Below are 288,358 nucleotides of genomic sequence, written 5' to 3'. Positions count from 1 at the left end.
AGAGACACCAAATTTCCAGGGAGGAGATGTAGGGCTTCAAAGCCGCCATTTCTGTCTTGTCAAGACTTTGAGGCTCACTGTGTTGTGTAAAAGTCATTTTCAAGTACAACCAATCCTTTCTGGAATACTTCAGCTGTAACTTACCCCCTGCAAGTGCAAAAAGAATGTCTTAATGTCTTCAATTAAGATTGAAGAGACTTGGTCTAACTGAAAAACAGACATTGAGTGCATGACTTAAAACACATTACCGGGCCGGCGCCGTGGATCACTAGGCTAATCCTCCGCCTTGCGGCGCCGGCACACCGGGTTCTAGTCCCGGTCGGGGCGCCGGATTCTGTCCCGGTTGCCCCTCTTCCAGGCCAGCTCTCTGCTGTGGCCAGGGAGTGCAGTGGAGGATGGCCCAAGTACTTGGGCCCTGCACCCCATGGGAGACCAGGATAAGTACCTGGCTCCTGCCATCTGATCAGCGCGGTGCGCCCTGCAGCGGCCATTGGAGGGTGAACCAACGGCAAAAAGGAAGACCTTTCTCTCTGTCTCTCTCTCTCTCACTGTCCACTTTGCCTGTCAAAAAAAAAAAAAAAACACACACACACACACACACACATTACCACGCCACTTTGTCCATCCACAGATGAGAGTCAGGCAGGTCCCATCTCACTTCCTACTTCTTATTTCCCAAGGAAACCATAAGTTTGGTGGTGATACAGAGCTAATTAGCTCAGTTATCTCCCTGACCTCTGCCCCACACATCATACCATAAAAAGACATTGATCTTACACTGCTTTTTCCATCAGGACTGTGCACCCTCTGGCAGACAGTACTAAGGGTAGGGATGGCAGGAGTAATCACAGTAGTAGAGATCATCAGTAGTTGGTTGATTTCCATAGGCCATCACTGAGCTAAAACCTTCCACAAATTATCCAATAATTTCACAGAAACTTATTAGTAGGTGTTATTAATATCTCTATTTTTCCAGCAGAAACTGAGGCACAGAGAAGTTAAGTTACATGCTTCAGCTCACATAGGCAGTAAGAATGGACCACGAGGATTTTAACCTAAGTAAATGAACTCCAGCATACCCCACTACACCACTTTTGACAGTGAGATGTACTAGTTTGAGCAAATTAAGAAATGAAAGGAAGAGGCGCCTACAAAGGGCTCTTCTCAAGGCTTCCCTGGCTATCATCAGTGTTCTTTGTGCTTCCAGGGTCTCAGCATTGACGAAATATTGTTCACACGAACACTCAAACATTTTAGAGTTTCATACACATTTCTGGAAGCTAAGATATAATTTCTAAAAATAAAGTTTACCTTGAAATTTGTGTGCTAAATTATGGGAACAAAGGCATCTGTATCAGGATGAGTATTCCAATTGGAAAAAAATTGGAATTACTTCCCACCCTTCCCGTGCCTCCCCAGAAAAACTACATGAAAGCATCCAAAGACACTAATTAGTGTGGCAACAGAGCAGGGATTGCAGTGTAAGTTTCTTCACTCTGTTCACAAGCCTCCTTGGTGACAAGAATGCCAAGTTGCAAATGCTTTACCATCTCCACCCACCAAGCAGCCTTGTGAAGAGTCTACTTTGCAGAGTTTGAATGGAGGTTTCAGAATGTCAACTGTCTCAGTCCTCCTTTTCCACCTGTCTTATTGCAGTGGACTTGGTGGTTGACCCACCAAATATGCTCTACCCAAATGATCAGCCATGGTGATCCCATTTCTTTTCCTGGCAATTAGTTCAGAGGAGGCATGCAATCTGATGCTGGCCAAAAAACTTCAGAGAATGTCCCTTCTTCCTGGGAATAATAGCCTGTATCATCTCTACGTGGAATTACAACCATGAGGTCAACACATAGTGAAGATCAAAGCAGACAGAATTGCCCAAAAGCAAACTTAGGACCCCGAGATACAACAGCAATAGCTGTTCTGTGTATGATTTTGTTTTTGTTTTGTTTTGTTTTGCTTTTCATCTGCTGGTTTATCCCCCCGAATACCTGTAACAGCTCAAGTGGGATCTGGTAACTCAATGCAGGTACTCCAAATGGGTTGCAGGAACCTGATTACTTGAGCCATTATTGCTGCCTCCCGTGGTCTGCCTTGGCAGGAAGCTGGCTTCAGGAGCCAGAGCTGAGAATCAAACCTGGTATTCTGATATGGGACAGACATCTTAACCACTAGACTGAACGTCCATTCCCATCCCTATGAAATCCTTGTTAAGTGAAATAAAAAAGTTCCCTTTATTTCTTGATGTTTAAGTAAATTTGACTTGCAGATTTCTATTATGTAAAACCAAAGTGATACTAACAGTTTCACTTAATACTTAAGATCTCAGGGATTCTTAATAATACCTAAGGACAATAGGGTGCATTCAGAATTGTGCTATACCGCTAACGATTAATACCTGCAAACAACTAATAAAGTAGCCAACTAAAGGCACCTCCATAGAAACTACTTTGAAAAGTTGTTTATGAAGAATGCTTGTGGGAGTGGGCATGTGGCATAATGGTTAAGACACCAAATCCCAAATCACAGTGCCTGGGTTCAAGTCCACTTCTCATTCCACCTTCCTGCTAATGTGCAGCCTGGAAGGCAGCAGGGAACAGCTCAGGCACTGGGTTCCTACCACACAGTTCCTGACTCCTAGCTTCAGCTTGGCCCAGCACTGGCTATTACAGGTATTTCCGGAGTAAATCAGCAAATGGAAGAGTTCTCTCTCTCTCCCTTTCAAATAAAATAAAAATAAAATTTTTAAAAAGTAATAAAGTTCTTATATGCATATTTATTCTTAAAAAAAGAAATACCTACAATGAGTGAGGAAAAAATATCTATTATCCCTGTCTTCCACACATCTAAAACCAAAGGAAATTTAAAAAGTTAAAATATTTTTTCCTAAATGGACTAAGACACCCACCGTATTTTAAAAGACAAAGATAAAAAGTCAATCTTCTTCCCACACTCCTGATTCCCAAACCTGCTTTAGTTGTTTTGGTTTTACTTTTCCCTGAGCAACTATCCTCTTCTACATATACATAATGTAATTGTATATTATATTATTATTCATTCTCTGTATCTCCCCCTAGAATGTAAGTTCCACGGGGAAGAGGGATTTTTATCTTCTACACTGATTTATCCCACATTTCTAGAATAGTCTACAGGTACATGAATATTCATGGAATAAGCTAAAGAATTTTTAATTCTGGGTAGAGTATAAAATACACTTGAAACAATATTTTGCAGTTTTTAATTTCTTAAAGTAAAAAAATCTGCTTAAAAATAAAAATAATTTTTCCTAAAGGTCATGATACAAGGTTTGAAACTGAATCTTCTGATAATTTTCTTCACAGAGCATTTTCTTAAGACTTATTTATTTATTTGAAAGACAGAATTAGAGAGAGAGAGAGGTATTCCATGCACTGGTTCACTCCCCAAATGGCTGCAATGGCTGGAGCTGGGCCCATCTAAAGCCAGGAGCCAGGGTGCAGGGCTCCCGAGTAGTGCCATGAAATCCCCCAGTGTCCCACTGGTCTCACCTGGGTGTCAGTCATCCCTTTGTTCGGTGTATCCATGGCTGTAGATGTTAATAATCTGTCAGCCACCTAGCGCTTGTCTTGGTTATCAGATCAGTGGCCACACTATTGCAGTGCTGATGTCCCAGAGTAGTTAATTTACTTTCTTAATAATGATGTCAAAGCACAAGAGTAGTGATGCTGGCAACTGGGATTTGCCAGAGGGAAGCTGTAAAGTGCTTCCTTTAAATGAAAAGGCAAAAGCATAATAAGGCATTTTGAGAAAGAGAAAGAGAAAACACATTCATATAACTTTATTATAGTACTGGTCTATACTTGGGGCCCAAGGACTTGGGCCATCTTCTACTGCTTTCCCAGGCCACAGCAGGAAGATGGATCGGAAGTGGAGCAGCCGGGACTCAAGCCAGTGCCCATATGGGATGCTGGCGCTGCAGGCAGTGACTTTAACCAGGACACCACAGTTCTGGCCCCCACAGTGCATTTTACTGAGACAAGTATTTCCTAAGTTCCATTTGGTTTTCATCACCATCCTGAGTTTCAGGTAGGACTTGTCCTAACTGCGTTTAGCAAATGAAGAAGCTGTGACTCACCGTGATCATATGCCCTACCATTGTTGAAGACAAGTCTGTGCCCAGGACATAGGCCCCTGTTTTGTAACTCAGTGCCATTCTCATTATTTATAATGCCTGTGATTCAAAAGAGAAGTGTGGAGGCCTCAAACTTCTCCAGCTCTGCTCCTCGCCACCACTAACTGACCCCATTACTTTAGCCAAACTACTTGTGCCTGGCACCTAACTAACGTTCACAGGTGACTTCCATTTCAGGAGACACCCCACTTACTGGCGGTAGATACTTTCTAAGACCCCTGCTGAACATCTGAAACTGCAATTAGTACCAAGCCCTATACTTATACATTTGGGGCTTGGTATTATGTACCTATGATAAAGTCATCATGGGTATTATATACCTATAATAAAGTTTCATTTAAAAATTAGGCACAGTAAAAGATTAACAACAATAATAGTAAAATAGAACAATTGCAACACAGTACTATAATAAAGTTATATGAATGTGTTTTCTCTTTCTCTTTCTCAAAATGCCTTATTATGCTTTTGCCTTTTCACTTAAAGGAAGCACTGTACAGCTTCCCTCTGGCAAATCCCAGTTGCCAGCATCACTACTCTTGTGCTTTGACATCATTATTAAGTAAGTAAAATAACTGCTCTGGGACATCAGCACTGCAATAGTGTGGCCACTGATCTGATAACCAAGACAAGCGCTAGGTGGCTGACAGATTATTAACATCTACAGCCATGGATACACCGAACAAAGGGATGACTGACACCCAGGTGAGACCAGTGGGACACGGGGATTTCATGGCACTACTCAGGACAGCATGTAATGGTAACAAATTCTTTGTAACTGAAATCAAGGAAAGCAAAAGAGTGGATTCTTAGTATTATTCCAATAGTCATCCTTAGCCATTTTGACTTTGTGATAGGGACCCAGATGCAATCACATACTGGAAAGTCATTATTTCCAGTGAGATCCTGCTGAAGTCGGGCAGGTAACCTTTAGAAAACGTGTACCTGACCTAATTTGTGTCTGATTTTAAGCATTATTAGCTTTAGCCCTTGGAATCATAAATGACATTAACATGTTCATGTAATAGCTTTTATTATTTTGGTGATTGCTGTGAAATTTACTTATCAATGAAATGAAAGGGAATGAAACTGTTCCTAATGAGAATTATCCTGCTTAGTTCCTGATAATCCCTGGAAGCGAGTCCAGGGACAGCCAACTCTTAGGACCCTTCCACACTTTCCTGGCCCTGGTGAAACGGAGGAGGTCTCAGGCCGCCTCAGAGTGTGGGTTCTAAGGAAGCCACAAGAATGGCCCAGGAAATCTGGGCTACAACCTCCTCCTCATCCTGTGTGAACCCAGCCCAGCAGGTAGCTGTCTTGCCTACATGCTCAGTATCCAACTGGTGCCAACACCAGAGGTGGTCACTCTGGAAAGAGCAATCACTGTAACAGTGAACCTGACCTCATCTCCCTCTCCACTGAAAATCTTAGCATGGTTATCTCCCTGACCTCTGCCCCATACATCACACCATAAAAAGACATTGATCTTACACTGCTTTTTCCATCAGGACTGTGCACCCTCTGGCAGACAGTACTAAGGGTGGGGATGGCAGGAGTAATCACTGTAGTAAGAGATCATCAGTAATTGGATGATTTCCATAGGCCATCACCGAGTTAAAACCTTCCACACATTATCTAATAATTTCACAGAAACTTATTAGTAGGTGTTAATACCTCTATTTTTCCAGCAGAAACTGAGGCACAGAGAAGTTAAGTTACATGCTTCAGCTCACATAGGCAGTAAGAATGGACCACGAGGATTTTAACCTAAGTAAATGAACTCCAGCATACCCCACTACACCACAGGAAAAATGTATCCTGGTACACTATTGGTGGGAATGTAAACTGGTGCAGCCACTGTGGAGGACTGTATGGAGATACCTTAGAAATCTGAATATAGACCTACCTACCATATGACCCAGCCATTCCACTCTTGGTAATTTACCCAAACCCAAAGAAATCAGTATTTGAAAGAGTTATCTGTACCCCCATGTTCACTGCAGCACAATTCACAATAGCTAAGATATGCGATCAACCCAGATGTCCAGACCTCGCTAACAATTAAGAGTGGGAATGTGAGAGGGAGGAAGAGGAAGAGTTGGAGCATGAGCAGGAGGGAGGGTAGCAGGGAAGTGTCACTGTGTTCCTAAATTTTTATGTATGAAGGGCCAGCACCGCGGCTCACTAGGCTAATCCTCCGCCTTGCGGCACCGGCACACCGGGTTCTAGTCCCGGTCAGGGCGCCGGATTCTGTCCCGGTTGCCCCTCTTCCAGGCCAGCCCTCTACTGTGGCCAGGGAGTGCAGTGGAGGATGGCCCAGGTGCTTGGGCCCTGCACCCCATGGGAGACCAGGATAAGCACCTGGCTCCTGGCTCCTGCCATCGGATCAGCACGGTGCGCCGGCCGCAGTGCGCCAGCCGCAGCGGCCATTGGAGGGTGAACCAACGGCAAAGGAAGACCTTTCTCTCTGTCTCTCTCTCTCACTGTCCACTCTGCCTGTCAAAAAAAACTTTATGTATGAAATACAAGAAAATTGTATAACTTAAATAAAATTTCAAAAAAAGAAAAGTCTGACAGTTGGCTTTGAAGAATAAAAATGTATCCTTTTACTAATTTTTCTATGACAAAGCATTGGCAGCAACAAGAATAAAAACTCAAGTGGTCCTGATCATTTGACCTGGAATGACCAAACATCCGAGTTTGGCCAAGACAGGATGGTCTGCATCTCCATTTCTGGCATAATAAATAGTGTATACCTCCTTCCTCAAATCTTCCTGGTTTGGGCAATGAAGTATGTGGCCCCCAAGATTTAGGTGCTTGAGAAGTGATCTTCTGTTTACTGGTCTAAATATATACTGGTTGACAGGACAGGTGCTGTGGTGTAGGCTAAGCCTCTGCCTGCAGTGCCAGCATCCCATGTAAGAGCCAGTTTGTGTCCTGGCTGCTCCTCTTCTGATACAGTTGTCTGCTATGGCCTGGGAGACCAGTGGAAGATAGCCCAAGTGCTTGGGCCCCTGCACCTGTCTGGGAGACCCGGAAGAAGCTCCTGGCTACTGGCTTCAGATCGGCACAGCTCCAGGATGTTGTGGCCATTTGGGGAGTAAACCAGCAGATGGAAGACCTTTCTCTCTGTCTCTCCCTCTCTCTGTAACTCTACCTCTCAGATAAATAAAGAAATCTTTAAAAATTATATATATATATATAAAATATGATTGAACTACTCAGTTACCCCCATGAAGACCTCTGTAGAAGAAAACCAGCAGCCCATATTCACAGGGATAGGTATTGTTATGTTTCACATCTTTTCTCTATCCCCCTCATCAGAAACATGGCCGATAAGCTCTCTTTTAAAAGACTTTTATTTCATAGAGGGACTAATTTCCTTGGTATTGGCAAGGGATGGAATACTTCAAAAAGATATGTACACAATCATGAACATTTTAATGATCCTTCATACACAATGTGACTATAAAAATCCATGAAAGTAAAACTTTTCCTTTGGAGAATCTATTAATTCTGTGTTGATAGCACTACTTGTGAAATGTCTTGGATGGGTTACTCTAAGAGTAATTTGATCTTTCACCTAACTCAAGGTCATCATAAAAATCAAGTGCTCCCACTCCTCTCACCTGCACAGGAGGTGGGGCTGCAGCAGGGACGCCCCAGAGAGTGGGGCATAGGGCTGGGTATGGACTCAGTCTTTACACGAATTATTGATCACTCCGTGGGGTGATGCAAGGATGCCAGGAGGGCCAAGAGGCACTGAAGAAATGGGCATTTAGCTTTCCTTTTACTGAATTCCTCTGAACTCTACTTCTGCTCTACATTCTCTTTTATTGCTAAAATTTCTCTGATTGTCAACTACTAGCAATTCCCTATTCCCAACCCCCCCCACACACACACACATACTGACACTTTTAATTCATTATATATTATAAACTAAAAAGAGCCAGAAGCTTCAGGAAAATACCACCCATACTAAACCAGTGGCCCTGATTTTAGAAACAATTCTGATAATCTCTTATCAGAAGTAGATCGGGGAGCAGGGCAGATGTTTGTTTAGCCTCATGCTTAAGACATGGATCAAGATGCCAGTGTCCCATATTAGAGTGCTCAGACTGGATTCCTGGCTCTGGCTCCTGACTCCAGCTTCCTGCTAAAAATGGAGACCCTGGGAGACCGGGGTGATGGCTCCTGTGATTGAGTTCCTTCCGCTCATATGGACCAACTTCCTAGTTCCCACTTGCAGCTCTAGCCCAGTCCCAGCTCTAACAGGCATCTACGAAGTGATTCTGCAGATGGGAACAAGCTCTCCCTGCCTCTCAAATAAATAAATAAATATTTTTTAAAAAGTACCTATTGACCACTACAAAACTAAGACACATAGCATTGAGACAGTATTGTATTTCTAGGAGGAAATATTCTAATATTTCTGTATTTTAGATATGTGTATTTTCTATGGCAAGCTTGCCCAAAAGTCTAACTTCAGAAAAAATGGGACATTATTGAACCACTGACTTTATTTGTGCATTGGAAGAGATGAGATTTTTCTGCAAAATCCATTACTTTCAGTAGAGTGTTGAAGAGCAGTGGTGAAAACAAGTACCCTCATCTCATTCCCGGTCTCACCATTGCTATGCAACATTGGACTGGAGTCCTAGGCAGAGCAATTTGGCAAGAGAAAAATTTAAAAGTATCCAAATTGGAAGGGAAGAAGTAAAACTATATTTATCTGCAGATGGCATGATTCTATATATAGAAAATCCCCCAAACCACAAAAAACCTACAAAAGCTAATAAACAAATTCAACAAGTTACAGGGTACAAGATCAACACTCAAAAATAAGCTGTGCTTTTTATCCATCACCAATGGACAATCCAGAAAGGAAATTAGAAAGAAAAATAAAATTCCATTTACAACAGCACCCCAAAGAATAAAAATTGAGTAGTAAAGTTAACTAAGAAAGTGAAAGATTTGTGTACTGGAGACTACAAAATCTTAATGGAATAAGTTACAAAAGACCTAAATAAATGAGAAGACAAAATGTTCATGGAAACAAAGGCTTAATATCATTATAGGCTGGCATTGTGATGCAGATTAAGCGGCCAACTGTGACACTAGCATCCCCATATGAGTGCCAGTTCCAGTTCTGGGTACTCCACTTCTCATCCAGCTCCCTGCTAATGTGCCTGGGAAAGCAGCAGAAAATGGACCATGTACTTGGATCCCTGCCACCCACGTGCGAGACCCAGATGAAGCTCCTGGTTCCAGCCTGGCCCAGCTCCAGATATTGTGGCCATCTGGGGGAATGAACCAGCTGATGAAAGATGTCTCTCCCTTTCTCTCTCTCTCCCACCTACCTCACTCCCATTTCTCCCTCCCTCTCTGATTCTGCCTTTCAAATAAACAAATAAGTCTTTAAAATACACACACACAGACACAGACACAGACACACACACACACACACACATTGGTATGATGATGATACTCTGCAAGGCTATCTATGGATTAAATGCAATCCCTATAAAAATTCCAATTTTGCCTTTTTTTGCAAAAATGGAAAATCCAATCCTCAACTCCATTTGGAGTTACAAACAATACTGAATAGCCAAAATAACATTGGAAGAAGAAAAGAAAGAAGTTGGAGGATTCACATTTCCTGCTTTTAAAACTCACTTCAAAACTGTAGTTAGAGTGAAAACAGTGCAGTACTGATATAAAGATACACAATAAACCAATGGAATAGAATTAATAGTGCAGAAACAAGCTCAAACATCTATAGAAACTGCTTTTGAACAAGGGTACCAAGATCATGCAGTGGGGAAAGAATAGTCTCACAGCTCTGGAAATTCCTTATAAACAAATGCAAAGGAATACAGCTGTATCCTCATCTCACACCAAAGTCAAAATTTAACTCAAACAAGATAAATGACCTGAATATAAGAGCTAAAGATATCAAACTACTGAAAGAAAATACAGGGGTAAATCTTTATGACTCCAGATTTGGCAATGGACTCTTGGATTCGCCCCCAAAAGCATGAGCAATAAAAGAAAAGTTGCTTTGGATTTCATAAAGTTTTTGTGCATCGAAGAATGTTATTAAGAGAGAGAAAAGACAACCTACAGAATGGGAGAAAATATTTGAAAATCATGTATCTGATAAGTGTTTAGTTTTTGAAACAAGTGTTTCAAAACAAAAACAAAAAGGCATAAAATCTAGTTTAAAAAGAGTCAAAGAATTGCATAGATATTTATCCATTGAAGATATTCTAATGGCCAACACCACATAAAAAGGAAATATAAATCATAGCCACGTACTACTTCATACCTACTAGGAAGGCTAAGAGAGATAAGAAGGAAGAGGAGGAGAGAAAGGAAGAAAGAGAAGGAGGGAGGGGAGGGAGGGAACAAAGAGGCAGTGTTGGTAAGTATTTGAAGAAGCAGGAACCTTCATATATTGCTGACGGGAATTTAACATGTTACAGTTACTGTGGAAGACAGTTGGATATTTTCTCAAAATATTAAACACAAAATTATCATATGAGCTAGTAATTCCTCTCATAGGAATATACTCAGAATAGAAAATAGGTTCTCTTAAACAACTTGTTCATAAATGTTCAGAGCAGCACTATTCATAATAACCAGAAAGTAGAAATAACTCACATATCCATCACGGGATAAATGGATAAACAAATGATGATGTTTTCATGCAATGAAATACTATTCATTCATTAAAAATGAAGAAGTACTGACACATCTACAACATAGATGAATCCTGAAAACATTATGCTTAGTGAAAGAAACCAGGCTCAAAAGGACACATATTGTATGATTCCTTCTATGTGAAATATCAAAAATTTGCAAATATGTACAGACAGAAAGCAGATTAGTGGCTCCCAGGGGATGGGACAGGAGGGGAACAGGGAATGATGACTTAATTGTACAAATTGTTCTGAGGTAATGAAAAAGTCACACTTGAAAGAAGTGATGGTTGGGTGACGTCGGGAATGCAATAAATGTCACTGAATTGTGCATTTTAATATTGTCAGTTGTAGAGTTTATAAATTTCATTTCAATGTTTAAAAACAATAACTTTATTGGCAAGTGGCAATATATTTCTTAAATTCCAGCTCAGTGTTCCTAGGTCTCAAATTCTTTCACATTAAATAACAATCAAATCATTGGCTTTTAAAAATCACTTTTTGGGGGGCAGGTTTTATGGCACAGTGAGTTAAGCCACCACTTGAGACACCCACATTCCCTATCCTGCTAATGTGTCTGGGAGACAGCAGATGATGGGCCCCTGCTGCTCACATGGGAAACCTGGATAGAGTTTTAGGCTCTTGGCTTCTGCCTGGCCCAACTCTGGCTGTTGCAGGCATTTAGGGGTTAAACCAGTAGGAAAGCTCACTCACTTATGTGCACTCCTTCTCTCTGCTTCTGTGTGTGTCATTCTGTCTTTCAAGTAGATGAAAATAAGCAAACAGATGTAATTTGAAAAAAAAAATGAAAAGGAAGAGCATGAATAAGAAGTGTATATGGGAAACAGATTTCTTTCACAATAACTCACCTAAGTTACATATTCATTCCTTGTCTTCATTAAAATGCCTCCCAATTAAGTACAGTCCAGGAGGTTGAGGCAAAAATGTCTAACCCATTTCCTAAAGCAGGGATTCTGCTAGTTTACTGGAAATAATTTGGAGAAAAGCAATTTGGGTCAGATGACCACTGGATCAAGAGGATAAATTACTTGAAAACACATCTCCAGCTGAAGACTTTTCAACACTTTGGAGTTTGAGAGGCAACATGGAGTAATTTTTCTGGTTTCATTGTGGTAAATACATAGAACATAAAATGTTCCCATTTTAATAATTCAAAGTGTACCATTCACTGCTGCTTCACACATAAGCACATACACACTGTTGTGCAGCCATTATCACTATCAAGTTCACAAAGTTTTGTGGCTTTTTTTTTTTTACAATTTTTATTTATGTAATAGGCAGAGAGAGAGAGAGATGGAGACTCTCCAAGAGTTTTCCTTACTCCAAAAGCAAACCCATTCTCACTAAGCAAACCTTCCTGTCGCCTCCTTCAGCCCCGGGCAGCCAATAAGCTGATTTCTGTCTTGGATTTACCTGAGTAGTCTTGCTTTATCTAAGGTTTCCCTTTCTGAAGTTTCAGTTACCCAAATATTAAGTGGAAAATTCCAGAAATAAACAATTCATAAGTTTAAGATGGCATGTGGTTCTGAGCGGTGTTACGAAATCTTGCACCATCCCATCCTGCTGTCTGGGATGTGAATCACTGCTTTGTCCAGCACAGCCTTACTGTATAGACTACCTGCTGGTTAGCCCCTTAGCAGCTGTCCCGATGGCCAGACCCACTGTCATGGTGCCACTGCAAGGCTTATGAACAGTAACTTTTTTTAAGATTTATTTATTTATTTGAAAAGCAGAGTTACAGAACAGAAAGGCAGAGGCAGAGACAGAGAGGGGGGCGGTGGATCTTCCATCCACTGGTTCACTCCCCAGATGGCCACAATGGCCAGAGCTGTACCCATCTGAAGCCAGGAGCTTCTTCTAGGTCTCCCACGTGGGTACAGGAGCCCAAGGAGGTGGGCTATCTTTGGCTGCATTCCAAGGCCATAGCAGAGAGCTGGATCTGAAGTGGAGCGGCTGGGACTTGAACCGGTGCCCACATGGGACTCTGGCACGGCAGGCAGCAGCTTCACTCGCTATGCCACAGCGTTGGCCCCATGAACAGTAACTCTTACCTAATACAGCAATTTTTTTTATCTTGTTATTGTTGTTGTTCATCTCTTACTGTGCCCAATTTATAAATTAAATGTTATAATACAAGATATGCATGTATGCATAGGAAAAAACATAGTACACGAATATTGAGGTCTCAGCGCTATCTGCTGTTTCAGGTTTGCGCTGGGGTTCTTGAAATGTATCATCTACAGATAAGCAGGAACTGCCGTATTTAAGATACTATAAATAGAATCTTTCAATACATGATCTTTGGCACCTGGCTTTTTTCATTTGGCATATGTTTTCAAGGTTCATCTCTGTTGTAGCATGTATCACTATTTCATTCCTTTTTAAAGTTCAATATTTTGTGGTACAAATATACCACAATGTGTTTGTCCATTAATCCCTTGATGGGCATTTGAGTTGTTTGCACCATTTGACTATTGTGAATAGCAGTCTGAACGTTTCCTGTACAAGTGTTCATATGAACATCTGTTAGCTATTCTCTTGGGTCTACACCTAGGAATGGAAATGCAGGGTCATGCGGTAATTCTATGCCTAACTAACTGAAAACCACCAAACTGTTTCCCACAGCAGCTACACCATTTTATAACCCCACTAGCAATGCATGAGTCATGCTTTTTATGTCTACATTTAGGGGTTCATTTTATAGTCATTCAGGAAAGTTTTTCAACAAATATGATGTTTTCTTATGTTTCCTACCAATTATGCAAGTTCTGCACTAATTACATATCAAAAGGTGAAACAACTATAGGAGACTCTTTGAATCAAGCACAGTATATAATGGCATAGAAAAGGCATTTCAATTTTATTATTCTACCTAGTACTTTTTTATCCCAATATATATGAGTAACGACTTATCTCACCATGTCCCCAAGTTTATCTGACCAAGAAACACTCTTAAAACCTGATAGAAGCTGATATAAAGTACTCATTTGAGTTGACTATAAGAATTACCTCAAATTTAATTGAATTTGTAAACTTTTTAATAAAGAAAAAAAATGTGCTCCTGATTTTTTTTAGTTTCTTTATGCTTTTTTTTAAAGATTGATCAATTGATTGATTTGAAAGGCAGTTACAGAGAGAGGGAAATACACAAAAGAGAGATTTTCCATCTACTGGTTCTTCCAGCAGTTGAGCCATTGTCTGCTGCCTTCCCAGGCACATTAGCAGGAAGCTAAACTAGAAGTGGAGCAGCCAGGAACTGATACGGGATGCAGGTGTCCCGAGCTGTGGCTTGAGCCACTGCACCAAAAGTCCTGTCCCCAGCTCTGGAATTTTTCTAATCTATAAACAAGAAAACAGCAACTTAACAAGGCTAAATAACTTCCTTAGAATAAAAGTAAGTAGTTGGAATCTGAGTCTGAACTCACTTTGTCATACTAAACCCCTGGATCTCAACAACTGTGTAAACCTCCTTGTTTGTGTGTTTTGTCTTCACACAGTATAATAAGAAAAAGCCCGTTTCTGGGGCATGCATTTGGCAGCAGTGAGGCGCTGGTTGGGATGCCCTTCTTAGAGAACCTGAGTTCAATCCCAACTCTGCTTCCTACCTCCAGTTTCCTGTGACCACAGATCCTGGGAGGTAGTGCTGGTAACTCAAATAAGTGGATTCCTGCCACCCATGTGGAAAACCTGGATTGAGTTCCAAGCTCCACTGGAGGCATATGGGGGTAAACAGCAGTTGGGAACATTCTCGCTCTCTCTCCCTAAGAAAATAAATATTTTTTAAATCCTGGTTTTTAAAAAAGATTTATTTATTTATTCGAAGGTCAGAGTTACAGTGAGAAAGGGAGAGATAGAGGTATCTTCCATCCACTGGATCACTCCCCAGATGGCCTCAACAGCTGTTATTGGGCCAGACCAAAGCCAGGAGCCAGGAGCTTCTTCCTGGTCTCCCACATGGGTAGCAGAGGCCCATGAACTTGAGCCATCATCTTCCATTGCTTTCCCAGGCCATTAGCAGGGAGCCAGACTCTCAGAATTGGAGCATCCAGGACACAAGCCAGTACCCATATGAGATGCTCGCTTTCCAGGAGGCAGCCTTACCTGCTAGACCACAACACTGGCTCCTAAAGTCAAATACTAGCAAATGGCAAAGTGTGAACTGCTGGTGTGATACTAACATAATCGTGACTTAGGCTGCCTTAAAAATGTATTGTTTATCTTGAATAATTTTTACAGAAGCCAAAGACTATGATGACTAACATTCTGTTTAAAATATTCCCAGAGGCAGGTTTAGCACAGTGGTTAAGATGCCACATGGGACACCCACAACCTAATTAAGAGTGCCTAAGTTCAGGTCCCAGATCTGCTTCTGATCCCAACTTCCTGCTAATGTGCACCCTGGGAAGCAGTAGGTGGTGGTTCAAGTGGTTGTGTTCCTGCCACTCATGTGGGAAACAAGGGTTGAATTCTCTGCTCCAGTTTAAGCCCAGCTCAGCAGGCATTTGGGGAGTGAGCCAATAGATGGGTTCATTTCTCTCCCTCCCTCTCTGCCTCTCTCTCTCTTTCTCTCTCTGCCTCTCACAGATGGAAGTGTTCTCTCACTCTCTCTTTCTGCCTCTCAAATAAAAATAATTTTTAAACATTTAAATCATTCTGATTGCATCTCATTTATATTAGACATAGTTTGAGTGTCATAATATTCCACTTATTTGTTTTATTTTTCTGTCAGCTATACATCTTAGGAAATGGATATGTATAACATAGTTGTTTAGTACCCTAAGGGCCTGAAATAATGTGACTAACATGGAGTGAAGTTTTGGGCGACAGCGCATCATGTGGATCAATGGTCTTCAAAGAGAGGACTCATGTCAGATGGACAACAAGCCAATAAAAAGCTGTGCCAGCAACACTGAAAGATGGAATGCCACATGTGTTCAATAGTCTTATTAAATCTTATTACAGCTAATTTTAAAATACCATGGAGGGCCGGTGCCGCGGCTCACTAGGCTAATCCTCCACCTTGTGGCGCTGACACACCGGGTTCTAGTCCCGGTCGGGGCGCCGGATTCTGTCCCGGTTGCCCCTCTTCCAGGCCAGCTCTCTGCTGTGGCCCGGGAGTGCAGTGGAGGATGGCCCAAGTCCTTGGGCCCTGCACCCCATGGGAGACCAGGATAAGTACCTGGCTGCTGCCATCTGATCAGCGCGGTGCACCGGCCGCAGCGCACCAGCCGCGGCAGCCATTGGAGGGTGAACCAACGGCAAAAGGAAGACCTTTCTCTCTGTCTCTCTCTCTCACTGTCCACTCTGCCTGTAAAAAATAAAAATAAATAAATAAATAAATAAATAAATACTATGGAGAAGGCAGAAAAATCCATGGCTGGTATTTCCTTTTAAGAATGACCTACGGCATCTCAAAAATCTCATTTGGGAAAATTTAATTTCAGTTAAAATCCTCTTTGAATCCTGGAGTGAGTCTCTGTAGCCGAGAAGCCATTGATGATGGGTGGTGTTGGGCAGGGAAATCCTATGGTGTCTCCAGCTAAGGTTTGCTTTCTTCTTTCATGCAAACATAGTCATTAATTCTCACCTTTAAGGCTCTGTATTTCCAAATTTCCTTTATCTCACTCACCACCTCTATCCAGAAGATCCCATAAATAGAGTTGTTTGGAAAGCTCCAAGAGAAGATAAAAATGGAGTTCACTTTCTATTTTTTTAAAGGGGAAAAAAACATATAAATAAGTCATTTGGGTACATTCAGAATTTAATCTATTTACAGAGAAATTTAATTGCACATAAATCCTGATGGGTTGTCATAATTTGACATTATCCAGAATTAGAAGTCAATTTTCTTATTCGGGTAATGAAAACGTCTCAGGACAAACGAGGCTAAAAGTAGTTGAGCACCCCCTTCAACAACAGTCTCGGCTTTTAGCCATCTTCCCTAATAAGATGGTCAGACAACCTTACACTCAATTTGACCAAGATGACACCTATCCCAAAGGATATCTGACTTGAATGGATGCCAGCATCCCAAAAGAGTGGGTCTCTAATACAAAGAATTCTAAGTAAATAGAGGAGTGAGGCTGGAGAGGTAGAAAGGAAACACTGGAAGACAGGAAATCAGAAACTACTTGGACTTGACCGTAAGACTTTTTCCATCATCCATAAAGCAAGGGGTTCGGAGGGGATGGCTGAGCTCCCTTCTTATTCTAGCACAGGAAGACCCCAAAAGAACAGGGAGCCTTCCTAATGCTGGTGAACTGAGGTGGGGTGCAGCAGCTCTGCCTATGGAACAAAAATTCAGAGACAGGGGATGTGACTAGGTACCAAACACAGGGTGAGTCAGCCCAGGAAGGGCCAGCCAGCCGGAATACAGCCCACACTGGGTAGGGATGTGTGGGTGGAGGACAGCAACTCTCACACCAAACCTCTCACCACAGCTGGCTGCATTTCACCCTCCTGCCATCCTCAGGGATGAGACGCAGTGAGCAGAGAAACATTTGGAAGGCAAAGTGGTGATTAAGCCCTGTAATTACAAGGGGGACTCGACCAATGTCTACAACTCATTAGCTTTACCGTAGCTTCCCTGCCCCTTTTAAATAAATTTCTTGACTCCATGTCCATGATGCCATGCTTTCCATCCTGAGTCTAATGACCAATGCAGTAAAGAAAACGTTGAACAGATTCCCAGGTAATTCTGATTCTATTTCTTGCAAAGAATAAAGGAGAATTTTCTAAAAAAAAATTGTCAACCTCATCCATCATACACTACAAATTGTCCCTGTACTTGGAGAGCAGTGTTCAACATTAGCAAACCTCTTCACCTTCACACCTGCTTTTAAACTTAAGCTTAAGAGTAAAAAGCTGTATTATGTGCTTGTTTTTAATACTCAAATGTTTACAACAGTGGGTGAGTATTTAATACTTTTTGTTTGTAATGGAAGCCACTGTTAGACATTTAAAGCAAGTATAACGGGCTCCTTCCTGTGGTTAAAATGATAGGAAGTGATTTATAAACTGTCGTCAGAGCTAGCTCTAGCTAAGCAGTACTGGCTTTTATTGCATTTGGTTAGCATGGTCTTAAACTCTTGGCAAACTAAAATAAAAAGTGTGAACTTTATTCATCGTCAAACAACGAGATTCATAACCCCCGAAAGCCAAAACAAATGAGGATATGTAACCAATTTAAAATTTGGATTTATCTATGTAACCAAGAGTTAGGTATTAGTGGTTTATAGCTCAAATCCTTTGGGCCTAAGCTAATTGTTAGAGAGACCAAGGAGAGTTTGACAGTAAGAGGCTAATGCTATTTTACTAACCTCTAAAAATCAAATATGGGCTACACTTGAGTGCAAAATTCTATATGCAGTAATTGCAATGAAAGTTTTAATAAAACCATAAAAAACCATATTACTGAGCGGCCAGGCAGCCCAACTTTGAGAAGGCTCTCGGCACACCAGGGCCCTCAGGCACGTGGCACACACCTTCCCCGCTGCCAAGATGCCCAAGAGGAAGGGATGCCGAAGGGGTGCCAAAGGAAGAGCCCAAGAAGTCAGCACGGTTGTCGGCAAAGCCAGCCCCCATGAAGGTGGAAGCAAAGCCCAAGGAGGCTGCCAGGAACTATAAGTCACCAGACAAAAAGTGCAAGCAAAGGGGACAAGAGGGGCAAAGGGAAAACAGGCCGAGGTGCGCACCAAGAAGCTAAAGTGGACCTGCCTGCAGAAAATGGAGAACTAAACATGAGGAGCGCCCAGCTGCTGATGAAGCAGAAGAGGAAGGAGCCAAATCTGATTAATATCATACACCACGTCTTACCAGTGGTCCCTGTCTCCCTTCCTGTACAATCCAGAGGAATATTTTTTTAAAGATTTTATTTATTTATTTGAGAGGTAGAGTTACAGACAGTGAGAGGGAGAGACAGAGAGGAAGGTCTTTCTTTTGTTGGTTCACTCCCAAATGGCTGCAATGGCTGGAGCTGCGCCGATCCGAAGCCAGGAGCCAGGTGCTTCTTCCTGGTCTCCCACCCAGGTACAGGGGCCCAAGGACCTGGATCGTCTTCTACTGCTTTCCCAGGCCACAGCAGAGAGCTGGATTGAAAGAGGAGCAGCCGGGACTAGAACCGGCACCCATATGGGATGCCGGCGCTGCAAGCAGAGGATTAACCTACTGCGCCACGGTGCTAACCTATAGAGGAATATTTTTATCAACTATTTTGTAAATGCCAAGTTTTTTAGTAGATCTAGATACACTTTTAAGGAGGGATGCCTATTTTATCCCATTTTCTAAGTGTAAGTGATTTTTGCTAAGAGATAAAATCATTTGCTAGTTGTTTATATTTTGATAAAACCAGTAAATAGTGGCATATTGAATTATGGGAGGCTTTGACTGTCTTAGGTGTCAGCTTAACATTCCTTAAGTGGGGGTGGTTTTTATATACTATAATACAAGGCATACTAAATGGCAATTTGGAGTCTCAATTGTGTATTTAACGTCTTGAATATTTTCAATTACTTTTCCCATTTTTTGTTTTGCTTTTTATAAAAATATTTATTTATTTAATTATTTATTTATTTGAAAGGCAGAGTTACAGAGAGAGAGAGAGAGAGAGAGAGAGGTCTTCCATCCACTGGTTCACTCCCAAGATGTCACAATGGCCAGAGCTGTGCCAATCTGGAGACAGGAGCCAGGGCCCTCCTCCAAGTCTCAAATGCAGGTACAGGGGCCCAAGGACTTAGACCATCTTCTACCTCTTTTCCAGGCCACAGCAGATATCTGGATCAGAAGAGGAGCTGCAGGGTCTCAAACCAGCCCCCATATGGGATGCCGGTATTGCAGGTAGCAGCTCTATCCTCTAGGCCACAGGGCCAGCCCCTCCCATGTTGTTTACTAGAATTGCTTTTCTACAGAAAACCAATCCTTGTTCTGTCAGAACCATGTGTACTCTGTAACATCTTTGATTGTGGTTTCAGTTTTCCTAATGATTTTTTTTAATGTGTCATGAAAATTTGAAAATTTGAGTATGTCATGTATATGATATTAAATTGTGAATGGGTAGGATTTATTTTTTTAAAGATTTATTTATATATTTGAAAGTCAGAGTTACACAGAGAGAAGAGAGGCAGAGATTGTGTGTGTGTGTGAGAGAGAGAGAGGATCTTCCATCCACTGGTTCACTCTCCAATTGGCCGCAATGGCCAGAGCTGCGCTGACCCCAAGCCAGGAGCCTCTTCCAGGTCTCCCACATGGGTGCAGGGGCCCAAGGACTTGGGCCATCTTTTACTGTTTTTCTAGGCCATAGCAGAGAGCTGGATTACAAGTGGAGCAGCCGGGTCTTGAACTGGCACCCATATGGGATGCCAAGTGCTTCAGGTCAGGGCATTAACCTGCTGTGCCACAGTGCCGGCCCTAAATGGGTAGGATTTATGTAACAGCAACATCTGAAAATACTTGTACTTGATAGCCTCTTAAGGAGAAATTGCCTCCAAATTTGAAGCTGGAAAGTCACTGGAATAACTTTTAAAAAAGGAATGACAATTCACGGCTTTTTATATTTTTGGTATGTATATTAAGAATTGTGTACAAATTAAAATGTGTGTGCTGATTCTCAACACCAATAAAATCTCAATTATGAACCAAATAAAAACCATACTACCTTATGAATAGCAAGTCCATTTTCAACAATTGATTAATTCAAATAAAAGTCTTTACCTTCTTGATTTTAGCCCCTTTTAGCATTGCCACAGAAAACTGCACAAGTCCTAGTAAAGAACTTTGTGGCAAACAAGTAATGAAAGTAAAGTTTGTATCATATAACAGAGAGTCTCAAATATTTGTTAATTATTCTACAGTGTTACTGTACACCATTCACATTAACCAAGGAGTATTGTCTTGGCCCTAGAATAGAATAATGTATTTAAAGTCATTATAGGGGCTGGCGCTGTGGCCCAGCAGATTAAAGTCCTGGCCTGCAGTGCCGCCATCCTATATGGGCAGTGGTTCAAGTCCTGGCTACTCCACTTCTGATCTGGCTCTCAGCTATGGTCAGAGAAAGCATTGGAGGATGGCCTAAGTCCCTGGGGCCCTGCACCCGCATGGTAGCCCAAGAGGAAGCTCCTGGCTCCTGGCTTAGGATCAGCTCAGTTCTGGCCACTGTGGCCATTTGGGGAGTGAAACAATGGATGGAAGATCTCTCTCTCTCTCTCTCTCTCTCACTCTCTCGCTCTACCTCTGTCTATAACTCTGTATTTCAAATAAATAAAATAAATATTAAAAAAAAAAAGTCATTATAGGGGCCTGCGCCATGGCTCACTTAGTTAATCTTCCGCCTGTGGCGCCGGCATCCTCATAGGTGCCAGTTCTAGTTCCGGTTGCTCCTCTTCCAGTCCAGCTCTCTGCTGTGACCCAGGAAGGCAGTGGAGGATGGCCTAAGTGCTTGAGCCCTGTACCCGCATGGGAGACCAGGAGGAAGCCCCTGGCTCCTGGCTTTGGATCAGTGCAGTGCCAGCCATAGTGGCCATTTGGGGAGTGAACCAACGGAAGGAAGACCTTTCTCTCTGTCTCTCTTTCTTACTGTCCATAACTCTCCCTGTCAAATAAATAAATTAAAAAAGTCATTATAAGTAAATGGGAAAATGTAGAAACATTAACATCATCATGTAAATGAAATATAACTCCTGGGGCCAATGCTGTGGTGCAGCAGGTTAAAGCCCCGGCCTGAAGCACCAGCATCCCATATGGGTGCCAGTTCTAGTCCTGGCTGCTCCTCTTTCAATCCAGCTCTCTGCTATGGCCTGGGACAGCAGTAGAAGATGCTCCAAATCCTTGGGCCCCTGCACCCACGTGGGAGATCTAGAAGAAGCTCCTGGCTCCTGCCTTTGGATCAGTGCAGCTCTGGCCATTGCAGCCATCTAGGGAGTGAACCAGTAGATGAAAGACCTCTCTTTCTCTCTCTCTCTCTCTCTCCTCCTCCCTCTCTCTGTAACTCTGTCTTTCAAATAAATAAAATTAATCTTAAAAAAAAGAAAAAAGAAATGTAAATCCTAAACTTATTTGAAATACAGAAAATATAATAAGTTTTCAAATGACAGTGGCCAAATAACCATCTCCAAAAATCAGGAAAAAAATGAATGCTCAAAACTCTTGCAAGTGGATGAATGAATTATAATATGACACACAATGGAATATATCAGAGTCTTTCGAAAGTGTAAAGAAGTAGGGCTGGCTTTGTGGCATAACTAGTTAAGCCACTGCTAGCAACACTCGCACCCCATATCAGAGCCCCTGTTTGAGTCCCAAGTGCTCCACCCACATGGGAGACTCAGAAGTTTTTTTATTTTTTTAATGTGACTTTAAAAAATATTAGTTTATTTTTTGAAAGACAGTTACAGAGAGAGAGAGAGTGAAACAGATCTTCCATCTGCTGGTTCACTCCCCAGATGGCCACAAGGGCCAAGGCTGGGCAAGGAGCCTAGAGATTCATCCCAGTCCCTGACATGGACACAGGGGCCTACAGACTTGGGCAATCTGCTGCTGCTTTCCCAGGCACATTAGCAGGAAACTGGATGAGAAGAGGGTCAGCCGGGACTTGAACCAGTGCCCATAGGGGATGGCAGCATTGCAAGTGGTAGCTTAACTAGCTACACCATAGTTTAGGCCCCTCAGAAAGAGTTCTTGGATCTTGGTTTCAACCTGACCAAGTTTGGTTGCTGTGGCCATCTGGAGAGTGAACCATTAGGTAGAAGATCTCCCCCTGCTCCAAACCCTGCTCTGACTTTCAAATAAATAAGTCTTTAAAAAAAAAAAAAAGTGAATAGGAATTATGACCATTAACTGGGAGAATTTGCAGGAGGTGGTAATAAGTACAAAAGATAAAATGCATGGTAGGCAGCTGTTAAGACATCTCTTGGGACACCCCATACCCTGTGAGAGTGCCTGGTTCAAGTCCCAGCTAATCTATTTCCACTCAAACTTTCTGCTAACACACACCCTAAGAGGAAGAAGTAATGGCTCAAATAGCTGCATCCCTTCCACCCATGTGGAGTGACCCAGATGGAGATCTGGGCTCCTGGATGCAGCTTGGCCCTGCACTGGCTCTTATGGGCAAAAAGAGAGTAAACCAGCAAATGAAAGAACACTCTCTCTTTCTCTCTCTCTCTCGCTCTCGCTCTCGCTCTCTCTCTGCTTTCAAATAAAATAAACATAAATAAATCTTGTCCCATCTTTGTAATATAAAAAAAAAACCTTGTAGGTGTATTTGCATATGTATGTGTCTAAATATTTGTAAGCATGTATAAGAGGTCTTTGAAATTGTATGGGCCGGCGCCGCGGCTCACTAGGCTAATCCTCCGCCTTGCGGCGCTGGCACACCGGGTTCTAGTCCCGGTCGGGGCGCCGGATTCTGTCCCGGTTGCCCCTCTTCCAGGCCAGCTCTCTGCTGTGGCCCGGGAGTGCAGTGGAGGATGGCCCAAGTCCTTGGGCCCTGCACCCCTTGGGAGACCAGGATAAGTACCTGGCTCCTGCCTTCGGCTCAGCGCGGTGCACCTGCCGCAGCGCGCCAGCCGCGGCAGCCATTGGAGGGTGAACCAATGGCAAAGGAAGACCTTTCTCTCTGTCTCTCTCTCACTGTCCACTCTGCCTGTCTAAATAAATAAATAAATAAATAAATAAAAAAGAAAGTGTATGAAAAGTGCCTATTATGGAAAAATCATGCATGGGTTTGAATGTTGATTTGCACAAAAAGAGACTAATTTTTTATTTCAATTTCCTATGATATTTTGAAGTCTCCTGTTCTGTGTACATGATTCACGTGCCTATATGCATAGTCATACGTGGTTACTTGCTATATAGTTATATAGAGAAGAATATCGAAGGGCACACACCAGCCTGCCAGTACTTTACCTAAGGAAATAAAGGGTGGGGTCATCCAGGGGAAAGGGAACAGGTATAAGGATAAGGAAAAATGGGACAGAACACAATTCTAGTTGTATAAAAGTATATATATATATATATACATACATACATACATACATTAAAGAAGCTAGAAAAAGGAGATTTCTATCTATAGACTTCTAAGGATGCCCTGGGAATGTTAACGTGACAAAGGAACGTGTCTCACATGATTCTCTCTTGTTTGCATTATGGGAGTCAGCTTTACTTTTTCCTTTTATAAAATTAAAACTTTCTCATTACAAAAATATATTAGAAAAATTGAGCAGCAGAAGGAACAAAGTCAAGATTCTCTATGATTCCACACCCAGTGCAACCACCATCAATTCCTGAATCACATCTTTCCAGGTCTTGTTTTCAAGGAAATTGGCATCGTGTATCCTCTATGATAATCGTCCTAGACCTGAGCAGGGGTTCCTTTCCCAGTGACTAGGCACATCCTCTTGGAATCTAAGCACATCCTCCCAAGCCCTTAGCCTGTGTGATCCATCCATGGGCTCTGGGCCCTCACAGTGGCCCTGTTACCACTGACTTGAACTGAGGAAATTTATTCCATAGACAACGAAGCATGAGGCCAATGAATGAGCAGATGAGAAGGAAATTTCAGCATAGTTTGTTGAAAAATGAAGAGATAGAAACTCCTACTACTGATAGACCAGGGTGGAGTCCCAGTAAAGGACTGAGAGCCCAATGTGTGTTCAGACTGGGGTTTTTATGGACTTGAGTATGGGTTCCCCATTTCCCCTCCCCCTATGCCCTCTCTAGCATTCTACTGGGTGGAGGACTTTCTGGGCACAGAATTCCTCCCAGAATATCTCAATAGTCACCTCCGTGAAAGGCAGATGAGATTCCACTGAGCTGCCCCCAGGGAGAGGGCTGAAACTCATCTAAAAAGGTTGTAACACAAGATCAATTACTAGCAGACCCCTCTGGACAATGACAGTAATTAAGATTTTTATCTACTGGAGAAACAAATAACCAGTACAGTGGTCAGACCCTTGTCCACCAAGGTGTATCACTTGCTCCAGTCAGTGAATTCCTTTTGATAAAAGAGAGGCAAGGCCACCTTGGGCTGAGACAGACCACAGGCTGAGTCCTGCTTTCAGAACTTGTTTCCTTGTTCCACTGCACCTAAACTTACTTTCTTTAAAACTTCTCATTTTCTTCGACCCCTCTTACACGTACAGGCTAACATCTACCTAGCAGCCTCAACAGTCCTTTGGACTGCCTTCAGCACCTTCCTGCCCACATAAACCCCAGAAGGCGAGGGCAATTCTAGGTGCATCTGTACCTTTCCAGATACAAAAGCAACTCAGATAAATTACATCCTGGCCCACTGTTTCCTGGTTTAACGTCAATGTGGAGTCTCCCAGTCTTACAAGGGAGCAGCCTGCACAGCTGGAGAGAGCCTCAAGGCCCGGGCATCCTCTTCAATTTTAGTGACTCTCCCCTTCCTCAGGATTCTCTCCTAAGTTTCAGTTTGTAGCAGGTGTGAGGGGTGGGGGCCACACATTCGGAGTAGCTGTCCCATATCACAGTGCCTAGGTGGGAATCCTGGCTTCTCTGCTTCCATTCTACTTTCCTGCTAATGCACACCCTGGGAGGCAGCAGGTGGTGGCTCAAGTACTTGGGTTCCTGCCACCCACATGGGAGACCCAGACTTAGTTCCTGGCTCCTGCCTTCACCCTGGTTTAGCTGAGATATGGACTTCCAGAAGGGAAAATTAAGAGTCCTCCTTGATCAAAGGGAAAGTTAAGGACTCTCTCAGAACCAAGGAAGGGCAATGTGGCCTAACCAGTAACTAGTAACTATGTACCTATGCACAACCTCATAGCTACTTTATAGCCATCCTGTAGCCTTAAAGTACCCAGTTGGAACAATGGAGACAAAGGAACTGAGATTGTTTATAAGACAATTCCTGCTTTGTTCAGGGCTCAGATTTTTGGATGTGAATCCAGTGGTCCTTATGCTGGCATAATTAAATCCCACTTCCTGCTAAAGCCTCGGTGTCACATTTCCCTGTCCAAGTATCCCTCTCTCTCTCTCTCTCCCCCCCCCCCATATCCAACTCTGTTTCTCTGCCTTTTGAATTAATAACATAAATAAAAATTGGTTTTAAAGCTGGAGTGAGGGCAAAGAGGTTTGCTAATGTCTTCAGTCACAAGGATGATTGAACTGTGATATATTAGTGGGACTCTGCTCTTTGCAAAGTCTGGCTTGCAAACCTCCTGTTTGGCAGCAAAGTCTACTATATTTTGAGCAGTGATAGGTATTGTGGCACAGTGGGTGAAGCCGTCACTTAGGGTGCCCGCATCCTATATTGGCAAGTCAGCTGGAATCCCCACTACTCTGCTTCTGACCAGCTTCCTGCTAATGCATCCCAGGAAGCAGTAGAGGATGGTTCAGGTTCTTGGGTCATCCTGTTAGGTAGCCTGGTAGACATTAGTCTATGTGTGTGAGGGGTGTGGGAAAAAAATGGGAATTTTTGTGTGGATGGATGAGAGAAGAATGTAGAAGCAAGCCTTCGGAGCAGATCAGCATTGCATATCTAAAGTCTTGCTCTAGTTCAGTAACCTTGATGGGTAGGTCTTTTGTGTGGTTGAATAAGGGAAGAAATATAGGGGCTGGAGTTTTAGTGTAGAATGTTAAGCCTTAACCTGCAGCGCCAGCATCCCAAATGGGCCCCAGTTCAAGTCCCTGTTGTGCCACTTCCTATCCAGCTCCCTGCTAATATGGCTGGGGAAAGCAGTAGAAAATGGACCCCTGCACCTATGCGGGAGACTTGGAAGAAGCCTCTAGCTCCTGGCTTTGGCCCAGCCCAGTGCCAGCCATTGTGGCCATTTGGAGAGTGAACCAGCAGATGGACGATATCTCTCTCTCTCTCTTTCTCTCTTTTTTTTTTTTTTTTTTTTTTTTGGACAGGCAGAGTGGACAGTGAGAGAGAGAGAGACAGAGAGAAAGGTCTTCCTTTTTTTGCCATTGGTTCACCCTCCAATGGCCGCCGCGGCCGGCTCACTGAGGCCAGCGCATTGCGCTGATCCGAAGCCAGGAGCCAGGTGCTTCTCCTGGTCTCCCATGCGGGCGCAGGGCCCCAAGCACTTGGGCCATCCTCCACTGAACTCCCGGGCCACAGCAGAGAGCTGGCCTGGAAGAGGGGCAACCGGGACAGAATCTGGCGCCCCGACCGGGCCCAACCAGGACTAGAACCTGGTATGCCAGGGCCGCAAGGCAGAAGATTAGCCTATTGAGCCACGGCGTCGGCCATCTCATTCTCTTCTTCTCTATATATATTTTTGCCTTTCAAACAAATAATCTTTAAAGAAGAAGGAGGAGGAGGAGGAAGAGGAGGAGGAGGAGAAATATAGAAGTAGACCAGCATTTATGTATCAAAAGTGTTCCCATAGGTTTAAGAGGACCTGTTTCTGAACACATGCTCTCTTGAGCTCTCTTGTACTTTCTTACCCTCTCTTTCTCTTTCTCACCTTTTCCCTCTGGCTTACCCTACCCTACAATAGACCATTCCTCTAAAAAAAAAAAAAAAAAAAAAAAAAGTCTCGCCAACCCCTCACCAGGGAGCAGCTTAGAGGAATCTTCCCTACTGTACACTAAGGGGGCTATTGGGTCCATATGAAGCTCTAGGAGAAATTTTAGGAATTCCATGCCCAGGAACCACTCCACCCAGCAATATCCCAGGAAGGGTATAGGATGAGGAGAAATGAAAGACCCTAACTCACATCTATAAGAACTCCAGTCTGAATGCACACGGGGCTCTCAGTGCTTTCCAGAGATGCCCCCGGTCTGTCGAGTGTGCTCTCTTCTTTATTTCTCTTCATTTGACTTGGCTATTGTGCCTACTGCTACTCTGCCTCTTATCTGGATTATTTCTTGTGTGAAGACAAGATTCTCTGGAGAGTTACCTCTGGTAACATTCCCTGCCACCCACGTGGGAGACCTGGAGGGAGTTCTAGGCTCCTGGCTTCAGACTGGCCCAACCCCAGCTGTTGTAGGCATTTGGGGAGTAAACCAGCAGGTAAGAGTCTCTCTCTCTCTCTCTCTCTCTCTCTCTCTGCCTCCTTCCCTCCCTCCTTCTCTCCCTTTTACTCTGCCTTTCAAGTAGAAGAAAATAGACACAGGAGCCTTTAGAAATGAAGACCCAAGAAAACAGGTAAATTTGTGTATTTTTCTTAATGCTGGTAACATGGAGGAATATGATTGGACACAAGAGACATGGTCTAATGGTAACTAACAGGGGAAACTTAGCAAGACCTGTTTTTCCTATTTTCCTCTGTTCTTGTGACTTCAGAGGGAGGGGGGTTTCTTTCCCTCAGGAATGGAGAGGACTCTGCTCATATCAGCTTGTCTCCCTCTGCTCCAGAGGTGAGGGATCTGGGAGCTGAAAGTGTAGCCTCCTTACTTCTGTTTCCACAAACACTGAGGTGTTCGATTTGCAGGTGGCACCTCTTGAACCCCAACATAGTTAAGAAAACAGATACACTCCTAAAGTGTGGACCAATGAGTACAGCTTACATGAAAGGTGCAATCAAGGTAGTTTAATTCTTTGAATAAAATTTCTGGATTTAAATGGGGTTTTGAAATTTGACTAACAATGGAAGAGGCAGAACTTAGAAATCTCAAATTCCAGTGTGTAGTGATAGAAAGGTGCCCAGAGGAGGCAAGGCCCAGCTTGGCTTTTAGCCACACAGAATTACATGGGGACAGTCAGGTCAAAGGACTTCCACTGCCTTGCAAGGATGTGAAGCACCACAGGACAAGAGTCGACAGGGACAGGCCAGAGCCCTGGACCCCAGGCCAAACCAGAGGGCACAGAGAAGTTCCAAGTCCTCATCGGTAAGGGGAACAGAAGTCTGCTCTATGCAGTGAGGTGCACGTGGGAACATGTGCCAAGCTGAGGCCAGGAAGCCAGCACCAAAGCCCACATGGAGCAGAACAGCAGCACAAGGCTGGGCCTGAGCACAGAAAGCTTGTCTTACAAGATGCAAGTGCACAGAGGAAGGACGAAGTACATTCTTGGAAATGAATTGACCAGTCTGCCGTCTGTCTCGTTTTAAGTCATCTCTAGCAGGTGGGTGTTACCCCCCAGCCCAGCCCCAGGTCCTGAAGCCAATGGCAATTGCAGCAAGTGTCTGGGGAAGCTTCCTGGTTCTGCCCATGTCACTGGAGATGGTTGCTCCGAATTGCAAGACTTCAGACATGAGTATTCAGAGACAGCAGTAAGCATCTAGCCAAGTTTAAGGAAGACAATACATCTGCAGATAAGGAACTGAGAGCACAGTCTGCATGCAGACTGGAGTTTTTATGGATGTGAGTTGGAGTCCTCCATTTCTCCTCCCCACAAGCCCTTTCTGGGATCTTGTTGGTGGAGGGCTTTCTGGATGTGGAACTCTGGAAATTCCTCCCAGAAATTCATAATTGACCTAATAATGGACATTATGGAACTTCATAACGGACAGGCTCTTGGTGTAGGGACGGGAATGACCCCCCACACTGTACCCCAGGAAGGGGTTGGGACCCTACTCACCAGTTATCAAACAATGGCAAGACTTTCTGGTACATCAGTCTTGGTCTGCTTCTACACTTCTTCCCTTATTCAGATACATAAAGGATTCATGCAACAAGAGCAATCCTTTAGATAGGTAATGCTGGTCTGCTCCCAAGGCTCACTTCTACATGTCTTCCCTCATCCAGCCACATAAAAAAATCCCATTTTTCTTTGGCCCCTGTCACATACACAGACACACATATCTACCTAGCTACCTAACAGCCATGAAATAGTGACTTCTCAGGAGGAGCACAGGAATGTGTGAGAACCTGCCCACTGGACACCAGACATATTGAGTCCCTGCCAAAGCCACAAACTCCTGCAGCCCTGTGGATTAGGGTCAGGCAAGACACAAATGCATGTGAGGGTGCCCCTGAGTGACAAAGGTTTTCCCTTCCCAGCATTAGAGTTAGAGTTTGCAGAGCAGGTGCTCCTGAAATGTATGGAGTTATTCACAGCTAAAGGAGAGAGAAAAACAGAGACAGAGGAACTATAATGCTAGGAAAAGGTGGCAGTGACTTCATGGTGCAAATATGCTGAATTAAACATCAATTGAATGGGTCTCTAATAAGAATGGAAATACACTGTAGAACCCAACAGATGGTACTGAGAAATTCAAAAAGAATGAATACAGTGGTCATTCTAAAAAAGCCAGTTCCTAGCAATAGCTGGTGGCAGGCCAACATTCTCAGCTGGAAACTATAACCTCTCTTTATTTGGGGACACCTCAGGCCTCGGGGCAGGATGTGAAGAATCCAGTAAGTGCTGGTGAGCCTCCCTACTAATATTTCCAGAACACAACACCTCCAAGCCCTGCTTACCACCTGCATTTGGACCCTCACCCACCTGGGCTCTCACCTGATTTACTGGAACAACTTCCCAGCAGGTCTAGCTGGGCCAAGGTCACCCCTACATCCCTGTCTCCGGATGGATGCCACAGAGCACTACTGGATCTTGAAAGTGACAGACGGCTAGACCAGGGACCCACCGAGAGCCCTCCCGTAGGTCCCGTGTGGGTGGGTCCCCTGTCCACACACTGAGCACTCATCCTGGAGGGGGCAGAGAGAGAAATCATATAGAGTCCTTGCTGAGAACCTGCCATTCACATGACCTGCTGTGGTCTCTCAGCCAACTGCCCTGGGGACACACTTGGCCTCTGCTTGGGGACACAGGATGGTGCTCATTAAGCACCTCCAGGCCTCGCCTGGCACGCAAAGCTTTTATTCATTAAGTCTTATCTCCCTGCCTCCCTTCCTCCTCTGTCCAGGCATTCATTTCATAAACATCAGTGAACACCTAACCTGCGTAAGCTGGGAGTTGGGGTTTCACACTGAGCAAATATTAAGAAGACCGTGAATGCTTTTATTCTGGGTGGCAAACTACCACCACCCACAGCCTTTCTCTGCATGGTGACCCCAGAAATGCTTTCAACACAATGATGGTGGCATGCGGGAAGGCAGGACTACCTCACTACCGGCCTGCATCAACACTGCGTGTCTGCAGAACCCACTATGAGGGTTCACCCCTAGAGCAGGTTTTCATCCTTGCCTCTTGCCCTTGGCACCACAAACTCATCTCTGTTTTCTCCTGGTCCAACTGCAGGGGCCCTGGACAGTAGAGTCAGGATGTCTCTACCATCCACTTCTGCCAGGCTGCTCCTAGTGTTAGCATTCCCTTTTTAGATCCCAAGGCTGTGTCAGGTCATCAAGTGGGCATCATTTACTTTTAATCATGATAACTCTGCTGTGTCACCCTTTTCTGGCCAAAAACAAGAAAAGAGCTTTGACTTTGCACAGACTTGATTTCTAATCCCAATTCATTCCCTTGCTAGCCCTAGACAAGTTAATTTGCATCTCTGAGACTCCAAAAAGTGGTGCTTGTAAGAATTGTCACTAACATACAGTTTCTATTGTGCAAAGCACTGTTCTCAGCACTTTACATGTGCAGGGTTTGCCAAAACTTCATGAAAAATGCAGATTATGAAACTGCATGGATATGAAAAAAATTTTTGTGGAAAATGTATTTTTCACACATGCAGGGTTTTCAAAAAGTTCACAGAAATGCAGATTGTGAGAAAACTATGCATGGATTCTGAAAATTTTGTGGGCCAAAATTAACTTCTCTTTTAATTCCCTTTTCCATAAACATGTTGCACGTCCTTGTCCATCAGCTAACAGCAGCCTCTTCGGATGCAGGTGCTTCTTATTGTTGCTTGACAAGTAAGGGGCTGAGGCCCAGGGAGACAGGTGCCAGGGCCACACTCTTAGAAACTCCTCCCCTTCGCTGGCTTCTCAACCGCAGGCTCTGAGAAAACACATGCAGAGACCCCCGATGCACCTCATTCTGGGTACTGTCCGCCTCCCAGCCACCAGCCCAGTGGGAACTAATTGTCCAGGGCTGGGTCATCCTGCAGAATGCAACCTGCACTCAGATAGGCACCTGAGGAACACAAAAGATTGAACAAGACTTGCTTTTACCCTCCACATGGGAGCCTGTTGCCTTGTTTGCAGGCCGTGGAAAATGGAGCTCACCTCTGTGCATGCCAAGTGGAGGCTACCGTTTCAAGGCAGCTCTCCAGGAGTAAGTACAAATTATTGCTTTCATTATCCATATCCCCTCCAGCTCTAAAATCCTGTGAATCATTGCACAGCGCAGCGAGGGGCTGCCTGGCAAGAAGGCTTCCTACCATTTCCTGCGGTGAAAAGTTCAGTCCCAGGATGTCGTGGCGTGGCGACTGCCAGCCATTACCATAAAGGATTGTCCTGCAGGCTAGTGCCGGGCCGTGACACCCTTGTGGTGGGTAATGACACACAGCCGTGCCTAAATCATAAGAATCAGTCCCACCTGGGAGGAAGGAACACAAAGAGAAGCGTTAGCTGCCATCGCCAGCTAGGATTAACCTCTCCAGGGTCGCTGAGCAAAGCCAAGAAGCCCTGAGTTCTTGAGCCCCCTCCCAGCAAACCTTGACCGGCAGCTGGTCTCGTGCAAGACTTGGGACTTTGGAATCAAACCGGTCTGGCCTCTCCTCCAGGTTTTCCCCAGGCAGGTGTGTGACCTTGGTCCTGTTACTTAACTTCTCTGAGCTCTACAATAGAGATAATAAAACTGGCTTTGTTAGGTGGCTGAAGATGAGAGGAAATGTGGTAAACAAATCATTACAGCGCCTGGGACGCGGTTGACTTTTAACAAATATTTCTGACTTTGCTTAAAAAGCACAAACTCCTTAAAAGGTAATTTTCCTGGGTCTCTATTAGTTACATTGCAGCTTGCATGAGGGTTCTTACAGTAGACACACAGGATTGTGGCAAAGTGTAAAAAGTCCTTCTCTCTCCTGCCCTTATTAACCAGACTTTCCGCACATCCTTGGTACGGTTATAATCATTAGTCATAGCATGACCCCTGAGACTCCACCGTCTAGTGTCCTCTGAATCATCCCCTAAACAGATCGAGTTATGTTTTCAATGGCACTTTTTCAGGCGCCTTTTATGATGGTGTTTTTTTGGACACATATTTGCCAAAGAGCCACTCTTCTCTGCTATTTGAAGACCCAGTGATATTACTCCTCCCCCGTTGCCTTTCTTGTTAATTTCTAATTACAGTCATTGAGAAAGAATACAATATGAATTGATGAAGTTGTCTCACTCATGCACCAGCTGAACAGATATGCTTGTTTAATGAGGGTTCCCACCTCGCCTGGCCCCACTCTGCAATCTCTTTCATTTGCCTTCCATCAGCTGAGCCTGACGGAAGACCTTATGGCTAAAGAGCCAACTTAGATGCCTCCAGGCATCTGGGCCCAGAACTTACTGGAAAAGGAAGAATGGATTCAAAGGGGTTGAGGAAGGACATTCAATATCACAATCTTAGCCCGCTACCCACAGATACACTGTCACCATGAGGGCGACGTGTGTGTGTGTGTGTGTGTGTGTGTTTTATTGCCTCTAATGTGAGGGTTTTTCCTTGTTGTCAACAGAAAGTTAAAAAATAATAATGCTGTTAAGTGGATAAGTCACTTTCCATTTAACAAGCAAAAAATTTTTAAATTTTTTTCCCAGTTTATTTGAGAGGCAGGAAAAGAGATAAATAGCTTCCATCTGCTGGTTTGCTCCTCAGGCGCCTGCAAAGAGTAGAGTTGGGTTAGGCCAAAGCTATGGCCCAGAAACTCAATCCAAGTATTCTACGTGGGTGGCAGGGCCCCAAGTATTTGAGCTTAGTGCCTCCCAAGGTTTGCAATAGCAGGAAGCAGCAGCAAGGAGTGAGGCTAGGACTGTAATCAAGGTACTCCAATATGGGGTGCTGGCATCTAATATGGGGTGTAGGCCAGACACCCACCCCCAGAAATAATTCTTAAGGCATTTCATTCACTCAGCAAGTCTTCATGTCATGTCTACTCAAGATGTGAACATTTCTGCTGGGTTACAACATCTACATACCTGGTCACACCTCACAAAAATCATGCTTCAAAATGACTGCCTTTATTGGAAAAACAAGATAAGACAGATCACTTCAAACTTCTACAGCTTTGTAAGCAGAGTCCTCCCCAGAATAGTAATCAGTTCCTGGGGAGGAAATTAGAACAGACCAGATTGGCAGCTGGGCCTGGTGGAAGTTGCCACTGGGCTATTAGAACTTGCCCCTGAAACAACAGGCTGAAAGTGTTGTCAATCCTTCGGTTACAGCCCAGCTGGGGTGCAGACTGGAGGGAAGCTCAGAGCCCATGCAGCCACCACCTTGAAGACAGGTCCAGAAGTCAACACATTCTAACCCAGCCCAGAGCTGCCTCTCCAAGGGAGGGGAACCCCGGACGCAGGACCTCACTTCAATTCTCTGAAGATGCAGCCAGAGGCCGCACCTGCTTGGCAGCAGCTGAACTGGGTTTTTCCCTCCCTAATCAACGTTGAAATTCCACTCACATTATCTATTCTGGCTTCCTTTGTGCAGGAAAAATAACCTGTGAACCAAAATGACTTCCGTGTTCTTCTACTGGCATCAGTTCCCTGGAAAACAGCCGGGAGGCCAGGCTTGCAGGGTGCAGGGGGAGCTGGAAGGTGCAGCGTGAGAGCCAAGGCAGAAGCAGGAAGGAGAGAACACATTGCAGCTTGTGTGCCACCAGATGACCACAGCCTGGTCTCTGAGTCCCGGGGACCATCTCCTGTGAGCACATAGGGAACCCTGCAGCTCAGGAGACTGGGACTCAGAGGCACACGGTTGACTGCCAACATCTTTTCTCCTGTCCTGCAGAGTCTGCCTCCGTGGTCCTGGATTCAGCTTACCTCTGGTTGAGTCACAGCCTCACCCCGCCCTGCCCTCTTAGCAAACGGAAAACCAGAGCAGCTGAGGATCCAGCTGCGTGGAAAGGCTGCTGCAGCTGCCACTGCCCCTAAGCCCTGCCCGTCGCCAGTGCACCCGGGACCAGCAGCAGCACAAGCCGCCACTGAGGCCTCTTCAGCCAGGAAAGAGGTTCTGGGGGTGCTCAGGTGATTCAGAAAGATGCCAAAGTGGGTGCAGTGCTGATGTTATTCCCTCACTTACAGACTATATATGAGCAACATTGGGTCCTAAAAGCCCACGTTACAGCAAAACAGCCATCAAGAAGCAGGTGCATTCGCCCCCCAGGTATTGTGTTCTCAACTACATAACAGGTTCCCAGGAGGCATCCCATAACCCCACCCACCGACCTACGCCTCAGCAGCTATGAGAACCATCTCGGTGCATGTCAGTTCATATCAGTCCTGCTGAAAGGCCCTCAGTGCCTCTCCAGTTCCTCGTGGAGGTCAAAGTCAGGCTTCACAGATCCCCGTGTGAGTGAGGGGCCTCTTCCAGGCAACCTTTCCAAATCAGCAAGTTTTCACAGATTAAAGAAAAATGAGAAGGAGGGAAGCAAATAAATTTGGGAGGGACAAACTAATGCAAATACTAAGGCATCTTCATTGCAGGACTTCTCAGGGCCTTTATGTGACCATGAGTGGTGATTTCTCCCTCTGTAAAACAATGACAACCGGAAGCGTCTCTCTCCCCAGACCTCATAATCTCATATTTTAGATGAGATTAGCCTTTAAGACAGTGAACTTTGACCAAAGCAGGTTGCCCTCCATACACGGTGGGCCCCATCCCAGCAGCCTGAACAGAACCGAGCGGCCCCCCCAAGCAGCAGGGGATTCTCCAGCAGATGCCCTGGGACATCAGCAGCACCATCGGCTCCCCTGGGTCTCAAGCCCGTGGCCCACAGTGCAGAACGTGGACTTGCCCAGTTCCAGAGTCACGTGGACAATACCTTATAAGCAATCTCTTTCTACACACACACTACCAATCCTGTTCTCCTGGAGAGCCCTGACTCAGCCAGGAAAGTTACTCTCTCTCATGAAAAAACTGCTAACATTTTGTGAGACACTGGGGTTCTGAACAGAATAATGGGTGAGGGAAACGCCATGGCCATGACCTTGTAGAAGATCTGTTGCCTGACAAGCACAGAATATTGGTGCAGAGGAACTCGGAAGAGCTATTGTTATCTCCTTTGGTTGTCAAGCTTTCATATTCCTGGATTCATTCATGGGATCATTTTTACACCACAAAACAGTTGCTAACTCGTTCGCATACCTCTGAAAAAGGACTCGGAGCATGACAATAAACAGGATCTCTGCCATCTTTCAAAGACGTTTTTCCTCCAGCACACCTATATACCTATGCACACACATCGCAAGTTTTCTCTGCATGGTAATTCAGCGGTGTGGTGGCAAGAGCCCGTCTGTGACACACGGGTGCTGACAGAAGTTCCGTGTCAGTGCCGGGATCTGGCATGATTCACACACAAGTGCAGACTGCACTTCTATCCCTCTGTGTGCTGAAAGACAAGTTGCACAACAATTTTAAGTTGTCTTCCTTACCCACCAGCAACTAACAATTGAGTCCCTGGGTCAAAGCCAGTATCAGTACCAGCTGGGTTACAACACCAGGACAAATATGAATCCTTTGCTAAAATGCATGACAGCATAAAGGACTTAAGGTATTTTGGCAGTGCAATTACCAACAGCTTTATTCTTTTTTTTTTTTTTTTTTTTTTTTTTTGAGAAGTAAGCCTTTATTTCCTTGTTTCGCAAATAAAGCTGGCTCCTTTGTGGTGATTATTCGTGACAGGCAAAGTTAGACAGTGAGAGAGAGAGACAGAGAGAAAGGTCTTCCTTCCGTTGGTTCACCCCGCAATGGTTGCTATGGCCGGCGCACTGTGCCGATCCGAAGCCAGGAGCCAGGTGCTTCCTCCTGGTCTCCCATGCGGGTATAGGACCCAAGCACTTGGGCCATCCCCCACTGCCTTCCCGGGCCACAGCAGAGAGCTGGACTGGAAGAGGAGCAACCGGGACAGAATCCGGCGCCCCCACCGGGACTAGAACCCGGGGTACAGGATTAGCCTAGTGAGCCGCAGCGCCTGCCACCAATAGCTTTATTCTAATCTTAAGCAAAAACTGTAACACTCTTTTTGCTACAGCTTGGAGGAAAGAGTGCTTCTCTGTTGGGATGGATTGTTTCAGGCACTGAAATCCTAAGAATAACTATGTAACTCTAAAATATTCTGAATCTCCAGGAAGTTCTTCCCATGGGCAGAGGGGGGAAAATTAAACGTTGACTCACGAAATGTTTTTAAGAATAAAGACATTGCTTTGGAAAGCCTATTTTGCTAGGACAAGCTCTTTTCTGACTATACAGATAATTACTCGTATATACCATGTGCTTTCCTCTCTTTACATACAATATTCAAAACTTCCTTGATACAAAGCAAGCTTAAATATTTTAAATAAAAGGTGCTGAAACTGCACAAGCATTATCTGAGCTCCAGGAGCATTGGGGGCCAGGCTGGAGAGTACTCAAGCCCAAGCACAAGGCTGCACTAGCTGTCAGGTCACTCCCCAAAGCAGGTATCTGCACTGGATTAAGCAGACCTGTGAGTAGATATGCTTTGCAATCTAGGGGGAGGGGGTTGACTCACAACGCTCCCCCAGCGAATATTCCAGGTCTCCCCAAAAGCCAGCAGCTTTCATGTAAGTGTAAGTAAAAGGCAACTGGGAAAACGTAGCCTTCAGAAGTGTTAGCCCACAAAGCCAGTCTGCAGGAGGGGTGCCTGTCGGATTAGACGGCTTGGTCATAACTTCCTCCAGGTCATTAAGCATCATATCATGCTCTTCCCAGGATGCTCTTCCTGCTCCAGCCCCATGCAGAGTGATCTTCAGCATTTCCCAAGGAGCAGCAAGCTGCTATTAAGACTCTGGGTACTTTCTTTGCCTATTGTGTCTGGATTTTATTAATACAGCAGTAGTGTATTAACATAGTCACTGTATATCACCATATATAAATCTCACAATGGCAGAAATAGTCCTTGAATTGGAGTTCAAAATATTTTCAAAAATATTTTTCAAAAATCTTCAGTCCCCAGCAATGAAAGTAAGTACATAATGAGAAATGTATTATTTCAATTGAGAATCTTTTAGAGGAAAGGAATGGGTTTGGAAAGTCCTTAAGGCAAATAACTCTTTTCTGATAAAAATCACAAGTCTCAGAAAAAGCTAGAGAATGAGATTTTTCATTAAATAGCTTCTACTCAGGAAATTGGGCAAGTGTGATGAGAGGTCACTCACCTGTTGATTTCCATTAACATTTGGTTAAGATAATGCAAGAAAAATTAGACTCAAGAGTGCCTTGCCCTAAAATCTCTCACCCTGGAGAAGTTCTAGAATTTACCATTATCCATGAGACTGCCGCTGCAGAGGGGGAAAACGTGCCAACGAGCCAATCACCTCTTCAGTCTGGGGCACCTACCTGCTCTTGGCTAGCCAGGGCTGAGGGAAAGGTGTAGAGAGGGGATGGAACTCATCAAGGCAAATGACCATTCAGATGATGCCTGCCATTGAAAGTGAGCCTAACCAGGAAGATGATAATGCAGAGAAGGAGGGGAAGATCGATGATTTTATAGAATAGTCATGGCAGATGAGCAACTTGTCATGTGTCACTGACATACAAATGTTACATAAGGTATCCACCCAGAAAGAACACTCAAAAACAACTTTGAGGGTGGACTTTGGTACAGCAGTTAAGACACCTTTTGGGATGTCCGCATCCCATAGCAATGTGACTGTTTTGAGTCCTGGCTCCTCTTCCAATCCAGATTCCAACAAATGCACACCATGAGAGGCAGTAGGTGATGGCTCAAGTACTTGGGTCCCTGCCACACACATCGGAGACAAGGATTGAGTTCCCAGCTCCTGGCTTTAGTCTTGTCTCTCCCTCATTGTTCCAGGCATTTTGCGGAATGAACCAATAGATGAAGATCTCTATCTCTCTGATTCTGTATTTATGTCTCTATGCCTAAATGAATAAGTTTTTAAGAAATTAGTTTATATATAAAATCTTTGAAAAACAACTTACATTCACAATTAAATTCAAGTTCACAGACGGCCTTGGTGCTCAGGATGTCTCCATGCACTGTGTTCGTTACTTGACATTGCTGGGATGGGGAAGGGCTGCCGTCATCCTTTGTCTGTTTGCCAGGCAGATGTTAGAGGAGAAAGTCACTTACACAAGCCCCAAGTTCAGCCGGCTTCATGCTGAGGGTGCACCTGTTTGAACACTTACAAGTGTTTTTCTGCCTTTTTTTAATTCAAAAATGTAATTTTGACTTTTTGGTGATTAAAACAAATTTGAAAATCATCTACCAAGCAGTAAAACCATAATGTCTATTGTTCCGTGACTGTTGGCACTTGAGGACATATTTGCCCCACAATAAAGAGATGGATGTAATTTGGCCACTGAAAAAGAAAACAGATGAGATTTGGAAATTATTTTTGTAAATAATTCTTAAGTGAGCCAAAAAAATATCTGGGGCCATCATTGTGGCATGGCAGGTAAAGCCTCCACTTGCAATGCCAGCATCCCATATAAGCACTAGTTCTTGCCCTGGTTGCTCCATTTCTGATTCAGTTTCCTGCTCATGGACTGAGGAAAGCAATGGAAGAAGGCCTAAGTGCTTGGGCCCCTGACACCCACATGGGAGACCCAGATGAAGCTCCTGGTTTCTGGCTTCAGCCTTGCCCAGCCCTTGCCATTGCAGTCATCTGGGGAGTAAACCAGCAGATGGGAGATCTTTTAGTCTCTCCTTCTCTCTCTGTAACTCTGACTTTTAAATACATAAATAAATCTTTTTAAAAAGTACAAAAAACCACTGCATTCACAAGAATATCTATAATTCATTGGATCCATAAAATGAAATATAGAAAGCTCAATAGCTACGTGGCTTACTAAATAATTTTCACAGGGCACCGTAAAATCTGTGAATTTCCACTTGGCTTAGAATACTCCTCTCTGACACAATTTGCTTGGAAGCTGGTAGAGTAGGCCTAGATTTTTTTTAAGGTTTATTTATTTATTTGAAAGAGTTACACAGAAAGAGAAGGAGAGGCAGGGAGAGAGAGAGAGGTCTTCCACCTGCTGGTTCGCTCCCCAATTGGCCGCAGCAGCCAGCGCTGTGCCAGTTTGAAGCCAGGAGCCAGGAACTTCCTCTTGGTCTCCTATGTAGGGGCAAGGGCCCAAGGACTTGGACCGTCTTCCAGTGCTTTCCCAGGCCATAGCAGAGAGCTGGATCAGAAGTGGAGCAGCCGGGGCTTGAACTGGCACCCATATGGGATGCCGACACTGCAGGCGGCGGCTTTACCTGCTATGCCACAGCACCAGCACCAGCCCAGATCTTAATAACAAGGTCATCCAATATCCCCATCGTACACCCCAGGAGCTGCCTAGGCAGGTGGTGCCTTGTCATGCTGGAGGCTGCATCCACATCTTCAAGCCAGAGCTGATCCTACCTTCGCCTCCTGTCCTCACATCCAAACTTGACCCACCCATCACACAGCAAAACCCCAGTGTTGATGTAAAATTGTGCACCTGCTGCAGGCCGAGCATCCGGTGCTCACATGAATGGACACACAGCTGAACAGCAAAGTGTGACAGCATCCATACCTCTCCTTCACCCATCAGAGGAAGGAAAGGCCACTGCACACCATCAAATTAGTTTAAAGCAAGAGCACACAATGAAAGAAATGACAGTCGCAAAGGAAAGACCCTTTCATTGCACACGGTTTTTCTTCTGCAGATCTCATTCACATGACCAGTGATGGCTACCTCGTCACCACCCTTCAGCACCCGAGTAGAAACCCTCTAGGCCGGCGCAGCGGCTCACTAGGCTAATCCTCCACCTTGCAGTGCCGGCACACCGGGTTCTAGTCCCGGTCGGGGCGCTGGATTCTGTCCCTGTTGCCCCTCTTCCAGGCCAGCTCTCTGCTGTGGCCAGGGAGTGCAGTGGAGGATGGCCCAAGTGCTTGGGCCCTGCACCCCATGGGAGACCAGGATAAGTACCTGGCTCCTGCCTTTGGATCAGCGCAGCGCACCAGCTGTGGCGGCCATTGAAGGGTGAACCAATGGCAAAAGGAAGACCTTTCTCTCTGTCTCTCTCTCTCATGGTCCACTCTGCCTGTCAAAAACAAAAAAAAAAAAAAAGAAAGAAAGAAAAAGAAAAAGAAAGAAACCCTCTAACAAGTTCTTTTTGTTGCTTCAGTTGCCAGAAAGAAATTTGCTCGTGTGTGTGTGTGTGTGTGTGTGTGCTATAGGCCTGTGTGACGGCTATGAAATAAAGACAAATAAAGCCCCCAGCTCTCAAGATCGTAGTCCAGAAGAGACACAGCTCTCTGTGTGTCTGATTGCGCTCCAAAGTAAGGAAGTGTTGTCAGGATCGGCAGGGCAAGCCTAGGCCACAAACTGAGAGAGGCGAGAATGCGGGAGATTATTCTAGAAATCGGAGGGGATTTAAGTTTGCCTGAATGGATGAGATTAGAAAAATACTGGGCCTGAGCAGAAGGGAGGCTGGCGAGTGGGAACAGGGACTTCAGAGAGCTTGAGAGGACCGGACCAACTCCTCCCTATGACAAGGGACAGCGCCAGGCTCCGGCCTTCCTGCTTCACATGAGGCTTAGCCACACTGCAGGAGAGCAGACGACTGAGGCGAGCATGCCCGAGTACACCCGTGACTCAGACAGAGGACTCCGGGAACTGGACGCCCTGGCTCGTTTACGTGGACCTGGAGCAAGTCTGGACAGCTTCAGGGAAGAAGGTGTGGACACCGATGACTGCCGGGGCCCCGTGGTGGTCGTGGCCCTGGGAATGGCAGCAACTGCCTCCCAGGACAAACACAAGCCCACGTTATTCCCCGAAAATGCAGAACAGACAACAATAACATCCTGACCACAACAGAGCAGCAGCCAGAGTGGGGGCCACCCAGCCGGGGCCTCCCTCCCTCCGCTGCTTCGCAAAGGAGCCGGAGACAGCCTGAGGAGGCCGCGTCCACCTGCCGGCTCCAAGGGGCTTTGGTCAAATCCCTGCGTTAATCTACACTATCGACATCCATTGTGTGCTCTCTCTAACTGAATACTAGGAGGGATCCAATGTATAAGGAAAAGGAGACATGCGCTCCTTAGTGTCGGTGGGAACATACATCCCACAGGCTAACGACAAGCTGAGAGAAAGGAGTGATGATGGCATCCCAGCTCCCAGGGACTTGTCCCTTTGAGCAGTGACGAGCAGGCTTTGTGGTCGGTGCTTCCACATTTGGCCTGAATTCAAAGATGTGCTTTCTAAAAACATGTCAATATGCCTGAGAGTCGGTTGTGTTGCTTAACTAATATGTATGTTTACTCTGGGAGCAACAGTGAGGACTTTTTTTTAAGTATGATTTTTTCACTGAAAAGTTATGCAGCAATGGTCCAGTTAAGGTCAACCATGTCTTAGGTTGAAAGAATTGTGACAGTATCTTCCCCACTTTAAAATGAGATTGTGACCAAGGTGGTAAGGAGGTCTCATCAATAGGAGGTGAGAAAACCTGCTGGTCTGTTTTATAGCTGCTTCTCTTAATGGCACTCTTACACAGCATAAGAAATAATTTATCCCCTTGCAAAGAGATTTCATGCCAAGACACTTAACCACTTTACTGCCCCAACCAAGCCATCAGCCATATTGTGTCAGTCTCCATTTATTCGTTTATTAGGCATCGATTCGGCACCTGTCTGCCTGGCATTGAGCTTGAAGCTGTGCTTATGCTAGGAAGGAAAAAGCTCTCCCTTTCTGCACAGAGCATACAGCCAAAGGGAGAGACACACATCAAACCCCGACACCACAGATCAACATGGAACTACAAAGCCACACAAGCAAAACCACAAGATCCTATGGTGATATAAAGGACATCCCGTCATTGTCTGGGGCACTGGGGACAGGCTTTCCCGAAAATGTGAACTTCAGTTCATCTGAAGGGTTCCAGTAAGACTAGGGTGGGATCTGCCTGGTCAGGGGCAATTTCCAGGAGGAAGTAGACTATTCTAAGCAAAGGAAATGTGCATGTGCAAAGGCCCTGAGGCTAAGGGGAACATGCTAAGTCCAAAGCCTAGAAATGAGGTCTTGAGGGGGAGAGTTTGCATAAAGCAAAACCAGACAGGCTTGTGGCTCTGGGTGAGGATGTGGCTCTTTGTGATGAGGGAAATAGGAGGCAACCATGTTTTTATTTTAAAATGTCAAATTGGAGGAAATTTTATGGTGACAGTTGGGCATGCAAATAAGTCTTGCTTTACACAGGAGAATGGGCAGTTAGCCTAACCATTGAGATGCTCATGTCTCACTGAGTGCTTGTGTTTGATTCCTGGCTCTGGCTCCTAACTCCAACTTCTTGCTGATGCACACCCTGGGGATCAGCGGTTATGGCCTAAATAGCTGAGTTCCTGCCACCTCCATGTGAGACCTGCAGTTCACTCTGGTTCCCAGCTCTGACCCCAGTCCAACCCTGGCCATTGAGGGCATTTAGGAAGTGAACTGGCCAATGAACACTCTTTCTCTCTCTTTTCCACTCTCTCTCTCTCTCTCTCTCTCTGCCTCTCCAAGTAATTATAATAGTTAATTTTTTAAAAAATACAGTATTGTAAGATAAAAGACTCTTTTAAAATATTTGTGGCTTATGTCTACAAATACCCTTTCAATAAACATGTGGGTTATAACTAACACAGGAGTCCTTCAAAAAGTTAATATAAAAATAGAATTAAAAGATAGTACATGTGGTGGCTGTTTGAGTCCTGCCTCCACTTTCAATCTACTTTCCTGCTAACGTGCACCCCCAAAGGCAGTGGTGATGGCTAAAGTGCTTAGATCCCTGGGACTCACATGGGAGACCTGGATTGAGTTCTGGGCTCCTGGCTTCAATCTGGCCCAGTTCTGGATATTGTGGGCATTTAGGGAGTGAATCAGTGGATAGAAAATGCTCTCTGTCTGCCTGTGTGTCTATCTGCTGCTCTCTCTATCTCTATGCCTTTCAAATAAATTAAAATTTTAAATACTCATTTATTTGTCATTAGAGTTTTCTGACTTTCTAAAAATATATTTATGCATTTATATATTTGAAAGGCAACAGAGAAGAGATAGAGACAGAGAAAGAGATCTTCAATCCACTGGTCCAGCCCTCAAATGGCCACAACAGTGGAGCTGCAGCAGGCCAAAGCCAGGAGCCAGGAGTTTCATCTGGGTGTCTCACAGGGCTGTCAGGGGCCCAAGGACTTGAACCCTCCTGCAGTGTCTTCCTGGATTGGAAATAAAATAACCAGGACTTGAACCAATACTTCCAAATAAGATGTCAGCATCATAAGCAACAGCATAACCTGCCAAACACCAACTCCAGTCCCTAAATTTCTAACTTGAAAGGTAATGTGTGCTTTCCATGAACTTACTTTCATACATGCTACATGTGAATTAACAAGCCAAACCATTCATTCTCTTACTGAGCCATATGATATGCCCTAGCCCCTTCAGGAGAATCGATTTCAGATACTGAGAGGTCTTCCCTCTTGGAAAGGATGTTTGCCAGTTGTAGTGCACACCAGCACACCAGTGCTGAATTATCACTTTCAGAAAGGCACAGTGCTGGGGCTGGCGCTATTGTGCAGCGAGTTAAAGCCATGACCTACAGTGCTGGCATCCCATATGGGTGCTGGTTCAAGTCCTGGCTGTTCCACTTCCAATCCAGCTTCCTGCATATGCACCTGGGAAAGCAGCAGAGGACGGCCCAAGTCCTTAGTCCTCTGCACCCACATAGGAGACCCAGAAGAAGCTCCTGGATCCTGGCTTCAGCCTGGCCCAGCCTTGGTCTTGAGGCCACTTAGGGAGTGGACCAGTGAATGCAAGATCTCTCTTTGTCTCTCCTCCTTTCGCTCTGTAACTTTGCCTTTCAAATGAATAAATATATCTTTAAGAAAGAAAGGCACAGTCCTGGGCTGAATGGCCTTTCTTGCTGAGAGTGTGATCCTTGGCACCCTACCAACATCAGGCCTGGACAACCACAAAACAGCAAGCTGCCCTTCCCCTGTGCGGGAGGACAGCGGTGCATGATGAGCCACAGTGTAGGAGGTGGTGAGCAGGACAAGACGGGCGTTCAGCCCAGTGACTGGAAGTGACTGGATCGGCAGAGGGAGGCAGTTGGCTCTGAGCTTCCCACAGGAGCAAATATTAGGGAAATCGCCCACCAACCCTGTCCTCCAGCCAGAAGCCACTCCCTTCCTGAGGACTGAACTACCACTGGGGGAAATCCAAAAGAAAATAATCCTGAGGACCAGCAAAAACAAATTCGCCAAAGAGGTGGCTTCAGTTTAGGATCTTAATGTTCAAGTAAAGGACTTTAAAATCAGCAAGTTCCCATGCACTGCTGATAGGAAAACACATTGATCTAGTCTTTGGAAAACCAGTTTAGCAATGTGTAGCAAGGGCTCTAAAATCACCCATGCATTTTGAACCTATAGTTCTATTCCTAGAAATTTATCTCAAAAAAAAAATGAGAAATACACAAAGCTCACAGCTTCATTCATTCCATTGACCAAAATTTGGAAAAGTGTATATATCCAGCTATGGACAAATGATACAACAAACTTTAGTGTGTTTGCCAAAGATTAACTATTAGCAGCCACTGTTAATAATATTTTTAAAGAACATTTAACCACATCATATGAGACATTGTTTTTAAAATGGGACAATGTTTTTTTTTTAAAAAAAAGACAATGTTTTTAAATGCTATAAGCATTTTACATAACTATACATACAGTCAAATTTCAATTATATCCACATCCACATCACTGTAGCAGAAATTGATGGTAGCAGTTCTATCAGAACACTATCTACTTGCTTTGGAAAAAATTTTTATTTTCTGAATGACCATGCAAAGGTTTTAGAAATAGGGGAAAGTGGGCCCAGTCTTGTGACCAGTGGGTTAGGCCACTGTTTGAAACACCAACACCCCATATAAGAGCGCAGGTATGAGTCCCGCTATTCTGCTTCTGATCCAGCTCCCTCCAGATCACGCACTTGGGAAAGTAGCAGAAGATGGCCCAAGTCCTTGGGCCCCTGCCACCCACAAGGGAGACCCACAGGGTAGAGTCCAGGTTCCTGGCTTCAGCCTGACCCAGTCCTGGCCATTTGGAGTGTGAACCAGCAGATGGCAGATCACTTTCTCTTTGTCCCTCTCTCCCTTTCCCCTTCCCTGCCTTTCAAGTAAATAAATCAAAATTTTTTTTTCAAATAAATGGATTCCTTAAAAAAAAGGGGGGGGGAAATTACTGGGAAGTAATACTTCCTGCCATAATGTACTGCTGTTTCAGTCGCAAGTATTTAAGAAAGGGAATGTCCCTCCTTCCTAGTGATGCAACCCCTGGGTCTGTGTGCAAATACTTTTCTATGCTCTCCTGCTTTGTGAACATCCCACAATGTCAATATTGTGTTCTTCAAAAGTTACGTAAATCTTAGCACACTGCTGCTTTTCTCACTCAACAGTCGATTTTTAAGAGCCACTCAGGGTATCAGTTTGGACCCGATTCATCTATTTTAACTGCTGTATTCATCCAAAAATATGCCCTAATCAAAATATCCATTCTCTTATTCACAGCCATTTAGGTTGACCCCAATTTTTTTCCTATTCTAAACAATGCTGCAATGATTCTGGGTCTTCATAATCAGAGAAAAAAGATCACGAATGTCAGAACATCAACATTGTAGCCTGAGAGATGCTGCGGCTCCCGCTGAGAGTGCAGACACACTTCCACTTCCCAGGCTCCGGCTTCTTACTCTTTGTCCCAGAGCCCCTTGGAGGTCACCTGCTCCTGGCTCTCTCTAGTGCTTTGACCCAGCCACCCCTGCCCTGCCCTGCCCTGCCCTGCACCTGTATCTCTACCAGGAGAGCTTCCCAGCATTGCCCCTCCCAGAAGTTGCAGGCATTCAGATCATTTGAACACAACTAACTTATCTACTTGGCTAGTCCTCCCAACAAACTTATCACTGTGGTCAATCTTCACAACAACCTCATGACTCAGTACCATTGTTATTCCCATGTTTTTCAGGTGTGGGGGGTGAGGTACAGAGAGGTTAAGTAACTGGTTCAAGGTCACACAGCTGAGCAGGTGGAGCTGGACTCAAATCCGGGCAGCAGGGCTCCAAAGTCCACAGTCCTAAGCCTCATGGGCTTCCCATATCTTCCATGGACTCACCCTATCCTATTTCCCTTTTGCAGCCCTGCTGTCTCTTCTGTCTCCCAGCGGGAAGCAAGGCTGTGCCCGGTCTATGCTCTGATTCCCCGGCCTCACTGCTGTGCAGCCTCTGTGCCTGAGTAAATATTAGTATTTACAATCCTGATCTTACACCCTTTTGATACTTCTTGAGCCACTCAAACCCTAGGCGTCCTGGTCTCTTCCCCTCTGGCTCCAATGTTGTGCTACTAAAGCAATGGGGGATGAGAAGCAAAGCAAGGAAACTACAAACTTTCCCTGCTCTGCCCTGAGGGAAAGTCTCTAACTAGTACGAGAAGTCTTCCCCACCATAAAATAAATTCAAAACCTGCCAGCACACGGGAAGACATCGCCTGCTACCAACATCTGCCAGTGGGGTGCAGGGATTTTCCTGCAGTCATTCAGCTCATTGCTCTGTTTATGTCAGTAAGGTCAAATTGCAGTGCTCAAAAAAAAATTGTTTTTAATGTGGACTGAGTTAGATTTCCCGGCTTATTCCAGCAGCTCCTGGGAGAGCTGTGCAGTGAGCATCTGTAGCTGTGCTTTGTTCATCTCTTGCTTCGTGTAGCTTAACACTTTGTTAGCAGATCTGCACACGGCAGGATGGTGTGTTCCTGCCCAAGAGCTTCTTCACCAGTAAGAAATGGCCCTCTGCTCTGGTGTTCTTTGTCTTTAGAGAACTGGATATTCTTTAAGATTATTTATTCATTTGAAAGAGTGACAGAGGACGAGGGCAGGACCCACACACACACACACACACACACACACACACACATCTTTCTGTTGATTTACTCCCCAGTTGGCCACAACAGCCAGGGTTGGGCCATACCAAAGCCAGGAGCCAGGAACTCTATCCTGGTCCTGCACATGGATGGCAGGGGCCCAAGCACTTGGGCCATCTTTTGTTGTCTTCCTACATGCATAGCAAGAAGCCACATCAGAAGCAGAGCTGCTGGGACTCGAATCATCACTCCAATAAGGGATGCTGGTATCACAAGGGGCAGTTTAACCCACTGTGCCACAATGCCGGCCCCTCTGCTCTAGTTTGAATGTGGTTTGTCCCCTCTGAGCTTCACAGTGACATTTCATCCCTATGAGGCAATATCACTAGGTGGAACTTTTTAGAGCACTCTGCCTTCATGAAGGAATTGGCCCTTACCTGTGACTAGCAGGTGCATGGCTTATGTAGAGAGCCAGCCTGCCATGAAAGCCAGTTTGGCCAGGTCTCTGCAGGCCCCTCGTCTCTCCTCACACAATGTTCTGCACCACTTGGATTCTGCCATAAAGAAGAGACCTGATACAGTCTCTAGATGCAGCCCCACAACCTTGGATCTGGACCACAAGCCAAAATGAACCTTTTTCTTGATAATGGATCCAGTGTGTGCTATGGTGCATTATTAGTTGCAGAAAATGAACTGACACTGCCTCCTCTGATGGGTCTTCCCTTCAAGTCTACTCATTCTGATGCTCACATGGCCACAATCATCTTCCGCTGCTGGTGTTTGCACAGTGTATTATTGTCCATTTATTTTTATTTTTTATTTATTTTTTATTTTTTTGACAGGCAGAGTGGACAGTGAGAGAGAGAGAGAGAGAGAGAGAGAGAGAAAGGTCTTCCTTCACCGTTGGTTCACCCTCCAATGGCTGCCGTGGCTGTGGCCGGCGCACCGCACTGATCCGATGGCAGGAGCCAGGTGCTTCTCCTGGTCTCCCATGGGGTGCAGTGCCCAAGCACTTGGGGCCATCCTCCACTGCACTCCCTGGCCACAGCAGAGAGCCAGCCTGGAAGAGGGGCAACCGGGGCAGAATCCGGCGCCCTGACCGGGACTAGAACCTGGTGTGCTGGCGCCGCAAGGCAGAGGATTAGCCTAGTGAGCCGCGGTGCAGGCCAACAGTGTATTATTGTCCATTTAAATATTCAACCCAAGCCTCTTTGTTTAGGACATCAGTGTTCAATGTGTATGTCAAGTTTGCTGAGGCTGCCGCTGCATATGGTCACAAACCTGGCAACTTGTGACAGCAGAATTTCATTTTCTCAAGGCTGGAAGTCCAAAATCAAGCTGTCAGGATGGCATTGGGCACAGGGGGTTAAACCTCTACCTGGGATGCTGGCATCCCATATAGGAGCCACTTCCAATCTAGCTCTCTGCTAACACAGAAGATGGCCCATGTACATGGGCTCTGCACCTACATGGGGGACCTGGATGAAGCTCCTGGCTCCTGGCTTCAGTCTGGCCTAGCCCTGGCCATTGCAGCCATTTGGAAAGTAAACCAGCAGATGGAAGGTGTCTCCCCAACCCCTCACCCCTTGTAACTCTGCCTTTCAAATAAATAAATAAATCTTAAGAAAAAAAAAAAAAGAAGAAGAAGAAGGAAAGAAATCCAGGTGTCAGCAGAGGCATGCTCCCATGGAAGGCTCTAGGGCAGGAACAGGGAACCTTGTCCTCTTTTCCTCCCAGGGGCATTTGGGTATTTATCACATCATTCATGAGCAATACAAAATCATCAACTTAAAAATTAACTTGTTAGAGATGTACTGAATTGTGAGTCCTGCCCACGGTCACCTTGGCAGGGTCAGGCAGATGATTTCTCAGGCCTTATACAGCCTGTGGGCCTGACATTCCCACCTCTACCCTAGGGAGAGTCCTTTTTCACCTTTTCCTAGATTCAGAAGGTTGTGGCAACCCTCCACAGCCCTGGGCTTGTAGCAGAGCAACACCATGCCCTCACCCCCGCCCCTGTGTGTTCTCTACTGAAATTTCCTCTGCTTTGAAGGGAAGAAGTCACTGGATTTGAACCCATTCCAACATGGCCTCATCATGAGTTGTTGACATCTGCAAAGAGCCTATTTCCTAGTAAGGCCATATTCACAGGTACTGGGGCTCAGGACTTGAATCTATCTTTGGGAAACACAATCCAGCCTCCTACAGTCTCCTTAGAGTTAACAGAATTACTGATACTGTTGATGGGGGACTCTGCCAATGGTATGGGTCAAAGTACATGGTGGGAACCTTCTGGTTGGCCACCTTCCTTGGTTAGTACAAACAATGATCACGGAAGCAAGAAGCCATACTAAAACCCTTTAAGTTCTGTGGTGTAGTTAAGCTGCTCATTAGAATGAAGGAAATCAAAATGACTGTGTTATCATTGCAGTGTGGTCAGGATGTTATTGTCTTTGCAGTGTTTTGTGAAGGGACGTTTGTGTGTGTTATTTATTCTGGAAGGTTTTCAGTTATGTCTGATGGGTACTCCTCTTCACTTGCACTGCTTGGCTAGCTCCCTTCTGTACTATCTCCAGAGCTGTCCATAGAAAGGAGTGTGGTCTCATTGTCAAAGCTGCCTAGAGTCTAAGTCCCTCCCATCTTCCAACCCAACACCCATAGGCAACCGTCTCTCTATTCCATCAACCCTGGACTACTCCATGGAGAAAGCCCTGTGCTTTCAAACTGTGCTGGTTCATCTCACAGAAATGGACTTCCCTGCATTTCCATCTTCCCCAGACTTAGTTACTGAGATCCTCTTCCTGGGTAAACACCTCATGCTCCCTGAAGCTGCCTCCATGAGCTCACCAGAGAACCTCTCCCCTCTCACTTTCTCTGCATCTCTCTCAACACCTCCTCTTCTACCTCCTTCCAGAGTTTTGCACTCACATGTCTGATACCCAGTTGATGCTAAGCTCCCTAACAGAGGCTCCATCTGACTTGCCAACATGCTGCCAAATCTCTCTTGCTTTCTGGAGAGACAGCCTTGGAGGGTTTTTGCCTGGTGTTTTGACTTGGTATCCACCTACATGTACAATCAATGACTATTTCAGTTCTGCTCTCCCCAACAAGTCAATAAAGACATTAATGCAAATGTATCTCAGTCCTTGAATCAGTGTTCTCACACTGAAGAATATTCCTGGAACATCTACTCCTTTCCAGAGGAGAACTCCTTGTCTCCTTATCATCACTGGAAAATTTACACATGAAAGCGCCACTAGATGTGATACCTGACCATTGCTAATTTTAACCATTATCTGGTTCAGCAAAAAGTCATTATGCAACAGATGTAATAAATCCATTACGTGGCAAGATAGTTCCAGGTGACTTCATCGCATGCAACCTTTCCAATGATGCTTAAAGCTTGTTATCTCATAAAGGTGACTTTGTAACTTTTGAGCTACTTAGTAGCAAGGGGTAGTTTTATTACCATCATGGTGAATACCCCTGGTTATAAAGTGTGTTAAGAGTTTATTGGGTTCAGCAATTTGGGACTCACCCAAAGGCAATAAACAGGAGGCCAGCCACACACCAAGCCCTTTCTGGGGTCACAGTACATGTTTAATTGTGCATTTTATTTTGTGATCTGCCGCTTTATGCAGGGTGTTCTCTTTGTAGTTGTGGGTACCAGATCAATTCTGTTGTGTGAGGTAGAACACTGTGAAATGTGTGTAGGGAAAGGATTATAATTCCCTGTATTTATCATGTCAATCACTCGAATCACCAAATAATGATATGAATACAATACGACAGATTTTCCATGTGACTCTGCTGTTTTGGAATTAGGGCAACTATAAAGAATTCCATCTCATCTGCCACTTCCATGTGGAAACTGGCCTGTTTCTGATGAGAGTTTTGGGGGATTTTTTGTTTGTTTGTTTTTGGTTTCTTTGGTTTGTTTGTTTGCTTGCTTTTATTTTGGTTGGAGTTTTTGCTTTGAAGTATATCAGTTGTAAAAATGAACCTCCCCAGTCTTTGTGTTTAACATCACTCTGGATATTCTCATTATTTAAGACTTGATTTTGGGTGGGCATTGTAGTCCAGCAGGTTAAGCTTCTACGTGGGATGCCCACTCACCACATCAGTGTACCTGCTTTGAGTCCAGGCTATTCTGTGGTTCTGATCCAGTTTCCTGATAATACACCTATGAAGCAGCAAACTGCACTTCAAGTGCTTGAGTCACTGCCACCCGCATAGAAGACCCAGAGAGAGTTCTTGGCTCCTGACTTCCATCTGGCCCAGCCCTGGCTCCCTTGGGGAGTGAACCAACAGGCAGAAGATCTCTCTCTCTCTCTCTCTGCTTCAGTCACCCTGCTTTCATATAAATAAGTAAATAAATATTTTTTAAACAGAAGATTTGCTCTCACTCACCCTGTTCCCTCAGCTATACCTGGCCTTCCTAGGCAACGCTCCATACACTCCCCCTTCTCATCTCATCCATTTTCCTACCCAGAAATCCAAGCTGCCTTGCTCTAAGCCCTTAGACACATATGCTCTAGGCAAAAGTTTTCTAGCCCTAAGAAAATTAAGTAGCTTATATGCTACAGTCTGAACATTTACAGCCCCTAAAACTATTCTATGGAAATCCTAACCCCCAAAGCATAGTCTTAGAAGGCAAAGCTTTTAGGAGGTGATAGGTCAGGAGGGCTCCACTGTCATGATTGGAATTGGTGTCCTTACAAAAGGGACCCCAGAGGGCTGGCCTGTCCCTTCACACGTGAAGATACAACAAGAAGGCACCCACCTCTGCAGAGCAGAAGGAGCTCTCAACAGACAGCAAATCTACCAGCAACTTGATCTTGGGCTTCACAGCCTCCCAAACTGTGAACAATACGTTTCTATTGCTTCCAATTAACTCAGTCTGGGCATTTGGGGAGTCAACCAATATATGGAATATCTCTGTCACTCTGCCTTTCAAATAAATAATCATTTTTAAAAGAGAAGAGAAAGAGGAGGAAGATGATGCCTATGATGTCTGCATCCCACATGCAAAATGCCTGTCTTCAAGTTCCAGCATCACTTTTAATTCCAGCTTCCTACTCCTGTGCATCCTGTGAGGCACTGGGTGATGGGCCAAGTACCTGGGTCCCCCTCACATGTGTGGGAGACTCAGCTGGAGTTCTGCACTGCTGGCTTTGGCCTGGCCCAGCCCTGGTTATTGTAGGCATTTGGATGAATCAGTGGAAGGAAGATCTGACTGACGTTAGTGGACTCATCAGGTGTTGTGTTGGGGCTTCTCATGTCTGGACCACTTTGATTTCCCAGGGACAACCTGCATCCCATCAAGACTCCCATTTCAGAAATGACAAGTTTGGGGGCACCCTAAGGAAATTTCCAGGATCGCACAGCCGGTAGTTGGCAGAGCCAGTGTCCACCCAACTATGTCTGACCCAGAGCATACTCCCTTCACCAATCCCCCCCATGCTGGGGGACTCAGACCCCTGCAGGGAGGCACAAAAAAATGGGCTCTCTCTTCCTCTCTCTCCCAGAGTGGCTGTGAATGACTCTCTTGCCTTTGTTGTCTTCTCTCTCTCTCTCTCTCTTCTTTTTTTTTTTTTTTGACAGGCAGAGTTAGACAGTGAGAGAGAGAGGCAGAGAGAAAGGTCTTCCTTCTGTTGGTTCACCCCCCAAATGGCTGGTACGGCCGGCGCACTGTGCCAATCCGAAGCCAGGAACCAGGTGCTTCCTCGTGGTCTCCCATGGGGTGCAGGCCCAAGCACTTGGGCCATCCTCCACTGCGCTCCCGGGCCACAGCAGAGAGCTGGACTGGAAGAGGAGCAACCGGGACAGAATCTGGCGCCCCAACCAGGACTAGAACCGGGGTGCTGGCACCACAGGCAGAGGAATAGCCAAGTGAGCCACTGTGCCATTGTCTTCTCTTGAATAGGGTTCTGTGAGTAAATGCTCACATCTACTGGGTAGAGAAGGCTACCCAGCTCCCCCACCCCCACCCCACCCAGACCTAACTCCTTCCCACCACTCCCAGGTATAACACTACACGATGGGGTGAATGGTGGCCTCCAAAATACAGGTCCCAAACCTGTGCCTCACAACTTGTGAATGTGACCTTGTGACCTCGGAACAAAGGTATTTGCAGAGATAATTAAGTCGTCCATCTCAGGATGAGATCATCCTGGACTTAGGGCCCATCCTAAATTCAGTCACGATGTATTTCCACAGGAAAGGCAGGCGAGGTTCAGCACAGAGATACAAGGACCAGCTACGGAAAGCTGGAGCAGGAGACCAGGCCAGGCCTGCAGCTGCCAGGTGCTGAAAAGCCTACAGAGGATTCTCCCTCGAGGCCGTCAGAGGGAGCAGGGCCCGTTCACACTCGATTGCTCACCTGAGCCTCCAGAACCGTGGGAGAATGAATCCTTGTGGTTCAAAGCCATCCAGTTTGTGTGAGTTTATTATGGCAGCCCTGGGAATAGTTTACACTGAAATGAAGACTCTTCCGCTTTGTAACTGTCACCTACAACAGTGTGTTGGCACCAAGAGCCTAGAAAACTACCCAACTTTGGGTTGGGAAGCCTGAATTGAGACTCTACAGTCAGAATATTGAGAAATTTTAAGAGTATGATGGTCAGAAAATAATATGAAGTAGCTCAGTTCACTAGCTACTTTTTTCCCTCAAAAAGATAAGAAAGATAATGTGTTTTCATGCAAAATTTTTTGCAGTGAATAGACAGCATTATTTAGGGGTGAGGATATTTTATGCTATTTCTGTAGTATCCTAATGAGCTTTTCTTTAATGTGCATTCAGCTTACAAGAGAGACAATGAGAAAGAGCAAACATAAGAGCTTAGGTTTCCTCCACAAATCTATTCGGTGTTGCAGCCTGAGATCGCCCAGAAACAATGCAAGGTTTTTCTTATAAACAACTTCATTTTGAGCCTTCCCTCCCCACCCCACCAGCCATGCTAATCAGGAGTTTTTAAAGCTATAATAAGCTAAAACTAAAGAGAAATGACAAGGCGGGCTTCTCCTAAGTATTCTACATTAGCCTCCCTCTGGCCTCATTTCCAGTCATTCTCAGAAAATTCTGCAATAATCTATCATTCTTCAAATGGGGCTGAGCCAGGCTTCTTTGTGGGAACACTGTTGCTGCTGGTCTGGGAGCTGAGGTAAAAAGCCTGAGGACTGTGATGAGTATCGCGACGAATGAATGAATGAGACAACCCACATCAAGTAGACTCATCTCGATGAAAACACAGCCTGCTGTTGTGCCTCGTCTTTGGTTCATTATTATTTGTCCAGGAACTTTACACACCATGGCTTTCTTTAGACCTTCAGCCTTGTCTGCCCTCCCACCAGCGTGCCCATTTTCTCCACTGGGAACCCCAGAACAGGAAGGAGAAAGAAGTAGAGATTACTGTGGCAAGGAAAACGTCTCTGGCCAGCTCTCCTCTGTTGTCACTGAGCTTGGCTGTGCCAGGTGGCACACAGAAGGAGGGTGGTAGGATAGAATGGTCTTCAAGTAGAGCCATCAAGTGGCCTGGATATATTTTTTGGACAACCTCCATTCAAATGAGGTGTTCTGTGATTTTTTTATATATGCCAGCCAAAACTTAAATATCTCTGCCTCCAATTATGTCTTCCAGACTAACTCCCAAAAGTAGCCTAAGTGTTATTTTTCATTCACAAAAAAAAAAAAAATCAACCTTAGCTTTAATGACTATTACACAAAATTGGAGATTATCCAAATTAAATATATGGAATTTTGTGGGGGAAAACATAAGCCCTGGGAAAAGAAAAACCAAACAAACTTGTACTAGTTGCACTGGAAACTGAGCTACAAATCAAACTTGTCAACAGTCTACACATTTTTTGAGCTTTGAGCTACATGTTGTGTGTGAGCACATCAAGGAGCAGCAAGCACACATTCAGCACATCTTTGGAAGTTTGCTGCAAAAGTACTTAAGAGAGTCCTCGTGAAACACTGGAGCAAGAACAAGATGCTTTTCTTTACCTGTGGGTTGGAGCCTCCCGCAGTCAGCTCCCATCGCCTGATCAGCCACCCAAGACAAGGGCTGTTGTTGGCAATGTGCATGGATACCTGCATGGCAACTGTGCTGACAGGGTTAGCATCAAGGTCACGGTTAATGACCACCTGTGGACCCCGTGCTGGGAGGGAAGAGGACTGGGTCTTATTCTAGAGCCGCCCGAGCCCTCATCCACACAGAGGGCAAAAGCCTCTTTTGGAGACAAGCCAACAGTGTTCTTAGACAGAAAGAGACAAAAATCGCTGACTCCAGGAAACCAGACCCTCTCTGGAGGGGCTCAGCTCTTCAAAGTGTGACTGGAACATCCTTAGGTGGAGCAGTTCCCTGAAAAATAAACAACTTAGCACTTCATCTGCATCCAAAACCAGTCTCCCTGGGAGCAGTCCAGCCACTGCCTCCCCCTCAGGCCTGACCACACCTGACGGCTTTTCTGAAGCTCCAGTCTTTACCTTGGCCTCATGGGCCACACCCTGATTTGTCCCAATTCCTGAACTGCTCCTGGGCTAACCCTGTCTGCATGCAATCCCACCTCAAGCCACATTAGCAATCCCCATCTCAGTCTGCTTCGGGAAGTAACCCCAGCCCAAACCCTGTATCAATATGATCAAGCCAGAAAAAATAGAAGTGTATAGTAGATAGATAGAATGGCTATGGACTGAGAGAGATGGAAATACTCTTTCTACCATTTTTAAAAAGATTTATTTGAAAGTCAGAGTTATACACAGAGAAGGAGAGGCAGAGAGAAGAGAGAGAGAGAGAGAGAGAGAGAGAGGTAGAGACAGAGAGGTCTTCCATCTGCTGGTTCACTCCCCAGTTGGCTGCAATGTCTGGAGCTGTGCCGATCCAAAGCCAGGAGCCAGGAGCTTCCTATGAGTTCCCCATGTGGGTGCAGGGGCCCAAGGACTTGGGCCATCTTCTACTGCTTTCCCAGGCCATAGTAGAGAGCTGGATCAGAAGAGGAGCAGCTGGGACTTGAACCGGCGCCCATATGGGATGCCAGCACTGCAGATGGCTGCTTTACTCACTATGCCACAGCACTGGCCCCTCTACCATTTTCAAATGGGAGCAGAGCAGGGCTGCCTGTTGAGAGGCTAGAGAAACTTGTCTGCATTTGCACTTGGGAACTACTAGGTAGTGTGATCCAAAGACTCCACCTTGCCAGGCCATCCCCTGCACACCACACACACACACACACACACACACACACACTTGTCAGAGAAAGAGGCTGTACTTGAATTCAACTTCCCATGGGACAAGGTACAAGCAGGCAGCTGGCCTTTCCCAACCTTCCTCTAGACAGCTGGGACATCAGTTTAGTGCTTCAGACAACTGAATCCAAGTTGTTTGTCCCTCTGGGCAAACACCTCCTTTCCCTATAAACATAGAGCCCTGGGTAGGGTCCTTCTATTGGGCCATGACCCCATAGTGTGTGCAATTTTACCCCGGCACAAAAGACACTCATCATGAGATGCAGAGAGAACAGGGAACCTGTGTACACACACAGGATTGTCAAGACCTAGTAGGGAAAAAAAAATGGAAATTGATCCATTGATATTTTTGTGTTGGATACATGTTCTAATAGTAATATTATAGATACATTCAGTTAAATAAGAGTATATTAAAATTAATTCCATCTATTTTGTTTACTGTTTTAATTTTGTTTATGTGAGAGGCAGAGTCAGACAGAAAGCTCCTGCCCACTGGTTCACTCCCCAAACACCTGCAATGGCTAGGGCTGGGCCAGTTTGCAGCTGGGAGATAGGAACTCAATCTGGGTCTTGCATGTGCGTGGCAGGACCCAGCTACTTGAGCCATTACCCGCTGCCTCCCACGTCTGCATCAGCAGAAAGCTGTAATCAAGAGACACAGCCAGGGCTCAAACCTAGGCACTGTGTTACAGGATGTAGTCGACCCAGGTGGAGTCTTAACCTCTATGCCAAATGACTGACCCTGTTTTTACCTTTTTAATGGAAAGACTGTTTGTGACAGGCCAAATAATGCCAGTCAAAGATACCTATTTTCTAATCCCTGAAAACATCACCTTATTTGGAAAAAGGATCAATGTTCTCTCTCTCTCTCTTTTTTTTTTTTTTTTGAAAGGCAGAGTGGACAGTGTGAGAGAGAGACAAAGAGAAAGGTCTTCCTTTTCTGTTGGTTCACCCTCCAATGGCAGCTGCAGCCAGCGCACTGCTGCTGGCACAACCGTGCTGATCCGAAACCAGGAGCCAGATGCTTTTCCTGGTCTCCCATGGGGTGCAGGGCCCAAGGACTTTGGGCCATCCTCCACTGCCCTCCCAGGCCACAGCAGAGAGCTGGACTGGAAGAGGAGCAACCGGGACAGAATCCAGCGCCCCAACTAGAACCTAGAACCTAGGGTGCCGGCGCCGCAGGCAGAGGATTAGCCTATTGAGCCATGGCACCGGCCTCAATGTTCTCTTCCACATGAAAGAGGAGGAGATTCTCTATGGTCCCTGGTCCAGGACATCAATGTTGCAAAGACAGACTGGACATGACCTTGAGTCATCTTTTGTTGGGGAAGAGAGTGCTCATTTGCAGTTTTAGCTGGAATCACTGGGCTCTGATAGGCAGAGGCATCTTTGGAAAAATGTACACATGGGGTGGTGTGTCTGTGTCACACAGCCATGCGTCAGAGTGGTATGTTCAATCTGCCTTTCCAGTTGTCTGCTTAGCAGTTCCTCTCCAGGGTATCCAGGATTCACTACAGACAACATGACCCTCCGTCCCGTGACTCATCTGATCGAATCAGCCAGAGTGCCTAACCCAAGCCAAGGCACTTGGGTATCTTTGTTGAAATATAGACTTGAAAACAAAGCAGATTGAATATCTAAGCTAAGGAGCTATGGGATAGGCATTTTCTACTCTTCATCTAGACCAGGAAAGACAGAGGATAACAGAAAGGGGGGGGGGGGAGAGAGAGAGAGAGAGAGAGAGAGAGAGAGAAATATTAGAGATGCACAGAGTCCTGGAGTCCTGGCGGTAGTTCCTGGTCCCAATCCCTTCCTGAGGCCACTTTGCTTGCTGTCTTGGTTTATGGGACATGGCTACAGCTTCACCTACATCTTCATGTAACCTTTTTCAGGTTAGGCTAGTCCATTAGCCCACTTTCTGTTACTATAATAAAATACTTGAGGCTAGGTGACTCACAAAGAAAAGAGATTTATTTTGGCTCATGGTTCTGATCCAAAGTCGAGGAGTCATGTCAGTGAGGGCCTTCTTGCTGGCAGAATCTGAGGTGGCACAGGGAATCATTTGACAAGAGACAGAGCACACATGTGTCTCCTCTCTGCTTTTTTGTTTTCCACAGTGAGTCCTGTATAGTTACTTCATTTCTGTCTTAGACTTTAAGTTTTCATTGTTTGGGGGTTGTTTTATGTTTGTCCTTTTTTTTTTTTTTAATGTGGACTTCGTTGAGTTGATATTTTGATAATCTGCACCTGGATAATTTGTACTGCTAAAGTTTTAATGAACTTGAAATGAGAAAAACACTTTGGTGTAATACCGTGTGATGTGTTAAGCTATTTAAGGTGTGCAATTTTGTATTGCAGCAGTCAGCCATTAGTGTGGGGAGCAACTCGGACTAGACTAAGTTACTGGAATTAAGACTTATTCTATGCATCTGCTCTCCCACAATATGGCTCTGGGAGAGGAGTAAACAGCTTCTACACAGCTGCCTCCAGTTCGACCAGTAACCTGCAGGAGCTGATTCTGCTCCTGATTGGAGGAGAGCAGCGTACTCGGCATGTGGGTAGCAGAGTTGGGATTGGTGGAAGAGGACTATAAAGAAGGAGAGAGACGGCATGCACCAGGAACATCTAACTGAAGGAACACCTGTGCAGCCCCCGAGAGAGCCGGCCGGCGGTGTGCCGCTCCCCCGCGGAAGTGGGGAAAGTGGCAGGGGGAACCGCCCTTCCACGGAGGTGGAAGGGTCGGTAGCCAACCCGGGAAGAACCAGCAGCAAACCTGGGAAGGGCCGAGCAGACAAAAGAACAGCACAGGGTCCTGTGTCGTTCCTCCACGAAGAGGGGGAGCGACACATTAGCATCAGATTTAATGATCATTGGAATACATTGTTTTAAAAAGTTCTTCTTTTCGGTACCTTTCTCTGAAGGGAGGAGAGAACTTCCACTTTGACTATGACCTTGTCTAAATATGATCAGAGTTGGTGAACTCAAAAGGCTTCCATAGCCTTGGCAACTCATGACAAGAGCCTAGGGTGATTACTGATGCCATAAACAAGAGTGTCAATTTGTTAATCAACAACAGGAGTCACTGTGCACTTACTCCTCATGTAGGATCTCTGTCCTTAATGTGCTGTACATTGAGATTCAATGGTATAACTAGTACTCAAACAGTATTTTTCACTTTGTGTTTCTGTGTGGGTGCAAATTGTTGAAATCTTCACTTAATATATGCTAAACTGATCTTCTGTATATAAAGAGAATTGAAAAATGAATCTTAATGTGAATGGAAGGGGAGAGGGAGCGGGAAAGGGGAGGGTTGTGGGTGGGAGGGAAGTTATGGGGGGAAGCCATTGTAATCCATAAGCTGTACTTTGGAAATTTATATTCATTAAATAAAAGTAAAAAAAGAATATTTTATTAATGTCAATGCTGGTGCATAAAAATAATAGGTTTAATCAGAGGAAGTTCAAAAGAGGGAACCTTCACAAACTGAGTGGGATTCCATGCAGATTAGAGCCTATAAGGATCAACAGTCCGATTGTTCATTTTGGGGATATATGGCTTCCACCTGACAATTTTCACTAACAGTTCTCACAATAAAAAGTTCAACTAGTCTTTCACCGGTCACATTAAATCAAAAATAAAGCAAGTAAAACAAAACTTCTTTAGTATAGGAAAGTGTGAGAACACTTGTTTTCTATGTACTTTCACATTCATTCAAATGTCTGCATTTGAAACTTTTTAAAGGTTATCTTAAGTTTTTATTTTAAAAATGATCATTTCAATGGATTTTCTTTTTTTTTTTAAAGATTGATTTATTTATTGGAAAGTCAGAGTTACACAGAGAAGGAGAGGCAGAGAGAGAGGTCTTTCATCTGCTGGTTCACTCTTTAATTAGCCACAACGGCTAGAGCTGTGCCAATCTGAAGCCAGGAGCCAGGAGCTTCCTCTGGGTCTCTCACACTGGTGCAGGGGCCCAAGAACTTGAGCCATCTTCCACTGCTTTCCCAGGCCATAGCAGAGAGCTGAAGCAGAAGTGGAACAGCTCCGTCTTGAACCAGCACCCATATGGGATGCTGACACTGCAGGCGGTCTCTTTACCCACTACCGCACAGTGCTGGCCCCTGGATTTTCTTGAATCATAGATCACAGCAGCCTGGTAAACAATCAAGATGAAATTTGTACAAACATAATATCAGATGCTCTGAACAGATCTTAAGATATAGCATATGTGATGAATATTTCTCTTTGAATTTGTTTATCCTTTTAGGTAATGAAGAATACTCAATTTTTCAAAAAAAAAGATTTATTTTACTTATTTGAAAGACAGAGTTACAGAGAAAGAGGTAGAGCCAGAGAGAGAAAAAGGTCTTCTATCTGCTGGTTCACTCCCTAAATGGCTGCAATGGACAGAGTTGAGCTGATCTGAAGCCAGGAGCCAGGAGCTTCTTCCAGGTCTCCCATGTAGGTACAGGGGCCCAAGCACTGGGGTCATCTTCTACTGTTTTCCCAGGCCATAGCGGAGAGCGTGGTTAAAAGTGAAGCAGCTGGGACTAGAACCAGCGCCCATATGGGATGGCGGCGCTGCAAGTCAGAGCTTTAACCCACTGTGCCACAGCACTGGCCCCAGAATACTCAATTTATCTTACGCTGACAATGTAGCCTTTGATACCCTGGCTTAAATAGATCATAATGTGTAACTTTCAAAGTTTTCTCAGCAGGAGTTCAGTCCAAATAATCTTGCAAACACTTTTTTTCATTATATAATTATTATCAATGGGCTCTTATATTGACAGTTTGTCTTGGTTGTGGATTACTCCTGCAAAACCCTCTTTTCAGTCAAACAAATATGTAAGACATCTTCCCCAAGCAAGGAACATCATTTGGATGAACAGAGTCGTAAGCAGTGGGTATTTCAGGGTGTTCTTGAAAACAGACTTCAACAGTCCTGCTCCTTTTTTTCTGATGATTCTTTTCCTTCGTCATAACTATGCAGTCACTACTTTATTATTGTCTTCTATTCTGAAAAACAAGGTTTTTATTGGAGATCAAGTTTTGCATTGGCATAGAACCTATTTGGAACAAACCCCAAAGAAAATTGGGTATCTGCTAATGTCATATCCTCCCCTTTTGTCAGCATTTAGCTACTCTTTATCAATATTCTCGTTACAACTGTAGATTAGCAGGCACTTAGCAGGAAGCTGGAGCCAGGGATTGAACTGACACGCTCCAGTATGAGATGCAGGAGCCTAAACCCTTGTCTTACCTGCTAGGACGAATGCTTGTCCCTTCCACCTTTTTCAGACCTGACAACAAGGATTCAATTCTAGCATGAGTTTCACAGGGCACAGACCCCATTCAAACCACAGCAGCCACTGAAGTTGATGTCTCTACATTCTACCAAAAGAATCAGTCAACACTCCTACTCTTAGATCAGTCTTGTGAAGTGACTCTAATTGGTATGATGAGGACATGGCAAGCAATGCCATTCTCTGGAGCGGCTGTCTGTGCAATTACCATCAAGCCAATTTCATCACTGCTCCAGCTGGTGACCTGAATTTCCACTGTCTCTTCCTCATGCCTGCAGCATGGGCCCCAGCCCCCAGCTATCCCTCAAGTTCCCCTTTTTTTTGAGAGACCACTCCCATGGCTGGGCTTCCTCTAGGAACATTTTGCCTTTTCCTCTTTTTAAGCTATAGCTCAGGCTAACGTCATCTCTGCAATACTCCAAAGCCTTACTATTTTCTGATTTTGAATCTCTTTCATGATCCACATCATTCCCTGTACTTTAGCTGGACATGCTCTGGAATCTCGGCAGCACAGTCTTCATTTCTAAACAGCCCTCAGTTCAGCTTCACGTGCAAAGTATCCCCAGACAAGAGGCAGCCCAATGTAGTGGTTTGGAGTTAAACTCTCTGTAAAATGGAGGTGATGATGAATAGTCCTTGTCTTGGGGAGATGTCCTGAGGACTTCACATAACAGCACATGTGGTGTGCACAGTTCCTTTCCTGGTACACGGAAAATGCTCAGTGCACCTGTTGTTAGTGATAATGGTAATACAGGCAGTGCACAGTTTCACACAACAGTCTCTCCGTCTCCCTCATCCTTGTTGATCCTTCAGTGGTTACCTGTGTTCTCAACATGCAGCCACCAAAGCTTATCCCCCCAGCACCTTTCCTGAGCTCTGAACTCACTCTCCAGGATCTGCTTTTTCCCTTGACCCCCCGGAGTTTTGGTTTTCCCTGGGGAGCTCCTTCCCTGGGTGTTCTGTGTGGTCCCTTATATGGAGCATGGCCGTGGATCTCACAGAAAGATCAGCCTTTTCAAATGTTGCCTCTTCCTGCCTGCTTGGCCATAGATCCTACCAGCCTCTCTTACAGCAATTACAGCTTCCCTTTATATCCATGGATAAGACCAGAAAACAGTTGGATTGGGTCCTATTGAGCGTCACTGCCACCTGGAGAGATCATTTTCCCCTGGTTAGAGTTACTGTCTGACATAGTATTTGCATATAGAATACTGTAGACAGAAGTTCCCTCTCCCCTTATCTGTGGTTTTGCTTTCCATGGTCTCACAGTTGCCCACGGTCAACTGCATTTTGAAAATACAGCACAGCAAGATAAGATATTTCGAAAGGGAACAAATTCACATAACTTTAATTACAGTGTGTTGTTATGATGATTCTATTTAATTGTTTATTTATTGTTGTTAAGCTCTGACTGTGCTTAAATCATAGATAGATATGTATCATGTGCTTTATCATGGCTATGTAGGTATAGGAAAAAGCATAGCATACTCAGATTTAGGGTTTGTACCATCCAAGGTTTCAGGCACCCCCTAGACGGACTGTGCATACACAGAACATGTGGTCCACACAGTCAGGAGTTCACACGACCAGCATCAGGATTTGGGTAGGTGTTTTATGGAAGCACAGCTCCCTAGGAGCTTTCCCCTATTCTACTCAATCACAGGCCACGCAATAACAGGAATGGTTCCACATTCTAAGTCAAGGTTAAGAAGCCCTGGCATGAAGAGTAATGTAAGTCATGCTTACCTGGGTTAGAACACCAAATTTGCTGCATATTAGTGTAAGACATTGGCCAATTTGCTTAATCTATGCATTTATGTATCTGTTTATACACACACACACACACACACACAGAGGAACAGAAGCAAATTCATTGGATTACTTTGAGGATGAAATGAGATGATGACAGTGCATCCTAAGGCCTTGCTAAGCTCATATATTGTTCTGGTAGCTTTCTTGTGGAACCTGTGACTAAAAGATTGTTTTTTCTTTTATTTCTTATACTTACCTGGTTGCACTGGTGAGGACCTCCACTTACAGTTTGGAATAGGAGTGGTGGGAATGCACATCTTCCCTTGTTCCTGGTACAAGAGGGATCATGTTTTGTTAAATACTGTAACATATAGAGCATCTTGCATCATGCTTGGCATACAGTAGGCCCTCAAAATAAATGCTGAATGAATTAAAACTAAGTTAACTGATCGCTATAGAGATAAAAATGACATTGGTTTCATTAGCATCTTGTCTAAACAATCCACTGAGTCAGAAGTAACATCCAGTAATAAGTAGGGGGATATCACCAACTAGGAACACTTGCAGGTATAAAAACCTCTAATGGGGTACAGCAATGTAGGGGTAAGCTACAAATCTAATGTGAAGGCGATATTGTACTACTCACTTGTCTGATGAATTGATACTTAGTCTAACCTAATTAGTAACATGGAAAAGAGAAGCAGGATTTGATTAAAATGCAGTAACAGTTCAAGGAATCATTGTTTGTTTACCTCTCCTCTGAGACAGAAAGTCTGAGAAGCAAGACAAGTGGATTTCTACATATTACCAAAACACTAAAGATGTCCAACAAGTATTAACCATATTACAAGAAGGATAATGCCCTTGTCAGCTTGGAGATTAGACATAAACACATTAACAACTAAGGAAAGCTCAATTCAAAACACCATTTAGTGTTTATCATTGCTCGGGGATGGAGGTGAGAAGTGAGGGGGTACAAAGATGTAACTGTACTGCTTCACATCAAGAAATTTAGTATTGGGGCTGGCATTGTGGGTCAGCAAATTAAACTGCCACCTGCGATGCTGGTATCCCATATGAGTACCAATTCCACACCTGGCTGCTGCACTTCTGATCCAGCTCCCTGCTAACCCACATGGAAAAGCAGCAGAGATGGCTTGAGTACTTGGGTCCCTGCCACCCACATGGGAAACCAGGACAGAGTTCCAGGTTCCTGTCTTTGTCCTGGCCTAGCCCCAGCAATTGTGACCATTTGGGGAGTGAACCAGTAAATGGAAAATCTCTCTCTCTCTTTCTTTCTCTCTCTCCCATTCTACCTTTCAAATAAATACAAAAAAATAAGTCTTTTTAAAAAATAAATTTAGTATTTCATAATAGGCACACTAAAAATAGAAACTTTTGCAGTTCTGACTCTGCCAAAATATAAAATGGGAGAGAGGTGATCAAAGTCAGTGAGAGCACAGGGATTATTTATAAAAGACATCGGATTGGACCCGGCGCTGTGGCATAGCAGGTAAAGCTGCTGCCGGCAGTGTCAGCATCCCATATGGGCACTGGCTTGAGTCTCAGCCACTATACTTCTGATCCAGTTCTCTGCAATGGCCTGGGAAAGCAGAAGTTGGCCCAACTCCTTGGGCCCCTCTACCCATATGAGAGACCCAGAAGAAGCTCCTGAGTTCAGAACAACCCAGCTCTGGCCCTTACAGCCATTTGGGGAGTGAACCAGTAGATGGAAAACCTCTCTCTCCCTCTCTCTCTCTGCCTCTGCCTCTTTGTAACTCTGACTTTCAAGTACATAAATAAAATTTTTTTAAAAAGTTTTTAAAAAATAGACCTTGGATAAGTAGCAAGGATAATAATTTAAGTCTTATTAAATATTTTTATTATATGCTATTTGGGTCATTTAAATAAAAGAAGCAAAAAAGTTTGAAAATAAAAAGTAGCTCCAGTTTATGCTCAGTGACATCTGTCCAATACATTCTATTCCTGCAAAATTATCAAGACCTAAGTTGGTAGAGTAAGGATGAATTAGGTACATAATCACTTACCTTTTGTTTTGCACCATATTATAGAAGTTAGAAAATCATCAAATGCTCACCTGTGCAAAGTACCTGACTTCCAGAATCCTGAAAGTCAGAGGTAGTGGTGGTGTTACTTTTGTGTGACACAAACAAAATCCAGCTCCTGTCGCTCCCCCTCTTCACGGAGGAACGACACAGGACCCTGCGCTGTTCTTTTGTCTGCTTGGCCCTCCCCGGGTTTGCTGCTGGTTCTTCCCGGGTTGGCTACCGACCCTTCCACCTCCGTGGAAGGGCGGTTTCCCCCTGCCACTTTCGCCACTTTCGCCACTTTCCCCACTTCCGCGGGGGAGCGGCACACCACCGTCCAGCTCTCTCGGGGGCTGCTCAGATGTTCCTGGTGCATGTTGTCTCTCTCCTCCTTTATAGTCCTCTTCCACCAATCCCAACTCTGCTACCCACACGCGGAGTACGCTGCTCTCCTCCAATCAGGAGCAAGATCAGCTCCTGCAGCTCAGTCAATCAAATTGGCGAGAGGCAGCTGTGTAGAAGCTGTTTACTCCCTTCTCAGTGCCATATTGTGGGAGAGCAGATGCATAGAATAAGTCTTAATTCGAGTAACTTAGTCTAGTCCGAGTTGCTCCCCACAAGCCCCCAAATTACTCATTTTTTTAAAGTTCACTTTTAGAGGTATAAGTAAGTTAATAATTATAGATACATTATGTCATCAGGTTTAAATAAAAAATAATATCATCAAGTTTCAAAATTGGCCTGGGAGCTGCCTCTCCAAATATTTTATTATCTAGCAATTGTGGAGACATTGAAATCTGTAAACATGCATAAGGCATATATCAATGTTCTGACTGAAGCTGCCTCAAATCCTTTCCTCAGAATAAGGGGAAAATAAACAAGAAAAAAATTTATATATTTGCTGTCCATGCTTTTTAAAATTTGTTTCTTCAGTATATAGAACATGAACGCTTCCAAGGCCAAAGGAGATAAGGTGCACTCAGGGAAGTCTTCCTCCAGCCCTACTCCATCCTGTTCTTCTCTTTCCCTCACAGATAAACATTTAATTAATTTTTGGCTTATCCTGCCAGGGTATCTTTTCACAAACACAGGCAGATTCACATGCACATTCACACCCATATTCATATTTCTCTCTTTTTGGCCCCCAAAATAGCATGCCATTTCACAGCTTGGCACCTTGCCTTTCTCACTTAAACTATTCTACAGATCTCTCCATATCAGGGTGCAGAAGGCTTTCCCATTGCATTGTGCAACACATTTTGAAGCATCTACGTGGTGGTCCCTTTAGAAGTCTTATTAAAGAAGTCATTAAAAGTGAGAATGATAACTTGGCAGAATTTAACCAGCTAACTGGAGCTCATCTGTGGAAAATGTCAATTTGGGGATGATGTACAAGCCACTCACCTCCTACCTCCAGCTCCTGGCTGGTGCTGAAATACACAGGCTGGTCTTGATAATTTGCCCAGAAAAATGATGACTATGCTTTGGGCTAGAATGACATAGAGATGGCAACAATAAAATTTACAATGGTGGGGAGGGATGGTCAACTTATTTTTTTCTCCCAGGATTCCTAGAAATGATGACTTCATCAAGAGGGCAACGTTTATATGAATACAATTAAGTGGCTGCAGCTGGAGGTGTCCCCTCATCACAGCCCCAATGAACCACGGGGTTAGTCTACACTGAGCACAGGTGTAGAGCTGTAGGGCTTGAATTTACCTCTACTCTGTTTTGGGGAGCTCATGACTGTCTGGAAACCAAATACTAATCTCAGAGACTAAATCTTCCATCAAAACTGTTATATAAGTTGTTTACACTAAACACATGATACAGAGTAATTAAGTATGGCCTTCATAGGCAACTCTGTAATGCCGACTTACACAAATCTCTGTGGCATCTGCTTCCCAACATGTCCATCACTACAGTGTCAACCTGCTGTCACTGGGGCCCTCCGTTCACAAAGAAGGCCTAACTTCAAAGTTCTAGAGTTGGATCATCTGCGATGTGACGTTTTTATTCCAACCTTTGCAGCAAATGTTCCCTGAGAGTAATTTGAACCTATTCATTTAAGATCAATCCCAAGGGACGGGCGTTGTGGCATAGTGGAATAAGCCACCACCTGTACCACTGGCATCCCCTATGGGTGCCAATTCATTTCCTGGCTGCTCTATTTCCTACTAGTTCCCTGTTAATGTGCATAGGAAAGCAGTGGAAGATGGCCCAAGTATTTGGGTCCCTGCCACCCACATGAGAGAGACCTGGATGAAGCTCCTGGGTGCTGGCTTCAGCCTGGCTCAGTCCAGTCTGCTGTGGCTGTCCGGGGAGTGAACCAACAGATGGAAGACCTTTCTCTTTCTCTGTCTCTCCCTTTCTCTGCAACTCTTTCAATTAAAATAAATTATTAAAAAAAAACAATTTCAGGAAAAAAAGGAAAATCAGACATGTCTGTAGCTTATAGTCTATTTTTTTGGATTAGTTTTTTTCTAAACAAATTACTGGTCATCTATGAAATTGTTTAGCAAAAAGTAACTTTTTCCATACTCTGAAATCAATGCTACCTGCACTTACAATGAAGTTTTTTTAATTTAAAATATTTTTCATTTATTTATTTTATTTGACAGGCAGTAAGAGCTCAAGATAGGGAGCTCTAGATGAGAGCTGAGAGAGGAGAGAGAGAGAGAGACCTTCCTTATGCTGGCTCATGCCTGAAATACCTGCAATAGCCAGGGATGAGCCAGATAGAACTCAATTCAGAACTCCCATGTGGGTGGTGGAGGCCCAACTACTTGAGCCATCACCTGCTGCTTTCCAGGGTGCACATTAGCAGGAAACTGGAATGAACCAGGAATTGAACCCAGGCACTCTGATATGGGATGCAGGCATCCCAAGCGATATCTAAACTACTACACCAAATACCTGCCCCTATAAATATTTTTCCAGTATGTGTCCATTGTATGAAACACTAAAAAAATCTAAAAGGAAAGCAGTGATCACCTACATGCCCGCCCCACAGAGGTAACTATTGTTGTTTTGTTTGTTTGTTTGTTTGTTTGTTTTGACAGGCAGAGTGGACAGTGAGAGAGAGAGAGAGACAGAGCTCACCCTCCAATGGCTGCCACGGCCAGCATGCTGCGGCCTGCGAACCACGCTGATCCGATGGCAGGAGCCAGGTGCTTCTCCTGGTCTCCCATGGGGTGCAGGGCCATCCTCCACTGCACTCCCTGGCCACAGCAGAGAGCTGGCCTGGAAGAGGGGCAACCAGGACAGAATCCGGCGCCCCGACCGGGACTAGAACCCGGTGTGTCAGCGCCACAAGGTGGAGGATTAGCCTAGTGAGCTGCGGCGCCAGCCCCAGAGGTAACTATTGTTACAGTCAAACCCACTCTCTTCCAGTACTTTTTCCTGTATGCATAGATGCACAACATTGATTGCAGGCCGGTAAATCTTGTAATGATCTTTGACCAAAAACAATAAAATCTAAGATTTAAAAATAGAAGATAAAGTTGTGCCTTCCAAACCTATCACCATCTGAATTTAGGTTTGGTAACTTTAGGATGTCTTTTTTGGTTTCGAGGTCATTTAGAAAACTTCCTGTTCATCAGCATCACTTACATTCTGGAGTTATCTTTTCAGATACTAAGGAGACAAAGATAGACCAAAACTCCTGTTGAAGTCTGTCCTTGATTTTGAGTCTTTGGCAGAAGAAAAAAAGTAATTAAATGTCCCATTCATTCCACGTTGTCTGGTGTTATTGAAATACATAAGCCCACGAGGCCGGCGCCGTGGCTCACTAGGCTAATCCTCCGCCTGTGGCGCCGGCACACCGGGTTCTAGTCCCGGTGGGGCGCCAGATTCTGTCCCGGTTGCCCCTCTTCCAGGCCAGCTCTCTGCTCTGGCCCGGGAGTGCAGTGGAGGATGGCCCAGGTGCTTGGGCCCTGCACCCCATGGGAGACCAGGAGAAGCACCTGGCTCCTGCCTTCGGCTCAGTGCGGTACGCCGGCCGCAGCGCGCCAGCAGTGGCGGCCATTGGAGGGTGAACCAACAGTAAAAAGGAAGACCTTTCTCTCTGCCTCTCTCTCTCATTATCCACTCTGCCTGTCGAAAAAAAAAAAAAAGAAATACATAAGCCTGGGAACACGTTGGGGCACAGCAGGTTAAGCCAGCTTCTGTGATGCCAGCATTCCATATGAGTCCCAGCTGCTCTACTTCGGATCCAGCTCCCTACTGAAGCACCTGGAAGGCAGTGGAAGACGGCCTAAGTGCCTGTGCCCCTGCCACTTATGTTAGAGACCCACATGTAGTTCCAGGCTCCCAGTCTCAGTATGACCCAGCTCTGGCTGTTGGGCACCATTTAGGGGGTGACCCAGTGGATAGACCACCTGCCTCTTGCTTTCTCTGTAACTCTGCATTTTAAATAAATAAAATAAATCTTTTTTTAAATTCATAGGCCTTTGAAATCTAAAAATGCTCCTTATCATAATTAATAATGACTCCCCTAAATCACTCATGTAGAGGAAATACATGTTCAGAGTACTCACAGATGACGACCTTTCATGGATTCACCAGAGTTTTCGAACCATAGTCCTTGAAGACCAGACACGTGCGTCAGCTCAGGCAGCTGCAGGAGGCAGCAGTAGCAAATGAAGGAAACTGGGCTGGATGAGGATCGATCTGGGACCTCATCAATGCCACCACCTTCTAGACAAAGGTCAGTGTAATTACACTGCTTTACGTAAAGGGGCCTATGAACACCTAGAATAACAGAATGGATAAACCACATGGTGATATTTTCTTTAGAAAAGAACTCTTTCCCAGAGACTTGCTTTATTTTTTTTTTTATCTTTTATTTAATGAATATAAATTTCCAAAGTACGACTCATGGGTTACAATGGCTTCCCCCCCCATACCGTCCCTCCCACCCACAACCCTCCCCTTTCCCACTCCCTCTCCCCTTCCATTCACATCAAGATTCATTTTCGATTATCTTAATATACAGAAGATCAGCTTAGTATACCTTAAGTAAGGATTTCAACAGTTTGCTCCCACACAGAAACATAAAGTGAAAAATAATAGATGATTTTTTTAAATGATGATGAAATCAGATCAGACCTATTGTCATGTTTAATCCCAGTGAGAGTCAAGTTGGGAATTGATAATTTCTTTTTTTTTTTTTTTTTACAGAAGATCAGTTTAGTGTACATTAAGTAAAGATTTCAATCGTTTGCACCCCCATAGAAACACAAAGTGAAATATACTGTTTGAGTACTCGTTATAGCATTAAGCCTCAGTGTACAGCACATTAAGGACAGAGATCCTACATGAGGAGTAAGTGCACAGTGACTCCTGTTGTTGACTTTACCAATTGACACTCCTGTTTATGGCATCAGTAATCTCCCTATGCACCAGTCATGAGTTTCCAAGGCTATGGAAGCCCCTTGAGTTCTCTGACTCTTATCTTGTTTAGACAAGGTCATAGTCAAAGTGGAGGTTCTCTCCTCCCTTCAGAGAAAGGCACCTCCCTCTTTGAAGACCTGTTCTTTCCACTGGGATCTCACTCACAGAGATCTTTTTGCCAGAATGTCTTGGCTTTCCATGCCTGAAATACTCTCATGGGCTTTTCAGCCAGATCCGAGTGCCTTTAGGGCTGATTCTGAGGCCAGAGTGCTATTTAGGACATCCGCCCTTCTATGAGTCTGCTGAGTATCTCACTTCCCATGTTGGATCACTCTCCCCTTTATTTATTCTATCGGTTAGTGCTTGCTTTAAATAACAGGCTCCCAGGGCCGGCTTTGTAGCACAGCTGGTTAAGCTGCCATCTGCATTCTGTATGGATGCCAGCTGGAGTCCTGGCTGCTCCACTTCCAATGCAGCTCCCTGCTAATGCACCTGGGTAAGCAACAGAAGATGGTCTGTATGCTTAGGGCCCTGTCACCTATGTGGGAGATCAGGATGGAGTTCCAGGCTCCTGGCTTCAGCTTCAGTCAGCCCTGGTTGTGCAGTGAACTGGCATATGGAAGATTCTCTCTCTCTCTCTCTCTCATTCTCTCTCTCTGTCTCTCATGCTATCTTTCAAATAAATAAACAAAACAAATCTTAAAACAACAACAAGCTCCCTCTGCAGACTTAAACCAGTGGTCGACTTTATTGAAATGCACTTTATGGGAACTGGCTCCCAGGAGTCTTGTATACAAAAACTTCCTGTTTTGCTGCGGAATCTTTTAAATATTTCTGTTTGACACATTTAACACAATATGTACTTACCAAAGTTTCATTTTAATTAGAGGGAAAATAACTGTCAGTTAAGAGAGGCAAGTTCCATTAGCTTTCTACCTCAAGGCCTTTTTCATCCTGTGTGGAATATAAAATGGTATTTTTAAAGGCATAAAACATGGAAATGCTGTATACTTTCAAAATAGTTGTGAAATGCCTGCACCCAGGAATTTCAGGTCTCAAGTTCACTAATTTTTTTTAATTTATTTTTATTTGCAAGTCAGAATTACAAAAAGAGTGAAGGAGAGGAAGAGAGAGAGAAAGAGAGAGGTCTTCCATTCGTTGGTTCATTCCCCTATTGGCCGCAAGGGCCAGAGCTGCGCCCATCAGAAGCCAGGAGCTTCTTCCGGGTATCCCACGCGGGTGCAGGGGCCCAAGGACTCAAGCCATCTTCTACCGCTTTCCCAGGCTGAGAATCCCGCAAAGAGCTGGATTGGAAGTGGAGCAGCTGGTACTCGAACCGGCGCCCGTATGAGATGCCAGCACTGCAGGCGGCAGCTTTACCCACTACGCCACAGCGCTGGCCCCTCAAGTTTACTATTAACACAAGCTTCACAAAACTCATGCGAGGTAAAGTGTTCAATTCCTAGGCACAAAAATCCTTTTATAAAAACTTACTTATTTGCAAGGCAGAGTTACAGAGTTACAAAGAGAGCAGCAGAGATCTCCCATCTGCTGGTTTACTCCCCAAATGAACGCAACAGCCAGAGCTGGACCAGGCCGAAGCCAGGAGCCTGGAACTCCACCCTGGTCTCCCTTGTGGGTGGCAGCGGCCAAAGTACTGGACCATCTTCTGCTGCTTTCCCAGCCATAAGAAGTAAAGCAGCTGGGACTCCAATCAGTGCAGGAGGCCCAGCGGGCGGTTAACCCATTGTACCAGAACGCAGGCCCCTATTGGTTTTAATAATGAATTACTTTAATTCTTTATGTAATTTTATAGGCACAAAATAAGGCATGAAGGGTTACATAATTTGCCAGGCCCAGTACAAAACGAAAACGAAGGGGCCCTTGTTTAAGCAGAACTTCAGGAGGCCAAAGCAGAGACACTGCACAGGTCGAGAACCAGGAGGGCCAGGAGCGGCGCTCCAGCCAGAGGGTCTGCACATCCCCGGCCCCACCCCATAGCGTGCTGGGGGCCGGATGGATGTTGGCCTCTCAGCACAGCCACGGGTCACCCCCAAGTCACTGGGACACAGAACCATAAACCAGAACAGTTTTCTTTCCCTTTATTTAAAAAACACGGGCTTTACGACGAGTTGCCTTACAGAAGCGGCACATGGTTGGCAAAGTGCTGGGGCCCCGGGCCTGGGAGCTGCAGGGGCCCCGTCCCTGTCGCCCTCAGGGCACTTCTCCCCAGGGACGCCGGTCGCCATCGCCCGTGGAAACCCTGAGAGAGATGTTGCCTTGCTGGAGACCTTTCCCCGGCTTCCGCCCGCCCAGAGCGGCACCTCGGGCTCACCTGGGCCCTTAGCTCCCCACGCAGGTCCCCAGCGCGTCCCTGCCAGCCTGCAGGCCGGCCGCCCGGCCCCTGCGCGCCCGGCTGCCTTCCCGCGGGCCTCGGCCTCGCTGTCCGCTCTGGGGGACAGCACCAGGACCCAGGACCCGGGCGGCAGGGTCCGGCCTCGAGGTGGCGCAGCGCCCCCGCCGCCCGGGTGCAGCCCGCGTCCCCCGCGCCCCGAGCCCCGCTCCCCGCTGCGGGCGGGAGCCGAGCCGCCGCCCCTGGAACGGCGGAAGCCCCGCGGCCTGAGCGTGCGCAGCGCCCCCCGCGGCCGCGCCCGGCCCGCGCGCCCCCTCCCCCGCCGCCGGCGGTGTCCGCGCCCGCCCCTGATTTCCTCCGCGCGGTGGCGGCGGTGGCGGCGGCGGCGGCGGCGCCTCGTGAGCACGGTTATTTATTTATTTCCGGGCCCCGGAGCGCTTATAATGGAGCCGCTGTCAGCACAGCCTCCCGCCGCCACCGCCGCCGCCGTCCCTCCTCTTTTTTTTCCCGGCAGATCTTTGTTGTGTGGGAGGGCAGCAGGGATGGACTTGAGCTTGCGGATCGCTTGCTAGAGCAGCCGCGCTCGGAGAGGGCGCCGCCGCCGCCGCCGCCGCCGCCGCCGCCCGAGGCCCCGCCGGACGCGGCCTCCGTGCACTCGCGCCCTGCTCGCCGCTCGCCCCTCGCCTCGCGCACAGTCCCCTCGCGGCAGCAGATGTGTGTGGGGCCAGCCCACGGCGAGGACTATGGTGAAATTCCCGGCGCTCACGCACTATTGGCCCCTGATCCGGTTCCTGGTGCCCCTGGGCATCACCAACATCGCCATCGACTTCGGGGAGCAGGTAAGCCCCGGGCGCGCCGCCCCGCGCCGGAGCCGGAGCCCCAGAGCCGGCGCCGGACGCGCTCCGCCTCGGCCTCCGCCGCCGGGCGCCGGGGGAGGGGGCGGAGGGGAGTCACCTGCTCCGAGTCCCTTTTCATCCAGGAGCGCCGGGTGGCCTTGGCAGCGTGTCTGGAGCGACTTTTCCCTCACCCCAGTCCCTTCCTTCCCCCCCCCAAGATTCCGCAGACTTTCCCAGCTCGCGCTGGAAAATGTTCAGCAGACCGGCTGGTGGGGAAGTTCGCCTATAGACGGATTCCCAGTGCACGGGAGTCTTATGTAATTTACAATTATGTAAACCGCAGGTCTGTGACCCAAACGTTGTTCCTGGGAGCTCCAGTGCTGGGTTTCTCTTTCCCCGGGGCGATGGTGATGGGGAGCTTTCGTAGTATCTTGTAGCCGAGTTGATTTCCCAGGTAGTTCTCATGAGATGTGTTTTGCAGCTAAAGTCAGCCAGTCTTGGGGGTGCCCCACGTGTGTCCTGATGAGCCCACCCCTGGTCATGTCTAGTTCGGGTTGCCTTCCCTCCCTATCTCCTTGAGCCCCCGAAGAAGGGGAGCAATGTGCGTGTGCGTGTGAGAGAGAGAGAGAGAGGTGCAGCCTCCCTGTCCTTGTTTCTTTTTCGCGTTTTCTCCATGTGGCGTCATTGCAAAGGCGATGCTGCAGGCTCTCCGGTGGTGGCGGTGGCCCCCTGGCACTGGTACCCTGCACTCTGCCTCTAGGGACCGTTTGTTGCTGGGCCTCCGGCGGGATGCGGTTGCACTCCAAGGCCCAGGAGAGGATTTGGGTATGGGAGCTGCTTATTTTCACAAGTCTAACATAAATCTACTTTTTGCAAAGCGGTGCATTGCTCCTCTCTGCTGTGCTTCAAAGCAGTTGGCGTAAAATGCGGTATTCATTACGAGTTTTTACGGAGGAGTTCTAGGCAGATGGACACAGGCAGGTCCTGCCACCGCGTGGGCAGGTGCGTTCCGCCTCCCTGGGAGTAAATGATGACTCATATGTCAGAAATTTACGAATCCTCAGGTGGAGAGGTGACACGGGAAGGCAAAGGTAAACGCAGCGTCTGGTTCTCATGCTTTGGAGCTGATTCAGAAACGCAAAATGAAAAAGTCTTGGCTTTTAAGTCTCTGACTTGTCAGGAACAAAGGGGTAATAAAATCTCTTGAAATATTTCTTAGATGAGCTTTATTTTGTTATAAACATCACAGTTTTGTGGTTTCTTTATAAACCATGGAAAGAACTTTTAAAATGGAAATCCAGCTACATTCAAGATTCCACCGCAAGTCCAATAAGCTGCATGTATTCCACTATGCAAAGGGATTACCTGCGAATGGTCCCAGAGCTATTAGTGTGTGTGTGGGTGGAGGGGGTGATAGGAAGCCCTGGTCTACCCACAGCCCCCTGATACTCTGCATGAATGGTGTCTGTTGGATACAAAATTCTGTCATTTTATCGCTCACTCAGGAAACCCATTCTTGCAAAACTAGCAACTGTTATTATCTCCTTTAAAAAAATGTTAGTGGTGGTAGTCTTTTGAGAGGGAAGGATGGAAATAAATTCTATGCAGAGAAGGGGGAAATGATATGGAATAGAATGAATAGAATAGAATGACCTGCTTTTTTTTTTTAAGATTTATTTTATTTATTTGAAAGAGTTACAGAGAGAGATAGAGCCAGAGAGAGGTCTTCCATTCTCTGGTTCACTCCCCAAATGACTGCAACAACCAGAGCTGAGCTGATCTGAAGCCAGGAGCCAGGAGCTTCCTCCAGGTCTCCCATGTGGGTGCAGGAACCCAAGGACTTGAGCCATCTTCCACTGCTTTCCCAGGCCACAGCAGAGAGCTGGATCGGAAGTGGAGCAGCCGGGACTCGAACTGGCACCCATATGGGATGCCAGCACTGCAGGCAGCGGCTTTAACCCACTGTGCCACAGCGCCGGCCCCAATGACCTGCTTTTAAAAAACATGAGCATCATAGAAAGAATGGGAATTATTGTAAAAACTAATATGTAGGATCCTATAGGTAGGTAAAACACTTTCTGATGATTGTATATATGGAGTTATCATTTTGTCTGCATTCTTACAGATTGAAAAATAAAAGTGTACATCGCTTGCATTCATTAGTCACCTAGTAGATGCGTGCAGTGTCCGAGCACAGGTTGCATATGAGGAAAGAATGAGAGGCCTAGCGATGGTAAGTCGTTCGCCCAGGATCACAAGTGGCACAGCCAAGGCTCGCCCCATCACCACCGGCTTCGTCCAATCAAGCTTATGTGCTGAGATCTGCCCAGGAGTTCTTAGAAACACAGGAATAAGTTCTGTCTTTTCTGATTCTCAGCCTGGGTTCAAATGTGATATTCACTATCCTATATTGAATTCTATAGACTCAGCAGATATGGGACAATCATAAGAAGGGCTCCAGGGAAAAAGGTGACCAAGAAGTTCTTAGGAGAAGAGCTGATTTGCCCAGGTAATTAAACCAACATCGGATCTTAATTTAACAAATGGGCAGAGCCCCTGATCAAGAGGAGAAAGAAAAGATAAGAGACAGCTGATGCCTCACAGGGACAGTATTTGGAAATCCTTTAGGCTTTATCATTGCAACAATACTGATTGCTGATGAAAGAAAGTGTCCTGAGATGTGTTTTAAACTGTTCATTTCCTTCACTTGTCTGCAAGTGTCTTTGTCATCTCACCGTGCTCACCTGTTGTTTCTGTTTAAAGCTGAACTTGGTACAAAGTCCCTGATTGCCTTAAAAGCCACATTTACTTTGTTTAAGGGTCTTGATGAGTCTTAAAATGTTAAAGACAGCTTTGGCAAGGAGACTGTGAAAAAGAGAAGAACATTGCTGTTGTTCTCGCTGAAGAAGAAATGTGTTGTGCCTGGTGCTAGCCAGTGCCCTCTGTCGCCCTCAGGTGATAACAGGATATTTCCTAGTGTCCTGGATGATTCACTGACTTAGGTTGGGTCCAGTCTGGTAATTCAGGGACCTGCAGTGTTTATCTCTGATGGGAAAGTTTAAAAGTGTGAGTAGGAGTGTTAAAAAATTTCCCAGACTCCCCATTTCTATTTTAGGAGAGCCTTTTCTAGTTCAGTAAACCCAGATGTGGGCCTCTACAGTGTAAGAGGGTCTGGAATTTTAATATCACAAAATGTGAAAAAAATGAGAATCCCAGGAAAAGAGCTTAATAAATGTTCTTGTTTACCAAGTAGAGACATGCACCTTCTTCCTCCCAAAATCAACCAAACCCAAATTTTCCACCAGAAGAGGAGTTACGGGAATAGAAAAGGGTGGATGTGCTTGGTGGCACTGAGGGAACTCTCTTTAAGGTCCTTCCTACTGGGAAGGGACTCCCCATCCAGGGCCACTGAGCTGGGAAGACAGCTCCCCAGGCCGCGCTGGCTTTGAATAATCAGTGTTTGTCATGTCCCACTTTCCAGAGTACTTAAAAATAGAAATGCAAAGGCTAAATTTCTAAGTAAATGTAGGGGAAACTCCCCCCACCAGTCTATTCTATAGCAATAGAATAAGCTTCAAAATTATTATTGTTTTTTTCCACTTATGAATTATTTGAAATTGTACATTTTTAAGATGAGTATATGTGTAGTGTGTGAACTATAATATATATAATGTGGTATGAATGTATATATGAAATGTTTCACAGAATAGGGAAACATTTTCCCCACGTCATTTAAAAGTATTTGAGCATGATTATAAATGGCAACCCTAAATTTGATTATATGAGCATATGGCAGTTCCTGTTGCTGCGTGTCACCCTATTGTTTAAACACTGAAGTATTTTGTTTGGTTTTTGCAATGGAGAATTTCAGTGGGCATCTTTGTGTGGTGAGTAGATAATGTGCTTTCTCCAGCTGCCTTAGGCTTTCTGCCTGGTGGACTTTGGTGCCTATTTCAGTTTGCCATTCATACACAGAATATGAGGTCACACCGTGTCAGTGTCCATATTTAGTCAAGGACACTGTGACCTCCTTGGTCCAGTTGATCCTCCTGTGCCTACTGTTTCCCAGTTGTCTTGAGACCACATGCCCACTTAGAGTACGTCTCTTGGGTGCTTAGGTAAGCAGGTTGTTTTGAGAACCGCAGAGGCTGATCTACTGCTTGTTGGCTTATTCAGTGAGGTGGTTTGGTGGCCAGCTTAAACACCACCTGTCCATAATGCTTCCTTCCAGGCACGTCTTTCATACCTCGAGACAATAACTATGTCACTTTCTAGTAATAGCACAAATTCTTTAAAAGTCATCTTAACATGTACAGTGTGATATTGCTTACAGTACATAGCACTTTTTTATTATTTTTCACATTTTCATTTATTTGAGAGGTAGAGAGAAAGAGATCTTCCTACTGCTAGTTCACTGCACAGATGCTCACAACAGCCACAGCTTAGTCAGGCTGAAGCCAGGAGCCAGGAATCTGTACTTGAGCCATCATCTCCTGCCCTCCCAGGATGCACACCGGCTGGAAGCTGAGGAGAAGCTATAGTGGGACTTGATCCTGGGTATTGTGATACGTATACACAGGCATCTCAAGCAAGAGGGTTGACCGTTCATACTGCAACGCCTGCCCCATTGCACCTTTGAGATGGAACAAGCCCAGTTTTACGTTAGTGGTAGGGAATTTGGTCTCCATGTCTTTCCATGTCTTCTCAGGTTTGAGATGATGGGTGGGTTATGTTTGGGTGAGAAGAAAGACCCTGGATGGAGAATCAATCCTCCATTGGCCTTGTAAACCCTGGCCTAACATATCAGACTGACCTGGGTGATGCCTACAGTTACCAAATAATAAATGTGTTTCTGAGCCTGTGTAACTCTATTATTTACTGTGAAAATGCAACAGAGAAAACAACACTTTTCTGTAGAATTATCTGGGTCTGAGCTACCCATAAGACTGAATGTGTTTGACAATTGAAGATTATGATTTTTTAATTTGAAAGGGAGAATTAGAGAGAGAGATCTTCCATCTGCTGGTGCACTCCCCAATTGACTGCAACAGCCAGGGCCGGGCCAGGTGGAAGCCAGGAGCCTGGAATTCCATCCAGGTCTCCCAGGTGGATAGCAGGAGCCAAGTACTGGGTCCATCTTCCACTGGTTTCCCAGGCACATTAGCAACAAACAAAACATCATGAAACATTTGGGGGGTGGGGGAGGACTTGTGAATGTCTATCATGGTGCTATGCAATCATGTGACATTGAAAATACTTAAGAGAGTTTGGCACTGAGCAATGGGAACTGACTTTGTCCGGTCCTGATCTTGCAGAACCACCAGGCATATGGGCTTCTTGAGACCCATAGATGTGTGATACAGTTTTAAAGAGTTGTGTGTGGGCACGTCTGGCACAGCAGTTAACATGCTGCTTAGGACACCCACATCCCATACTGGAGTGCCTCGTTTCAAGTCCCAGCTTCTCTCCCTGTTTCAGCTTCCTGCTATTGTGTATCCTGGGAGGCAGTGCTGATGGCTCAAGTACTTGGGTCCCTGCTATCCATCAGGGAGATGTGGACTAAGTTACCAACTACTGGACTTGACCTGGTCCAACCTGAGATGTTGTAGGCAGCTGGGGAGTAAACCAGCAGATGGGAGATCTCCATCTTTCTGCCTTTCAAATGAAAATTAATTTGAAAAAGCCTTTTAGGTCATGCATCTGCTTTTATAATTTTTCTGCTAACCATTTGCCAGCCAGTATTCTCTTTGTGTTGCACAGAATGCCTTACAAATTCAGTAATAGTAACAAAAGTACAGTGAAAACAACCATTCATACCTTGAGTTCATGCTTTCTAGTTTGCTGCTTTGAATCTGCTCTGCACCCAGGAAGTGGAAATATATTAGAATTCCAGCAAAAATTAGGGAGAAACAATTTGGGGGGCCTCCTTTGGGAGGAGCATGTATAATTTGTGATGCTTATTTTCCCCTGCTAATTTGTTTCTGACCTGGAGAGATTCTGGAGTGAGTGTCAGTGAAGTGACCTTGGAATGAAAGGAGGGAAGCATTGCCCTATTTGACACAGCCCTTGCCCTCAAATTGCTTAGATCCTCATTAAGAAAACACACACACAACACCTCTGCAATCAAAGCAGCACAGAGTGAAATGTCTAATTGGACAACACAGTTTAATAGACGGATGCCGGAGTGTGCAGCAGTTGCAGTGGAGCGGTGAGTCTGTGGCCACGGAGCAGGGCCACAGCATCGTGTTTGCCTTAGTTCTTATCTGGATGTGGTAGCTCCAGCCTCTTCTCTGTAAATGTCCTTGTCATCTGAGTGGCCAGCACTAGTCCACAAAGGTGAAGGCAGAGTCGCATTTAGGTAAACTAGCAGGGTTCATATCAAGTGGTGCAAGCCAGGTTTGTTCCTTTGTTTTTGCGTTTTGCATGACTTTGGGATCCTTCAGTTCCTAGCCCAGCCACCAAACACCATGTCCCGATGCTTAGAATAACAAAGATGACATTTAAGAGTTATCCCGTCAACTACTAGGCTCGTGCATCACAGCTCACTGTTTCTCCTCCATGAGAGATCTTCAGAATGTTCATGGAAAAATGCATACTACAAAAAAACTGTGTATGGATTTCAAAAAAATGTTTGCACCAGAATAATCTTATCATTGGATTCCATTTCTGCAGACTTTTGAAGTACCCCTTTATGGCTACCTCTTCATAGCAAAAATGCTTTTAAAGTCCATCCTGGGAAGGGAAATGTCTTGATTTTTTTTGTCAGAGCAAAGGAGGTATTTGTTCCTCTGAATAAAGAGTTATCTAAACAGCCTGTACCTCTGGGTAAATAAATAACACAGTGTCCCAGGGACAAATTGGGCAGCTTTAATTCTAGCTGGAGGGCTGCATTTTGCTTTGAGATAGTCATAGCTCCTAGCTGGGTTGGTTTGTGTGTGCATGTAAAATTTTATCTTTTGTCCCTTTTATGTGATAGGCAGAGAGACAGAGGCAGAGAGAGAGAGATCCTCCACTCACAGGTTCACTCCCCAAATGCGTGCAACAGTCAGGGCTGGGCCACGCTACAGCCAGGAGCCCAGAATCCAATCTGAGTCTTTCCCAAGGGTGATGGTTGGGGACCAAAGCACTTGAGCTATCACCTGCTGCCTCCTGGGCTGCACATTAGCGGGAAATTGGAATGGCAAGCAGAGCTGAGCCTGGAATCAGACCCTCCAGTGTGAGATGTGGTCCTCTGAAGGGGCAACTTAAGCTGCTGCACCCACCTGGGTGCTGCCTTGATTTTTAAGAGTATTTCCATAGGACCAATTTGGTGAAGCTTTTGGTAACTGGGATGCCTTTGACACTGTGGGAGGATTGCTTTTCTGTATGGAGGTCACAGAGGTAAAAGATTTTTTTTTTTTTCAGTAAGAATCTGCAGTCTTCTCACCAACATGAGCTGACGTCACCATTTCCCAGCTTTGGGGAGCCCAAGATGGGGTGTGTGTATGTGTGTGTCTGTGTGTGGCTCCTTATCCTGGAACGTTGGGGAGGTACCGCCCATGTCCCCTTGTCATCAGTCTCTGCCATCTGCTGAGAGGTATGGCTCGTGGTGAGGACTTTGGATGCAAGATTGGGAGGAAATTCAAAGAAAGAGCAGGAATCCTTGGGTAGGACGTGTTCAGGGTGACTCAGGACATTCAAGTGGAATGAGATGGCTGGGAAGCAGAATGTCTGCTTCAAGGGAGGACGTTGAACCCAGAGCAAGGAAGGCAAACGTCACCTTGTAATTATAATCTTCTGAGCCCATGAGAAGCGAAGATAACGAATTCGACAGTGACTGATAAGGGAATAGTTTTGTGTGGAAGCTTCCAGGTTCCATCATCTTTGAGCATTTTGCTGGCAGAGCTGCTACTCCAGGTTATTGTCTTCAACCAGAATTATAGTGAGCCCATAGCAGTGGCTGAGCTTTTCAGAATCCCTCCTTCACTTTGTAAAATAGATCATTAGGTTAACCAAATACTGAATCCTTGGCTGTCATTTCCTTTTCTTTTTCTTTTTTTTTTTTTTTTTTAAAGATCTCTTTGTGTAACTCTGACTTTCAAGTAAATAAAGAGAGGAGAGGCAGAGAGAGAGGGAGAGAGAGAGAGGTCTTCCATCTTCTGGTTCATTCCCCAGTTGGCTGCAACGGCCAGAGCCGCGCCGATCCAAAGCCAGGAGCCAGGAGCTTCTTCTAGGTCTCCTGTGTGGGTGCAGGGGTGCTTTTCCAGGCTGAGAATCCAGCAGAGAGCTGGATTAGAAGTGGAGGAGCTGGGACTCGAACCAGCACCCAGATGGGATGCTGACACTGCAGGCAGAGGCTTTACCCGCTACACCACTGTGCCAGCCCCTCCTGGACTGTTTTTAAAATAAGAAGCTTGTGTGCTCTACACTGATGCACTAAACCCAAACCTGCAAGCTATGAGCCACTGGGTCACACATTTTAATAGAGAGGAATAGTTGTTGTAGAGAAGCTAAAGTAGCAGATTCTGAGAATCAGAGATTTCTCTGACTTTTCAGCACTTAGAGTGGTTGGGCAGGAAATTCACCATGGCTGGGATGCAAGGCCTCCCATGACGTGTGGCTGAACTTGATGGTTTAAAATAGAGACCAACTACACAATGGAGAGTAAGAAATAACCACACTTAATAAGAAAGAAATAACTCAGACCTCTTCCTGGCTCTCGCCAAGTTCAGTGCTACCAGAAGATAGTTTTACCAGAAGATAGTGTTACCAGAAGATAGTTTGTAGCCTGCCTGATAAGAAAGTCTCAAGGCATGGCCCTCCTCAACCTCAGAGTTGACATTGGCTTGTGATCTGACCCCTCGTGGCCTTCCAGAGACTTTGTCTCTTTGGGATTAGGTGTTATTTTCAGATGCAGGCTTGCTTCTCATGGGAAGACTCCCATTCTGGACACTGACAATGCAACAGGGTGTACTAGGACCTCGTTTCTACTCCCACACCAAAGCCTTACACCACCCAGCGCTCATGCCTATTGGGCTGTTTCCTAGTCTGGGCAGAGTTCCTTAGCATTAGAGGTGGTTGATCTACTTTGCATTTACCAGACCTTCCCAGGCCAGTGAACAGAGAGGAACTTGGGCTTAGATACAGGGAGAAGGAGAGCCACTACAACAGTTGCTGGCAGTGAGCATCCCTTGTCAAACTGTGGTGTAGTAGGCTACACCTCCGCTTGTGGCACTGGCATCCCATATGGGCACTGGTTCCAGTCCAGGCTGCTCCACTTCCAATCCAGCTCCCAACTCATGGCCGGAGAAAGCAGTGCTTCTTCATGACCCAAGTGTTTGGGCCCCTTTAGGAAGTGAATGAGCAGATGGAAGACCTCTCTCTCTCTCACCCTCTCTCTGTTTGTAACTCTGCCTCTCAAATAGATAAATAAATCTTCAAAAAAAAAAAAAAAACCCACAAACTGCAGAATCTCCTAGGTTTTTCTAAAACTACTATTGCTAATTTCCCTTAGACTTAAGGGGGATGGTAAGCCTGTTTTTCTTTTCTTTTCAAAAAGTAATGTATGATTTACGTGTAATGAGCTCTACAGATCTTCAGTGTCCAGAATCATGAGTTTGGATGAATGGCAAAGGCCCGCCCTTACAAATGTAATTCAAACCTATCAGCAGAGGGGCCATTTGCTGTCTTCCTGACCCTCCCCAAGAGGCAGTCCCTGACCTTACTTCTGTATGGGCATTTAAATTTTCTCATGCAACGTGACTCAGCACATTTAGTCCTTAGATAATTGAGTTTGGGACCGCTAACAGGTTTTCAAAAAATTGTTTGAGAAACAGAGGAAGACAAGAGGGAGAGAGGGGGAGAGAGATAGCAAGCTTCATTCAGTCTGCCCGTTCACTCCCCTGTTGCCTGCAATGACTATTGCTGGGTGAGTCTGGGCCAGGCTGAAGCCAGGATTCCAGAATTCCATCCAGATCCCCTGTGTCAGTGTCAGGGATCCAGATCCTTGAGCTATCACCTGCTACCTTCCAAAGTCTGCCTTAGCAGTAAGTTGGAATCAGAAGTGGAGCCAGGAATCGAATCCAGGCGTCCTGACATGGGATGCAGGCATTCCAGGTGGCATCTTAACTGCTGTGCCACACACCTGCCCCTTCTCATTACAGTGTATAGTATCAGTATCAGTTCCTTCCTGTTGCAAAATACATTTTAATATTGAGTATTTAATGACTTTTGGGCAGGTGGAGCATTTGACTCTACATAGAATAACTTTTCTCCTTAATTTATGCAATTTGTTGCTTTTAGTTCTTCCAGTACATCTTAAATTATAGGAACTGCTGATCATTCTGATATTCAGGCATGGTTAAAAATTAAAATTTGTTTAAAAAATCATAAAACAAAACATGAGATGTTGATGCATTGTAAAGGGACGAAATTGTGATGTGTGCTACAACACAGGTGAACCTCAATGGCATCGTGCTAAGTGAAATAAGCCAGATACAAAAGACAACTTTTTTAATGATTCCATTTATATGAGATACCTAAAAGAATCCAGTTCATGGTGATAGAAAGTGGAATAGTGGTTGCCAGGGGCCAGGGTAGAGGGGGTTAAGGAGTTGTCTGATGAGTATAGTTTCAATTTGGAGTGATGATGGAAGTTCTTGTGATGGCTGTACAATAATGTGAATTATTTAGTGTCACTGAACAGTACACTTAAATTGTTAAAATAATGTTGTGTTATCTCTATTTTATCAAAATTTTGAAAATTAGCTCCACCAGCTGCTGGAAAATCCTGTGGTTTTTGAAGAGGTTTTTTAGAAGATGGAATTTATTGATTTTATTCTAATTATACATGTAGTTTATTACATTGTAAAAAGAAGGGGAAAAAATCAAGAAAAAGATAAGGGGCAGACATCTGGCCTAGAGAATAAGATGTCCTTGTCGCATATCAGTGTGCCTGCATTCAGTTTCTGGATTGAGTCCTGATTCCAACTTCCTGACAGCACAGACCCCAAGAGACCACAGTGATGACTCAAGTAGTAGTTGGGCCCCTGCCACCCATGTGGGCGTTGACTGTTGTAGGCAACTGGGGAATGAACCAACGGATGCAAGCTCTCACTTTCTGCTCTCTATGCTTCTGTCTCTTGGATAAATACATTTTTAAAAGAAGAAAATAAGAATCTTACACAAGCCCTCAACCTAGAAATGTGTGTCTTATTTTAGAGCATATTCTTCTAATCTCTTTTCTATGCATCTATTTTAGAAAAAAATGTAATCTATTTCCATTTTTATGTGATAGGCAATTTCCCTTGATTTTAAATATTCATTAAAAATGGGATGATTAATGTTCTTAGCATACTATCACATGAATATACCATCATTTATGTAACCAATCCTCTGTGGTTAGATGTTCAGGTTTTTTTTTTTTTTGTTTCATTCCCATTACACATAATGCTGTAAATGTTTTAGTATCAAAATCTATGACCACATCTGATTATTTCTTGGGATTAACACCTAGGAACCCTAGTTGCATGTGTGCGGCTTTTCAAGGCTTTTTTTGAGTGACACAGCTTCTCTGTAGAGACTTGTTCCAGTTTCCCTTGAAGATGCAGAGTTCCCATGTGTTCCTGGCCCTGGCACACAGCAGGGGCTCCCTCCCTTGAAGCTATTTATAGCCCTGGGAGTTCTGCAGTGAGAATCTACATCTTAGTCTCTTTTCATTGTTGAACAATTAGCTAGGTATTTTCTTAATCTGATACTTTCAAATTCTCTGGACTTTCATTCTTTTCAATAAGCATATTTTGAACCAAGTGTGTATCACACGTATGTGCTTTGCGGACATTTGGAAAGTAAACCAGTGGATGGAAGATCTCTCTCTGTGTCTCTGTTTCAAATAAATATACATAATTGAAAAAGAAAGATGGAGGAGCTACTGGGGTGACTGATGGCCAATGCATGCCATCTTGTAGGTGAATATTTGGGATTGACAATTTTCTAGAGAAATGCAGAGCTAGGGATATTCAAGAGAAATGGAAGGGAAATGGTCTCTTTCCTGTTATGTTGACCATGGCTTCTCCCAGGTACCCTGGTCTTGATGTTCATGGTCCACCTTGTAGAAAAGGAGCAAGAGAGGAGTGATGGAAATAACAGAGCCTTCTCCTTCCAAAGGGAACTGTTTCTGTGGCCTGTCGCCTGCTCCTGTGTGGCAGTGGTATGGGCTGATCACAGCATGGTGTACAGAACGAACGCCAGCTCCTGATGGCCAGGGTCCCTGGGTGTGACTCTCATCTCCCTTGAGCCAAGAACTGGACCTGTGTGGCCAGTGGGGAAGAAATGTAGACCAAGCAGATGGATGCTGAGTGCTTTGAAAGTGTGGAGTGCTGCATGGAGATGAGACAATCTCACTGGGACATGGAAAGCCTGCTATTCTGCTGCCTCACCTTTTCATCTTTTTGCGTATTCGCCACCAGCTGACTCTTCTTGAGTGATTTGCATGAAGGAGATGTCTTGAGCAAGAGCCAGCCGGGTTGGGGCAAGCAGAAGCATGCACATGGCACATGCTGGGAATGCTTGGAGTTTGTAGCATATACGAAGAGGCCAGCCTGCTGGTATTTTTTTTTTTTTTCCCATTTTGGGCAAAGGATATTTAAGGTTGGATTTTCTCAGTGGTGGTTTTTTGTGATGGGACTTCAATTGCATGTGCTCTTTGAAATAAACCATGTTTAATTTTAATTACTGGCTACTGTTTGACATGGCCTTATGGGGACAGGGCTACCATAAACCGCAGACCCCTTCTCTAATGTAGATGTGCACGTGGGACCAAGCCCTTGTCAATTTTTTGACAATTATGACAGTAAAACGCACGCCCTAACGTTGTAATTAACTTCCCCAGGTGCTCCCTCTGCTGTTCTGGAGTTGCTTTCCTGTGAAAGAATGGAGAATGTGGAATACTCAGGGCCAAAGTCTGTTCATGAATTTCTTTACCCAGCAGATGTTTCTTAGAGACATAAAGCATTTGACATTGCTGGCCTGAGAGAATACGGGTTCTGTCCCAGACGCAGTGCTAGTCACTGAACATGGGTCTGGTAAAAGGCTCATGCAGTCCTTGCTTTCAAGTAAGTAGGCCAGCAGGTACTGAGCAAATCCTGGGATCTGGGCTTAGAGAGGGGAGAATGCTGTTAGCTTAGGGATCCTGCAGGAAGAACCTTTGAGCCCATCCTGCGGGTCAGGGGAGTTTTCCATTTAAGCTGTCACCTAAAGAGGGTAGGGTGTCCTGTCTCTGGAAAGCAGGAGGCTTCCAGGTGAGGAGGGAAGATGGTTAGCATAAGGAGCAGGGAACAGGACCCAGCAAGTAGCAGGTGAAAGGTGGCTTCAGACCAGGAAGGGCCCTTGCAGCCTGCACTAGACCCTGAGAGCAGCAGGGAGCTTCGTGGGTTCTAAGTAGGGTGCAGCATACTTGAATTTGCATATTTGAAAGATAAGCTTGGGTTCAATATGGGTGGTGAATTAGAGGGAAGTGAGTCTAGAAGCTGGAAGATCAGTTAGGATGCTGTTGCGGTAACCCACCAGAGAGGAGGTGGTGGTCTCAGTTAGGGTTAGGGTCTGGAGGGAGGGCCACTGGTGGTGGGGGTGGGCGGATGATGATGAGCCACCAACCTTGAAAAGGGCTGGGGCAGAGGGAGCAGCTCTGTTTCAATCATGTTGATTTGTTAATTGATTTAGTGAAATGTTTTAAGTTGCTGCCTCAGAGAAAACAAACCATGAACAAACAGGAGGGAGCTACAGTGAATGCTTAAGTGCCTGTGTCGCTGCAGCAGCCTCAGTCTCTGGGAGCTGTTCGGGAGTTCATTTTTACCTGAACACAAATGACATGAATATTCATTTATTCTTTTAACATCATAAAATGATGTAATTTAATACAGTCACTTCTCACCCATTTGACTTAACAAAACGGAGAGATGGAAAATTCACAGTTGCTTGTGAATGTTTGGCATTGGAATCCGTTATGACGCTGGGGGAAGCAAATTTGTCTGCATCATCATTGCGCTGTGCTGACGGTGATGTTAGAGTTGGGCCAGGTGCCCGCTGACAGCAGAGCGATGCCATCTGGAATTAAATTTCAGGAGGCCTCTTGGTTTGCCCTGTCTTTCTGTATATTAAATGTTTGCTATGTAAACAGCAGCCAGTGGACTAACCTTGCAGTGTTTCCTTTTATGGTTTTATGTTTGTTTGTTTTCAGTGCTGTCTACAGCTTACAACCTGGTTGTAATTCATAACATTGACTTAGAAGACATTTTCCAGTAGACTTAGTATTATAAATGGTGGTTAGGTTTCCAGGCCACTCCCCCATAGTTATTTAACCACTTGTGTTATTATAATGTTATATATTTGCACACAGAATAGGAGAAAACTACAGTGTTAGAATAGCCACCAATCGGAAAAGCAGGATTGTTGGAAGGTATCATTTGTCTTGATGAATGGCACTTTAAGAATAGTTGGCTTAATTATGATGTGAGGCAGGTGATGGCAGTCTGGGGGCCAGGCTGCGTGCCCAGAGCCTTTGGGATGTCCTTAGTTAAAACCAGATGTCTTCTGCGTGCAGTACTCCTCATTATGGTTAGAATCATATGAAAACTCATAAATGAGAGGTGTGTGGGAGGAGGGCTTCTGGGGGTACCTTGAACCTGGAAACCAGGAGGGTGGATGTGAAACAGACCTCCTGCAGAATTGATGGGTGGGGTTGGGATGAATTTGCTGGGTGAGGTTGGGCCCGCTGCCGGATGCTGTAGGACTCCTGTTCCCGCTGGCAACTTGCACCAGCTCCCCTGTGCTGGCAGGTGGCTCAGAGGAGGACTGTGCCTTCCAGCATTTGCGTGTGCAAGACCTTCTTTCTGGGCATTGATTGTAATGAACTTGCTGGAATCTAAAGTATGGTAACAAGTGAGTTATCTACTGCCAGGCCACATGGAGAGCAATTTTCAGTGTTTTCACATGGAAAGTAATTCTCATTTCTTTACAGTTAGGGAAGTACTTGTTCTGATTGTCACTCTCAGTAGCTACCTGCTCTTTAAAATTCATGTTCTCTGCCCTGTAATTTACTGTGATCTAACCCATGTCTTATGTGTCTGGCTAATTTCCAGGGGCCTTGTCATTTCCGTTTCAGGTTTCCTTTTCCTTATGAGTCTATAAGTGGCATTCAAATGCTATTTTTAAGTGGGTTACTGCTGTGTTTTCTACCGATAATAAAATTTAAAAACACCTACCTGTGCCCCTTGCTGTAGGCTTACCTGTACCTCCATTCAATGGATCTTTCTCGCAAAATAATGCACCATGCAGCATTGAATAGTGAGAAACCCCCCCAAGATGCTAGAAACTGAGCACTGAAATGAAAAATTGGGAAGTGAAGATGTTTTCGTCACTGGACCATATCCATTGTGTAAAAGGATTATCTCTGAGTATTACATGCGAACGTTATTTGGGAGACTCGATCTTGTTGTCTCCAATGTAAGACGGATGCTTTAGATTGAGGGTATGGAAAACGCATGCTTGGTCCACTATCACTTCCTTTTCATTCAGCAGAAGCGGGCAGTTTGTTCTAAGAGGCGGCAAAACGGACATCGCCCTTCCCCGGTGCACGGTGTGAGTCCGCAGCCCTGGCCACCCTCAGTGAGCGTCCTCTTCCTGAGCTCCGGGGGCTGCTGCTTGGCAGGAGGAGCCTGGAGTCCAGTCTCTGGTCAGAGAACTGCCATGGGGCCCCCAGAACTGCAGTGAGAGCCTCACAGCCCATAGTGTGGCCAGTCTCCCCTTGCCGGGGGGGGCGGCGAGGTGTCCTCAGCTTACACCTCTGTTGTCATAGTGACAAGGGTGCCTTGTGGGTCCCAGTAGAGCCTCAGCAGGCTTCAAGGTCGTCCCTGGGCATCACTCTCTTCCTCCACACAAAGAACAGGTGGTTGTGATCTGCTCCCTGCCTGCCCCCCCCTTCCCCCTCCCCTCCCCTTCCCTCCCTTGAGCCCTTGCCTGTTCCCTGTGCAGACCCACACCACAGAGGGGGACTTTCCTAAACTTTAATCATCAGGTAGAAAAGGAACACCTGTGCCTTCTGCAAACCACAGTCTCTGCTTTTCAGCGCCTCTTCATAAATTGGGGCATTTTTTTACAGATTCTGTTTTTTTCTTCCAAGCATTCATCAGTTTCGGGTTCAGTTGCCCAGGCTGCTGCCCTGAGGGATCAGTTTCCTCTTCTTGGCAGCAAGCTTTCCAGGAGAGAGGGAGTCCACACCATGTCCATCCCTCCCCTGGAGGGAGGCACCAGGGCTGCTGTGTCTCCAGAGTGGTCTCCTGTCTGTCCCCTGCTCCTCTTGCCATGAGCCCCCAGGACAGGGCTGCTGTGTAGTTCTGCCTGCTGCGTGCACTTCTCCTACAGCCGTCAGCATGCGGCAGGAACTTGATAAGGGCTGGCATGAATAAGTGCATGAAGTGAACGAATGCCCGAAAACCCAAGTCTGTGTGATGAAGTGCACAGCGTTAGTGCAGGCATCCCCCCAGCTCCCATCCGCCTGAGCACATTTTTCCCTCTAACTGGAGTGATGGCAAGCTGACTTTATTAGGCTACCTTCTACACCCAGTACCTGGGTGCACAAATTGAGTGCAGGATATGCTACAGGGAAGCTGACCACACCTTGATGTGCTGCCGGAAGGCCTCCCTCGCACACCCAGGGAGGAAGGCAGCTCCGCTCAGTGCTGAGTCCGGAACCACATGGAGGGAGTCGGCAGAGGCCTGGACTTTGAGGGGCAGGGCCAGCAACTGGTCATCATGTGGACGCCAGTGAGACCAGCTACCTTGAAAAGCAATTCTTGTGTTTGGTGAGAAGTGATTTTCCAGTGAAAGGAAGCGTGCAAAAATAGGCCATTTGTGTGAGGTGACTTGACCCGAGGGAACAAAGTCGGGGTGATCTCAGTGCCGTAGAGGTGTTTCTGGGTCGGAGAAAGTCCTGGGAGGTCCAGTGTGGGGAGGTGAGAGTATGAGGCGGCTCCTGAGCAGCCCTGGTTGATGTCCTCATCCCAGCCCCCAAATCCCCAAGCAAACCAGCTTCTCCTGAGGATGCCCGTCCATGTGACCAGGAAAGTCATGACTTCCGGGATGGCAGTTTTGTTTGATGGACAAGTCTGTGTCTTCATCCATGGCAGAGGGACCCCCCTGCATGCCTGTGGTTAGTATGGACTAGACCGGATGTGAGGAGCAGCAGGCACGCGAAGAGCATTCTGTGCCGCACTCTGCACTGTGGATCATCCCAGTGGGCTGTGACAAACCCGAAAGCTTTCGGTGTCTGTCATACACCTGTTACGTTAGATGTCATGGCAAGCGGACCTGAGCAGTCACCCTGGAGGAATAGTCGGCTGGTTGCTAGCAAACGGTGCTGGTTGTTGAGCCCCTCCCTGCCTATCTAACAAGTGGTGTAATAGTCACAGCCACAACCAAGTTGAGGGACTGCTTATGTACCAGCAACGTCCTGGGAGGAAAAGCCCTGTCCTTAGGGACTCTGACTCTGTTCCCTCTCCTATCGTTACACCAAGGTCAAAAATAGAACCAGAACACTCTCCTTCCCCCAGGTCCTGATGGGAAGATGGAAGAGAAAACCTATTGGGGGTTTCCTCACTCTACAAATCCCATCAAGCTGATACCTGTTCTCTAGTAAGGTCGAGGGGGCAAGTCCAGGGGAAAGAGTGAAAATAAGTGTGGTTTGTTTTAAAAACACAGCACCATTTTCAAAACTGAAGTCCTCCCCCACCCTAGACCAGAATTGCAATACCTCTTTGTTTGGGATTATTGTAAAACCACATGTTTCCATGTTGAGGTTATTACATCACTGATTACATAATCTTGGCAACGTTTTGATAGTTTTCTGTTGAGGGTTCCCTTAGCATGATTTAAAATGTTTACAGACTCTTTAAAATAAGTCAAATTATTTTAAAAATGGGGTGGAGTTCAGTTAAAAAATAAAAAAGCAAAGAGGGCTGGCACTGTGACGTGGAGGGTTAAGCCACCGCCTGCAGCGTGAATATCCCACATGGGTGCTGGTTCAAGTCCCAGCTGCTCCAGTTCCAATCCTGCTCCCTACTAAAGCACCTGGGAAAGCAGTGGAGGATGGCCTAAGTCCCCAGGGCACCTGACCCGACGTGGGAGACCTGGAAGAAGCTCCTGGCTCCTGGCTCCAGCCTGGCCCAGCCCCAGTCATTGCGGCCATTTGGGGAGCGAACCAGCGGATGGCAGATTTCTCCCTCTCTTTCTCCATCTCTCTCTTTCTGTAACTTTGCTTTTCAAATAAATAAATCTTTAAAAACAAAGCAAAAAACATAGTATTTATGGCAAGCCCATGCTTTGCTGCAGTGGGGCTTCTAAAATAGTTTCCAAGCCAAACGAGAGGAAAGTGCAGCGCAGTTAGTTTTAATGGCTGCGGAGTCCATGCAGTGACAGGTCACTGTGGTTTCCCTGCATCCAAACACTCTGCTGAAGCAGGTGCCCTTGCTGTCTCCAGAGTGGACAGCTCCTAGGCGTGACAGCAGTTTTCTTCCTATATCCTCCCTTTGAGGGTTTTGGTTTTGTTTGTGGGGCTTTTTTTTTATCTCTTGTTTTTGAGGGGATAGAGATGGGGGAATAATAGAGGAGAATAAATCACTTTCTTTCAACCAGTGACTAAAAATGTCCAGCTTACTTCTGTCTCTTATAATCACAGTCCTCTTCCTAATCCTTATTACTGCTTACTGCCAAAAAAAAAAAAAAAAAAAAAAAAAAAAGTGCAATAGTGATGTTGAAAGTTTTTCTTCTCCTTAGAGAAGAGTGTAAAACTTTTTTAAAATTTTAAAATCCTGGGGTCATTGTTGTGGTGTTGTGGGTAAGCCTGTACCTGTGATCCCATATGGGCACCAGTTCATGTCCCAGCTGCTTGCCTTCTGATTCAGTTCCCTGCTAATGGTCTAAAAAAACCAGCAGAAGATGGCCCCAGTACTTGGGCCCCTGCCACCCACATGAGACCTTACTTTGGCCTGGCCCTGGCCTGGCTTAGCTTTGGCTATTGTGGCCATCTGGAGAGTGAACCAGCAAATGAAAGCATAACTGTAACTCTGACTTTCAAATGAATAAATCTCATTTTAAAAATTAAAATTCCTTATTGATGTTCTAACGTCACTGTCCTAGTGTCTCATAATGACCAGTGGTTATTTGAGAGCATAAGGTGCTCCCATATTGAGTGGGAGAAAATCTCTTAGGGTTAGCAGGGAGCCTGGGTCCCTATGCACAGACTCAGAAGATGTAGATTCTGATTCTGCTCCACGCGCTGTGGCAGCCTGTGCAGTGGCTGTCACTCAGCTGACGCAGCCCCAAGCAGTTGTTCTGGATCTAAAGGACCTACAAGGAAAGTCCATCCCTGCCCGGAGTCAGTTCACAGGAGCAACGAAGAAGCCTTGATGTGTCGTCCCTCTGGACTGCAAGCCTTTGTTCATGTGGCAGCCCTGTGAACTCGCCCCTTGTCTGCTGGGCAGCTGGCTGGTCCCCAGGGAGGACAGAGCAGTTCCTGCCTTCCACAGTCAGGCATCTCACTCAGGGCGCCACCCCCACAGCCTGCGTGGCCAAGGTGACTTTCTTTCAAAACCAGCAACAGCTGCTTTTTTTTTTTTTTTTTCCTTTAGGGATCTCCGTGTCTTTACTGGCCACATCATCATGTCAAGGCGTCTGCTTTGCTTTCCCTTCTTTCTTTTCCCCAGGAGGGGTGTAACTCTCCCAGCGACTTGTCAGGCTTTCCTGATTATGGGCTGGGCTCCGCGCACCCTCAGAGCACTGTCCTGCTCTGGATAAGGCACTCTTCATCATCACACATGGCAGGAAGAGCTTTTGAAAACCACACGCTTGTGCTGCGTTCTCTCTCCCAGTGTCACATGTGTGTGCTCTGTCCTGAGGTGGTTGTGTGGACGGTGTTAAGTCTGCAGTGGGGACAGCCAGAGAGTCAGTGACTGGCTGCTTGTGGGATGCTTGGCCATCTGCTATCCAACTACCATTCCATTGCTGTGGGGAGCAATCCGGACTAGACTAAGTTACTCGAATTAGGACTTATTCTATGCATCTGCTCTCCCACAATATGGCGCTGGGAGAGAAGTAAACAGCTTCCGCACAGCTGCCTCCAGTTCAACTGATAAACTGTAGGACTTGCTCCTGATTGGAGGAGAGCAGCGTACTCGGCGTGTGGGCAGCCGAGTTGGGATTGGCGGAGGAGGACTATAAAGGAGGAGAGAGACGGCATGCACCAGGAACATCTATGGGGAACATCTGAGGGAACCCGTGCAGCCCCCGAGAGAACCGGCCGGCGGTGTGCCGCTCCCCTGCGGAAGTGGGGAATGTGGCCAGGGGGAACTGCCCTTCCACGGAGGTGGAAGGGATAGTAGCCAACCCGGGAAGAACCAGCAGCAAACCCGGGGAGGGCCGAGCAGACGAAAGAACAGCGCAGGGTCCTGTGTCGTTCCTCCACGAAGAGGGGGAGCGACACATTGCCACAAATGGACCCATCTAAAAGTCACATAAATTGATTGTTAAACACCCTGCCGTCCATTTCTTGCCATAGTCTGCACCGTGCTGTATCTGAAGCTGTGTGCACTCTAACGTGGTTGTGAGCATGGTTTGCATGTCACCACTGTACGAGGCGTGTCAGCCTCACAGGTTGTGTGGAAATCCAAGGGAAGTGGTGGGAATGCTCCTCGCACACCTGACTCGGAGAAGGGGTGGCATAGACACTGGGGAGACAGCCTCTAAGCTCCTCAAATTGTAACCCCTTCCTGGCCTCTGGACATGCTGCCTTAGAAATGATTTGCCCGAATATGCGCAGAGGTTGGAATTTTGGTTGCATCAAGAGTCTCTTATTTGGTGAAAAGCCTATGAAGGGATTTTCTGTAGCCACAGTTGGCAGCGCTGGCATAGGAATCCATTATCTTTCACTCACAACCAGTTAGTTACACCCTTGGTCACCCCTGACCACTGTTGTAGGACACTGAAGCCCAGTGCCGGGAGGCCAGGTTAGGCTCTGCTGGCTCCCTCTGTGACTGGATCCTGGGGGAACCCTGGTGTTCCCCATGTTGCTCCTCCAAGGCTGGACCCAGTGTCACTTCCCTCAGGGCCTATCATCCTGAGTCCTTGTGTTGGGAGCTCAGAAGACCCTGTAAGCTTGTGGACGTATATGGTAAGGGCTGGAAGTATTCAGATCTTATGGGAAATGTCTCTGATGGCTCTTCCTGGACACGCACCCCTAACCACACACACCATATTTTTACCTTATGCTGTCTCCTTTTCTTATCCTTTCTTCCTGACATTGAAAAGTTCAAAAGCAAGCAAAACCCACTAGGTTTTCTTCTACCAACAGCCCTGTCTTCCACCATCAATATAATGCTTTTGAGCACAGGAAGAGAACAGCTCTGGACACATTTATTCCTCCAGACAAGACTCCTCTCGCACGTACTTACCAAAGAAAGAAGTGAGACAATGATTATTTTTGTCCTTTAACAAAAGAGGAAAATGGAGCCATTCTTGGAGAGCACATTCCTGTCAACACCATTAATCTGGATGGTACATCGTCAGGTAGCTTCCTAAAGTCTTCTGGGAAAATTTTTCTAGAGAAAGGGCTTGCTTGCTTTCCTTTTTTCTTGCATGCTTAGGTAAACAGGAATAGAATCACAGGAAGAAAGTGATAATATGATAGGTTTGTAAGTAGTTTCTCCCTCTGCAGGAAACATTTTTGAGTAGAAAATTGATACCAACCCTGGAGTTCCAAACCTTCCTGGAAGACGCTCCCAGGCATTTGAGAGTTCTCTGAGACCAAGAGAAGCAAAGAGCCCGTTTTTCATGAAGAAAAGAGGGGAGAGGGACTTGAAAGGCCCAAAAGAAGTCTGAGAAATCCTCAAGTCTGAGGAGTGTGCCAAGAAACCAACCCAGAACCGCAAACCCCTTGTATGCCACCTGGGCAGAATGTTAGAGATTGTGGAAAGGGCTCATCTTCGAACAGCCACACGTGTCCAGATGGCTTAGCTTCCATTTGTGATTGGAAATTGAGAAGATTGAAGGCAACCCTTGACCTCTGTAGCTTCTGCAGATCCTGAGTACTAAAATCTAAGTGGGCACATCGAAAGCTTTGCAAAGGGAGAGCAGCTCTCTAGCTGGACAGCTGCAATTCACATGGAAATAGTGCTCACGTCCTCCTCTAGGTGAGACAGCCCCCTGTCCTAAGTGGATGTCCCACGGCTGTTTTTGAGCTGGTAGCCAAGAAATTTGACAAAAGCACTGAAATCCTACATATTGCTAGAACCACCTTAGGCCAAAAGAGGTCAGAGGAACTTGGCCGCTGAAAGCTAACTTCAGTTTTTAAGAATAAGCCAGCCTGGGTGCTCTGTGTAGAGAAATGGTCTGTGGGAGAGGTGCAGAAGATACCAGCATTGTGCCAAGACTGCCAACCATGGGGGTCCTGACAAAGGGTGGTGTTCGGGGGGCTTATACCCAAGTGTTGTGCCAGGGAACTAAGGCACAAGGCAGGGTGGGACAAGTCGCTGCAATACAGCATACAACATTGTTCTGCTCTCCAGCCAAGTTGCTTGTTTGCTCTACTGCGACATGAACTTGGCTCCAGATGATGCAAGATCCCTTGATTCTTCCCATCTACCCTTCTCTCTCTCTCTCTTTTTTTTTTTCTTTTTTTAGAACCCAGGCTTTTTTTTTTTTTTTTTTTTTTTTTTTTTTTTTTTTTTTGACAGGCAGTTAGAGAGAGAGACAGAGAAAGGTCTTCCTTCTTCCGTTGCTTCACCCCCCAAGTGGCCACTACTGCTGGCGCGCTGTGGCTGGCACCCCGCGCCAATCCAAAGCTAGGAGCCAGGTGCCTCCTTCTGGTCTCCCATGCAGGTGCAGGGCCCAAGGACCTGGGCCATCCTCCACTGCACTCCCAGGCCACAGCAGAGAGCTGGCCTGGAAGAGGGGCAACCGGGACAGAATCCAGCGCCCCGACTGGTACCAGAACCTGAGTGCCAGCGCCGCAGGTGGAGTATTAGCCTAGTGAGCTGTGGCGCCAGCCTACCCTTCTCTTCTTACACTTAAAGGAGGAAGATGACAGTGTAGTGTCCATTACAGAAAAGTCTCATTCGGGGGTCTAACATAGCTCATGCTTATATTTGCACACCTTACATGTCAAATGTGTTCCGTGTGTGTGTGAGTGGTGCTGCCTACACTCAGGTTCAGAAGTCAGGATTCACTGTTGCTACCCTTGCTTTACCCTTAGTGCTCCCCTTATGTGTTTCTTTAGGGATGACCCAAATCCTCCCTCACCCAGAAAATCAACCAAGAGTGAAGGTACACTGAGGAAGCAAGTGGAGGCCATAGGAAAAAACTCACATTGAACTTGAATTTCCTCTCTTCTTCCTGCTCAGGTATAGTCTTCTGCCCGGCAGCCTGCTCTTGCTCCAGCATTGCCTGGTTCATCTCTTCTGCAGCTGTAGGCTGGAATCTTTTCTGCTGCCATTCTTTTTGGCTGACCCCTGATGTTTGTTTGAGGTCTGATGAGTTATAGAAAGTGAGAACCCTGCCGGCTTATTTGTTTGGGAGCTGAATGGCCAGGGGGATGGGTTTTCTGCTACTTCTGAGCTGTAAGAAATTACCATAGTCAGGAAGCAGTGTCTGAAGATCTAATCAGCCCAGGGTATCTGGCCACAACGGGAAGCCCCTCTGACCTTGAAGCTCTGAAAACAGATTCTGCAGAACCACAATGGGAACAGAGCATGCCGAACGTGGATCGGCTGGGTGGAACAGGTGTTCTGTCGAGGAAGCGTCACATGCACTGCCAAGGTGATGGTCAGCACACTCTGCTCTGGTACTCTGAGAGAAGAACGGGAGGGCAGTCACCACTCACGGGTGACATGACTGCTTCTGCTGGCCTGGGAGTTCTTCGTGAAAGGACAAGACGCTTCTGCATTTGCCTTTCGGACTTTTACTCGGAGAGAAGGAAACTCCCCCCGGGCCCTCGTCAGCTTGGTCTGTTCCAAGTTCAGCTCAAGAAACTTAGCTGGGTGTTTTCTCAGGATGCAACACACTGGAGTCATTGATGTTCCACCGTCCTGGACAGTCAGTTCACTTTAGTTTTCCCAAGTCTTAGGCAGATGAAGAAATAGCTAGTCCCTGTAGAAGGCCCTAGAAAAGGTTTTATGTTTCAAATGCCAAACTGTGCTAAGCCAAGACTGAACAATAGGACTACCATGGGACTCCATAAGACATTGTCCACCTGGTTTGGGCCCTCCAGACTGGTCTTGGTGTGTGGCTGGGTCAGAACTGGCCTCTTCCCTTGGCCTGTACATTTGCCATTGAGCTGAGCCTTTGGTGTATTTGCTGCTACCTGAAACACATCAGTGGTCTTCAGGCCTGGCAGGTGCAAAAATGATTGGCAAGGCACTCAGCCAATAAGAAACGACAACCCCACCATCAACCAGCTCACAGGTGAGGCCAGTGTTAGAGAGATGATGTTCACCATGTCTACCTTAAAGCAGGCTGAAACGATGTTTTGCACTGCCTCTCAGTAAATAGCCTCTTGTGCACAAAGGCAGTTATTTAAAAATGGAAATAGGGATAAGCTTATTTTGGTGCAGAAAATCTTGAGATCCATCCATGGCTTTTTCATAGCATTACTTTTGTGAACTGTGAGAAGACCCTTCACATTTTTTTCATTTGCTTTTTTTAGCAAAACTTTTTTTTTAGTTTTTCATCCTATTCTAATCATTTTGTTTACCCAGTGCTACTTAATAATTGTAAAACCTTGTAAATGCAGTAGCCACAATTAGTATCCTCATGCATGGTGGTCATACTCCCCCTCACCCAACCTTTTAGGACAGCTCCAGACGTAGATTGAAGGAGGCTACATCATGAAGGTGTTGGCCTGTCAAGTTCTAAACCAAATGGCATGCTAATGTGGGGCAGCTGTGAAATTCTTTCTCTGAGTTCCCACTCCGAAATCCCATTTTCTCATTCACTTACCATTTCCTTTTCTTTTTTTAGACATTCTTTTCCATTTTAATTTATGAGAGAGAGAGAGAGAAAGCACACCCTTTCACTCCTCAGTGCCTGCAGTGGTGGAGGCTGGGCGAGGGCTGGAACAAGGAACTGTAATCCGGTCTCCTGTGAAGGTGATAAAAACCAGCTACTTGAGCTGTCACTAATGCCTACCAGGGTCTACAGTGGCAGGAAGCTGGAGTCAGGAGCCAGAGCTGGCAGTAGAAGCCAGCACCCTGAGGTGGGATATGAGCATCTTACTCACTAGGCTGAACATCCATTCCCTTCATTTTCCATTTTCATAGACACCCTTGGACTCAGCTGCTAGGGTGTACCTTGGGTGCTTTTAGATATCAGAACCTTCTCCTTTTGGAGGGACAATGAGTCAGGCTGCCTGAGCATTACTAGAAACCTCATAAATCAGTAGAATTTTGAAGCAGGTAATTTGAAAATGCAGCCCGTATTGAATCAAATCACTTGTCATTTCTAGAAGTTATCTTATGAAACAGCTTTGTAGCAATTAACTTTATTATTTATTTGAGAGGCAGAGAAACAGAGAGAGAGGTCTTTCATCTGCTGGTTCACTCCCCAAATGACCTCAATGCCTGGGACTGAGCCAGGCCTAAGCCAGAAGCCAAGAACTTCATCTGGGTCTCCCATGCGGGTAGCAGGACCCAAGGGCCTGGGCCATCTGCTGCTGCCTTCCCAAGTACATTAGCAGGTATAGAAAGTGGAACAGCTGGGACTCTAACTGTTGTCATATGGGATGCTGGAATTGCAGGCGGTGACTTAACCCAGTATCCCAAAGCCAGCCCCTCAGGCGTGAATTTTGGAACTAAATGAACCATTAGAACACCTGTGACAATTCAAAAAGTAAATAAAATAATGGATGACTTACTTTACCTTCAGCCCAAGTCTAACATGGTAAAAACCAAATTAGAAAAATTAGATGGGGCCGGCATCATGGTGCACTAGGTTAATCTTCCACCTGCGGCACCTGCATCCCATATGGGCACCGGTTCTAGTCCCTGCTGTTCCTCTTCCAGTCCAGCTCTCTGCTGTGGCCTGGAAAGGCAGTGGAGGATGGCCCAAGCGCTTGGGTCCCTGCACCCGCATGGGAGACCAGGAAGAAGCACCTGGCTCCTGGCTTCGGATCTGTGCAGTGCCGGCCGTAGCGGCCATTTGGGGAATGAACCTATGGAAGGAAGACCTTTCTCTCTGTCTTGCTCTCTCTCACTGTCTGTAACTCTACCTGTCAAGTAAATAAATAAAAATTAAAAAAAAAAAAAAGACTTTGGCTGGACTCTGAATCCAGAACAGAATAATCTAGGTTTTTTGTTTTTTGTTTTTTGTTTTTTTGGACAGGCAGAGTGGACAGTGAGAGGGAGAGACAGAGAGAAAAGTCTCTTCCTTTGTTGTTGGTTCACCCTCCAATGGCTGCCGTGGCCGGCTGATCCGAAGGCAGGAGCCAGGTGCTTCTCCTGGTCTCCCATGGGGTGCAGGGCCCAAGTACTTGGGCCATCCTCCACTGCACTCCCTGGCCACAGCAGAGAGCTGGCCTGGAAGAGGGGCAACCGGGACAGAATCGGGCGCCCTGACCGGGACTAGAACCTGATGTGCCGGTGCTGCAGGCAGAGGATTAGCCTATTGAGCCACGGCGCGGGCCAGAATAATCTAGGTTTGTGATTGTTCTGTGTTGTTCCTTCCTAGAAAATCATGGTAGAAGTAACTGTCTTAATGTGGTTCTGTCCTGGTGAAAAATGGGTGATGCATGTATATTCCCTATGAAATAACCTAGCATTTCTTCTTTAACAACTATTGAAAAGCACCGTGGATGTAGGCATTGTGGCACTGCAGGTTAAGCTGCCACTTGGGACACCCACATTCCATACTGGGGTGCTGGATCAAGTCCTGGATACTCTGCTTCCCATCCAGCTCCCTGATAACTGTGCCTGGGAAGCAGTTGATGATGACTCAGATGCTTGAGTTTCTGCCACACACATGGAAGATCTCTGATGGACTGACTGGCTCCTGGTGTCAGCCTGGTCCAGCCCTGGCTGTTGTGGCCATTTGTGGCCTAGCTGTTGTGAACCAGCCAATGGAAGATCTCCCTCTGTGTCTGACTGTCTGTCTGTCTTTCTGCCTTTCAAATTAATAATCAAATAAATCTTAAAAAAAAGGCAGACCAGAAGGCACTGTGGAAATTCCTCGCCCTGACCACGAAGGAGTGTAGTAGTCCCTTCCTAAGCAGACCTGAGGTGTTTGAAGGCAGTGTGGGATGGGTGAAAGCCGGGTTATCCCTCATGGTTTATACAGCAAGAGGCCACTTTTGACAACACAAAGAACTTCTGTCTTCCCTTGGTTATTCTTAGAAGGTTTCTGTGATGTTCATAGAGAAGAGTAACTAAATGTCTTGGACAAAGTTAACCTGGGCATTTATTAGGTTCAATCACAAAAGGGTCAGATATTGGTACTTTTTATGTCACTGGCTAAATGGTCCTTTGCCAGTTGAAGTGAAATTTCTTTTTAAAATATTTATTTATTTATTTGAAAGGCAGAGTTACACACAGAGAGAGGGAGAGAGACAGATCTTCCATTGTTGGTTCACTTCCCAAATGGCCACAATGAGCAGAGCTGGGCAGATCCAAATCCAGGAACTGGAAGCTTATTCTGGTCTCTTACTTGGGTGAAGGGGTCCAAGGACTTGGGCCATCTCCACTGCTTTCCCAGGCAACAGCAGAGAGCTGGATCAGAAGGAGCAGCAGAGACTGGATCTGGTGCCCATATGGGATGCCGGCGCCACAAGCAGCAGCTTAAGGTGGTATTTTTACGTCTGATTGGGAATGTTCTTATATTTCATTGTTCTTATATTTCATTGCTTCCCAGGTCAAAATAAATACTGGAGCCCACATACATCCACGCAGTCATAAGGTTTCTTACTTATGGGGCAGTATTCAAACATTGAGAACAAAGGCTGAAATACTAGAGTGAGTGATACTGGAACTTTCATTCCGTCCTCTAGTTCACTGCAGTTTCTTCTAGGAAAAAGAAATCTAGGGCTTGGAATTTTGTTGTCTTGATTTCAGCCTGAAGGCAATAGGAGTTTGAAGTCTGATCAAAATCTACTCAGCCTTGGGGAGGAAAAAAAAAAAAGAGAGAAAACAAAAAGCCCTTTTTGTCCTTAAGGGAGTGAAAAGGGCCTCTGTGGGTTTTGCTCTTAACCTGATCAAAGTGGCTCGTTCTACACTTAGCCTTGGAGGAATAGCAGGTGTGTGAGTGCTGTTCTTTATAGGAAGAACAAGGAAGTCATTTGGCCAAAACTCGGAATTTCAAGTTATAACATTATTTTCCTTTTTAATTTATTTATTGGAGAGGCAGGTACACACACACACACGCGCACACACATACACACACACAGAGTGCTCCCCCAACTGCTGGTTCACTCCCAAAATGTCCACAGTGGTTAAGGTTGGGCCAGGCGAAAGGCAGGAGCCAGAAACTCAGTTTCTTAAACCATCACCTGCTGTCTCCCAAGGTCTGCATTAGCGGGAAGCTGGATTCAGGAGCCAGAGTTGTGTATCAAACCCTCTGGTGTAAGACAGCCTGTCTTTTTTTTTTTTTTTTTTTTTTTTTTTTTTAAGATTTTTGACAAGTAGAGTTATAGACAGAGAGAGAGACAGAGAGAAAGAAAGGTCTTCCTTCTGTTGGTTTAACCCCACATGGCTGCAACTATGCCAATCCAAAGCCAGGAGCCAGGTGCTTCCTCCTGATCTCCCATGTGGGTGCAGGAGCCCAAACACTTGGGCCATCCTCCACTGCTCTCCTGGGCCACAGCAGAGAGCTAGACTGGAAGAGGAGCAACCAGGACTAGAACCCAGTGCCCATATGGGATGCTGGCGCCCCAGGCAGAGGATTAACCAAGTGAGCCATGGCGCCGACCCGAGACATCCTGTCTTAACCCATGTCTTAAACCACTTGGCCAAATGCCCACAAGTGCTCTCGCCTGCAAGTGGTGAAGTTGTAACCTCTTTATATTAACTTGTCTTCTCTGCTCTCAATGTTCAGGATTAGAATGAAAGACATTTCCTCCTCCTTGCCAGAAATGACCTAGTTTAATTCTTTCTGAATCCAGCCCTTTGGTTCAAGCCTAAGGACTCAAATCAGGTTGTGGGAAAATGCTAGAGCTGTGCTTGCTGCAGCCCCACCCCCATGCCACTCGCCCCTGTGCCCCACACTGCACTCTCAGGACCTTTCCCTCATTAAACGGACATGGCACTGGGCTCAGTTTGCAGAGTAAGGTCCAGATCTACAGGGATTTGGATAACTGGGTCAAAATCACTTTAAGGGTCTTTGCTAAGATTTTAATGAATTGTTCTCCACTTGGGTCATTGCTCAAAGAACCTAACGTTGTTCAAAAACACCTGGCTCCCCTGTGCTCAAGCCCTGGGTGGAGGGCTTTTTTTGCCTGCACCTGAGTAGGGATTTCACTCCTTGGCCAACTTAGGCACCATATTGGGGCAGGGACCTTGCTAGGATTTTATCTGGGCACACCTGCAGTTTGTGTACACTGGCAGAAAAATTCACAACACAGAGCGTTTTTGTCATGCTCATTCAGTGATTTATTGGAAAGATGAACTGTTTCTAGACTTCCCTCTATCAGAAAGCGTGCAGGCCGGCGCCGCAGCTCACTAGACTAATCCTCCACCTTGCGGCGCCGGCACACCGGGTTCTAGTCCCAGTAGGGGTGCCGGATTCTGTCCCCGTTGCCCCTCTTCCAGACCAGCTCTCTGCTGTGGCCAGGGAGTGCAGTGGAGGATGGCCCAAGCACTTGGGCCCTGCACCCCATGGAAGACCAGGAGAAGTACCTGGCTCCTGCCATCGGATCAGCAGCGCGCCGGCCGTGGCGGCCATTGGAGGGTGAACCAATGGCAAAGGAAGACCTTTCTCTCTGTCTCTCTTTCACTGTCCACTCTGCCTGTCAAAAAATAAAAAAATAAAAAAGAAAGCGTGCAAAGAGTCATCTTGCCAAAGCAAATAATCTCGCTGGAATTGAGCAAAGAGCCCCTTGGGGCTGAGTTGTTTGTGTTGCAGCTTGTACCACCCACCACCCCCACCCTGGCTCTGGAGCTGGGGCGTGGCCGCCAGCTGCTGGGGCTCACAGGGGCTCAGCTGGGCTTTCCGATTTCAGTCAGAGGCCTGGGAAGTTCATGGCTCTGGAGTCCGAGAGACCTGCAGTTCTCTGGAGTGGGAGCAGATCGCCTGGAGCGTGATCCTCTCAGGAGACAAAGAGGAGACTGGTGAAGCAGAAAAACAAACAGAAAAAGTAGCCAGCAGGAGCGTCTGCCAGGATCTGGCCAGCCCCAAATACACAGAAACACGGTGTCAGTCTCTGCACAGGAGAAGCCAGTCAAGGAGAGCTGAGAAATGGTTTTCAAGCCACCAGTGGTGGACATGGGGAGAGTTTGTGTGTGCCCAGCTGGCCACGGGCACTGACTGGCAGGCTTCCCTGGGGGTTCCTTGGTTCCCTTGACACAAGACAGGTTATTCTAATGATTAACCAGAGGTGCAAGTGCAACATTCATCTCTTAGCAACATTCACCCTTTAAGTCTCAACAGAATTATAAATTGGCATGGAAGCATTTTCAAACTTAACAAGCTTTGTGCAAACTTAAAAACAGAAAACCTTATGGAGATCGTATCACATAAATATAATGCGAATTCTTCTGGTATTAGAAGTAATGATGAGGGACAGTGATGTGGCACAGCATGTTAAGCCTCCACCTACAACACCGACATCCCATATGGGTGCCAGTTCGAGACTCAGCTGTTCCACTTCCAATACAGCTCCCTGCTAATGAACCTGGGAAAGCAGCAAAGGATGGCCCAGGTGCTTGGGCCCTTGACACCCACATGGGAGACCCGGGAGAAGCTCTAGGCTCCGGCTGTTGTGGCCATTTGGGGAGTGAACCAGCAGATGCAAGATCTCTCTCTCTCTCTCACCTCTTCTCTGTAACTCTGCCTTTCAAGTAAATTAAAAAGTAAAAATAAAGAAGTAATGATGGCTGTGGCTTCATTCATTAATGTTAGTGAAATAAAAACCCTTTCCTTTCCTACTTTGGCTGTCTTTGAGAACAGTGCTTCCGTTTATTTTGAGCAGTTCTACAGTCCAGACGATAGTCCTGGTGACTGCTCTGAGTTCTTTCTCTATAGTAACTGTGAATCTTCTGCATAGCCCTGGAAAATTGCTCCCGATATCATCTTCTTTCTCCAAGTAAGGAAGTCAAGAGGCAGGGTAATACGTTGACTTGCTCAAGATCACACAATAGACCTTTATATTTTTAAAGAAGCTCCAGAACTTCTCAGATCAATCCTCAGTGTCTGTGGGCTTTCTCTCCTGACATAATGGTGTCTTTCTCCCTGTGGTCTCTGACGATGCTTGCCTTCACTCAGTAGTGATAGTAATTATAGTAGCCCTCACCATTTCTGGAGGCCTTACTGCTCTAAACCAGAGGTGGGTAACACCCAGCCCGTGGGCCACTTAGGGCCTGTGAAATCATCTGGTGTGGCCCTGCCAAGCCAACCACAGGTGGAACTCAGAATTCAATAAATGAATAGCAGACTAAATTCTAAGTTGATAATTTTGTATGGCCTGTGAATGATGTCAAAAATATCCAAATAGCCCTTGGGAGAAAAATGGCACCCTACTCCTGCTCCAGCCCATGCACGGACCAAGCATTTTTAAAGTTTTTGATTGACACATGACAATTCCGGGTATCTTTGAGAAGAGAAAGCACTTCATGGATGCAGGGCCCGTGATCTCCATTTTACAGATAGGAAAGCTAAGGTTAAAGATGTGAGGTAACTCAGGCAAGCGTCAGATGGGTGAACGGTGGAGCTCATGTTCTCGACCATTTCAGTAGTTCTGCTCTCATGGTATTTTAGATTTTGTAGGAAATCCTCTAGTCTGCTTCACATTCCAAATGTAGGCCAGGGCATGGCAACGAGAATGCATGGAAGGAGGGACCTGTGTTTGGCTTTGGAATTCCTCTGTGCTTCTACTGTCTGAACAGAGACTCGACATGAGAGAGAAAAGGAAGGGCATAGCTGGAAGACTGCAGAGGCCCAGCAGTTCCTTGGCACTTCCGTATTTATGTGGCCAGAATAAACGAATGATATATCATTATGCAGGAGGAAGCTTTCTGTTCTGCATGGTAGTAGAAGCCAAGCAGGCAGGGTCAGCCTCGCTCTCCCTCAGGCCAACACAAGCAGCTCACAGAGAGTAGCACCTTGGCTGTTTTGAAGGCCTCTGGCAAATGTCACCACTTCCTGTGAGGTTGTACAGGCGCCTGCTCGATCCTGAATGCTCAGCCTAACCTTCACCCTTTATACTGTAGCTTTGGGACTGGACCCTGGACCTCACATGTGTCCCCAGACCAGGGCCAGAGCAGGCAAGAATCTTGTTATGACCTCTTTTGCTCCAAGTGTTACAAAGACTGGTATCTTTTTTTTTTTTTAATTGACAGGCAGAGTGGACAGTGAGAGAGCGAGACAGAGAGAAAGGTCTTCCTTTTCCGTTGGTTCACCCCTCAATGGCTGCTGAGGCTGGTGCGCTGCAGCCAGCGCACCGCGCTGATCCGAAGCCAGGAGCCAGGGGCTTCTCCTGGTCTCCCATGTGGGTGCAGGGCCCAAGGACTTGAGTCATCCTCCACTGCCCTCCCAGGCCACAGCAGAGAGCTGGACTGGAAGAGGAGCAACCGGGACAGAATCCGGAGCCCTAACCGGGACAAGAACCCAGTGTGCCAGCACTTCAGGCAGAGGATTAGCCTATTGAGCCGTGGCGCCGGCCCAAAGACTGGTATTTCTGACAGCCCAGCCAGCCCTAGGGAGTCCATGAGAGCTTTTACTAGTCCATTGCCCAGAACCATGAAGAGCTAACATTTGTGTGTGAATGAAACCCCACCAAGCCTGAGCTGTGGAGGGCAAGAGTGTCAGATGACTCATTTTTTGTAAGATTTATTTATTTAGTTGAAAGGCAGAGTTATTGAGAAGGAGAGGCAGAGAGAGAGAGAGAGGTCTTCCATCTGCTGGTTCACTCCCCAAGTGTCTTCAATGACTGGAGCTGTGCCAATCTGAAGCTAGCATCCAGGAGCTTCTCCAGGTCTCTTACATGGGTGCAGGGGCCCCAGGACTTGGACCATCTTCTACTGTTTCCCAGGCCATAGCAGAGAGCTGGATTGGAAGTGGAGCATCTGGGAATTGAACTGGTGCCTATATTGGGAGGCCGGCACTACAGGAGGTGACTTTACCCACTACACCACAGCAACAGCCCCAGATGACCTCGTTTTAATGAGTGTGTTACACCTGTTCTTCCTTTCAGTCTTAATTCTCTGATTGGATTTCCAGTATGTATGGCCATGCTATGATGTAAGAACGTGAGTCTACTTGTTCAGGAACATCTGAAGATAGAACCCCCTGCAAGCCTTCACAGGAGCCTCGGGATGTTGCTTGCTGCCTTACAGATCCATCCTAGATGGAGGAATAATGGTCCAAGCTGATGTCAGCCTCCCCCGTGGGGCAGGCTGGCCAAGCTGGAGCTACCAAAGCAGCTCTGTCAGGAGGTTAAAGCCATACCAAGCACCAGAAATTGGCGCTCATCCAGTTGTGACTTACTGCATTTTGTCACTTAGAAGGGAGGCTGGAAATAAGTTATGTAGACTAAATTTCTCCTTTGCAGGATGGCTAGGGGGTGGTATGTTTTGCAGTATCTTGAAAGCCATATTCTCTCCAAAGTTTTCAGGGCTTTTCTAGTGGAACAGTTATGCTTACCCTGTCCTTACCTCAAATGGTATGAAGGTTGGAATTTGCAGTAGCCCCAAAAGCTCTACAGGGTAATAGATAAGAGCCTGAAAGCTAGGAATGGAAACATGAATAGGAATTAGTTATTTAATCTTTGTTGGAAACCTACCTCCTCCAACTCCTTTTCAGCCATTTTTAAATAAACCTGTTAGAATTTACTTTTGGTTCTTGTTTTTAATTAAGAATGCTTTAAAATGTTTATTTATTCACTTTTTAAAAATTCATTTAAAAGGCAAAGTGATAGAAAGAGAACAGTCATCCACTAGTTCACTCCCCAAGTGCCCACAATAGCCAGGGCAGGGCCAAGCTAAAGGCAGGAGCCAGGACCTCCATCCATGTATCACACTTGGGGTGTTATGGACTCAAGTACTTAGGCCATCGTCCTCTGCCTCTCAGGCACGTTAGCACAAAGCTGGACTTAGAAAGTGGAGGTGAGACTCCATCCTAGACACTCTGATACAGGATACAGGCATCCCAGGTGGCAGCTTAACCCACTGTTCCACAACACCCACCCCTAGAACTTGGTTTTAACTCTCATACTCTTTTTTTATTAGATGACTTGAACAATTCTATAATCACATTTGCTGAATATAATTTGCTTATTTTATTTCCCCTTGGATACCATTAACTAGGAATTCAATCATTGACTTTGGTTATTGATTTTTTTTGGAAAGGAGACTGCTTGTTTACAGCCCAGCAATATTTCCCCCTCATTGCAACTACTTGAGAAGCTTATAAGTTGCAGTGCGGGAATAATTTATATTTTTATGTGGAAAACAGTAAGAATTGCCACTGAGCAATAAAATGATGTGTGCTTCAGGAACCTTTTAATAACTTCTAAATATTTTTGTTAATGTTTTTGGTTTTTGAATTCTGTTTTGGAAAGATAATTGCTCAAAGACTGATTTCTTTTTTTCTTAAAGATGTATTTATTTATTTGAATGGCAGAGTGACAGGGACAGGGAGAGTCACGGAGATGGAATGAGGGGTGCAAGGTCTTCCATCCCTGGTTCAATCCCCATGTAGCCGTTACAGCCAGGGCTGGAGCAAGCAGAGGCCAGGAGCCTGGAACTCTGTTCTGGCCTCTGATATGGGTGGCAGTGGCCCAAACACTTGGGCCATCACTTGCTGCCTACCCAGGTGTGTGTTGGCACGAAGCTGAATGGGAAGCAGAACAGTTGGGACTTGAATTGGCACCCCAGTATGGGATGCCAGCATTGCAAGTGGCATATTACCACAACGCTGGCCCCAAAATTGATTACTTAGTATGATTTTCAGGCCAATAATCAAAGGCAAAAATAAACTAACAAACAAAACAAAATAAAAACCTACATTTGGATGTTATTAATCTAAAAATTAATTTTGAGTAGGGTGTGTCTGTTGATACTATGAACTGTTTGTTGGGAAATACTGTAGACAATTGGATATTTTACTGGGCAAGAATTTCTACCCCCACCATCTCCCAAAAAAGTGGGGAAAGTTTTAAAAGCAAAACATCTTTCATGAATTATTAGTTTTTGTTTCTTAAGGTTATTCCTTTTCTCTTTACTAGTCCTTTGGTGATGAAGAAGATTCCTGTATGGGACGTAGTCTACGGTTTTCTAACTGCTTTTGCTTATTCAGCAAGATTATTTGTTTTCAATTCTGCAAAGCTCTTACATGGGCAAGTTTCCCCAGATATGCTATGGGATAAGAAGAAGTCTTAGGGTGAAAATCAGGCCCCTGTGACCATGACTTTGGGCAGTATTAGGTTGAACACAATGAAGATGGATTCCTATCGTGGGGCTTCTCGGGGCTGGATACTATGCAGGACACTCTTGGGCCTTTGACTGTGAACCGCTTTTGCCCCGTGGTTAAACAGGAGCCTAATTTCCTTAGACACCTCCGGGGGCTTATGGACACGTGTGATACAGCTTCGTAAACATCATTCTCAAGACACCTGCGAGCTCCATTGTAGCAAGGTACAAAGAGATGTGAGGGTCACAGGAAGTTGTTCCTTGTTGGGTATTAATTGAGTGACAAGAGAGGCAATAAGAGTAATCAGTAACAAACTGTGGAATGTTTGGACAGCTTTATACTCAAGCAGGCCCCTGTACAAGCATCCATGATTGAATAGTTGTTGAAACTGCAAAACCCCTTTGATTAGGAGTTAAGAGGGTTGGCTGACCATCCTTTTGGGTTCTCTTTATTCTTGGGATCCAGTGCCAAAGCCAGGCAAGTCCTAGGCAAATCTGCATTTCATTTCATGAAGTTTTGTGCCAACCTAAACACTGGACTTTGCTAACATTAATTCATTCCTCCAACCATCTTAGAGATAAACAGTAGATAAGTGGCTCTTCCCCCAGAAATTGCAAAGCCAGGGTCAGAAATCACTTGTCAGTAATTCTGGTTAATATCACATGGCTCACTTGCTACTGCTGAGAGTGATCATTTTAGAGACTGGGTTGATGTATTTCTGGGTGAAATGACTATTTAGTTAGGAAACAATGAACTCTGAAAACACTGACCTCACCTGTGTATTGTGTCTTCCACTTACCCTAAGCATGGCAAGTCCAACTTATAGAGGACTTCCCAAAGTTCACAGAAACATGGAATTTGAAGATGTCTGTTTTTGTGCAAAAAGAATTAAAATTGTATATATGAGGGGTCTTCCAAAAGTTTATAGATGTGTATTGATAAAAAAAAAAAAACTAAACCTATGCATTGGGATTTCAGGTTTTTCTGCACCAAAATCAACTTAACATTTAACTCCATTTTTCTGTGAATCTCCTGAAGTACCCTTATATTTGTCTCAGGGTCCTACCTAAATAAAACACAGAAAGAATGCAACAGCCCTTTGTGTTTCCCCTGATTTTGTGAGGCCCCCCTCCCCCGTTCTGGGTCTCCCGACACACGTGATGTTCCGTGGCTGACAGCACCAGGCCTGGCAGAGGGAGTTCTGCCTCTGACGTCAGGCGTCCCTGCTGATCTGGCGCACGAGAGCTGGCAGCTTGCCAAACAGATCCCTCCCAAGCGTTTGGTAGCTTATTTATGAAGCGTACGGGTTTGACACTGTTCCCTTTCGTACAGCCAAGCCTGTATTATTTGTAGAACCTTGACGTTTTCCAGGAGAAACAGAATCCTAACAGCATCACACATTCAGCTTTTGATCATTTGATGGATTAGAGTCGTGCATCACTTGTTAGACCTCTAATATGCATAGATTTCAAAATTTTTGCACTCAAATAAAATGATCTTTTAATTACATTTCTCCATGAACCTTTTGAAGTAATCTCATAGAGTGCATTTACACAAACTAAGATGGCCATAGCCTCACTAGGAGATATTGTCTTAGAGGACCACCATTGTGTATGCACTCAGTTATTCACAAAACATCTCATATACAGTGTATGACTTGATTTCTGGGAATCTGACCACAGTGAAAGAGGAAATGAGAGGGGCTTTGGGCATCTGTGTAGCTGCTCCTACACAGTTCGGTAGTTGTTACAAATCAATTAGCCTGGGCCAGCGCCGCGGCTCACTAGGCTAATCCTCCGCCTGCGGCACCAGCACACCGGGTTCTTGTCCCGGTCGGGGCACCAGATTCTGTCCCGGTTGCTCCTCTTCCAGGCCAGCTCTCTGCTGTGGCCCGGGAGTGCAGTGGAGGATGGCTCAAGTCCTTGGGCCCTGCACCTGCATGGGAGACCAAGAGAAGCACCTGGCTTTCTGGCTTCGGATCAGCACAGTGCGCCGACTGCAGTGGCCATTGAAGGGTGAACCAATGGAAAAGGAAGACCTTTCTCTCTGTCTCGCTCTCTCACTGTCCACTCTGCCTGTCAAAAAAAATAATAATAATCAGCCTGAGTTCAAGACCTGGCTTTACCACCCGCTAATAATGTGACCTTGGGACTTAACTTTTCCCCACCTGCTTCCTCCTCTGTAAAGTGATGGCAAAGAGGTGAATTTTTGACTAGATAAGGTGAGTGGAGTGCTCACCTGGTGCTAAATCAGTCCTCTGGATTCTGCTGACTCCTATTGTCTGTTACAATGAAGAGAACATCAGCTAACTGCAGTCACAGTGAAGATCCCGAGTTTGAAGCTGCTCCTCCTGAATGATTGCCGTATCAGGAAGTCAGATCTTCAAGACAGGCGCATTTGACCTGGGGCAAAGTCCTCCCAGGCTTACTCTCTGCCCCTGATTTCAGTGCCCTGAAAAGGGTTGTGCCTTATTGTAATAAGCTGATATTATCCAAGAGCTCATGTAGAGTCCAGGCCATGAGGCCTTTTCACAAGTGCATTCCGTTTAATAAAATCCTCACTGGAAGGCGTATTGCTGATGGTTCTAGTCTTCTTGCATGTAGGAGTACAATCAGGAGACATAGAGGTGAGCAGGAAAGCAGGATTTATTGAAAAACATAGGACAGTATATACTCAGATGTGGAGGGAGAATTGCCCTGCTCAAGTGGGGCTCCTCATTTTATAGAATAAGGGGTGGTGCTCAGGGTAGGGCTTGATTGAAGATTCAAAGGAGGCAGGGTTTGGGGGTGGGGCTGCAGCACACATAGTCTCCAGGAAGGCATCATGGCATCTGGTGCATGATGGGCAGTGAGGTTTAGCAGCATGATGAGGAGTATGTGTGCCAAGACATGTTGCATCAGCACAGAAGGTGATGGGATTTGGGCAGTGCATCTGGCTTGGATATGGCCAGTCCTTAGCTCCTGGCAGCTCACTAGCTACCTGCATACCCATGGTAATTCCATGGTGTGGGACCATTGACTACATATCATTCAAACAAACAAACAATGCTTTTTTTAAAAAAAATTACATATTTATTTGAAAGGAAGAGTGATGGGGAGTAGAAGCAGGAGAGAGAGAGAGAGAGAGAGAGAGACAGAGACACAGAGAATATGAATTAATATTCCATCTGCTGGTTCACTCTCCAGTTGGCTGCAATAGCCAGGGAATGCAGAAGCCAGGAGCCTGGAACTCCATCCAGGTCTCCCAAGTGGATGACAGTGGCCCAAACACTTGGGTCATTACCCAACACCTTCTAGAAGCTGAATGGGAAGCGGAGCAGCCAAGGCTCTAACCAACACTCCGATATCGAATGATGGTGTTGCAAGCAGCAGTTTAACTCACTGCACGACAACACTGGTCCCACCAAACTTGTTAATGTTAGATGTTATCTTTGGGTGGTGTCCACGCTGACTGGTCATGTCCTGCTTCTTATCTAATTATGTGAAGAACTCGCCACGGTTCCTTTTTCTAACTAACATGAAGTAGAGGGTAGTGCTTAAAGCAAGGGATTGCAGCATCAGTCTAGCAATGATACAGTGTGCTTTACACTTTGTAATTAATGTGCTTTATCCTGTGCTAGAATAGGTGCCCACATAGTATAATCTGGGGTATGCCAGTAGCTCTATAATCAAACAAATGTGGCTCCTACACTTGCCTGGGGATGTTGGGAGCTCTTGGCAATCACATGACCGTTTCCAGTGATGACATTGTGTCCCCCAGGCTGTGCTGAAAGATCATCTGAGGGAAGTAGGGCTTCGCTGTCATGTATCATGTTGCTGAGTTATCAGCTTTCAGTGAGCTGGTTCCAGCTCTCAGTGAGCAGGACAGAGCAGTTGTGGTGGAAGGTGAGATGAAACAGCAGTCCAGAGAGTTGAATGCTGGCCCCCAGGGCTCCTGAAGTTGGGAGCCCAGGAATCCAAGGGAGGTGATGCGAGACCTGATTGCATGCTGATGAGACTTTGGTTGACAGTGGAAATGGGGTGTGTTAGAAGAAAGTGCTTTGAGGATCCCTTATTGACAACCAGCTTTCTTCTCAACTCTGCCTGGACTGATCCCAAAGGGGTATGAGTGGTACATGTGCATTTTAGAAGTCAGTCTAGCCCGGCGCCGTGGCTCAATAGGCTAATCCTCCGCCTGCGGCACCGGCACACCGGGTTCTAGTCCCGGTCGGGGCGCCGGATTCTGTCCTGGTTGCCCCTCTTCCAGGCCAGCTCTCTGCTGTGGCCCGGGAATGCAGTGGAGGATGGCCCAAGTGCTTGGGCCCTGCACCCGCATGGGAGACCAGGAGAAGCACCTGGCTCCTGGCTTCGGATCAGCGCGATGCACCTGCCGCAGCGCACCAGCCGCGGCAGCCATTGGAGGGTGAACCAACGGCAAGAGGAAGACCTTTCTCTCTGTCTCTCTCTCTCACTGTCCACTCTGCCTGTCAAAAAACAAAGAAGTCAGTCTAGACTAGCAGGTGTGGGTGTAGACCCTGGGGCTGGACTGCAGACTGCACCCTAAACCTGGTTTGGCTGACCTTGGCTATGTACCGTAGAGAAATTCCTTCAACTCTGTTTCTCTTTCCTTATTTGCAAAAAAATTCCTGGCTCACAGGGTTGTAGACAGAATTAAAAGTGCTAAGATGTATGTCAAGTACTTCCAGCAGTGTTTGGCACATGGTAAAAGTACTGGCTGTTTGAAAGATGTTAGCATTGTGCCTAAGGAAGGGAAGGAAGGGAAAAGGAAGATTAGAGTTGGTGATTTCCAGAGCACACAGTGCTGGTTTCTCAGTCACTAGCATACTAAAGGTTTCTCAGTGAGGTGACCTCATGCAGGCATCCAGGAATCTAGCTGCCTTTGATCTAAAAGTTCTGCTGTACCATAGGACCTCTAAGATCCTTATTGATTTTCAGCCTCCCACTGGCCAGTGAAGAAGAGAAAGTTTGCACAGGAGTTCTTGGAGGCCAGACCACTCCCATATTCCCACATAGCCACATTCTCACATCTCCACATTGCCGTGTTTCCTCTCTACTTCATTGCTTCTCCCATTGGCCAGAACTGATCACATGGCCCAACCCATAAAGGATACTGGGAAATGGAGTTTAGCTGTGTACCTAGGAAGCAGGGAAGACTGCACATTGATGATTTTGACTTTGGTTTATGGTTTCGCTATGAAACAAAAGGATGTTTTTAGATTGATTTTAAAAATTAATAGGAAAATCTACTCTTATTTGGTATGCAACATTTAAATTCTAAATGCAAAAATTCAACTACATTATCATTTCTGAAAAAATGATGAAAATTGATGTCTATGAAGCATTGACTTTGCACCAAAATATTAAGCATTTTATATTCTTAGTTGATCTTACTTGATAAGATGAAATCATTTAATTCCCACCATCACCTCTATGAGGTAGGTACAAGAATCAGCCACATTTGATGGATGAAGGAACTTAATTACAGAAAAGTCATGGATCCAAATGAACAAACAGGAGTTGATAAAGACTCATAAACAGGATTAGCAAAATTGCTAGTTGGTCTTTTTCACTGTCCCTTTAGCCCATTACCCGACAAAATTTGGTCATTTGCATTGGGAGACCAAGTCCAGACAGACATACTGCTGAAGAGACTGAATCTAGCACAGGGTGTTCAGCGTATCTCATACAGCACCCATTACTCTCTCATGACCTGGGTAGTTTGTCAAGAAAACTGAACCTGCGTGTGCACGGGAAAACACACATCAGTGTGCACGTTGTCATCTGATGTACTGTATTTGCTTCGAGAAACCTGTGCTTATTATTGGGTTAGCCATGCATGCACTGCATTAATCTGGAATAATGGCTTTAATGATCTAACCTTTGGTACATGTTTCATTATTCCTTGAAAAATCAATTAGGTCCCTTACTTGGATGTACAGTTAGTATTTTGATCATAGAGGTTAAATGACCTGTTGCCTTTGGTATTTTTGGCTTTATTTTTTGAATATACCATCATAGAGAAAAAAAAGTACAGGCACAATTTTTCCAGCACCTGTAGATGGACAGCATGAAGACTGATCTTTAAATTAGGCACTTATTTTCTTAAGCGATTTGCCTGATTGGTTAAAATGAGTCAGCTCATTAACCATCTTTATCAGTTCTGTAGATAAAGAACTAAGAGCTCTCTGTGGAACTAAGAAATGTTTGCAAAAGCTTTGAGAAGTAGAAATTTAAACAGATGTCAGATGGAAGCCACCACAGATGGGTGATGGTACAAAGAGCACTGATAGGCCCTGGAATAGCTGAGTAGTTAGTCTTTCTGTGTGCAAACGTATTTACTTAAACACTTTCGACCAAACCACAAGGTGGTTGGGTGTTTTGCCCAGCTGCCTGTGGCCTCATCTGCCTTTTGAAAATCTCAGCAGTGGCAACAGAATGAAGAAAGGGCCTATCTTCACTATGTGTTCTGCGGCTGTGTGTGTTTTGGTTTCCACGTTACTTTATTTTGGTTTTATAAAACCATAAGGAGCAGCTAGGCAGACCATCCAACCTGTCCTTGACTAGCAGGTGATAATGCCTTGTTCACCTTTAAATCTCAAAGCATTTTCACTGTGCAGTTATAGTCTCTTATCACATTTGTTCATCACAGTTATTTTCATTGAGTTGAGAAAATGATACTGCTCACCTTTCAGGGTGTGTGACTCGAGCCACAGGGCTCCAGTATGACCTTTCACAGGCCAAGCTTAGGTTAGGAGCCAGGCAGAAAATAGAGGTCTCTGGGGCCAACCTTTGGGCTATAACGGGGGTAATTTAGAAAGGACCTTGCACTTGGGACCTCATCCTTGTCAGCCAGGTATTCTTTTATCCGGGTGTTGGCAGTCACTCAAGTCAGCTCACAAACTGCTGGTCTTTCCTTTTGTTTCTGTTTAAAAACTTATATTTCTTCTTTTCTAATCTGGATTTTTTTAAGATATTTATTTTCATCTACTTCAAAGGCAGAAGGAAGGAGGGAGAGAGGGGGAGAGGGAGAGAAAGAAGGATGGGAGGAGGGAGAGGGAGACATATATCTTTCATCTGTTGGTTCCCTCCCCAAATGCCCATAGCAGCCAGGGCTGGGTTAGGCTGAAGCCGTGAATCTAGAACTCCATCTGGGTCTCTGATGTGGGTGGCAGGGTCCCAAGCCCCCATCATCGCAGCCTCCCAGATGCATCAGCAGGAAGCTGGATCAGAAGCTGAGTAATGAGGACAGGAACCAGCATCAGATCGGAGACGCAGATCTCCCAAGTGATAGGTTTAACTCAGTGCGCCACAACACTCGCCCCTGCAGCTCTTTTCACTGTATTAAGTAACTCGTGTTGTTTTAGAAATGACTGTTTACTTTGATTATGATTAACATAGTTATTCTCATCCCATGCACCATAGACCTATGTTATCATTCCTTCCTAAATCAAATGCAGCATGATTTTAACATCTAAAATGTCTCCATTCTTGGAGGAAAACAGTACCAAAGCAGTATTGCCCTGTTGGCTTCTAGTCCAGTTGTGGGGTTTTTTGTTTGTTTGTTTGCTTTTTAATGTTTAAAAAAAAAAATTTGTTTGAAAGGCAGAGTAGAGAGAGTAGAGAGAGCAAGGTGGGAGAGGCAAAGAGAGAGAGAGGGAGAGAATTTCAATCTGCTGGTTCACTCCCCAAATGGCCGCAATGGCAGGAGCTGGACCAGTCAAAGCCAGGAGCCAGGAGCTTCATCTCAATCTCCCATGTGGGTGCAGGGGCCCAAGTACTTGGACCATCTTTGACTGCTTTCTCATGTGCATTAGCAGGGAGCTGAACACTAAGTGGAGCAGCCAGGGCTCAAACCAGCACCCATGTGGGATGCTGGCACCACAGGCTGAGACTTAACTCACTATGCCGTAGCACTAACCCCCAATTGTGGTTTTGATTTCCAAACAAGAATAAGTTGCATGCAGCAGACAGATAACTTCTGGGTAAGATCAGCTGGACTGTCTTTCTCTCCCCATCAGAAATCTGAAAAGAAATCCATTTCCAGCACTTTTTAATTTTTCCCTCTTCATATTTTATCAGAACTGATCATTTTTCCCTCTTTCGAGGAAGGGCGAACCTGCTGGAAGCAGAAGGTTCCAGGCCGTGCATCTGTGAAGCTGAAACATGAGGGAGATGTTTTGTCCTGTAGGCCAGGTGACAGTGGGTTCTGCAGGCTCTTGGTCAGGGTGAGATATTCTTGCGCACCGCCTACTCGTTTGGTGGGTTCTGTCCGCTGCCTGTTTATCTGGGCAAGCACCACAGGAAGAGAGGAATGTTTAAATGTGGAACTGACTTATGCGTCAGAGGCTATGAACTTGAAAGTCATTTGTGTTTTGATCTCCATTTTGCTTGAAAACACCCACTTTTCCTCTCAGTCCCCCAATGACTGCATTGTTGAAGGATCGAGCACTCAAAGTGATCGCCTTCTCACCATAAAAATGGAAATTGTTCACTTCCATAGAAAGTTTCCCATGTTATAAACAGGACTTCTCCTTTTTAAAAATTACTTTTGCTTTTTTACAAAAAGATTTTATTTATTTGAATGGCAAGTGTTACAGAGAAAGGGGAAGAAATATGGACCTTCCATCTGCTGGTTCACTCCCTAGATGGCTGCAGTGGCCAGGACTGGGCCATGCTGAAGCCAGGAGCGCAGAACTCCATCCAGATCTCCCACGTGGATGCAGGGGCCCAAGCACCTGAGCCATCTTCCACTGCTTTCCTAGGCACATTGGCAGAGTGCTGGATCAGACTTAAAGCAGCTGGGACTTGAGCTGGTGCTTACATAGCATGCTGGTGTTGCAGGCAGTGGCTTAACCCAGAGCACCACAACACTGGCCCCACTTTTACTTTTTAATTATTGTTCTTCCCAGGGTTCTGGGAGATGGACACACTGACACTCAAATGAACCACAGTTTAAAGCATTTAGGACCAAGAAAGTAAATGAACTAAGGTTATTTTCTTATAATATAGGCAAAAAAATAATGTAGCTACTGCTTGCTGATGACCTAGGCAGCTGTTACCAGCAATCCCTGAAGTTTGTCCTTTGTCCTTTGCAACAAATCTGATCAATGTCAGATGTGTTATTTAATGCTGGGTTTTACTTGGTGTTGTAAAATTACGTAATAGTGTGCTTAATATCACCAAACCCAGGTAATCTCAGGCTAATTACGATAGTGGTATTGAATAGCAGGTAATTAAGGTACAAGAAAAGCACAGAAGTAGTGTTCATGTGTTTCTTGGACTTGAAGATATGTGGTCGTGAAATTCCCGTCGTTCGTCGGCAGAGTCTTTGCTATTGCAGCCAGCATTGCTGTGGAATGTGTGCTGTCTCTCATGAAAAATGAAGGCCACTACCTCTTACACACAGTAAAAAGATGGTAAACCAGAGCTGAATCCATATCTGAGCAGATGGACCCGTTGCAGGTCATTATGTGAGTTTGCCGGGTGCTATTTCTGAAGTGTGAAATACTCGTTCTGTTCAGATGGCTTGGAAAAACAGCCTCCCCCAAGGAATCCAAAGATATGCAACAGGAGCCACATACGTAATCTTAAATCTTCTAGGCGCCCATTTAAAAAGTAAAAATAAACAGGGGAAATCAGGTGCAGCACTGTATATTATTTAACTCAGAATATCAAAAACACTATCATTTTGACATCATCCGAAGTAAAATTATTATGGAGATACTTCTTAATTTGGTGCCTGACAAGTCTTTTAATTCAGCGTGCATTCACACTGACAGCACATCTCGGTTCAGGAAAGGCACTTCGAGAATGCTTGGTAGCTCCTGTGGTCAGGGGTTGCTGCATTGGAAAGCACTGGCCTGATGTTTTCATCAATTAAATCCATTAATAGTTTGATTGCAACTTCAGGTAGGGAGAGAGGGAGTGTATGAAATGTCTCTTCATTCATGGAAGAACACATGTCAGTTCTTGAAAAGGGAACCATTGACATGACTTTCTGGAAACTTTATTTCTGATGTTTGCACAGGTCAAATGCTGTTCCGTAGCAGATGGACTTTATTTTCATAAGGAAAGAAACACAATGATTTAATGTTAGTCATTTCCTAGAGGAAATGAAACATCCACATCAGAGAACCTTAATGTAAAAGATGTTTTTTATTTTTTCCCACTCATTTATCCAGGTCTGCTGTTGCCATTGCCACATGGATGAGATACAGAAGAATTAAAGTCCCCACTTAGGGTCACAATGCTTTCTTTAGTTACTGGATTGCTTTTCAGCTAGAGCCTGCGCCTACTGTATTGGGTATTCTCCCTTGAAAATATGGAAGTGTTGCTTAGTGAATGTCTGCGCTTTCGTTTGGTTTGGCCAAGGGAAAGATGGCATGTTGGTGCCATTTCAGATGCTTTGAAGCCTCCATGGAAAGTATAAACCAGAATTAACAGCAGTCAGTGGTAGCGCATAACCAGAATGGGTCATGGAGTCTTCATCTCATCTGATTTCCGCCCTCAGTGCTTTTCTGGAATGTGGGCTATTTGATGTCTTTCCATTTTCAGAGTAAGAGCTGTCTCGCTCTGTCTTACTTACTGTCCGCTGGCCAGTCGAAAGTGTTGTCATCAATCAGATGACCGTCATTTTGAAGAAGCCCTGGCCTGTGGTTTTTCACTGTTGTAGATGGAGATTTTGCTAGATGATTACTCTCAAGGGATTGGTAATAGAGACACGTGCTGGGAAGGCAGCTGCTAGAGCTCTCTCTAAAGTCTTGACGTGTTTTTGAACTTTAATAACTTGAATTTGTCATAGGGTAGAAATTGACAAAGGTTCTCTCCTTGACTGAAGTGAAGTTTTAATTGAACTGAGCCCTTTCCTGAACCTCTACTCTCTGTATCAGCGTGTGCCTGGCCTGCATTTGGCAGACATCCTGCTGAGTCAGTTTCATGAGAATGTCCCCCACCCCTAGTATCTGATCACATTCTTCACCCACGCACCCCACCCCACCTTTGATGTCCGGCCTTTGGTCCACCTTCAGCTAGACTCCCCCTCCCCTTGATGACTTCTCTTAGAGTTTTCCATCTGCAGACCCCTCCACCTGCTCATCGGCTGTGAATCCCTCCTCATCTGGTGCACAGAGCTGCACTCCCTCTCGTTCCCCTGATGAGGTGGAATTGGTTCCTCCTGCAGTACTCCTCAGTGGAGTCTTTCTCACCATTTAAACAAACACCAGAATAGCTTTTGCCTTGAATGAAATAATCAACTGCATAGAAAGCCCAGGTATTAAAACTTTAGGACAATTTTGTTGTAGAGTGATACACAGTAAATTCTTAGGTCATCCCATTCCAGAAACTAAAACACACTACCTTATGTAGGTTAAACTAAATTCTACAGCTCGAATTGAAATTCATACTTAATTGAGAACATTTGTTTGCTATTATCATATTGTCTAATATTTTCTGATGCTTACAACTAAAGTGTAAAAACTGACCTAAACCTATATGAAATATTTATTTATAAAATATAAGCATACTTCAGAAAATTAATGAAAAATGAAATCAAATGATACTTATGCAAAAATTTTTGAAATCCATAGCTTTTTTCATAATATTTGTTTCTAGCAACTCTTTGAAGACCCCTCGTGTGCATGTATTTCAAAAATTTTTGCATCCAAATAAACTTACCTTTTTATTCCATTTTTGTGAAATTTTGGAAGTACCCTTGTACTGAAATCGCCTATTCTGAACAGCATCTGCAGGACTCTTGTTTTCTCAGTCTATACCATGACATTTGACTCAACACAGGTGAGTGTGTGTCTCTCATTGGTGCTGTATGTTGAGTAGCAAAAGTTGTTAGACATTAGGCCTAATGGATTTGAATCAGTTTACAGGTAGTCAGTGGGAGTGTGCATGGAGAGTGGTCTCTCTCTCTGGCAGAAATAAGCCTGCAGAAATGAAGGTGACAGGGGTTACATTGCAAGCTTATTGGACTCTTACTGCAGAGAGGTCCTCCCTGTGCAATGCCACACCCCTGGAGAGGGTTTATTTTATTAGCACGGACAGCCCTGGCCCTTGTAGTGGATTTTCATGACCCATGACAGTGGCATGGTCCCATATGGATGCAGACCACTTTGGATCAGCCTCTTCCCTCCCCAAATCTGTCTCCTTGGTGTTGAGGCATTTCTCAAGTTAGGCAACAGAGAGAGCAAGGTGGAGATAACAGAATAGGAGGTAGTTTTTGCATTTCCTTTTTCTGACAGTGACAGTGACAATGACAATGAAAAACCTCCAGACAGTCCCTTTACAGGACAGCGTGGGCTCTTCCTGGGCACTCTCCCAGGGTGTGGCCTTTTCCATATATGAGTCTGCATCACTCTCCACCAGACCCAGCCAGGGGAGAAAGTTGGTTCCCCTTTTACCTCTTCCTGCCCTTCTGATGCTGTTCCATCAGCTTCCTTTTTGTTTTGTTTCTGTTTTTGTTTTTTTAATGGAATAGAAGCAGAAAAGGATCACATTCAAGTAACTGCCTCTGTGAAAATTGGCTTCCACACTTCCACTGGTCACAGTGGAAGAGAATAGAAACTGTAGCAACTCTACCCTGGATTCTTTCCCAGAGAAATAAAAAAAGCCACTCTGGAACATTGTCATTCCGTTTTAAGACTTTCTGAGATAGGCACACGATGGACACTTAGCAAGGGATACCTTCAGCAAAGGCCTTAACCCAAAACGTACATTTAATTGCTTCTGAAGAGCTACTTTTGGAAAGAGCCAATTTATTTAAGCCATGAAATACTGTATTCTAAAGACTATTGTACAGAAGTGTATCGAGGTTTGAACACAGAGATTGGAAGTGGCTTTGCTATCAGGTGCTAAAGGCTCAACTCTGAGTATCGAATGACTGAGATAATAACAAGATAGCTAGCAAACTGTGCCTAGCCATGGTTTCTCTAAATCTTGCTCTCTTTGCATCCACTTTTACATTTTAATAGTTAGTTAGAAAGAAAAACAGAGAAAGAGGATCTCCTATTCACTGGATCACTCCCCAAATGGCTGCAACAGCCAGGTCTAAAGCCAGGAGCCAGGAACTCCACCCTGGTCTCATTCGTGGTGGCAGAGTCACAAGTACTTGAGCCATCTCCCCCACTAGCAGGCACATCAGCAGGAAGCTGGGTCAGAAACACAATAGCCAGCATCCGAAATGGCAGCTTAAACTGTGGCTCTACCATGCTGTTCCCTACTTTACATTTTACATCTCCCAGCTTCTATTTTTTTTTTTTTTTTTTTTTTTGACAGGCAGAGTGGACAGTGAGAGAGAGAGAGACAGAGAGAAAGGTCTTCCTTTGCCGTTGGTTCACCCTCCAATGGCCGCCGCGGCCGGCTTGCTGCGACTGGCGCACCGTGCTGATCCGAAGCCAGGAGCCAGGTGCTTATCCTGGTCTCCCATGGGGTGCAGGGCCCAAGGACTTGGGCCATCCTCCACTGCACTCCCTGGCCACAGCAGAGAGCTGGCCTGGAAGAGGGGCAAGCGGGACAGAATCTGGCGCCCCGACCGGGACTAGAACCCGGTGTGCCGGCGCCACAAGGCAGAGGATTAGCCTAGTGAGCCGCGGCGCCGGCCCCCAGCTTCTATTTTCATGCGCTCTTTATTTTTTATAATGAAAGTGTGGGTTAACATCTCTATGCAGCTGACATCTATCTCTGCTGAATGTATGTTATAGGTTACACAGCCATGTCAGAGACAGCACTGCTACCAGAGAATGGTCCCAGGCAGAATACCCAGAGGAAGAATAAGCAACCATTGGTTGTTCACACTGAGAGCCTAAACACGGAGGTGACGGCGGCTGTCAGACTTTGGGAAGCCACGTCTGCCTCTGACTGGCTCTGCCTACAACACGACAGCAGAGGAGGAAGAAAGCTGCTGAGACAGTCTGGGGAATGCAGAGCACGTGATGGGGAGGAGAGAGCACGACACATGGATTCTCCTATTCTTTCTTAAAACTCATTTCTTTTTTTGTCTTTTGTTTCCTTTTCATCTTCCCATTTCACTCATTTCCACTCATACTGGACAGTTGCCATCATGTTTGCATCTCACATAGAAACATGTGCAGACAGTCCATGACACAGCTCACACAGGGCTGCCAGGACGCACCCTGGACCTTCGAGCGGAACCCGTGAGCTTTGCCTCGTCTCTGTACCATGGCACCCAATCCTAGATATGAACGAGACATCCTTTCCATCTGCCTGTTTGGCAAAAACAACAGAGAAAGGAGAGCTCAAGTCTAAAGCAATTGAAGCATTCTTTTTTTTTTTTTTTAGGATTTATTTTTAATTTATTTGAAAGGCTGAGAGAGAGAGAGAGGGAGAGAGAGAGAGCGAGAGTAAAGCAAAGGTGGAGAATCTTCCATCCACTGGATCATTCCCCAAATGGCTGCAATGGCCAGGGCTGTGCAAGGCCAAAGCCAGGAACCCAGAATTTCTTCCAGGTTTCCTGCATGGGTGCAGGGGCCCAGGCACTTGGGCCATTCTCCGCTGCTTTCCCAGGCACATTAGCAGGGAGCTGCATTGGAAGTGGAGCAGTTGATCTCAAACTGGGGCCCATATGGGATGCCCAAGTCTCAGGCAGCAGTTTAACCTGCTATGCCACAGTGTCAGCTCCAATTGGAACATTTTATCCAGTGAAATATCTAAGTTTAGAAGACATGCTACTAAACCATCAAAGAAGACTTTATACGATTTTTAATCGTATCCAGTAGACACTCGTAACAATACTAGTAGACAGACTGAGATCCACAGAATCAAGTAAAAGCACAAGCTGCAGGCCTGTGCCCCTTTCTTTCATCACATTGTAAATGAGTGCTTTTCTCGTCCCTGTGGGGGAGTTTGTTTGCCATCCCATTGCTTGTGGACCAAAGCCCATGGCATGGCTTGCAGTGTTGGCTGCCCTGCCTCTTAGCTGGGTGAATGGTTGAGAAGCTTTTCTTGGTGCCAGAGCAGCCGATTACAGAGACTCAACAGAGGAACAGGCAAATGCACTCGACATTAAAGTGCCAGAAAAAGACAGCTCTTGAAAATATCAAAAAGACAAAATCCTGGTCAAAACCAAATTGAAACCTTTAGTGGGAGCCCCAAGTTGTCTCCCAGGCTTTGCATCTTATTTGCAGACAGTCATGATTTGGTCTCTTCTAAGTTTGATGATTTTTAAACAGAACGGTTCTGTTCCTCCCCTGCTGGGACCTGCTCCTGCCTTACTGCCCCAGTCACTGTCGTGCCAAATCTGATTTGGGAGTGAGAGTATTGTAGGAAAAAAAATCACCAACACAACCATATGAGGTTTAGACGAAATCTTAGAGTTGTTTAGAGTAGTTTCTCTCCCCCTTCTTAGCGTGTCTACACCCTCTTCTATTTTGTATATGAGGAAACTGGGGCCTGGGGGATACTCAGGCAGCACACTGAGACGCGGCAAATCCAGAAGCAGACGTCCACTCTTAAACAGTGGCATCCTCCCTCCAGCCACTTGAGTGAAGTCCAAGGTTGGCAGGTTTAGGAAAGAAAGAAACCAAGCGTAATGTGCTCTTCACATTACAATGACGACTGGGGCCAGGCGTGCTTTTTGCCTGATTTGTCCCGAGTGCATGATCAAAAACTACCTTCAGCTGGAAACCAGAGTGGGCTGTCTAGTGGCTGGGGATGTGCAGACAGAAAAGGGAGCTCAGAACTGGGCATTCCCAGCAGCACACACATCTACCCTGGGCCGTGTGACTGGCCTGTTGGCCAGAGCCCTTGATCTTTATGTTAAGAGTGGCTAGACTCAGGCAGGCATCCTGACTTGTGTTCAGCCATATAGTTGGCCTTCTGCAGCTGTGAATTCAACCATGTGCAGTTCTAAAATATTTGGGGGGAAGAATTGCATCTGTGCTAAACATGTACAGACTTTATTCCTTCAACAATACAGTGTGACAATTATTTGCATGGTGTTAGTATTATGAGTAATCTAGAGAAAATTGCAGTTATATGGGAAGATATGCATAGGTTATATGCAAATGCTGTGCCATTTCACACAAGAGACTTGAACATCCATTGATTTGGGGTCCTGGGTGGGAGGTGTCCTGAAACCAATCTGAGGGATGGCTGTATTTGATCCCTGCATCTGCCAGTGGCTCTGTGCCCTTGGACACTTGTGGTCACTATGTCTGTCTCCTTGTGGGCCCACCTCTGTGGATATACTTAGCATTCTTTTTCTGTTTGTCTGGAATAGGCTTGACCTTTGTTATTATCTTATAAAGCAAGAATACTCCTCAGTAGGGGCTGCTGACTGGTTTGCCATCCGTGGGAACTAACCTGGGCATGAGAAGCAAAGGACTGGCATGACACCAGTCGCAAGGTTCTCTGGAGATTGCTGCAAACGTCAACATCTCTGTGCTTTTATAATGATCATTGGGAGAAAGTAAGATAGCCGAGACTGTGAATGATGAGCAGTTCAAGGCGGTAGCTGGGTCCTTGTTATGCAGACACGCGTGTACACATACAGGTGCTCACGCATGTGTATGGATGCTCCTCAGCGCATGCACCATTCATCAGTAAAGGTACAGGGAAGAAAAAAATGCCTTCCATTACAGCACGGCAGGCATCGATTTTTCAGTGTTGGCCTGCAGTACAACACAGGAGTCTCAGAGTCGCTCTCAAAGACGTCAGCCCCGAGGCCCTGCAACAGCCCGGGAGATGTCATTAAGTGGAAGATACTGAAAGTGAAACAAAATGTTCCCCCGCTTTTCTAGAAAGCCACAGACCTGGAATACTGTGCAGTTTATCTCGGTAGAATTACAAAATTTCCGGAGAAGACAGCAGCAAGATGCCGGTGTTTAAGAGTATAGTTCCGCGGCTCACTAGGCTAATCCTCTGCCTTGCGGCGCCGGGACACTGGGTTCTAGTCCCGGTCGGGGCGCCGGATTCTGTCCTGGTTGCCCTTCTTCCAGGCCAGCTCTCTGCTGTGGCCAGGGAGTGCAGTGGAGGATGGCCCAAGTGCTTGGGCCCTGCACCCCATGGGAGACCAGGATAAGTACCTGGCTCCTGCCATCGGATCAGCGCAGTGCGCCGGCCGCAGCGCGCTGGCCGTGGCGGCCATTGGAGGGTGAATCAACGGCAAAGGAAGACCTTTCTCTCTGTCTCTCTCTCTCACTGTCCACTCTGCCTGTCAAAAAATAAAAATAAAAAAAAGAGTATAGTTCCAAGGTTAGGACACTTCAGATGAGAAAGGCCGAAGCTCTGTTACACCTCCCAGTTCTGTTTCTAAGAATGGGGGGAGGAAAATGTTCTTGTTTAGATAATACTGGGGCTGTCAAATTAGGGTCCCCTCCAGCCCAGTAAAATTTGAAGGAGTACATTTTTATTTAAAGGTGGGAGTGGAAACTTAAGGGAACTCAGTGATGCCAGGAGGTGGTACAGGTTCAGAGTATGTGATGCCCATGTAGATTACTGATTACTTGACACTGAGACCGAGTAAGGAAAGCCGTAGATGCAGACTATTGAGCTGTGATAACAATAATGTGATCTGACTTAATTGATCCATCCTGAGGTCCATTCATTTACATTTTTTAGATAGTGCTGTTGGCCAGAAGCTGAGCTTGTACATTGATGTCTCCTAGACTTCTGGTGTTGCAGGCAAACCTCAGTACCTAACTTTATAAAGCTACACAGGGAAGAAGCAAGTGTCATAATGTCTAAGCGTTGTCTTGTGAAAGGCATGGCTGATTCTGGGGTGAGAGAGGGGAAGGCGGCCTCAACAGCCTTAGCCTCCAGACTTCACCCTGAAGGGTGAGAGGGACCAGGATAGAGCAAGTGGAAAATGAGAGGAATTGATCCCAGGAGAACGGAAGTAGCAAGTGTGATACGCAGGGCTGGCAGGAAGGCAGAGAGAGACAAATGGGATGAGAAACTGGAAGAATGTGGCACAAATCCTCCATGGGCAGGAGTTTGGATTTATGTTGTAGGCAGTGGGAGTCCCTCGTGGGTTTTTGACAGAAGTGGCAGTAGTGTCCATGTTTTAAAAAGATGCTGGAGCAGTGTGGAGAAGCCATAGGAGAGCCAAGAGGTTAGAACTAGAGTTGAGATGTTAGAACGGAACAGATTGGAGGCCAAGTCCCAGTGAAGCTCAGTCTTTGGGAAGTGGCCCCAGCAGGGGCCCACGGGGAGGGTCCAGGCATGGGTGGTCTTCCTGGAACACATCAGCACACACCTTCTTCCCTTTCACCTTGGCCGTTTCCAGAATGACATGGAACTTTGTGACCAACTCAGTACAACAAAGCTGAGGACACTGTTCAGACATTTTAATTTCATTTTCTCGTTTCTTCTTAAGACTCTTCTAAATTTACCTTTTTTGTACAAAATAACTCTTTAATAGCCACCTGAATGCAGCATTTCCCTAGGTAATCCAGGTGACAGTTTGTATTATAAATCTGCATAGTGGTTTTGCGAAAATTCATGCTGCTATCTGTGGATCTATTTTTAACACTATCTGGTATCATCCACTGTAAAACCTTTACATGCTCTGAAAAATGGGTTATGCTAATAAGGACCTATTCAGCCCTATAAAAATAGTACCAGCATGATCACACCACAATAAAAATAAGATACAGCACTGCACTTGTTCTGTCACTGTAGGGGGCAGTCCTTTTCATGCTGCCTTGCAGTCATGTTGCTTTATTGCATGCCTGTGTCTAGACAGACTGTCCACAGCTTGAAGGAAAGAACTGTACCTTAGTCAACGTTTGATTGTCCCTGGTGTTAAAGGGAAAATTATCTGACACCTATTAAAATGATAAGAAAGGGAATGAGTATTTAGCCAAACAGACACTTGTATTCCATATCAGAGTGCCTGAGTTCTATGCTCAGTTCTGCTCCTGACCCGAGCTTTCTGCTAATGCAGACTCCAGGAGGCAACAGACACAACTCAAGTTTTTGAGTGCCTACCACCCTCGCGGGACACCTCAGTCGAGTTCCCAGCTCCCAGCCATTGCAGGCATTTGAAGGATAAACGAGGGGATGGGAGCTCTGTCTATTTTTATTTCTCTGCCTCTCAAATATATTTAAAAATAAAAAGCAACTTTAAATAGTGAGGAAGACTTTATTCAAGAATGTGCCATAGGTGTCAAGATTATCCCAGTAGCAGAGAGAGATGGGGCTCAAGTCCAAGCCAAGGAGGAGTGGGGATTTACAACCAGCAGGCAGCATGAGTGGCTCCATGATGGAAAATGACTAAGAGGAGACATCAGTGGCAGGGGATCCTTGCTAAACCAACCTAGCAGGAACTCTTGCTGAAGCGCTTAGGCATGAGGAGAAGGGGATCAGGAATGTGACCAGATATTGATTGAGGTGGTCCAGTGTCAAGGGTGAAGAATTGCTACACTGACTTCGAAGGATTCTTGCCCCAGCTGGACTAAGCAGGCTGAAGTCAGGGTCCAGGGTCAAGAGGGCTCAGAGGAGCCTGATCGAAGGTTGGTCCGGGAGAGAGTCTTTGTCCTTTGTAAGCCCTAGAACTGCTTGTTTGGTTACAAAACTGGGAGGCACGTAGAGCAGTGCTCCTGGGTGAGCATGCTCTTTGAGGCCCACCTGCAGTCTGTTTCCACAGCAAGAGAGGCCGGCAGAGTTTATGTCAAGGGGTGCTCAGTGTTAGGAGGCAGCGGAACCTCACGGGGCACCAGGGGTGGGGTGGGAGGGGCAATCAAAAATACCGGCCCCAGTCTGCCTGCTCCATTTACTTACATTTCAGTTTTAAAGATGTAAATTTGGATTTGGGGTGTTTTTTTTAATTATTTATTTATTTTTGAAAGGCAGAGAAGCAGAGATAGATCTCCCTTACGCTGGTTCACTCCCCAGATGCCCACAGTAGCTGTGACTGGAGCCAGCAGAAGCCAGGAGGCAGGAACTTAGTTGGGGTCTCGCATGTGGCAGAGACCACACCACTCATCACCTGTGGCTTCCCAGGGTGCCCATTAGCAGGAAGCTGGAATCAGAGCCAGGCAATCCAGTATGGAATCCAGCGCCCCCAAACACCGGGTCTTAACCACTGCATAAAATGCCTTCTCTTGGTTTTAATTTGAGGCAACATCAACACCAGAAGAGAAATCTGTTTTCCCATGTAGTTTTCAAACTTCCTGGAACCTTTTCATTTCTTTCTTTTTTTTTTTTTTTGTTTTAAGGCAAGTACTCTAACAGAAGCGACAACCTGAGGATTAAGGAATTAAAAGCATCCCAGCAAGACATTTGTAGCGGCAAGTAGAGAAGGAAGGATGGACCATGATGATATCATGGATTGACCCAGGCAAATGTCCTCTTTTCTATATTCAGATTTGGAAAAGGGCTTCTGATGAGCCATAAGGGAACCGTTTATTTGTCTTGTGGTCTTCCCATCTTGAAGAATTAAGAATCAAAGAAAAAACTGAAGTAGGGTGGATTATATTGAGCATAGGCTCCTTATGAAAAAGTAAATGAGATAGCCACACCCCAGGGCCCAGCCACCGTGGCTGATTCGGATGTTTAGCTTGGAAAAGGATTAATAGCACTCAGGAATCTGTTTAGCAGAAAACAGGAACTCAGAAGAAAGTGATAAAGTTCCCCTTTGAGTTAGACCCTAGGGATTCCAAGGAAGGAGGATTTGAGAGTTCATCTGACACAGAAGTGGGTTAGAATATCAGGAACCTGACAAGTGAGTGGATTGAGCATGGGAGTTTCAGTACTGTTTTTGTTGTTGCTTTATCACACAGGGTTGATTGCTTGTATTTGGGATGATGTGGAACATAATCAGAGTGCTCTTAAGCCGTTGGTTCCAATGGCACACACCCACAAGGCCATTCAAAAGGGTCCACTGCACACTGGGGCTTTTATGAGCCGGAACCAGCGAGCCTGCCTCCCACGGCCAGCGTGCAGTTGTACACAGCAGGCAGTTGCACACACAGCCTTCATCTGGAAATCAGCATCAGAGAGGCGCGTCCTGGTATCCAGCGAGACCACAGGTTTCTCCTCTCTTCCTGCTTCCTCTGTCTCTGGTGCTGTCGTCCCTGGTCAGCCCTGCTTCTGTTTTGGTTTGTTTGTAGCCTGTGAGGACAGGTAAGAAGTGGCTGAGCTTGTTTCATGAGCAGAACTGGGGTTTTGAAAGCCAAGTGACTGTTCCAGCCACAGCACAGTGTGTGGAGTGCACACAGCCTGCACTTGCCCTGGGCAGTGGGGCTCTCATGTAGGAGGCTGTGTGGGCTGCACCAGGGGGTCACGAGCTGCACTTGCACGCGTGTGATTCACCCTTTGCTTTTTTAACACCTGCTTCTTTCCCACCCACGCTCCTCACCCCCACGGAGCCTTGTTAAAATCATAATTCTCCCTGAGACACTGTGTAGCGTAGACTCTGGACTTGAATGAGTGCACCAACCCAGCCAGTAGCCCAGGTTAGAAGAGGCAAAACATGGCTTTGACAAGAATTTACAAGTTGGAGCTTCTGCTAAGTCTTCTTTCTCCTTTTTCTGTGGAACTTTATGAGCAAGAAGTTCATCCTGGAATGCTAAGTCAGGGAGCCCGGGTCATGCAGTGGCTTCCGGGAGACAGAAGGTAGACCTGACAGACGGCAGCCGCGGTGGTGTCCTAGTGCCACACGACCAGTGACCTGGCAGTGCTGGGAGCAACCTGCAGGCAGTTGCTTCAGAGTGACTGTGCTTCACTGCGTCACGTGGCTTCTTTAAACTCAAAATCAAGGGAGGTGAATCCGGGACTGACTTTCTGATTTGCAAACCTTACTGTTGACAAATATGCCCACCGTTAGTCTACGCCACACTGTGAAAGTTACTGATTGTCATGCTTTCGGAATCGTTACTTCTTCTCTCGTGAAATTCAGAATTGCACCTTGCTTCCTCCTTCCTTCCCTCAGAGGGACTGAGCGCTGTTGGTGGCTCACAGCACCAGGCCCCAGACTCACAGGCACCAAAGCAAACAGAGAGTGACAACCAAGTCCCTGTCTGTGGCTTGAATTCTGCCGGCGTCCAAAAATGGACTTCCTGTGTAGACTCCTTTCTGAGCATAATCTTGGTTTCAGATCTGAATTCTCAGTTTTGACTTCAGGAACTCGGCACCCACTCCAAGGTCACACAGGGACCAGGCTGACTCAGAGGAAGGAGCCCAGCTGCTGAGTCATCATCCCACTGCCTGTGCGGCCACACTTTTCTGGAGAGGCCCCTGGACTTGGCCTGGAAAGTGTGGGGTATGCAGAGAGATGCAAATTGAACACCTGCAGGTGGCACTCAACAGAAAGGCTCATGGCATCCCAGCAGGCTGTGTCAAGGAGGGATAGAGAATGGGGGAGACAGCAGCACTTCCTGCTGTGATGTGGACACATCGCATCAAAGCCTGCAAACACTCTGCCTTGCTCATGCCACTCTCCTGCAGGTGGACACAGGGCCTGCCTTTTAAAGATAGATCTAGGGCAGCTGCATATTAAGACGTGCATGCAAAAGCAGAATACATTTTAATAGGTCTATGTGCTCATGACTGGTTCAGCCTGAGGATAGGTATCCAAGGAGACGATGTTCATGGGCTGTTCTAGCCCTTAAACCCTCCTGATTCACTGTGTGACCTAACAGTGCAGCGTGGGGAATTGTGGCAGATCACGCAGAACAGCTGCACAGCTGTCTCCAAGTGGCTGTGACCCTTAGTGGGAACTGGTTTAATGGCTGGCTAGGAAGAAGAGATAAGATGCATTTTAACACATGGAATTCAAAAAATTTCATGAGTTTTTTTTTTAAAGCAGAAGTGTATTATCTGAGTGTATAATAACCAACATTGTTCAAGATATAGAGTTCACATAATGTCTAAAATAGCACAGTTTCCTTATGTAGAGAATTCTACAGTGCAAAGGCCCTGTGCCCTGTGCTGCTGTCACATGTGTTACTTTATCAGGTATCAGTTTGGGAATTCACCACTTCTGTTCCACCATTTTTTCTTTTTGTGCTTGCAAGAGGTCATGACAGGACAGTTAGAGCTGTTGGTTTCCCAGGACACTTCCCATATAATAGAACGCGTTCCCATCAGAAGGGCCTCCAAGAACAACACACAGAGGAACTGGCCCTGTACTGTTCCTAGTGTCCTCTGCCCTCCTTGCAGGAAGATGACCTCCTGCCATAGCCTCAACCAGTCCTCCCCGACCTCCTAAGAAAAGGGTTCAGTGCCAGTAGTGACAGAAGAGCAGCTACTCATCAAGGTGCCACGTGTGGGTGGTGTGCTGCTTTCCCAGATAGCAATTATTAAGATTGGGGTGGACACTTTTCATTTACAACCTTCAACCTCTCATTGTAAGCCTAAAAAAGCAGCAGGTTTCTGCAGATGTGTTACCTGACACCACAAAAATAAGTTTTGTTTTTTTTTTTTTAAGATTTATTTACTTGTTTGAGAGGCAGAGTTAGAAAGAGAGAGAGGTCTTCCATCCACTGGTTCACTCCCCAAATGGCTGCAGTGGGCGGAGCTGGGCTGAGCCAGGAGCTTCTGCAGGTCCTACACAGGTGCAGGAGCCCAAGCACTTGGGCCATCTTCTACTGCTTTCCTAGGCCATTAGTAGGGAGCTGGATCAGAAGAGAAGCAGCTGAGAATTGAACTGGCACCCAAATGGATTGTCAGTGTCACAGGCAGAGGCTTAACCTACGTGCCACAATTCTGGCCCCCCAAATAAGTTTTATGATGGGATGTTGAGGTGGTTTTGTGAAGGCAACTGGTTGTGAGGTGCTAAAGGGGAGATAACTCTTAAACTGAATAACATTTTAATTTTATTAAGCAGCTGTTAAATTAGGCATCTTTTATCTGTAATGTTTTGAGACAAACGTGTTAGGATGTCAGAAATATGAGAGAATGGAAAATTATGGTTTCAGTGTTGCACCAAATTGCATATAACTGTGTTATCTACTGTGTAAGTTCTATACATTCAACTTCTTCTCCCCACCTAGGTGTGAACAAGTAGAAATCACCCATTAGGGTTACATGAATCTTCTCAGAACACACTGGAACCACAGCAGGTGGAGGGAGCAGGGACCCAAGTACTTGGGTCATTACCTGCTGTTTGGCAGGGTGTGCATTAGCAGGACACTGGAATGGAGGGCCAGGGTGTGGAGCCAGGCCTCAAACCCAGGCACTCCAATATGGCATGCAAGCATCCCAAGTGGAGTCTTAGCCACTGTACCCATTTATGCACAGTACCTGTTAATATCTGGAAGAAATAGTATTCCTTGTAACATACCTTCAGAAACACAGCATTAGGTTGTCAGTTTCCAAATGCAGGGTATTTCAGAATAAATGCTGATAATCACCAGAGTAGCATTAGGCAGCAGTTGGAAGGAGTGGGATTTGTTTTCAGTAAGGTCATAGAGAATTTAAGGACTTGAAGATCAAAAGGCATCCAGTAAGGTCCTCTGTAAAGATGAGGGAGAAAAGAAATGACTTGGCAAGAAGCCTGTTCGTCCAGTGATTCTGTCAAATCTTCCGAGATGTGTACATCAAATTATACTCAAAAGGCACAAATATGAATTTTTCTTTAAAAATGTTACATCAAAACCACAGAGCTTTTTCTGCTGACCATCCAGAAGGAAAATGTGTCCAAAATAATTGTAACTATAAATGGTGTCCCAGAATAAGGTGTCTCATTGCCAAGGAAAAATTAACCAGTCCCACCCTCTCTGGGTTCCTCTTAGGATATTTGTGGGTTTTTTTGGGGGGGAGGGGGGACTGTAATCTCCTTTTGTGACTTCCTTTGTGTTATTCTCCTTTGAAAAGGGTGATGGGGGGCCGGCACCATGGCTCACTTGGTTAATCCTCCGCCTGCGGCACCAGCATCCCATATGGGCACTGGGTTCTAGTCCCGGCTGCTCCTCTTCCAGTCCAGCTCTCTGCTGTGGCCCGGGAAGGCAGTGGAGGATGGCCCAAGTGCTTGGGCCCTGCACCCGCATGGGAGACCAGGAGCAAGGACCTGGCTCCTGGCTTCAGATCGGCACAGCATGGCAGCCATTTGGGGGTTGAACCAACGGAAGGAAGACCTTTCTCTCTGCCTCTTTCTCTAACTCTACCAGTCAAAAAAAAAAAAAAAAAAAAAGAAAGAAATGAAAAGGGTGATGAATTTGCTTAAAATATCCAACATTTTCTTTCTAGATTTTTCCATATTCTAGTAATCAATTTCACATGATTGAGGGGTTATTTTTCCCCTAAAAGGAATTCAAGAACCTCCAGCGATTACTGCAGGGATTTCTCTAGTTCAAGATAAAAGCTGCATCAGTTAGAAAATGCTACCTAAAAAATAGTGAGCATCAGTGTTTAGCAGGCCACAACTGCTTTTGCTGCCATTGTTGAAGGGAATTTCTTTCCATCTTCTTGTTGCCAACTAGAGTTTCATGTTAGGTCTTCATAGTTCCAAGTCAGTGATCAAACTTTGCTTTGCCATTAGCCCATTAGCATGGCACAGACAAGATGGGAGAGTCTGCGCATACAGACAGCCCTGGGGAAGAGCAGCCGCTTGCCCTGGTGTGTCCTGGGTGAGACAGTGGATCGGTGCACACTGAAGCAGACGTGGTGCAGACATTGCCATCTCAGACCATAAACACGTTGCTTCTGTGTCGCAGCTGTGGGTTCCATTGCCTCCAAAGACACACAGCACAGCGGAAGATGGCACAGGAGCCTGCATTCCAGAGCACAAGGGAATTCTGTCCATTTCCGGGGCCTCAGCCTGTTTTGAAGCAAAGGCAGTGTACATTTCTTGGAAGTCCTAGGACTGCTTAATGCTAAATTCAGCCTTTACATACTTCCAAGAAAACTGGCCACTTCCAAATCTGGGTTTACAGTCTTAATCTGCTGAAAAAGCAGGTTATTATTCAGTGACATGCAGCAGTAATCTCTCATTTGCTTATTTTGCCTGTCACCTCTGTGGGAAAGATTTATACTGTACCTAAAGGACGGATCTGTCTATGAGGCCAGCTTTCAGCCACAGCACGTTTCCAAATTTAGAGCTGTTAGTAAACTGGGGACATTTGTCTTTAGACTGTGACCTAACAGTGAGCCGAAGGAGTGTCTGTGGAAGGAGATTGTCAAGTCATTAGGGTGAAAAAGAAGAAAGGAGAGGGAGAGAAGGGGCCTTTAGTTCAACATCGCCCAAAGCCACTTGAGTCCCTGCCCTGCTCTGCACCCAGCTGGCCCTAGTTGATGCTCACGGTCAGGGCCGTTCTCTGCAAGCCCAGTGCCTCCTTTCCAAGCGTCCCCATGGCAGCTGCACCCTGAATTTGCCACCCGTGCTGGGCACCAGGACGCTGCAGCTTGAGCAGTTCAGCCTTTTTTTAGCTCTTTACAATGGCTAAAATAAGTGTTCTTTGAAAATGGCTTCTGCTACCGCAGAGCAGGCTGGTATTCCCAGCACACTTACCCACAATGCTTTGCTTCCCCAAACTGTCAGGGCTTGCTGCAGTCTACACTGCAGTTACCCACTGCTTGGGAGAAGAGAGATGTGCAGTTAGTTGCACTAACATGGTCTACATCCTGAGAGAGTTGGTTCTCACCAGTGTAAGCAGATCCTGGTGATATTTCTGTTTTTCCCCCACAGAAGTTTGCCATCAGATAAGTGTTGGCTGAGCAAATACATTTGCTTTGCAGGCCAGAACGGATCATTGGTTAGCATGACTTCTTCACTTAGAGAAAACATTTTTCTCCCAGTAGGCGGTCACCCTGTTCATTGTTCGACGGTCAGCAACACAGAGATGTAATGATAGCAGATGCAGAGGGAGAGAACTGCCTGCCTGCAAGACAGCAAGTGGGCAGGAGACTGCTCCTTCCAGGGCCACCCAACTGGATGGCACACGACAAGTCACAGGCAAATTCCAAAGACAAACTCACTTGGTGCTGGCTTTCTCCAGGGCTAGAGGAGCCGAGATGGAGAAGGCAGGGGCTACAGTAGTACTGAGTGTGGAGCAACCATTCCTGATTCCGGCGGCTTGGCCCTCTGCCCTGCTATTCTTCCTCCTTGTCCCGTGGACATCTGGTTACTCCCCTCATACCATTTACCCCATTGCACCCGTGGGGAGCTGTTCCACTGGGTGGTCTTCCCTGCCTCTGACTCCCTGCAGACCTTACCCTGCTGCCAGTTCTGCTCAGGTGCAACCCCTCTAAGTTGGGAATTCCCATGATCCACTGGACAAAGCCACCAGAGGCAAGAGGTCAGGTCTCTGGCTTTGCACAGTCCAGGATAAAAAGACCCTGTGGACTTGATGCAGGCTGAGTGACAGTGGTGCATCCTGGTCTGGTCTGCAGCATCTCATGGCCTTCCTGTGGGCATCCTCCAAGCCCAGAGTCCTTAGTGCTATGGCTAAGGCAGACTGCGTCTGGAGCAGCCTGGCTCTGCTGGTGTATCCTTCCCTCTCTAAACTTCAGTAAGGACAGCCACCCTGTCTTATTGTAGATGTTGCTATAGTCAAGTTTTTAGTTGACGTAACCAGGAGTGGGGAGTGAGTCTCACACGGTGTTTCCAGCTTGTTCTCGATCTGCCAGTTCCGGGCAGTGGTTCCCCACTGCTCCTTTGCTAGAAACCCTGAAATGGGTGACACCTAGATACCGGGATGGAGGGGGCAGCCTCACCCTCTGAAAGGTTAATGTGGAGAAGAGGAGTGCTGGAGGTGGCCAGGAAATGGATCTGATTTCCTGCACTGAGTTACTCTTCGGCTCCCATCCTCCTTCCACGTCCCTATCACCCCAGATGCCAGGCAGAGAGCGTCTTTCCTGGGAGCTGTAATGGGACTTGGCGTCTGGCTGTATTGCCTGGCTCTTGTAGTCCATTGTGCACAGTCCACCCCATCAGTCTTCACATTCTCTGCCCTGCCAGGCCCACAGTCTATCCGTCACCTCACATCTAACCTGCACTCCCCTGCCTGGTACCCAGGGACCCTCCTCTCTAGACACCTGACCTAACTGCCTCTCACTCCACCATGTTGCTCTGAGCCCCGGCCAGGCTGTGCTGGGTCACCCCTGCAGCCCATCCAAAGCCCCTACCCTCCACCTGCCAGAGCTTTCTTCCTATCTCCAGCACAGGGAACTTGCTGTGCTATTCACATCTGCACCCTCAGCATTTCAGTTGTCCTTGCCTGTTCCTTATTACCACAGTAGCTTCCTCAAAGGCAGGGACCCCCTTTTTTGAGCTCTGTGTTCTTGCCAGAACAGCACCAGACACATAAGAGATCCTGAGCAAATACTTCTCATTCATTTATTTATTTGAGAGACAGGGAAAAAGGGAGAGACAGAGAGAGCTCCTGATCTCTAGCTCGCTGTGCAAATGCCTGAAACATCCAAGACTGAACTGGATAGAAACCAGGAGCTGAGAATACAATCCAAGTCTCCTACTGGGTGACAGGAGCCCGGTTACTTAGGTCATCACCACTGCCTCCCAGGGTCTGTAATGGAGTCAGGAGCCGAGCTGGATGTCAAACCCGGGCACTCTGGTGTGAGATGCTTGCATTTTTTTTTAAAAGATTTTATTTATTTATTTATTTGACAGGTAGAGTTACAGACAGAAAGAGAGAGAGAGAGAGAGAGAGAGAGTGAGACAGAGAGAAAGGTCTTCCTTCTGTTGGTTCACTCCCCAAGTGGCCACAATGACCAGAGCTGTGCCGATCCGAAGCCAGGAGCCAGGTGCTTCTTCCCTGTCTCCCATGTGGGTGCAGAGGCCCAAGGACTTGGACCATCTTGCACTGCTTCCCCAGGCCATAGCAGAGACCTGGATTGGAAGAGGAGCAGCTAGGACTAGAACCGGTGCCCATATAGGATGCCGGCGCTGCAGGCAGAGGATTAACCTAGTGCGCCATGGTGCTGGCCCCGAGAGATGCTTGCATTTTAACTGCTAGACTATAAGCCTGCCCCACAAAATACTTCTTGCCTGCTGGGACTGAGGAGGCCCACTGCAGCACCTGCATGACAGAGTGCCAGCTGGCACTGGGAGGGCCCTGTGGCAGAAGCCAGGTAGGCTTCTGACTTCAGGAGGTGTCTCTGGGAGCTGCATTTGAATATGGAAAGCCAGGGTTTTGCTTTCCCTTCTAGTGCTGTCGGGTTAATGTGGATAAATACTGAGTAAGGAGAAGTTTGCTTAATTTTGCATAGATTTTGACTGGGTGGCTGAATTGGTTCAAAACTGATTTCACTCATTTTTTTCTTTAAACAAAGGAACCTTGTTTGTTTAAAAAAAAAATGGAAATAAAAAGATTTTGAGTCTGCATGTTGGCTTTTTTTTGGAAACCGTGCCCGGGGGACCCCAGAACTTCCCCTTACTGAAGGCAGTCATTAGCTCCCAGGCAGTTCGGGTCAGCGTGGTCACTTCTGGAATTCCCTGCTCATGCATTCACCCCTGAGTTAGGGACCTTCACATCCCTTCCAGGCCACCTAAGGGCTGTGTTGACTGTGACCACCACGATCTAGGAGGTAATTTTTTGGCTTGACTGTGTCCACAGGCTAGGACTATTCTAAAAAAGAAGTAAATCCCAGATTTTTGGATATGCCAGAAGCCTTCCAAGCTAATATTCCCTCTGCCCTGAACTAAAACCACACTGAAGCCGCACAGGGGCCCTGTGGTTCCAAATGTCTGGTTTAGGACTCACAGCTCCAAAGCATCGCATCTGCCCTGCTCTTGTTCAGGGGGGAGTAGAGGGTTGGTGGTTTGCCTCTGTGGGTGTATAATCTCAGTTAATCCTAAAACATGTCCTACAGGAGAAGGATTGGGTGTGCATCGCTGTTTCACCGAGGGAACTGAATCTCCGAGCAGTAAAGTCACGTGTCCCAGATAGCACCGCTAAAATGTGGGGAAACTCAGATAGAATGAAGATGGTGGCCCATTCACTTTCCAGCTTATGTGGCCGGATTTAGAGGCCAAAGTCCCATTTCTGCTGCCAAGGATCTTCATGACCCTGGGCAAATTGTTTTTCCCTTATGAGAGCCAGTCTCCCTGGTTTTCACAAGAGCCGAGATGCCATGTGTCGCTGGGCTTTCAGGAAGATGAGCTGCAGCATGGTCACAGCACTGACCTGATCCACATGCAGGGCGCTGCATGGAAGCAGATGGACAGTTCTGCAGTCCATCCAGGGATGAGCAGGGAAATGGCTTCAGATTTCCACTGGGCACTTTCTTTAAAGCATTCTTTACAGAAAGATAGGAAAAGAACAGAACCAGTGACTAAGTGATTTGAGTCTTGTTCCAGAGATATTTTAAGACTTTATCCCTTTTGACAATTTACAGCCAATGTCAACACATAACTTTGTTTGTCTAATCTTTTTGTGGTTTGCATCGAAGGTAGATTGAGTGTTTTCCAAAGTTAGGGCTTCCTGTTTTTCCCTGATCAGTGTTTTCCGCTGAATTTTGCATCAGCCAAGAAAACATGCAACACAGTCATGTGGGGCTGATCTTAAATCCCATGTCTGAAAGAATTAAAAACTCGGTGATAGGAGACTGGCACTTGGCGCTAGCAGTTAACGTGCTGGTTAAGATGCCTGCATTCTATATCAGAGTGCCTGGGTTCAGATCCCAGCTCTGCTCCCAATTCCGGCTTCCTGATAATGTGCACCCTGACAGGCAGAAGTTGATGGCTCAAGTAGTTAGGTCTCTGCCACCCAGGTAGGAGACCTGGATTGAGTTCCTGGCTCCCTGCTTCAGCTCCATCCAGAACCACCAGTTGTGGCTGTCTGGGGAGTGAACCAGTCAACCAGGGCACCTGCCTGTTTCTCTCGCTCTTCCTTTGCCTCTCAAATCAATTTTTTAAAATATTAGGTAATAAAATAGTTTGCCATATTTTATCTTATTTTATCTTCACATGGAGTAAGTAACTATTAAGCTATAGTTTTAGAAAGACAAGGAAAAGGGTTGTTACTGCAGTTTAGCATGTGAAGATGCATCAGATTCCATGTTGGTGAGTTGGAAGGTTTTGGAAATCTTACTTTAAAGCAGACCCAACTATGTAGTCAGAGCCATTGCTTTTACACAATGAGAAAATCTATGCACTGTTTAATGTCCAGAATTATTATTGTTTCTGTCCTTAAAGTATAATTTTGAAATTGAATAAAAACTTGGGAGTAAAATGAGAAGACATGTTTTCTGTGGTGTGTTGCTTGGTGTGAAGGAAGGGCTACCAGGTGAGAAATACTGAGCGCCTCAGCACGTGTGGATATAGACACAGCTTTGTGCAGGGCCTCAGCTTTTTTGCCGCTGCTCTCTGGGAAGCACAGCGAGACTTTAGAGAGCCTGAACTGGACGGAAATGTGTTACAAGGAGGTTGAATTTGCTACCAAAGAAATGCACTGAAGTCAGAGGCAGCTCATGGCTGAGACCTGGTAAGACAACTCCAGCACTGGGATTGGAGCGGTTCTTGCAGCTGAATGTGAATGCTGTGATGCACAATGCCAAATGCACCCAAGTGTCCCGGTTACACCATCACAGCTCCGTAGGGTAGAGTCCACACCTTATTCTGAAGTTGCTTTTTCCATTCATTTTTTAAAAGGCTTGTTTATTTGAAAGGTCGAGTTACAGAGACAGAGGGAGAGATGGAGAGAGAGAGAGAGAGAGAGAGAGAGAGAGAGAGAGAGAGAGAATCTTCCATTCCCCAAATGGCCACAATGGCCAGGGCTGGGTCAAGCCAAAACCAGGAGCCTGGAGCCAGGGCAGCAGAGGCCCAGGCACTTGTTCAATCTTTTGCTGCTTTCCTAGGCACATTTGCAGGGATCTGGATCAGCAGTGGAGCATCTAGAACTCAAACCAGCAGCACTCACATGGGGTACTGGTGTCACAGGTAGCAGCTTAACCTCCACACCATGATGCTGGCCCCTCCACTCATTTTTTAAAATTTACTTTGTATTTATTTGAGAGAGGGAGAAGGAAAGAGAACACACTTCTATCCATTCCCTGGTTCACTCCCCATGTGCCCACAACAGCCAGAGTTGAGCTGGCCAAAGTCAAGAGTCAGGAACCCAACCCAGGTCCTGCATGGGTGGTGGCAGGGGCCCAGCTACTTGATCCATCGCTGCTGCCACCCAGGCTCTGCATTGGCAGGAAGCTGAAGTTAAGAGTCAGAGCTGGGAATCGAACCTTGGTACCTTGATATGAGGTGCAGACGTCTTGTCTGCTAGGCCAAGCACCCACCCATCCACTCATTTCACTCAGAATTATCCTGTGTGACTTCTCTCAGCCTTCCTACTGCCTTCTCATCCTGTTTTTTCCATCCTCAGCTCCTTGAGTTAACACAAAAGTGCCCTGATCCTTACTCCAATTAATCAGTAATTATTGCGTGTGAGGCTCCAATCTTAACATCTGTGATGTAGATGAAGAAATGTACCAATATATTGGCAGTTACCCTATGCCTGCTTGGCACTGTGCTCTTACTGATCCACACACGTGATGCTGGCCCCTCCCCTCGACATGTGCACAGGCAGTAGAGAATATAGCGCCAAACAGGCCATACTCTCCAAGTCCGTGTGGAGGAATGAAGGAATTCTCGGAAGGGACCATGATGAGAACACCTGCGATGGGAGGGTTCCTGGAAGAGGAGTGACTTGATCTTGATCCCAGAGGGTGAGCAGTAGGTGGGGGGAAGGCGCTTGTGAGCTGATGAGGAGGCAGCAGGACCCAGCTTTGTACAAGAGCAGCAGCCTTCCCTGGCTGGCGGACTTGGTGGAATGTCCTGTACTCCACTCAGACTGCATTCGAGTTGTTTCATTTGATTGTAGACAAATCCTAACTTAGGTGCTGAAGTCAGAAAGGGAGGTGGGCAAGTCAAGAACAGCTGACAGCAGCAGCCAAGGAGGGTGAGTTCAACACAGGGAAGACTCCCCTGTCCTCGTGCCCCAGAGGTCTGCATTTGGGGGCCTCACAGATGTCTTTGGACCAGCACACAGCTCTTAGTATTTGGCCTTATGTTCAGAATGGTCAGAAATCACAGCATTTTTCAAACCAGATGAGCAGGGAGGCTTCTGCTTGGGTCGGCACTGCAGGGTCAGTATGTGTGGGTGTCAGTGGCCTCCTGACCTTTGCTATGTGTGTGGTGGGGGGGGGGAGTTATTGGGCTGTATTTTCTGTGCATGTTGCCATTTTGAACTAATAAAAGTGAGACCTCCTTGTAATTAGTAAAGCAAGACAAATGTCTGTAAAGTTAAAAATGTCCCTCTTGGTGCTCCGGCCAATCCCACCCCCATCTCCCCCTTTAAACAATCAGTGGTAATAGCTGAGTCACATGGTACCCTCCAACTGGCCCTCTGCTCCTACAAGTACATTGTTTGTCAGTATTTTTTTTTTTTTTTACTTATTTTTTTCCCCGCACAGTTAGAATATGCTTTATGGCTACAATGCAGTTGCTTCTATTTAACATTCTATCATGAGCTGCTTTCCAGTTTGATAATGTTTAGCCCCACCTCATGCCTTGAGTGTAACATTCTCCTTTGTGGATGTCCCATTGTTACTTAATCTTTCTTGTATTGGTGGACAGATAACATTGTTGCCAGCTGTCTGCCACTACACCCAATGCTCTTAATGAACGGCAGATACATTTCTAAGGGGATTATCGGATCCAGGAGTTGGCACACCTTTCATTTTAATGCCTTTTTCTCCAGAAAAGTGCAGCTGTTTACACACTTGTCAATACTATAGGAAATTTCCTGTTAGGCCTTTTCTCTGTCAGCCTGGGATTGTATCCATTTTCAATTTTTAATTGTTTTAATCTGATAGCAAGCAGTCTTGTGAGTGTTCGTGTCCCTGATTCCTGTTGAAGCGGAGCAGCTCTTCCTAGTATCCTCACAGGTAGTTCTGTCTGAGCTGCCTTCCGCTTGTCCGCTCCGTGTCTGGGAAGGCAAACGCACACTCGCTATGCCGCTTTATCAGATTTCTCTTGACTTTAGTCCTATACGAAGTTAAAAATGATTTTGCCCAGATCCAAATGAAAACTTACATCATTGGAATTCTGACCAAAATGCCAACAAATATACAGAGGAATTCAGAGAGCTAGTGCTCTGACATGTTTCTAACTTTCCCTTCTCATCATGGAATGTAGTTTGCCTCTCTCTGTTCAAGTTTTGTTTCTGTACTTTTATACAATGATTTTTCTTTTCTTTTAGGAATCACTTGTTGAATTTATCCCCAAGAATTCCATAGTTTCTTCTCTCTTATGGGAGAGAGGCAGTTTATTAGTTTGCCATTGTTCTAATAAATTATCTATTTAATAGGACACAGAATGTGCCATCAGAAATAAGGAAAGATTGCATTTAAATAATTCCTTTTAATTAAATTAAAATTCCTTTTCATTCCTATAGTAAGCAATTTTATCAGAGAAGACTGAGAATTATTCTCTTAACACACATTAATTAATGTTTTCTTAAGTGATGTTGCAAAATAAAAATGTATATTTCAAGTGGTAGGATTTAGTCTGTATTTGTATATATAGGTCCTTTTCTTTTTGGGGTCTTTGAGTGGAAACCTCAGATTCACAAGCTTAATTAACACCATTTGGAAGGTGAGTGTTACAGGGGATTTCACTGTGTGTGTTTGGCCTTCAGCTGTCAGAAAGAAGGGCAGAAGCTGGGATACCCCCCACCCCACTGGGCACGGAAGATGTGGCCTGTGATCTGAAGCCACTATGCCTGCACTGGGCATGACCCACAGATCTTTCTGCAGGTGGCAATGCCAGGCCACTGTCCTGCTGTCTGAGGGGACAGTCACCAATCGCTGCTGTATTTGGAGTCATTCGGGCCTTGACTGTGGCTGTACTGACTTCAGCAGAAGACTTCTTAGGACCATGGGCCTGTTTCAGCTAAGTGAGGAGTAGAGGCACAGAAGAGGGACATGCCATTGAGATACTTCCTTTTTCCTTGGGGATCTCCCTGGAAGCCTGTGTCAGGAAGCTGCAGTGAGCCTCTCATCCTCGGGAACTTGGTCTAGCCTGCAGAATCGTGCTCAGGCCTGGGCTCCAACCATGGGTGCTGTTACCCTGTAAAGAGAAGAGCCTCCATCAGAGCTTTAACTCCACCTAACATGCCCTCCTTTTTTTTTTTTTTTTTTTTTTTTTTTTTTTTTTTTTAAGAGAGATTGATTGATTGGGTTTTTGTTGTTGTTAAGATTTCTTTTATTTTTTGAAAGGAAGAGAGAGGGAGAGAGGTCTTCCACCTTCTGGTTCACTCCCCAAGTGGCTGCCACAGCCAGGGCTGGGCCAGGCCGAAGCCAGCAGCTTCATTTGGGTCTCCCATGTGGGTACAGGAATCCAAGCACGTAGGCTGTCCTCCACTGCTTCCCCAGGTGCCTTAGCAGGGAGCTGGATCAGAAGTGGAACAGCTGGGACTTGAACTGGCACCCATTTGGGATGCCAGCATTGCAGAGAGTGGCTTTTACCCACTAACCAGAATGCCATCCTTGATTGATTGATTTTAAAGGTAAAGCATCAAAGAGAAAGATAGAAAGATCTTCTGTCTGTTTATTTACTCCGGAAGCCAGGAGCCAGAAACTCCATCCGGTTCTCCCACCTGGGTGACAAGAACTCAAGTACTTCCCAGGCAGCCTCAGCAGGGGCTGGCTCAGAAGCAGAGTAGCCAGTACTTACTTGAACCAGATTCTGACTTGGGGAGCCAGCAGCTCAAGGGATAGCCTGCTGTGCCCCAGCCCCGGCCCTCCATGTGCTCTCTTTATAAGGGCACCCACAGCTGAGAAAAGAATTGAGGTCTGGACAAGTTAATGACCCTGGCATGGTGCACTCTCCCATGTACAAAGGAGCCCATAGCATCCTTGTCCCCACCTCCAGGATGCCAATACAGAGAGCATCTGTGGTGGCTGAGCAGGGGCTGTGCTCACAGGTCTCCCACCTGTCACCACGCTGCAGGTGCTAAACGTCCCTGACCCAAGGGCTTTTTCCTCCTTCTATTGGTGTGGTTCAGACACACATGTCCTTAGCCACACTCAGCTCATTTTCCACATTTACACTGCAATGCTTGTTACATAGTATTATTTAAAAAGTAATCTTTAGGATCTTCAGAATTTTTTGTAAGAATAGTCTTAATCCAGAAATTACCTTTGATCTCAGTTTCTCCATTTGAAGTATTGCTAGGTACTGGTGCTGTGGCATAGTAAGTTAAGCTGCCATCTGCAGCACTGGCATCCCATATGGGTGCCAGTTTGAGTCCTGGCTGCTCTGCTTCTGATCTAGCTCCTTGCAAATGCTCCTTGGAAAAGTAGCAGAGGATGGCCCAAATACCTGGGCCCCTGCCATCCAGGTGGGAGACCTGGAAGAGGCCCCTGGCTTCTGGCTTTGGACCAAACTAGCTCTGGCCATTTGGGGAGTGAACCAGCAGATTGAAGATCTCTCTTCTTCTCTCTCTCCTTCTTTCTCTCTTTCTCTCTCTCTCCCTCTCTCCCTTTCTATAACTCTGCCTTTCAAATAAATAAATAAGCCTGAGAGAGAGGAAGAGTCCCTGCCCTTAATCACCAGAATGTAAACTCCGTAAGGAGTTTAGAGACCAAAAATAAATATTGTTGATAGGCACAATTTGTCACCACTATGATATCTAATTCAAGGTGAAGGGAAGGTTTGGTTCTAGTATAATAGTGTGAGGGTTAGATCATAAGCTCTGAGGTCAAGGACCCTGGCTTCCTCTCTTAGCTCTGTGCCCACTGAGTTCTAGTGAGTTTGTGTCTACATACCCCAGCTTCCTCACCTCACCGAGACATCGGGAGGAGTAAAGTCCTCAGAATAGTGTCTGCCACAGAGCTGGCAGCAAGCATCATCACCAAGTCCTCCCCGTATCTCATGAGGTCCAAATGCAAGAGGGCATCACTTTTGTTTCACTTCATACATGCATTCAGAAACATCCATGGAAGCCAACAGGTGACAGTCAGTGTTGCAGTTGAGTCAGTAAAGAGTGGGGATCCTAAGATGCTCAGAGATGCACAGCCAAGGTCAAGGTGCTGGAGTAACCAAGAAAGAAGAAAGCCATCACCAGGCATGGAGGGTGCAGGTGTGGAGACGACCATGGAGTCAGTCTCATCTTCCAGATTGTTTATGGAGCTGTTTTTAAGTATAAGAGCATTCAGAATTCAGTTCAGGAGTGAACAGGCATAATCTTGAGGTGCTAATAAGAAATACCATTTGGGGACCATAGATCGTTCCAAGTATCACAGAAAATTAATAGGAAGCATAGGCATTTCGGTAACAGTAATGATGAAGGTGAGAAGTAAATGAAGGTTCTGAAATGTCACAGGGAGCCTTTAGATTTGAATGAACATTAGAATTTCCAGAGTAACACAAAGGTGCTTCTGAAAGTTTGTGGAAAATGGAATTAAAAGATAGGTTTGTGTCTCAGGTCACTGGAATAACACTCATTAGTGAGGCAACGTTTTCCGAGAAGGTCATCCCATGATACCCTGAAGAAAGCAACAGGAGAAAACAGAGTGTACCACACCCTGCTCAATATTTGTCTCCATTCTTTACAGAAACTTCTCCAGGTGTGGAAAGTGCCACGGAGCACCAGTGCCGTGTTTCAGCTTGCCCAGGGTTGTCTCCGGGTTTTCAGGAAGTGCTAAATATGGACAGCGCTGCCCGGAGCAGAAACTCTGACTTCAGAGAGCCCAGGTTTCACCTCATTGCTGCTCCCCTAAAACCACAACCTCATGTGTGGGTGTCAAGTTCTTGGCCACAACTCCATCTAAACAGAGCGAGGTGTCTCATTTAGGGAAGTATAGAGTCCTGAGAAAATAAAATATAGCTGGAAAACTACCGGAAAGGACAAATGATCTCACTTAGCTCAAGCCACTTTTTAAAATACAGAGAACCAGAACAATAACAATGGAAAATTACAGGAACCCAGACTGCTTGGGAGGATTGAAATACAGAATGGCTGGCCGTGGAAGAAGCTGTACCCATAGGGAGCTGTGGCCAGGTGTGTACTTCTGAAGGTTCCACCCTTCTAAAAATGTACATTCTCTGAAGATGTTGAGTCTAAGCAAGATGTTAAAAAGTGTATTTCGCCTGCTATGGCAGTCAGTTCCACTTCATGTCATAATAGCTGTAAGAGGATCATTGAAGAGGAGTTGTCTTTTATCAAAGGAATCAGGTGACGGCCTGAGCTGTTTCCTCACAAGACAAAATCATTACCTACCCTTAGATCTCCGTGGTTTCTCTAATCCAGGATGAGGCCAGTGAAGGAAGTAGCTGTCTTACTAAAAGTTGAAAAAGGGAGGGGGCTTTGAGCATTTCAGGGCATTTCTAGCTTGATTCTTTTTTGTAGGAGAATTTTGAAAGCTACTTCCAGAAGAGCAGCAGGATTATTTTTCACCGTGTAACCAGGAATGTCAATTTCAAGATCAGGGCCCCTGGAACCTTGGCACTTCCCCGTTGTGCCACCACCTCCCTTGAATGCCTGGTTGCCCCTACAAGCACCTGCTGCTTGGAATCTGAAGATCCCTGCCCTTGTGTGTGTCGATGGCACACTCAGCTCTTGGCAGGGTTCTCTCAGATCCTCCAGGATCTGTTAAGAGACTTCTCCTTTGGATCCAACCTTCTGATTTTCTTCTTACTGCAGCTAACTTCTGTTCCAGGATTTGACTCCAAGAGAGAACAGTTTGTTCTGTATCCTGGTTGACATCTAAAGGAAGTGGGGGAAAAAAAGGAGTCAGAAAAAAATCTTTGCTTTAGCTTTACACTCAAGAGGCTGATCACGTGGCCCAGCACAGCAGTCTGTTTGTGTCTGTGTCTGCAGTCAAGCAGGCCATGGTGCCCAGTGTGGGCACAGCAGGGGAGGCTTCTGTCTGTCTATTGAGAAAGTATCAGACTACAAAGAGGTAGACAGTGCTACCGTCACCATTCTGCATATCTCAAGTACATACGTTCTACCAAGAATTGGGGTTTTCATCCAGAAAATGATATTTACAGTTGGAGAGTTTCATTTGTGAATGGCATAACTTATAAATCTCGGTTAACATGGTCACCTGCTCATGTATTAAATTCCAGGTATTGTGTTAAGTAGATAATGGGAAAACTGGTGACAGATTAGCCCAGCCTTACCCCAAGGAGTTAACAGTCTAGGAGGAGCAAGCAAATAAACTGGGAACCACATACACCCCGGTGAGTTATTGAATGCGGCTGGGTCCTTGCTAGGTGCTGCAGAGTGCAGAGGAGGGGAGTTGAGAGAGAGACAGCAAGGACTAGAGGAAGCATGAAGCCAAAAGTGGGTTTCCTTTTTAAGATGGGAGAGCCTTGGGCAGGTGCAAACAAGGACGGGAAGATGCCAGTCAGGTAGCAGACATCTGACAGGAGAGAAAGCGAGCAAACTTGATTGGGGCTCCTGAGAAGATAGGATGACACACCAGCTGGGCAGCCCAAGATGTGCCCTGGCCAGAGAGAAGAGGGGAGGAAGAGTTTGGGACAGTGACTTGTGTTGTCTTAGGGAGACAAGCAACAAGAAATTACCTTTCTGCCTCATAGATTCTGTCTTCCAGATGAAGTAAGATCAGATTGCTGAATCAGAGGGAACAGGCAGCCTAGGCTACTGAGCACAAGGAATGGGAAAGACATGAAGAATGACTAAGCAGCCACGAGCCCCGAGCCCCACTGAGGTTGCAGACCATGGTGTTGTGTGCTTGGTCCCAGCAGCTCAGAAATCCCGGGTTGAAATCTACAAACATAGAAGAGAGTGGACTAGGTAAACAGATGAACCCAAGATCAGAGTTTTACAGATGCTGAGTTTGTGGGTACTTGCAAGGACCTGATTATAGTGCTAGCCTTGAGAAGTAGGCTAGAGTAATAAGAAGGGGAAGATGGGAGGAGCCAAGAGAAAGGCAGAGGGGTCAAGAGAGTAGTAAAGGACTTGTCACACCTTTCTCCTCCTCCCTTTCCTCCTCCTCCTCCCCTGCCCCGCCCCACTTCCTCCCTTTTGTGGAGATCCTTGGTACCTAACCAGATCCTTCTCAACTCCTTGCAATGCAAATGGCAAAGCAGATAAGCTGCACAGGGCAGCTATGAAACAGATGAGAAGTTCCCTGAGACTTTAAAGAGCCCGGTACTCTAACACCAGCTGCCTCCTACCCCTACCCCTGATAGTGGTAAATTCCCTCCTAACCAGGTAAAAACCTGGGTTCTAAATGCACCCTGTGTTCTCACAAGAATAGACTGTTGCCAACTTCTTTGCTTCAAATAAAGCAACCTGTCTCCGTTGAGGTCGGTCTCCGCCTCCTTTGTCCACCTCTCTTTTCTAGGAGTACAAAAGGCCAGAACCCTGAGCTATTCTATACAAGGTGAGTGAATTTTAGAAGCAGCAGAGGGGGAGAAATGGAAAGTAGACATGGCAGGATACAGCGGGCAGAGGGCTGGGTTTTCATGGCCATTCAGGAGATGGAATCGGCCTGGGGTCAGAAGTGTGACCATAGAGTAGGCAGCAGAAGCAGAACACAGGGCATTGGCATGGAGGGCGTCAAAGACTGAGCATTTCAGATGGGTTGAACATGCAGCCATCGTAACTTCCCTGAGATGAAATGCAAAAGAGATTATGAGCCACGTGGCAAAATGTCCAGTGACAGACAAAGGGGCCAAAAGGGACTTGACTTTTATCTGGAATTGGGCCATATGAGGAGTACAGTGAAGACAGGCGGGGGCTATTCATTGGAGCAGAACCTTCAGGCTCTTGCCTAGGGCCTTAGCGCTGGGATCAAAGCTGTAGGACAGAGGAGTCTGCTTGGCTCATCATTCTGTCACTGTGGCCCTGCCTGCGGGTCATTGGTTCAGCTTCTGTACTGAGACCCCCAAATTATCTACTTATCAGTGCCTTGCGGGTCTCCCAGACTGGAGATGACTGGGCAGCCCAGGCCTAGGCCTACTCCAGGGAGGAGTCCTCAGTGCCTGGGCCTAGGCCCCAGGGGTACAGCCTCCTTCCCTACTTGCATGGAACGCTTGTTGCTTTCATGGGCACCAAATGGTCAGCAGGGTTGGGGGTGAGTCGGTGCTCCCTCCCTTGCAGAATCTTAGGCTGCAGGTAGAGAGTTTCTGGTCTCCAGATACCACTGCAGATCCCCGGGTTTACAGATCTGACACTTCGTACCGACAAGGTCAGTGCATGCCTGTGGGATTAGGTAACCATTTCCCTGAAGGCTTTAATCTGTACTTTTAATATCCTGTGGTTTTGAAATCTTACTGTAAAAAAAAAAAAAAAATCAGGCAATAGAACACCATGAACCTGGCAGATACTGGGAGACACTGAAGCATGTGTGATCCAGTCACTGCTTTCTGAAGGCAGATACATTTTTATGCATTTGTTATTATTGTTAGTAGTAGTAGTAGCATTTGATGAAAGAGTGTGCCCCCAGCTGCTGAATCCCTCCCCAAATGCTATAAGGGCCCCAGACTAAGAGCCACAGCTGGGAACTCACTCTGGGTCTCACATGCGGGTGGCAGGAATCCAATCCTTTGAGCCATCCCTTGCCATCCCCAAGGGTCTGCATTAGCAGGAAAGCTGGAGTCAGGAACCCGACCTGGAGCCGACTTGAGCCCACTCACTCCTGTGTGGGATGCAGGCACCCCAAGTGATGTCTTAACCTCTAGGCCCAATGGCCACCTCCAGATCCATTTTTAAGTCAGATTCCCTGCGTTGCAGTGTGACTGGGGTGTGAGGAGAGCCCTGTGTGGTGTCATCTGTGACCGAAATGGGCCAAGGGAAAGGGCAGCTGTGTGTTTACAACCAGTACAGTGCTGCTAGATCTGGCCCCTGTGGTCAGCGACGTGTCCGCACTTGGGAAGTCCCACGAACGATTAGAAATTTGCCTTTAAACAGCAGGTGAACCTCTGTCACTGTGAATGCCTTGGACCCGATTTGTCCTGGAGCCATCCCAGACACTTCTTAAGCTAAACTTCAAGAGCATTGCCACTCCTCAGTAGTTGCTACAGCAACTCTTCCTGTTCTGGGCCAGCACCGCAGCTGTGTGTAGCGTGAGGGTGCTGGGAGCACAGGACCCAGCTGGCAAACACTTGACACTGGGGTGGTCACCGTGCAAGATGACGAAGAAGGCTTGAGCATCCCCACCTTTTAGGTTTATTCCTTCAGTGCTGTGGTGCCAAATCTTGGGCTCTCTCTTCCTTTCTATATCCTTTCTTCTTTTTTCTTAAAAGATTTATTTATTTATTTATTTGGAAGGCAAAGTTACAGAGTCAGATACAGAGGTCATCCATCTACTGGTTCACTCTCCAAATGGCCACAATGGCAGGTGCTGGGCTGATCCGAAGCCAGGAGCCAGAAGCTTCTTCCAGGTCTCCCACATGGGTGCAGGGGCCCAAGCACTTGGGCCATCTTCTGCTGCTTTCCCAGGACATGGTAGAAAACTGGATCCTAAGTGGAGGAGCCAGGACTTGAACTGGCGCCCATATGGATGCTGACACTGCAGATGGCAGTTTTACCCACTGTAGCACAGCACCGATCCCTCCCTCTCTAGTTGATGCCCTTGAGCCCTCTGCCTTTCAATCCTGTCTGGGCAGTTGGCCTCCTAATCTGTCTCCATAGCTCCGCTTGTTCTCCTGACTCCAGAAGTACGAAGCTAGAAGTTCCACTGTGCATCGCAAACCCAGGAAAAGGCTCCCAATGGAGGCTCTTGCTGTTTCCTCCTAAGTCTTTCCTCCCCTGGTCTCAGCTGCCCCATTTGGCCAGTGCCTCCAACCCAAAGACTCAACCATCATCCTCAGTTTCTCCCTTTCTCTCGTGGCCAACATGCAATCCATCACCAGATCAGTTTACTTTATCTTCAAAAAAGTTCTGCCACCAATCTGCTTCTCCTGGTCCCCACTGCTCTACCCAGTCCCAGCTACCATGTTCCCTGGGCTGGATTCCTGCAGAACTCTTGGTGGCCTGGGTCGTCCCTATCCTCCCATGGCACTTCCACTACCCAAGTTGGCATAGCGTATGTCCCACCTCTGCCCAGGTGTTTTCACGTCTTCCCATTGCTCTTGGAACAAGACACATGCTCTTCACTGTGACCTGGAATAACCTTAGCATTGCCTACTTTCCCAGACTCACCACCTTCTCCCCTCTGCCTCTCTTGTTGTTCCTCCCGGCAGGCCTTGGCCTTTCCCCAGCCCTTCACCCAGATGCATTTTTTTTTTAATTTATTTATTTGAAAATCAGAGCTAGAGAGACAGAGAGAGAGGAGAGACAGAGAAAAATGAATAGATCCTCCATCCTTGCTTTACTCCCCAAATGGCTGCAATGGTTGGGGCTGAGCCTGGCTGAAGCCAAGAGGCAGGAGGCTTTCTCTAGGTCTGCCATGTGGGTGCAGGGGCCCAAGGACTTGGGCCATCCACCGCCACTCTCCCAGATCATCAGGGAGCTGGATTGGAAGTGGAGCAGCTGGGACTTGAACTGGTGCCTACATGGGATGCTGGCACTGCAGATGGTGAATTAATCCACTGCATCACAGCACAGACCCCTAGCAGGCTCATTCTTGTTCTTCAGGCCTTAGCTCAATGCCACTTCCTTAGAGGAGTTGCCATGTCCATCTAAATAAGCTCCTCGAGAAGGGCCCAACTCACTGACATGTTTTCTTTTCAGTATATGTTGCAGTGACTGTATTGTTTGTGTGCATTTCTCTTCGTTCTTCCAATTTTTTATCATCTGTCATGTGATAGCCTACTGTGTCATTGGTCTGGAGATGTTGCAATGAAATGAAGTTCTCCACTCTTTGGAGCTTTTATGCAGGTAGATGAGACAAATTATGAGTAAGTCTATGCTACAATGTCAGGGAGTAGACATGCTATGAAGAAAAGCAGAGAGCAAACTGAGACAGAGGAAGCAGTCAGTGATAGAAGGACATACATGGATGAGAACCCAATGGGTGGTAAGAAGACCTCACAAAGAAATGGGTTGTGGGTGCTTTACTCAATAAATGGTTTTGAAGAAATAAACTATCAGGAGGAAATTCATAGTTCACAGGCTGTTCCAGGAAGATTGAAAAGTTAAGTGTGCAAATGAACTTACAAGCCCGAGCAAAATTATCTTATCAGTGGCTGGGTAGGAAGGAAAAGTTTACAAGTATTATCTGATGACTGACTAAAGAATATTTCGCAGCCATTATAGTGAATGAAATCCTGACGTTTGCAACAAAATGGGTGCAACTGGAAATAGTTATGCTAAGTAAAATAAATGAGACCCCACAAGAAAAATAGCATGTTTTCTCTTATTTGTGGCAGTTAATATATGGAGAGAGGATCTTAAAAGGAGGGGATTAAAGAACGGAGGGAAGTGAATATTCTTAGAATTGAATCCATGAACTACGTTGAATCTGTTCTCTTTGTATTCATGAGAATTGTGTGTTAGTAACATGCTGTGACCCTGAGACTGTAATGTATTAAATTCCTGTTAAACAGTTTAAAGGAATGAAAATAAGCTGATTGGTTGACTACATAGTGACTTTCTAGTATCAAAAGAAAGTCATGAGATTAAAAAATTAATAAGTTAGTGGAAATAATTGTCACACATAGGAGCCATTTAGAGCTAATAGCCTGCACGTAGAACAAACCCTCAATATGAAGCTTTTTTCTTACATTTCAATCAAGATTGGTTTTTCAGAGAATGTCTACATTTAATGTAGTCATTGAAAACATTGGATTAGTGGTAGATCTGACAACCAATTAAATCTTACCTTTGTGATTTATTTAAAGTTCATAGAAGTCAGTATGTACTTGAAAGTTCTTGGTAGGAAATAGCTAGTTCGGCATCCATTTAGCAAATGTTGGAGTGCTTATAGAGTGACAAGGTAGTGAGGGGTACAGTGTTAAAATAGACAAAACCCCTTGCTCCGGGGCCTTCCCTGAGCCAGTCACTGCTTGGTGCCTGTATGCTACCTACCTATAGCCTAGCTCAGAGTGGTTAGGTTATTTCAGGGAGAATAAGTACCTTGGCCCAAGCCACTCAGCACTTAAGTGATAGAAGAAGATTCCAGCTCAAGTCTGCAAGCCTCTGAACCCAGTGCACTCTGCTCAAATTACCGTAATTGTTGAGCTAAATGAAACTTTCTCACTCAGCCTCACTGACAGAGCTATCATTACCTGTTCCCTTCTTCCTTCACACCTGCCTCAGCACTGGAGTTAAGACTCAAATCAAGGAACCGTTGGTGGAAAATAGAAAGCTTTGCAGTGAATGCCTTAGACATGGGTGATGTCTTGTTGGCTATATATATATTATATTGTGTTATTATTATATATATAAAGCTTGGCCAAGAAGATACAGAAACAGCCTCATCCTGCATTATTTAGTCCTGCAGAAGATCCTGTGAGGAGCTTTGGTACTATATGTTCAGTAATATATATCATTTAAATTTTAACACATTTGCACAATATAAACAAGTAAAAAGTCATCCTCATAGGTTTGAGGAAGGGGGGAAGAAAAAGAACAAGAACATATATGGTTCTTCATGTCTGAGCAGCAATTAGGAGCTAATTTGAGTTCTCTAGAAGAAAAACTGTGTGTGAATCTTTGTGTGTTGTGATTTAATGAGCAAATGTTTTCCAAAGGGAGGAAGCAGAGTAGGGTGGTGGGCTAAGGTTAAGCAAGCGTTGATCAACAAGGATTGATCCTCACTGGAGTCTGCTGCCCACCGCTAGCCTCTCATCCCCTAGAGAACGCTGGAGAATGAGTTGTATTGCAGAGGCCCACAGTGGACACTGGGGAGCTCATCCTTTATACACTGGGTCAGCCAGTCACTGGCTTTATGATGCATGGGGATTTGGTGAGGGCTGGGGACCTGGAGTCAGATATGTTGGACCAACCCAGAGTGGCTGGGGGTACCTTACCCTAAGAAAGGGGGCAGCTGTGAGCATTAGTGGCCAACTCCCAGCAGTTGGGGATGGATATAGTGCCCACCCTTGTGGGTCTGGATGGGAGATCAGTTGTGTTCACTGCTGAAGTCCATAGGAAATTTGGTGAATGACCAGATAGTGAGTTTTGGTACACAGCTGGAGCCCTCTGACTAGATGCCAGCTGAGCACAGGGTTTATCACCGGGGAGCTTCTCCATCTTTGCTTTACTTAAGGGTGTAATAGGTGTGCAGTCAAGAGGCATCATGGCAGGCATTCCCTGTAGAAGCTGAGAAGTTTGAAAAAAGGAGAAAAGAGAAATTGAGACATAATTGGAAACAATTGTGAGAAATTAGTTTATGTAATACCAACTTAGAAAAATGATAATGAATTCCTACAAGTCTCAAACATTTTTATTCCAGATTTTTCCAAAACTTTTAAAAAATATTTATTTACTGGCCAGCGCTGCGGCTCAATAGGCTAATCCTCCACCTTGCGGCGCTGGCACACCGGGTTCTAGTCCCGATCGGGGCACCGGATTCTGTCCCGGTTGCCCCTCTTCCAGTCCAGCTCTCTGCTGTGGCCCGGGAGTGCAGTGGAGGATGGCTCAAGTGCTTGGGCCCTGCACCTGCATGGGAGACCAGGAGAAGCACCTGGCTCCTGGCTTCAGATCAGTGCGGTGTGCCGGCCACAGTGGCCATTGGGGAGTGAACCAACGGCAAAGGAAGACCTTTCTCTCTGTCTCGCTCTCTCACTGTCCACTCTGCCTGTCAAAAAAAATATTTATTTACTTATTTAAAAGGCATAGCAACAGGGTGTGGGGACAGGGGTGGGAGACAGACAGATTCTCCATCCACTGATTCACCCCACAAATGGCTGTGACAGCAAGATCTGGACCAGGTCTAAGCCAGGAGCCCAGAACTCTATGCTGGTCACCCGCATAGTTGGTAGGAGCCCAAGCACTCAGGCCATCTTCTGCTGCCTTCCCAGGTGCATTGATTCCCAGGGAGCTTGATTTGAAATGGAGCAATTGGTCTTCAAACTGGTGCTCTGATATGGGATGCGGGCATGGAACACAGTGGCGTAACCCACTGTGTCACACTGCTGGCCCTTCTAAAATCATTTTTACATATGGGTATTTTCCTGTAAACATTTTCCCCCTAACATTGCTTTGCAAAGAATTTTTCAGCTCTGCAAGCTTTCATTCTACTGGTCAACAATGTTTCTTCATAAAGAGAATGCAAGAAAGAATTTGAAGACCTTGAGTTTTGCTGATTAGTTCTACCTGTGCTTACACAGACTGTGTGTTTTGTTTATGGACCAAAGCATATATGGGCCATTAAACCAAGGAATAACCTCAAGTGAAACATTTCATAGGTTCTGAAGCACTCCCCTGCCTTACACTTTAGCATCCCTGAAATCTGAATACATCTTGTCATGAATGGCATCCAATTATAATTGGGAATTTCTTTTCCTTTGTTCGTGGTATATAAGCTAATAATGTACTTTATAATTGATACTGTCTCAGATTCAATGAAATGCAATGTATTGGTTTATCTGTTGTAGTTTGGGTCTTATGTATCGTGTGTTTGAAGATTAGTTCTTGAATTTTTCATAGTAGTCTACCTTTCCTCTTTCTTTTTTTTTTTTTTTTTTTTTTTTTTGAGAGACAGAGAGAAAGGTCTTCTTTCCATTGGTTCACCCCCCAAATGGCCGCTACGGCCGCGCTGCACCAATCTGAAGCCAGGAGCCAGGTGCTTCCTCCTGGTCTCCCACGCGGGTGCAGGGCCCAAGCACTTGGGCCATCCTCCACTGCCTTCCCGGGCCACAGCAAAGAGCTGGACTGGAAGAGGAGCAACCGGACAGAATCTGGCGCCCCAACCGGAACTAGAACCCAGGGTGCTGGCGCTGCAGGCGGAGGATTAGCCTAGTGAGCCGTGGCGCTGGCCGTGCCTTTCCTCTTTCAAGCACCTGTTGCCTCACTTTGTGTTGTGCATCTTAGCTTTCAGCAACCTAGAACCCAGACTATGGCTGTAACCCTGTATTTGTGGAGAAAATTATCCAGAGCAATTTGATTGACAGAGATAGGAATTAGACAGGAAAAAGATGTTTCTTCTTTGGGTTAACGTAACAGAGACTGAGTCTCTGGGTTTTATGAATGGGATTCTGTCTCTCCTGCAGGAGTGACACATGACAAATGACTGTAGCATATTTTTGAGAAATACGACTACGGTGGTGGATACATGTCATTCTACACTCGTCAAAGCCCATGGAATGCACAGCTGCAAGAGCAAGCCCTGACGCAAGCCATGGGCTTGGAGCGAGCACAGTGTGTCAGTGCTGGTTCATCGGTTGTTGTAAACGCACCACTCTGGTGTGGGATGGTGACAGTGGGCGTAGCTGTGTGTTTGTGGGGCAGAGTCTACGGGAGCTCTTTGTAATTTCTTCTCAGTTTTCCTGTGAACCTAAAACTGCTCTAATACATGAAATCTATGTTAAATATATATCTACCAAAAGCTGACAGTGACAAAACAGTGGCCTGTTTTGGGGGTGGAGGTGATATTCTAGAGAGTCCTGGACACACATTCCTGTCCCTCAGCTGTGACTCGTCTCCTTGGTGGAGATGCCGTCCCTTCAGGGCTCCTGTGCCCAATAGACTGTCCCGTGGAGGGTGCCGAAAGCGGCCCAGGTATTCTGTGAACACATCTCCCTGAGCAGGCATTGTACAGAAACGCTGCATGTAGTCTGATGGTGCCCTTTCCTGTTAGTGTGCTACAGAGTTCCAGTTAACCTACAGTGCAAATCAGGTGTACGGTCTCCACTGATGATGTAGTACATCCCTCCTCTACCATTTTCCGTAGCTCAGAACTTACCCTGTGCCAGGAAGGGTACATACTAACACAGGCACAGAGTTTAAGATATGCGCACGTGCATAAACATGCACACCTTCCTTCAAGAGGCCATCACCCACCCAATCGAAACTGGGTGACTCATTTCCAGAATGCCTGTTGCTGTCATTAGATTCAGTATACAAATTGACTTAAATGTTAGATTTAAAAAAAAAAAAATCAAGTAACTTTTAACCAAAACTTCCTAGAATTATTTTCTGATATTAACATAAAATGTTTGTTGTGGTTTTTTTTTTTCCCCTATCATTTTAATCTCAGTGGACAGGTGTGTCCTCCCTACCCCCTAGAGGTATTCAAGGTGAAGTTCACGTGGATGGAACTGCAGTGAGGTTTACCCTGCGAGCTGCTGGTCACGTGTCTGCAGGAACCTGGGCTGCGGCGTCTGGTGCTGGCAGCGTGGTCCCGGAGCCGAGGTGCTGTTTCTGACTGTCGCTGTCTTCTCCCTACACAGGCCTTGAACCGGGGCATCGCGGCTGTCAAGGAGGATGCTGTGGAGATGCTGGCCAGCTACGGGCTGGCCTACTCGCTGATGAAGTTCTTCACGGGTCCCATGAGTGACTTCAAAAACGTGGGCCTGGTGTTTGTGAACAGCAAGCGGGACAGGACCAAAGCTGTCCTGTGCATGGTGGTGGCCGGCGCCATCGCCGCCGTCTTTCACACCCTGATAGGTAAGGCTCCCGGCGCCACGTGAGCATCTGGCTACCCTCAACTCTTGCTCCTTTTCATTGATGTAATTGTTGAGCATGGAATTGTCAGATGAGTTTATTTCAGTGCAAAAATATTTTGAAAATATATGCATGGGTTTTTTCATAATATGTATTGTACATGACCTTTTTGAAGACCTTTGGTAGGCATGGCTTTCAAAAAACTTTTTGTACCAAAATGAGCTTGTCTTTTTATTTCATTTTTCCAGGAAATATCAAATTCATTTTTCAAATATTTTTTAAATAGCCACAGATTTACTGGAATAAGTGATTTCTCTCATAATTATCAAATATTTCTCATGAAAATGTCAGGGGCTAGAAGGAAGGAAGTTTATGTTCCCAGCTCACAAACATAAAATGTGGTTTTTCTGGAGAGCTGTAGATGTGTGTCTCCAAGGCCCAAGATCAGAGAGGGAGTGCTCTCATTGACAGGCAGTGGTACCTAGGAATTGCTTTCCTTCAGGTCAACAAACACCGTGTGCTTTTATTAGTGACACGCATGCATTCTGGTATGATCTTATGTAGTACTTTTCAAAATTTTATTTATTTGAGAGGCAGAGAGACAGAGTTCCCATCCATGGTTCATTCCCCCAAAGCCTAAAACCGCCTGCCCCAGGGGGAAGCCAGGAGCTGAGAACTCAGTTCAAGTCACATGGGTGATAGGGACTCATCCACCTAAGCCGTCACCTCCTGCCTCTCGAGCTGAGCAGTAGCCAGACAGAAGCTAGAATCAAGAGCAGAACCAGGACTCGCACCCAGGAACTCCCAAAAGGGATGCAGGCATCTTAACCTATAGTCTAAATACCCACTCCTTATTTAATCTTAAGAATAAAAATAGAATGGTTATTTAGAATTAATACTTATCAGTGGTGAGAACAAATGACATTATTTTGTTCATTAAAATTAATTTGTTCTAGGGTTTCATCATGTTATGTTATTCAAGGACAAGACTTGTCACCCTTGGCCTAACTTTTTTCCAGGAAACCCACACGCTGTGAGTGGCCGCACATTCCAGCTGGGCTGCCTTTGTGGTGGTGACACAGTCCTCAGGGCATGGTGTCAGAACCTCTGGCTTAGAAGCAGCTTTGCTTACCTGGCATAATAATTGAGTGGCACATCCCCTGAAGCCAGTTGCATGAAAGACACTGAATAAACCTATTGTGTACCTTAAAACTGTTGCCAGTTGTGTGAGAAGCGTGAATGCCAGTGGTGAATAAAAGAGCCAGAAGATTAACCTAAGCCACTCATCGTACTCCAGTGGCAGCAAATGTTTGCTCACTTCATTTTGAATCTGCAAGTAAATAGTGTGAGGCCTTTGTGGTTTCCCCTTTTAATGTGGCATAGAGTTTTGTGCTAAGAACAATGTGAAAGGGAGCAGGGCTGCTGATGGGCCACATGTGCAGGCACAGTGTTGATGTGAGCTGCCTACGTGGGGCTCAGAGCTTCAGGGGTGGTAGGTGGAGAGTCCATGTCTTTCTTTCCCCCGGGCTGTGTCCCAACGCCAGCCATGGACAACGTGAAGAGCGTTTCCGCAGATAGATTTGAAAAGGGTCATGTTCAAAGACAGCAGAGGGATTGAGAAAATTCCATACTTTTTTTTTAATTAAGGGAATTATCTAAATGGGTAAATTTGCTCCCTTTTGCAACTAGTCTTTTTACTTAGACTGCCAGATAAATCTAACATTCCCCATTCTGGCCACAGCTGGATGAAACTTTGGAACTAACAGATACTTCCAAGCTGTTAATAACAGTGGAGGAGAAGTGCAAGGCATCCTGTTACTCAAATTGTTGTGAGAAGCCCGTGGTCACTGAAAGAAAAAGCAACATCATTTTTCAAATTCAATCAAAGCTTTTCAATCTTAAAGTGGAATCATGAAATCTTAGACCTTAACCAAAAAGGTTCAGCATCCAGATACGTTAATAATTGTTTTTGATCACATTTGATATTTGTGCAGTCATCGCTCTTATTCCGTGCATTAAGGAAATGTCTTCTTCAATGCTGAGAAAGTATATATGAATTTCTTTTGTACACACGGGTGTTAAGGATCCCCCCCATCCCGTCATTAGCCTCATTTCGGTATTCTGTCCAGCTGCCCAGCTGCTCTCTTACTGTCTGCTGCATCCTGTGGCTCTGCTCTCCTCCCGCCCTCCTTTCCTGGGGATCTGTGTGTTACCATGCCCAGATCCTGCCCATTCTTGTTCCCATAACCTCCAGCACAAGCTCTATGATGTCCTGATAGGATGTTGCTCTCTCAGCGCCCCCCACGGCTGCCTCCCAGTGTCGGCTTCTACCTCCTGTCACCTGCATTACTCACTTCCACCCATTTTCACCTCCTAGTGATGCCGAGGACAGGCGCTTACAATTCTCTGGGGTAACTGCGCTTGTGACAAGGAACATTGATAGATACAACAAAGAAGCAAGCGCTCCAATATATTTGACTTAAGCAGCCATATCTGAAATCTCAGGTGGTCTTCCTAATTGTCTTCGCCTGGGCTGATACTAGAATGAGCATAGAGTCCCATGTGAACAGCCCTCGAGTGGAGCCCACGGAGAGTAATGTGAGACCGTGTATTACAAAGACACCAGGCTTAATTCACACTGTGGGAATACGAAGCAGAGGAATCTAAGTGTGAATTTAATTTTTCTGTGTTCTTTAGTTCAGGAAAAGCTAGTGCTATTTCCCATCACCTTAATGAACTTCAGACTTTTTATCAAGTTGTGATTTTCCATGGCATTTATGTCGGTGCACATGAGCACATAGAGCAGAAAGAGATTATTTTGGGGATTGGCACTGAGGAGCCTCATGGACTGAGTCTTTTTTGTTTTTTTAAGATTTATTTGTTTATTTGAAAGGCAGAGTTACAGAGAGGCAGAAGCAGAGAGAGAAGTCTTCCATCTGCTGATTCACTCCCCAGATGGCCACAGAGGCTGGAGCTACACCAATCTGAAGCCAGGAGCCAGGAGCTTCCTCTGGGTCTTCCACATGGGTACAGGGGCCCAAGGACTTGGGCCATCTCCTACTGCTTTCCCAGGCCATAGTAGAAAGCGGAATCAAAAGTGGAGCAGCCAGTATTCAGATCGGTATCGATATGGGATGCAGGTACCACAGGTGGCATCTCCACCTGCTATGCCACAGTGCTGGACCCTGGGTCATTTTTTAACCAGCTCTGAACTCTTGAGTTGTATTTCAGCACAACCTGTACCCATTTGCCCCTTATCTTTGCTATAAAGTAAAAGCAAGAATTTTACTCTGTGCTCTAAATTCATATTCTTGTGTATTACATTGCTGTTAATTCTGTCTAGCATTAGATATGATTTTTTTAAATTTATTTATTTGAAAGGCAGAGCAACAGAGGGGGAGATATATATATAGAGAGATCTTCCATCTGCTGGTAACTCCCCAGCCAGGTCTGGGCCAAGCTGAAGCTAGGAGCCAGGAACTCCGTGCTGGTCTCCTACACAGGTGACAAAGGCCCATTTACCACTGCCTTCCCAGGACCTAGCTTCCCATTAGCAGGAACCTAGATCAGAGGCAAAAGATACAGGATTCAAACCAGGTAGTTATATATGAGATTCAGGCATCCCAAACAGTATCCTAACTGCCGCACCAAGCACCCATCCTGTTTTATTCTTGAAAATATTACTTTTCCTAGCATGACACCCTCTATACATTTAACACATATGCAAAAAAAATTTTTTTTTTTTTAGTTTCTCAAACACTGGCAAAATCCACCCATTTCTCAGGTAATGATGATAATACAAACATGAGTCTAACTCTAAAGTGAGACACCAGTGGTGTTAATAGAGATCATCTTCCTGCTTTGAATGTTTGGAGCTCTTTTGCCTTAAGTCATTCTTCCCAGGACGAAGAAGAAAGTAGCAACTGCCTTTGCTTCGGTGCATTTTAATGTGATCCTGTCCCACTTCTACACAGTGCTCCAGCAGCAGGTGTCCTGAGGCCAGAGCCTGCCCTGTCCGCGAGAGCTCTGTGATGGTGAGCAGACACCAGAAGAGAGCGGGCATGAGGCTGGGAGGAGTCCAGGGCTGCATGTCCCAGGGCCTGGGGTGGCTGCCACGTGCTGGGGACAGGGAAAGGTCACCAGGTGGAGGAGGTTTGGAGCCTGAGACTAGGAAGAGCTCAGCTGACCACATGGGAAGCCAAAAGGAAGGGGGAGGGGAATAGGAAGAGGGCAGCGGGGCTGGGAGAGTCCTGCACAGAGGGAAACCGCAGGCTGAGCAGCGCAGCAGTGCGCTAGGCTGTGTGGGGCAGAGTCCCTGGGAGACCCTTTGACACAGGCGGGCCTTGGATGAGGCAGATTTATTAGTGTTCATGTATGGTTAACACAGCTTTAACTGCATAGCTTCTGTATATTCTGCTTATTTGCTTCTTAATAACATTAGCTGTCTTTTACCACTGTGTCGTCTCCTTGCCTGTGACGGGTGCCTTGGCTGTTGCATGAGGCTCCCAGGCCCTGGGGGAATCCTGGTTCCCAGGGTGATAGCTGGCTTGGGTTTTTCCCCAGTTTGGATGAACCTCGACACCCCATACTTTGCAGTATTTATGGAGAATCTGCCACTCCCTGCACAGTTGTCACTGAGAAGCAATTTCAGATGTGGCCATCTGCAGCTGTGAAAAATAAGCCGCAGATGCAGCTCCTTCCACCAACACCATGCCCTGTGTGTGTCCGTCAGCGGGGCTCAGTGAGACACAGAAACAGGCCCAGGGCAGGGGGCACTGAAGCTCTCTGCAGCTTCGTGTTATCAGTTGTGCATGTCCCAGGGCAAGGAGGTCCTGCCACTGGCTCATTCTCACTACACTGGCTGCAGTTAAGATCTTTTTCCCTGGGTTTCTTTTCTTCTTCTTTCAGGACCTGATGGTGAGAGGGCATTCTTCCCTCTTTTAGGACCTGGGGGTGGGTGTCCCCAGACAAGCGGGTGTGGATTCCACAGGCACTTCGCAAGGAATGTGTGGCAGAGATGGTGAGGAAGGGTGCCTCCAGAAAGTGCACTAGCAACACCCCCAGCAACCCAAACCCTGTGGGTGTGTTGGATCAACAGATTGAAGGCTAGAAGATTCCCTCTCCCCACCGTCACTGTCTCCTCTCTGTACACCCATAGCCTGGCTCCAGATCTGAACTGAAGGGACCATTCCTCGGCCTTCTTGGGCAGCTACCAGTAGGCGTCTTTTAGAGCTTAGGTGTAGCCGTGACTTCTGGATTCATCCATGAGGCCCCCTTTATAAAAACTGCAGAGCACAGTTTGCCACCCCACAGGCCGTGGCCATAGAGCAGGTGTTCTCTTGTCCCTGGTTTTGACTGCATCTTGAAATAGCAAAACTTGCTGACCTTGTATTTGGTTTCATTTGGGTCCAGCTTCATTGCACCCTCATAGAAATTGGCATCGCCTGCCCTCCTGATTGACGGAGATGTGGACAGCGTTACTATGGGTTTTGGCCTTATTTACATGTGTATTTTCAGCAGGGAGTTGTGAGGCCTCTCTCATGTTCTGAAGCAGCCTGGACAGTCAGCACAACTCGGGGAACACAACTTTTGCAGGTGCCTCTGCTCCTTGTTGAAGTAATTTCTACATTGGTTCTGTTTGCCAGTCTTTTCAAACTTTTCCATTATTCACGGGATATAAAAGAGCTCTGTACAGAGTGACTGGATGCAACTTGACATAATTTATACCAATCAGGGTGGTAGGAATGAATAGCCCATTTCAGGAGAGTTTCACAATTTGTTATGTAAAATAAAAAACCACACCGGTACTTAGTGGCTCAAAAACATAAGCACTTAATTTGGTTCACCACACTGTGGGTCAACTGGGTGGTTCTTTTGGGCTTGGCAAGGCTCTGCCTCTGTGGTCAGCTGAGGGCCATGAGATGGCAATGCTGATCAAGGCTGGCTTGTGGGTGGTGGACTCCCTGGAGGGAGCCAGGTGCTGGCCGCAAGCTGTGCCAGGGTCTCTGCCGGGTGCCTGCGCTCCCCTCCACAGTCTCTCCTGCTCAGCCAGGCTCACCTGCACTTCCTTAGTTGGCTGTGGCCAGGCTTCAAGGAAGAAGACAAGGAGATACGCAGGCCTCCTGATGCCAAGAACTGGAAGGGTTCACCATGGCCCCTGCTGCGTGCTGCTCACCAGGAGTGGCAGGCCAGACAGAGTCCAGGGTAGGGAAGTGGAGCAGCAGAAACCCATCACAAAGAAGGGGCTGTGAGGAGGAGGGGACAGTTGGGGACATTTTTGCTGTCAGTCTACCCCAGTCACTTCTTTGGGGGAAATAACAGATTTTTGCATTTATTCAGTCAACGTTTATGGAACACATACTCCAGGATTAGTGTTCTCTATCTAGAAGGCTTGGGACAGAAATGGTTAAGATTTCTTTTTTGACTTGGGAATATTTGCTTAGGTGTATGATGTATGTCTTAGGGACAGGACCCACATCATTCATTAATGTTTCATGTACACCCTAGACACATGGCCCAAAGGTAATTTTGTGTAATATTTTTAGCGGAACCTGTGTTCTCACTGTGGTCCATCAGGTGGGGACAGATGTAGAAGATTACACTTGTGCCATCGTGCTGGTGCTCAGAAAGCTCAGAGCTTGTTACATTTCAGATTTTGAGTTTTCAGAGTAGGGATGCTCAACCTGCACGTGGTAAACACGGGGCTAGATCCTGAAATGGAGCCATGACCAAGATGCGTTCGCTAGAGAAGCAGTCCCATGCCTTAGCACCAGGCGCAACTTCTGCTCTGCACTACGACCTCCCATTTCCGTCACTCATGTTACACGCAGGCGCGGGACCCCTCTCTCAGGCCTCAGCAATGCCTGCACTGCCTAAGCGCATACTTTGCAGACAGTGCTGTATCCTGCACTGGTGTCGCAGCTGTCACACAGGAAGCCATCCCCTCCACAGCTGTGCTCGCTGGCCCAGTGCCTCATACCTGCAACACACTTAGCATGTATCTGTTGCTGTTATTTAAGTGTGGCCTGTCTAGCGCATATACACACACACACGCACGCGCACGCACACTTGAGATAATACATTAGGAACACAGGGGATGAGATGACCCGCCCCAGAAAAGCCTTGCAAACAGGACCCAGTGGGTTAATGAATAGTATCTGTGGGACATCTGAATGTTGAGGAGTGTGAATTAGGGTGAAGGTTCCAGAATTTGCCTCCTAGGAATATGTGTGCTGTTCCTGAGCTGGGTGGAGGAGGCCCTTGCTCTGGTGGGAAGCTACCTGGGTGGAGACCTGTGGTGATTAGCACTTGTCTTTCCTGGTTTGCAGCAAGCATGAGTAACAACTGCATGAACAGGTTTGAGAGCCACTGGCCGCAGGAGAGGCCCGTCAGCCTGGCTGGCTTTGGCAGCTGCTCGTTGTTTGGGCGAGATCACAGCTGTGTACCTGTGCATGGGCCACGTCCACGTCCTCGTGCTGTCCGGCTGTCATGAAGTCTGTCTGTTTGTGTTACGTCTGTTGGTAGACTTGTTAAATTCTGGGTGACAGTGTTCTGCTCTTCTTGAGGAAGACACACAGTGTCAGGACAGGCTTACCAAGGCAGCCTCTACAAGTTCAAGGTTACTAAATGTTGCCAAGGCAGCTAGCCTGGTAATTACCCACTGCCTGCAACATGCTTCAAACAAATTGCCCCCAGTCAACAGCTCTGGCTGGAAATAGCTCCAGGCCATGGGAGGAGGGAGCTGGGGGCAGGAGAGGCTGGACAAGAACAGTGGCTGGGAATTTTACTGCACAGATCCTACGGTGAAAACAACCTTGGCAGCTGACAATCTGACTCCTCTGCCAGGTAGGGCAGGAGTTAAGAAAATCAGGGAGCAAGTGTTCCTCTCCTTGGCTTGCAAATCTTTGCTGTAGTAGCTGACAGAGACTAAAATGAATAGAAGTACAAAGAAGCAAATCTGTCTCCTTAACATTGATCGTTTCTTCGTGGTGATAACACTCCAAATCCCCTTTCCAGCTCTGGTGAAAAGCACAATGCATTCTTGTTAACTGGTGTCCCCCTATTGTGCAAGAGAACTCAAACCTTATTTCTCCTAACTGTAGCATTATTCCCAAAGCATCACCTAGCGCCCCCTAAATACATAGTTATTATAAAGCCAATAGAAAAATTTAAATTAAAAATAAATTATAAAAAATAAGCAAAAGCAGCCTTGAACCCAGAGAACAGCCGAGCCTGCCCCACATGCTGTGAACAGCAAGAAAGAGTCACCCCTGTCCCCACACTGTCAGGGGAAAGTGAGAGCCCCCTGCAGTGCTGCAGACCCCCGAGGACTACAAGGGTTTATGTAGAAGCCCCATTTTTGGTGCTCTGGTTAGAATCTCCTATTCAGCAGGTGAAGTTACAGGGCAGAGGGCAGCCAAATCCTACTGGTTCCTGGATTCCTGGGCAACAGGTGCTAACCGCATGCCCTGCTGCCACCGCCCAAATGCACACGTCCGGTCACCTCTCACCACCAGCCCAGACTCCAACAGGGGGCTGATTCCTTCTCCCTGTCTCAGAAGCCAGCTGTGTCTGTTCCCTGGGGCTGCCTGATACAGTGCAGCCAGGACCACGCAGCAGTGGGCACCTTCCAGATGTGTCGGCAGCAGGTGAATGCGTGATTGTGTAAACATCACCGAGTGCACTCCGCAAGCTGAGACGGCCACGGTGTCCTGGGCAGGAGGAGCTCCTGGCCCAGGCGTTGGCTGAGAAGTAATAAGTAGCACGACTACCACGGCCTGGGCGTCTTGCACAACAAAGTGTGTCACATCAGTGCTGGAGGCCACAAGGCGGGGATCAGGGTGTCAGCAGGCTGTTTCTTCAGAGGCTGTGAGGGAGGGGCTGTCCCAGGCCTCTCCCCTCATGTCTGGGGCTTTGCAGCCATCTTCGGTGCTCCCTAGCTTGGAGAGCCATCACCATGCTCTCTGCCCTCTTCCCACAGCGTCTCCCTGTGCACCTGTGTCTCTGTACCTGGAGTCCCCCTTTATCTAAGGACCCCAGTCATGTGGGGTTGGAGCCACCTGCTCCACTGGACCTCACCTTATCTAATGATGTCTGCAGTGACCCTGGTGCTGGAGTAAGGTCCCCTCGTAGGGCACAGGGGACCAGGACATCAACATCTGCATCTTGAGGGGACATCATTGAGCCCCCAGCACTGCCGTTCAGCGCCCCAGCCTTTCCGCAGTTCTGTGGTCTCTGGCCACTGCTGTCGAGGCCACTCAGCTGGCATTCTGCAAGGAATGTAACCTTTCTCGGGATGTTCCAGCTCCTGCGCTATTCATAGCCAGCCCCACGCTTCTGCACTTGTGTCGCTCTGTTCGCCCAGCCTGGCTGCCTTTCCCATGGCCAGTGGCCTTTGCCCAGGGGCACCTTGGTGTGGGGAGGCCAAGATAGTCCTTGAAGGTCCCTGCACAGTGAGCATCTGGTGACCGACTGAAGCAAGTGTGCAGATAAACAGCACAAGGATAAACCCCGAGACAGAGTGGCCACGGCTTGGCTCCCCAGGGAGGCCGTGTGTGTGATTGACATCCCTGTCGGCTTAGGTATGTGCCAGTGCATGTCTTTGCTGCTAACCCGGCTGGCACTTTCCCCGCCCATCTTTCCCAGGTCAAGTAGAGATGCCTCTAATCCGCTTTGCAAGGCTTCTGAGCCTCCTGCCTTCATGGCCTGCACCTAACCCGTCCCATCCCCCAACATCCCTTCTCTCTCTGCCAGGTCAGGCCCTCTTCTTCCTCGGGGGCTCTGATGCCCCCCACTCTCCTCACACCTGGCACCTGTGCCGGCCTTTGCTCACCTTTGCATCAACCCTTTTACTTTTCCACCTCTGCCCCTTGGCTGGGGGGACCTGGAGCTTCCTTCCTGCCCCCTGCTCTCTAAGTCAGAACCATCCCAGGTGCCTACTCCTGGAAGTCACTTACCTGAACCTCTGCCCCTCCTGGAGTCCCGTTTGTGCACTCATTGTCCTGAACTTCAGCGCAAGACTCCGCTTGTCCAGCAGTATCGTAAGGCAGGACTCGGCCTGATCTTGGCTGCAGGATTCTTTGTTTCTGCCAGTCAATGCAGTCACGAGTTGCCCTTCACACTTTGAAATGGGAGGGGTCTTTAGTAGCCCACGAAGCAAAGCTGTCTCTGCTCTAGCTCCATTCTGACTCCTCAGCATCCTCTGTCGTTGGCCATAGATATAAGAAAACGAGAGGCACAGGGACATGTGCTGTTAGACTTCGTGCAAACACAAAGACGATTATTTTCATTTCTAATATAAACCTATGTCAGGGAGGTAAAAATAGCTCAATGTTTTTGTCTAATCTTTGCTAGTATTTGTCAGAATGCCTATCTTGTACAAGGGCACTTCAAAAATTTCATGGAAAATGGAAGTAAAACATCAAGTTTATTTTGGTGCAAAAGAAAATGTTTGAAATCTCTGCGTGGTTTTGTAACAATTCGCATTTTGCCTGAACTATCAGGAAGATCTTTTTCCTCTCTCGCATCTATCTAGCATGTCGCACCCAGTTGCACAACCTGTACTGACTGACTATGTTCCAATCAGGTTGGGAACGAATTCTGACTTCAAAAGCATGGCCTGGGGGCTGGCCTTGTGATGCAGTGAGTGGGTTAAACCACCACTTGTGACACCAGTATCCCATATGAGCACCAGCTCGGGTCCTGACTGCTCCACTTCCCAAACAGCTCCCTGCTAATGCACCTGGGAAAGCAGTGGAACTTGGCCCAAGTACTTGGACCCCTTCCACCATGTGGGAGATCCAGATGGAGCTCCAGGCGCCCAGCCAGGAGTGGCTCACTGGAGAGTGAACGAGCAGATGGAAGCTTTCTCTCTCTTTAACTCTGCCTTTCAAATAAATAAATTAGATATTAAAAAAAAAAACAAAAACATTGCCTTGATGTCATTTTCTGGCACTCAGGACTATACCCAGAGTTACCATCCTCCTCCCCAAAAATGAAAAGGACTAGCAAGTGTGAAAAGGTACCCTCGGTTTTACTGAAAAGGCATATTTAGCATCATGGAATCTTCTTTTAGTAAACACTACAGAACATGTGTATATCTTTGGCTTTAGGCCCACCCACCGTGCATTCTTTTCTTTTTTCAAAATGATAGAAGCCACCCAAATGTGCAACCCAAGCGACTGAGTAAGTCGATACTAAGGGAACCTGCAAAAAGGAATTCAGCTCACTAAAGGGAGTAAGATGAATTACACTGCAGAAACACATCTTGGCAAGATATTTAAATACAAGGGTATTTCAAAAATTTGTGGAGAAATGAATGACCAGTTTATTTTGGTGCAAAAATCCATGTAGCTTTTTCATAATATGAATTCTCCATGAACTCTTTGAAGATCTCTTATGTAAAATAATCTCATTTCCATGTGAAAATACTTGCATAAAGTGACTGGGCTACTGGAACCAAGATTTTCTCTAGGGAAAGGGGTAAGATTGTATGTGCTTTTCCATTATTTGCTTATCTAAATTTTCAGACTTTTTTATACAAGAAGAAAATATGACATTTTTAATTGGCTTTAAATTTTGGAGATAAAAAAAATGCCGAGATTTCTTTTTCTAAAAACTGCGCTGCATGTGTTTGACCCTCATAGCTTACAGCGACCTCGGCTACTACATCATCAACAAACTGCACCATGTGGACGAGTCCGTGGGGAGCAAAACGAGAAGGGCCTTCCTGTACCTCGCGGCCTTCCCTTTCATGGATGCCATGGTAAGTAGAGGGACACCGGCTTCCTTTCCAACGGTGGTCCAGTACACGCACACGATCTGCTGTTCCAGTCCTGTGCATGTGCGGCTGATCTTCAGAGCTCTGTTTCTCTTGCAAAACTGAAATTCTGTTCCCATTAACCAGGAACTTCCCATGTACCCCTCCCCAGCTCTGGAAGCAACCATTCTGCTTTAGGTCTCTGAATTGGACCCCTTTAGATGCCACACAGAAGTGAACTCATGCACCATGTGACTGGTTTATTCGACACGACAACCTAGTGTCCTCAAAGTTCATGCCGGTTGTGGCAGGTGTCAGGATTACCCTCCTTTTGAAGACTGAGTAGTATTCCATTTTATACCACGTTTTGGTTTTCTGTTTATTTGTATTGCTTCTACATTTTGGTTCTTGTCTCTAACACTGTTATTCTGCTGTGGACATGAGTGTAGAAATATCTTTAATACCCTACTTAAGTTCCTTTGGATATATATATATATATATATCCAGAAATGAATTTCATAGGCCAGTTGATATTTCTGTTTTTAATTTGTTGAAGAACCATCAACCATCATAACTGCTTTTTCTAAAAAAAAAAGATTTATTTATTTATTTATTTGAAAGGCAGAGTTACAGAGAGGCAGAGGCAGAGAGAGAAAGAGAAGTCTTCCATCTGCTGGTTCACTCCCCAGATGGCCACAACAGCCAAAGTTGCTCCAATCCAAAGCCAGGAGCCAGGAGCTTCTTCTGGGTCTCCCACGTGGGTACAGGGACCCAAGGACTTGGGCCATCTTCCACTGCTTTCCCAGGCCATAGGAGAGAGCTGGATCAGAAGTGGAGCAGCCGGGACTTAAACCAGCGCCCATATGGGATGCCAGCACAGCAGGTGGCAGCTTTACCTGCTATGCCACAGCACCAGCCCCTGTACTTGATTTTCATAACAGCTATACCATTTTATATCCCCACCAACACTGTAGAAGGTTCTAGTTGACTTTTATTTATTTTTGAAATTCATTTTATTTGAGACAGAGAGAGAGTGAAAGCTTGCATCTGGTGGTTCATTGCCCAAATGCCTATAACAGCCTCAGGTGGACCAGGAGCCTAGAACTCAATCCAAGTCTCCCATCTAGGTAGCAGGAGCCCAACTATTTGAGCCATCACCTGCTGCCTCCAAGGGTCACATTAGCAGAAATCTGGCTTGGAAGAGGAGCAGCCAGGACTCTGATGTGTGATGCAGGAGTCCCAAACAGCAACTTAACCACTCTGCCAAATACTAGCCTCAAGAATAGCTTTCTAACAGACTTACCACTTACGTGATAGAAGCACCCAGAATTTTACAGCAAAAATCTCTTGATCATACTAATCTATGTCTTTCTTGGATGTCCTCAGTTTAATAACCAGCTTTACTAAAGTAGCTCACTTGTCCTGGAAGTAGAATGTTCTTTGGGGTTTTTTGGTTGTTTTTGTTTCTTTTGTTTTTGTTTTTGTTTCTGTCTTTTCATCTGTGCTATGGCTATAAAAGAGATCTTGGCAGGGAGACAGATTTCCAGTAATGTCAAACGCTGGAAGATAAACCCTTTCTTGAAGGGTTTATTTAAAATTCAAACCTATTGGCTTGAATAAACCTATAAAAAATCAAACCCTATTTGAAGTCCTAGGAAGGGGACTTTGAAATCCATTCGTCCACCTAGTTTTTTACTGTCTAGGTTTTAGAGACCTTAGACATATGAGGTAAGTGGACCTCCGTGGCTGAGGTGAGACCCCAGGCCCAAACCCCTGGAGAAGTGGAGCGAGGTCAGCGTATACACAGCCCATCTTCTGCTCCCTCTCAGGAGTCTGCTTTGTGTTGGATTTTAGGCACAGCCTCTCTGAGCCTCTGACCACTTCCTGCCGGTCTGCCCTGTTGCCTTAAATATTGAACTCTTGTGTCAGAAAGGTTCTGGCTCTTGAGTGCTGGGATGCCTCCGTTAACATGGGCCACCTGAACCCCTGGGTGTCCTTTTCTTACTGGCTGCCTGGTGTGCTCGCTCTGAGAGCAGGTGCAGTTCACTCGGGAACATGAAGAAGGCAAGGGGCTTGAGGTCTACACAGACAGCCTCCCACAGGCCCACACTGATCCCAGCCTACAGGGTTTCTAAATGGGCTCATTAGAAAACTGAATGTAAAAGCATCAAGGCCCAACTTCCTAGACAGAGCCCTCGACACTGCCCTGATGTCTGTCCCATCCTCTGTTTCGGGAGTGGAAATCCAAACACAGGGAGGAATCACAACCACACAGTGAGTTCTGAGAACTCGGGGCTGTGAGTCAGTGCGCAGCAGGGATTCCGGGTACCCCATTCCCCACCTCGCTGCAGAGGTATTTGTCTGCCACAAGAGGGTTTCTGGGACTCGGTATGAGCTGAGCATCCCTCATCTGAAAATCCCAAATCCCAAATGTTTTGAGTGCCACCATCATTCCACGCCGGACCCCATATGTGAAACTTTGTTTCATGCACAAACTTATATCCAATACCATATGAAGTTACTTTTCGTGATGTGTGTGCAAGGTATGTGTGAAACAGAAATGAGCTCTGTGACTAGGCTTGGGTCCCAACCCCAGGATATGTCATTATGCACATGCAAATATTCCAAAACCTCGCAAAGTCTTAAATCCCAAACATTTCTGGCCCCAGGTATTTTGGATAGGGGTTATTCAAGCTGGTACCCTTTTCTTCTATGTCTTTCTTGTAAATTACCCCCCTCAAAGATCCCAATGAAAACCAAAATAAGGAGCATTTATAAAGAACAAATCATCTCTCCCACTCCCACCTGCACACACATGTAGTATTAGAAACCATAAGGCTCCCATCAGAATGGCCACAACCATAAGGTGCTGTCTACAAATGTCATCACACTGCATTTCTCAACGTTTGGGACCCACGAGCTGCCGAGGCAGCTGCTGTACAGTCTTGACACTGACCCGCGGAACAGACCCTACTTGTCTGGTTGCATTGAGCTCGGATGAAATGTGACGTCTGTGTCAGCCCCAGTCGGCCTTAGCGATAAGCAGGACAATGACCATCGTCAAACCTTCTCCAAACCTTCCGCCCCTGGGCTCTCATCTTCAGCTCCCATAAGAGGACGTTGCTCTCAATTCCCCTCACTGACTCAGAGCATCAGAAAGGATCCTGCCCCAATGTGCTGGCAAGAAATGGCAGTGCTGTAATTGGCCCATGCGACCCTGCAGTGACACAGCCACTGAGAACCAGCCGGAACCCTGGTTTCACCTTCGTGGCAGGTTCTAGCCATCCCCACAGCTCCAAGAGAGGGAGGCTGTCGCCTGGTGTCCGCCCCACCCTCCTTCCAGGCACACAAGTCTAGCAAGTACACTCGTCTGCATGTAACTGGCACTAAATAAGGAAATGCAGTCATACATTCCACTTACATGTCCAGCCTGTACCTAGTCACCTGTTAGGGTCACCCTGCCAACCAAAGACAACCTGTGCTCTAAGGCTGTGGTGGTACAAAGCATGTCCCAGGGATGGCACGTAAACCATAGTGCAGGGAAACAGTGTCTTCCCTGTCTTCCCTGAGCGTGTCTCATGCCGGTCCTTTCTCTCTGGCAGGCGTGGACTCATGCTGGCATTCTCCTCAAACACAAATACAGCTTCCTGGTGGGGTGTGCCTCAATCTCTGACGTCATAGCTCAGGTAAGTCAACCTGCGTGCCACTTGGAGCTGGGCAGTCAGGTGCATGACCCTCCCTGCCCCCTGCCCCATACCCCATTCACGTTCACCCATGGTGCGGCGCCCTCTGCGTGTGACCCACCTATAGCAGCGCTGTTGCACAGAATACTGCCTTCAGCAAATGTTTGCTAAATGGATGAGAAGAGGAAGCAACTGCCTGCAGTCGAAGTCTGCGTCCCGCTTCCAGGCTGAGGGTTGTGTGGGTTTGAGTTTAGTGTCTGGGGTTTCTGTTTAAAGAGCGTGCCTGTGAATGACCACACCTGGGACGTTCTCGGGCTGTCACAGGGTCACTATGCACTGGCTGAGCACCCTCTGTGTGCACGCACTCTGCCCCTGGCTTCCGGAGACGCGCATAGAGACAGTCCTGGAGGGCACTCACAGCAGTCCTTGTTGATGTGGCTTCTTAGGCAGCTCCCACCCGGGTCGATTCCCACACTGGAAATGACCCTGGAGACCGGTTCACTTGTCTTCCCACTGTCTGAGTGGAAGGCCAACATCCCCCTCTGTGGGTTCAGTTTGCTGAGGTCCAGCCCCAGCCTCCGCTTTCCATTCCTCCCTTCTTCCTCCAGCAAGGAAACCACATGAAACACACCCTGTAATTTATAAATCAGGCTGAGTTCCTGCAATCAGAAATTCAAGAAAATGTCTACTTGGAGGAGGAGTTTAGCGATCTTTGCACTTCCTTCCAAATTCTCAGTTCTGTTCTGTGAACATTTCTACACATTTCCCCCTTGGTGTACACCCTAGCCTTGTTAAAAACATTTTTAAAGATTTTTATTTATTTTTGTTTGAAAGAGTTACAGAGAGGCAGAGAGAGAGAGAGAGACAGAGACAGAGAGAGAGAGAGAGAGAGAGAGAGGTCTTCCATCCACTGGTTCACTCCCCAAATGGCTGCAATGGCTGGAGTTGTGCCGATCCAAAGCCACAGCCAGGAGCTTCCTCTGAGTCTCCCACACAGATGCAGGGGCCCAAGGACTTGGGCCATCTTCCACTGCTTTCCCAGGCCATAGCAGAGAGCTGGATCAGAAGTGGAGCAGCCGGGACTCAGACTGGCGCCCATACAGGATGCTGGTGCCATAGGCAGATGTTTAACCTAGTATGCCACAGTGCCGGCCCCCCTAGGCTTTTTTTTTTTCTTTTTGACAGGCAGAGTGGACAGCGAGAGAGAGAGACAGAGAGAAAGGTCTTCCTTTGCCGTTGGTTCACCCTCCAATGGCCGCAGCGCGCTGATCCGAAGCCAGAAGCCAGGTGCTTATCCTGGTCTCCATGGGGTGCAGGGCCCAAGCACTTGGGCCATCCTCCACTGCCTTCCAGGCCACAGCAGAGAGCTGGCCTGGAAGAGGGGCAACCGGGACAGAACCTGGCGCCCCGACCGGGACTAGAACCCGGTGTGCCAGTGTCACAGGCGGAGGATTAGCCTATTGAGCCGCGGAGCCGGCCCCTGCTAGGCTTTTAAAAAGGCTCCTTTCCTAAAATAATCTGTTGAGTTGTGAGTGCTTCCCTAATGACCAGAATTACCTCTCTGGGGCAGGCATTTGGTGCAGCAGTTAACACGGTACTGGGGAAACCCACTTCCCTTACGGGAGTACCTGGGTTCTAGTCCATGCTGTGCTCCAGATTCCAGACCCTGCCACCATGTGCCCTCGGGGGCAGCAGGTCATGGCGCAAGCACTTGGGTCCCTGCACCTACACAGGAAACCTGTTTTGAGTCCCAGGCCCCATGCTTTAGCCTGGGCCAGCCCTTGCTGTCAAGGGCATCTGAGAGTGAACCAGTAGAAGATACATCTCTTTCTCTCCCTCTCTTTCTGCCTTTAAAATAACAAAGAAAATAATGTTAAAATATTTTTTTAAATCTCCAGATAAATGACATTTACTCCATGGATCACCGTTAGGAATAATTTGAATTAATTCCTGTGTGAATGCCTGAATACTAACAATCCTTTGATGCTGGTTTGTTTTCTTGTACCATTATTAGAGTTTTCTCCTGGTCTTACTTTCACTCTCTCTGAGAGGTGAACTGAATTGCCTTATTCATTTTGATCACTTAATTTGAAATTAAGGAAGCCCCTCTTGTGTCAAGCATTGGTACTGACAAAGGGAAAACTAAATTTAAAAAATCCTCACCTTTGCCTAAGATAAATACAGTATGCATCTAAGGACAAGAAGATAAAGCTGTGTTCCTGAGAAATTCTCTGCCGGTCCGCCCACAGTCGTTTTCCTTCTCTGTTCTAAACCTGATCCGGGGCCTTGTCTGCAGAAAGAGGGCCTCGAGTTTGGAGTAAACAGATGTGGTCAGTGGGAAGAGGCAGGACGGACGGGTTCAGATACCATCTGGCCTCAGGCAGTTCCTGGTGCAGTGGTTATTTCAGACCTTGTTGTTGGAGTTCCTGCCACAGCTTGGTTGGGAGAATAAGTTGTATTTTTATTCTTAAGTCTCTTACCTCCCTCATGCTTCATTCCGCTCCTGGCCTAAAAGCGTTTGTCAGCCACCTTTTTTGGCGATGGGTAGACAGATCCTAGGCAGGGTGCCGCGAGATTCCACCCTGGCACAAAAAGCGAGTAGTCACCAATGATAAAATGAAAATTGGTTATGATGCTGCAGATTTCAGTAGCAGCTCTGCTTTTTTCCCCCTAAGCCATTCGATCTCAGACACAGAAGCACAAAATCTTTAGGTGTGGTTCAGACACGCAAAGCTTCTTGTCCCACCGTGACTGTAATGGCTGCCTCTCCAGTCCGTTGGATTACCAGGGAGTGTTCCTGTTGTATCTCGTGCGCATCTGGACTTTCTTGGCTTGCTGGGTATCCCGGTGAGCATTCTCCTGACCTCCTTCCTCTGGCCTCTGTGCTGTCATCTGCCCTTGGCTCCTGAGGTCAGCTGAGACCCCACGACGGCCAGGTCGGGTCTCTGCACTGCCCAGGATAACCTGTTGCCCAGCAGCACTCAGCGGCATCTTCCACACACCTGCTTCTCCATGGCTGCTTGGTCATTAAGGTTGCTATTGCTCCAGATTACCGCCTTCCCCCGTCCCCACCCCCTGGTTATACCTTGCTTCCAGGGTCTCTTGGATCAGGGGGTGTGGGCAGGCCCTGGACCAAGGCCCTGCAGAACAGGGCAGGTTGATGTGGTTTTAAACTTTTGTGAAAGCGTAGCACTCAATAGAGGTGAACACGTCGTTATGATTCCAGTCTCTCCCAACTTTGATTATTTCAACCTATTCTGCTTTTATAAGTTAGTATTTTAAACTTTCAGTTTAGGTTGATTTGTAACCATCGCTGTGAGTGCCTGTTTCCTTGCATCTTCAGTGATTCTGTGCTATAAATGCTATGTTCATTTTCCCTTATCCCCTCGTCAGTTGGCCACGGTGAGGTGGTGGGACATACATGAGGCCCTCGCGTGTGGCTTGCATGTGCACCCAGGATCCAGCCTAAGGAGGGAAATGGGAGGAAGGGCTGGGAGTCCAGAGTCGCTAGGTAAGTCTTAGGCAGTAGTTTCACCAGCTAGGCGGTGCTGTAAGAGACTCTCGGCACGGTGGGCACACCAGAGTGACCAGGGCGTCCTTCCTTCCAGTGAAGCCCACACCCCTGCCCGTGAGTCACAGGACAGCATCACTGAGCCTCAGCCCACGTTCCGGTTCTCCCTGCAAAGTCAAGGTCAAGGCTCAGCCATGTCGGGTGGCCGGTTTGCTCTCCTCCCCTCTGACCCGCTCCGTTTTCCCGTCTCTCAGGTTGTTTTTGTAGCCATTTTGCTTCACAGTCACCTGGAGTGCCGGGAGCCGCTGCTCATCCCGATCCTCTCCCTGTACATGGGCGCACTCGTGCGCTGCACCACGCTGTGCCTGGGCTACTACAGGAACATCCACGACATCATCCCTGACAGGAGCGGCCCAGAGCTCGGGGTACGTACGTCCTTACCAGCTCGACCGCAGGCTGGGTCTCCATGTGGGGTGGGGTTGTATTCCACCTCGAGATAAGAGCCCATGGTGTCATCCGCAGAGGCCAGGCGCTGCGTGGCGTCCATGGGGAAAGACAGCCAGAGATGGGAGTGACTTAGAGGAAGCCGAGGGCGCTGTGTCGGGCTGAGGAGGGGCTGCGACATCTGCAGTGTCAGCAGCCATGGTGTCTTGGAGTTCACGTCTCCTTACTGTTAATTTCACAGCTGGATCCAGGCTTTCTGCTGTTTTCACTGTCCAGTCAGAGTCTCTGATTCAGGTTCTTGCTGGGCACCAAGCAGGGCATCAGGGGCCACAGGGCAGTGTGGAAGAGGGTAAGGCCTGACCTCTGCCCTTGAGCCGCTTTGCGTCCCATTGAAGGGCAATACAGAAGCAGCAGTCAGACGTAAATCCCGAACAGCCGTGAACTGGGGGGAGGACCGCCGTCGTGTGTTCTGAGGAGCGGAGTCTGGCCTGTGCCTTGAGTGTCGAGGAAGAGATGAACAAGGTGCACGCCCTTGCCCACATGACCAGGCACTCTGTTCAGGCATCGACCCCTTATGTAACTCCGTGTGTGGTCAGCCCACCAGTGAAAGCCTATCTAGTTATTTCCACCACTAGGCCAACCTCGTTAAAGCCGTCTTGACGATAATCACCTATCTCTTAACACTCAGCCACAGCAAAGGGGAACAGGTGGTAGTGGCTGAGACAGTCCCATGACTTAACTCCTACCGTCTTTGTTAACTCTTGGTATCAAAACCACAATTGCCAGGGAGCGCCAACCTGGGAAGACGTCGCCCACCTTGGCTGCAGAACCTTAAGGAACTGCTTTTCTTTCTTCCCTGTGCTTAATGTCCCATAGGCTTCTGAACAATTGATGTGGCGTCCGTAAGAGCTTTTAAAGAACCTTATACGATGCTTAAATAATTAGGTACATTTATGTGAGCTGACTGACTCCAAAATAAATCATACTGGTTTTTTATTTCTAAGAGTTACCTCCTACTGACCTGGCTTCTGGCCAGTCCGTTTGATGATGTAAACAAAGGCCAGCTTCAGACGGGCTCCTCGGGCCATGGCACAGGGCTCTACCTTGGTTGGCAATTTCCTGTATGGAAGATCCTGGTGGGATCCATCAAGCTCCCACGTGTGTGCTGATTGCCCTGTAGTTTGCCAACTGTCTGAGTTGATTTCTAATAAGATTGTATGTTTCATTTTAATTCCACCTGGCTCTTCTGCAGACTTCTAAGTATAGTGCATTGACTCATGATTGACATACAGAGGCAGAGCGTTGGTTCTGCACCGTGTTTCCCGTGCGACTTCTACAGTTTCATAAACTTCTGTCTCCCTTCCTCAATGCAGGGAGATGCAACAATAAGGAAGATGCTAAGCTTCTGGTGGCCTTTGGCTCTGATTCTGGCCACACAGAGGATCAGCAGGCCTATTGTCAACCTCTTTGTCTCGCGTGACCTTGGAGGCAGTTCTGCAGCTACGGAGGTACGGACTTGCACTCTTTGGATCATCTTAGCCGGGAAGCGTGGGTCAAGTTAATTCCCAGGTCATCTCGCCAGCTCAGGTGATCCTGAGACATTAAATTCTCTGACATAGTCACACTAGCAAGCCATTGGGATCGCTCGGAGGCCTCGAATCATGGTATTTTATCTTTTTGTGATGATGGAAGGAAACCTCTAACTCCTACCTCTCATTTATCATATGAAGAACAGACAGAAAAGAAGGGTAAAGACACAGAACTAGCTGGAAGCTGGGCTGGAGCGGGACCCCAGGTTTCTTGAGTCCCTTCCGTTTCCAGGGAGTCAGCTTGTGACCCTGTCCCTGTAGTTGCAGGGGGTGACGGCCCGGGCCTCGCGGTCGCAGAGGTGACAGGCCCCCAGGGCTCAGGCTGGTGCCTCTGTTTTGGCCCAGCCTTCCCTCTCCGGTTCATCGCCAGCCTCCTGCATGTCCCACCCACCTCAGCACCACTGTCCCTGCTCCAGTACTCACACCCCAAGACATGGATCTGGGAGCGGCCAGCTCCTCCAAAGGAGTTGACTCACCTTTTCCCTCCTTGGAGTTGAGCATGAACAAATCCGGTGACTTCCTTTGTTTCCTATCCCAGTGCCCGCTGGAGAATTCATTCCAGCCCTGGAACTGGAAGGCTGGGGGCCGCTCACTAGGGCCTCCTGTTAGTGCTGCTCTTGCAGAGGGGCAGCCTAGAGCCTTGACTGGGCTGTCAGATAGCTGCCAGGCCCTGCCTGCCAGAGTCCTTGCCCTGCAGGCTGCAAAGGAGAAGCCCACAAACCCCTCGCCTCGGCGCGTGCCTGGATTTGGGGTTTTGAGTCAGGAGTCATCTTGGGTGGCTTCTAAGGCCCAGCAGCTTCTTCCCTTGAATGAAGTCCCCCAGGCAGCAGTATGAGACCCCGTGACCCGGGCGAGAATTCCAACTCGCATTTTTAAAAAATGAGGACAGATGATATGAAAGGCTTCTTCAGAATTGCACTCTGTGGCATAGCGGGACAGCACTGGGGTGCAGAGCTGACCTCTGCTGACTGTCGACTTAGGGGCTGGGCATTCACGTGCCCCTCGTGGTCACGCTGGAGGACCTGTGCTTCACACACACACCTGCTTCATGATGAGGTGTGCTTCGGACTCAGGGCCACCTAATGGAGCACTCTGTTCTGTCCTGCCACGTCACAGTTTCTTCATGCAGCTGGGGACTTGCCTCATGTTCCTGGCACCCTGGGCATTGCTGTTGTGTTCATTAAAATAGGTGAAGCCCGCCTTCCTAACCCTGCTGGCTCCTCCTGTTGCAGGCAGTGGCAATTCTGACAGCCACATACCCCGTGGGACACATGCCGTATGGCTGGCTGACGGAGATCCGCGCTGTCTATCCCGCTTTCGACAAGGTGAGGCCCGTGTGGGCGATGTCGCCCGCACTCTTTTTAAAATTGCCATGTGATAGACAAGGGTCTCCAAGGAGGAAGAGCTTGATGCTTCTCAGTCCCATAAGGTTAATGTGGCTGGGCCGGGATTGTGACTGGGGACTATTTCCCTCCAGAAACATCAGAGGCGAATCTCGGCCAACCTTGACGCGGCTTCTGTAACACTTTGCACGTTGCTGCTTCCGTGGTCACTTCTAGGTTATTCCTGCGGAGAAACGGTTTGTTTGCGGAAGGGAAAATAAATTCTCAGGACATTTAACATATCGGATTTGATTTCTGTGGTTGGATTCTTTAGTTAGACTCATGCTTGCTGACCTCGTTCAAAAACAAAGCTGAGAGCCACAGCTCACAGGTGCACAGGCCCGCTCCGGGGGCCAGTGTCTGTGCCTGATCACGCTGGCCGTGCCACGGGATGTGGGGCTGGTTTGGCTTTGAGGTGGCGGTTTTCCAGCCAGAAGCCTCTGCTCACTGCAGTTCTGCACTTTCCCCGGCTGCTGTGACCTCTGAGAGAGCCACGGTAGCTTCTGACCTGTAACCTGTGGCCTCTTGTTCTCCTCATTCAACGAATGTCCATTTCCTCAACAGCTTCATGATTTGAACCCATGGGTTTTCACTCTAAAATAAATGGTTGGCAAAGCATACCCCAAATAGTGCACAGTGTATTAAACTGAAAAATTAGAAGCCGTCTGCCACTCAGAGCAGTAATAGCAGCTGAGGCTTTTTTGCTTGAGTTTTTGGAGGACAGGCTCAGGACCATTGCCGATATCATTTTATCATCTCCCAAGGAGAGCCCCGGGAAATAGGTCAGCCCTGGCAGGATGGGTGGGTTGGGCTCTGCACCTGCCTAACGCTGGACTCCTCCTTCTTACTTCCCCCAGACTAACTCCTTGTGGGGCCAGGCAGCCACACACATGGGGCCAGGCCATCACATGGTCATGTGATTCTGAGACTCCCCTGTAAATGTTTGTAGCCTTCTGGGAGGAGGCACGGCCCGTGGAGTGGGCCCTAGGTGAGGTTTCTTATCCTCCACACTGACCATGCCCTTGACCTGAGAGTATCTCTCCAAGCCTCTTGGACAAGGCTGACTGTCCATCTTCCTCCTCTGTTCCTGTTAGTGCCTGCTTGTCCAAAACAGGCACATGTGTGCACACGCATGTGCACACACACTGCTGTTCTCCTCTGCCCACCCTGGAGCCCCTCCCTACTGCCCAGCCCCTGTGCTGTTGTCCAGATCCCTCTCACCTGTCTCCTTTCCCATTTGCATGCTCACCCAGGAGGAGGAACTCTCACCTCCCCATATACAACCTCGTCGGGGGGGGCACCCTGCTCAGGACTGTGCCACGCCTGGCACTCCCTCCACCTGCTGCACACCTTCGGTGGCAACCTTGGAATGCACAGCTTCTCTTAAAGCGTGCTTTTGGCTCCTGGCACACCAGCCTCTGAGAATGGGCACAGGTCCCTCCCAGGAGAAGCAGACACTTCATGTTTGAGTGAGTCCAACTCAGGCTGTAGATAGAAAGTCTCTGTTTTCCTTTCAAGGAACACGTGTATAGAACTCGATCCTAGAAAACCATGCCTTGCTACGTTTCAGTCCTGTAAGATTTTATAATGAACTTGGATCAGAGGAGCAGGTGCCAAAGGGTTAGACCCTCTGGGCTAAGAAAGTCCCAGGTGAAATTGGTTTTGGCCTCCTTATAGTAATAAAACTTAACAATGCCACACACTGGTTTCAGCAAGAGCAGCAGAGAAAAGCATTGTTTTATTGCTAATCACAGGATAGGAACTATGCAAAAAAAATCTCTAGCAAACGTATCTCTCTAGCCAGAAACTCGAGCTACTCAGAACTCTTTTGGGTGTCCACCCATTGCTTCCAGACATCCCGGGGAGCTGTAGCTTGCAAGCACTTATGGGAACACAGTCTGTCTCCCGGTATCATAGACACCTCTGGGTGCACTTCTAGAATGGGCCGCGACAGCCGCTGAACTTCGTAGCCCTCTTGTGTGTTCAGGATGAGAGACCGAGTCTCTCAGTGTTGCCCAGGGGGTTTAGCTGCACAGGAACGGAGTGGCCCCCACTAGTGCAGGTTCTCTCTGATGCTGGGCTATCTGCAAGTGGAGTTTCTGAGCAGAGGAGGCAAAGAGAATGAAACACGGTGCTGCTCTAATGGCGGCTGATCATTTGTGTCCATGACGTTTGCAGTCACCTTGGCTGTGTGACAAATGAAAGTGGGCCTGGAGGAAGGAGCCCCAGCCCCCTGCCTTCCATGTGGGTGCTGTGGGGAGGTGGCCTGACTCCCCCCAGCGCGGCCTCCTCCCTCTGTGCCCCAGGGCCCTACTCTTGCAGAGCTTGGGGACAAGGACAGGCGCGGCTCCCCTACATGCTGCTGGCCGCAGTGGCACCCAGTTATTCAGAAAAGCAGGTGGGTTGTAGAGGCTGGAATTAGTAAAAACGTGTGATCCCCAAGGGGCCTGGGCCGGGGGCAGCCACAAGGGGAAGGGTTTGCAAGATTCCCTTGGCCTCCGAGGTTGAGGCAGGGCCCAGAGCTCGCTCCGGGTGGGTCCCCTGCTAGCTGTACAGGTGTTATGCTGCAGGGGGAGCCAGGTGTCAGGACTTGTTTTTCCCTCAGGCCTGGGCTTAATTGGACCCAGAATGAGGCACAGGTTCTTTTTCCCCCGATGGTCGTCATGGTGGGGGGTGAGGCGTGTGCCTGGCAGCGGGGCTGGGAGGAAGTCAGCCGCTTGCAGTGCTGGCGGCTCTGCTCCGTGTGCCGGGTGTGCCGCGGCCCTCTACCTCCCAGCACCACAGCCTCGCAGGGAGCTTGAACACACAGGACCGAAAATGGGGCCCAGAGACAGCCTGGAGGTCAAAGGTCAGAGAGGCTGCAGGATGAGAGGGGCTGTGAAGACAGGTGGGGGTTGCTGAAAATCCGTAGGTCCACTGGGAAAGGCAGAAACAAAACACAGGAGCTCAAGGGGCAGGGCAGGAAGCCCCGTGTGGCTGGCTGCAGGTGGGGAAATTAGGGTAGGAAGGTGAGCCTGGGCCAGGGAGAGCAGGCCTGGAAGGCCTCATGGGACGGGACCCCGTCTGGTAGGGAGGAGAGCCGGGAAGTCTCCCTACAGGGCCATGTATGTCAAGTGTGCTGGGGCCAGGGCTGGAGCATGCAGGGCCTGGGGTTGGGCCAGGTGGCTGGTGCAGCGCCAAGTGGGGGGGCCTGACTCGGTCCAGAATGCACTCTGGTTGACGTTCAAGTGCAGGAACCTGACAGCTGCCTGAGCGAGACTCAGCATGCCAGCCGACTCCCAGGCTGTCACTTGAAATCCACACGTCAGGCGCAGCAGAGGAAACGAGACTAGACGCTCTTTGCCGTCGGCGACAGGGCAGGGGTTCGGCCCAGGTCAAGCCAGAGCCCAGTCCTCATCACCGCTCTTCTCTTCCCCAGAACAACCCGAGCAATAAACTCGCCAACACGAGCAACACGGTCACCGCGACCCACATCAAGAAGTTCACGTTCGTGTGCATGGCCTTGTCTCTGACGGTAAGGACAGGGAGCTCGCTCCTGGTCTCCCCTTCACCTGCTGTTTTCATGAATGAGATCTCCATTGTCTAGAGAGACATCTGGTGTTCTATCACATGATGCCCGGTTAGGCAGCCGCCTCTTCAAAACGTTTTCCTCCCAGCTTGGGAACCACCCTTAATCAAGGAGGCCGTTGGCTCTCAGGCTCCGGAATGGGCTTCTGAAATTCCTTGGGACCATATTCTTTGTCTTGCTTAAAAAATGTGCAGCCCGTGTGTTAAACAGCCAGAGTCAGCTTTACAACCATCTCCGTCCTTTTCCCAAGTGTAACTGGCGTTATTTCAGTTTCCCTAGTAAACATTCCTTTCCAGTGACGTTACAATGACACGTCCTGCTTCTCTGGCCGCTATGCAACACATACTCATAGAGCACCTCTCGGACCCCAAGCCCCGGCCGTCCCCCAAGAATACAGCGCCAACGGCGTGGGTGACATGACGCCATCACAGAGTCTGTCAGCCTCTCCGTGTACACCTTTAAAAACAGCACGAGGCATCCTGCCTCTATCAGACTCCCGCGGGAACCGCACGTGTAAGGGAATGTTCAAAGTGCGTGTGCTTGCTTCAGAACCCGAGGGCCGAGCCGTTCAGCTCAAGGTTGTTGAGAAGGGTTCTCACGGGTGGCAGGAAACCCCACCCCGACTGCGCCCTTTGGGTTGTAAAGCTGCAGCTGAGAAGTGGTACAGGGAAGAACGGGGCTTTGGAATGGAGCCTGCTGTTTCCTAGGGAGTCCTGTTGAGTGTTTCCATGCGTAGATGCACTGTGCAATGCAGTGGTCTACATATGTGACTCGGAAGGCGTGGGTCATGCTGATAGCACGAACGTGATAACTGTGGTCCTTGTCATTATCCCAAGAGCATTAGCTTGGCGAGTCCTGTTAGTGGTTTTTAAAATCAAGCCCTGCATAGGTCATTGGATGAACTTTTTTTTCTTTCCCAAAGCCTACAGCTTCCTAGTTGATCCATTGCTCCACCACCGGAGTAGATTGTAACATGGGCAACAGGAAACAGAGGCCTGCCCAGGGCACCCCATCACTGTGTGACCTTGTGAACTCTGCCGCCCTGTCCCCACCAGCCCAGCGCCCCCTCCAGTCGCCTCTCCCTTGTGAGCTGGAGAGGAATTTCTGACAGTGACCCCAGATGACCCCGCACCCCTGTTGGCCTGAACTTTCCTCTGCAATGTGCAAGTTTTTTCCATAGTTCCCTAAAGTATGAGCAAAACACGGGGCAGCATTGACACAGCGTAAAGGAGTATTTTAGGAACGAAACAGAGGGTTCTATTCCAGGCACAGACCTCAGCCTCTGGAGCCTGTGTTAAGTGCCTGGAAGTCGAAAGGGGAGCAAGCTAGCGGCCAGGCTCTGTGACTTGGATCTCATCTGCGCATACAGCTCCCAGCTGTTGCTGGTTGTGCTGCTGGGAGTCTCTCCTGCTCCATCTTCCTGCACTCTCTTTAAACTTTCCCTGCCAGCTCAAGACATGTTTCACCAGCCTGCATGGGTGCAGGGTCTTCCTTCTTACCTCTAGTTCATGGGAAGTCACTTGTGCCTCAAAAAAAAAAAAAAAAAATGTGCAACAAGTTTATTTTGAAATAACTGCTTAGGGTCTGGAGAAACGCTGAGCTGTCCTTGGAAGAGGGTTGAGTTGGTTTTTAGATTTAGGATTAGAACAAGTATCTGTATCTGCAAATATCTCAGGGCAAATTTAAACCTTAGAAAAGGCCCTTGGGGGCTGGTGCTGCAGCTCAATAGACTAATCCTCGCCTGTGGCGCCAGCACCCCGGTTCTAGTCCCGGTCAGGGCGCCTGATTCTGTCCCGGTTGCCCCTCTTCCAGCCAGCTCTCTGCTGTGGCCAGGGAGTGCAGTTGAGGATGGCCCAAGTGCTTGGGCCCTGCACCCCATGGGAGACCAGGAGGGGCACCTGGCTCCTGGCTTCGGATCAGCGCAGTGCGCCGGCCGCAGCGGCCATTGAGGGGTGAATCAACAGCAAAGGAAGACCTTTCTCTCTGTCTCTCTCTCTCACTGTCCACTCTGCCTGACAAAAAAAAAAAAAAAAAAAAAAAAAAAAGGCCCTTGGAGAGGAGCTGGTCAAAACTTGCAAGTTTTCAGAAAAGCAAATGACTCAGCCCAAGTGACTGTTCAAGGAGCAATAAAACAAGTGTGCTCCAGAAATGGAATTAAAAGATGTTTGTTTTGGTGCAAAACAATTTTGGAAATCCATGCTTATGGAATAGTCTTTAACAAGTTCATGGAAAAATATTGGTGATGAGAAACCATGCATAAATTTTGGAATTTTTTTTGCACCCAAACAAACTCACCTTTTAATTACAGTCACCGTGAAGTTTCTGAAGTGCTCTCCTGGGACCAGCTAGAACCCAGCCTTCAGGGGTCATCCTCCAGGTCTCTGGACTCTGAAGTGTGCTGTTCCCTGAGAGCAGGGACAGGTATTGGCCCTGGGGCCTCCACAGACGGGTTCCTCACTGCTTGCTGAGACAGACAATGGTTTCTTCACCAGGAAAAGCCTTTGAGTTTGCAGCTCCTTACCCTTTTATACTGATTCACTGAGCTGCACCATCACCTTGGCTGGAGGAGCTGTTGTTCAAAGACACAAAGTCAAGGGAGATTTTTCCAGATGGGACCTTAGCACCACTAGAATGAATACGCACCCTTAGATGCCACTTATCCTCACCCGCACTCTGTGCAGCCGTTGCTAATCTTCACTGGGAACCTCACCCCCAGGGCCCAGGACACAATCATGGGTGATAAACACGTGAGTCAGCTAACTCCTAGCCGGCAGCTGACAGTGAGGGAGGCACCACCCTGGGTGAGCAAGTCTCCTTTCTCAGCTGACCCCAGTTTTGAAGCTGTTCAGAGGTGCTTTGTGCTCATGTTTTGAATTTTTTTTTTGAAATGGGATGGCAGGATAGTCACAAGCAGGGGCCACGGAAGCACTCCTGAGCAGCATGCACTGTGCCCATTCCGGTGGGTGGTTCCCGGAACCAGGCACGAGGTTTCCGGGTGATTCCCCAGCTCCCTACACTCACCCGACGTCCTTGCGTTTTTCTGGTGCGTGGCTCCTCATAGGGGCAGCTGGCTCTTGGCTGGAGCCTGCCCAGTGACTCAGTAATGCTTACTGCATTTCAGAGGGAAATATGTACTGGCCAGGACAGAATGAGCCCCTTCTTCAGGCCCTGAAATTTTGGGTTCAGTGTCTGCCTTTGCCCATGAAAAATACAGTTGTCACTTTGGACGGTAAGAGACTAATGTGTCAGCATGCCACTGTGACCTGTTTCCTTATTCCCTATTAAAAATGTTTAATTTAATCTTGGAGTCTGTGTTTGACTCCAAAAGTTGATTCTGCTCATACTGTTTTTAAATTTTTACTTATTTGAAAATAAGAGCTAAAGAAAAATATCATTATCTTCCATCCACTGTTCACTCCCCAAATGGCCGCAATGGCCGCGGCTGGGCCAGGCCAAAGCCAGGAACCTGACACTCTGTCCACGTCTCCCACATGGGTGCAGGAGCCGAGCACTTGGGCCATCTTCTGCCCTTTCCCAGGCCTTTAGCAGGGAGCTGGATCAGATTCAGTGACATCAACACATCCAGCTGCTGAATTTATCAACTTAGCACATTTTCTGATTGACCCCAAACAGACCTTAAAAAAAAAAGTCCTGAAGTGCACAGCAAATCATATTAAATGGAGAGGTTTCAATAGCTTTGGCTGCTTTACCAGTTTCCATTTTGACTTCACAATGGCATTTTCAGGACATTGGGTGTTTCTCTTCCCGGGCTCCCTGCCGCCCAAGCCTTGGGGAACAAATGCCGAGAGAGGGAAGTGCTCTGCTTCAGGAGAGGTGGGGAGGAATCCAGGCAGGACACAGGCTCGGCTACTGCTGAGGTCCCCACAGGCCTCTGTTCACAATGGAGATGGGCGTACGTCCAGAGGGCTGTTGGCAAGCAGAGCCAACAGGGTGTTTTTGTGCAGTGGGCAACCTGCACAGCCATACCCAGCAGCCCTGGGGCCTGACCCAGAGAGAGAGTCAGAGGAGACAGGGCCCTGCATGTCAAGGAACTAGACAGGCAGGAAGGCCAGGAGGAAGGGATGGTGATGGGGATCATGGGCAGAAAAAGAAACAAGAGGTTAAGTCAGAGAAAGAAGGGGCAGAAAGGCAGAGGTGGGGGTTACAGGCAGGGAGAATGTGGAGGCTCAGACACTGTGGAGCCCTCGCCCTCCATGGCAGCTGCCAGGCCTCCCAGGCAAATCGCTGTAGACTAAAAGAGTTTAAATTTGGTGGGGTTTTTTATGTACATTTTTTAAATTACTTTTTTTTATTTTTGATTTTACCTCCTATCCACTGGTTTGCTCCCCAAATGCCCACGACAGCCAGACTGGACCAGGCTGGAGCCCCCAGAGCTCAAACCAGGTCTCCCACACAGGTGGCAGGAACCACTGAACCTGCACCTGCTGTCTTCCAGGTGTGTATTAGTAGGCAGCTGGATTGGGAGCAGAACTGGGATTCAAACCCAGGCATTCCAGTGTGGGATACAGGCACCCCTCTCCTGGGCAGGGTCTTCTATGTCAAATACCTGGCCTGTTTTGTTTTTTAAAGATTTATTTATATTTCTGAAAGGTAGATTTGTAGAGAGGCAGAGGCAGAACAAGAGAGAGGTCTTCCGTCCACTGGTTCACTCCCCAGATGGCTAGAGCTGGGCTGATCTGAAGCCAGGAGCTTCTCTGGATCTCCCACATGGGTGCAGGGGCCCAAGCACTTGGGCCATCTTCTTCTGCTTTCCCAGGCCATAGCCGAGAGCTGGATCAAATTGGAGCAGCCGGGACTCGAACCATATGGGATGCTGGCATCGCAAGCAGTGGCCTCACCCACTATGACACAGTGCTGGCCCCTTGCCCTAGGTTTTTAAGAACTCAGTAAATTTGTTATGCCATGGTTGAATTTTGCTGAACTGGCCTGTTTGAAAGTAGGACTCTCACCAGTCCTTGCACACTCACATTCAGTTTTTTCAAGGTCCCCAGACTGTACCCACTGGCCTCCTAAGAGCTGGCCTCTCCTGCTTTACCAAATGAGGGCTGGTTGGTGTGATGGTGGTGGTGCTAATGGGGCATGTGCCACTGTCACTTAACACAAACAGGAAGCCTGCCAAGGTGCCATCAAACTATACGGCTTCCTACAAAAAGATGTGTGCAAGGGGATCTGAAGTCAGTGGCTGTCAGTATTTAAAAGTCCTGGCTGCTCCACTTCTGATCCAGCTCTCTGCTATGGCCTGGAAAAGCAGTTAATGATGGCCCAAGTCTTTTGGCCCCTGCACCTGTGTGAGAAACCTGAAAGAAGCTCCTGGCTCCTGGCTTCGGATGGGCACGGCTCCGGCCATTGCAGCCACTTGGGGAGTGAACCAGCAGATGAAAGACACCTCTTTCTCTCTCTCTCGCTCCCTTTCTGCCTCTCCTTCTCTCTGTAACTCTGCCTTTCAAATAAATAAATCTTTTTTAAAAAAAATCTGGTTCTTAAAAAGTGAAAAAGTTAGAGGTTTTTACTCTGACTCCTTCTGAGCCTTGGTTTTTAAGGTCAATGGATGGTAAAGGGAGTTCATAAACAAATCCAGAACCTTCTACACTTAGTTAGGGATTGAGTTGTATCTGCCAAAAAATGCCCGTGCTGACGTCCTGACCCCCTGGATGTGACCCTGTGTGGGAAGGCTGGAGATAAGGTTCCGGAGGGCAAGTAAGGTACCTGGTGTTCCTATCGGAGGAGGAAATCGGGGCCAGGCCTGCCCACGGGGAAGACATCCTGTGAAGCCAGGGGGCCACCAGGAAGCGGGAGAGGCCCGTCCAGATCCTGCCCAGCACCCACTGTGGCCATGGCCCCGCCTCCCCATGCTCTCAGTAACACGGCCGACTGGCCAGACTGTGACACTTTGTTCCAGCCGCCCTGGCCATCTGACCCAAGGATGTTTCTGGAAGAAGGGAATCTTTTTTTGTCACTTCAGACCACATGGATTGGTGACCCAGACTTTTAGCTCTGTAACTTTCTCGCGTTAATCCTCCCTCCCTGTGGTTTCTGCTGTTGTGTTTCCAGATCATCTGTACGAGCAGAGCGTTGGCTTAGAGCTGGTTTTCACACGCGCTGGGTGTGAGTCTATCTGCTTAATTATGTCTTTGCTGCTGGAGTTTCTGGGGAGCGTCCAAGCTGTTGGCATCATAGCGTTTGATGGAAGCACCAATGACAGGGTCCGGTGACTTTGCTTCTTGTTTTTATTCTGAGTTTTATTACCTAAATAATCCCAGTGCCTCTCAACCGGGTCCTTGCAGCACCCAGGACCAACCCACACCCGTAGCGACTCTGAAAGGTAGAAGTATTTCTTAGCAGTCAGGAAGAGGAGTGTTCTAGCCCATGCTGCTAGTATGCCATCCACTTGGATCTGTCCTCCGAGATTGTCTCAAGTTTTGTGTCTCCTCTACTTTTCCCCACTTGAAACTTACAAATTATTCTAGTCTGCTTTCCATTGCCAACCACACAGTACCAGAGACTGGATGAGTTTTAACAAGAAGACGTTTGCTTTGGCTCATGGCCCGCGTCTGGTGACGCCTTCTTGCTGGTGGAATCCCAGTGCAGTGGCGAGCGGGTGTCACGCGGCAAGGGGCAGGGTGCATGTGCATGTGTCCTCTGTTCTCCCTCTCCTTACAAAGCCCGGGCAAGCCTCCACCCTGCTGACCTTGTCCGAGTCCTCCAATCCCCTCCGAAGGTCCCTCCTTGACCCCATCATAGATCAAGTTCCCACCCCTTATCCCCTGCACTGGGGACTCATCAAAGCACAGCCGAACCAGAGCGTCAGTGGGACCCGACGTGGCACCAGACCACTGGTTTTCAGCACCACCTGTCAGCATGCACCCATGTTCTAAAGGAGTGTGAGAAGCATGGCCAGGGAGGGGAGTGGGGACTGCTCTTAGACCCCAGGCCCACTGGGCAGTGACTCCATGCCCTCCCAGGCCATGGGTGGTGAAGCCTGGGCCCCCCGGCTCCCTGCACGCGCCCTGTGGTCTGAGTCCCCCAAGAGAAGGCTCCCAGGCTGTGCCCTCACGCCGCGAGAACAGGTTCATTTTCTGCTCCCAGTGGTTGTTCTACAGAAGGGGCAGCATGACCCAGGAGGGCTTAGTGAAGGCTTCCAGGAGTAAGACCCTCCCCCCCCGCTTGTCTGTGGCTTTGCTTAAAAATTGCTTCTCGTAGTCTCTGCATATGGATGTGAAGGAACAGTCTGCTGGGCGATTTCTCCTCTCCTGGCGGGCGCATTACAGTGTAGGGAGCAAGCCCGGGTTCACTTGGTGCCAGCCTGGACTCCCCAGCAGCTGTGCGCGGGACGTCGTGGCGAACACAGGGGCGTGCAGGGCTGAGGGGGCTTCCCCGCTTGCTGAGGTCAGCCCTGCTCAGCAGCCTTGAGGCACTTGGACCTCTGCACTCAACGATTTTCCTGGGGTGGGGCCCTGAGACTCCAGATGGCTTCACCAGCCTCCGGCACATGGGGGACCCCAGCAAAGCCCAGGTGAAACATCTCAAAATACTTCTGTGTAAATGATCTCAAAATGTCCCAAAAGTGCCAAAAATATGTATCTGCACTGCAAGGAGTTCATGCCGTCACAGGATTAAGATAGGTTTATTTTGGTGCCAGTCATCTTGAAAGCCACGCATATGTCTTTCGAATATGTGTTTTCCATGAACTTTTCTGAAGATGCCCTCATGGTTCCCTCAAGCTGTGTATGTGGGAGGCACGCAGGCGGGACCTCAAATGCCCGAGAGAGAGCCCCAGGGCTGTTTGGTATGCTTGAAGCAGGGAGCGCTCACTTGGGAAGACCATCCACTGTGTCCCTCCTGCGCCCAACACCCTGCAAAGCGCATGCACCTTCTGCTCTTGCACGCACGGCCTTTGCTCGAAATGTCCCTTTCTAAGCACCGCGTGTGCGGCACTGGGCAGAGCAGCCTCCTGTTCAGACACGGTCCACAGGTTTGAATTTTGCCATGGAGTTGTTCTCTGAGCCCAGTGCACCTGACAGATCCAGAAATCCGTGCCCACGAGACCCACTCAGCCTTACCTGGCGCCAGCAGCTGGCATGGGCCTGTCTGGGATCCTCCCTGGGGAGGCCACTTTGCTGATGTGGCTTCAAGGACCTTCCCAGAGGGCCCTGGGTGCACACACCTCTGATCCCCCACAGAGCTTCACCCTGGACAGGGCCGCATGTCATGCTGTGTTACCTGGGCCTCTCCTGACCCTTGGCTGCCCTCTCTTGATTCCGAAGGGGAGCAAGGGCAGGAACAGATGCAGAGGAATTTTGCTGAAATTGAAGTCGGGGCTACGGAGCGTGTAGGGGTGAACCCTGGAGTTACAGGGTCTAGGTTCAAATCATTGCTCACTCATTGGGTGGCTTTGGGAAAGCCATGTAAAACTGAGGGCCTCGTGGGCCAGTGTTGTCGCCACCTGCAAAAGCGGCATCCCATATGGACACCAGTTTCTGTCCCAGCTGCTCCACTTCTGATCCAGCTCCCTGCTGGTGCTCTGGGAGGGCAGCAGAGGATGGCTCAGGAGCTTGGGCCCCTGCCACCATGTGGGAGACCCAGATGAAGCTCCTGGGTAGGCCTGGCTCAGCCTTGCAAGTTGTAACCATTTGGGGAGTGAGCCAGCAGGTGGGAGATTCATTCATTCATTCATTCTCTCTCACCCCGCACATCCCCCCACAAATAAATAAATCTTAAAAAACAAAAACTTTTTGGCTTCAGCTTCCCTCCATGGAGATGATAAGAGTTACCCACCTTGTAAGACTTTCAGAAGCAGAGATCACTTAGCCACGTGCCCGGCTTGTGCTGTGAGCAGAGTGCTGGCGATCCTCAGGCACAGGAGTCAGGAGGGGATGACCGTGTGTGTATTCACAAATGGCTGTTGGTGTATTTGATGCCAAAGAATAATTTCAGGAAATATATACGAGGGCAATTCAGAAACCTCATGGAAGTAGAATTAAAAGTTTATTTTGCTATAAAAATTTTGAAATCCATGTATCATTTTTATGCTATATCTTTTCCATGAAGTTTTTTTTATTTTATTTATTTTAAAGAGCTACAGAGAGAGAGAGAAAGAGATCTTCCATCTGCTAGTTCATTCCCCAAATGACTGCACTAGCCAGGGCTGGTCCAGGCTGAAGTCAGGAGCCAGGAGCTTCATCTTGGTCTCCCCCAGGAGTGCAGAGGCCCAAGGACCTGGGCCACCTTCACTGCTTTCCCAGGTACATTAGCAGTGAGCTGGATCAGAAATGGAGCAGCCGGGGCTTGAACCGGTGCCCATATGGGATGCTGGTGTAGCAAGCGGCAGCTTAACCTGTTATTCCACAACACCTGCTGCTCCATGAGGTTTTTGAAAACTCTTTATATAGTTGTCTAATTTTTTTTTTTTTTTTTTGGTGTTTTGAAAACTGCATCCCTTAACAGGCAGATGTAGTCAGACACTCCGGAGACAGACTGTGCAGTGGACAGGAGACACAGACATCAACCCTCCCTGTTTGTAGCCACCCGGCTCCAGGCACAGGCCATGCTCACCCAGCCTGTAGGCCTCTTGGTGCCCCACAGCCCTGAGCACAGAGAATAGGAGTTAGCATGTGTGCTCTCTGACTTGCTGTCAGATGGAGCTTAGACTCCACCAGAATGCTGGAACATGCCAATCTGGACAGGGTGCATGCCCTGTGTTTATGGAATCATCAGAGCAGAAAGAACACGGATAGCTAGAAATACCTTCTCCTGTGGGGCACGGCCCAGTCACCAGAGCCACGTGAGGGCATGCTGCGGGCGCCTGCCTCATCTCTGACCCCATGCGCTCACTCCCACAGCCTGACCTCCCCAGTGCTCGAATCTGTCCTCACGCCACCCTGTCCCGTGTCAGGACGGATGCAGGCATTGCCAAACACACCTGACCCTGTGCTGTGAAGCAGAGACGCTGCCAGTGGGGACTGATGGTGCGTGGAGATTCTAGGAGGAAGAGCTTGGACAGGTGTATTTCTTCCTTCAGCCAGCGTCCGAGCTCCTACTACACAGCCCCTTCCCTGGGGAAATCAGTGCTGGGAGGAAGACTGTCGGGCAGCACAGCTCCCCGAAAGGTGCTGGGTGGTGTGTGTTTCCCAGGAGCCGCTGTAGCAAATCGCTGCAAACTTGGAGGGTTTAACCAACAGAAATGCACTCGTCTGCAGTTCCGGAGGCCCAATGGGGTCCACTGGGCTGAAATCAAGGGGTTGGCAGCCCCGCCTGCCTACCTGCCCCACCTCCCACAGGGCACTAGGGGAGAAACCCCACCTTTTCTAGCTTGCCTTGGCCTCATCGCTCCAATCTCTTGGCCTCTGTCTCCGTGTTGCCACCTCTTCTGTGCATCTTTATCAAATCTTCCTTTCTTGGGGCTTGTATGGAGTCACTTAGGGCCTCCTCACATCATCTCACCTGGAGATCCTCCGTATAGTCACTTCTGCCACCATCAAGGTCACCCGTGGCTGCTACATCCACAGGTCGGCTGACCTTGCTCCAAAAATAATCAAGGAAAAGATGGTGTCTGTAGTGAACATGGACAAGCATTTTTCTTTCATACATCCTCAGTAATGTGGAAATGACTTAAAGCGTAGTGGGAGGTGTGGGTGGGTTCTAGGCCAGCACTGTGCTGCCTTACTTAAGGCACTGGAACATCTGGGGAGTTTGCTGGCTGCAGGGACTCCTTGAGCCAGCCCCCTGCGGATGCTGAGGGATGACTGTGCCGACCACTCTGCAGGTGGGAAGGGAAGCTGTCTTTGGGTGGCCTGGATGCAGCTACTGCAGTAGTAGCAGGTGCTCTAGAGAAAACTAAGGGAAAGGAGGAGGGTGGTGGGGGAGATGCTACCTTAGACAGGACAGGGAGGGGAGCCCTCTGTGGGGACCAGCAGCCCTGGGCTCCCTGTGCCTGGCCATGGCCTGCTCCCTACACACCCGGTCACTGTTCAAGGTGTGAGCACTGTGTCTGCTGTTTCGTGGCCCCCATGTGGAAGAAGTGTTAGGTTGCCTCAGGAGCAGAGAGCACGGATGTAGGCGATGGTTTTGCTATCCTACTGTCTGTGGAGAGGGCCATTGTTATCTGCGTTTCCACACTGCATCTCCTCTGAGAACGTGGACGTCAAGATTTGGCTGAGTCTGGGGGACTGGGATTGTTCAGCTTTATCATTGCCACGAATGCAGCGGAAGGCCACCCTGGCTTGTCAGTTATGCACGTGGCACCATGAGCAGGTCACCTGGGAGATTCAGGTGACTGGACTCTTGGGGCAGTCGAGGCCCAGCCCCTTCTGGAACACTTTCCTGGGTACTTGGCAGCCTGGAGGCCGCGGGCATCTCCCTGCGCCTCTGCTTCCTCAGTCCTGTCCACGAGCACCTGTGGCAGGGAGGTTGGTGAGCTGACCGGAGTGCGCTGCGCCCTCTCCCTGCTTGGGTCTTCAGATCCCTCTTCAGCCAGTTTGCTGGTGCCACCACCCCCATCCTTCCAGCTGATCTTGACCCTGGCAGGAATAAAGGGGCGGATCTGTGGTCCACACCAGCCCCTGGTGACTCTGTCTTCTCTTTCCTGGTCTTAGCACTTTGTCCTTGCAGCGTCCCAGGCTCACTTCCACCTCCTCCTCCACGCCTTGGCACCACCGTCCCCAGGCCTCTGTTCACCCTGCCCGTTCCCTCTCAGCAGCTGACCTGGCCCACGGCCCACTGAGAAGTGACAAGAGTCCTCGGGAAAGGAGCCTCTTAGCGTCCACCCCCTTCTCCCCGCAGCACCCCTGAGGATCGTCCTGCAGCTCCCAGGGGACACGGCGGCCCTGTGCTTTGCCCTCAGCCACCGCCCCCACCTCACAGCCCCCACGGTGCGTTCCAGCTGGCAGGTGTCTTTCCCAGCCCCAGGTCTGACTCTGGGCACCTTAGCACTGCCTGTGGGACTCGGCCACTGACTGCAGCCCCTGCAGGCAGCAGCTCTGGACTTTCGTCTGAGCCTGCCAGGAATGCTGAAGAGAGCCCACAGGGGCAGGTGGGGCCAGGGGTGCTTCGCTGAGTCATCGGCACCGCCTCTGGCTCTGGGGAACCCCGACACCCTCTGACGCCTTCTCTGCCCACCCCCACCCCCTTGCTGGCTTCTTTTCTGGCTGTGTTTTCTGTTTTGAGAAGCTCCCTCTTTTAGAAGCCCTGCTGCCATTAGGGCAGAATTACCGTTTCCACAATCTTTGACATTAGTTTCCTTAATTCCTTTTTAAAAGACGGTCCTGGTTCCTGACCATCAGAGAGGTCACCCAGCCTCTCCCGGCCCTCCCAGCACCGTGTTCCTCCCTACCTGTTGGAATCAGGCCGAGTGAGCGAGGCTGCTCCCGTCTCGGGCCGGCTGCCCGGGGTGAGGCTCATTGTCGAGGTGTGAGGGGGGTGCCTGCTGCAGAGAGGAGAGGGGGACTCCCTGGCCTGCTAAGGAGCCCCTGAGGCCCAGCTCTGTAGAAACCTGGGCCACGGACCAGTTGGCTGCCTCTGCCGGGCTGTGCTGCCTGCCCAGAGACCAGGAGGAAAAGCAGGGCTCCCAGGGAACGTAAGGTGAGGTGCTGGTGTTGACATCTTGGTCCCAGGCGTCAAAACCTCAGAACTCAGACCAACCCAAAGGGGAAGGAAACAGACTGTGGTAGTGGCAGAGGAGGAGGCAGCCCGGGAAATCCGCTGTGGCAGGACCTTCTCCCGGGGACAGCCCCGAGAGGGGCGGCTAACCCTGAGACTCGGGGTGAGCTGCTCGTGAGAGGCCTGCACCAGGAGTTCCTGCCCCCCGCCCCCTCCCGAGCCTGTGCCAGGTCACCGTCAGTGACCAGCGTCAGTATTTATAGGCTTCCTAATCCCCCTCCAGATCCGGCCACCTGCTCCAGCCGCGACTTCTGAGCAGCTCCTCTGAGATGCTGTTGGCACAGAGAGGAGAGGCCTGGGCAGCAAAACACCCACCCAGAGGCCTCCTGAGCCTCCATTTCCCCAGTTAGGGGACTTTCATGCTTTCAGGACCAGCTCCTTCCTCGGCCGCGGCTTTGTATGTGATCTGCACACAGCAGGGAGGGGCTCCGCCATGTGGGCAGCCATGGCTTCCCCTATGGCCACCTCGCGGGACAGCATGCCAGGAGTCCCTAGTCCTGGTTAGATCCCATTGTCTGCAGTTGCCTCTTGGTAGCTCCAAGTCCCTCAGTTTTGTGCTTGAAAGCAGCAAGAGCCTAGCCAACAGAGTCAACCCCACTTGGCCACGTTTTCCAAGTTCAAGTTTGGTTCTTGAGAATGACCCCGACTCACCTTCCTGTTGCTCAGCTTACCCACAAGCCCGCACTGTCCCCCCGCCTTCCTGGGCAGATACTTACAGCCTTATTCCCGCCGTGGTACCACGCTGACCCTGTGTCTGAAACAAAGGCAGCCTGTTGGAGCTTTCTTTCTGCCAGGGTCCCCGCCCCCACGCCATGAGGTGGAGACTGCTGCCCATTGTCCCATTGTCCAGGGGAAGAAAATGACTCTCTTGTGCACAGGGCATGGCCCCAGGATCAAAGGTAAACCAGCAGCGTTCACGACTGCCCCTGGCGGAGGGTGAGCCCGCACAGCAGGAGGCGCTGTGGCACACTGGGCCAGCGCTAAGGCATCCTGGGAATGAGGGAGACAGTGAGGCTCCCCGGCTGAAATCTTAGTCCCACCCTTTACCAGCAGGCGACCTGGTCCCTAGAGGCCCTGTGTCCTCATCAGCAGAGGAACAGAAAAGCAAGGCAGCCATCCAGGGAGCGATTAAGGATGAAGTATAGCACGGTATGGGAAGCTCTGAGCATATGAGGCACAGTTTGGTAGGGTCAGTTCCTGCCCACTTCTCTCTGGAAGCACCCGTTGTCCAGCGTGCACTTTTTAAGTCAGCACGCGTTGCAGATTTGAAGGCTTGATTGGTTTGGGGGGTGGGGAGGTGATACAGGAGAGATTAAACCAGTTAAGACTGGTTCCTACCTCTAAGCACCCTTCATAAAATGCCAGTGCATCAGTTCACACACATTCTGAAAATGCTTAGCAGGTGAGCAGCCTGTCGTGCTGTGAGGGGCAAGTTCCAGGGTTTTGAGGTGTAAAATACATGTAGGATCTTAACGGGCTTTCAGTGCACATTTAAATGGTTCGCACAGTCGTACCTCTGTCACACCATGCATCCACTGGGCTTTTCATTGTGCAAAAATGAAACTGCCCCCATTACACTGTACCTCCCCATGCCCCTCTCCTTGGCCACACATGGGCTCCAGGCTGTTAACAGTCAAGGGAAAGGAAAGGCCAAAGAGAAGCTGGGCCATGGACTTTCTGAATATTCCTCAGGCTGGGTAAGAACAGGAAAGAAACTTTCTTTAGATGCAAGGACTGGGCCGAAATTTGAGCCACAGCGCCCTCTGCAGGCTCGGTGCATGGCTCCCCCTGCTGTTTGAAGTCTGTGTTGGTTCTTGGAACCCAGGCTGTGTGTGGCTTTCAAGAATTTGAGTCAGGCAGGCAGGACTTTCATGAAGTCTGTATGGATTTGATAATTTCACTAAACCTGGATGATAGCAGCAATGATTTGGGTTTCATGTTCTTTAATATGAGCTACATCGGAAAGTGTTTTTTTTAACCATGAATACGCTATAAACATAGATGGTTGTACCAACTCCTTATGGAAGTATTTAAGACAGATGTAGGAAGGTACTTTAAAAAGTACAATTAAAAGATGCTATTTGTGGTGCAAAAAATATTTTTTAAGATTTCTTTGAAAAGCAAGAAAGAGTGATTTCCCATCCGCTGGTTCACTGCACAATAGCTCACAGCTGCTGGGGCGGGGCCAGGCCATAGCCAGCAGCCTGAGAGGCAGCCCCGCAAGACAGGAGTCCCTTCCTACCGGGGTCATGCAGGCTTGCACAAACTGGGCTCCATGGCTGCTTTCACACATCATGTCTGCTGCAGGCCTTTCCACCCGGGTAAAAATGACAGGTGATTTTATTTCTTCAAAATTGGGAATCCCCCTGATTCTAAGAATCAGTCGTGATGAAATGCTGAGTCATCTCACTGGGGATGTGGTGACTCGTCATGTACTCCATGTCAGTTCTTTGAGAGGAACCATCCGGCCCGTGTGACAGCTGGCAAGGATAGGCCAGCGGCATCCCCAGAGGGTGGCTGCATGTCACTACACCCCCCAGCTCCTCTCCCTCAGGCTTGCCCCTCCGCCCCTCGTGGACTTCTGCCCAGATGCTTCCGCCCTGCTCGCCACCTCAACACACACCTGCACACGTACGCCCACGCGTGTGTCAGTCTGTGGCTCCTGTCTCTGTCGGACTGGAAGCCAGAGTCAGGATCCTGACATGCAGAGCCCTTCGTGAGCTGGTCCCCTTCCCACAGGTGTACAGCACACAGGACTGGACACTAAGACTCAGAGGGCCAGGTGAGGCCCCTGCAGTCAACCCCAGCCACCTCTGGAATGGTGCGTGCTCTCTGATAGGGTCCTGCCCTGTTTTGGCTCCTCCGCCCCCAGGGATGTCAAGTCAGTGTGCCTTTGGCATGGAGGGACGTGGGACACAGTTTCCCAAGATGCTGGCTGCTAAAACCCAGCTGCCGGCCCCTCTGAAAGCTGCACATCCCTGCCATGAGCCCTCACCTGTGAGGACATTACAATCAAAAATGCTCTATGTGGAAACCATGAAAAACTACAAGGAGGAAAATGAAACCAGTCCTCTCTGAGCACCCACAGATGACTCCACTCTTAGCCTTTTACTCTGGGCTCTGCAAACCTTGCAAAGGAGTCACCACTGACACTGAGGGATGTCACTGCAGGGTGCCCAGTGCTGGGAGACACACCATGTGTGTGGCACAGTGCCCTGCAACATGGGCTCCACACATGTGCCAACCGCTATGCATCTGTGACATGCAGGGAGCCGGCACTGCTCCGTTAGATCCCGAGTCCACCCATACTTCAGCTGCCATGCTGTTGTCCGTGAGCAAGTGTAAACAAAGGAGCACCACACATTGATAAAATTTGATGGCCCTTTATTGCTGGCAGTGGAGAGCAGGCTCATGCCCTAAAGAACTCTTGACCCTGAAGCCCAAAGCAACAGGGTTTATAAAGGCAAAAACCACAAAATAGGTAGGGGAATACATGGTTACTGAGGTCAAGCTGACCTAAAACCTAAGTGAAACTAGTATCGATTATAATCTTGGCAATACCAGTTATAATTAACAATTTTAATTATAATATCGACATTAATCCAGGTATTGGTTTTAATCATATGTAGGACATAGACAAATTACATTTTTATCATTAACCCAGGTGCAGCCTATCCACTTCCAAGCTTGAGCGATCATGCTAGGAGGTTTCTATGCTCTGCCAAGTGTGATGTAGTGGACTGCTATTATTTAACTGTTTTAGATCATAGTTTCAGACCAGAGTTTTACGGTGGGGGGGGGGGGGCACCTTCCCAGAATGGAATCTCAGGTTCTCCAAAATGGAGTCCCTACTGTCAAGGTGTTACTTCAGTGCTAAGGGGCAGACTCTCAGGGAAGCAGAGCACAGACTCAGTTTGTGGAGCCAACTCCAGACTGCAGTGTGGACCAGTGCAGACAGCTGGCAGACGGACCCTCTGGGTAGCACTGCCCTCACAGCCGCCCTGAGAGGGATGCACCACCTCCACAGCACAGAGGCTAAGTCACTAAGAAACTGACCCGGAAGCAGACTTCAGAGAAAAGCGAGGTGGGAACCAATCCAGGCAGTCCCCGGGGCCAGATTTGTAACCACCTCTGGATTTCAGTGTTGTTGAAGGTTCACCATGGCTTGCCCTATGAGGACTTAGACCCAATTAAGCATCTAATGAGCCTTTCTAAGTAAAAGCTCCAAGTAAAAATGATGTCCAGGGCCAACTGTTTTAATTCAGAACAGCCACGTGTGTCTGGCTGTTTTTGTTTAACTGCAGAGGATGAGAATCTCTCACTGGCTGCTGATCCTGAGTATTCTGGGTAGTGGGGAAAGCTCTGTGAGTTTCCCAGAAGCACAGGCAACAGCTTGTGGAAATTAAGTCAGACCCACGAGCAGAACGGAGTCCTCTGGGACATGCAAATGGCTGCTCCCTTGTTTGGAATCCAATGCCAAAATCTTGGGAAAGAGACTTGCAGTGTCCCCAGGCAGCTCAAGGTCCACTGGGAGGGTGGGGGGTCGGGTCTTGCTCAGAGTCCCCCTGCCATGGATCCAGCTGCAGGTGACCCAGCCTGGACCATCACAGATGCAGGGAGGTGTTGCCCTCTGCATACTTTGTTTCCTGACACTCCAGATACTCCAGGCTGATTATCTTACATATCCCTGGTCCTATCTGGGGACCTTCCTATGTGCTAAAACTTTGTCATAACATTTTTTTGACAGGTAGAATTATAGACAGTGAGAGGTAGAGACAGAGAGAAAGGTCTTCCTTCCGTTGGTTCACCCCCCAAATGGCCACCATGGCCGGCGCGCTATGCTGATCCGAAGCCAGGAGCCAGGTGCCTCCTCCTGGTCTCCCATGTGTGTGCAGGGTCCAAGCACTTGGGCCATCCTCCGCTGCCTTCCCGGGCCACAGCAGAGAGCTGGACTGGAAGAGGAGCAACCGGGACTAGAACCTGGCACCCATATATCGTAACAGTTCATTGCTACACGGATGTAGGAGCAAGTGGCAAGTATTATCCCCAATGCAGAACAACCATCAACAGTTAAAACCTGGGGAGAAGGTGAACTTGCACATCCATCTGCCCAACCAAGTCCTCATCAGGAACCATGACCGTGGCAGGTGCACGGCTGGGAAACTGCATCTTCAGGTTGTGAATGAGTAAGGCACAGCCCAGTGGTGGGCCGTTTCTAAAGAGGGGCTAATGCCACTAAAGACATGGGGACAGTGCCCAGGGACCACAAGGGCGGCACAGAACTTGAAACACAAATGAGTCTCTCAGAGTTCAGAGTGGACATCTCATGGTCAGGACCTGGTGCTTGGAAAAAGAATCTCAATCAAAGAAATGAGGAGTATGGGTCTTCATTTTCCTTTAACAGCATTTTTTTAAAAAGAAAGAAAATTGTAACTTTAGATTTACAGAAAGATGGTAAAGGTCGCACATGAAGTCCCTGTCTGTCCCCAGGTCTCCTTCACATCTGGCTTGACTGTGGCACATTTGTCATAAGCAAGGAGCCCACATTGCTGCCTGTGAACCAAACTGCATCGTTTATTTGGATTTCACCAGTGTTTTTCCTCATGGCCCTTTGCTGTTCCAGGATCCCGTCCAGGAGACTACATTGCGTTTAGTCACCGTGTCTCCTCAGCCGCCTCTGGGCTGTGACGGCCTCTCAGACTTTCCTTGTTTTCGTGGCCTTGACAGTGTTGAGGAGTCCTGATCAGATGTTTGGTAGAGCGGCCCTCAGTGTGGCTCTCTTAGAGGTTCTCCTCACTGTGAGACTGGGAGTTTGGGTTTGGGGGCAGAAGACCACGGATGTGAAGTGCCCTTCTCATCTTAAGGGTATGAGCTGTGGACATGAGTGAGCACAATTGACTTGACCTTGGTCATCTGGCCGAGGTAGTTTGGTGGGGTTCTCTATGTCTGCGCTGTTGCCGCTCCCACCTCAGAAGGGGCAGTTAAGGAATTACTTAGCATTTTCTCCAGCAGGGATAGGGAATGTCCAGCCTGTGGACCATACAAGGCCCATGAAATCATGTGGTCTGGCTCTGCCAAGGCAACCACAGGCAGGACTTGAAATTCATTAAGCCTATAGCAGGTTAATTTTTAAGCTGATCATTTTGGGTAGCCCACAAGTGATGCTGTAAATATCCAAATGGGTGCCTGCATTGTGGCACAGGGGTTTACACTGACATCTGTGATGCCAGCATCCCATATGGGTGCTGGTTAGAGTCCCAGCTGCTCCACTTCCATTCCAGCTCTCTGCTAATGATGGCCCAAATACTTCGATCCCTGCCACCCACGTGGGAGACCCAGATGCAGCTCCTGGCTTTGACTTGGCCCAGCCCCAGCCATCCTGGGCCATTTGGGAAGTGAACCCTCTCTTTCTATAACTTTCAAATAAACTAATCTTAAAAATAAGTAATTACCTGGCTGGCACCACAGCTCACTAGGCTAATCCTCCACCTGCGGTGCCAGCACCCCGGGTTCTAGTCCCAGTTGCTCCTCTTCCAGTCCAGCTCTCTGCTGTGGCCCGGGAACAGTGGAGGATGGCCCAAGTGCTTGAGCCCTGCACCCGCGTACGAGACCAGGAGGAAGCACCTGGCTCCGAAGCGCCAGCTGCAGCGTGCTGGCTGTAGCAGCCGTTTGGGAGGTGAACCAACAAAAAAGGAAGACCTTTCTCTGTCTCTCTCTCTCTCTCTCTAACTCTGCCTGTCAAAAAAAGAAAAAAAAAAAAAACTAACTATACAAATGGCCCTTGGCAGATAAAATGTTGCCCACTCCTATTCTGCAGGCTCTCTGTCCCTTTTATCTAGTTTGTTCATTTAAGTTAGTGTGGATTCATGGATGTTGATCTTACACTTGGGTTTTCCTTCAAGACTACATGATTCATTTTGTTGTTCAAACTGTCCCAGCATTGGGAACTTTCTAGTGGGCTCCCATATCCCTTAGACATGCCCCATTGTTTTGCTTTTTGAGCATTTGCTTGCTTTTTGGCACTCCCGGTAATGACAGACTGATTATCTTCTGTATCTTATGTTAGGGTTAGGGTTTGGCTGCTGGGGGTGGGACTTCTGGTGATGCACTTCTGGTGAGGAGGAGTGGTGGGGCTCCTAGGCTTTAGGCATTAGGGTTAGGGTTAGGCAAAGCTCAAATAGGGCCAGGCACTGGGTCTGAGCCAGGCAACCAGGGGTGGCTCAGTGGGTTAGGGCCCTAGGTTAGGGTTAGGGTCCTAGAATGAACCATTGTCCTGGTTCTTTTGGATGATGAACAGAAAAACTGAGATCTGGGCCCTGGGTGGGTTGTTCTGTTTTGAAGGCTGCTTCCTCATGAGATAATATTGACAGCAAGCTCTGTAGCCGAAAACCTGGCACTGTAGCTTCTCAGAGGAACAAAACATGTTCATTGTCAATAGTTTGCTGGATTTATGTTCTAGCTTGGAGAAGTCAGTGTCATTAGACTGTGCAAATATTTGAAGAGCACAGCATGTCATGGTCACCTGAGGGCACATGTTCTGAGTCAGGACTACTGTGGGTGAACTCCGTAGAATGACACTTTCCTAAAATATTCTCTGCCGGGTTAACTCCCAGGGCTTCTTATTTTCTGGAACAGACTGGTTAGCTGTGGTCTGGGGATTGTGTTAGGACTCAGTACTTTGCGTGGAGAAAGCTGACCTGCAGATGAGGTGTTGTAGCTTTTAGCCAGCGCCATACCTACTTCGAGTTCATGTTCTCCTTTCTGACGACGCAGGAACTGTTCTTTGGTTGAAGAATTTGCCAGAAGGCGAGGCAGCATTTCCATACTGGAAGCATGGCCCCAGCTTCAGATGTATTAGGGAAGAAGAAGGAGGTTCCTTCCTTTTACTTTTCTCGGACTGCTCAAGCCCTCGTCCGCACTGAGAACTTATACTTACAGTATCCCTAGGGGCCCTGTCTAGGCTCAGGGTATGTGGGGTTGAAAACTCTGGGTGCCTCTCTGAGCATGTAGGGTGTGCTTGGGCACAGAGAGAAACCAGATAAGGAACACAGTGATTGAGCAGTGCCACATTAAATCATGCTGTGGACGTTTCAGAATAAATTTGAGATTGCTTCCCATTAAGCTCCTGTTAGAATTCAACCATGTTGACTTTGCGATTGTATTCAGGGTCCCCCAAGTGTGGTCGCTGGCCCAGATGAGCTGTTGTGCTGTGACACACTCACTCTGGTCCTGTCCTGGTTGTACTCCTTCCTCCAAGGGTTGATGGATCATTTCCTACAAGCAGTAAAGAGCCTCCAGGGGAGCATTACCCAGGCAGAGAGGCCACAGGGAGAAAGCACTGGCTCATGTGCTGCAGAGGTGTGATGGCACCATCCTTCTGACAGACGGCCACATCCTCCTCTTTTCTTGGGTGTCATTTAAAAGCCACTTTGATGATCTTGCAAAGCCCAGAGAGACTGCAACATTAATTTGAGGCATTGTCTCATATTCACATGAACAATGGCTGCAAATTAAAGCATGCTAGTGACTCTGCTAGAAGCGGAGGTTGGGAGCAGGGTTGCCCAGGTCTCTCACTTTTCATCACTGCAGTAACACAGGCTGGCTTGCTCTCTGCAGCTCTAAGACACAGATTCTTCCCAGACTTCCAGGTGCTCTCTTACCTCAATTCTCTCCAGCTTTACTCCCATGGGAAATATTGGGAGTCTCAGAGCAAAGCTGGAAGGAGGGATACTCCATCTATGTGTTGGGATGGGGTATAGACAGGGTACTAAATCGCATCTTGATGCCATGCTCAGCGTTTTTTGGAATTGTTATATCAAATTGCCTCCACGGCTGGGCTGTCGCCATGAATGATGTCTCACCATTTGGGGCTGGCAGCACTGCAGTGGGAAAAGATGACAGGGCCACTTGTCCAGGGCATAGAAAATAAAGTCCCTGAAGTATTTTTCCCTTCATGTCAAAAAAGGAGAGTACTCACACCAGCCAACAGGATTACACAGCAGTACATCTGCTGGTTTCAAACACCAGTGGCATATACTCTCCTGATGCTGAAATACGTAGGAAGAGAAAACTATTCCGTTAATAAAGTGACATATATTTACAATATGACATAGTAAATAAGACCAGCCTAGTTCCAGGGAACTTAATTCACCCAAAGCCTAGGGGATGTTACGTTCTCAAATTTCAGTGTTCCGTTTTTATATGATGAATTCATTTTAGAGTGTATTCTGCTTTATTTCAGAAAAGAATCACTTCCATGTAAAGCAGGTAGATATTTGATGGCGCTGGAATGGTTGTGACATCACTTTCCAAAGTTGTATCAATACTTTCAATTCAGTTTGTTAAATGAGCACAAAATGTCAAGTCAGTTCTACAAGGATCCCCAGTAGCAGTACCCACGCCGCCTACCGCCGCCTACTATCTCCCTTCCCAGACTGCTACCAAGATAACCTTCCCCCAGGTCCAATGCTTTACTTAAGCATCTTTGGTTTTTCCAGGACTTAGTGACCATCTTAATTGTAATTTCTCCTGCTCTTAGTGTATTAAATACTGATTTATCATCATACTGTCCCTCCATCACGTATACCTGTGTCATGAATTCAGACCTAGTAGCAGTGCCACTTGCTCACGTTCTTCAAGTGTCAGCCTCCTGACACCCGCTGCACTGCAGATTCACTGCCTGTGGGCCAATCCAGCCTTCCTGGAATATTTTTTCAATGATTATTTATTTTCATTTACTTTGAAGGCACAGTGAGAGTGCGAGATTGAGTCCATCTGCTGATTCATTCCCCAAATTCCCTTAGCAGTGAGGTCTGCCCAGGCTGAAGCAGAAGACTGGAACTCCACCTGGGTCTCCCATGTGAACAGCAGGTACCCAAGCACTTGAGCCATCACCTGCTTCCTCCCAGGATTTATTAGCACGAAGCTGGATGGAAAGTAAAGCACTCAGGACTCAAACCAGCACTGCAGTATGGGTGCAGGCACCCCAAGCTTAAGGCAGGCTCAACCTCAGGCACCACGTGTGCCCCTCCTAGGATCTTCTTTTCCCTTCACTCTAGAGATTCACCCCCCCCCCTTTTTTTCCTGTGGTTTCCTCTTTCTTTCCCTGTGACAGAGCCTACTCTCAATACTTTTTTTTTTTTTAAGATTTATTTATTTACTTGAGAGGCAGAGTTACAGAAAGGCAGAGAGAGAGAAGTCTTCCTTCTGCTGGTTCACTCCCTAGATGGCCATAAGGCAGGAGCTGCACTGATCTGAAACCAGGAGCTTCTTCCTGCTCTCCCATGTGGGTGCAGGGGCCATCCTCCACTACTTTCCCAGGCCATAGCAGAGAGCTGGATTGGAAGTGGAGCAGCCAGGACTTGAACTGGCACACATATGGAATGCCAGCACTGCAGGCTGCAGCTTTACCTGCTACACCACCACGCTAGTCCAATTTTTTTTTAAAAGTACATGTAACAGGTAAATATTTTGAGACCTTGAATATTGAAAATGTCTTTTTTTTTTTTTTTTTTTTGACAGGCAGAGTGGACAGTGAGAGAGAGAGACAGAGAGAAAGGTCTTCTTTTTGCCGTTGGTTCACCCTCCAATGGCCGCCGCGGCCGGCGCGCTGCGGCCGGCGCACCGCGCTGATCCGATGGCAGGAGCCAGGAGCCAGGTGCTTTTCCTGGTCTCCCATGGGGTGCAGGGCCCAAGCACCTGGGCCATCCTCCACTGCACTCCCTGGCCACAGCAGAGGGCTGGCCTGGAAGAGGGGCAACCGGGACAGAATCCGGCGCCCCGACCGGGACTAGAACCCGGTGTGCCGGCGCCGCTAGGAGGAGGATTAGCCTAGTGAGCCGCGGCGCCAGCCTTGAAAATGTCTTTTCTAAAACCACTGTTGTCTCGCAGCTGGTGCAGAGTTCTGGATGGAAATCATTTTCCCTCCAAACTCACTACTTGGTATCTGCTAGCTTTCAGTGTTGCCAGGATCCGTGTCCCCAGCACTGCCTGGTGATGTGCCTGGGTGGTGGTGGGGGGGGGTGTCTTTTCCCACCCACTGTACTGCCTGCATTCCAGCACCGAGATTTTGCTGTTTTCTTCTTTCAAGAAACCCTACAATTTAAACGTTAGGCCTTTATTTTTATTATACCTGTTTTTGTGGACTTCTCCAGCTTTATCTTACTGTCTGTTCATAAATTTTCCATTTCTGCCTCCATCTTCTTAATTACAAAATCTTCTGTTTTGTTCTGTGAATGCTTTTATATAGCATTTCCATTCTAGCTTCATCCACGCAGTGTCTTGTCTGTGAGAACATCAGCGGGGAAGCTTTTTCCCTCTCTGTGTTGTCCGCTTCATCCCTGATTGTCTCATTTCTGCAGGTGAGCCACCTGCAGCTGATTAGAGGCTGAGCACTTGGGTGAGATTCGTCCCCTGTGGGCCTCCCTCAGGCTGGTCAGGCGGGGCTGCCTCTTGAAGAGCCTGTCATTTTCAGAGACTTTAGGTCTTCCCTCTGGGGCTGGTCAGACTCTCAGAGACACGCAGGGCTCCTTTTGGGGGCACTGAACTGGCTTCCTGTATACTGGGAGCCGAACAGCAGACAGACAGGGTCAGCATGTCCTGCTTCCCTTCATCCCTGGCACCTGGGTCATGGCTGGGCCTCAGTTGACCCTGTCCAGGGACAGTCCTGGCAGGTGCGGGGAGACTGTGGATGGACCGCCTCCTAACTGGACTTCCCGCCAGCCTGCTCTGGGCCCCCCTTCCTGATCTGTGGGGATGGACAGTGGGCAGAGGGCTCCGCATTCACATCAGCTTCGGGTTTCATCTGCCCTTGACCATCTGCTTCCAAATTTTGTCGCTGCTCTTTTCTTAATCTTGAAAAGCTAACAGGCTAATAAATACTCTAAATATTAATATGCCACGGCGGGCACATGGGGCAGCAAGTTAGGCCAAAGTGCCACTTCCAACTCAGCTTCCTCTAATGCACCCTGGTAGGCAGTGGATGATGGCTCAAGTGTTTGGGCCCCTGCTACCCACATGGGAGACCAGATGGAGTTCTGAGCTTCTAGTGTCAGCCTGGCTATTGTGGGCATTTGGGAAGTGAACCAGCAGAAAAAGTCTCTCTCAGTTGCTCTGCCTTGCAATTAGATGAAAATAAACATTAAAAATACTAGTACTCGTTTTTCATCATGTGTGCTAGTTCAGTGCGGTTCTATGCACACCAAAATCTTTTAGGTTACTTTTTACTATTTTGGTAAAGTTGTAAAAATTGTCTCATGGCGTCCACCCTGAGCTAAGCTGTGTCACAGCCTAGCTGAGTGTCGATGGGAGAACACTGGTCTCCCTCACTGGCCCAGTTACCCATTCAGATGCTGCCACTGTTGAAAAGTGCCACATCTGCCCTGCTGTGGTGGGTGAGCCAGATGTGGCAAATGGACCAGAGCCTGTGAGCAGGGACACGCAGCTACCTGCCGGCCAGGTCCGCCATCTTGCACAACTCCGCAGCTGTCAGGTCATGCCTGGCGCGTTCATTTCACTCATTCATGCCTTTATCTGACGACCGGCCTCCCTGTCTTCTTGCCCCCAGCTCTGTTTTGTGATGTTTTGGACCCCCAACGTCTCCGAGAAGATCTTGATTGACATCATCGGAGTAGACTTCGCCTTCGCGGAGCTCTGCGTTGTTCCTCTGCGGATCTTCTCCTTCTTTCCGGTTCCAGGTAAACAAAGCGAAAACAGCATTCCCAGTTACCTTCGTGCCCCATGAGCCCTTATTTCTTTGGAAATATCTGTAGTCACATCACCAACAAAAACGTAAAATCCCACGTGGAATGGAAATATCCAGACATTAGACAGTAGGTTGAAAGTTTTAGAAATGAATCAAACAGGCATTTGTTTCTTCTTCAAAAGTCAGAGAGGAACAGACAGATCTTCCATCTGCTGGTTCATTCCCTAGATGTCCTGCTGGGGCAGACAAGAGCCAGGGGCCTGCCGGCGATGCGGCTCAATAGGCTAATCCTCCGCCTGCGGCACCCCGGGTTCTAGTCCCAGTCGGGGCGCCGGATTCTGTCCCGGTTGCCCCTCTTCCAGGCCAGCTCTCTGCTGTGGCCCGGGAGTGCAGTAGAGGATGGCCCAAGTCCTTGGGCCCTGCACCCACATGGGAGACCAGGAGAAGCACCTGGCTCCTGGCTTTGGATCAGTGCGATGCGCCGGCCGCCGCACGTCAGCCGCGGCAGCCATTAGAGGATGAACCAACGGCAAAACGGAAGACCTTTCTCTCTCACTGTCCACTCTGCCTGTCAAAAAAATAAAAAAATAAAAATAAATTAATAAAGAGCCAGGGGCCTAAATACTTGGGTCACCTTCCACTGCTTTCCCAGGACACTAGTAGGAAGCTGGATGGAAAGCAGCCAGGACTTGAACCAGCACCCACAGGGGATGCTGGCATCTCAGGTGGCACAGTGCCAGCCTCAATTTTTTTTAATTGGGTTTGCAACCACTGCACTTTAAAAAACAAAACAAAAGCTGTTCCCAAGTTGAAACAATAGATAGAAATAGATCCTCCATCCTGATTGTGGTACTCAAGTCTGTGGATGTATCAGAACTATATCCCAAAAGGCCAAGTGTACGATATGTTAATTTTTGAGAGGAAGAGAGAAAAGGACAGAGCAGGCTGGTTAACTCTTCAAATGCCTGAGATGGCCAAGTTTTGGTGAGGCAGGGGCTGGGCAGTCAATCCAGGTCTTTTATGTGGGTGGCAGGAACCCAATTACTTGAGCCACCACTGCTGCCTCCCAGGAGCAGCGTTAGCAGGAAGCTGGAGTAGAGGCAGGCATCCTAACTGCTAAGGCAAACACCCACAAGGGGATGTGTCCCGGACAGCAAGTTATCTTTAAAAGTAAAATTGAAGCCGGCGCAGCGGCTCACTAGGCTAATCCTCCTCCTAGCGGCGCCGGCACACCAGGTCCTAGTCCCGGTCGGGGCGCCGGATTCTGTCCCGGTTGCCCTCTTCCAGGCCAGCTCTCTGCTGTGGCCAGGGAGTGCAGTGGAGGATGGCCCAGGTGCTTGGGCCCTGCACCCCATGGGAGACCAGGAGAAGCACCTGGCTCCTGCCATCGGATCAGCGCGGTGCGCTGGCCGTGGCAGCCGTTGGAGGGTGAGCCAATGGCAAAGAAAGACCTTTCTCTCTGTCTCTCTCTCACTGTCCACTCTGCCTGTCAAAAAATAAATAAATAAATAAATAAAAAATAAAAGTAAAATTGAAAAAGCTGCTAAAACCTGGACATGTAAAAGAAAGGACTACCGGAGAAAAAGCAGAATCCAGGGCCAGAGTGAAGGCTGGGTGGCATTTGGTCTAAAAGCCAATCTGAATAATCACAGGCTGATACAGTATCAGGTTGTCACTATAAATACCTGAAAAGAGTTTATCTTGGGCTGGCACCGCGGCTCAATAGGCTAATCCTCCTCCTAGCGGCGCCAGCACCCCGGGTTCTAGTCCCGGTCGGGGCGCCGGATTCTGTCCCGGTTGCCCCTCTTCCAGGCCAGCTCTCTGCTCTGGCCAGGGAGTGCAGGGGAGGATGGCCCAGGTACTTGGGCCCTGCACCCCATGGGAGACCAGGAGAAGCACCTGGCTCCTGGCTTCGAATCAGCACGGTGCCGCCAGCCGCAACATGCCAGCTGTAGTGGCCACTTGGGGGGTGAACTAACGGAAAAGGAAGACCTTTCTCTCTGTCTCTCTCACTGTCCACTCTGCCTGTCAAAAAAAAAAAAAAAAGTTATCTTGGCCCCTGGTTCTGGTCCAAAGTTGAAGGCCCACATCTGGTGATGGATGTCCTGCTGGCAGTCAAGACAACACTGGGTGAGAGACAGGAAGTGCTTCCGTGTGTGTGTGTGTGTCCTGTGGTCTCTCTCCTTAGACATCCACCAGGATTCAATCCTGGGGGCTACACCCTGATGACCTCGTCAAAGCAGGTTTCCACCCACTTTTTTTTTTTAATAAGAAATTTTTATTTGAGAGGGCAGAGAGTACAAACTCCCATCCAGTGACTGACTCCCTAAATGCCTGTAAAGGTCCAGTCTGAGTCAGGCTAAAGCCAGGAGCTGGGAGCTCAATCCAGGACTCCCATGTGGGACTTCAGTCCTCACTGCTGCTTTCCAGGGTGTGTACTAGCAGGAAGCTGGGGTTAGAAGCCAGGTCTTGAACCCAGGTACTGCACTGTGGGGGTGAACTTTCAACTCTCAGAACATTGCAGGCTGTGCTCTATACCCACGTCGGGTATGCGATACAAGAATCAGGTAGTTCTAGGTTACATGCTACAGAAGAGTTGATTGGTCTGTGACCACTTCTGTAACAAACATATGTACATGCTGCGTGCTTGTGCCTCTATTTTCTATTTCTAGAAGGAAGTTGTCAAGCAGGGGCTGGGGCTGCCTATGGGAAGAGGACAAGCGCTGGGAAGTCAGAACTGGGACAGAGAGCTCTGTATACTCTTCCCCTTTTGCAGCTCCAGCATTAAATTGAGAATCCTGGGGTTGTCACCTCCTGGCCCACTCCAGCTGGGTGTGGGACTTACCTGTATTCTCATCCCAGCTCCTCTCCCTCACCTGGGAGACTGAGGGCTTCCCAACAGCAGTCAGGCCCCATCTGCCCTTGGCTACATGTTAGGATTAGGCCAGCCAGATTAGCATACACCTGCGACCCATACCCTGTCCCAGGACCACAGCCAAAGGGGTGTGACTGTGCCTAGGAGAAGTAAACCTTGGAAATACAAGGATTCCAGGCCCCTGAAAGCAAATGTTTTTCCCAGGACTGGGCACATTCTCCCCCCAACAGCCTGTGCTGGTGCTGCCCATGGGAGGGTGCATGCTTCCTCCCTTCCAGGCACTAAGTCTCAGGCTCTACCTGATGGCAGACAGACTCCATATCAGCACCTCTGACCGGCTAGGTCTGCACCCTGCAGGGCAGCTAGATGCAGTAATTCACAGGTCTGGGTAGGGGAAATAGATGTTCAACTGATGTGACAGCAGCACCTCAAGTGAGTGTGGCAGGGCCGGCTCCGGAGGGCCTAAAGGAAATGGGGATAAGAGCAGCCCCCTCCCCTTCTCCCCTGCCCAGTGGGAGGGAAGACAGCTTCTGGGCCCAGCTTTTCTGCCACCAGCAATTTGCTGCTTTTCCCTGGGTCCTGTCTTTGAGGAACAGATGAGCAGAGCTCGGGCCCAGCCCATCCTGGAGGCGGCGGCCAGGGTGGAGCAAAGCAGCTGCCTGCAAGTTGCAGTCTGGACCCCGAGGACATGCAGCAGGGACCAGCAGCCCCGGCAGGAAGGCAAGGTGACCAGGCCTGGCTCTCAGGGGTGCTGCAGGGCATGGCTGACGCGTCCTCCGCTTCTCCCCACAGTCACCGTGAGGGCCCATCTCACCGGGTGGCTGATGACCCTGAAGAAGACCTTCGTCCTGGCCCCCAGCTCCGTGCTGCGGATCATCGTGCTCATCACCAGCCTCGTGGTCCTGCCCTACCTGGGGTAATCAGGGGCTGGGGGTACTTTGGCCACTAAAGTGCTCTGCCCAGAGGTTGAAGGCCCAAGCACATCCAGACATTCAGAAGTGTGTCTCGCCTGCCTGCCAGGCTCCAGGTCGAGGCACTTGAGCCCCCACAATAGTCTGTGCAAGTCACTCTCTCCAAGCACCTCCTGCTCAGTGACAGACAGCGCCAAGGCCAGAGAAAGACGGAGGGCTGTTCTGTCCCCCGGGTGCTCCCAGTCTCCTGGGGGAGGGCGGGAAGTGCTGGGAGCCACGCTGAGCACAGAGAGGGAAGAGCCGCTGGCTGTGCTGGTGCCTGAGCGCCTGGCTCCCCCATGCAGACAGTGAGAGCACCACACGCCTCAGCCCCTGTCCTGGGTTTTAGCATCGATCCTCTAGTGCCTCAGCTGAGCTTTAACTCAGACATCGCCTTCACCTTCTCACCCCAGAGTACACGGAGCCACCCTGGGCGTGGGCTCCCTCCTGGCAGGATTCGTGGGAGAGTCCACCATGGTGGCCATCGCAGCATGCTACGTCTATCGGAAGCAGGTGAGAGCACTGTGCCACCGCCTCCCACCGTGGGAGGATGGGAGCCCGGGGCCCACACGTCGGGGCAGCCACAGTGGGAGCCAACTTACCTTCGCCCTGGGCATGAGCATGGCACCGCCCCCTGTTTCACCAGGGCTGCCTTCCTGCTTTGTCGTCACATGGTTACTCCTTAGGCTCGCCTTGTTTGAAAAGGCAGTCCCATCTCAGGACAGATGAGCCAAGGGTGTGAGCTGCAGGGAGTTAACGTAGAAACCGAATCATAGTTTTGAGCAGGTCGGAAAATCCTGCAAAGGTGATCACCGCACTCCTGCCCAAAGATCTTACAAACTCAGACTCTTGCTAGGAAAATGCCTGGGCTAGAAAAGACATGCACAGGACAGACACCCTGTCCCCTGCAGAGTGTCTGCTGTCCATGCTGGCCAGCTCAACATGCAATTAGCAAATGACCCGGGGGGTGTTTCTTTTCTGAGATCTATGGATTCTCAGACAGCAGGAGCCCCATCTTGCTTCATTCATTCAGCGGAAGCCGGATGAGCCTGACCAGAGAATGAATGCAGGCAGAGGCGAAGAGGCCCATGGATGGAGCTCAGGGCCTCACCAGCACTCACAGGCTGAGAAGTCAGGAAGAACCAAAGCCCATGAGCAGAAAGGAGGGATGTGGCAGGCAGCCAAAAGCGCAAGGGGACCCAACACATGATCTGGAGGAGGGCGTGCAGCAGTCTCGGGGTCTGGAGAGAAGTTGAAGGCAGCAGTGCAGCTGGCCCTTTGAGAAATCTGTCACAAAGGAGGTGGGGGGCAGGGAGGTAGATTTCAGAAAACCACTTAAGATGAGTGCAACTTGGCAGACTGTGCTTGGGGAAGGATCTAGGAGACAGTGACACGAGTGGGTCCAGTGCACACAGGAGGAGCCTCCCTCCACAGTCCCAGGGTAGTGTGGTCTGGGGAGCTGGTGCAAGCACTTTTCTGGGGGAAAAAAAAAAAAAAAACAAAAGCACCCAGAAGAGTAGGAAGCCAGTTCATCAGCTGAGGAACAAGGAGGATATACAAGGGGTGCAGCAGTCGGCCAGGAGAGGGAGGCAGAGGCCAGGCGGGTGCATGGCAGGATAACAGCCCTAGCCCTGGAGCTCCAGAGCCTTGGCAGCCAGCTTGGCACAGATTTGGGCCTAAACAAGGTCAGGGTTTTGCAGGCCAGGAGGTGGTCATAATTATTGAGCATTTCATTTAAAGGAGAAAGCACAGACCTGGAGAACGGGGGGCTGGACTGGGAGGGGGCAGAGGCCAGTCTCCCAACAGTGGCACTGCTGACCAGCTCGGCCATGAGCCCGGCAAGTGGCTGAGGACCCAAGCCCTGAGAAGTGTTTTCTGCAAGAACGGGCAACATGGCAGGGAAGCAGCAGGACTTAGGATAGGTGATGAGCAGGAGAGAATGACAGTGAGCCTGGAGCTGCCCCAGAAAGGACCAGCTGATGGCAGGACAAAGAGGGATGTTCTGTACCGTGCAATCCCAAGCCGAGGCAGGGGGGTGGGTGGGTGGGGGCATGCCCCAGGAGTGCCTAACACGGTGCCAGGTACACAGCAGACATGTGAGTAACCCAGCGAAGAGGAAGGTGCTAAACCAAGAGGTGCCCATGGTGAACCAAGATCTTGGTCTGCAGTGAGGGCCCCTCCTTACTCACGGTTCTGCTAGCATGCGTCCCTGTCCACAGCCCCTCACTGCTGTGTCCTCTCTGATCTAGAAAAAGAAGATGGAGAACGAGTCAGCCACTGAGGGCGAGGACTCTGCCATGACCGACATGCCACCGACAGAGGAGGTGACGGACATCGTAGAGATGAGGGAGGACAATGAATGAGGCCCAGGGCGCCCTGGGCACTGCAGGGACCGCTGGACGACACTTCAGCATCATCGCCTCTCCTACTGTGGGTTTTGGGTTTTTTTGTTTTGTTTTGTTTTTGGGTTATGAAAGAGGCCTTGATTTAAAGGTTTCGTTGTCAGTTCTCTAGCATACTGGGTATGCTCACCTTGACATGAGGACCTGAAGAAAGGCCTTTACTGTCGTATCATCAAAACGACGGACGCCACGCCTCTGCTTCACGCAAACCCAAGAGACAGAGCTGCCTCGCAGTCCAAGCTGTCTCCTCCTGCCTCGGACAATCTCCACTTGGAACCAAAGGACCGCGGCTGTGCCACCGCCTCTAGGGCACTGCTGCCCAGCAGGCCGGACGCTTGTCCCTTTCCACCGCTCTTAAGAATCAGCAGGTTCCAATTTGGCTTCCTTGACTTGCTTCTCAGTAACACGGTCATAGGCAGAGATGCACCCTGGGATTTTAAACTGTCTGCCGCACACACAGAGAGTCAGCAACTGGCTGCAGCCTGGAGTCACCACTCGCCCTGAGGAATAGACTGTGACCTTGCAATCACCTTCTGCGGAAAAGTGAGCGACACTACAGGAACAGCACTCCGGCCCGGTGGAGCACCCGCAGCCCCTCGGCGTTCTCCCAGCTCCGAGTGGGCTGGCGGCACTCGCACCCGCACTGTGTAGATACGTGAGCGAACTCTTTAGCATTGTCACAAACGCACTGTCTCCAAACCGCAGCATTCTTCCCCCCGCATGACTTTTCCCGAAGGCTTGCTTTCCACTCGCCTTCCTGAAGGTGGCGCTGGGGCGAGGCGGCGCCTTCTCACTTTACGTTTTAGTTTTTACAGTGAACTGAAGCTTTAAGTCATAATCCAGCATTCTAATGCCAGGCTGCTGCATCGCTAACCTCTGGAGTAGATTTATGACCTGGTTCTGCCGCTTTTAGTCTCGACTGCGGTACAGGTAGCCTGGAATGTACTATGGTACTTCCCTCTCACGCCACACAGTAAAGCAAGACATTTTATAAACGCTGTTGACGTCACTATGGGATACTCCCTGAAGTAACGCATTTGAAATCCATTTAGTGCAGTATATTTTTCTAAGTTTTGGAAAGCGGGTTTTTTCCTTTAAAAAAAATTATGGACACAGTTCACTAAATTCTTGATTTAGTCAAAATTCCTAGACTGAAAGAACCTAAACAAAATATTTTAAAGATATAAATATATGCTGTATATGTTATGTAATTTATTTTAGGCTATAATACATTTCCTATTTTCGCATTTTCAATAAAATGTCTCTAATACAACATGGCGACTGCTTGGCGTACTGCACCAGTGACCAGGGTACACGGCCCATTATTTGCAGATGAGTGTCCAGGTCAGGAGTGATCACTGTTTTTCATTACCTGGGAAGAAATGGATCCCTGAGAGTAGACAGTAGTGGGAATGGAAGTGCAAGCTGAGGCGGCACGAGGGAGACAAAGCCAGGCCTGTTGGCTGTGTTTTCTGTGCTGCGTCATCGTATTCTCACAGAAAACAAGAATGTAGGGCCAGAAAGTCAGCTGTGGACGTCATGGGGTTCCGGGGCCGTGTGCCCCTCGGTGTGCCCCTTAGGGACAACAAGTCCTTCTGTGCTTCCTGGGAGCGTTTTGCCTTCGTTTGTGTCAGTGCTGAAAATTAAGATGCAGAGTTCTTTTGGTGGGGGGGTGGTAGACTTCAGAGGCACATTTAAGAAGATGGGGGAAAAGCTAATTGTATCAGCTTTTTTAAAACCGTATGAGTAGAAAATTAAACAGCAGTATTTTTTAACATGTGTGCCTGTGGTTCATGCTTCTGAGGTTGGCATTTAAAGATCCAGCGGAAAAAGCAAATTCTTTCCCTCAAAATCCAGCAAAGATCAGCTGCATACTCTTTGCTGTGGAACTAAAACACGTAATTAAACCCCAGCGATGGCAGTAAATGAGCCATCACTGTGTTGGGGTTGCCGAGAACGCGGGAGGCGATGCCAGAACATGACCACAGAGCCAGGATTTCCCCAGGACGTGTTCAGACCTTTCACCTGGAAGCACACGACCCTTCCGCCGTGTCCTTCACTTGGGCTGCTCAAGTCACAGCCACACAAACCCCTTAACATCCAAAGCAGGTGTGGAGCTGGCGTGTTCTGCATCTGTTCCAAGAATCCTGTCGTCCAGAAGCTTAGCACAGAGGCAGGGAACATGTCCCCTGCCCACATTAGAGTTGTTTGGGGGGCAATCCCCTGACACGTTGTTTCTTTTCAGCTGACAGATGTATTTAAAAGGGCACTGTGCCTGTGAGATTCAGGTCAAGGCCCATGGAAGAGCAGGTGTGACTTTCTCAAGGTTGAGTGACGGCTCATAGACAGACACTATTAGAAATCCAGAGTACCGAGCAGTTTGTCATCTAGCTGCTGAGAAATGAGCTGGAGTACCTCAAAGCATGGCCTCCCTGCAGTGTGGATTTCCTCTGAGGTCCAGCAGCTCCGCTGGTGGCCTGTTCTAGAGAGGCCACCCCGCAGGCTGACACAGGAGATCATTCTCAGTGTGGACTGCTGTGGGGAGGACATTCAAGCACTAAGCAGAAAGAACTAGATGAGGCTCGCTCCAGGGAAGTCACGGGACTGGGCCTGCTAGCCACGTGGTTCAGGGGGTGTTGAGCAGGAACCCCTCACGGTCTGGAACTCTCACTGGGACCCTGAAGGCATCTGTTCACATCTCTGGGTCAAAGTCAGTCATTCTCCCTCAGGGCCTGCCACAGGCTTGTCTGTACCACAGGTACTCTTCTGTTTTGTTTTTTTGTTTTTGTTTTTGGTTTTTGTTTTTTGGTTTTTTTTTAGCATCAGCCAGTGGTCTGGCCAGGAGTTGTCCATGGATGGCTGATTCCCTGAGACGCTGCACTGCTTATTGTTGGTTTAAGATACCTCCCGTGGGGCTGAGTAAAGCGTCACTGCTCTGGTTAAAGCACTTTACGCTTCACTCTGAGTCTTCCTGCAGTAATCCTGGGAGGTACAGCGGGCAGGAGGCCCAGCAGGGAGGCAGGCCCGCGCTTCCCCAGCCTGCAAGGCAGCACCAGTGGTCTTCACTCGCAGTCCCTTCTGGGTCTCAGGGTTGGGACAGTCATGACTCTTCTGAGGAGGAAGTGAGAAAAGTCAGCAGTTCCCCATCTGCATGACTGTTCCCCATTTGGGGAGCTTTTCTTCTGGATGGAAGGGGCCAGGGAAGGAAATTTTTGTACCTTTGGTTTCTAAAAAACATCAACTGTAAGACTCGGTAGCTCTCTGGATTTTCTTTTCTTCCTTCAAACAAGCAGGAGGGAGAGCGTGACAAAACAGGAAGCATTTGTATTGTTGTCAATTGCATTACCCCGTGAAGCACTCTCTCCTATTTAGAAATCTTTCTACGGCAGTGCATCTCTAAGCAGACCCATGCCCAGGACAGCGCGTGCTGGTTTGTGTCACCCGGCTGTGGTTGCTGGCCAATGGCTGCAGGTGAGCTCACCTCTACAGATAGGTAGAGCAGGGCCTGGCCCAGGAGCAGGGATCTGGTATGTTCCAAGTCCTGCCTTCCCTGTTGGGTAACCCAGTTGGCAATGCAGCACACGAGGTCCTTGGAAGAGGTGGTGGGGACTTGGAGCTGAGCTTTCTGCACCTCTGTGTCCTCGGCCAGCCTGTAAGCCAGCTGCTGCTGCCCACGCTGTACAGCCAGCCACCCTCACTCGGCCCCCATAAGGCTCTTTTTATACAAAGCACCTGAACTGTAGAAAAACAGGTTTTGGAGCAGTGTGTTTGGTAAACACTGGAGATACTCTTCTGCAGGGTTATTTTGAATCTCTATTTCTGTTGTTTGGAGCAGCAAAACATCATGTGACTCATCAGCTGCCCTCACCACACATACAACAGGATATAGTGAAAACCTGAGGAAGCAGGCCTGGCCGAGCGTCGAAAGTCAACTACGCGATGCTTGAAACGAGAGGCACTGCAGTGTGCGATCAAAATAACCCTGACTCCACTGAAAGGGGAGGAAACGGGCAGCAGATGGCACCGCTCACTGACCTCAAAAGGGAAAAGCAATGTCAAGATGGGGCCCTGTTGTAAGTTTAGACTTCGTTTCTTCCCAAGGGGAGGGGACACTGCTTAGCACTTGCAGCCCCTGCCAGGGAAAACTCCCAAGCTGAGCCTCCTGAATCGTTAGACAAAAGAAAGCTTCCCTGTGCCAAGCCCACAGGGTTCTAACATCATAGCCAATACCTTCGAATATGTTTTAGTGATGAGTTTTTCTCTGCTTCATTTCCAGTCATCCTGGGTCCCTAAAAGATTGCAAAAGATCTATGTGCTTGTGTAGCTGGCCATCAGCTACGCAGAGCGTCAGCAAGCGGCTTTCGCGTGGTACCTTTTTAAGTTATTAACTCCAAGCACACTTTGCTAACTGGGCTTAACATCAGTTTCCTAACATGCACACTCAGACAAAAGCACACAAGGACCAGGAACGCCCCTCTCTCTCCAGATGTGAACAGAGGTTTCCTCAGGTTAAAGGAGAGGGAGGTGGGGACAGACAAACCAACTGAACACGGCTGCACCGCACACTGTACACCTTTGCAGAAATTCACTGACGTGGAGTTGGCCATTACCCAAAGATTTAGAGGCAGGTGTTCCCCAGCTACGAGCAGGGGACAAGAAATGGTGCCTCAGGAGCTGGAGAACAGCCAGGTGGCCTCCGGCTTCCTGCATGAACTCACAGGGACCCACAGTTTAAATGAACAGCCCTTGAAAGCACATTCACACACCACCCCCTCACATCTCAGAGGAGGAACAGGGTACACATCACAACCCTCCTGTCACCCAGCACCCTCTAGCTTCAGCCACATCCCTGGGAGGCAGGCCTATTACCCCAGGGGCACATCTGCTACTCCTGGGATTGGATTGTCTATTTCCGTTTGCTGAATGGTGCATGGTAGGGTAACCATCTAAAGCTGGTTTGACCAAGGAGCCAAAGTGCTCCAGAGAACTGGAGAGAAGCACCCACCTGAGATGGCTCATTCGTGAAGAACTTCGACACCACAGGCTCCAGGCCCATGTCTTGGCAGCCTGTCCTTCCCCTCACTCACGACTCCAGCCCGGCCTTGGTCTTCTTCAGCCCCATGAGAGGCTTAGCCATCATTGCTATGGCTCCATCCTGGTCTAACATTCTATGTATGATCCAGGATGTAGAGCACAGGATCCTACAAAGGAAAAACAAAATTACCTCATTCTTCATTTCAGATCTGAACATTAGCAGGGTGTGTATTTTTTTCTAACAAAATTCAGTGTCCTAGGAGTCATTTCTCTACAGGTACTGTGGCTGTCAGCTTACAGCACTTAACAATTTCACATCACATTTGTGGACTTCATTGAAACTGCTGGATCTGGCTGGCACCGCAGCTCAATAGGCAATCCTCTCCCTGCAGCGTTGGCATCCCGGGTTCTAGTCCCGGTCAGGGCGCCGGATTCTGTCCCGGTTGCTCCTCTTCCAGGCCAGCTCTCTGCTGTGGTCCGGGAACGCAGTGGAGGATGGCCCAAGTCCTTGGGCCCTGCACCTGCATGGGAGACCAGGAGGAGCACCTGGCTCCTGGCTTCAGATCAGCGCAGCGCACTGGCCACAGTGGCCATTGGAGGGTGAACCAACGGCAAAGGAAGACCTCTCTTCTCTTTCACTGTCCATTCTGCCTGTCCAAAAAAAAAAAAAAAAAAAAAAAAAGAGAGATGGATCCAACCACACTGAAATACTTTTGTCACTTTTGATTGAAATTGATTACAGAGGTTAGTATAAAATCTGTGTTGCGTTAAACAAGAGTTGTCTATGTATTTAACACATGTAAGTTTTTGCACTGTTCAGAGCACCTACACATGCTTTTGTTTTGAGGGAATTTTTTGGGGATTTGTACTTATATATTGTCAAATGGGTTTTATACTCTAATTTCACTTTAAGTAAAGCTTATAAACACAGTGGCATACTATTGAGATCATTTTCGGTTCCTTGATTTTTTTATTCTAACCATGAGTCTATTTACTGGCCAGTCACTTCATGTCTGAATCTTGAACATTTCCTTTTTTAAAAACTCACTGGGATACTAAATTTTGACATCTGCCTTGGGAGCTAAAACCTCTCACCACCAGAATATTTTTCAAAACTTCCTGTCTTATTTAATAATTTAAACATATCCCATTTCTTCAGAGATTTTTGCATGACAGTTTTTCCTTCTCGTAACTTTTATATTGAATACTGAATAATAATTGAGTAATATTGAAAGTACTTCTCAGGTCCGGCGCTGTGGTGTAGCGGGTAAAGCCACTGCCTGTAGTACCAGCATCCCATATGGGCACTGGTTCGAGTCCCGGCTGCCCCACTTCTGATCCAGCTCTCTGCTATGGCCTGGGAAAGCAGTGGAAGACGGCCCAAATCACTGGGCCCCTGCACCCGCGTGGGAGACCAGGAAGAAGCTCCTGGCTTTGGATCGGTGCAGCGCCGGCCATAGCAGCCATTTGGGGAGTGAACCAACAGAAGGAAGACCTTTCTGTCTCTGTCTATAACTTTACCTGTCAAATAAATTAAAAAAAAAAAAGTATTTCTCTGGGGCTGGTGCTGTGGTGTAGTGGGTAAAGCCGCCGCCTGCAGTGCCGGCCTCCCATATGGGTGCGCCGGTTCGAGTCCTGGCTGCTCCACTTCCAATCCAACTCTCTGTGATGGCCTGGGAAAGCAGTATAAGATGCCCAAGTCCTTGGGCCCCTGCACCCACATGGGAGACTAGGAGGAAGCTCCCGGCTCCTGGCTTTGGATTGGTGCAGCTCCAGCCATTGCTGCCATTTGAAGAGTGAACCAGTGTATGGAAGACCTCTCTGCCTGTCCTTCTCTGAGAAGGAAGGAATGAAGGAAGGAAGGACTTCTATGGAGCTCTCCAGCTTCTCTACGTTCCTTCTGGAATGGAAACATCAATATGGACAGGTGTCCAGTGGGTCTGAGAAGAGCAAAGCCAGTCCTCCAGCCCACATGTTACAGTTTTGGTCTTAGCCATCTTTATGTGAAAAGTATCGCTCTTTCCAAAACACATGTCCTAGCCTCACAGAGTATGGATTTAATACTTTAAGTTCTGAAGAGTTTATGCAGTGTTTTTTCTTTTCTTTTCTTTTTTTTTTTTTTTTTTTTTTTTTTTTTTTTTTTTTGACAGGCAGAGTTGACAGAGAGAGAGAGAGAGAGAGAGAGAGAAAGGTCTTCCTTTTCCATTGGTTCATCCCCCAATGGCCGCTGCAGCCGGCGTACCAGGCTGATCCGAAGCCTGGAGCCAGGTGCTTCTCCTGGTCTCCCATGCGGATGCAGGGCCCAAGCACTTGGGCCATCCTCCACTGCACTTCCGGGCCACAGCAGAGAGCCGGACTGGAAGAGGAGCGACCAGGACAGAATCCGGCTTCCCGACCGGGACTAGAACCCAGTGTGCTGGTGCCGCAGGTGGAGGATTAACCTATTGAGCCATGGTGCCGGCCATTTTTTTTCTTTTCTTGAGATTTAAAAGTACTTATTAGAGTCAAAGGCTACCAGCCAGAGCAGCGTGGAGAGGGGCTTCCAAGAGAGGAAAAACCCAAAGGGATTGGTGGCAGTGCGCTTTTTAAGTACAATTTTGAAGGGAAAAAACACTTGACAATCATTGGCATTCAGTTACCAGGTGGGGTCAAAAACCATCCAAAGACCTCACAGTTCTTCTCCATCCTGCCTGGCCTGCTGAGGGTGGGATAGGTGACTTGCTTTCACAATACGCTGTGAGCTCAGGAAGTATGCAGTGTTTCTCTCCATACCCATAATCCAGAAGATGTCACACGTTCCGCTGACGGGCCTTCAACTGCGTCTCCTCCTTTCCTGCCCTGGGACAGGTCCTTCAGTGAAAAGCCCACCTCTCAGTCCTGTCGGCTGTCCTCTCACTGCCTCTAACTCTGAGCACGGTTCTGAAGTCTTCCACCCACAGTACTTGACATATGGCACGCTGTATTAGTCCATTTTCTGTTAGTGTAGCAAGATGCTGAGGCCGAGAACTTGTGCTACTTATAAAAGCAAGAGATGGATTCAGCTCACAGTTTTGAAGGCTAACAGTGGAAGATCAGCAGCCACCTGTTCAGCCTATGGTGAGGGCCTCCTTGGCTGTGTCACAGCGTGTCTGGTGGCATCATGACGAGACCACCTGTTGAGACAGGAAGCCAGGGGATGGGAGGGGCCGGACTCTACAACTCTTGTAGGAACTCACTCACTCCACATTAGCCCCTCCCAAGGGGAAGGCCTCCAACAACCTGATCACTTTGCACCAGCCCTCCTAACCCCCTTCTAAAGGCACCATCACCTCAGCACCACCACACAGAGGCCCAAGCCTCCACACCACACAAACCCTCACAGGACACACTCAAACCGTATCCCGACCAAAGCACACGTCTTCAAACATTAATTGTCCCCATGGGGTGTGATGCTGCCACAAGGGGCAATCTGCACCCCTCCCACAGCTCCCCGATGAACTGCATCACCTATCTAGAAAACCACTCCATGACACCCCACTGCCAGGGGGTCAACCCACCCTGGTTCACGCTACTTCCTGGGGCCTCTCATGCCCATCCCTCCCCATCCCCTGCAATCTCACTGGCATGGCTCAGGAGGGCCTCGTGGAGAATTTCTGCAGTGGAAGACTACGCCTCCCTTGCATTTTCCTTACTGACACCATGAAAGGCCATGCTGGAACTGAAGGAAAGCTGGCATCACCGATAGTTTTAATTCGGCCCCCAAGAAGCTCCAGGTTTCTTACCTGGACAACACAAGCCAGTAAATACCATGCTGACGTCCCAGCTACATACACTCTGTTAGGAAACAGTAAGTCAGGTACAGTGGGGCCTCGCTCTGACAGGTGCCTCCGGCCCAGCCTCCTCTCCTCAAGAGCAGGATCTGTCTGCTTCTAATGCCGGAGACAGCAGGATTTGCAGTGAGGATGCAGCGGCAGTTCAGAAGGGGCCACATGTGTTTGTTAAGCCACCATGGAAGCACCCTGGCCAATTCTTCTTTTAACAGAGAAAAACGCTGAGAGCTTTTGTAACCAAAACGAAAGTAATCTTATCGCAGGTTCAGAAGCTTTTGAATCCAAAGATCAAAAACAGAATTTAAAAACTCTCATTGTGTTCAAAGTCTACAACTTACAACAAAAAATTGCTTCTGGGTCTCTCCTCCGACTCAGAGAGAACTCTTATCCCAAAGAGAACAGCCAAGGAGAGCTATGGTCTCCACTGTCCAGGCTGTTAGAAAGGACAACAGCTGGGAGCACGTGCCACCATCCCATATAGGCACCATTTGTGTCCTGGCTGCTCCTCTTCTGATCCAGCTCCCTGCTAATGCACCTGGGAAAGCAGTGGAAGATGGCCCAGATGCTTGGGCCCCTGCACCCATGTGGGAGACCCAAAAGAAACTCCTGAGTTCGGCCCTGGCCATTGTGACCTTTTGGGGAGTGAACCAGGAGATGGAAGATTGATCTCTCTCTCTCCCTCTGTAACTCTTTCCAAAATAAATCTTTAAAAAAAAAGGGGGGGGGCGGTGTGACAGAGAAATAAGAGGAAGAGAGGGGAAGAGAGGGGAAGGGAGGGGAGGGGAGGGGAGGGGAGGAAAGAAAAAAAGAATGAACAAATGAATGCTGGCTGCAAGCTCACAGGACACAACGAAAAAGCACTTCTTCCACTGTGCCTTCAAGGCTGCCTCCCAACCAGCCACCTGCCTTTCTCCCAAATGCCCACACCACTCAGAGAGCAGCAGCCTCCCAGCGCCCTGCAACTATGTTCCTCAACTGTTCCTCAATGCTCTTCAATGCCACCCTCTCAGATGCAGCAAACAAAAGGCCCCAGCACCCTCCCACCTTAGTTGGGAATCCAGTTCCACCCGCTCCCTGGTAACCTAACCTGGGCTGGTCTCCAGTTCCAAGTACATGCAAGTGAGCCCCGTGTGTGGGTTCCAGCCCTGACCTGGGCCCCACCTTCAGGTGGGCGTGTCCAGTTACCACCCATCTCCTCAGGAGTCTCACAGGAGTCATGGCCTAGCACCCCTCTCTGTACACTTCTTCCCCGCTCCCTCCCACGTGTTCTCCTGACTTCCTGGCCACATTAGCACTCACCCTCTACAATTCACTCAGTGCAGCCTCCCTCCCTCCATCCTGTAGCCCCAGCAGCTCAGCTCTGTACTCCTGCTCACCCTGGGCCTGGATGCTACAGCAGCCTCCCAGTCTCCCTTCTCCAGACTCCTGTGTCCCCTGCAGTTTTGTGGCGCACAACCCATACATCCACTCCCTGCAGCCTGATGGCTCCCCCAGTGCACACTGGGAACTGCAGAGATGCTTCTAGAACATCCTGCCTGAGCAGCACCCTGCTTTTCCAGGATGGACCTTCCTCCCACTCTGGGCACAGGCCCAGCATGTCCATGGCTGGGCACTAGGCCATGCCTGAACTATGTGCAGAAAACAAGAAACCAGCCAATGAAAAGTAGCAACACAAAAAGGGACTCCTGCCACCTGCTTCAGGGGTTGTAACGCTCCGACCACTGACAGTGAGGGCCGAGAACACATATTTCATGAGTTTGGGCCAGTGGTTCCTTGCAGAGCTGCACTGAGTCCCACTCCTCAGGGGGTATGTGCTTGGCTGTATCACAGGTGGGGGTGGGGAGGGACCCTTGATACTGGTCACCAGAGAGGGCTCTTCAGTAGACACTCAGAAAGCCTGAAAGGAGGTCCTTCAGGGGTGGGGACTCTGTGGGCTGGACTCCGACTCACCTGCTAAACCTGACGGAAGGGCACCGTGGCAGCTAGCACTTCCTGGTGCAACACAGCAGGTGGCTTACAGTCTTCCTTGGCCCAGACCTGGTGGCACAGAGCCACAAGCTGGCATGCGGGTCAGCTTCGGGTCTGTACAACGCAGTAGTCAAGAAGGTGAACAGGGCTCAGCACAAAGCAGGCGAGGTGGCCCCTCTGAGGAGGTAGGTCAGAGCACATCAGCATTTCAGGGAATTGCTAACGAGAGAACCTGAGCTCTGAGCAAGAGGTGGGGCCCAACGTACCTGCAAAGATTCCCTGAAAGAATCCATGGGAGAACGAGAGAACCAAAACTAAACCACAGCCAGGCCCAGGGAAGAGAGCTGGCTTAGGAAAGTAACTTATTAAGCTCTTTGCTCCCTCCTCCTACTCCACCTGTGGAGGGACAGACAGCAGTTAGCGATGAGTGGCAGCTCCACAACAGCATACGCAGCCTCCGAACCAGCAATGCAGACCGAGTAGAAGCTCTGCATTACCCTACAGTGCTCTGGCACATCACCAGAGGCCCCGACTGAGGTTTCATCCATAGGTAGGCGAATACGTCTTTTTTTTTTTTTTTTTTTTTTTTTTTTTTTTTTTTTTAAGATTTATTTGAAAGAGTTACAGAGAGAGAAGGAAAGGCAAAGACACACACAGAGACAGAGAGGGAGGTCTTCCATCCACTGGTTCACTCCCCAGTTGGCTGCAATGGCCGGCACTTGTGCCAATTGGAAGCCAGGAGCTTCTTCTGGATCTCTCATGCGGGTGCAGGGGCCCAAGGACTCAGGCCATCCTCTACTGCTTTCCCAGGCCATAGCAGAGAGCCACATCGGAAGTGGAGCAGCCAGGACTCGAACTGGTGGCCATATGGGATGCCAGCACTACAAGCGGCAGCTTTATCCACTACGCCACAGTGCCGGCGCCGGGAATAATGTCTTGAGCAGAAGACACAGAGCTGCCCTGTGATTCCATCCCTGGAATCTTGTTCTTCAGCTGACCTATTACAGACGCATAAGAACTCTGCAAAGGTCCTCTGGAAAACAGCAGCCGGGCCTTGGCCAGCTTGTCCTCGCATCCCAAAGCTAGAAGCATGCCTGGCCCAGAGGAGCCAATCTGGGGGACCAGAGATGGCCTTCCCACGTTCCTCTCCTGAACATGCTCTGATCCCAGGACACCTGCACAACAGCAGTCCTTCCATCGTTCCTGAAGGTGGCCAAACCCTCCAAACTAAAATAACCCAAGTGAGTTCTTGTTACTTGAATCCAAAGAGCCCACGTGTGACAGCACACCAACGGTGATGCCAGCCTGAGCCTCACTAGCCTAGCTGGGGCCATAGAGCCTAAGTGCTACCACAAATCCTCCAGATAAGGACTTGGACCAGCAGGAGACCTGAGGGTCCAGCTCCTAAACATACACAGAGGAATGTTGAAAACCACCTTCTATTTTGGCAGCTACTGAATTAATGTATAAGACTGTTCCTGTCTGCAAAACTTGCTGCAGGGTCTCTCCAGATCACCTGTCACCTCAGTCTGGAACCCTGTATTTCAGTTGCCCTAATAAGTTCTTCTATTCTTAGATTGAGCTTCCTTCTTTCTTCTTTGGCCTCAGGACTCCTCAGTTTAGGGAAACACTCAGCCAACATTTAGACACCACGGGTTACCAATTGCCCCTTATCTGTCTTCTCTTCCTGCTGCTCCTACCCTTTGAGAGTCTCTCTTCTTTGTAATACATACAAAAACCCAAGAGTTAGAAAATATAACTGATAGGCAAAGAAAACAACCTACAAATGGCTTATATAAATGAAAACATTTTCAATTTTGTTCAAGTAAGGAAACAAACTTCTAACCACAAGCCTACCAAAGAACAAAAAGCTTGATAAACTTTGGTTTTTGGGAGGCCAGCACTGTGGTATAGTGGGTAAAGCTGCCACCTGCAATCCTGGAATCCCAATGCTGACTACTCTGCTTCCAATCCGATTCGCTGCTAATGCCCTGGGAAAGCAATGGAAGAAGGCCCAAGTGCTTGGGCCTCTGCCGCCCGTATGGGAGATCTAGATAAAGCTCCTGGCTTCAGCCTAGACCAGCCCTGACTGTTCCATCTATCTGAGGAGTGAACTTCCGGATGGAAGATCTCTGTCTTTCAAACAAATCTTTAAAAAAATAAAAATAAAAAAAAAAACCTTGACATTGGCAAAGACCAAAGGAATCATACTCACACTTGCTCATACAGCAGGAATGTACAACAATGGTATCACTCCTGAGGGCCATTTGGCAAGACTACCACTCAATAAGTAAGAGAGCACAGACCAAAGGCAGGGGTAGGAGCAAGGGCAAGGTGAGAGAGACAATTAAGAGAAACCTGCAGAACGCCCAGGTTTTCAGCAAGACAGAAGTAATAAGTGAGCACACACAGTATCAAATATCCTCTCATTGGCCAGCACCACGGCTCAGTAGGCTAATCCTCCACCTAGCGGTGCCGGCACACCGGGTTCTAGTCCTGGTCGTCCCTCTTCCAGGCCAGCTCTCTGCTGTGGCCAGGGAAGGCAGTGGAGGATGGCCCAAGTGCTTGGGCCCTGCACCCCATGGGAGACCAGGAGAAGCACCTGGCTCCTGCCTTCGGATCAGCGTGGTGCGCCGGCCGCAGCGCGCCAGCCGTGGTGGCCATTGGAGGGTGAACCAATGGCAAAAGGAAGACCTTTGTCTGTCTACTCTGCCGCCCCCCCCCAAAAAAAAAAATCCTCTCATCTAACACAATGTGGCTGGTGTTGGTGTTGTCTTTACTATTTGATGGTTATAAAGATCTTCACAAGGGTTTCCATAGGGCTTCCAGTCTGGATCCCTGTTTTCCTCTCCACTTTCTAGGGTTGGAGAAGTGCAGGAGGAAGAAATGCAAGAAACATCGTCCTGAGTTTATCAGAGCACTGTAACTCAAACAGGTAGGGGGAGAAGGGGCATTTACGCTTCATTCTCTACCCTCGAGATACCTCTAAATTCCTCTGTTTTCTTTTTTAGATAGCTTCTTTCCAAGACTGCCTGACTGCCATGCAACACATGCACACGGTTCTTGCTACCCCATTTCTGGGTCCACCCAGCAGTCCGAATGGCTCTTAGAGACCTTAGAAAGTTTGCACACAGCAGGCCTCAGAGCAAACACACAGCAAGCCTGAGTGAGGACTGCACTTGCAGGCCTGGACATCCTCCTCCTCCTCCAAGCCTGTGACGAACTGGCACCTTACCTCGTCTACACTACACCCGAGCCAGCCTGTGGATGGTGGAGATGAAGACACTCAGAGTTAGGGAGGTTCAGTAACTTGCCCAAGTTCACCCTGTTAGCAGGTGGTGGGACTGCTGGGGAATCCAGACCCAAATCCAACACTGTGCACTAGTTCTGCTGAAGCACTTAACACACAGGTTAGGCGGCAGGCGAGTCACTTCATCTCACCTAATTCTTCAGCACCCAGATATCTCCTCCCAAATCCTTCATTTACCTCTGACACCAGGAGTCAGCATGTGACATCATGGACCTGCCTCAGGGTGCTGGAAAGTTAAAGCCAAAGTCCTCAAAGGCAGGCATTTAACCACAGCAACATAGTCAGGCTTCTGGGTTTTATTCTCTAAGTTTATTTTTAGTTATTTATTTTTACAATGCAGCCTCTGACAGTGACGATTTGAGGCTCAGCAAGTAACAGAGGAAACTCCTGCCCCATAACCCAGGCGTCTGGTCACGTTTGCAGGTGGGCCTCGGGGACATGTTTTTCAGAGCAAGCGACATCTCTGACATAGGCTGCCACCTTACAGTGTGAACAGAAGAGATAGCACTGAACGAGCCAAGAGGAGCACAGCCAGGTTCCCCCAGCCAGCTGCCCGGTCACCTCCCTCCATGGCGGATCCCCCTGGGAGGAAAAATGCCACTGCTACATCACCAGCACAAGTTTTAAAAGTGGCTTGTTTTCCTCCCGAAATTCACAATCCAGAAAGTTTGAAGGTTGTTAAAATGCAGGTAACAATACCAAAAGTATTTCTGTGAACACAATGGAAATGAGAAGACAGCCCACCCAGTACATTCGTTTTGGCTTTGTTCTCACTGAAATACTCAGAAGTAACGTCTCCATGGACTGATGTGCTTTCCAGGAAGGGCACCATATTTTTAGCACCATTTATGTGAACACAGATCAAGGCATTTTTCAATACATAAATGAAAACTACTAAAATTAAGTATAAAAAATTATCTTGATGTTTAGAATTAAGCTCAAGCACCCCGGTTAGTGAGAAAGCATCTGCCAAGACTATGGATACCTCAAGCTCCATATTCCCTTCCTTGTAATTGACGCGTGTCTTGGCAATTCTATTCCTTATCCAAACTTACACCCAAGAAAGGAGATGAACTGAAATAAAACTTCAGTTCAGTGCCCTCCTCCACTAATGCTACTGAACATTCTTCGGGACATTCAAAATGCTTCAGTCTACAGGGAGCATAAGGTATGCAACAGTCTTAATCATACACTGATGTATGTTTCCTGATTTAATGGCTACCCTATATATTTTAATTACATAAACCAACCCATTCCACCAGTCCCCAGTAATGATTTTCAATTTACCATCAAAGAAAACACAATTACATGAAACAGCTCACCTCCACTCTCACGGAACATGTTAAGCGAGGACATGTTGTGATTGCAAACTACATACATACACTCCTCTGGGCCATGGTCAAACGCGCCTCACCCTTTCTGCTACTGACTGCCAGGAAGAGCTAGAGGTGTCAGGCCACTGAACCAGTTCAGTTTTGTGCTGTTCATAGCTCTTGAGTTTTTCACTGAAGTTCATGAATGTGAATCATTAGTTGCCTGTGTCTACTCACACATCCAGAAGACCAAGGCACAGCTCAGCACTAGCTGTCCACTCCCTTAGAAGAGATCACAAATGAGGTTTCCCAGAACAGGTAATCATTAAACATTTCTCTTCTGTTAAGCAGAAGAAACTTATTAAATCTTAGAAATAGGAATTTGCATAATACATGTACATAAGTCTTTCCACCATTTAGATTTTTATTCTTTTATAACTGAAGTACAGGAGGTCCATTGGGCATCTGCTATTTTGTTTATAAATGGTACTTTATAAATTTCAGTCTAAAGTCAGTTTTTTCTCTTTCAGTCTACTACTTTCTTACAGTTCCTTAGACCTTTCTTACTACACTTGATCTTAGCCAAAATGGCCAGGAAGTGATCCTTTGACCTCATTTTTAAAAATTATCTGATATTATGCCTTGCATTCGCTAAACTATCAGAGGATTCTACTTGTTTCACTTTCTGGATTTGCTTCACATACTGAAGACTTTAAATACATCGTTTTGGTAGTCACATATTTTAAATAAAGGCATTTATCTTTATGCATACCTACAAGTAAGATTGTCTGATGGTTTGTTTATGCTTCCAAAAAAAATTCTGGCTTTCAACGGGGAGTACCTACAAAGTATTGTTTAAGAAAAAGAGGTAAGAAAATTATTAACTGTATTTTGTCATGCACAGACACAGCCAGGAGATCTATGGGGATTCTACACATGTGTATGTTCATGATAGGAGTGTTGTTATCACTGGACAATAGCACTTCCACTGTTACCTGGAAGACCTTTAAAAAAAAATACTCTTCAGATAAAACAGCCCCTTGTGGTAAGGGGTGGACAGAGAAACAGCCTCTTATAGAAAAAGACCAAGTACACCAAAACCTATGAATGTGTCTTCTAACAGAGGTGTTATCAGTCCATGTGGCCAGAGACTTTACCTGGAACGTTCTAAAATTAGAGAGAGAAAAAGAATCAAAGAATACAATGGCCATGTCTATCTTCCTTATCAAAGAAAAATCTTATCAGACACTAAATTAGTACACACTTTAAAAGGCTTGTGGAAAAAATGGAAATAAACGTTTTTACTGCAAAAAAGTTTTTTGCATTATATGCGTTCTGCTTCAACTTTTTGAAAACCCCTCATATAACAGCATAATAAAAGTGTTAATTAATGGCTACATCTTTTAAAAAGCAGGACTAATCCAGTTTTGTGCATTTAAGACATTTTCATAGTGCTATATTTTAAGAAGAGGAAGTGCAAACATTCCAGATCTGATAAGCTGGAGACCACATGCTGGCTCCTAATTCTAATGCCACCATGACTGCTCCATGTATATAATCAAACTCAGTGGATGTCAGAGATGCAGAAGTGACTCAGGAGGTGAGGAAGAGAACCTGAAAATGCAAAGTTAATTCTATGTAATGCGATACGGGACGACTCTTTCAGGCTTAAATGTATTTTAAATGAGCTCAAGGTATAAAGTCATGTCCATTTAAAGTAGAGAATTTTTCTGCCAATGCCAGAGAGTCTAAAACCTTTAAACCTGCAGTAAGCTCTGGGATAGAAAGTGAGCACGGTGCAGTTCATACTGCCATCTCTTCTTCCAGAACAGGAATGCAGAACATCTGGCCTGCGTGCCACATGAGGCCTACAGAATCATTTGCTCTGGCCCTGCCAAGGCAACTACAGGCAGGACTCAAAATTCAATTAATCTATAGCAGACTAATTTTTAAGTTGATAATTTTGTATGTGAACGATCTTATAAATACCCAAATGGCCCCTGGCTAGAAAAATGTTCCACCATTCCGTTCTAGAAAATCTTATCATTTGAGAGATTCCTCCAAGCACATTATTTGCCTGAATCCATTGGAAACTCAATTCAGCTGATGTCACACCACCTGCTCAAGACTCTGGGCAACTGAAATTGTATATTGCATAGGATACCTTTTTTTAAAGTGGGCCAATCACTTCTATTTCCTGAAGTGCTATTTGAAAGCTTTACTTTTCTGATGCTATGATCCTACCAAGCTTGGACCACCTCTGACAGCACAGGCTGGCAAGGTCCTGGCACAGGAAGCATCATAAAATAGATGTACACGTGTGAACTCTTATCAATATGGTGCTTAAAACCACAATTTCAGGCCGGCGCCGCGGCTCACTAGGCTAATCCTCCGCCTAGCGGCACCGGCACACCGGGTTCTAGTCCCGGTTGGGGCGCCGGATTCTGTCCCGGTTGCCCCTCTTCCAGGCCAGCTCTCTGCTGTGGCCAGGGAGTGCAGTGGAGGATGGCCCAGGTGCTTGGGCCCTGCACCCCATGGGAGACCAGGAAAAGCACCTGGCTCCTGGCTCCTGCCATCGGATCAGCGCGGTGCGCCGGCCGCAGCGCGCCGGCCGCGGCGGCCATTGGAGGGTGAACCAACGGCAAAGGAAGACCTTTCTCTCTCTCTCTCTCTCTCTCTCACTGTCCACTCTGCCTGTAAAAAAAAAAAAAAAAAAAAAACCACCACAATTTCTGCACATACTCTAACAGTATCATACTCAGAAATAAGAAAAAAATTAAAAAAAAAAACACTTCAGATTCACTTAGAACACTGTCAAAATGCAGAGAGTCACGAATGTTTATAAAATGCAGCAGCATATATGAAGCAACAGATTCTAGTTGCCTGAAGAACACAGATCCCTAGGGCCTATAATCCAAACATTTCAAGTGGTACTTTAAAGTGCTCAAAAACAAGTGCTAAGCATTTCCTGTTGTGCAGTTACAAACATTAAAATGACACATGAAAGCCAATAAAAAGTCGTTATCACTTTAATTTGGCTTCTGGGCACCTCCTTGTGGGAGGCACGGCTGCATTTCACAGTGGAAAACACAAAGCCTCTCTCATGCACATTCAGAGTAGGATTTGATTCCAGCACTCTATCAATAAGCATCTGGCAAAATCGGGTCAATATCATCAATGAGGTAATGGGATAAATAAAAAGTAACAGTCTAAAGCAATTTTGTGCATCCTGAGTTTTCTCAACTAAGACTTAATTTTCAAATATAAGCAAAACTTGAATTTTCAAAGGTTTGTCCATACTGAAACAGATAAGATAGCTTATACATTAACTTAGACCAAATAAAGATTTTTAATTTTAAAATAACTTTAGTATTTCAGAAAAAAACTACTTCACAAACGTTAAACCCATTCAGAACGTGTAGACCAATCCCACTGGTTCCTGTGAACAATCTCCACACTCCAGGCCTCTAATGGGCAATGTGGACCTAAGACAGACCCTGCTCAGCAGGGCTGCCCCCATTCCACCCCTAGGTTCCATCCAAACCTGTGTCAAGCAGGCGAAGTCGCGCAGGGCCCACTGTCTCCCAGTCTTCCCAAGTCAAGTCAAGGGCACGGGCAGCCCAGCCCCACCTTCACACTCATGTTTACCACCTGTTTCTGCAGAAACTTACTCATGAAAAAAACCTCAAGATGGGTTACTATCACTCATCCGCTGTGCCAGATGAGTTAGGTGGGACTGACAATAAATGTACTCTGAAACACACGTGAAGTAGGCATCCAGGTTGGCCCCACCTCTGCACTTACATAAGTGACTACAACCATTTGGCCTTGGTTTCTCCTCTAAAACCACAGGTGGCAATAAAATGTTCTGCCTATAAAACCAGAGTCTACAGAATAGGAGAACAGTGAACAGCCCCCAGTAGCCTGGCACTACTGCAAGCAGCGTGCATTCACACTGAAAGGCATTGCCACACAGACTCAAGTACACTGGGGACATCGGACACCTGTCACAGTGACATGGAGCGAGAAGTTCTTGGTTCCCTCACCACTCTCTTTAGCCTTCAAATAACTCACTTTTGGACCCAATTCTTAATTCTCACAATCTGTTTAAAATAGCCTTAATATGTAAATCCAAGCCACTCTTCTTCCTGAGACAGTGAGAGGATGTTATGACTGTGCCATTAACAGATCTACCCAGAACTGTACCACTTAAGCTGACTGCACAAAGATCACTATAGAGACCCATTACCACCAAAAAAAAAAAAAAAAAAAAAAAAATACTGTCTTAAAAAAATTAAAAAGCCAGTTCACCATTACAGTTTTGATTTGAGACATAAGAAACATATTATTCTCCAAGATGAGTCTCCTCTGATACAAAAGAATTTGCCTCCTTGGGAAGTTGTCATTTGCACCTTCCAGCAGATATATACTGAAGACCCTCCCTGCCCCCCAAAACGTACTATATCCCACACGAAGGGAAAGACTTGTTAGTCTTTATTAGCAAAAGTCTTCAGAACATTCCAGTCTAGTGCAGCGCTCCCATAGACTGTTCTCAGAGACCTGCAGGCCTGAGGCCAAGCAGAGGAGCTGCGTGGACACCTTTGCCATGTCGCCAGGTTGTACAGGTGCATCTCTCAAAGACTCGTCTCCTCACACACTCTGACAGGGACATTATAGTGTCGATCGTCCTCAGTGATGAGAGTCACCACAGGCCAGTCCTTGGGTGGGTCAGTGGGGTAGACTGTGATGAACTCTTCAGTGTTATACTTGGAGAGCCGGTACACCTGGATGGTGTGGTGCACGGCATAGGCAAGGAGGAACATTTCAACCTGGGAAGAAAAGGGCAAATGAGTATCCTGAGGGAAGCCATATGGGAACATGTAGCTTAGCATGGAGCTCCACCCATTGTCCCACATAACACATAACAATGGCAAAGCCCCAACCTTTTTTTCTCCCCTTTGGGAAAGCCCCAACCTTTGCTATACAAAAAACAAACAAACAAACAAACAAACAAACAAAAACAACATAAATAGGCAAGCAGATAATCAAGAATGGATGCTATGGCTCACAAGGGTATTTTAAAAACTTATCCAAGGGTATTTAAAAAGCTTGTGGAGAAAAGAAATTAAACAGTCAGTCTATTTTGGTGCAAATGCTGAAATCCATGTACATGGTGTCTTTTAAAAGTTCATGGAAGAGGCCAGCACTGTGGCACAGGAGGTTAATCCTCTGCCTGCGGCACCAGCATCCCATATGGGCACCAGTTGTAGTCCCAGCTGCTCCTCTTCTGATCTAGCTCTCTGCTAATGGCCAGGAACAGAACTGGAAGATGGCCCAAGTGCTTGGGTCCCTGCACCCACAGGGGAAGACTGGAGGAGGTTCCTGGCCGACTTAGAATCAGCTCAGCTCCAGCAGTTGCAGCCATCCGGGGAGTGAACCAATAGATGGAAGACCTTTCTCTCTTTCTCTCTCTCTTTTTTTCTCTCTCTCTCTCCTCTCTCCCTCTTTCTCTGCCTTTTCTTCTTCTTCTTCTCTCTCTCTGTAACTCTACCTCTTAAATAAATAAAATATTTTTTAAAAAAAAGTTCATGGAAAGCATTTCTTAGGAAAAAACTTGGCATAGATATGAAAAAAATTTTTGCATGAAACACATCTTTTAATTCTATTTTTCCATGAATTTTTTGAAGTACCCTTCCCTGTATAAATATAAAGAACTCCTACAACTCAATAACAAAAAATAACCAGTTTAAAAACTGGCCAAGGGGGCCAGCACTGTGGTGTAAGGGGTAAAGCTGCCGTCTGCAATGTCAGCATCCCATCCAGCTGTTATGGCCTGGGAAAGCAGTAGAAGAGGGCTCAGATCCTTGGGCCCCTGCACCCAGAGGGGAGGCCTGGAAGAAGCTCCTGGCCCCGGCCAGCTGTTGTGGCCATCTAGGGGGTAAACCCCCTGATGAAAGACCTCTCTCTCTACCTCTCTGTAATTCTGCCTTTCAAATAAATAAATTAAAAAAAAAACTGGCCAAATGATTAGAAGAGACATTTCTTCAGAGAAGATATGCAAAAGTGCCAATAAGCATGTGAAAAGATGCTCAACACAGGTTCATTAGAGAAATGCAAATCAAAACCACAAGGGAGGGGCCCAACATTGTGGGGAAGCAGGTTAACTTGTCAACTGCAATGCTGGCATCCCATAATCTCAAATGAGTGCTGACCCTGCTCATATGCCTAGGAAAGCAGAAAATGTCCCAAGTGCTTTGGGCTTCTGTCACCCACCTGGGAGACATGGATGAAGCTCCTGGTTTTGGCCTGGCCCAGCCCTACTTGGTGCAGCCATTTGGGGAGTGAAACAATAGATGGAAGATCTGTGTCTCTCCCTCTTTCTCTCTGCCTTTCAAATCAACAAATCTTTAAAAAAAAAAAAAAAAAGAAAAACCACAAAATGCATTTTCAAATGGTTAGGGTTTCTTTTTTTGCTAATGTGAACTTCACCTCAAATAAAACTGAAGCCAGTAAGCAGTGCTGGCAAAGATGTGGAGAAATGGACTTGGATGCACTGCTGGTGAGAATGCAAGGTAGTGTAACTGCTGTGAAACACTTTGACAGATCCTCAAAATGTTTAAAAAAAAAAAAAATCACATGACCCAGCAGTTCCACTCCTGGGTATAGCCCAGACAACTGAAAATTATGTCCACACTAAACAATGGTACACAAATGTGCATAGCAGAGTTATTCATAATTAAAATAGGGAAACAACCTAAATACCCATCAAACTGATGAACAGATGAATCAAGTATGATATAGTCATACAACAGAATTTTATCAATAAAAAAGAATGAAGTACTGGCATGACAAAATCTGGGTCAATCGTAAAAAACATTACATTAAATGCAAGAAGCAAGTGACAAAAGTCCACATGATAATGATTCCATTTCTATGAAATGTCCAGAATAGGCAAATCTTGAGAAAGAAAACAGATAAGTGACTGCCAGAGCTGGGGAAAGGTGTGATTGTAAGGGGATCTCTTTTGAGGGCTTACAATGGTCTAAAATTAGACGGATGGGACAGTTTAAAAGGGTAAGTTTCATGGTACGCAAGTTTTATTTCAAAAAAGCTGCTATTTTATTTTCAGAGTTAGAGAGAGGGATAGACACAGAGAAAGATCTTCCATCTGCTGGCTCACTCCCCAAGTGGCTGCAACAGCCAAGGCTAAGCCATCATGTGGGTCCCCAATGTGGGTGGCAGGGGTCCAAGTACTTGGGCCATCTTCTACTGCTGTCCCCAGGCCATTAGCAGGGAGCTGGATCAAAGTGGAGCAGCCACTTGACATGCCGGTATCACAGGTGGCAGAATTACCCACTACACCACAATGCCAGCCCCCAGGCAGCTATTTTAAGACATGGATTTCTCATTGCAGCAGGCCTTGAGAAGGTCTCCAAAAGGAGTAACTTCAGTCTAATATGTGAACCATGCTCCACCAAGCTTTTCAACACAAGGTATTCACTGTGGTTCAGGAGACGTATGTAATCCACGTTAGAATTACAGACAACTTTCTAAAATAAACACCATCCATCCTGCCTGATGCAGCAGTGATCATCAGCCTTTGCTCTTTGCTACACTCTAGGACTAACAAAGGAACAGGCATGTCCTTGCAAGATGACATCCAGAAGAACCCAACCCAATGAGTGCTCTATTCCATGCCTTTTTAGGAATGGCAAGGGCAAGAGTCAGTCATGTAAGTAAGAAGGTAGTACTTTGGACAACCTCTCTGCCACTTCAGTCGTGGGCTCCTGCACTAAAAACTTTTTAGGGAAAAACACACCAAAGAGAATATACCGAATGGTGACTGATCTGTTGGTTTAAGGGACAGTACTGCACTGGGTCTCTGCATCAAACTCCAAACTGTCGATGGTTCAAGAGCAGATAGGCTCTACTGTCTACGGTGACTCCACTTCTACCTTTAATCTGGGTGCAACTGCCATGATTAAATAAGCCCCTTGAAATGGCTCTTCCAAGTGCTTTACCTATTTGCAGCCTCCCAAAGCCAATGGTACTGATGCCATTCAACAGCTTACAAAAGCAAGCCCAGGTTGAGATGACAGTGGTGGTTATAAAATTTGTGTAAAATTCTTTGATGTTCCCTACTTGAAAAGATGGAGCCCAAATCTCTTCCCCTTGAAAATGGAATGGATAACCTGTCACAAAATGTGATGTGCAGCGTGACTGCCACTTACATCATGAAAAGACTAGACCATAAAAAGCACTGTGGCTTCCTCCTTGCTCTCTGCTCAAATTCCTCTGAGAGAAGAAGCCAGCACCTCTGTGGAGAGGCCCATGAGGTGAGACACAGGAGCCTCCTGCCAAAAGCCATGTTAAAAGTAGATCTTCTAGTCCCGGTCACAGCTTCTGATGACTGCAACGTCATGAAACCCTGAGCCAGAGCCACTCAACTAAGTGGCTCCAGAATTCCTGGCCTATAAAAATAGCAAAATCATGATTGATGGTTAAAGCACTTTTCCCCCAACGGCATAACTCACCTGTTCAAGGCCACCAGTGTGTCCCACCTGGTTTAGGTGGTTCCTCAGCAGCTGTCCAGGGTCATTTGATGTGTCCCGGGCAAACAAGAGCACAGAGAAAAATGGTACCTCCTTTCCCTTCTCTTTGTCATCATATAGTTCAATGGCTCTGTTTAGCATTAGAAATTTTACAGCTTCATAGAAGCTGTATTCCTCCTCCTCATTTGTGAACAGTTCATCACATGCTCTCTGCCTTGCTTCAGAAGTTCTCATTTCAGCCAAGCCTGCCCACTACAATAAGAAAGTTACACAATAGTTAGAATGGTTACTCTGAAAATCTCTGGTATCTCCACACTATGAGCACAAAATTATTTTCAAAAATAGGCTACCACATGCTGGTGTTATAGCATAGCAGGTTAAACTGCTGCTTTCCAGTCCTCACAGCAGACTCCTAGAATGACATTCGCTGTAAATAACACTCTGACCTCAGAATCAACCCTTAAGGCTTCCTGGTCTGGCTGAAAGGCCTGTGAGAGCATCTCAGGCATGCAAAGCCAAGACTCTGTGGCAAAAATTATCATACACAGAGAATCTCTGTGAGACCTCAGTGGAAAGAAAGGGCCATCAAAGAAGGAGGTACTTTTCTCTGAAGGGAGGAGAGAACTTCCACATTGTTTATGGCCATGTCCAAATACTGACGGAATCTATGGTCACAAAAAGCTTCCATAGCCTTGGCAGCCCATGGCAAGAGCCTCGGGTGATCACTGACATCATAAATAAGAGTGTTAATTGTTAAAGGAACAACAGAAGTCACTGTGCACTTACTCCCCAAGTAGGACCTCCGTCCTTAATGACTTGTACTATGAGAATCGACTGCAAATCTTGTTCTCAAACTATGCTCTATATGTTATGTGGGGGGGAGGGGGGTGCAAACTGTTGAAATCTGTGCTTAACATGGAGATGGTCCTCTGTATATAAAATCAAACTAAAAATGAACCATAATGAAGAAGGAGATGGGAGAGGGAGAGGGAGAGGGAGGTGGGATGGAAATCGGGGTAGGAGGGTCGGTATGGGGGAAAGAACCACTATATTCCTAAAGTTGTACCTATGAAAAAATGCATTCATTAAATAAAAACTTTACAAAATAAATAAATAAATAAACTGCTGCTTCCAATACCAGCATCCCCTATCAGAGTGCCAGTTCAAGTGCCAGATATTCCACTTCCAATCCAGCTTCCTGCTGACATGCCTGGGAAGACAGCAGAAGATGGCCCAAGTACTTGGGCTCATGTCACCAATGTGGGAGACCTAGATGGAGTTCCTAGCTCCTGGCTCCAGCCTGGCCTGACCTGGCTATTGCAGTCATGTAGCGAGTGTACCAGAGAATGGAAAATCTCTGTTGCTCTGCCTTTCAATTAAATAAATAAGTCTAAAAAGAAAGTAGGCAACCATGAGTCACTTACCAATGCTCATAGCATCCAAGTTTCCAGCTCAAACAATGGTACTCTTCAGATCACATAACTCCTTATTCAGCTTTTCCCCCCAACTAATTTGACATAGAATTGCAGAGCAATAAGCAGAAGCACTGAGGAATGGAAACGTCAACTCCCTAAGTTCCCTGGAGAAAGACTTAAGTCAACAAATAGAGATGCTCATCATTAAGCTAACAGGCAGATGTAAAGCCGGCAGGGGCATGAGGTGTGCACCTACACTGACTCCACCTTCCAAAAGGTTTACAGAAGCAGTTTCCATCCACAAACACAAAGCTACGCCTTCACAACAGAAGACAGGCAAGGCAGATGAGGGGTCTCCTGAATATCAAGTCTACACAATTCTCCCCCTCTAGCCTTTTAAAAATATACATAAGCATCAAATGATTAAATCTTCTCAGGAAACTTTTATGACTCCTGATTTAAGAATAAAGCAATTGTGTGTTGTGCGTGAGGCATCCAGCTAACATAGGCAAACCCCAATAAGTGGTCAGGAAACCCCTATAAAACATACGTGCTCTAAGTTAGAGTGAGTGAGAATCAGAGATGCCAACATAAACACCAATCCTTATGAATAACCAAACACAGTGCTCTTCTGAAAAACCATTACAGAATTTAAATTCAAGAGTAAATTTTAACGGTCATGAATTATACAGAACTCTCTCTCCAATATGTAAACTAAAAGCTGGAATATGCCGTATCTCATCTTCGAGTAGACAGCTGGCTGTCAAGAGCATGAATACAGAATCAGACAATTGGGATAGAGTCAAGACCTCACCACTGAGAACTGGCAGTTTTCTCAGAGCATCTAACCAACCACTCAGCCCTGGTTTCCACAACTGTACAGTTGTGGGGAATACTACAGCAACATCTTTGTAGTTGTGAGTTAAAGAACTTTTAGGAGAGCCTGGCACAAAATAAGTCTTATTAATCCTGGCTCAGAATATCACAAAAAATAATCTTGGGGCCCTCATTGTTGCATAGGTTAGGCTGCCGCCCAGTATACCAACATCCCATAAGTCCCAGTTTCTCCACTTCTGACCCAGCTCCCTCCTAATGTACCCGAGAAAACAACAGAAGATGGCCTGAATGCTCAGGCCCCTCCCTGCCAGCCATTGTGAGAGACCTGAATGGAGTTCTCAGCTCTTGTCTTCACCCTGACCCAGCCTCAGCTGCTGTGACCATTTGAGGAACAAACCAGTAGATGAAAGAGTCTAACTCTGCCTTTCAAATAAATAAATCTTTTAAAAAGTAATAACTTGGATGTGACACAGACGACCAGCAGGGAGAGCAGGGACACCCAGGGCTCCGAGTCCACACATCAGTGCTGGAAGGGGAGGTGAGCAGAAGTAACCCGAGACATTGGCGGGGAAACGGCGGACAGAATCTAGAGGGAAACGGGCTTGAAGCGGGAAAGTTCACCAGACTGACTACAGGAAAGAAGGAAAAAAAAAAAAAGGTGGGGGGTACTGGTACAGACGAGTTTCTCTCTCGGCCAACCTTGCAAAGGTGAGCAAGAGACAAAGAGCAGGACCAACTCTAGATATACATAACAAAAGGGGAGAGCTAAGGAACTGAGGCGCTACAATTCAGTAGCCTAGGAAACCCAGTGGGAGTCCGCAGGAGAAACTGAGCCCACACAGACTCTTTAGGTAGAAGCCAGAGATTGGAAGCTAAATACCATCAATTCTGCTCAGCTGTGCGGTATTACTTACCTCCTCCTGAATAAAAAAATAAAATAAATAAATAAATAAAAAGAGAGATTTACCACATATAACCTGAGGGTGTCACCTCTGCACACCCGTAACCCAGAAGAACCAAGCAGAGCTCTCAGGCCACACCCATCTCAAGCCTCCAAGGCTCCTCCAACAGCAGACAGTCCACTTAACACAGACATAGCATTAAAAAAAAAAAAAAAAAAAAAAACTCACAGTGAGGGAAGAAGAATTAACAATGCCAACCAACAAACACAAACATCGAGGAAACAAGATCAACGATGACACTATGATGCCTTGAAATAAACAAAACACCCCAAGCCAAGATTATGAAGATGATGAGATAGAAGAAATGCAAGATACAGATTTCAAAAAATTTATCATAAGAACATTTAGAAGTTTTCAAAAGCAAATCCTTGAACTACAGAAATCCTTATTGGACAGGATTGAAAATCTCTCTCATGAAAATGAAATTTTAAGGAAGAATCTAAATGAAACTCAGAAACTAGTAGAACAGGAAAGTGTGATAGTGAAGAGAAATCAAAATGAAATGAAGAGCTCAATAGATCAAATAACAAACACATAGAAAGTCTAAAAAACAGAGTCAGTGAAACAGAAGAGAGAATAACAGACTTAGAAGACAGAGAACAGGAAAGGATACAGTCAAACCAAAGAAAAGAAGAGGAAATTAGAAATCTAAAAAATATCATTGGGAATCTACAGGATACTATTAAAAAAACAACATTCGAGTTCTAAGAGTTCCTGAAGGCATGGAGAGAGAGAAAGGATTAGAAGGTCTCTTTTTAGTGAGATACTAGCAGAGAACTTTCCGGGTTTGGAGAAGGACAGAGACATCCTAGTACAGGAAGCTCATAGAACCCCCAGTAAACATGACCGGTTGAAACAGTAATAAAGGCCCTCCCAACAAAGAAAAGCCCAGGATCAGATGGATTCACTGCTGAATTCTACCAGACATTTAAAGAAGAACTAATTCCATTTCTTCTCAAACTATTCAGAACAATCGAAAAAGATGGAATCTTCCCAAATTCTTTCTATGAAGCCAGCATCACCTTAATCCCTAAGCCAGAGAAAGATGCAGCACTGAAAGAAAATTACAGACCAATATCCCTGATGAACATAAACGCAAAAATCCTCAATAAAATTCTCGCCAATAGAATACAACAACACATCAGAAAAATCATCCACCCAGACCAAGTGGGATTTATCCCTGGTATGCAGGGATGGTTCAACATTCGCAAATCAATCAATGTGATTCACCACATTAACAGACTGCAGAAGAAAAACCATACGATTATCTCAATAGATGCGGAGAATGCATTCGATAAAATTCAACATCCTTTCATGATGAAAACTCTAAGCAAATTGGGTATAGAATGAACATTCCTCAATACAATCAAAGCAATTTATGAAAAACCCACGGCCAGCATCCTATTGAATGGGGAAAAGTTGGAAGCATTTCCACTGAATCTGGCACCAGACAGGGATGCCCACTCTCATCACTGCTATTTAACATAGTTCTGGAAGTTTTATCCAGAGCCATCAGACAAGAAAAAGAAATTAAAGGAATACAAATTGAGAAGGAAGAAGTCAAACTATCCCTCTTTGCAGACTATATGATTCTTTACTTAGAGGATCCAAAGAACTCTACTAAGAAACTATTGGAACTCATAGAGGAGTTTGGCAAAGTGGCAGGATATAAAATCAATGCACAAAAATCAACAGCCTTTGTATACACAAGCAATGCCATGGCTGAGAAAGAACTGCTAAGATGAATCCCATTCACAATAGCTACAAAAACAATCAAATACCTTGGAATAAACTTAACCAAGGATGTTAAAGATCTCTACGATGAATTACAAAATCTTAAAGAAAGAAATAGAAGAGGATACCAAAAAATGGAAAAATCTTCCATGCTCATGGATTGGAAGAATCAACATCATCAAAATGTCCATTCTCCCAAAAGCAATTTATAGATTCAATGCAATTCCAATCAGGATACCAAAGATATTCTTCTCAGATCTAGAAAAAATGATGCCAAAATTCATATGGAGACACAGGAGACCTCGAATAGCTAAAGCAATCTTGTACAACAAAAACAAAGCCGGAGGCATCACAATACCTGATTTCAGGACATACTACAGGGCAGTTGTAATCAAAACAGCTTGGTACTGGTACAGAAACAGATGGATAGACCAATGGGACAGAATAGAAACACCAGAAATCAACCCAAACATCTACAGCCAACTCATATTTGATCAAGGATCTAAAACCAATTCCTGGAGCAAGGACAGTCTATTCAATAAATGGTGCTGGGAAAACTGGATTTCCATGTGCAGAAGCATGAAGCAAGACCCCTACCTTACACCTTACACAAAACTCCACTCAACGTGGATTAAAGACCTAAATCTATGACCTGACACCATCACATTATTAGAGAGCATTGGAGAAACCCTTCAAGATATTGTCACAGGCAAAGAGTTTCTGGAAAAGACCCGGGAGGCACAGGCAGTCAAAGCCAAAATCAACTATTGGGATTGCACCAAATTGAGAAGTTTCTGTACTGCAAAAGAAACAGTCAGGAGAGTGAAGAGACAACTGACAGAATGGGAAAAAATATTTGCAAACTATGCAACAGATAAAGGGTTAATAACCAGAATCTACAAAGAGATCAAGAAACTCCACAAAAACAAAACAAACAACCCACTTAAGAGATGGGCCAAGGACCTCAATAGACATTTTTCAAAAGAGGAAATCCAAATGGCCAACAGGCACATGAAAAAATGTTCAAGGTCACTAGCAATCAGGGAAATGCAAATCAAAAGCACAATGAGGTTTCACCTCACCCCGGTTAGAATGGCTCACATACAGAAATCTACCAACAACAGATGCTGGCGAGGATGTGGGGAACAAGGGACACTAACCCACTGTTGGTGGGAATGCAAACTGGTCAAGCCACTATGGAAGTCAGTCTGGAGATTCCTCAGAAACCTGAAGATAACCCTACCGTTCAACCTAGCCATCCCACTCCTTGGAATTTACCCAGAGGGATTTAAATTGGCAAACAAAAAAGCGGTCTGCACCCTAATGTTTACTGCAGCTCAATTCACAATAGCTAAGACCTGGAACCAACCTAAATGCCCATCAACGGTAGGCTGGATAAAGAAATTATTGGATATGTACTCTTTAGAATACTATGCCACAGTAAAAAACAGTGAAATCCGGTCATTTGCAACAAAATGGAGGAATCTAGAACACATCATGCTGAGTGAAATAAGCCAGTGCCAAAGGGACAAATATCATATGTTCTCCCTGATCGGTGACAACTGACTGAACACCAAAAAGGAAACCTGTTGAAGTGAAATGGACACTATGAGAAATGGTGACTTGTTCAGCATAGCCCTGACTGTTAATGAACAATTTAATACATTATCCCTCTTAGTATTTTTTTTTGTCTGTTCTACTTAATACTATTGGGTTAATTCTGTAATTAATACACAGTTATTCTTAAGTGTTGACATTTAACTGAAATGTGATCCCTGTTAAATATAAGAGTGGGAATAAGAGAGGGAAGAGATGTACAATTTGGGACATGCTCAAGCTGACTTGCCCCAAATGGTAGAGTTAGAAACATACCAGGGGATTCCAATTCAATCCCATCAAGGTGGCATGTACCAATGCCATCTCACTAGTCCAAGTGATCAATTTCTGTTCACAATTGATCATAATGAAAGAACTAAGAGTCAAAGGGAGCACATAAACAAGTCTAGTGCCTGCTAATACTAACCGATAGAATAAATAAAGGGGAGAGTGACCCAACATGGGAAGCGAGATACACAGCAGACTCATAGAATGGCAGATGTCCTAAACAGCACTCTGGCCTCAGAATCAGCCCTAAAGGCATTCGGATCTGGCTGAAAAGCCCACGAGAGTAATTCAGGCATGGAAAGCCAAGACACTCTGGGGGAAAAAAAAAAAAAAAGACCTAAATGAAAGATCTCTGTGAATAAGATCCCAGTGGAAAGAACAGGTCTTCAAAGAAGGCGGTACCTTTCTCTGAAGGGAGGAGAGAACTTCCTCTTTGACTATGACCTTGTCTAAGTAAGGTAAGAGTCAGTGAACTCAAAAGGCTTCCATAGCCTTGGAAACTCATGACTGGAGCATAGGGAGATTACTGATGCCATAGACAGGAGTGTCAATTTGTAAAGTCAACAACAGGAGTCACTGTGCATTTACTCCTCATGTAGGATCTCTGTCCTTAATGTGCTGTACATTGAGATTTAATGCTATAACGAGTACTCAAACAGTATATTTCACTTTGTGTTTCTATGTGGGTGCAAACTGTTGAAATCTTTACTTAATGTATACTAAACTGATCTTCTGTATATAAAGAAAATTGAAAATGAATCTTGATAAGAATGGAAGGAGAGAGAGAGTGGGAAAGGGGAGGGTTGCGGGTGGGAGGGAAGTCATTGGGGGGGGGGGCAGTGTAATCCATAAGCTGTACTTTGGAAATCTATATTCATTACATAAAAGTTAAAAAAAAAAAGTAATAACTTGGGGGCCAGCACTGTGGTATAGCAGGTTAAACCACCATCTGTAGTGCTGGCATCCCATACAGGTGCAGTTCGAGTCCTGGCTGCTCCATTCCAATCCAGCTCCCTACTAACATGCATGGGAAAGTAGCAGAAAACAGCCCAGTGCTTGGGCCCCTGCACCCATGTGGGAGATGAAGCTCCTGGCTTTGGTTTGGCTCAGCTCTGGGTGCTGCAGCCATTTGGGGAGGGAATAAGTAGATGGAAGATTTCTACCTATGTCTCCCTCTAATCATGACTTTTACAGAAGTCCTTAATAATTTAAGTGTAATTATGAACTGGCATCACTTAAGCCATTTTTCCTCCAACATGATGGTCTATTTGTAGTAGACTTGCCTAATAATACAATTAATACAATAACAGCAATTTCACAAGACCTTAAAAAAGACGAAAATGAAACTGCCCTGGGGCTGAGCTGAAGCGTTCTCCCTCAACCCTTTACCAGCTCAGAAACTGGGTATGCTCCAGTCCCTACCCCCCCAAAATCATGTGTTCTACTCATCAGGTAATGAGAACAGAATTTCTCTTTCCTTGTTTCTCTTCCATTTCTTTACAATTGAAGATAGATTTAAAAACTACTGGACTTTGACAATGTACTTTCCAGTAATCATTTCCTAACTTTTTAAGCAAAATCTAGGTGCCAGGATATCATGGCCTCAGTTCATTCACTCAACAAAACAGACACCAAATGCCTGTTATGTGCCAGATACTGGCTGCAAAGGACAGTCTCTCATGGAGCCAGAAGTCTAACAGGGCAACATGGTCCGCTCTCAAGTAAACAGATCCTACCTGGATGCAGTAGGGGCTGAGAAGGACCTTTAAGTCCATGTCTGACCCCTCCTTACCTGCCATCCTCTCCACTGACAAAGCCTAGAACAACTGACAGGCCCTCAACTTGGGGTTCCTCATAAGGAAGGTTCTGAGCTGCTCTGAGCCAGTGACCCAGGGGTCAGTGCAGATCAGTGTGCAACTGGGACATCCAATCCAAAGGAGACAGTGGAAAGCCAGAGAAAGGTAAAATTTTAACACTAATTCAAGGGGAAATAAGCAGATCAAGTTCTCTCTACAATTCTGTGCCAAAGAAACCCTTACAACAGTTTTCAAAAGACAAGTTACTGAATCTATTCATCGGAAAATCAGAAAAGAAATTAAGCCAATCTCATGGACAGAATTTTCAAACATGGGAAGAATTTAATAAACCAATATCACTGAGAATACTACAGTATAAAGATAGATTGAGGTAGGCATCTGCACAGTGATTAAGGCACTGCTTAGGATACCCATATTCCATATCAGAGTACCCGGTTTGATTCTTGGCTACTATACTTCTGATCCAGCTTTCTGCTATTGTGCACCCTGGGACCAGCAGGTGATGGCTGAATTACCGTGGGTCCCTGCTATCCACAAGGGAGACCCAGATGGAGTTCTGAGCTTGTGGCTTCAGCCTGACTCAACCCTGGCTACTGTACGCATTTGAGGCATAAACCAGCAGATGTAAGATCTCTGTCTCTCTCTCTACCTTTAAAATAAAATGAAAATAAAGAAAAGTAAATTCTAAAAAATGGACTAAATGTTATCCCTGAAACTTATAATTATGACTTAGAACAAAACTACACTTAAGAAAACTAAACATTTCATTAGCCAATATATTATTTCATGGCATCTCCTCCAACAATATATAATGCTGATTTCTCCATTTCACCAAAGATCTCATTGGAATAGTTTGTGTTCACTTAAAATTATGAAGCCTAAAAATGAGCCACGAGCATTTGACAATGTACTGAGTCAAGACAGAACCAGCATGCTAAGGCCTTCAGGGGCAAGAGCGTCACACTGCTCAGAGACAGGGAGCCCCATGTTCCACACCTTCTTCCTCAGTAGAGTAAGAGACTCCTTGATTCTGTCAACCAGGTCTTCACTCTTCCCATCAAATTTCAGTCCAAGTTTCCATTGTTTGATCCAGTTGTATCTGTTTATAAGTTTTTCTGGTAACTAGAATATCAAAACACAGATAAAGAGCCGTTAACATTTTAAGAAATCCATCACACAATCCAAGCTGTAAAAAACCATGAAGCAGATAAAGCCTAATTCCATTCCTAGAATTAATCCCTGCAGATCGGGCATATGGGTTTAGGGTGGAGGATCTAAATCTATCAACCTAGATCCACAAGGCACTACTCTGCAGAGGGATGCTGGAGTGAAACAGGGCCTTTGGTTTAAATACAATAGCATAGTCTATCCTACAGAACACCAACCACAGCTAATCACAGCCAAGGATGTCCTACACAGCTTTAATAGGATAAGGCAGGGGACCTACTGCAACTTCTCACAAACCACCTGCAGGCTACTGGGCTCACTGGCCACCTCCTAACCCCTCCCTGGTGCACTTCTGGGCATGGAAGACAATCCTAAGTGAGGTTAAAACATCAGTCTACCAAAAAGAGGTAGAAAATAATCTTTTTGTCAAATAATATTAACATATACTCTAATGTTTGGTATTCAAATATTATATTCAGTTTAGTTGCCTAATAAACACAGTAAATTTTTGTAATGCAGCTGAGAATAAGCTACAGAACTAAGGAAGCTATAACGACTTCTCCCGTAAAAGAAGTGATAGCTGAACTACTACGTTGCTTCTTTCCTTCCCCACACCCCTGGAAGATTGGTTATTTTGAGTCCCTCTAGTTATCAGTATTATCTGGAGTTTGAAAGGCAAGCTGAGACACAGTTGATGAATGGCAGCATGGGAAATTAGACTCTCCCAACAGTCCAGGGTGTGTCCAGAGAAAAATCATGTAATTAGGCTGGGTATAGGCATGTCACTTCACCACTATAAAATTAAGAAATGAAATTCACCTCCAAGTCAAAGGGTCATTAAAGAATAATTAAGTTCTGCAACAGTCTACGAGGAACTGCAATCTAACAGTTATAAATACAGTTTCTGATGAAGCCGTATGGAAGCTAAGGCTCAAAAGACCCTTTCACAATGGTAATTCTGGTTGCACCTCCACAATCTATAGCAATCACATGACATGTAGGTGGTTTCATATCTAGAAAAACAGAGCCAAAGTAGGAATGTAAATTATGCTTCCCTGTTACTACAGAGGCGGCAACCTACATCAGTAAGAGGGAGGCCGAGCCTCGTCTGGTTACAACAAATGACCTTCCACGGAGCAGCTGCAGCAGCTCAACTCACAGGCAGCTCTGCTGTCAAACTCTTACTGCAGTCTCTCAGACTGATCACCAGAACCTAACATGCCCCCGGGTGGCAACCAGTTGGAATTACAACTGGGCACAAAACCACAATGGAACAAAAAACACTGGTTATGCAGAAGTGGGCTTGGGGAGGAGGAACAGAAGACAGGCCAAGTGTCAAGTAGCACTGTACAGCATCTAAAACACAAGTACAGTCCTCAGCTGAACTATTTGATGCCTCCCGAAGGTCTGACTACAGAGGAAAACAGAATACAAGTCAGTTTCCTAGTCCTGTTCATATATGGGTCACACTGTTGCAAGAGTAATTATCCAGTTCGAGGCTGCATACTTCCAGCAGATGAGGAAATCTGGGAGAAATTCCTAAACATGAGGCATAAGAAGAACTATTATAAAATAGTGAAGTTAGAATCACTTCTCGGCCTTTTGGCTAAGACCAAGTGTAGAAAATAGTGAAGTTAGAATTATTCCCCCCAAAATGAACATTATTTTATATGCTTTCAAAGCATAACATAAAATGCATACATATAGTCATTCTTTTCTACTAAGTACAGAGATTGGACTTCTGTTAGAAAAAGGGAGATTTATGAAAGAAATAATGATTAGAAATATTTAATACAGTAAGTATTAGGTGTCATTTCCTTCATGACTGAACTAAAAAACACTGTTTCTCTAGCAACTGCCTGTAATAGCTGACATCACTACTGAGAAAACAACAAAAATGTGTCATGCCCAACTCATAAAAAAAAGAGTTTGATAGAGCACCTCTTATGCTAGCACACGCTGTCAGAGGTCCTAAACATTCAGAGATACCCCAAAGTTTGGCAAACTTAGAAACCAGTGGACCTCTGTTTCAAAAGACCCCCTCTTAGGCACTGGAGTACTGCTGGGGTGGGCACTTAGCCTCACCATTAAGATGTCCGTATGTCACTCTGGAATACCTGATTTCAATTTCAGGCTCCACTCTAATCTGCTAATGTAGATCCTGGAGGCAACAGTGAGGGCTCACAAAGTTGGGTTCCTGCCATCCATATGGGAGACCTGGATTGAGTTCCTGGCTCCTAGGTTCAGCCCAGCCCAGCCCAGCCCAACCCTAGCCACGTGGGTATCTGGGGAGTAAACCAAAGGGTAGAAGGACTCTGTCAGTTCTTTCTGCCTCAATACAGCTAAAAAAAATGAAGTAGGAAAATAGCCACACCAAGCCATTTCTAAAGGTTGCGTTTGGAGTCAAATGACCCAACTACAGTCAAACACAGAAACTAGAGTCTGTACAGAAACAGGAACAACAAACAGGAAACCCAAGCAGGATGACAGAAGACGAGGGGACAGCTGGACTGCCAGAAGCCACAGTAAAGACAAAGCTCAACTCACAGGCAGAGAACAGGGCAAGGCCAGAGAAGCTGAGCCAGCAGGCAGGAAGTCCAGGGTCTCTTCCACGGAGCCTAGGTTAAGGAGAAGGCTGCTCAGTCTAGCCCTCCTGCTTCCCTTCAGTATCCTCAAACCAGATGATGTTCTAGGAGAAAGAGAAGATGGCAAAATGCCACAGAGCAACTCTCCATCTGCAGATGGAAGCAGGTTCAACTAGAAGTTCCAGCCCTAACTTCTTGCACTGCACACTTGCTCACTGGAGGAACCCCTTATCAGAGGCGACTTTCCAAGATAATTGCCGGAGGAGGGTTCTGAGTAAGAGAGAAATGGAAAGGCTACCACAGAGACTCTGAGGGACAACTGGAAGGAAGTTAAAAAGCAGTCTGGTTAAGTGATGGAGTTGTGGTACAGTGGGTGTAGCTGCCATTTACCATGCCTGCATTCCATACTGGAGTGCCAGGTTGAGTCCCAGTTACTCTTCTGATCCAGCTTCCTGCTAATGCACCTGGGAAGGCAATGGAAGCTGATCCAAGTACCTGGGATCCTGCCAACCATGTGGGAGACCAGGGTGGAGTTCCTGGCTCCTGGCTTTGGCTTTGACCAGTCCTGGCTGTTGTGGTCATTTGGCGAGTGAACCAACAAATGGAAAATCTCCCCCCTTTCCCTTCCCCTCAGTCCCTCTCCCCTTCCCTTTCTAGCTCTTTAAAATAAAATAAAATAATTTTTTTTTTAAAAAGGCAGTCTGCTTAAGTATAATCAGACTAAGTTTGTAGACTCTTTCCGTCCTCTACTGGCTCCTCAACTACAAAGTGGATGGTCAGTCTGTCACCTGTCAAGACATGGAAGCCAAATAACATAACAGACTGTGTCAATCAAATGTTCACACTATGGTAAATTGCTGGGGCCTGGGACATCAAAACAAGGACAAGGCTTCTGGGATGAGAAGTTAACTCTTCAGCTGGTATGAAGCAGACCCACAGTATATAGGAAAGGTAAATACTAAACTCGCAGGCTGAACAGTGTTTTTCCCCCTTGACACAGGCCTCCTGGCATTCAATAACAGAAGATACATAGCGCTTTGACCAACTAACTACTCTGTGCTCCTCAGAGCAAAGCATGACGGCTGATATACTTAGAAAAAGGAAGAAATTAGAAAGACACTTGAGAATTTAAATACTATTTTCACATCCCTCAAATTAGGTCAGGAAAACCACCTTAAAGGCCCCTCACTCACACATGCAACACTTTCTAATACTGTTCAGAGACCAAACACAGCCTACTGTGTTCCTGACCTATTTTTAATGTGGCAAATGATGTGATCACACAGGGATGCAGAGCTTTACTTTCTTTAGGGTGTATTTTATATGCTTAACTCTCTAAGGCACTATTTGCACCAGTTTCTTGTAAAGAAAAAGTCAAATTCAGTGTTAATTAAGTCCAGAAATCTAATTAGCCCCATAAAGTTAAGGGCTCAAAAACAAAACAGCCTAAAATTCTTAAAGAGGATTTATGTCACCATCTATAAACTAGGCTATGGTTGTCAGTGCCATCATTGTTAGTTTTTCTAGCAGTGTCCATCCACGGGCATGCATTTGCCAACTAAGTAACAATTCTGAAATATTATTTATTTCTAATGTCATTTACAAAGGAAAAACAACCTAGTCTAGCAATTTCTTTTGCCTCTATATCAAAGAAATATGTTAATACTGAAAACTCCACCTGCGATTATATATATCTTTACTTAGAAGAAAATTTCATTCCCAAATACTGTGTTGACAGTTTATATAGATGCTGATTTTATACTGCTTTTATAAACTAGATACCTGCGGGACATCACAGACCTCCACCTGAGACTCCTGGTTTTGCCCTTTGGAGTTAGGTGATCCCTTGTGCACAAACAGACCTCTAACTAGCTGAGTAGGCAACAACTTCCCTCAAAGTCTCTCTATTCTAGGCAAATACCCCAGTGCCTTCAACTGCCCCCAAAAATATCACGCACATGCTCATCTGCTCCTGGGTACTGCTGACCAGCCCAGCTAAAGGTGGGCAGCCACAGCCTGATTCTTAAAATTTTCCTTTTAAACTGCACCAGGGCTTCACTAAAATTTCAGGTGGGCTCACAGTTGCTGCAATCAATTAAAACCCAGACTTCCTTCTCTTTTCATAAACTATTAGCTCTCCCACAGCTAGCACTTCTGAGTTTGTTTTGAGCAAAGGACTTCAAATTTTTTTTCTCCTTTTAAAAAAGATTTGAAAGGCAGCATTAGAGAGACAGAGACAGAGACAGAAAGCAATAGTTTCCATCTGCTGGTTCACTCCCCAAATAGCCACAATGAATAGTCAGGGCTGGGCCAGACCAAAGCCAGGAGCTTCATCCAGGTCTCCTAGGTGGGTGCAGGGGCCCAAGGGCTTGGGCCATCTTGCACTGCTTTCCCAGATGCCTTAGCAGGAAGCTGGATTAGAAGTGGAGCAGCCAGGACATGAACTGGTGCCCACATGGGACACCTGGGTCATGGGTAGCAGCTTAATCTGCCTTTCCACAACACCAACCCCAGGCCTTTCGATTTTCTTCCAACTGATGTCACACTGTCAGTTCTAACCAATCATTCCTGCCTACCCAAATCCTTCAGGACATTCTATCATCCAACCTACCATGGGACATAACTGTGTCAATACAACAACACATGACTTTCTGGTCTATCTTTCCCACGTGGTGTATATAAAAGAGTAAAGAAGGCAAGGCCAAGGACATAGCCCCTGACACTTGCCTCCTCAGGAAGACTCTCTCCCACATGCTATCAATCATCTCTCTTCCAGTTCAGTCGCCTACTAAACCAATCCTCACACTACTCCAGAGAGTACTAATTTTGCGAACTGCAGCTAAAACCAAAGGAATGTATATTCTAAAATTCTGGCCAATTTTCAAATAGTAAAACATACAGCCCACTTATTACAAGTATCAGAACTAAAATCAAGCTGTTCCTAAGTGCTTTCTACAAAAGCTCAACATCTAATAATCAGCTGAATTGTTCAAATAACCTTCATTGTTCTCTTGGAGAAATACCAGTTATTTCTGGTCATTTTACTATATGACATCATTCTACATGTACAAAATTGAAAAATCCCACACACTTGCCTCTTACTGCAGACCACACGCACAGGAAAGGGGGAGTATTCTCACAAACACGAGTTGAAACACTGTGGACTCAAACCTGCAGCGCAGCGTACCAGCATGAGCTCCGGGTCCTGCAGCCAGCGGGGCAGCTCTGCCAGCTGGCTCATCGCCTGGAACAGTGTGGCCCTCAGTGCACAGTAATTATCTCCGCGGACTCGCCGAATGGAGGTGAACTTCTGAGAAACCTCCTCGTAGCCCTGGGAGAAAGCACCAAAGAATTCAAAATGTTCATGACAGACCACAGACAGCAGGGACCATTCATTTCTATCGAAAAGAGTGGTCCCAAGTTGCTGGAAAGATGGGAAACAAGACGGACTGAGTCCCTAATAACCTAATAACCAAAAGGAGTTAAATTTAGTATTATAGAGTATGTGTACAGATGCATCTGACTAGACATACAAAATTTTACAATTTAACCTTTAAAGCCCTAGCCATCCCCAAAGCTGGGTCATCACAGATAACCAACTTTGAAGATTTTCATTTGTGTTTAAAATGACTCTAAATTTCTTAATAATCAGACAGGAAAAAAAGAGATGTATTAACTTTATATCATATTTAAAACTTTAAGAAATCCCATTTCCAAAGGTATATGCATATGTATAAAAGCCTATGTGCTAGGCCGGCGCCGCGGCTCACTAGGCTAATCCTCCGCCTTGCGGCGCCGGCACTCTGGGTTCTAGTCCCGGTTGCCCCTCTTCCAGGCCAGCTCTCTGCTCTGGCCCGGGAGTGCAGTGGAGGATGGCCCAAGTCCTTGGGCCCTGCACCCCATGGGAGACCAGGAGAAGCACCTGGCTCCTGGCTTTGGATCAGCGCGGTGCGCCGTCCACAGCGCACCGCCCGCAGCGGCCATTGGAGGGTGAACCAACGGCAAAAGGAAGACCTTTCTCTCTGTCTCCCTCTCACTGTCCACTCTGCCTGTTAAAAAAAAAAAAAAAAAAAAAAAAGCCTATGTGCTAAAAGATGTCTGGATAACTGTTAGATTTTTTTTTTTTTTTTTTTTTTTTTTTTTGAGGCAGAATGATGGAGAAAGACACACAGATATCCTTTACACTGGTTTACTTCCCAAATGCCCACAAACCGCCAGGGCAGGGCCTCAAACAGACTCAGGAGCACAATCCAAATCTCCTAGGAGGTTGGAAGGAATCCAATTATTTGATCACCACTGCCTCCCAGGGTCTGTGTTGTCAAGAAGCTGGAGCCCAGGCACTCTGATATGGGACACAAGCATCTTAACCCACTAGGCTAAACATCCACTCCTGTTAGACCTTTTGAAAAAGCAGATTGAAGTGTCAATCTTGCCATCTAGAAATAAAAATCAGGAAATGAAATTGTTCAGTGGCAGGCTTAGTCACTCAAAACAGCCAATCAAATGGACCTCTTTGAAGTACACCCCTAAAAGGACACCATTCAACCCTAGTGACTGTGGTCCACAGGCAAGTGTGATGCTGAGTTCTCCAGTCAATAAGACTGACTTCACAGACCCCAAGCCTGGCTTCAGTCAGCCTATCACATATCCCAAAATCCTATTTCTTCCCCTGCACAAAGAAGCATTTCATCATGGAGTGGGCACGACACAGACCACCTCATCCTGCGTGTCCAAGTATTAGGGTCTTCAAGTCACAGGGTAATGTCCTAAGTGAATATAACAGTACCTCTTTTCAACAGAAGTTTGAGAGCTGATTTTGTACAACTACTGCAACATGTAAAGGCTCACCCTGTGTCACACCTAATATACATATCTCTTCCTTTCAGTGGATCCCAATCATGCCAAGAATTCGTAACAGCAAATTCAACTGCAACTGTACCTTTGCAAATGCATCAATCACTCATGCTATTTCAGAGTTGAATCAACCCTTCTTAAATTAAATGTGAATTGATGCACACTTACTTCGAAAAGAATATTCAAAACAAAAACAGAAAATTGAGGCAAATAAGGACTACAACAGAACAAGATCACAGATGTAATCAAGTATCTGAGGTGCTCTATCTCCTGAGTGCAGATGAGATACTCCTCTAAATGCTATGCCTTTGATTACCTGATCACCAGTAACAGTGCAACTGCAGGATCAAATCCCTCCTTCTATGGAACTAACAAACCCATAGAGGAATAATTTTCACATGAGTTCCAAAATAAGGAATGTTTGGACAACTCATATTCAATCACAGGCTTTAAAATACCAATTATTAGAAGAGACTCCCTGAAGAGACTACAGTCAGAAAATTTTAAGTAATTGAAAAGAATTTCTGGGGAGGATGAGATAATACAATTCAGACATCTGACATTCTGGTTATCTGGTTGGATATAGGGCTGGAGGTTGGAAAGCCTACCAGTGGTAAATAGCATATTCAGCAGACAATCTCATATACACAAACGTTTTCAACCTCTGGCAGGAACTAAGGGCCAGGCATCTTGTAATTGCATTCTCTAACTCCTAAAGAGTCAATATACCAGACCTGCAAGGAAGAGAGCTGACACTTGTGCTCAGAGTTTTATAAGTAGCAGCGACATTTGACTAAGGTCAGCCCATGAGCAACAGAAGTGCATCGTGAAAGATGAGTAATATTTTTTATATTAAAAAAAAGTTCAATGGGCCAGTGCTATGGTGTAGGATAAGCCTCATGGCTACTCCACTTCCCATCCAGCTCCCTGCTAATGATCTGAGAAAGCAGTGGAGGACTGCCCAAGTGCTTGGTCCCCGACACCCACATGGGAGACCTGGAAGAAGCTCCTGGCTTTAAACAGGTGCAGCTCCAACCATTGTGGCCATCTGGGGAGTGAACCAGCGGGTGGGAGACCTCTCTCTCTCTCTCTCTGCTTCTGCCTCTCTAACTCCTTAAGTAAATAAATCTTACAAAAAAAAAAAAAAAAAAAAAAAAAGTAGCAATTCCACACGGTTCAACCTACTAATAAGGAATGCTGGATTCTTTGGGACAGCCCAGAGGGTCTGCTGCTGGACAGGTTGTGTAGTATGAGTAGGCCAAGGTCTCTGAGCTGAGCACTGAATGGGCCCAAACATCTGCAGTGAGCCCACATCATGGGAGGCCCCAATATTCCTGGCCTTCAAGACTACCTTAGGGTCACCCAGCCACACAATGGGACTGGGAGAGGGCAGATCTTGGCACACACCCGAAATGAAGGAATCCATACTACATCCCTGTGCATTCGGAGCGTAAGAGGGTCCCAAGCCCCCAGGACTGGAGGGCATGTAACCAAACCTGGGGTGGAATGGAGGACAGACATATGAAACTACCAGCCCCATCCCTGAGGTTTCTACAACACCAGGCCAAAAGTCACTTCTCAAGTGGCTTCAAAAGGACAACAAATGACCAGCTGAACAGCACAGTTATTTATGGGTTTCACAAAGAAAATATATTACCAAAGAACTGATGCTGGTTCTATATTAATATTGTGACTCCAAATAAGTACCTTATCTTTGGGGTCTGTTTCCTCATCTCTAAAATTAGAGCACCAATATTTACACAGTCTAATGGTGGTTGTCTTAAGCAATGTCTAAAAATACAAAGTGACATATTTCGAACTTATGACAAACTACTTGAAAGATCTGAAATACTTGTATGTGTGCTTCTGTGTTGTACCTTTTTCATACATGTTGCTTTCTGTGTATTTCCCCTCCATTCTTTTTTGCAGTAGTCCATGATATCCATTTCAGGAGCCACACTTAATCTGGGTTCTGTTGAGGAATCAAAAGAAAAGCAAACAGTCAACAAAGCATAATCAGAGTAACCATACTGTTTTAATCCCAGGTCATTCTTTACTCCTCACCTTGTCTCATTTCAAAAAATCTAGAATTCATTACTGCCTCCTGGGCCAGACCAGCACCTTACCCCTAGCTAGCCATGTGGGCACTCAACTGGTTCCCCTTGTCACTATATCCTCCATTGTACACATGGTAGTTAGCAAGGTGATCCATCAAAAAGTCAGATGACAGCCATCACTCACTCCTAGGTTCGGAGAGCTCCAGGGGCTTTCTGTTGCACTTGAGAGTTACATCCATGTTCTTACTATACACAAGGCGCCTCTAACTGGGCCTACTCTGCCTCTCTGGCCTTCACTGCCATCACTCCCTGCACTAACTCTACTCCAACTCCACCTACAGCCTTCCCTTAGTCCCCAAGTCACCCAACAGGTCTGATCCCTCCCTGCATGCAGGCCTTTGATCCAGTGCCACCCAACGCTCCTGTGTCATAGTAACACACACACACTTTTGCTCTCTTGTCCTCTTATAGTCTTTTGTTTATCTTGATGCTGACCAACACTTAACATACTTCTTTTTCCCCATCTCCCCACACACCTCCACACAGAAGTCTCGGGGGGGGAGGGGTGCTTTGGTTTCTTGGCTGTTGACCTCAGCACCTAGAACTGCACTCACACACACGTGTCTGTGAATATTTTTCTAATCCTATTGCAGATACAAAAGTCTGGGGCCAGGTCATGGGGCAGTGGATAAAGCCACCGCCTGTGATGCCAGCATCCTGTATATGCTCTAGCTTGTATCCCAGCTGCTCCACTTCTGATCCAGCTCTCTGCTAATGCATCTGAGAAAGCAGTGGAAGCTAGTCCAGGTCCTTGGGCCTCTACCACCCATATCGGAGACCCAGAAGGAGCTTCTGGCTCCTGGCTTTGGACCAGCCCAGCTCTGGCTGTTGAGGCTATTTGGGAATGAACTAGCAGATGGAAGACCTCTCTCTTTCATGTCTAACTCTGTCTTTCAAACAAATAAATCTTTAAAAATATGCAAAAGTCTGAACTATGAGAAAACATCTCTGTTGTCTTGTAGTTTTTTATATCCAGTATATAAAGAAATAAATCCTGCTACAACAAAAAACTACATTTGTCAGTATTTATATCCTGCCCTGATCCCAAAAGGCTCCAAGTTGTCAGTAATAACCAGAAACAGAGTTCTCAGATTAGTTGATCCATAGACCTCATTTGGCTCTATTAACATATCCCCAAGATTAAAAATACAACTATTATCAGACAAATGTTAGAATTTTTAAAACGACTTTCAGGTTTTCTTTGTGTAATGTATGAGGTCTGGTGTTTGACTTTGTGATATACACACATGCCTATGGTTGGATGTGTGTTTTAGGAAGACAATGAGGCACATTCTCATGTACATCTTGATTCGTTAAACTACTGAACAGCTAGGTGTCAGCAATGATTTTAAAATATGAATATAAAAGTATCTTACAATGCATTTTTTCCTGTGGAAGCTACACATAAAAATGTTTTACTCAATTCAACTAATATTTACTGAGTGTCTAGTATGTGTCAGGCATTGAGCTGGGTGCTAGGATATGGACGCAGAAAGATTGTGTCCTGAAAGAACTTTGAAAGCACTGACAGCCCTCACAGTCAGCCAAGAAGCCAGAGTAATCAGGGATAAGGATGGAAACCCCCCTTGCAATGTAAGCAAATCCAATTTTTTTAAGTCAAGTACAAGAACTGCTTATTTTTCAAAAAATCTCATCGTCCAAACACTGTGGCATAGTATGCTAAGCCTCCACCTGCAGCACCAGCATCCCATATGGGAGCCAGTTCTAGTCTCAGCTGCTCCTCTTCCAATCCAGCTCTCTGTTGATGGCCTGGGAAAGCAGTGGAAGATGGCCCAAGTGCTTGGGCTCCTGCACCTGTGTGGGAGACCTGGAAGAAGCTCCTGGCTCCTGGCTTCAGATCAGCTCATCTCCAGCCATTGCCACCATTTGGAGGGTGAACTAGCAGACAGAAGACCTTTTTGTCTGTCTCTCCTTCTCTGTAACTCTGCCTCTCAAATAAAATCTTTAAAAAAAATCTCATTGTCAATCTTTTTAGAAAGAAAATCAATCTTTTACATGAAAGGGAAAATAATGTGTATCCAGATAACAGACATTTAACTGGGCGCACGTCGGGATTAGTTTAAATGTGAAACAGACTCTGAGGTATGATATACACATACCAGTGGTGCTTAGCAAATCTGTACATAAAAACCCTTCCATTTTAAATTCAAGAAATATTTTTTCACTGCTTAGCGGAGGATCATGTTCCCATGTATCTGCCTTTCCACTCAGCGGCCAAGAGCAGAAAGAACTGCAAATGGACAGAGCCAGGATACATACTGGCCACATTTTCCCTCCAGGCAGTATCAGGGGCCTGAACAGAGAGCACATTTCCACTCAGGAAGGGCCTCTCAGGAACAGAAGACTCCATCCTGCTCTCTTTGCGGCAGTATTCCTGCACACACCAAGACAAGCCCTGGCCCTCTAGGTAGGGCAGAAGAGGCCCACCACCTCAGAATGAACTGGGGAGCACCTCACGTGGGCCAAGAGGCTGGGCCTGGGTCACAGCCAGATGCAGAGGCAGAGGCTACATGGGGCAGTGAGGGGTGGGAAGATGGGGTTCTTACACACCACCATCATACCTCCCAGTCTGCTAGGGTTCTTCAGGAGGAGGGCTTAAACAGCTGCTACACACCACACACAAGGACCAGACCAGGGGTTGACCTCAAGCAGCTTATCAACAGTTCCATTCATGGCAAACTATGTAAACAAAAGAACATCTTAAATGCCCCAAAATAAGAAAGTTGAAAGCCACAAGGTACACAGGAGCTGAAATGACCAAGAAGTGGTCCTTAACCACTACCAGGTGACAAAGACAAGAATCAGACCCTCAGAAGGTGGGAAACTGGAAATACCTCCAGAAAGCTGACTCTTGGACAGAGTATACACTAGGACAGGGAACTCGGTCGTCTTCTGTGATGGGCCAGATAGGCAATAACTTGGGCTTTTGAGCCATAAGGCTTTTGTGACAATGACTCAACTTTACCAGCCATGAAAGTTATCACAGACACTATGTAAATTAATACATTCCATTAAAAGTATACTGATAAAATCAGGTGGCAAGTCAAATAGGGCCTAGGACTGATAGCTGATTCCTAGAGGAGGCGCAGAATGTGAGAGCAAACACCAGCTGACTCCACACCTTCTCCTTAGGAAGACCCCAGGCGTCCTCTGAGGTTTTGTGGCAGCCTGGGACAGCGGGACCTGAACACACCAGGACCACTATACAGAACATCTGCATCACCACCACAGGGCAACAGGTCACCAATTCCTTGTGAGGAGACTCAGAAATGACCAAAATCCCCACTGCAAAACATCTACCCCTGATTACACACATGACAGTGCCATTGTTGATCATAAAATAAAGAGAAACCAGGACTCAAAGCCAACCTGTAGAACACACATAATGCAAGAGAGAAAATGACACTTGTGAATTATCTGTGGTGCATCCCCAAATCGGAGGGTCCTCACACAGCTCCTACATGAGGCCCACCAGGGAAGTAGGAACCCACTTCTCCACAGGCAGCCTGCCCGCCCCACCTCTATGGACCAGCAAAGGCGGCAGGAATAATGCCTCAGCCAGCAAAGGGCCCTGGTTATTGTGAGATGAGCAGACCTGACAGAGGAGAAGCCTGATTGGGAAATCACAGAAAACAAGAACAAGTGCCAGGCATCCAGCAATCATTCTTTCTTACTAGTCCATCAGATTCACCTGGCCATCTGCATGCAAAAGCATCTACAACCTCAATTTGAAGTGAAAAACACATTCCAAATCTGAATCCTTCCCTAAGATCACAGGAAAACCAAGAACTAAGAGAGGGTTATTTTAAGAGATTCAACAAAACAATCCTCACAGTTACAGAAATGGTGTGAATGTAAAGAATGTGAGAATACATGCATTAAAATTTATTAACTCCAGAAATAAAAACTTCTAAAAAAAATTATTAACTCCAGGACCCGCACTATGGCGTAGTGGGCAAAGTTGCCACCTGCAGTGCTGATATCCCACATGGGCCCTGGTTCGGGTGCTGTGGCTGCTCCACTTCCAATCCAGCTCTCTGCTATGGCCTGGGAAAGCAGTAGAAGATGGTCCAAGTCTTTGGGCCCCTGCACCCACATAGGAGACCCGGAAGAAACTTCTGACTCCTGGCTTCGGATCAGCCCAGCTCCTACCATTTGTGGACAAACCAGCAGATGGAAAACCCCTCTCTCTGTAACTTTGCTTCTCTGTAACTCTGCCTTTCAAATATATCTTTAAAAAATTTTATAGACCTCAGGAAACCATCTTCACTAAACATTTCATCAAAACAAAATAATCAACACAGATGAAACAAATACACATGAGAATATTCCCTAAGAAGTGTATGTTAGTGTTTTATGAACACAGACAACAATTTAACTGCATTTTCTACTATAAACAGTAAGAACTCTATAAATAAAACAATTCCAAACATACCTGATGCCCCTCTTTCATGTATAAGCAATGCTCTCTCCTTTTCTATTTCATCTGCAGCACGGTACATGTCCTCCTCGCTGAAATCACACCAAAGCAGACATTTTCAAACACTTGTTACACTGACAGTTTCTGTCGTATCACAATATACAGCTGCTTACAAAATGCATAAGACACTCAAAGTTTAACCCTTTTTACATCACATGATGACCACCTGATAAAATATGGGTCTTGTATCTTGGATGCCGTTTCTCTCTCACCACTTTCACTTCAGAATTTCTTGCTTTACATGAGACAATTTACATCACTTTGCTTCCCAACTGGCTCTGATGTCCCTTTAACTGTAACATCTATTAATGCCTCAGCCATCTACCAGCAACCTTAGCATGTCTTATCAGTGAAGCTTCCGAAACAACTGTCAAGGCTCAAGATCAGAGACAGTGCTAATAAAAATATTTATATAGGAAAGCAAGCCAATTGCCAACCTTTATGTCATAAAGCCAATCTAACAATAGCTACTCTATAAACAAGGATAGCAGAGCACTCACTCATCACTTACTGCAAGTCACCCAACCTAAAAGCCTCCAGGCCCCGCCTACTTCTTGAACCCCACATTCCATCAGCCCTCCAGGGTCTGCTGTATATATACGCCCATGGAACCACATACTTTGTTACGACTACTATTGATTTGTTACTTTAGGAAGTGTAAGAGCTTCCTAAATAGTCACCAGTTTCTTTAGAGAACTATTAAGACCTTAATGAGTACTAGAAAAGGAAGAAAATCCCATTACGAATTAAATAATTTGAAGAACTGGACTCCTGGTTGAGGACGCTCTCTTTTCCCCTCAAGATTCACCCCATAATGACAACAAACAATAACAGAAACACTCAATCTTTGCTGTGAAAATTCAAAAAGAAAGCAGACAGAATGATGAATGCCACAACAGGAAGCCCAGGGCTAGAGAAGAGGCATCAGCACAAGGCAAGCCAGCAGAATCCCAGAAAGGCCCTGTGAATGGAAGCACCAAATTCTTCAGAGCATAGGTAGCACATCAAGTGAAAACAAGGGGACTGGCTCCTCCTATGGAGCACTCTGACCCCCAGTCCCCACACTGGACCTGGGGCTCCAAACACAACGAACAGCTCCTCCTGCAGGTGCCAAGCTAGAATAAGGAATTAGGTGAATGCCTGAGACACCCCTACCCCAATACCCTTGCCATCCTACCTCTTAGTAATGGCCTAGCAGCGCTCAAGGAAAGAGGAGGGGCTCAGAGACAGAGGCACACTGAAATGGGGAGTCTAACATGTACCCTCTGCAATCCTTCAATGGTTCCCAAAGCCAGGGGAACTCATGTCAAATCTGGATCTCACACACCACCCCAGCCTGGTCTCCATTATTCCCCTATGAGCTACACATGCTGGGTGCAAACACCTGATCAGCACAGCTCTGTGCTTTGCTTCACAAGTCCCTCTTCCGGAATGACTCAACTCCCAATCTGCCTCTTGCCTGAACACATCCCAAAGCAAGCTGAGGCGGGGGAGCCCTCTGCAGAGTTCTATGGTCACAGTGGGGACTCTGGAGTTAGGCAGTCAGCACTTAACCACACCTCACTTCAGCCTTTATGAGTTACACAACCATTACTAGGGAACTGTTTCTCTGTGTCTCAACTTAATAATCTATAAAAAGGACAGTAAATACTCATCTCAAAAGACTACCAGTGGAGGCCAGTGTTGTGTGTAGTAGGCTAAGCCTCCGCCTGTGGTACCGGCATCCCCTCTGGGTGCTGATTCACGTCCTGGCTGCTCACCTTCTGATGCAACTCTCTGCTGATGGCCTGGGAAAGCAGCATCAGATGGCCCAAGTGCTTGGGCCCCTACACCCACGTGGGAAACTCAGAAGCAGCTCCTGGCTTCAGATCAGTCCAGCTCCAGCTGTTGTGGCCATTTGGGGAGCGAACCCGTGGATGGAAGATCTTTCCCTCTGTCTCTCCCTCTCTGTAACTCTACCTACCAATGGAAACAGACTCATGTAAAATAATTAGTACTCAAAAACCAAGTTAACTACTCCTTATTACTTCTTATTCTGTGTATGGTGCTGAATATTATATCTGCCCGGTGACATCTCCTACTCTTTTTTCCCCTTCCCAAATATAAGAGAATACTTCAAAAAGTTCACACAAAATGGAATTAAAGGTAAGTTAGGGCATGTCATTGGCCCAGCAGTTAAGCGGCTGGTTAGAATGCCTGCATCCTAAATCAAAGTGCCTGGGTTCCAGCTCTGCTCCCACTCCAACTTCCTGATAATGCACATTCTGGGAGGCAGCAGATGATGCTTAAAGTGGCCGGGGCCCTGACATCCACGTGGGAGACCTGGATTCACTCCCAGGTCCAAGCTTCAGCCTGGCACAGCCTGCTGTAAGCATACCAGAGGACAGGAGTTTTATACTCTTTAAAGGCTAAGTTTAATTGGGGGAAAAAATATTTTGAATTCCATTCATACAAGGAGTCTTCAAAAAGTTTATGAAAATCATCACTGGGCCGGTGCTGTGGCATAGCAGGTAAAGCCACCACCTTCGGTACCAGCATCCCATGTGGGCACCGGTTCGAGTCCAAGCTGCTCCACTTCCAATCCAGCTCTCTGTTATGGCCTGGGAAAGCAGACTAAGATGGCCCAAGTGCTTGGGCCCCTGCACCTGTGTGGGAGACCCAGAGGAAGCTCCTGGCTCGAAGCAGTACAGCTCTGGCTGTTAAGGCCAATTGAGGAGTGACCCAGCAGATGAAAGGCCTCTCTCTCTGCCTCTCCTCCTGTGACTTTCAAATAAATAACTATTTGAAAAAAAAATTACAAATTTCAGAATGTTTTTGCACCAAAAAATTATCTTTGATTCTATTTTCCATAAACTTTTTGAAGTGTGTATGTTTGTGTACACACATATGAAAGAGACAGAGAATTTTAATGCTGTGGAGATGAGGGGACAAATGTTAGGGAAAAGGTACTTTCCTTGTACTCTGACTAGACGAAGATTTCAAGTAAAAGGTGTGACATCACCCATGAAGACTGTGCCAGAATTAAAAGCAAACAAACCTGATTCACTGAGACCATATATCAAAGACCTAAAATAAAGTGACCAAATATGTTCATTCTTCTAATAATCCTTTCTTGCATTATTAAGAGAAATTTTAATCCTCTGAAACATTTAAGCAAGTAACTTTCAAAATATCACAATCAGAAACCTTTGGACAAGTTACTTCCTCAGTTTTGGCTTCAGTTTTCTCATATTCAGAAAGAGAGCACAGGACAAGAACTCCATGATCTGCAGTTCCTCCTTCAGTTTTTTTTTGTGTGTGTGTTTTTGTTTGTTTGTTTTGACAAGCAGAGTGGATAGTGGGAGAGACAGAAAGGTCTTCCTTTACTGTTGATTCACCCTCCAATGGCCGCTGTGGCCAGTGCACCGTGCTGATCCGAAGCCAGGAGCTTCTCCTGGTCTCCCATGCGGGGGTGCAGGGCCCAAGGACTTGGGCCATCCTCCACTGCACTCCCAGGCCATAGCAGAGAGCTGGACTGGAAGAGGGGCAACCAGGACAGAATCCAGCGCCTAGAGTGGGACTAGAACCTGGTGTGCCAGCACCGGAGGCAGAGGATTAGCCTATTAAGCCACAGTGCCAGCCTCTTCAGTTTTTTATTTCTAACAGTACATACATATATTCGTCATTTGAAATTGTACTTTGGGGCAGGTGTCGGCCTCATGGTTAAGATGCTAGTTAAGGCATCCCTGTCCCACACATCAGAATACCTAGGGTCAACTCCCAGCTCTGGCTCTCAACTGCAGCTTCCTGGTGAGAAAGCAAAACCTCAGGACATCAGTGAGGGCTCCTACAACAGGGTTTCTGCCACCCACAAGGGAAACTGAGTCCCCAGGTCAACCAGTGGATGGAAGTCCATTCTCATTCATATTCATACTTTCCTTTGCTTCCTCCCACTCTTTCTCTCTCCCCACCTTTTTTTAATTACATTTCAAGCACATTCTGTGACTTTCCTGCATACACATTTGGCTCCACTTATGTTCTTTTCCTTTTTGATCTAAGAAATAAAGTGCAATCAACACAGTGCTCAGAGGAAATTCTCTGAATGAAGATCTGTACGGGCACAAATAAAAAATCCTAGAAGGTCAACAGGATGAGAACAAGAAGAAATAGAACGAACAGGAGAACTAAATGCCAAGGAAAAAGAGAAACAGAAAGATTATTCGAAATAAAAAGCAGTATGATTCAGGATACACCAAAGCAACGAAGTGGAAATTAATAAGCAGTCTAGAACCAAATTAACTGAGTCACAACTCGATTACACTAGAATTATTTTCTATCTCTCATGGCCACCAAGGACATACAAAAACTGTAAAACAGCTCCTAAATATGATACCAAAGCTGTGTCTCCCTAAAGAAAATTTTTACATTTAAGTAATGAAGCTCAATCAATACAGTCAGAAAGCAAGACATTTAACAGGCCTGAATGAAATCCTCATCCATCCAATATGACAGTACTTCAAAAAGTTAATGGAAAATGGAATTTAAAATATGTCTATTTTGATGCAAGTATTTTTGGAATCCATGATTTTTTTTTCTTTCCATAATCCATATTTTCCATGTTTCTTGAAAAACATTCTTCATCAAAAACTTTTTGGTACCAAGATGAACTCATACTTTTTTATTTTTTTAAAGATTTACTTATTTATTCGAGAGGCAGAGTTACAGAGAGGCAGAGGCAGAGATCCTCTGGTTCACTCCCCAAATGGCTGCAACGGCCAGAGCTGGGCCAATCTGAAGCCAGGAGTCAGGAGCTTCCTCTGGGTCCCCATGCAGGTGCAGGGATCCAAGCACTTGAGCCATCTTCTACTGCTTTCCCAGGCCATAACAGAGAGTTGGACTGGAAGAGGAGCAGCCAGGTCCTGAACTGGAGCCCATATGGAATGCTGGCACTGCAAGCTATGGTCTTACCTACTATGCCATGGCACTGGCCCCATTAACTCATACTTTTCTTTTTTAAAGATTTATTTATTTGAAAGTCAGAGTTACACAGGCAGAGGCAGAGGCAGAGAGAGGTCTTCTATCCGATGGTTCACTCTCCAATTGGCTGCAATGCCGGAACTGTGCCGATCCGAAGCCAGGAGCTTCTTCTGGGTCTCCCACTTGGGTGCAGGGGTGCAGGGGCCCAGGGGCCCGGGCCATTTTCTACTGCTTTCCCAGGCCATAGCAGAGAACTGGATTGGAAGTGAAGCAGCCAGGTCTTGTACTGGCACCCATATGGGATGCCGTAGCTTCAGGCCAGAGCGTTAACCCAATGTGCCACAGCACTAGCCCCAACTCATTTTTAAATTACATTTTTCACAAATTTTTCCAAGTGCCCTCCTACAAGTATAATCAACTACAGAAAGAGAAAAATAAAATTTAAAATACTTCACTCGATAAATTTGCTTTTAATTTTTAGTATTTAGCTGAAAACAGTGACATTATTATATGTAAACCCAGCAATCTGAAACAGGCAGAAAGTTGGTTTAAACTTTTTGTTATGGTAACAGAAGATAGTAAAACCACTGAAGGAAAAGGGATATAACAAGATAAAATCATCACTGTGCAACAGTTGCAGAAACCTGGCAATATTTATGCGTGTTCAGTCAGGGTGGGACAGTGTCCACAGATACCTACAGCGTCAGATGATCGCACAGCAAATTTTCTTGTTGAAAACAGCTAAAAAGTGGTGAAGAAAAGACAGAGTCTTGAACAACTCAATTACACTGTTAAAATTTTGAAAGCAAAATGCTAACAATTCCTAATTAGAAAATTCTTAGTTTAGCACCATGACATTATTTTCCAGTCTGTAGTTGCAAGTTCCCATTCAACAGTATTTATCCGGTTTCTCTTAAACAAGAGATGAAATATTGTATTCTTCATATTAAGGCAAAATACCCAACTGAGAAAGCTGTATGGCCCTGCATATTAAATCATAACCAACATTTACTCAAAGATCTGTACAGCACACATTTTTGAAAATTTTAAAAATGTTCCCTATATTCAAACAAAATTATACTATCCCTGAGGAAAAAAGTTGTAAGTTAAAAAGAGTTCAACGAAGTAAAAAGATTTTTCTGTTAAGCCAACTTCTGATTCAGATAAACCTGCAAGGGGTGGTGAAGGAATCAATTCTCAAATTCTCATATATATAGAAAACTAACAAGAAGTCATTTAACCACGTCCCATTTTGAAACTTTGCACCAGGTTCCCCCGAGTTGTGTACAAGAACTGAGTATAAGTTTATCCATCTCCCTGGACTTGGGCTCTGTAGTTCATGTTTAAGTTGGCCTGAAAGACTAACATCCCAGGCAGCATTAGTGAGACAGTGTCAACCAGCATGACACCAAGGTACCCTCCCTTACAGACACAGGAAGAGCAGGGACCACTCAACCTAGCTTTTCTCCACTGGTTAGTAGCTGCAGAGGTACGTGAACAACACATCAAATTTAGGAAAGTACCAGCACCCAGGCCAACATTCCAACTCCCTTCACCAACAGGACTCTCCTTGACTGGCCACTCCCTCTGATTTCCAAAGACATCTTGGGGACAATGCATGCAGTCACCCTCAACATTAAGCTCTGACCCTTAGACACCAACTCTGGACCCTGAAGCAGACTCTTATCAAAGTCAGGAATGAGATAGGAAGAAGTTGCTGTTATCCTATGGAGCACACCTATAAGATGATAGGGGCAGGGCAGAAAACATGTAACACAACAGTATGCCTAGTAACACCCAAAAACAATAGTTTAATACTTTTTTGTTGTTCCTGGCCCCTTTAAAAATAAAGCTTTCAGCAGAACCTTGGTGTAGAAACATAAATACACAAAAAGTTTGCTTTCAATTTCAGAGAGCTTTACAGATGTTATCTTCCCCAACACAGCCAGCCTGGGGATCCCAGATACAAACCCTGACCATTCTCAGGCAAACCAACAAGGGCCATAGGGTAGTCTCTCTTCTCAATTCCCTAAGCATTTCTGGCCTGGCCATGACCACATCCGAGGACAACCTTGGTCCTCAAAGAACACAGTATGGATTAGCTGAGCTGAAGACAAGGAGGAGACAAGAGCCTGGTGTTGGGGGTGGGGAAAGCAAGGGGCAGAACAAGAACTACTGACAGGAGCTACAAGAGAACTTCCAGAAAAGTCAGCTAATCGAGTCTGACAAGATTTCTTTGGGACCCAAAGTTATCTTCTGATTTATCCTTGACGTCTGTCCAGGAGATGCCAGCCAACCACAGCTCTCAAATGAGCTGATGGGGAAAAAAAAAAAAAGACCATAATGAGGTTTAGAAAGTGGCTTATCCGTGTGGTTTATATTTTTCCCCACTTCTTTCCCCTGTGAAATGGCAGAAAACTTGGTAGAATCAGAGCAATCGACTATTATGTAAGACACTCACACATTTCAAAGTCACATCCCAAATATGTAATTCAGCTGCGAAAGTTAAGCTATGATTTATATTCATAATTACTGACCACTGAATGTATTCAAAAGGAATCTGGGATACTGCAAAACATGTACAGCCTTCTTCTGTTTCCTGTTTCTAGGTGTAAACACTGAGTAGAAAGAAAAGCCTTGGCTCCAATGAATCCCCCCAAAAAAAATTTTTTAAGATTTGAGAGGGAGGGAGGGAGGGAGGGGGAAACGGGAGGGAAAGAGAGAGAGAAAAAGAAAGAAAGAGAAAGAGAGGTCTTCCATCTACTGGTTGACTCCCCAAATGGCCACAACATGAGCTGGGCTGATCTGAAGCCAAGAGCCTCCTCCGGGTCTCCCACGTAGTGCAGGGGCCATGTAAGAATTGACATGCATACATTAAATTTCACACTATATAGTGCTTATGTGATACACGCAGTACAGTTTCTCTAGCCCATGAGAAAACATCACAGAGCTAAGAAAAACAGCCTCAAGAACCAACCACTACTGATTCACAAAGACAAAAAAGGGCTAGAACACCCCAAACTTAAGCTACAATGTTCAAAGTTGACATCTGAGCATTAGTCTCACCTCTTTTATGTCTCCTAAAGGGGAGCAAGATAGAGGCAACAAAAGCAAGTAGAAAAAGAAATTAATCAATCAAAAACTCTAACATTCCAGGAAAAAGAAAAATAAACTGAAGGTCGGTGTCATCAGAAATCATGTCCTCTTGCCTTATTTCACTGAGGAAGCCAGGAAGAGGTAGGGAGGCTCCCACCCAGGCATTAGGGAACACTGGAATCTACTACCAGTGTCTTCCTGGCTAAGCAGCACACAACTCTGAAATTTCCCAATAGCCTCTAAATAACAGTGATTAGAAATTCACACTCACAAAAAAAGGCTGTAATTTCACATCATTCCTTTTCCTCACTCAGTTCTTTCCACTCCCCATTTCCAGAATGTTATTTAATGCAATACATTTTTATATCAAAACTCTTATTACTTAAGTTTTATTAGGACAACCAGTAGTAAAAATGTATCAAAGTAATAAACTATATACACAAAACTTTACTGGATAATCTCAAACTCATTTAAGAATGCTATTAATTTTAGAAATAATAGGAATTCTATTTCTACTTTTAGATTTTATAGGTGTAATTACTAAGAAATATTGTTCTCATAAATAGATGGAAATGGGGCTTTGTTAAAACAAATTCTCTGAACTTCTGAATTACATGCCCAAAGTATCATAGTAACTGCTCATTAAATGTTATTTTTAGGCAACAGCTAACAACTCCCAGGTTCTCCAAATGTGCTGAAAACAAAAATAAAAGAAACCACCTGAATTGCAGGGGGCTGATTATCTGGTTATTAGAGCTGATGACCTTCTGTTTTCAGGAAATGTAAGACAAGTGTCTCTTTTGCAATTCTTTCCTAATGTGCAAAATAACAAATCTGTACGACTGAGTAGAATTCCTTTCAGCTTTAGGTCTGTAATCCTACTGACAGTGGACAGAAGAGGCACCTGTGCAAAGAGCACTCTTCCCACCACGGTCCACTTTCCCAGGGGCTTGGACATTGGAGAACCACATACACCAGAACATCTGCCACAGAACCATGCATACTTTTAGGACTGATTTTGGAGTTTTCTCCAACCCTCAATGGGGCATGAAATTGCTCAGGCACAGGCAAAGGCACAGTAAACAGAAGGCAAGCCATCTAAGTGGGGACAGTTCCCCCCATCAGGCAGGAGGAAGGCAAAAGCAGAACCAGCCCTAAACACCAGTTCGAGTCCCAGTTGCTCCACTTCTGATCCAGCTCTCTGCTGTGGCCTGGGAAAGCAGAAGGAGATGGCCCAAGTCCTTGGGCTCCTGTACCTGCTTGGGAGATTCGGAAGAAGCTCCTGGCTCCTGACTTCGAATCAACCCAGCTCCAGCAGCTGCAGCCATTTGGGGAGTGAGCCAGAGGATGGAAGGATGGAAGACCCCCCCCCCTCCCCGCCTCTACCTCTAACTTTGCCTTTCAAATAAATCCTTAAAAAAAGAACCAGCCCTACTTAACTCTGTACAGAACTACAGAATCAGAGTTGTTCTCTAACATGGAGAGCAAACTGGAGAAGCCACAGGCCCCATCAGCTCACACATGGGCTTCTTCAAGGGGTTCAATTAAAAAAGTCAGGTGCTACTATTCAAAAATCAGGATATTAAGTACAGAAGATTCAGCAACTATACGTTGGCAAAGGGATCCTCACCCTAACACAGAAATACACAACCTCTTCTGATCCCCTTGGTCTATACCTGCCAAGCTAGGGGGAGGGGTCGGGACGCCAGGAATTCGAAACATCATGCTCTAAATCGTGCAGACTGTTCCGTGCCTGTCCCGGGTAAGTAACTACTGAAGTGAACAACCCCTTAAGTGCACCACCATCATCGCGCTGGGGGGGGGGGGGGGGCAGTAAATCAGAGTATGCAAGTGTGATCAAAACAAAGAAGCTGCCTAACTGCCTCCAAGCGCTCCTTTCGAGGAAAGCCAAAGTGGAGGGGGTGGAAGAAGTGCGTTAAAAGCGCACCTAAGCACGTCTTACAGTGCAACTCTCCAGACAACCAACATAAGCGTCAAACTGGCTGCGAACTGAATTCTGGCATTCCGAAGGCACCCAGGTTTCTCCCGGGTTCACCTGCGCGCCCGGTCCCGCGCAGACACCACCAACCTCCCCTGGTCGCCCCTGTTTGACCTAACTAGCTCAGGGGGAACGGGAAATGCGGCCGGGCCAGCTGAGGCTAAAGCGGAATGGGAGAGACTCCAAGTCGGCCCCGCGTCGCGCGGCTCGGGTCCCCGTGGCTGGGGCAGAGCCGACCTAACTTCCTCCCCGCCCCGGCCAGACCGGAGGCAACGCTGTGGGGGTCGGACCCAGAAGGAAATGCGCCCCGGGGGTGCTGCCCAAGCTTCTCCGGAGCTTTCCCGAACTTTGGAAACGCGAAGTCAAACGGGGTGGTAGGGGCGCCCTCGGGAACACGTCTGGACCCCGCACAGGGCAAAAGTCCTTGCCTGAGGAGCGAAGGGCTCCCGCGCCCGCCCCGCGTCCCGCGCACTCACTGCTCGGCCGGGCACCGCGTCGCGAGCCGCGGCTGCCCGCTGGCCGCCGGCTTCCCGCCCTCCCGCGCCGCGGCCCCCGCGTCCCTCGCCGGCGTCTCGGCGCAGCTAGCGCCCGGCCACGCTCCGGGCTGCGGCATGGTCTCCCGGTTCATGCGGCCTTCTAAGCCGAGAGGGTTCAGCCGGCTTGGCGCGACCCCAGAGCCCTTCAGTCTGGGCTCTCGGCCCCGGTAGCAGCCGCTCAGCAGCCCCGGCGGCCTCGAAGGGTCCGCTGGACGCTTCCGCGCCAGTCACTGCGGCCCGCCCCGCGGCCCTTGACCCGTAACGGAGGGGCGCGGCCGGAGGCGTGGCGGCCGGAGACGCGGCGCATGCGCAGGAGCGAGCGGAGGGGCCTGGGAGAGGCAGCGCGGTGCGACTCCTGCGCATGCTCTGTCGCCGCGCGGCGCAGGCGTGGAGGCATGGCGCTGGGCCCGCTCAAACGGCGGGGCGCGTGCAAGTGGCGAGTCCGAACGTCCCGCCCCGACTTTCCCAGCGTGAAAGTTGTGCCTCGCTCGTTCTCGAGCCGGCAGCCCGTGGCATCGGCTCCTGCGTCGGGCTTGGCGTCCTGACCCGGATGAGGGTGGGAAGGGCGGGCCGGTTCAGCTCCACAGCTGAGCGTCCTCTGCTCTCGGATGCGCTCTCCTCCTCTGGCAGTTTTGATTGAAGAGGACTAATGCGAAGGCGTCAGAGATCCGAAGGCGAAACAGTTCATCTCGGGAGGAAGCAGCCGAGTAGCCTTGAAGCGTGAGAAGCGGCTGGGTACGCAGGGTACTGTGCCAGCTAGGCGCCCCCGCCCGTAGTGGGCGTGAGGGGAATAGCCGACCCCCTGACGCTGCGTGGTGAGAGGCGGAACAGGGACACAGCAGAGGACTTGAGAGAGAGGAAAGGAAGGGGAGTGCTGGAGACCACCTCGGGGAAACCACGTTGAGCGAACTGAGCAGCGTGTGCTTGATCCTCACTGAGAAATTTTGAGGTCAAAGATTTATGTAACCGGCGCCGTGGCTCACTAGGCTAATCCTCCGCCTTGCCGCGCCGGCACACCGGGTTCTAGTCCCGGTCGGGGCGCCGGATTCTGTCCTGGTTGCCCCTCTTCCAGGCCAGCTCTCTGCTCTGGCCCGGGAGTGCAGTGGAGGATGGCCCAAGTCCTTGGGCCCTGCACCCCATGGGAGACCAGGAGAAGCACCTGGCTCCTGCCTTTAGATCAGCGCGGTGCGCCGGCCGCGGCGGCCATTGGAGGGTGAACCAACGGCAAAGGAAGACCTTTCTCTCTGTCTCTCTCTCTCACTGTCCACTCTGCCTGTCAAAAAAAAAAAAAAAAAGATTTATGTATTTGCACGGCAAAGAAAGATCTTCCATCTGCTGGTTCGCTCCCCAAATGCCCTCAACAGCCAGCCCTGGGCCAGCTTGAAGCCGGGAGCTAGGAGCCCCATCCTGGCCTCCCACATGAGTGGCAGGGGCTCAAGTATTTGGGCCATCATCAGCTGCCTTGTCAGGTGCATTAGCAGGAAGCTGGGAGGGAACTGGAGCAGCCGGGACTCATACTGATATAGGATGCCAGCGTGACGAGCCGTGGCTTACCCGGCTGTGCCACAACACATACCCCATGGAAATAATTTTGAAAGAGCTCTACAGTTAGAGAATGGGTGGGAGAAGGCAAGACTGGGAGACTAGATTGTAGGGGGCATCAAAGGGAGAAACTGGGTGGAAAAAACGTTTGCATTCAACGTTTGGAAAGAACTCTGGGCTTGTTTCTTCCTTTTATTTTACTTGAAAAAGTTCTAAATATACATGGTGAAAAATTCAGAGCATATGAAACAATTTCTGAATTTATGCACTTTAAAGATGTGGGATTCTAGTGGGTTGCATAGTGTCCCTAGCCCCACCCCCACCCCGCGTAAATTCATGTTCATCTGGAACCTCACAATATCATCTTAGAAATAGGGTCTTTGCAGATACAATTAACTAAGATGGCGGCTGGTGGTGTGGCACCACAGGTTAAGCCACAGCTTGCCAGTATCCCCTATCAAAGTGCTGGTTTGAATCCTGGCTGCTCTGCACTCCATCTAGCTTCCTACTAATGTGCCTGGGAAGGCAGCATCAGATCGTCCAAATACTTGGTCCCTGTCACCCACATGGGAGACCAGGAGGGAGTTTCTGGCTTCTGGGTTCAGCCTGGACCCAGCCTTGGCCCACTGAGGTCATCTGTGGAGTAAACTAGCAAATATGAGTTCTCTCCCTCTCACTGTTTCACTCTTTCAAATCAGTGAGTAAAATCTTAGTCTAATGACTGGTGTCCATGAGGACACACTGATTCTAGACACAACATAGGCCCTGTGGAGGCACAAGAAGAGATTGGAGCATTACAGCTAAAAGCATTGCAATGCCAGGAGCAACCAGAAGCCCAGAAGAGGCAAGGATTACTCCAAACTGTCTTCAGAAGAAAATGACTGCCAACAACCTGATTTCAGACTTCTAGCCTCCAAAATGTGGAAGAATACATTTATACTGTATTATTTTGTAATGGCAACCCCAGGAAACTAATATAAGGATCAAGATGAAAAGATCATAAAATCCTATCGTGCCATCACACAGATTCTGGATTCACCGTTTTATTTCAAAGCATTAAAGAAGGTTCTGACAGTATGTTTGGTGCTGACTTGTCTTTTCCCATTATGTGTGTCTAATGAAGAAAACCACTGGATAGGTGTGGGGATCCACTGGCCTACTGTGAGAAGGAGCTGAGTGAAAACTCCATTAATCACTAGACTTCCAGCCGTGCTCAAAGTGCTTCCATGAAATGAAGTGCCAGGGCTGCTTCTGTCTACTGGAAAGGAAGGTATCCAATGGCTTAGGGAGCTTGCAGTATTCGGGAAGATTTATCATATAACACCTGCTTGCCCAGCTGGTCTCCAGTATGGCAGTGGTAAGGTGGTGGAAGCTTTATGATGGTAGGTCACTGGGGGTGCTGACCTCAGAAGGGACTAATGCAGTTCTAGCAGGATGATGACTAGTTCCTATGAGTTTGTCCCAATGAGAGCAAGTTGTAAAAACAACAGGCTTGGCCCCTGAATCTGTCCTGTTTCCTGTTTGCATGTGATCTCTCCCTCCTGCCTCTGATCCTTCCATGATGCCATCTGCCATGCTGTGATGTAGCTAGAAGGCCCTTACCAAAGTCAAGTAGATGCTGATTCTGTGCTTTTGAATCTCCAAAACTATAGGTCATGTAAACCTCTTTTCTTTGTGAAGTACCCAGCCTCAAGAGTTTTGTTAAAACAGCAGCAGAAAATGGACTACTACACCTCTCATTGGAACCATTAGACCATGAACCCATCCTGTGGTTCCCTCCCCCTTTCCTGAATGCATAATTAAGAATACATATTTAACAAATGGCAAAACCTCCACACTGATTCCCTGACCTGAGTGAAGACTGGCATCATAGAAATGGCAAAACAGAAGCCTCTAAAACTGATTCTGCCTTTAAAATAATCAACAAAAAGCAGTACCACATTCATAGAGGGATTGCAGAGGTTAGTGCCACTGTCAAGGACTTGAAAGTTGAAGAGATGATGATATCCACCACAACTATCTGTTTATTTGAAAGAGTGACAGGAAGACAGAGAGCTTCCATCCGCTGGTTCACACTATAAATGGCCACAACAGCCAGGGGTGGTCCAGGCTAACTCCAGGAACCAGGAATTCCATCTGGGTCTCCCATGTTGCTGGCAGGGGTCCACATACTTGGGCCATCACTGCCTTCCCAGGCTGTATTAGCTGGATCAGAAGTGGAGCAGCCAGGATATGAACCAGCTACAGTGATATGGGATGCTGGTGTCACAAGTGGTGGCTTAACTTGCACCACAATGCCAGCTCCTCATCACATTCCTGTCTAACTCACTGAGTTGGGTACTGAACACAGGTGGGTCTTGGAGAATGGCAGTAGATTCTCATAAACCCAATTATGTGCTGACCTAGTTGACAGGGCCTCACTGTGGAAAAACAACACATCTCCTAGTGCTGCATATGGAGTTATTGCTCTAGCAAATACTTGGCCTCTCTACCTAAGGGGGAAAGGACCCACTAGAAGGAATTTACTCTCAACTGCCAAGACCAGCACTATACCTTCTTGTTCTGCTACAGGGATAATATCAACTCACCAGTCCCATGCTACAATCTGGCCTCATTTACCTTCTCCCTCCACAGAATTCCACATGGGTCCATTGATGAGAATGTGCTGATTAGTCTTTTTGAGCAGGACATAGCCATTATTCCAGATATATTGATGTTTGTGCGTCAGAGGATACGAAGTAAGTCTCACCAAACTTAAGGGGCCTTCTACCTCAATGAAATTTCTAAGTGTGCAGTAGTGTAGGATATATCAAGATATTAATTCTAAGGTGAATTGTTTCTGGCCCTTCCTACAACCAAAAATGAGGGCGGGGTTATGCCTAATAGAAGAGAAGGCTGTATAACAAGTCCAGACTATTGTACAAAGTACTCTGCCACTTGGGCCATGCAGTCTGACAGCCAACAGTGCTTGATGTGATAGTGGCAGATCTAGATGTTACTTATAATCTTTGGCAGGCACCTTCAAGTATAGGTGAATCACATACCAACCCTGAGGATTTTGGTGCAAAGCCCTGGAACAGCTCTTGGTTTGCTCCTGGGCCATGGTAGAGACTGAACATGTGATCATGGGCCACCGTGTTACCATGTGGCCTGAGCTCACTGATATGTCAGGTTATACAGTGTATCTTGGTATGCTGTGATAAACATGACACAGTACCTCTGTGGCTTCCCTCCCAGAAACCCAAGCACAGGGCCAACTAGAAAAAAAAAAAAATCAGGCAATTCCATCAAATGGAGCATCTTACAAAATACTTGACCAACACTCTTCACAGCTTTCCGGCTCGTCAAAAGCATACAAAGTCAGAAACCATCCCAGCCAAGAGGAACCTAAGGAGAGCTGAGGATGAAAGGTATGGTGGTCATCTGGACAGAATTCTGGAACAGAAAAGGACACGGGGTTAAACAAGGGAAATTTGAGCAATGTATGAATGCTGGTTCATCAGTTGTAACAAATGTGCTTTGCTAGCACACTGTGTTATTATGGGCACTCTGTACTATCCTCTCAATTTTCCTGTAAATCTAAAACTATTCCCCAAAAAAGTGTATTATACATTAAGAAATCAAAAATCTAACTCAGATCCCACTTTATAAAGTGTTAAACCAAGACTCTCCAAAGCAATGAAGAATGTCCAGTCATGTTGTTCTTATTTTGTACATCAATTTTAAAAATTGTATTTAAATATTAATGTTTTCATATTTTAATGTTTATTGTATGTTTCTTATATACATAACACATACATCCATACAGAAGTACATTGTGAGCTTTAAGACATGCTTGCTGGAGGTAAATTTGTTACTACTGACATTATAGAACTTATTAGAGAGCTGTGTTAAACCAGTAAGTCAAAACTAGAGTTTCTTAGAGGCAGTCATGAGAAGAAAGCTCATGAACTATGATATAATTAAAACAATTTACCTGTATTTTGCTAAGATGAATAACTAATGACATCTAAAAACTATAATCTTAGGGGGCAGGTATTTGGCCTGGTGGTTGACACCCTTTGGGATACTTGCATCCCATGTTGGACTGCCTTGGTTTGAGTCCCAGCCCTGTTCCTAATGTCAGCTTGCTGCTAATGCATACCCTGGGAGGCAGGAGGTGATGGCTCAAGTACTTGGGGTCTTGTCCAAGTCCACATGGAATACTGGATTAAGTTTCCAGCTCCAGGCTTCAGCTTGGCCCATCCCTGGCTATTGCAAGCATTTGGGGAGTGAACCAGCAGATGGAAGATTGCTCGCTCTCTCTCGCCCTCTCTGTCTCTCTCTCTCTCTCTGTCTCAGTTAAATGAATAAATATTTTTAAAAGTAACTATAAGCTTAGGTAAAATCCTACATAATAACATTGCTAAAAAATAATTCCAGTTTTCAATTTCCTCCTAGAATCAAATATTGGGTAACACTGAATAACTGATAGTGATATGATGGCATTATAATCTGGTAACTTATACTTTGAATCAAAACATCAATTTCAGTGATCTTGCCTAGAATAACTAATATGTAAAAGATTTCAAGTTCCTTTGTGTTGAACACTGCAACCCTCACTTGTAAAGACTGTTCGTGAATACTGCTGAGCTTGATCTTTTGGTGTTGTAATTCTCTTTAAGGAACTTAGAATAAGTCGGACACATTGCCCTCCCTTCCAAATACCATACACATATTTTATAGCTAAGTCAAACCACCCTATATTTTAATCCTATGGAATTCCCCAATGTCAGAGCAATAAAAAAATAGATTTCAAGTGTATTCTGTAGGTCAATTTCAAGCATTCACAGGAAAGGTACTTTTTCATTTATTAATTCTACTTTCATAAGTTCACGAAGTGTATCCAAGCTTGAAAGGAAGTGTTAGTTTCACTTAGAAAGTAACTACTCCAGGAATACCCAAGCATTAATTTGAAAGACTCCTTTTTTGCAATATGCCTTTTGATTATGGAATGCTCATTAATTAAAAAAAGAATGATGCTGGGGGTAGGAACTGACTGTGCCTTCAGTTCTGATACTGAAAGAAATAACTATAGAGAAAAAATAGGGGAAATATTTATAGCCCAATAGAAAAAATATCTTATAGTAGTGTTAGTTTATCTGGAAAGCCCCAAAACTTTCCCCAAGAGTTTTTATTGGGAGAAGTATGGGTCATAATGAAATTTATTTTATTATGAAAATGAAACCATTTTGTACATAAGGAGACGAGAGAGAATGATGCTGTTATAATTTACAGACTGAAAGTTCTGGAAAATATTAAGCCAGTTATTTGCCTCCAGCTAAACAGAATTTCATCCTAAAGACATTATCCAGGCAGATGGTAATCTTAATTTATTTGGAGAGCTTCTACACTGGAATTCCAAACCATTAGTTCCTTAGTGTCTGCAACAGACTGAGTGTGTCCTCCAACCCTCCAAATTCATATGTTGATTTCTTTTTTTATTTTATCTTTCTTTTATTTTTGACAGGCAGAGTGGACAGTGAGAGAGAGAGAGAGACAGAGAGAAAGGTCTTCCTTTTGCTGTTGGTTCACCCTCCAATGGCCGCTGTGGCCGGCGCGCTGCAGCCGGCGCACTGCGCTGATCTGAAGGCAGGAGCCAGGTGCTTCTCCTGGTCTCCCATGTGGGTGCAGGGCCCAAGGACTTGGGCCATCCTCCACTGCCCTCCCGAGCCACAGCAGAGAGCTGGCCTGGAAGAGGGGCAACCGGGACAGAATCCGGCGCCCCGACCGGGACTAGAACCCGGTGTGCCGGCGCGGCAAGGCGGAGGATTAGCCTAGTGAGCCACGGCGCCGGCTCATATGTTGATTTCTAATCCCAATAGGACTGTATCTGAAGATAGGGACTAGGAGGAAGTGACCAAGGTTAAACAAGGCCGTAGGGTATGGTCCTAATCCAATGAGAATGCCTGCACCAGAAATTGAGTCAACTGGCACCCTGATCTTACATTATCAAGAGGGAAAATAAATAACTCCTGTTTAAGCACCTAGTCCTCAGTATATTGTTATGGCAGCCACAGTAGACTAAGACAGTATCATACAATACTTCCCTACCTTTACCTTTTTTTTTTTTTTACAGGCAGAGTGGACAGTGAGAGAGAGAGACAGAGAGAAAGGTCTTTTTCCATTGGTTCACCCTCCAGCCAGCGCACTGCACTGATCCAAAGCCAGGAGCCAGGTGCCCCTCCTGGTCTCCCATGCAGGTGCAGGGCCCAAGGACCTGGGCCATCCTCCACTGCACTCCCGGGCCACAGCAGAGAGCTGGACTGGAAGAGGGGCAACTGGGACAGAATCCGGCACCCCGACCGGGACTAGAACCCGGGGTGCTGGTGCTGCAGGCAGAGGATTAGCCTGTTGAGCCCAGGCGCCGGCCAACCCTTACCTTTTTTTTTTTTTTTTTTTTTTTTTTTTTTTTTTTTTTTTTTTGACAGGCAGAGTGGACAGTGAGAGAGAGAAACAGAGAGAAAGGTCTTCCTTTGCCGTTGGTTCACCCTCCAATGGCTGCCGCGGCCGGCGCACCGCGCTGATCCGATGGCAGGAGCCAGGAGCCAGGTGCTTTTCCTGGTCTCCCATGGGGTGCAGGGCCCAAGCACCTGGGCCATCCTCCACTGCACTCCCGGGCCACAGCAGAGAGCTGGCCTGGAAGAGGGGCAACCAGGACAGAATCCGGCGCCCCGACCAGGACTAGAACCCAGTGTGCCGGCGCCGCTAGGCAGAGGATTAGCCTAGTGAGCCGCGGCGCCGGCCCAACCCTTACCTTTTAATACAAATACATGAGTTCCTCGAAAGGAAGTCCACCATTTCTACAATTTTTTAAAAAGCTAATAAAGCAAACTGTAGATGTTTCCTAAGAAAGTTAAGGGTAAGGAAGAGATCCTTTATCACTTGTGGAAACCTTCACCACCTCAAGTAGTCTGATGTTACAATGATACCTCTCATATAATCCAGTCTCATCTCCATTAGAGTCGGAAGGAAGAGCATCACCCTACGACGATTACCAAGAACTCTCCACCATAGGAGGATATGAATAGGCCTGCTCCCCCTTCCAACTACTTCCTTCCTGTTTACCATATTCCCACTTTACAAGAAAAGCTTTACCTCTCAAGTACCCAGTGTGGGCCTCTAGAGCTGCACCATCCAACACAGTCACCACCAGAAATATGTGCCTATGGAACACTTAAAATGTAGCTGGGCAGAATTAAGATTTGCTGTTCGTGTAAAATACATGCAAGATATCAAGGACTTAGTATAAAAAAAAGTATGTAAAATATCATGTTTGTAATTTCTTAAATTGATTACATGTTGAAAATTTTTTGAAATATTGTATTACATAGAATGTTAGTTTCATCTGTTGCTTTTTCCATTTCTTATATGGCTACTAGAACAGTTTAATTAGCTGTTATATGGCTCACATTGTATTTCTATGGTGGTGCAATTCTAGAGCTTGAAAAAAAAAGGGGACACCTTAGATTTTGCCTTCAGAGAAGCCTCTGATACAAAGCACCAAACACTTGCATGCTGCTTTCATGTCTCTCCTTTTCTTTCCTTAAGAGTGGGTATTTTGGTATTCAAGTAGAGTACTATGATCAACATGTCAATTCAGATATACGGTAGGGTAGAGTGGGAAGGGTGACAGTGCAGGTCAGAGGGACCAGCTTTGTGACATTGGGCAACTAATTTTACTTCTCTAAATGTCAAATTTTCAGCTTTTAATTTTGCCCAAAGGGATGGTACTCTTTGGGGAGGGTCCCAGGAGTACAAAGTAGAGGGTATAGGTAGATGATATTGGGTGTTTGGTATAGCAGTTCAGTTGCCACGTTGGGTGTCCTGGCTCTGCTTCCAATCCAGCTTCCTGCTAATGTGAACCCTGGAAAGCATCAGATGATGGCTCAAGTGCTTGGCCTGGATGGAGCTTGGATTTTTCTTTTCTCTCCTCACTACCCCTACCTTTCAAATGAAAATGAATTTTTTTAAAACAGAAGAAACGTTGGTGGCATCCTCCATCATCCAGGTGACAGACTCATGCATGGCAAGGCTCCAAGCCTTACCCAGCTTTAGAATACGGTTGTAAAGGGAGGCACTTTTCTTACAACACTTCCCAAAACAGAGAAAGTGATCAGCTCTAATAACCAGATAATCAATCCTTTGCAATTCAGGTGGTTTTTTTATTTTTTTGCTTTCAGAATATTTAGGGAACTGAGAGTGGCTAGCTGATGCCTGAAAATAATATTTAATGAGAGATTACTATGATATATTGGACATGTAATACAGAAATTCAAAGAATTTGTTATAACAAAATTCTATCTGTGAGAACAGTATTTCTTAATAATTACATCTATAAAACTCAAAATAGGAATAGAATTGAAATTAAATCCCATTTCTAACAATAGCATTCATTAATTTATTTTAAAGACATTATCCAATAAAAGCTTGCTATATATAACTACCAAAATGTATAATTTATTTTGTCAATGTTTATTACTAATAATTAGCCTAATAAAACTTTCAAGGAATTTTAATAAAAGACTTTCATTTTAAAATATATTAAATAATATATATATATATATAAAGGAAAGGGAATAACTCAGTGAGAAAAAGGAATGATGTAAAACTATGGTCAGTTTTTTATGTACTGAATCTCTCATAACCATTATTTGTAATCTATTGGGAACCTTGAGTTTTACTTTGAAATCTCAACATTTAAAATACAATGGCAGGGCCAGTGCTGTGACATAGTGGGTAAAGCCACTGCCTGCAGTGCCGGCATCCCATATGGGCACTAATTCAAGTCCTGGCTGCTGCACTTCTGATCCAGCTGTCAGCTATAGCCTGGGAAAGCAGTAGAAGATGGCCCAAGTGTCTGAAGCCCTGCACCCACTTGGAGACCTGGAAGACATTCCTGGCTTCGGATCAGCCCAGCTCCAGTTGTTGCAGCCATTTGGGGAGTGAACCAGCAAATACAAGACTTTTTCTCTCTCTTTCTCTCTCTTTTCTCTCTTTCTCTCTCTCCGTTTCTCTCTCTCTCTCTCCCTTTCTCTCTCTCTCTTTCTCTCTCTCTGCTTCTGCCTCTCTGTAACTCTGACTTTCAAATAAATACATATTTTTAAAAATACAATGGAGGCTGGCGCCGTGGCTCACTAGGCTAATCCTCCACCTGCGGTGCCGGCGCCCGGGTTCTAGTCCCGGTTGGGGCGCCGGATTCTGTCCCCATTGCTCTTCTTGTCCAGCTCTCTGCTGTGGCTCAGGAAGACAGTGGAGGATAGCCCAAGTGCTTGGGCCCTGCACCCACTTGAGAGACCAGGAGGAAGCATGCGGCCATTTGGGGGGTGAACCAACGGAAGGAAGACCTTTCTCTCTCTCTCTGTCTCTCTCACTGTCTAACTCTGCCTGTCAAAAAAAAAAAAAAAAATACAATGGCAATTACATCTTTCAAAGCTGATAGAACATTTTAGGTGTCAAATTTGAAAATAAACAAAAAGATTTATTTATTTGAAAGTTGGAGTTAAAGAGAGAGAAGGAGAGATCTTCCATCCACTGGTCCACTCCTCAAATGGCCACAACAGCTAGGGCTGGGCCAGGCCAAAGCCTGGAGCCAGGAGCTTCATCCAGGTCTTTGATGGGGGTAGCAGGGGCCTAAGCACTTGGACCATATTCTGCTGATTTTCTCAGGCCATTAGCAGAGAGATGGATCAGAAGTGGAGCAGCTGGGACACAAACTGGTGCCCATATGGGATGCCAGCAGTGCAGGCTGCAGTTTTACCCACCGTGCCACAACACTGGCCTCCAGACCCAGATGTCAACTTTTAAATGTATCAACAGATACACAGCTGTTGAAGCTCTGGAAGATGAGAAGATGAGCAAAGACATTCAGACAACTGCTTTAGACAGCAGCTAGTCACAAGCCCTTCATGTTACAAGTATTGCCACAAAGGACCAAAATCCAAGACACATTCAATCATTGGCTCTGCAACTCCACTCCATCCCCCATGCCGGAGATGGTAGCATAGGGCTCTGTCATCTCCATGAAATGTATTTGGGTTTAGAGCCGCTGTCTAGTATCCCTGGTAGCAGACACTGCCAATCTCACCCCAGTAGGAGTCCTTGCTAAAGCAACTATTCAGGAGTAGACTTTCTTTATACATCTATATCAACAAGTTAGATTGGAATCTAACTAACTATTGAGCTTGCTAACAAGCTGGAAGCACCTTGGGGGAAGTAGATACTCACCATCTTGGTCAGCTGCCACAGGGCAATACCATCAACTGATTGGCTAAAACAACAGAAATCTACTTTCACAGTTCTTGAGGCTAGAAGCCCAAGACCAGGGTGCCAACACAGTCAGGTTCTGGTCAGGGCTCTCTTCCTTGCTTGCAGATGCCTGCCTATGTGCTGTGTGCTCATGTGGCCTCCATGTGACTTTTCCTCAGTGCAAGAGAACATATTGAAAGTGAGCCCCAGGCCGGCGCCGCAGCTCACTAGGCTAATCCTCCGCCTTGCGGCTCCGGCACACCGAGTTCTAGTCCCGGTCGGGGCACCGGATTCTGTCCTGGTTGCCCCTCTTCCAGGCCAGCTCTCTGCTGTGGCCAGGGAGTGCAGTGGAGGATGGCCCAAGTCCTTGGGCCCTGCACCCCATGGGAGACCAGGATAAGTACCTGGCTCCTATCATTGGACCAGCGCAGTGCGCCAGCCGCGGCAGCCATTGTTGGGTGAACCAACGGCAAAGGAAGACCTTTCTCTCTGTCTCTCTCACTGTCCACTCTGTCTGTCAAAAAAAAAAAAAAAAAAAAGTGAGCCCCAGTCTCTCTTCCTCTTCTTATAAAAACAATAATCCTAATGGATCAAGCCGTACTCTTATGACCTCATTCAACCTTAATTAAGTCCCATGGAAGCCTCCTTTTGAAATACAGTCACACTGAGGGGCCGGGGTGGGGGAGGTAAGGATTTAACATATGAATTTGGAAGGGACACAAATACTGAGTCCATAACTTTAATTAATCTTTATTTAGGCCTTGTTCCTAACCCAATGGATGGTACACAGTGTTCCTTAATAAATTTTTTGCTGAATTATTATTATTAATCCCTGTGTATTGTAATGGGCACACAGTGTAGCG

The 288,358-nt window shown here is 46.8% G+C and overlaps 3 protein-coding genes and 3 long non-coding RNA genes across 14 annotated transcripts; 2 read left to right on the top strand and 4 right to left on the bottom strand.

Moving 5' to 3' along the window:
* Positions 1–61,948: 61,948 nt before the first annotated feature.
* Positions 61,949–66,487, bottom strand: LOC138845169 (uncharacterized). Its single transcript, XR_016220099.1, has 3 exons — positions 66,136–66,487; positions 64,294–64,366; positions 61,949–61,998 (listed from the first exon to the last, which is right to left on the bottom strand). It is a non-coding gene; the product is annotated as an uncharacterized LOC138845169 (long non-coding RNA).
* A 7,492-nt stretch (positions 66,488–73,979) lies between these two features.
* Positions 73,980–218,493, top strand: ANKH (ANKH inorganic pyrophosphate transport regulator). Its single transcript, XM_002713969.6, has 12 exons — positions 73,980–74,671; positions 159,467–159,683; positions 171,326–171,444; positions 175,041–175,124; positions 178,887–179,057; positions 180,450–180,584; positions 181,898–181,990; positions 185,466–185,561; positions 210,856–210,985; positions 214,661–214,784; positions 215,232–215,331; positions 217,068–218,493. Exons 1-12 carry the CDS (start codon positions 74,576–74,578, stop codon positions 217,179–217,181), a joined length of 1,479 nt encoding a protein of 492 aa, XP_002714015.3. The 5' UTR covers positions 73,980–74,575; the 3' UTR covers positions 217,182–218,493.
* LOC138845170 (uncharacterized) lies at positions 186,995–214,654 on the bottom strand. The gene is made up of 2 exons (XR_011381976.2): positions 213,511–214,654; positions 186,995–213,461 (listed from the first exon to the last, which is right to left on the bottom strand). It is a non-coding gene; the product is annotated as an uncharacterized LOC138845170 (long non-coding RNA).
* On the bottom strand, positions 215,745–222,362 carry LOC149122311 (uncharacterized). The gene is made up of 2 exons (XM_089312632.1): positions 222,226–222,362; positions 215,745–217,063 (listed from the first exon to the last, which is right to left on the bottom strand). Exon 2 carries the CDS (start codon positions 216,959–216,961, stop codon positions 215,951–215,953), a length of 1,011 nt encoding a protein of 336 aa, XP_089168758.1. The 5' UTR covers positions 216,962–217,063; positions 222,226–222,362; the 3' UTR covers positions 215,745–215,950.
* Positions 222,363–235,665: 13,303 nt separating this feature from the next.
* Positions 235,666–275,912, bottom strand: OTULIN (OTU deubiquitinase with linear linkage specificity). Of its 8 annotated transcripts, XM_051853562.3 has the most exons (8): positions 275,607–275,730; positions 266,840–267,038; positions 265,035–265,111; positions 260,339–260,433; positions 256,795–256,938; positions 250,852–250,977; positions 241,189–241,458; positions 235,666–237,483 (listed from the first exon to the last, which is right to left on the bottom strand). In XM_051853562.3, the coding sequence occupies exons 3-8, from the start codon at positions 265,099–265,101 to the stop codon at positions 237,289–237,291; spliced, it is 897 nt and encodes a 298-aa protein (XP_051709522.1). In that variant the 5' UTR covers positions 265,102–265,111; positions 266,840–267,038; positions 275,607–275,730; the 3' UTR covers positions 235,666–237,288. The 8 variants fall into 8 exon arrangements, 6 of the variants coding, with proteins under 6 accessions (XP_051709522.1, XP_051709520.1, XP_089168756.1 ...); XR_016220097.1 differs by lacking the exon at positions 266,840–267,038 and having other exon boundaries at positions 256,779–256,938; positions 275,607–275,912; XM_051853560.3 differs by lacking the exon at positions 266,840–267,038 and having other exon boundaries at positions 275,607–275,912.
* A 349-nt stretch (positions 275,913–276,261) lies between these two features.
* Positions 276,262–280,966, top strand: LOC108177276 (uncharacterized). 2 transcript variants are annotated; one of them, XR_001794098.4, is made up of 3 exons: positions 276,262–276,401; positions 279,843–279,946; positions 280,541–280,966. It is a non-coding gene; the product is annotated as an uncharacterized LOC108177276 (long non-coding RNA). The 2 variants fall into 2 exon arrangements; XR_016220100.1 differs by having other exon boundaries at positions 279,843–280,966.
* Positions 280,967–288,358: the final 7,392 nt, after the last annotated feature.

Source organism: Oryctolagus cuniculus, chromosome 14, assembly GCF_051225735.1.
Source record: "Oryctolagus cuniculus isolate XC-2025 breed Fujian yellow rabbit chromosome 14, ASM5122573v1, whole genome shotgun sequence".
Taxonomy (NCBI): domain Eukaryota; kingdom Metazoa; phylum Chordata; class Mammalia; order Lagomorpha; family Leporidae; genus Oryctolagus; species Oryctolagus cuniculus.
Note: the sequence above shows the minus strand (reverse complement) of the source record. Positions and strands in the feature narration are given on the sequence as shown.

What these genes read in the sequence shown, in the direction of transcription:
- LOC149122311 (XM_089312632.1), bottom strand. Translation starts at nt 216,961, where the DNA reads ATGGGCACCTCTTGGTTTAGCACCTTCCTCTTCGCTGGGTTACTCACA.
- ANKH (XM_002713969.6), top strand. Translation starts at nt 74,576, where the DNA reads ATGGTGAAATTCCCGGCGCTCACGCACTATTGGCCCCTGATCCGGTTC. An exon ending in TCCCTTTCATGGATGCCATG is followed by an intron (nt 171,445 to 175,040) that starts GTAAGTAGAGGG and finishes TCTCTCTGGCAG; the next exon opens with GCGTGGACTCATGCTGGCAT. An exon ending in GTGGTCCTGCCCTACCTGGG is followed by an intron (nt 214,785 to 215,231) that starts GTAATCAGGGGC and finishes TTCTCACCCCAG; the next exon opens with AGTACACGGAGCCACCCTGG.
- OTULIN (XM_051853560.3), bottom strand. Translation starts at nt 275,758, where the DNA reads ATGAACCGGGAGACCATGCCGCAGCCCGGAGCGTGGCCGGGCGCTAGC. An exon ending in ACATGAAAGAGGGGCATCAG is followed by an intron (nt 260,434 to 265,034) that starts GTATGTTTGGAA and finishes ATTCCTCAACAG; the next exon opens with AACCCAGATTAAGTGTGGCT. An exon ending in AAGCAACATGTATGAAAAAG is followed by an intron (nt 256,939 to 260,338) that starts GTACAACACAGA and finishes GCTTTCTCCCAG; the next exon opens with GGCTACGAGGAGGTTTCTCA.